Source organism: Perissodus microlepis, chromosome 20, assembly GCF_051167445.1.
Source record: "Perissodus microlepis isolate ML-2025 ecotype Zambia chromosome 20, ASM5116744v1, whole genome shotgun sequence".
In the NCBI taxonomy this organism is placed as follows: domain Eukaryota; kingdom Metazoa; phylum Chordata; class Actinopteri; order Cichliformes; family Cichlidae; genus Perissodus; species Perissodus microlepis.
In genome coordinates, this window is record NC_140480.1 from 22095231 (window position 1) to 22335581 (window position 240351).

The 240351-nt window shown below is 40.3% G+C and overlaps 7 protein-coding genes and 1 long non-coding RNA gene across 15 annotated transcripts; 4 read left to right on the top strand and 4 right to left on the bottom strand.

Annotated features, from left to right (window-relative positions):
* Nucleotides 1–3187: 3187 nt before the first annotated feature.
* LOC146364491 (metabotropic glutamate receptor 7-like) lies at nt 3188–77543 on the top strand. 2 transcript variants are annotated; one of them, XM_084918243.1, is made up of 11 exons: nt 3188–4714; nt 31534–31750; nt 38771–38906; nt 39485–39639; nt 44142–44279; nt 46049–46249; nt 52722–52861; nt 57572–58507; nt 70694–70946; nt 74893–74899; nt 76512–77543. In XM_084918243.1, the coding sequence occupies exons 1-11, from the start codon at nt 4211–4213 to the stop codon at nt 76621–76623; spliced, it is 2799 nt and encodes a 932-aa protein (XP_084774369.1). In that variant the 5' UTR covers nt 3188–4210; the 3' UTR covers nt 76624–77543. The 2 variants fall into 2 exon arrangements, with proteins under 2 accessions (XP_084774369.1, XP_084774368.1); XM_084918242.1 differs by lacking the exon at nt 74893–74899 and having other exon boundaries at nt 3190–4714; nt 76413–76625.
* Nucleotides 77544–88973: 11430 nt separating this feature from the next.
* LOC146364492 (dystroglycan 1-like) lies at nt 88974–101091 on the bottom strand. Of its 3 annotated transcripts, none has more exons than XM_084917356.1 (3): nt 100947–101091; nt 93975–94541; nt 88974–92877 (listed from the first exon to the last, which is right to left on the bottom strand). In XM_084917356.1, exons 2-3 carry the CDS (start codon nt 94395–94397, stop codon nt 90571–90573), a joined length of 2730 nt encoding a protein of 909 aa, XP_084773482.1. In that variant the 5' UTR covers nt 94398–94541; nt 100947–101091; the 3' UTR covers nt 88974–90570. The 3 variants fall into 3 exon arrangements, with proteins under 3 accessions (XP_084773482.1, XP_084773481.1, XP_084773483.1); XM_084917355.1 differs by having other exon boundaries at nt 100789–101091; XM_084917357.1 differs by lacking the exon at nt 100947–101091 and adding an exon at nt 100665–100770.
* Nucleotides 101092–115956: 14865 nt separating this feature from the next.
* On the top strand, nt 115957–150745 carry LOC146364493 (poly(rC)-binding protein 4-like). 2 transcript variants are annotated; one of them, XM_084916585.1, is made up of 14 exons: nt 115957–116422; nt 129705–129889; nt 130732–130755; nt 132082–132114; nt 133635–133751; nt 136940–137071; nt 139307–139435; nt 140561–140635; nt 142423–142494; nt 144915–144956; nt 145050–145125; nt 145550–145599; nt 148261–148430; nt 149752–150745. In XM_084916585.1, exons 2-14 carry the CDS (start codon nt 129782–129784, stop codon nt 150095–150097), a joined length of 1374 nt encoding a protein of 457 aa, XP_084772711.1. In that variant the 5' UTR covers nt 115957–116422; nt 129705–129781; the 3' UTR covers nt 150098–150745. The 2 variants fall into 2 exon arrangements, with proteins under 2 accessions (XP_084772711.1, XP_084772710.1); XM_084916584.1 differs by having other exon boundaries at nt 115958–116422; nt 129700–129889.
* A 1925-nt stretch (nt 150746–152670) lies between these two features.
* Nucleotides 152671–204113, bottom strand: LOC146364494 (dedicator of cytokinesis protein 3-like). 3 transcript variants are annotated; one of them, XM_084917574.1, is made up of 54 exons: nt 203379–204113; nt 196726–196809; nt 195452–195492; nt 193486–193541; nt 188761–188857; nt 187187–187335; nt 185736–185820; nt 184368–184409; nt 183346–183500; nt 183084–183165; nt 182946–183006; nt 182708–182855; nt 181608–181696; nt 180013–180138; nt 176725–176849; nt 176484–176646; nt 176247–176353; nt 175450–175621; nt 175275–175372; nt 174812–174895; nt 174612–174712; nt 174419–174500; nt 173845–174015; nt 172994–173186; nt 172709–172836; nt 172452–172598; nt 172245–172343; nt 172058–172152; nt 171789–171864; nt 171563–171663; nt 171410–171468; nt 169769–169917; nt 169571–169656; nt 169434–169460; nt 169246–169341; nt 169096–169156; nt 168897–168990; nt 166038–166186; nt 163680–163766; nt 163317–163421; nt 161919–162060; nt 161334–161500; nt 159101–159187; nt 158790–158969; nt 158594–158677; nt 158369–158485; nt 158124–158245; nt 157712–157847; nt 157386–157467; nt 157063–157178; nt 156867–156951; nt 156658–156780; nt 156417–156499; nt 152671–155602 (listed from the first exon to the last, which is right to left on the bottom strand). In XM_084917574.1, the coding sequence occupies exons 1-54, from the start codon at nt 203413–203415 to the stop codon at nt 154994–154996; spliced, it is 6240 nt and encodes a 2079-aa protein (XP_084773700.1). In that variant the 5' UTR covers nt 203416–204113; the 3' UTR covers nt 152671–154993. The 3 variants fall into 3 exon arrangements, with proteins under 3 accessions (XP_084773700.1, XP_084773699.1, XP_084773698.1); XM_084917573.1 differs by having other exon boundaries at nt 158124–158248; XM_084917572.1 differs by having other exon boundaries at nt 158124–158266; nt 203379–204112.
* Nucleotides 201726–223587, top strand: LOC146364495 (uncharacterized). The gene is made up of 2 exons (XR_014798938.1): nt 201726–202306; nt 220769–223587. It is a non-coding gene; the product is annotated as an uncharacterized LOC146364495 (long non-coding RNA).
* On the bottom strand, nt 208614–229552 carry dcaf1 (ddb1 and cul4 associated factor 1). The gene is made up of 25 exons (XM_084917575.1): nt 229317–229552; nt 226468–226588; nt 225483–225559; nt 225318–225391; nt 225106–225219; nt 223757–223894; nt 222990–223586; nt 222374–222475; nt 222125–222283; nt 221686–221865; nt 221322–221531; nt 221040–221209; nt 220799–220923; nt 220205–220440; nt 217224–218308; nt 216921–217119; nt 215740–215822; nt 215227–215311; nt 214911–215144; nt 214379–214472; nt 213807–213911; nt 213579–213652; nt 213393–213488; nt 212989–213286; nt 208614–209884 (listed from the first exon to the last, which is right to left on the bottom strand). Exons 2-25 carry the CDS (start codon nt 226578–226580, stop codon nt 209829–209831), a joined length of 4704 nt encoding a protein of 1567 aa, XP_084773701.1. The 5' UTR covers nt 226581–226588; nt 229317–229552; the 3' UTR covers nt 208614–209828.
* Nucleotides 229553–229730: 178 nt separating this feature from the next.
* ssuh2rs1 (ssu-2 homolog, related sequence 1) lies at nt 229731–235474 on the bottom strand. Of its 2 annotated transcripts, XM_084917576.1 has the most exons (13): nt 235045–235474; nt 234835–234899; nt 234197–234298; nt 233432–233507; nt 233124–233253; nt 232928–232988; nt 232601–232722; nt 232445–232507; nt 232274–232356; nt 232074–232166; nt 231844–231949; nt 230412–230519; nt 229731–230292 (listed from the first exon to the last, which is right to left on the bottom strand). In XM_084917576.1, exons 1-13 carry the CDS (start codon nt 235065–235067, stop codon nt 230152–230154), a joined length of 1173 nt encoding a protein of 390 aa, XP_084773702.1. In that variant the 5' UTR covers nt 235068–235474; the 3' UTR covers nt 229731–230151. The 2 variants fall into 2 exon arrangements, with proteins under 2 accessions (XP_084773702.1, XP_084773703.1); XM_084917577.1 differs by lacking the exons at nt 234835–234899; nt 235045–235474 and adding an exon at nt 234564–234790.
* A 95-nt stretch (nt 235475–235569) lies between these two features.
* On the top strand, nt 235570–238339 carry rpl32 (ribosomal protein L32). The gene is made up of 4 exons (XM_084917578.1): nt 235570–235689; nt 236255–236355; nt 236471–236652; nt 238174–238339. The coding sequence occupies exons 2-4, from the start codon at nt 236260–236262 to the stop codon at nt 238301–238303; spliced, it is 408 nt and encodes a 135-aa protein (XP_084773704.1). The 5' UTR covers nt 235570–235689; nt 236255–236259; the 3' UTR covers nt 238304–238339.
* Nucleotides 238340–240351: the final 2012 nt, after the last annotated feature.

A 240351-nucleotide genomic window follows, 5' to 3' on the forward strand; every position in this document is an offset into this window, starting at 1 on the left:
GCATTTGTTATCACAATCAAATTTGTGGCTAAAGTCCTCCTGGCTAACTAACACAGCTGCACCCACTTACCATGTGAGTCCAGTGGAGCATGACGTTAGCCATCAAAACAAAGGCCCAGTTACCCACTAATAGGGTCTCTGGAAAATTCCTGGCCTCTGTGGGTGGAAGGTCAGCACCTTTGGATTCATTATTGTCACATATAACACCTTTAGTCATTATCACAACCATGCTGGCTCACAATAAGGAGTAGACCCTTGTCTTATGTAAGAAAAACAGCTATAGTTTCCATTAATATTATACTGGGTTTCCATTTTCTCACTTTATATTTTTGCCAATGTGCACTTATAATGTAAGCAAACTCAAACACGAGAAAACCAGCTGTCACCAAGCTGCCCACTGCAGTTATGTATTCCAGTGGTCACTTGTGCATTATCTGTCTATCTTTCACATTTCAGAGTGTAAATGGGTACTGAGCTCACAGCAACAGCTTTACAGAGACATAATTAGAAGGGAGAGGGTATGACAGATGGATTACAATCGTAATTGAGAGTGTGGAGAGTCTATCGTCCTAGCTGCACTGCACCTGCTTTGTCTTTGGCATAAACAGCAGAAGAGGTAAGAATTTGTCTTCTCGTGCAGCACGCCTGTAGAATTACAACATGTTTTTTTTTGTCTCCTTACAGGCACTATTTCTGGTTACAGTGGTACAGAAAAGCTTGGATAGCCCTGATTTTATTATTCCAAAGCAGATGGTACAAAATGAGACAAGGGGGCCCAGCAGCTCAGTGACCTTCATGTTGCTAATCTAACAATGCTCCTACATTGATCTAACATTAACACCTCACCCCTCGCAGAATATGCATGACTCCAAACAGGCTGGTGGCCTGTGTGCTTTCGAACAAATCACCTCGACGTGCAATTACCTCCAGCTCTGGAGTTATTTCTTTCCTGTGGATACCATCGCCCTTTCATTCGAGTCTGGGAATTAAACAGGTTTCCAGGTTAATTAATTTGACAGACAGAGCCCATTGTGCCTAGTGTCTGCCCAAAAAGAAACCTTATTGCCTCTTGTCCTGGATGTTGACTTTTTATTGTTCTTGAATTCGTCGTTCTTTAGAGGAGCACACAGTGCCAGCCCCTGTAATTGACTTGAAAAAGACCGTATCGAGCAGACAAGTTATTGAATGCTTGAAACAAAAGCTCTGGCTTTTTCAAAGGAGACCATAATTTATCTGGCAGGATGCCTGTTAAATATTGTGTGCCCCTGCCATGTGAAAACTATGACTCTATTTGGTTTTTTGGTCAGCTGTGTATTAAACATAAACCTCTCATTCCTCTTTCTTGTTGCTTCCTACTTCATCCCATGATGAAAGTGAAATGGAATTTGTTTGAGTGCACAGACACGTGACTCTTTGTCTGTATAAAAGCGAGGAAGGGGAGAGAAAGAAAGGATCCAAACCAAGGTGTAATCTCAGTCTAAATCACACAGCCTCCCCGGGGAAAAGGCCCCTCTTCCTGGGGTTAGTCAGTGAATTAAATCACAGTGAGGGCCCCATTTTTCAAAAGTAACCTTTCCATTGACAGTGTAAGTGGGAGTCTCACCGCCGAGTCCGAGCTGGGGAATTAGTGTCGTGCGTTGCGACACCAGTCTCTCCGGGTGTCATTTGTAAAGGCTGTTGCTGCATTTTTCCAGTCCTGCCTTCCTGTCTGTCTCAGTGTGCTCACTGTGGAGGTGGCCATCTGCCTCCCTCCCCTCTCACATCCCTGGTTTCTCTCCTCAGCAGTCTGTTCCCTGCAGTTCCCACACAGTTTCCTTAAATGTATTTTTAGTGCATCTCATGAATTTTGGCCCCAGTGTACAGTATGTACACCCAAAACTACATTGGACATGCACGAGTTGCCTGTTGAAAGATATTCATGTACTCAGCGTGGCTAATGAAGATAAATACACTACATGGCCGGATTAGGCTCGAATTAATCTCAACTTAATTAATTAGAAATTTGTCCATCCAAGCCTGTAATGTCAATAGGACATGTTTCAATTAGAACTACATCGCCTTTTCTAATCTTTTAATTGAACAGAAACTAATGGAATGAACACGTTCATAAAATGGGATTCCATGCCTCATAATCATTTTCACGATAAAGCAACTCTCTGAGGCTGCTTATTATTCAATGATAAACCAACTTAAGGGACTTATCCTGTAATCCACTTCCTGTTTCCTGTTTCCCAGAGTGCCGCTGTACTTTGCTTTTCCACCAACAATGTGGATGCTGTTGCTGCATGTGTGTTGGCTGGCTCACGAGTGGTCAGTTTCTAAGGTTACTTGAAAATGAAGGCTTATGCATGAATTATGTATTAACAGAGTGCTCAGCGGGCACCTCTTCTCTCGCTCCCCTTCTCTCCGCGTAACCCACTGAACATGTACTCATTAGCAGAGACTACAGTGATTATTGTTGTTATTTTGAATGTGCGATTTACTTTGAATGCAAAGCAGAAACTACCTTTTTAATTAATGCCTCAAGTTGCCAAGTGAGTCCCTGGCTAATGTATGCCCACAAAAGCAAATTATCATAATCTGCTTGTTTGTAAAAGTACCATCTGTGCAATTAAATAGTTTGGTGATGATAGAGTTTTGTTAGGAAGATGTGAGGCCTCCATGCTCCTACAGGTGTGGGCAATTCTCACCAGTCTGTGGACCAGTATGTTTAGCCAGGATGATGTTGATGATGTGCGTGTGTGGTAAGGGGGAGGGGGGGGGGGAGGGGGGGGGGTGATATGCGTTTATTTGTGGGGGCAGGAGGGTTGCACAGGATGAATCAGGAGTCTTCTGAAGAAGGGTTGCCTTGGAGACCAGCCTGGACCCCTCCAAACGTGTCTGCTATGCTCTCTCTCCCTCCCGTACCTCACTCTGCTCCGTTTTAAAGGTGCATCAGTAATGAATCCAAAACTATTTCAGGAAAGGCACTTTTTAGTCGGCGGGTGAAGCCCTTCATACCTGCAGCTCTTCTGTGTTTTCATAATGCCACAGATCTCTGTTCCATGCCTGCCACCGTCAACATCAAAAGAAAAGAGGGGGGGAAAACACTTTTGTGTCTATGTGTGTGTGTGTGTGTGTGTGTGCGTGTGTGTGTGTGTGTGTGTTTCAGGGGGATAACGGAGGGAGGGGAAGTAGGGAGACAGAGATTATAATGCTGAGATGCAGCCACTGAAAGGCACTCAGAGGAACAATTGTCTTATTATTCAAGTCTGTAAGTCCATTTGTTTGCTTTGTTTACCTTCTCTTCTGTCTGAAGATAGCGAGCGCTAACTTCCTGGAAACCTTTCCACAAAGTGATGCTAATCTTTTTTCTCCTTTTCCTTTTTCTTTTTTGCTGCCAGCTGAATGACGTCTCGCGTCGAAAGGGGGCTGAAAACTCGGCGCACACAGTGAATCCCTCGCTGTGACTCATTCATTTTGTATAAAGGCGACCGGTTGCGGAGACTGAGAAAGAGCCGGGGATTTAATTAGCTGTTTTTTCTTAGTCCACTGCTTAATGAACGCACGTTTGCGTTCACACTAACCGTTTTTTTTCCTTTTTCTTTTAACCCACCCCCCCTCATTCCCTCCCTCCGTCATTCCCTCCCCTCCTTTGGAGACTGTGGAGATGATATGCACCCCTGGGAGACAAACACCACAGCCGAGCGAGCCATTCCTGCGCTCCCGTGGAGTTGTTCTGGGGAAGGAGAATGTCACCCACTTCTGCCGGTCCTAAGAAGTATTGATTTAAAGCGATAATTCCTACTACACGATACTTAAATTCCGGGCTTTGGGTTGTGAAGATATGCCAGTTCCTCGCAGCGGTTTCATTATGTTTCTATTCGCTCTTTGGATTTAGCATAAATGGACAAAATTAGGCCAGATAATTTGCTGCGGGTTTTCGTCTCCTTTCAGTGATATTCTCTCTAACTAATGGATGTAGCCTCCCTTCCTGAGAGCGCTAAATTTCCGTTAGGGGCTTCACTATTCAACAAGCTTAACCGCTCACTCCTGGCTGTAAAACGATGGGCGCAGTTCGCCTGAGTCTTCTGCTGCTCCTTGGTTCCTCAGCCCAGCTTGTTGAATCTCCTCCCTGGTGACAAGAATGGGTTCGTTTTAGCAAACTTCTTAGCCTCTTCTGGTCTCATCATCGGCGGATCGCAGGCTTCTTCCTTCCTAAAAGTTGATCATGGCTTGTCCCGGTGTACGCGTGAAGCTGAGCTTTATATGGAGGGTGTTTTGGTTTATGAGGACTGTGATAGATTTCGCGCTGCCTCAGGAGACTTATGCACCCCATTCGATACGGACTGAGGGACACCTGACCCTCGGCGGACTCTTCCCGGTGCATGCCAGAGGAATCGATGGTGCGCCGTGCGGGGACCTCAAAAAAGAGAACGGCATCCAGCGGCTTGAGGCCATGATGTACGCTTTGGACCAAATTAACCAGGACGAGCAACTCTTACCCAACATCACCTTAGGCGCACGGGTGCTGGACACTTGTTCGAGGGATACTTATGCGCTGGAGCAATCGTTAACTTTCGTGCAAGCGCTGATCACGAAGGACACCTCCGACGTGCGGTGCACTAACGGGGACCCACCGGTGTTTGTCAAGCCTGAAAAAGTGGTGGGAGTCATCGGAGCCTCGGCGAGTTCAGTATCGATTATGGTTGCCAACATCCTACGCCTCTTCCAGGCAAGTCTGAGCGTGTGCACTAGTTTTGTGGCTTTAAGATAATCGCATTTTTTTCCCACTATTGCAGCAGAAGTTTGTTGAATTTGGAGGTAATGATGCGCTTTAGAGAGGGGTAAACACACTTTTTTGGTCGCCCAAAAGCAGCTTGAAAGGACAGCAAAAGTGAAACAGCTGAAAACTGTGTCTGAGAAAGGACACCAAAAAAAAAGAGAGAGAGAGAGAGAATCCATCATGAGCAAGAATCTATTTTCAGATGGTGGTATTGGATTCGATGTGTTCTCACTGATGCCTCTCTCCATCTTAAAACATGGGGCACAAAAGGAAGGTGAAGTGAGTTTGGGTGGTTTTTCAATCCACTAGACTGTGTGGATGAGACAGCTGAGAGTGCTGTTGCTTGTCCCCGGTGGTGCTGAAAGAACAGCTCCCGTCTGTTCCAGTCTCACTCCGGAGTCTGGATGAGTGGGCACTGACAGCCTGACACAATCACACCCAAACTCAACAACCCCCTCCTGAGAATAAAAGGCCTGTTTCATATGATTGCACATGATTATATGAACCTCTTGTACGTCAGACTGCAGGCGGTTTTATGAATTGTTTTGAACCTGAAAGCATTGAGTTATGCTTGAGTTTCCTTTAGCTTTTACCTACGGGGGAAGGGGGGCTTCCCTTCTGCAAAATAAGCTTGTTTCCATCGCTTTGCAGCCTGATTGAGCTCGATGGCTGCAAGTAAATGAAAGGTACTCACAAGACTAATTTCCAAATGGCATAGCTTGAGCATATAGGAAAACGTCTCTATTTCTGTTGGCTGAGAGTCAACTGATGATGTTGGCCCACTGCTGGTGCTGCAGTGAAATGGGAAATGCAGCAAGGCACCAGTACAGAAAGATTAATTATTTAAAACACATCTACATAGCAAAGTATTTAATTACTCGAAAAAACATGTGCATGCTTTTGCATAATTCTGTACAGTTTTTCCTGTGCGAGTTTAAAGTGGCGTTTAAACTGGGGAAGAGCTGCATGCAGATTGTAACTCAGAGTGGCGTTTAAACTGGGGAAGAGCTGCATGCAGATTGTAACTCAGAGTCTTGTCAGTCATTGTTTTTGTTCCAGCTCAGTTCGACAAATTGTGTAAGTAGCTGGTTAATTGCATCTGTAAGACCGTCAGAGTACTTAACAAGCTTTTAACCCCCACCCCCCGCCCAGTCGTCTTCCCTTTCTACTCTACAGACACTTACACATGCCACACATTTGTGTACATATATATATATATATATATGTATATATTCATTTTTCATATCCAGGGTTTGTGGTTCCTTTTGCCGGACTGATCGTCCCCACCACAACACCACAATCTTCAGCCTAGCTTTAGTTCTTGTTCTCTCTTCGTAGGCTCACTTAATAAATTAAATTTTTATTATTACAAGATCTTCAAAACCCTGCAGTTACGCTTTGAAGCATAACTGCACTTGTTATTTTGTTGCACGGCGCGAGGGTTGCAAGAGTTCCTCAGTTTCATGCAAGCTCTGAAAACCTATGCATTTGTGAAACTGAGAGGGTTTAAAGGGAAGCCAGATTAGTCCCTAATTCTTTTTATTCTCTCCTCCTCACACCAGGTGTACCAACACGTCTGCAAGTGTCAAGCTGTCAGAGTGTAGGCGTGGTGTTGCTGAAGCTCAGGTGTTGTAATCAAGCTTGTGGATTGACAGCAGTTGTCATGCAGACCCATCCATCACTTTGCATTTGTTCTCATTTCCTCAAAGTGCTGAAAAAAAGGCATATTTCTTCAGCGCACTTAAATCCAAATACCTTGAGAAGTTAGATTCAGTCCTCCTTTAAACCTTTTTGCCTCTGAGCACACTTATGTTTTCAGTGGAACCAGAAACAATGGTATTATGGATAACAAGATAAATTTGAGGCCACATGATACAATATAATCAATACATACCCACTTACTTGCATTAGTCACACTGTGTTTGTTTGGTAGGTGGCAGCAACTTTAAGTTTCTGAGGCTGCTTTGAAATAAAATCTATATACTACTCAGTGAGTCTTGTGAAAAACATCAAATGCCTGAGAAACCCCCATTCAGATATAATTAAACCAGCAAATGGGGGGGGGGGGATTCATATCAAAAAGATCAGACCTCAGTCAGACGGACTCTCTACAAAGCGTTCAGTTTCTTCTCTTAGTCAATTTCAATTAGACCTCATTATTGGTTGAGCTCCATAATCAAGAAATCCTAGTGTAATCTTTATGCTTCAAGACTGTGAATAGTGACAACCGATTCCCCACATTGTTCTCAGTGAAAATCATCAGGTCATTTTGTATCTCACTCCTGCGATAAATGAATCATCAGGGAAGCTAAATAATGATTGTAGGTTTTATTACTAGATTCTAAATATCATGCCTGTCTATTCAAGACGTGAGTAGCTGCTGAACTGTTAGTGCTGGGAAATTGACATGAGGGATAGATTTTTCTGAGGACCCAGGAGAGGTGATCAATACTGTTGCCATGGTGAGGCCGATTTGCTGCTAAGATGTTTTTATTTCAGTGCCTTTCATGCTGTGTTGGAAATGAGAAGCAACAATGCCACAGGAGGAAAAAAAATCAATCAGCCAAACTTTTGAATTGTTTGCATGTGTGTGGAAAATCGTCGAGTCCTTACTCTACGAATGCGAGCAGAGGTGGGAAGATGATGCTGTTGTTAATTTAAAAAAATTAATAACAGGTAACTTTGTACGTTTTAAAGTTCTGGCCTCTTGAATGAATCATGAAATTGATTTTGATCCTGATGACATTTACATCAGGGATTGCAGCCTGCTATGCTCCGTCGCATCTCTTCTCCCAAAGGCGGTGGCAAAACTTTGTATTGAATGCAGGTGAACTCCGTCTTGTCCTCTTCGTCTGGGGAACCGGCCCCTTCAGACTGGCTGTCTAAGTGAGGCATTGACGTCCTCTGCTCTCATAGCCCTGACAGGCTCCGGTCTGCTTTTTATCTCCCCCCTTTTTTTCACAGAATCATCACTGTGACTGATTTGAAGGAGATTGAAGCCTTGCAGTGTGATCTATTTAACTGACAATGGTAAAGACGGACACCAAAGGAATATGAAGGAGCTGTGTGTGTGTGTGTGTGTGTTTTGGAGAAAGCTCTAAAAGTGACATCGGATGGCACAGGTTTAATATATCTAGTTTTCTAAACACAGTAACGGTTGCCATTTGTACGTGGATGCTTGCAGCAGCTCATGTCCATTAGTCACATCCCTAGTACTGCATTCAGCCATACGATAAAAGACACCGTTGGTATGTTAAGTAGCCAGCATATGAGTAGATATGCACATATATGCCCACAAATTGGCCTATTACCAATGCTGAAGGGATGGAAACACAACTGTCTTGTGGATATCTAATGATCCACACCAGTGGCTTTGGCTTTTGTATTTCCTCTCCATCACTTACTAATTGGCTTTTATTCAGAGTTTGACATAGAAAGCCAACTCAGTACATTTTAACTTTATAACAAGTGCTTGAAACGTGGATAAAAAAAGAAAATTAATTTCCTAACTTGACAGTTATTTCTCAACTAAGGTTCAGCATTTAACTCATAAGTAAACTTTTTTAAGATCACAAACAACAGAGTTGGATTTGTTACTGAAGAGGACGGTGAATGAAGTTTTAGTAGTGCACATTTGACTACTGACTATAAAAAGAAAGTCAGCTGTGCCAAAAATAAAATGAAAAATGTTTTTAACAGCATAAAAAACAAGCAGAATTTATACTGTATACGAGAGATGAGATAAATACGTTAGATATTTCCAAATGTTCTCTTTTGAGAAATCAGTGGGATTTAGCATGCAGATGGAAATTGAAAACTCGACTGTATATGGATGACTTTAATAAGCCATCAAACCCATCCAATTATATCCACCCTTCTTTGCAGTCGTGACTTATCCACAAAATAAAAAGGGAATTATTGAATATTAGATTATGAGATCACAAAATGTACCTGTGTGGTTTAGTGAACCTAAGCCACACAGTTACTCTCAAATAGAAAGAAAATCACCGTGCGATGTTAATTTAATGCAGGCAGCATGCAAACATCAATTTTTCCTGATTATCCACCATGGTAGACTCTGGACAGGTCACCAGTCTATCGTGTAGAGGCTGATAGCGATTCACTTAGATACACAGCCAATTTATACTCACCAATAAGTCTAAGAAGCATGACCGTGGGAGGAAATTCCACACAGAAAACCCTCAGCCTGCTGGTGGATTCAAACTCGGAAAATTTGTGCCGGGGGTGATAGTGCTAACCGCTGCACCACTGTGTGCGCAAAAGTAAACAAATAAAAGAAGCATATTTTAGGACAGAAAAGACATCTTATTCATTCTATTTGGGTACACGACCTTTAGATTAAAATAAGGATGTGAACATGCTTCTATGTATAGATGAGATGTGATGACACATCATCTGTGGATTTAGTCACATTTAAGATAGGGTGATGATCCTAAATTGCAGGTGGCTGTGGCTCAAGATGTAGAGCAGGCTTTCTGCTGAGCGGACAGCTGGGGGTTCGATCCCTGGCTGCTCCAGTCTGCATGCCGAATGATTACTTAGACACAGAATAAAGTGTGTGTGTGTGAAGTGGATTTGAGACACGTTGTAGAAAAGCACTATCGGAGATCCAGGCCATTCTAAATATAAACATTGCTTTAACAAAGTGTAATACTTGAGAGAGAAACGTTGTAATAATGCTGTCATGCACATGAAGACTGGGGTTAATAGCTTTACGTGATTAACTTAAAAACAAGTGACATGTTGCGGTGGTGGCTGATTTTACAAGTTCTATGGTTTTGTTGTTATGACAACATTAGATAGTATACTTATTTTAGAGCTGTAAGAAGAAAAAATACAAAAAAACAAAAACAAAATAAACATATGCAGAGAGATGCTGTTGAACTTGAAATGAGTCTGTTGCACTTTAATTTATGATTCTGAATGCATTGTCTATAGTTCGGTGACATTCACTTCTAGTTGAGACTGAGAGCCCTGCTGGTTTCCATTCCAGTCGTTTAATCAAGTGCTGACTTATGGGCAGTTTAAACCCGAATTGGCAAGGTGAAATTTGCTCACACTTTGTGTTAAAACGCATGAAATCCAGGAAATAATGCGGGCAGGGATACAAGCACAGCCTGCAGGTATTAACATCATTAATAGGCTAGTAAGAGTTTCCAGAATTTGACAAATATACACCATTTTTTATCAGTTTCTATATACCATAGTTTTTTGTACTTGCATCCCTGCCATCCAGGAAGAACCTTCCTAAGCATACAGTTATACAAACAAGGATTCAGACAATCAATACTTACTTAAGAAGAGGTCAATTCCACCGGCTCTTTTAAATTGGCTGGATATTGGTGGGACTTGCCATTTCCCAGGCCAGAGTTCAAACGTGTTGAACTCTGGACGAAGTGAGAAAGACAGGAAGATCAATATACGACGAGAAGCAAATGTATCTCACCTTTCTTGGTGCATCCTCAAACAATGTTATCTGTTCCGAGAGGATTTCAGCGGGACTGAGAACCGCTGATCTTGTTAAGCAATAAATGTGCATGGATTTGATGTGAAAATTGGATTTTTTTGCACACATATTGCAGTGTTTACAAAATGTTTTCAGATAATGAACTGTACTCAAGGAAAATGCATCAAAGAGTCCGCCAAATCCTGGGTTCAGACCTACACAGACAACCGCCGAGACAGACGATGCCTAAGAGCGTGATGTCTTTTGAAATTTCCTTCCTTCCTCTCTTTTTAGTTCAAGCAATGTTGTGAAGGAGTGCTGTTGAGTAGACCAGGTATATATTCACACACCCAAACACAACACATGGCGAGCAAGTAATGCAATATTAATAAAATGAATAAAATATCCCTGTTAGACTAGTTGTCATTTCTGTTGACATAAAGCCATTAGGTCAGTAGACTGCCACGGGGAGAATATGAAAAACCATCCAAGCCCTTATATCAAGGTCTTGGTCATTCCCTGCAGGCCTGGGGGGGATGCTGCACCCTATTATTAAGCTACATAATAGCTTGCTACATGAATAAATGTTTCTCAATGAAAACGCAGCCAGTACATTTTTATACCGTTCTTTGTTTTCAATCATAATGCAGCTTGTTTATTGCATTGTGATTCCATTTATAGCTGGAAAATGTTGATATGGTGTCTTTAATGAGGTGCCATCCCTCATTTCTACATGGGCTTTTGGGTCTCTTCTTGACAATTGCTGCAGTTTGACTTCCCCAGAGGGGCTGTTTCCCCTATTTTATTCCACTGCCCTGGAGGGTGGGGACGAGGCCACCTGCTTAAAAGCTTAGCTCTGCTCACAATGAGGTCACAACCGTATTCCGTCAAAAGTTATTGTTGGAATGACTGTAAAATGTGACAAGAATAGCACTAAGACTTTGTTGGAAGTTTGCTGCAGTTTATCTGGTGAGCAGAAGGAGCCATGGAAGAGGAAACCCCATTACGTCCAATCTCCTTACGGAGATGAGTGGAAAAGCATGAGGAGGTCTCCGCTGGCTGCAGGCCGGCCTCTCACTCATCCCTCCAAAAGGAAAAATTGTCCCCATTGCCTCAGCAGAAAATGATCCAGCACGGGCTGAAAAGACTTATCAGAGGCCTCATTGTAGTTTCGTTTGCACGCAGGAACAAACTACAGCAAACTACAACAGTACAGCTAAGAGGCTGGACCACTTAGCTACAGTGGACTTAAGTGCTGTAAGGCTAAGCACAGGATATCTGAATGAAATTTGCTTTTTAAATATGATCTGTATTTTATCCGGCACCTGTCTCAATCCTAGTAAATGAATTAAGTGGAACTGTTAAAAGGCTGCTTTTAGTGCTGTCTGTGAGAGCGTGTGCTTCTTCAAAAGGGTGTGCCGTGTGGTCCTCTCAGACCTGGATTGTGTTATTTGTTCTCTTATGTTCTTATCACTTGCTCTCAACACATAAAATATATAAATTTTTAAGGGAAAAGGTGAAAACAGAAGGAAAAAAGAGGAAGACATTACTTTAGTTGTCCTTATTAACATTTATGAGCAGTATAGAAACATTAGTAAATGGTCAGAACATGTTAAAATGTAAATATGCAGCTATGTGTATTAATGCATTTATTAGCACGTTCCTGTGGACATCCAAAAGTGAAGTAATGTCTGTAAATAGATGAAAATAACAGTAAAAGCCTCTTAAATCTACTTACAAACACATTATGCTCATAAGTAGTGTACGAAATGTTAGCAAATATTTCAGTATGCTAATGTTAGCATGTTCGCAAACAAATACACGTTGCCATTTAGAACTTAAATCTAGCTAAGGTTGATGGAAATGAACCTGAGTTCTGTATGTGTGTGTTTTATGTAAGAAATCATTCAACAGTGAGAACGTTTTGCTTTTTCATTTTAATGGAGAGTAAAGTGAAGCGTTACAACAAATGGTTAAAAGGTCTGAAAACAAGGAGTGTTAGGCTGAGGGTGCAGCAGGAGGTAAACAAGTGTTGAGAACACCAGTCATCCTCTAGAGACCAAGATTTTCTGCACAAAATTTCCACCTGACAGATAAAAACAACAACAAAATTAAATAATTAGAGACCAAAATGGTGGCTCGGCCTGCTGACTGACAGATCTGATCGTCACTGTTGTTTTGAAGTCTCCATCACACACTTCATTTGGTTGAGGGTTAATAAAACAATACACTTAATACACTTCCTGCAGCGTGACTTAAACTTAAAAGTGACAGGAGATGCACTGTTCACATGTCTGCCTTGCCGTCCCTGGAGGCTGGTGGCACGAGGCTCTGCATAGACTGCACACCCGTGTGAGGGCTCTGATGTTGGCATGCCACTGAAGAGCGGCAAGAAGTAGAGGCACGCCACACGGCAGTTAGGACTGCGAGAGAGGAAAGAAAAAACACAATGGCCCTTCTGCTGCAGTGTTTATATTTTCTTAGTTTCCTCTTTAATTTAATGTGCCCCAGATTTGCATTTGCTTGTGAGAAGAGATGTTTGTTTTTGATGATTTTTAAAAGGTATAATTAGTATATTTCAATGTTTAATGCAGTCACTACCATAATTAATATGTCTTCCGCTTTTATGTGTTAATTAGTCAGAACCTTTATTTTTGTTGAACTAATACAAAAAAAGAAAACTGCTGCAGTGCAACAAATGATTGTATAGTCCAGATTTCTTATTGAAGTAAAAGCATATAAGCATTTTCAGCAAAATGTACTTGGACTGTGATTCGAAATACCCTCATAATTTACTAATCAGAATGAGTGCAGTTTGTATGATCCTTTTACTTATGACAAATATCGGATAATTATCCTGAGGCATTAATTTGTGATTAATTTAAGTAGAACAACTTTTAATTACTTTTTAAAAATCTGGCAGAATATAACAAAAATGTACACAGTAAAGGGTTTAGTCTTTTTGTGTGTAAAGTGTAAATTTAAAGTGTAAAACTTTAACAATAAAGTTGTATGAAAAAGTTGAGTAAATAAATTGTATACATGAGTACTGCATGTATACAATTTTGTTTGAATATGCCTGTTTTAATGTGTACATTCACCGGCCATTGTTGTTAGATACATTTGTTCAACTGCTCATTAACGCAAAACTCTAATCAGGCAATCGCATGGCAGCAATTTAGCAAATTTAGGCATGCAAGCGTGGTCAAGATGACATGCTGAAGTTTAAATTGAGCAACAAAATAGGAAAGAAAGGTGATTTAAATGACTTTGAACGTGGCATGATTGTTGGCGCCGGACAGGTCTGTCTGATTATTTTTGGAAACTGCTGATCTGCTGGGATTTTCTCACGCAGAGAATGGTCCAAAGCAGAGAAAATATCCAGTGAGTGGCAGTTCTCTGGACGAAAATGTCTTGCTGATGCCAGAGGGCAGTGGAGAATGGCTACACTTCTTTGAGCTGACAGAAAGGCAACAGTAACTCAACCACTTGTTACAACTGAGGCATTTCTAAACACACATCAAACCTTGAAGGCAGCAGAAGACCACACCAAGTGCCACTCCTGTCACCTGAAAACAGGAAACTGGGGATATCATTTGAATGTGCTCACCAAACTTAGACGGTAGTAGATTGGAAAAATATTGTCCGGACTGATGGGTCTCGATTTCTGCTGCGATGATTGGATAGCAGGGTCAGAATATGGCATTAAAACGTGACAGCACAGAGCTATCCTACCTTATATTTGGCAGATCAGGGTGTGGGTGGTGGTGTGCTGGTGTGTGGGATATTGTCTTGGCACACTTTGGGCCCCTCAGTACCAATTAAGCATTGTTTAAACAGCACAGCTTACCTGGGTATTGTTGCCGACCACAGTGTATCCATCTTGTGATGGCTACTTCCAGCAGGAAAACGTGCTGTGTCGCAAAACTCAAATGGCTTCCACAGTCAACAGGTCTCCTTTGGGATATGGTAAATTTACATCGTGGATGTGCACCCGACAAATCTGCAGCAACTGTGTGATGCTATCAGGTCAGTATCTGAAAAAAATCTCTGAGGAATGTATCCAGCACCTTGTTGCATTTGTGCCATGAAGAATTAAAGCAGTTCTGAAGGCAAAACACAGGGTCCAACTCAGTGCTAACAAAGGTGTACCTAATAAAGTGTCCAGTGAGTGTATGAGCATGTTTGCTCTTTCTATCAGAGATGTCGAGGTCCAGTATTCTCTTCTTCACAGTGTACATAATAAACTGTCACTGGGATTCATTCCTTGTCCTTCAGTTGTGTTATTACAGCAGGGCCTCGGGGTGCATCAAAACAGTCATTCAGACAACACGCTGTAATATACGGTATAGCCATTATATCAGCCAGCACGCTCTGGCCTTTATTGGGGGACTAAATTATTAGAGTGCAGCATGGGCCCCAGGTAGTTAAGCTAAAATACCTGTTGATTTTACATGTGAAAATAGAAGAGCGGAACTCCAGAGTTTCATTAGCTTCAATTTCATTTTGTGTGTATTTCCCTCGAGATAATGTTTGGTGAATGTTTTTTTCCCTCTTCCCTCTTCCCTCTCTTTCTCTTTCTTTCCCTCTCTCTGCTGGCTATGCAGTGGAGTGTGAGTGCTGTTTGAACGTGTTTGTGTCCTCTGTTCTTTTGAGCTTGAAAAGTATACTGTGCCTCAGCAGCCAGCATACATAAAAAATCAGTTGACTGGATTACTGTTTTCACATGCAAATCCTGTGGGATTTCAAGGGCTCTCTGAAACGCCCGTTTTTGACAGGTACATTGATTTGGGGGAAGACCTCAATCACCATTGACATTTTACAAATTATGGAAGCTCTTTGCCTTCAAATAGAGGATGCTTAAACTGCAGTTGTCTCCTGGACAGAAGCTATTGATGACCGAATATAGTGTTTTTTAACTGCCTTATCAGTGCTGAAGCACTTACATGTTACCCTTAATGAGGCTTGGTGGATCAATAGCAACAATGGATTATGCATAGAGGTGTCATGTGCTCATTACCTGGAAGTTTAAGTCCAATGAAATGCGATACATGCCACCATAAATTTGCTCCAGCTTTTGTGTACGATGCATCATCTTGTCAAAGACTATTCTCGCCACTCTTTAGTTTATGAGGCTAATTATAAAAAATGTATTTAGTACCGAAGAAATCTAACCACACTGTATTTCAGAGTTAGTATTACAGCTTGTGCACTATATGCCTGGCAGCTTATGTTTTAGTATCTATGTCTGCTTGTATTAAGTGTGTTTGTTGCTACTGAAATGCCTATATTCATTCACATTAAAGGGACAGCTCACCTTAAAATCAATTTTTGACTTTTCTCTGGCCTGGAGTGCTATTCATCTATGTAAAATGTTTTGATATGAGATGCCCAGTTTTTGAGATATCCACTGTAAAAAGCTGTTTTTAAAAAAGCTGGATCTCCTTCCAGAAAACTTCCTAAACCTGATGTTAGCACTTTTATTTAGAAGCTGTACTTTTTGTGCTCTGCTTTCTAGACCTGTCATCTGAAGGAAGCATGCACCTAGCTACATGCTGTGCTGAGGGAGGGTGCCATTAATTTTTACATCCTTCCACACTGTCACTAACATGAGCTTCTCGTTAAAAGCTAGATGGGCGCTTTCTTTGGCAGATCGTTACGGTTTGTGGTTATCGGTAGCAGAGCTCATTTGAATTTTAATGACTTGCTGGCTGAGTCTCACATAATTCTTGATGTGTGGTTTACCACGAGGTTAACCGCTGGTTGGGATGGGGGCTGAGTTTAGGCATGTTCTAGTTATGGCTAAGATTGAGGTACTGTATATCTGCAAGGAGTTCTTGTACTTTAATTTAATGAATTCCTAGATGACAAATACATGTGTGTGTGGGGTTTTTTGGGTGGCAGTAATCCTTCCCTCTCAATGCTCAATTTTCCAGCTCCTGTGCACAGTTGGAAACACATCACACCTTTTTATATTTGGAGAAATCATCCAAAAAAAGGTTATGGAGCAGCCAAGTTAACCACTGACGCTTTGAGGTGTCCTTCTACTATATGTTAACACTTTACATTTAGGCCATGTGCAATTCACATAATCCTGTCTTTCTTCAATGCCGTATTCATGTGTTTAGCTTCACTAATACCGCTATAGAGGAATTTTCTGTCTCTGAACCCTGTCATCATTTTTATATAGGGATTTGGATTAATGTCTGAGTCTTTAAAAGTTACTGAAAACACAAAAATATATATATAGAAAATCCGTCTTTATGAAACGCATATGAAATTTGTACAAAAATACATCAAGACTTCATACATATTGTATTATGAATGATCAATGAGCCAAAAAGCTCAATATTCAGCTTTTTAGATCTTTTATACGTTGAAGTTTTTTTGTTTGTGATATTTCAGCTCGTTTGACAGATTGTGTTATTAGCAGGCTTGAGATCCACATGAGCTGTTCTGGGAGAGATGCATGTTCGCGCTCGTGTTGAAAATAAAGATAACCTTTCAGTAGTGATGTGTGACAGTTTCATTGTATTTGGCAGGACTCGTTCCTGTTTCGGCTGGTTAAGTTGTCTGGGGGTAATTGTCTGATCTGGCGTCTGTTGCGCATCTTTGATTCCGGCTCTGAACTACATGACAGCGTGTAGCCTTCTTACACTGCGAGTAGAAGTTATGTGAAATGTTCATGTCACAAAAACACATCGCACATAAATTTTCTCGGTCCATTAGTTGAGACACTCGCTTTGATGAATCGTGATCTCACTTAGAATGGAGTCTGTTTACACAGAATAGCTTTGCGTGAAAGACCGTGTCCAGTTCTTCCACTATTGGCAGGTTTTCAATAGATCACTGGAAAAAGCTTCTTGGGCTCACTGAGTGAACTATTGTCCATTGTTCTGCTTGTGCAGGGATTGTAGTGTGTTGCTGACATGACTGGCAGGTCAGATGTCCTCAGTGATGCATGACACCCGGAGCACAAAGCAGAACAGAGAGCCTCAGGGCCGTCTGGTCATGATTGAACAAAGGGTTGTTCTCATCAGAGTATATTGCAGAATCTACAGTGCTGTGAAAAACTATTTCCCCCATTCTTGATTTCTTTTTTTTTTCTTTTTGCATAATTGTCAGACTTACATGTTTCTACCCCATGACTCTGACAAGGGTAAGCAGAAGAGAATGGTGGATGGGTGTACAAGTTTCAGATCATCAAAAAAAATCATATTAGACAAAGATAACCAAAATTAAATACAAAATGGAGTTGTGAAGTTATGATTTCATTTATTAAAGGAAAAAGCTATTCAAAACTAACACTATGTGAAAAATGATCTGGTTAAGGCTAAGGTTGAGGTACGTTAAATCTGCAGGGATTTCTTGTACTTTGATTTTCTAGATGACAAATACATATGTGTGAGTGGGGCAGTAGTAGCAGTATGGTTCCAAGGCGAAACCCACTGCTGACAAAAAAGAACACAAGGATGATGATCCTTAAGACTTTTGGAGAACATTTTCTGTGGATTTGAAGGTTTTTGGAGTGGCCTAGTCAAATCCAGGCTTAAATCCAGTTTAGATGCTTTGGCATGACCTTCAGGAGGTTGTTGATTCACAAAAACCCTCCAATGCGGCTCAATTAAAACAGTCTTGCAGTGAAATGTGGGCCAGAGACACATTGCAAGTTATCCCAAATGCTTGATTACAGTTCTTGCTGGCAAAGGTAGCACAACCAGTTAATAGATTTAGGGGGCAATTAAATTTTTCACACAGGGCCAGGTAGGTTTGGATATCTTTTTTCTATTAATAAATTAAATCAGCGTTTAAAAACTGTATTTTGTATTTCCTCTTGTTGTCTTTGTTGTTAAATGTGTTTGATGATCTGAAACATGTAAGAGTGACAAATAAATGCAGTGTAAAAAAAAGAAGAAGAAAGAAGTCAGTAATAGAGCAAATATTTTTCACACCATTGTTCAGCCAATATAAATTTCATGATCTTTCCTAATGATAAATATATACCAGTAATAGTGGCCTCGGTATTAGCAGTGGTGTAGTTATTTTAAAGACTCATTTATGTGGAATAGATGGATCAAAACATTTCTTTTTATTAACATTTGATATCATAATAATTTAATCCAAATGAGTGATTACAACATGTTCGTCATTGTTGTGGCAGCGATTAGCACTACAGAATGAAGGTTCCTGGTTTGAACCTTCTGGTTGACCGAGGGCCTTTCTGTATAGAGTTTTAATATTTGCATGTTTTCCCATGCCTGCATGACTTTCCTTGAATGATCTAGCTTCCTCCCTCAGTATTTCCTCCCTGCATAATTCTGATACTGTCAAATATCTGCATTTAAATTGGCCATAGGTCTAGAGAGAGGGTTCACTCATCTTCTTCTCCAATACCAGCTAGCGCAACCCCAAACTGGATAAATGCTTTAGAAGATGGATGTGTTGATGTTGTTCACTGTGATGGATTACAAACAACTAGGGCAACTTTCAAGAGTATCCCAATGTCATGTTCAGAAATGATTGTGTACCTGTAATGGTAGAAAAATACATTTTTGAATTTTAAAACAAAACATGATTTAAAGTGTTGGGTGAAGGAAAAGGGACTTTGTAAATGCTTACATTTAGTCAGGTGTAGTTAGCAAAATAAAATGTAAAATTAAGCAGAAAAACAGACAAATATACAACAAGACTTAGTGCCCAAAGCTGTGCTAGAGTCTCTGGAGCCTGTACTTACTATGTTAACCATCTCTTCAATTAGCATTAAACACAGAGTAAAGCTGTGGTTTATTCTGATGTAATTAGTAGTGGGTAAATTACAGTAAAATGTTAACTAGATGCCAGCGCTGGAGGAAAAAGTCATGGATCAACTAAGTGATTATAAATTGTCTTTAGAGGGCCATGAAGCATGTGTGCTGAATCTAATGACAATCCTGCCATTTGTTTTTGAGACATTTCATCAAAAATAGCAAAACTCAGTCTGCTGGTGGGCCTAGAAAAAAAAGTAACGTAATCACCAGAGGTATTGGATTCAAACTGTCTATATAGTCTTTTATCCTGTCTTCCTTCTCTCACCCCAACCGGTCGCAGCAGATGGCCGCCCCTCCCTGAGCCTGGTTCTGCCGGAGGTTTCTTCCTGTTAAAAGGGAGTTTTTCCTTCCCACTGTCGCCAAAGTGCTTGCTCATAGGGGGTCATATGATTGTTGGGTTTTTCTCTGTATCTATGAAGCGCCTTGAGGCGACTTTTGTTGTGATTTGGCGCTATATAAATAAAATTGAATTGAATTGAATTGAATTGAAAAACTTTGGACGCGACGTGTGCAAGATATCACTGCAACCTATCTAATGGAAATCGACATATTTCAGTCTTGACCAGAGTGGTGGATTACCCGATCATTGGGTGGGTATAGATTTATAAAACCATGAGAGTATCACTGCAAAAACCAGCCTGAAAGGAGAAAATTTTAAATCAAAAAACCCAGAAGGATATCAAAAGTAGTCCTCATTTTTTAGAATTTTGTATCAATTTGGTAACCTCTAATGGTGTTGTGTATTGTGTAGCATTTTTAGAATATGCATCCCTAACAATGGCATCAACTCACTTTCTTACAAGACTTAAAGATAGTAATTTATTGACAGCTCAGTCACATTGAAAGCATATTGCTGTTGTCTGCCTCCCAGCAGAGCTTTTATTTTCTCATGAGTCACGTAAGCTGAGATCTTGAGGCTATTCTGGCTGACCCCTGTCTAGACAGAAGAAGAAAGGTGAATGGGCTTTTGCCGTGAGGACCCAGAAACCGCTGGAGAGAAGAGACTTTATTGACCTGAACTGAACCTCCCGGGGCAGTGTACATCCACCAACAAGTTCTACCAATAAAATGCCTCGTGTGAAAGACAGTTAATGTGAGGGCCAGTTAGTCTGGAAATCCCTGTTAAGATTTTGTACATAAAGGCCTGGGTGGAAGGTCTTGGTGTGCAGCTAAACCCAGAGTAATAAGGGCAGTAAAAACCTCTACAGTGAAGACTTAAAAAAGTGTGGGGGGGGAACCCAGTTGCCTTTTAAATCACTTTTATTATGGGCTTTATACTCGACAGTTTCTAGTTTTTGTTCACTTTTGTTTTCATGCAGCTCTATTTTAATTGTTTATCCGTTTCGGTATTTGTTTGTTCGTCTATCCCCTCATTTGTTTTTCATTTCAATTTAACTACAATTCTCGTGTTTGTACATTTTTATTGCCTTTTTATAGATTTGAATTTTCATTGTTGTTATGCAAATTTTATAAAGCCGTGGTCGATGACTGTGAATATCTTACTGAGTGGCAGTTTAAGCAGCTAAGTCTGCCTATTTCTTGTAACACAAGCATCTCAGCGCCGTAGAAATTACACTACACACTGTGACTGCAGACAGTCTGTAACCGCTACAGTTACCACAATGCACAGCACAGTGTGTGGACATTACCTCTGTTTTAACTCACCTGTGTGAGGAAAGTGCATTTGTCTCCATGTTCTTTCAACTACTCTCAACATGCAGATCCACGAGGGCTGACAGGGAATTTGGTGTGTGTGTGTTGCGAATGCAGGTGTTGCAGATAATATACTACAATCTCAACTCTGGGAGAGGTTCAAGGCAGCACTGCAGGCAATGCCAAGCAAGCAGATAACTGCTTATGAAAATGTTCTGTGCGCCTTCCAAACCAGTACATATGTCTCAAGTGCATGGCATCAAATAAGAGCTCAGAAGCACTAACACAAGGAATAGGATAGCTGTGATATTTTCCACGCCTGTGATCAGTCTGTAATTATATGGCCCTGCTAAAAAATTCTTTGTGAGCAGACAGGGACGATAAGATCGAGGAGGCTCACCCGCATTGTCTGCACTATTAGGGGAGAAATGGGCCTGGTGATGATGCTCTGTCGAGTCTGAAGAGAGAGCTATATAGGGAGCGAAGGGGGGGGGGGGAGTACAGAGGGAGTCATTGGGATGCAGGTCAGAGTGTTGCAGGTGCACGACTGACAATGAATGTGTCAGACCCAGCATGCTCCAGGTGGAGGTGGGAAAAACATGAACCTATGCTCGCTCTTTGGTGAACAATATGTCAGAGCGATATTAGGACTGGACGAAGCAATGAGGCTGAGCAGGGGTGTCGACGTGTGCCGCACACCTATAATTCCCAAAGCACAAATATGGACATTTGTATTCAGATGTGTCACATGAGGAATAACGACATGTAGATTTCAGCATTATTGAGATTTCCTATTTTTCCAGCCGAAGAAATGTAGTCAGCATGCAGGCTATAAAGAACACAGAGGGAAAAAACGAAACTGCGTCCAGTGCACTTTGCAGCTGGGAAAAATCAATACAGCCAACTGTAATGTGAGATCCCGTGGATTTAGAGGAATACATTTGATAACACTTAGTCATAAACCTGCAGGCTGTGTTTTATTCTGTCACACCTGAAGAGAGCGCACAGCACAGCCTCGATGATCAAGGCTGTTCTGTTGAACCGTATTGTTCTCTGCAGGGCCTTGCTTTGTCTGAATCCTAAGTCAAAAGAAGCTTTACGGAATGACTTGAAGAGATACTGTATCTGTACAAAATAACTCTCATGAGTGACAGGATAAAAGCTCGACTGTCATGCCAGCATGAAAGGCAGGATCCTGAACTCAGTAGGCTCTATTTGTGACATGTGTTTGTAGCAGCAACAAACACACTACACCTTTACGATGTACTGCATAGATGCTGAGCTTCTGCTCAATACACACTCTTCTCTGATGAGGCTTATAGGCTGCTATTTGGTGTTGGGAAATTATTATTTCTTTGAAATACCGATACAGTTGAAATAGCAGTCTGTTTACCAGATGGAAAGATGGAGGTCGGTCAGGTTCCCTTTGTGAGCTATCCACACTTTCCTCCCACGCCTCAGCTTTACTCTACTGTGTGGCTCTCCTGGTCAAATATCTGATTTGTGAGTCATACCTAGCCTCTATACCCATGGAGAAACATGCTGGTTGTCTTAAAATACACTCTGGCAGGGCAGCAAGAGCTCAGGCCCGGCACAGAGCACGGGAGCTGCCCAGGGGACTGGCATGGAGTGAGCGGGAGAGACAGAGGGTGAGGGAATCGACTGGGAGAAAGAAAAGTGGGCGGAAAGAAGGAGACGATGGAAGGTCGTGTTAGATAAAGGATTATAAAAGCCTAACTTTCTGTCATGTAACACCGGGGCTAGTTCAACGTGTGGGCAACTCTGAAAGGGTGTTGTGATTTCTCTACAAGAAGAAGAAGAAGGCAAAAAACCAGCTGCTGCAACAATAAACATCCTGATTGGTTAAATAGTGTTCAAGTAATGTCCTTGTTGAAAAGCTGCCTGGAAAATGGCAAAACGAGCGATATTAGGCTGGCCTTGGAGAGGAGAGAAAAATGAGAGTAAAGACATTAGTGGTGGAGGGATTAAAATAAGTAACCTGTCTCCAAACCGCTGTTAAAACCTAATTTTCGTTGCCAACTACAGTATCTTTTAATCCAAGACTTGAGATACACACCACACTTAGGAAGGATGTAAATGTGAATAGTTGGGTTTGTGACTGTAAACTGGAAATAACTGCAGGCTGCAAGATGGCTGGCTTCAGCCATGTAAGTCACAGGACCTGTGCTACTCATGCTTCATTTTCACAGCTCCATCACCATGTTAGCGTGGTGCAACTTTAATTGTATTCGCATTTAATTTTAATTCAGTCTATGTATTGTAATTGTACTTAATTATAATAGCCTATAATTACACACTTTACTCTTTCTGTTCAAGGTCAGACGCAGGCAGCAACTAGTAGATAGCGGCACACTTAAGTGTTACGGTGCAGACACACTAGCGTAAACAGTGATTAGACACGGTCAAAATGATTTCTATTGTGCGACGCACTTGTGATCTCGCTGCATTCGAAATAGTTGCTTTGGAGACAAGGACCAGGTCTGTGACCGCTCGCAGTCAGTTTCCGTCTTCTATGTGCCAAAAACAGATGGAGTCAGCAAATCTATTGACTCCATTCAACCCATTCAAACCCATTCATTTAAAACCCATTCAATTGCTATCAGTTTGCAATTGAATGGGTTCAAGTTTGAAATGACATCATGTTTGTGATAATACAGCAATTATCTACAAAAAACAGGCAAAAATTGCAAATCTGTTCCCGTCTGTTGCAAATCTTTTGACATCTATTTATCAGAATCAGAATCAGAATACTTCATTAATCCCCAGGGAAATTATGTTTCATTTTTTGTTTACACAAAAATTAACTACTTATACTTATAGTCCATCCATAAAATCATAAATATGAATCAGAAATTCATAAATACTTCCACAAATAGTGACACGGTCGCAGCAGGACAGCAATTTAACTGCAAAATGACATAAATGCTCGGCAACCGTGCTTTTATGTAAGAATAAAGTCAGAATGCAATCAGTTCCAAACCAGTTAAATCTCTGTTGCAAAGAGACACAAGTGACTGATCGCAACGTCTTAGCAATCTGTCTCGTTTATAAATTAGACAGCGGTTTCCAGGCAGCGATTATCTTTGCCAGTCTGTTTGAGTGCGATAGCAGTCAGTCAGAGTTGGACTGAGACTGTCTGGAGTCCGGTTCACTTTCATCAGATGACTTGACCAGTTGCTTTGTGATCAAAAGTGGTCACCCAGAGGTTGTGGTTGTTGCCGTCTCAGTCTGAGCAACTATGAGCTTTAAATGTCCTATTTTAACTTTAGTGTGACTGACTCATTAAAGAGACTTTCTTTGGTCCATAGCAGCATACTTGGTAGAGACCAAAACCTGAGCTAATGGGAGAGTGAATATCAGACTTTGAAACACAATTTCAAATATACACAAATTCTATTTTAATTGTCGATATTTGCTAAATGTATAAACAAACAAATGTTTAATGTGTCAACTTTAATGTCGACACTTGACGTTTCATAAACATTATCATTAAAATAATGATCTCTTTAAGTTGGCACAGCATTTGTTGTGAATGAAATGACCTCCCAGTGAACCTTCTACATTCTGATTTTGCTTTGGTACTGACAAATTTGCAGATGCATTGTTGATAGAAATTGTAAAGATAAAATCCCAGCAGTTCGATTTGCTTTTGCAAATTAATTGTATGTGGGAGAATTTTGGAGCGAGGGTTAAAATGAAAAAATATGGAAAGAGGAGGATGAAGGACACCACGAAGGGCAAAGTTGGCTGGCATTCGAGCAAATGACTGAAGGCAGATTGTCTCGGCTTGGGGGGAAACTGGCAGCCTAAGGACCTCTCTGGGCAGGAAGTGTCTGCTGATCATCTGTATGGGCGTGTCTGCATGCGGACAGCCAACAGGGAGGAAGAGACGCACAGGAAGATGAAACTCACTCGTCTCCCTTCAGCGGGTTTGAAATACACCGAGGGGCGGAGAACAAGGGAGCGAGACTGAGAGTTACAGGTTGTATGGGGGCACATTGATGAGACAGAGCCTTCACAAAAGGAGAGTTTGAGTGAGAATGAGAGACACAGATGGGCAGGAAGAAAGAGGGGGAGAGGGTGACAGATAGAGGGAGGGAAAGCTGTCAGTTCCCCCCACCCTTCCTTCCCTGCCTCTTCGGCTGTGCTGGCAGTGCCACGCTCTGGTAAAGAGAGATTACCAAAGCCCAGCCTGAGGTTGCATGTATGGACACAGTCATTACCTCTGCCCTGCTTACAAATGGCACTGCTGTCTGAATACAAACCCGTGTCTGTGTGTTCCCCTCCCGACCCCGCCCGCCATGCACCACAGCTTTCGAGACTTGATTTAGCGGGAAAGTTGTAAAACTTGATAACAGCTCAATATCTTTACAGGCCTGTTTATAGTGCTGCATTATTTTGTTTATAGAATATCGACCATCGTTGTTTTACAACGCCAGGCAGCGGAGCTACAAATAAATCTAGTGATGAGAGATTTTTTATTTTTTTTTCTGGCAGCAATTATTTGCTCTATTACGGCCAGGGTGTGTAGCTTTTTGGTTGGCCAGTTTGGAGGATCACGCTCAGAGTTTGCATGTGATTGCGCTGGTGTCATGTGGACAATCTGTGTGTTGGCGCTCAGCCTCAGACAGCATGGGGTTAGAGTTCAGTCTGTCAGAACCCGCTGTCATTTCCGCCATCACTGTGGAGAATTGTTACCAACAGCCGAGTGGAGCTGACTGATGTCAAGATATACTTAGAAGCTAATCATGCAGCAAATAGAGGCACAGGGATTCCTGCAACAAGAATTGCCTGGATGCCCTTGCTCCAGTTAGAGCCATCCATGGGAAACATTTCAGCCGTGTCACTCACAGTTTATTTGGAGCTGTGTTTTTGAGAGTTGCTCTTGGATTAATGGATAGAAAGCCCAGCCTGGACAATATTCCAGTGTTCTGTGCCTAATTTTTGAGTGATGGAGTCAGAGTCTCGTTTTTGTTTTTTTTAAGAGAAATTCTGACTTTGAAAGATGGCCATTGTTTTTAGTTTAGAATCCATGGACTGTTATAGCCCTCTGTTTTGTACAGAAGGATACGTGTCCGTTCATATCTTCAGGGATAGATGTTTGCCATTACCCCGCCTGAGAGTCGTGCCGTGCCATATGCTGCATATTTCTCTTCAAATAATCACAAATTGTGGCACGAGAGAGAGACCATGCAGCTAGCAGCATCTGCAAGAATTGCTCTCAGCTCATTAGAATTATCACCTTCACATTAGCAGAGCAGGACAGTTTAAGCACAAACATTACAGTCTCTCACCTTTCTTTAGAGCTGCCCGTGGTGCTTGTGGGCTGCTGTATGTGAAAATTCAAGCGAAAGGCCACGGTGCTCTAATTAACTTCACCTGGCATTCCCACTAACTGTGAATGCGCCTAACCTTTACACAACCTCGCTTAGTCACCTCTCCACTTAAACACCCAGGTTGAAATTCTCATTTAATGTCAGTAAGCAGATTACCACCCTCCTCCCACCTCCCACCTTCAGTCTCTGCCTTCCTTTTCTTCTTTTTTTCCCCTCTACTTTCGTTAAGCTCCACCAACAGATTTTTATTCAGGGCGGCTACGGCACTTTGTGGTGGTAAATCAATAAAACAGTGTCCCCTATAACAGACCTCTGTGTTTTCCCTCCATCGATCCTGTCAGCCCAGATACATTCAAGAGCAAGCCAACGATTACCCTCAGCAATCCTTCCCTTGATCTATACTGCAGATGACAGGTGCCAGACATCAGCTTTGGGTAATTGTGATACTGAAGGGGGGCATCATTAATCATTCTTTCTTGGCCTGACTTTAGTTGCTCATGATCAGTTCATGGTTATTGTAGTTGTCATCGACACAGACTGCTTTCAGGCATCGGCGTCATCTTTTCACCTTGTTGGCACTGTAGCGTAAAAGACGTCGTTATGAATGTTGTCATCTTTCACATGTAATAGCGTCAAATGTCTTATTGAAACATGCGACTCACAAAAAGTATCAAGTGCAATATAGATAAAAGCAAATTAGATGGAAGGACTGAGGGAAAACAAATCTTTTACTCCAGATTGTCATTTGCGGAAAAACAATTCAGAAGTGTTGATGAAATATCTGTTCTCCTTGCCTGATTATGTCTGCATTATCAGCGTCTCTAAAGACATTCAAATCTGCTGCAATTTGTTGCAACGAGAGCTTATTTGTTTGACGGATTTGAGAATCGGTCACGTAACTGTGACCAAAGTGGAAACGTGAAACTCGGTTTCTTCTAATCTACTGAGAAAGATAATCAAGTTAAGATTTTAATTTAATCCACTTATTTCATACAGGGAGCTAAATTAATAACCGCCAGATAGGAAAATTGAAAGGTGTTACAATCTTGTCAGCATCAGTTTATACTTTCAGCAGGTTTAATCTTGGCAACCGAGCTTTTCCTCAATCAGGGTTTTGCACTTTTGTTACCTGGAGGTCAAAGTGCTAATTAAAAAAGGACCGACTGAACGTGCGAATGTTTGCGCTGCAATTCCTGTGACATAGGGAGTGGAGAAATTATATCAACAGGGTGCAAGCCTGAGACAAAGTAAAAAGACATTGCCATCTTAAATGTTTCCCTGCAGCAAAAAGCTCCTGAGAGCCAAATGTTCAAGAAGCTTTTGGTCCCAGCTGGAGCGGAGATAGGACGTGATTCAACAAACCTATAACACCTTTTAACTCCACGGTATTACTACAGCAGCACTGATAGATAGAACCCTATCAAATGTTCCAAATAGGTGCTTCACTTTCAGGAAGAAGAGCCTTTTTAAATTCAAATCACTGTTGCTTTTGCTTTTCCATTACTTTGTTGTACTTCATCTTTAACCCAGTACACTCAATTTAGGCGGATTTGGTAGTATCTGACTTGTGATGCAACAGCATTCCCTGCTCATACATTGACTTAAATTTGGCATTGGCTGATTTCTTCTTTTTATGTGTTTATTGCTTGAAACATATTGAGCTACCTTGAGTCTAACCCCCACCTCTGGTCCTCCATTTGTCAGTTTTGTGCAACTGACCCTCTGTGAGTTGTGGGTCAAAGCTATAGCTCACACTGTGTGAATTGAAGCATTCTCATCAGCGAGCCACAGTGTCCTCATTCTTGTGTTTCCCCAGTGTCCGACTGCTTTTGATCACGCTAACAGAAATGAATGCCATTCACACACTGCTTTTAATGGACTGTGTAATGGGCTACTTCACTGGGTTCAAGAGGACATGCTGTATGTCCCTGCTTGTGCACCCACCTGTCTAATGGAAGCGGAGGGCGAGGGGGGCATTTCTAACCTAAAAGTGACAGCAGATGTGGTTATGGTGGCAAAAACAAAAAAACACTCTCTAAACACTAGATCCCTTTGTTGTCTGAGGAGTTTGGATTTTTTAGTAGCTAATACAGCTCATGTGAATAGAAGAGAAGAGAAACACTGTTTTCAGACACAGAAAGCATAGCGTCGCCGCTGTGTCATTTGTACGGAGCCCCGGAGGGGACATGGGAGAAAAAAAAATTAAGACGGACTTTTGCGAGAGCTCGCAAAACTTTTGCGAGCTCTCGCAAAACAAACTCGGGATCTCGCAAAACTTTTGCGAGATCTCGCAAAACAAACTCGGGATCTCGCAAAACTTTTGCGAGATCTCGCAAAAGTTTTAGCCGCATTCTTCCCATTAGCTCGAGACCTACTACAGCCGGGAGGAACACCGCTTTCCCGGCACATCGTGCCTCGACCTCCCGGTCGGCTTCGAGCCGGCGTCCGAAGAATGCGGCTAAAAGTTTTGCGAGAGCTCGCAAAAGTTTTGCGAGATCCCGAGTTTGTTTTGCGAGATCTCGCAAAAGTTTTCCCTCACGTTAACTTTTATCGAGTGGAAAAAAAGTTGGAGTTCATCCTCCAGCTTCACTATGCTAATGTTATGCTAACATAGCTGTCTCGCTAGCAATCACGTAGCACAACATTATATACCAGCTAGTCCAACTTCAGTAACCCTGCAAACGCCACTGCTGTTTTCTGTCTTCATTTATGTCGGAAGTTGTAGCAGAGCTGTACGTTTTAATTAGTTTCAAAAATCTCTCAGTCAGAACATGGTATGTCATGTTTAAGTGGAAACTAGCGAGCTAACGTCCTGCTAACTTCTAACTCCGTTAAATTTAATAACTTCTGTTTTCATGGATGCCTGGATGTTAAACTTAATTGTTACACCTGGTAAAGCAGCAACGCTGATGATTTTATTAAAGATTAAAGAATTTAGACCGTTTTAAACTCTCAGTGATCGTTTGATTGTGGGACCTGAAGTAGATGGAGTTTTGGACCCAGATTACTCCGCGAAACTCCTCACTATGGCAGCCGTAATGCTCTGACAATCCATCAAGCAGTGTGGCTTACCAAAGTTGTACTAAAACGTTTTTTAACAGATTTCTGCACGCCCAAATCGGTTCGAGGTCAGTAAGCACAACCAGAATTCATACAAAAGGTACACTCTCGGTTTTTGAGAAAATTAAAGGATTTTAAGTGTGCTTTATAGTGTGGGAAATACGTTATACACAAGAAAAGAATATATCACGATATATATCGTTACCGCGCATGCTTCGAATTATATCACGATATGAATTTTAGGCCATATCGCCCAGCCCTAACATAAAGTCTATTCCAGGAATACCGTCAGGATGAAAGTATTTGGTTATAATCAAAGTACTGGACAGTTGAAATGTTTGATGTGTGAACCATGCAGCCTTGTGAAAAGTTTCATGGCATAAAATTGTTTAGTTTTAATAGGTAATTCTGGACCAAAGTGGTGGACTGACAGAATGAGTTTCCATCAAAATCTGAACCACTCAAAGGGTACTCAGAGAACACCTGCAGACTATTAACCTTTTTCTAAACATTAGGAAAAATGACTATCTTGCATCTTTGTAAAGAGCTTGACCTTACTGAATCAGTTTTATGTTCTTCTGAGGCACTCTTATTTATCTGCTCATTCACTAAATTGCACAGTAGCTGCGTAGATTGGGGTGATAATTAAGTGTGATTATGTTGCTTTCTTTAACCCATTAAGACCGGATGTAGCACGAGTGCAGAAGGCACCTCGAGTCTTAATGAGGCAGAATGAAAGCACCGTTTGCAAGTTTTAAATAACATGTTTCTTGTCCATTCAGCATAAAAACCTTAATAATGTGAACATTAAAGTCCATTCTTGAATTTGTAAACAGGGCTTTCACAATGAAGGATCCCTTAGACAACTGGAAAAGAAAATAAAAGCACCTGATGGATTTATTTTAAAATGTTAAACTCCAGGTTTTTGAGTCATCTTTTTTATTTTTATTTTATTTTTTTTGGTGCATGATACCTTACTACCTTCACTGAGAAAGGCCTTAGAATGTGATTGAAAGTCTAGAAGGCTCTAGAAATGAAATAAAACTTGTCTTTCTATGTGCATAGATGAGGTCAGTAGCACAGTTATATTGAGTTCTTTAAGTTCTAAATTTGGCTATGCTAAAGGATGATGGAGACAGATTAAGGTCTTATTAAGGGGTAAGTGTTACAGAGTACAGTCTGTGCTGCTGTTTTATAAAAAGTGCTGCAAAGGCATTTTCTGCAATAAGTCTTCATTGATATGCTATAAGAGTTGAAAGTGACAGCTCTGCATATGGCCTGGGTAATAGACCCAATATAGGCCTTGTAAAATATTGCATAATGTGAATATGTACTTGATCAGTTGATGAGGTAATATGAAATATAAGGAAAATAAAACGCTCATTTATTTTACACCCCAATTTGTCAAAAACATTGATCAACATCTGGCTATGACACAGTGAAAGGAGATGAACAGTGTTTACATTTTCTGCATTAGCCACTGTGTTAGCTAAAGGTTTGCTATTATGTTTTCCTTCATTTTTGATCATAGATATGCTGTTATAATGGTGGAACTTATTATTTAACATGACCAAAGTTACAGACAATGAGTTGAGTGTATGCACAAGTAAATCAAACGACCCAAAAACTTCAGACTGCCCCAACCAATCAGTTTAAGGTTTTTCTACTCTTGTATGTAAGCCAGCAGTCCCACCCACCTACTCTTTAAACGTTCTGCTTGCAGAGTTAAACCAATCAGAAAACTTAACTTAAGCTGACAACTCAGGTGCTGCCCCAAGGCTCAGTTTAAGATATTTAAAGACTAGTTTGAACCGTTGGAACCAGATATTTTCAGTCCCATTCCTGCAGGTGTATAAAATTTAAGTGGCAGACTCTGCCTTTGCAAACATTTGTGACAGAATGGGTAGTGTTAAAGAACACTAAGAATAAAGATCCCCTTTGGCTTAAAGTAATATTTAAACAAAGTATGCTTTAAACAGATGATGTGTAGTAAGCCTTAGAGATGCTTGTCTTCTTATAGAGCTGTTTCTCCTCCAGTTTTCTTAGTAAGTGTTGCTGCTGGAAGTTGCTTTGTATTTAGTTTTCAAAGACATAAAAGTCTTCTCACCCATCTCGAGGCAGTTTAGCCTCAAAATATGGCTGACCCGGGTAAACACTCTATCAGTCTCTGAGAATGGTAGAAAAACATACTCTTACTGCGTTCCACTGCGGGATTTTTTTTTTCAGAGCGCCGAGCCGAGGGTATATATCGCATACATTTCACACTTTGAATACTAAATTGAGAGCACTTAAATAAAATGACAGAGAGCAAATGTAGTGCACCGTACAATAAATAGTGCGCAATTTCAAACACAGTCATTCAAAAAAATGTGAAATGTTGTTTGCTGCTGCACCACAATAACAGCCGCACTTCTTCTCTTTAAGATCCCGCAGATCAGCTACGCGTCAACGGCCCCGGAGCTGAGTGATGACAGACGCTATGACTTTTTCTCTCGGGTGGTTCCGCCAGACTCGTTCCAGGCCCAGGCCATGGTGGACATTATCCTAGCGCTGAACTGGACTTACGTCTCCACCATCGCCTCGGAGGGCAGCTATGGAGAGAAGGGAGTGGAGGCTTTCACACAACTCTCCAAAGAAGCAGGTAAAGAAAGGTGACCCGTCCACAAAGTTAAGTTCTAATTATTTTCTGAAATGTGTATTTACAATTTTTAAAACGCACTTGCACTTGCACCCACCCAGAAGATGATTAGTTTTGCCTTTCCAGTTCATTATAAAATCTGTTTTGGGTGGATGAATTAGTGATCTGTTTGGCAACTTCTGCTTTCTCTCCCCAGCCAGTTGCGAAGTGTTACTAGAAATGTAGACAGAGAAACATCTTGTAGAGAAGATGCCGCGTCACAGTAATGAGGAAAGCCCGAACACATCTTACTCTTATTTAAATGCAATCATTGAGTATTTTGCTGAAGCAGAAAGGGTATTGTTTGAAAATACATGTCTAACATGTTCACTTTATCCAAAGAGGAGAAAAGAGAATAGTCCGGAAACTGGTCATTTGGGAGAGTTTTGTTTTATATTCTGCCTTTGTGGGGGTTTTTTTTGTTGTTGTTTGTTTTTTACCACTGGAAGTGAGATTGCACGAGTCTGAGCAGAGCAAAGATGGTCTCTGTGAGTAGTCAGCTCGAATCGCTCTGGTCTGTATGTAGCAGAGAGGTTTAAGATATTTAGTCTGCTTAGAAAATGGAGTCGAGCTTCTTGAACATTTTCAGGCTGTTCTCACAAAAGCCATATAATTACAAAAAAAATTAATGGTCGATGAAGTTCCCTATTAGAAACAGCTTTGTTTGTTTTGTTCTGATTGTTTAAAGCCACGGTGATCCTTTTGCTGGGTAAACAGGTGATTATGTTTAGACTTGTGTCCAGAGAGGTTAGGATCTTACAGCAGAGCTTTGCATTCACACAGGTGAGGTGGTTTCTGGCTGTAACTGGGCTGAAAATTGTGCACACACGTGACTCACCAGCTTTTTCCACATTGCTGCTGTTGTTGGCACATAGCGGTCTGTGTGAAGCAGCGGTCGTTACTGTCGCCAGGAGATGCTCAGTTGGTATACAGTACAACGGGTCAACTAGCTTTATCAAAAAATTGAGTTTATTGTGCTGCGCTTTACAGGGTCTGCAGAGATTTTCTGCAGTTGCTGCTGCAGTTTGTGTGTGAAATTAGGACAAGGGTACATTACTCCACATTTTCAGTGCCCTGTGTATTCAAACAAACATGCTGAATGATTGCAGAAAGATCTTAATGCACAAGAGGTAACAACAGCTGGGCTTTTTGTAGCTTCTCTGCCTTTTTCTCCTTTGTGCAAAGAAGATGAACGTCACCCAGGTCTGGGAAAAATTACCCTTCATCCATGATAGGACACTGCCAAGCCACAGAAGTACTTTGCTGCTTCTCACCTCTATAGATCCCAGTCCATTTCCTGTAATTTTGAAGGGAGTGATCTCTGTCTCTTCTTCTAATAGACTAATGCGCAGAAACCTCTAAAATGAGCGAAGCTAATGATGTCCCACAGGCACCGATCAGAAGTCCAGCATGCATGAATATTTTATCTGTGTGCATTCATGTCCAGTGTGATCACTCATTAAAACTTTAAGAAGCTGTTTGTGCCTGCGTAATATGCATCGACAGAGACGGGGCAGAGGCAGAAGTAAGAGAGAGAAAGTAGCCTGAATAGGAACAAATAGGAAAAAGACCTGATTTAAGATTCATTTTGGATATTAAATTTATCCTAAACAGTATCCTGAGATAAACACAGCTTCTTCCCGCTAGTTTTCTCATTTCCTACTGATGTCTCCTTTATTCTTATGCAAAGAGCAGTAAACACTGTGATATTATTATGACTCTCTAACAGCTACATAAGGGCTATGGAATTATAAGCCATTGTTGTTCAGTCACACTGTTGCAACTGAGCTCCAGTCGCTTTGCACTATTTTGTATTCATACACAAATGGGAATTATTCCCTATGACAGAAAGCTTCCAGTACCCAAGGCATCTTATCTTTAATAAACACATTAATTATGTAATAGCGTGAATGTACAGTCAAAGAATTCATTCAGGGGCACTGGTTCTGCACCAGAACTAACCGGAAAGGTACTGAATTAAATAAGAATTATTCTAAATGGCTGACTATATTTCCTAAATAATCACCGGGTCCTTTATTTACCTCAACTTCAGGACGTAACAGGCTTTTGTTAGAGGCAGGCCTTAGTTAGAGGCAGGCCTTAGTTTCTAATATCCTCCATTTCATCTCTATAAGTGATCATGATTAGGTACTAAGCCTCGTTCCAATCTTCTCCCACTTGCCCTGTTAAAGTTACGGCATTACACTCTTAATACTGTGGCGAGCAGTGACTCAGTCTTAAATTAAATCAACAGGATTGCCTGAGTTTATCTGTTAAACTTTTTATTTTACTTTAACAACAAGTAGAGCATCACTCTGATGCACAGATCCATAAACAATGGGCTGCCATCTTGGGGGTTTTTTTTAGAGCTAAAAGTGTTTATTTTTGGATGGTTATAAAGTTGTATTTAAGGATGCATTGAACAGATACCTAGCATATAAAAAAACTACAATGCTTTAATTTTAAATTAACAATAAAATTAACAAAATACTACATCACAGGCATCGTCAGTGGTCTTTTGGTACAATTAGCCACACAGCAAACAAGATTAGTCAGATAATTGTATTAAAAGTGCTCCAGACAACAGAGCTGAGCTGATGAGCAGCAGACAGCTAGCAGCTATAGCCGCCTGTTTCCCATCTGCCTGTCACTCAAAGCGGAAACGTCTCTAATAATGCATAACTTTGGGCTCTCACAAATTTACTCTGGTGAGTTATTAAAAATGTACCCCCCGTACAGTTTTCATGAACAGGAAAATTAGCAGTGCCGACTAAAAGCATTTTTTGTAACAGGCTGTCGTGTGCACGTCTTTGGGGGCTGACTTGCATTTGGATCCAGCCTCAAGTGGCTATTTGAGGAACTGTAGTCTCCGGCACTTCTGGGTTGGCTTCGCCTTTTAAGCCTGGAGGATCCCGCTTGCCCTCAACACATCGATGTGTGTCAAAGCGAGGATGGTGATCAATCCAGCTACCAAATGCACTCGTGCTCTGCTAATTTCACACGGTGTTTAATGACGCACAGCATGAACAAATGAACTGTAAATATAATAGAAGAAAAAAAACAAGTAACATGCATAACATTGTAGCTTCCATGGAAAAACTTCATATTGCAAACCTGGATCTTCCCTGACACACTCCCTGAGGACACTGAAACGTAACACTTCCTGCAATTGTTTAATTTCTTAGCAGCCGTGTTGCGAAACATTTTCAGGCAGAGGGGATTGTTTCATTTCCTGGCCTGTATTAAGGGGCTATATTTATTTGTTTCTGTGATCCACACCCCCCTGGCCTTGATTCGAGATAACAAGTGGGTTTTATTTGAGGAAATACAGTTAGTTTTTTTTTTGTTTTTAAGAGCTGCACAACAACAACAACAACAGCATTACTGGGTGGATATTGTTTCAGCATCCGTGCAAGTTGATCTGCGAGGCCTTGAGAAATTTCTTTGTGGCTGCCGTGTTTGGTTGCATTGAAATGTCAGATGCATTAGTAGGATTCTCGCTTCACCACTTCAAGGAGAACTATCTAGCGGACTAATGCAATATGGCTGCCCATTACCCCAAGCTGAGACTAGAGTGATGGCCAGCCTGTATTGATCTCTTCAATTTTTTCCTCTCCTTTTTTTTTGTTTCTTTTTTTTTTTTGTTCTACTTTCTCTCTCCTCTGCAGGCACTATCTTATTGTGCACCTTCATCCTGGCTTCAGGTGAAGTTGGCAGAGATAACTGTAGTTTGTACTTTCCTGTCTGTCTGGACTCAAGCCAGAGCGATGGGTTTTAGTTTTCCCATTTGATAAAACGACTTGGATTTCAGGAAAACCTCCCACAAAGTATCACTGTGGAATTGATCGCAGTAAGTTGCCAGCACAATGAGTTTTACATCTAGTCTGAGTTGCGAGGGAGGAGAAATTGGCCTGTTAAGGACAGGACTCATATTTAGCTATAGCAGGAGACCGGGGATGAAACCGGTCATAAAATAGACCACAGTACTTTCGCAGGACTCTCTGACTTTGCCAAGTCCCAGACCAGCAGTGAAAAGGCACGCTGGATTAAGAAGGACACAAAGATGTAGCACGTGAATGTCAGCTGTTTGTCAGTCCATAGTGATGTACTCCCAAGTGTTCAGCCAGAGAGACTGGGGGAAAGAGGGCCTTCCTTTTGACTATCGAAGTGATAAATATAATTGCAGCATTATAGATCCCCTGGGGGTTCAGGTTTGGAGGGTGTTGAGTAGTCACGCGGGGGGTCGAATCCATCAAGAGCCTCTAATTTAAAGGGATTTATATTTCACCAAGCAAAATGGCAATGCTGGATTCCTCACCCTGCAGTGCATTTCCAGAACTGAGGGCAGTGAGGGTGAATAATTGAAGCAGTTAATGCAGTGCATGACCTATGGCACTCAGACAGATAAGCGCAGAACTTCCAAGGGCCTGATGAATTTAGCCATCATTATCATTAAGCTGACTTTGACATATTAATCATAGTTGGAGCAGAGGGTACAGGTTCATGGTGTATAAAGTCTTATTATGCTGTCGTTGGATCATAGGTAAACGAATAAGTGAATAAGGTAAAGCTTTCAATGTCACAAACCAATTCACCTCACTTTGACTTCAAGAAATTTCGAGTCTTTTGATATATTTTTGAAAAATCCACTTCCCGTCCTCACTCACCGACCGTAAACGACAGCTTAAAAGACCCCATCTCTATCTCTAGTCCTCTTTCTTGAATTGACTTCAATTAGTTGTAATAAGACACTTTCTTCTCTCAGAACTTGACATTTATCTGTCTCACATCACACAGACACACGCTCTCCTCTCGCTCAAATCCTCTCTTTGAGTCGAGGACTCTTTCAAGTCCACACGGCTTCCTGTGACAGGTGAAAACGGCCCGACCCAACGCACAGTACCGTGGAACCACCGATACAACGCTTGCTGTTTCATCGCGCCCGCCTTCCAAACTAACTGACCGACCATCTCACTAACTGACAGATGAGGGTTTCTGCAGCCATTCAATAATTTAACCACTGTTGCACAACTACCAGCCTGCAGCCTTTAGGGTGGTTTCAAGCCTGCAGCACATTCACTTCTGGTGCTCTTTATTTCTGAAAATGGGATCTGCTCCAAATGCTTCTTTATCTTAATCAGTGGCTCCTGTGGTATCTGTCTGTATAATTGACTGTTGTGACCTATAGTACATTGCTGTTGAAGACTGTTAAACCATCATGACTCTTTACACAAGCCCCCAGGTTTCTTTTTTCTTTCTTTTTTTATAATGGAGATAATGGATTTTCAGCAGATGTATGTTCTCTGTTTTCTTTTGTTTTTTTTCCCCTCCCTGCAGTCACTATATGTATCCATGTACCTGCAGCCACACTGCAATTGGGAACTAAGAGCTGCAGCTAATATGAATTTAACCAAATCAGTCACTGCACAGAGCTAGAGCTTCCTGAGGAGAAAAAAAGGAAAGAAAGATAACAAATACAGTGTCATACTGTAGATTTAGGCTGAAATGATCTGAAATCTCTCTGCTGAAACAAAGCTTTAAATGCCGTTCCTTTGAGACCAACAGCGCTGGCTAGCCTGCACAAATGACATCAAGCACGTTTCACTTTAACAGGATACAACAAACCCTTAAGCAACAACCAGTGCATTGGCAGTGTCTCCATGTTTAAGTTTAGTCCATGCAGGGAGGATAACAGCAGCTATCCCAGAGGTCTTTTGGCACATACTCGATTATTTCTTATATCAAGAAAAAAAAATCCACAATTTTTTTGCTTGCTGATACTAGAAAAATGGAGAGTAAAGAGGAGGTTTAACTGTTGTCATTTTCTTATCTTCTGCCTTCAGAAATTGCCACAGCAAACCTTGACTGGAGACGTGTGATCTCCCAGCGAAAAGCTGTTTATATTAAAGTAATGAGGCTGAGGAGAGTGGCAATTAAGAGATTCCTTCCACCTCTCTAACTATGCAGAGAAACTCAAACTAAAAGGTTATTCGGACTATTAAAATGCTTGAGTGGGAGAAATTTTAATTGTTTCGGTAGACGTTTGCTGTTCACCGGGGGACAAAAGCTGCTGCTTCAGTCTAGGGCCACAGTGGTTAAGATGTTCTCTGGCACAGGCGATCATATTATCTGTTTATCCAAAGTGCTTAAGAGGTTATCTTATCCTCCACACCTGTAATTACCACACCAGAGTAGGCCAAAAATCTTATTTATTTATTTTTAAAGCTATAGTTTTGCTTCTCTACTCAATAACTGGCTGATGAATAAAAGAAAGCAATATCTAGTCATGTGCTAAAAGGCAGTTCTGATGATATACTGTGCCAAATAAAGTATTTAGCAACTGCTGTATTTAGTTAGTCTCTAAAGCAATCAGCGCCCTCCATCCAGTACAAACTCATTAGTGATGACCCGTCGGAGAGTGATTTATTGTCTGTATTAATATGCTCTATGTTTGTTATTGCCAGCTGTGCTATCTGATTGGTTCAGGTTTCAGTAAGAGTTGTTTGATAATGACTTTAAATGAAAATTCAATGGCAAGCTGCTGGATATTCCCAAATCCATAATATAAAATCTGTAGCTTTATGTCCCTGTTGGTGTGGATTATTGGATTTGTTATAGCTGATATGTTTATAATTCCCTCACTCTGAGACTGATGCTCGATTAGAAGGTGCAGTGTGAGCTTCATATTGCGTACTATTGTGGTTTGCAGATTACAGTGAAATGTTACTGTGGGCACAGTAAGAATATACATAATCTAGACTGTGTAGCACGCATGACAGCTTCATTAAAATCAGCAGAGTGTTCAGCTCTGTTTTCAATTTCCATGTAGGAGAGATTTTCATAGAGGATAAGAAAACAAAGCAAATATTTTGACCTTGGGCTTTTTCTGTGTGTTTGTGCGCATACATCTCTGTGTAAGAGCGGGTGAATGGGTGAAACTATCCCAGAGGCCTTATCATTTCTTACTCCTCTCCCATTAAAAAGGTGGAATCTGCATCGCCCAGTCTGTAAAAATTCCACACAACCCCAAGCTGGAAGATTACGACAAAACCATCCAACAACTGCTGGAAACGCAGCACTCGCGGGCAGTCATCATCTTTGCCAGCGAAGAAGACATACGGTGAGCAGCGCCGCACATTCTGGCTTCACCCATGTCTGTTCAGGCGTGCTGATGATTTGCCATGTCGAGGTCTTTAATCTCTAAGTAGCAGCTCCCGAAGAAAGGCTAGAGGCACAGATTTACCATGTGCACGGGCTGTGTCTGCAACACAAACATACCTGTAACAACACAAACACAAGCATGCCTCTGAGGAGAAGTGGGAATACAGATCACAACAAAGCAACAGAGATATTGTTTCATTTACAATGCCCCATGGGTAGTGTTTACGTAAAGAAACACAGAATCAAACATTTACTGTGGTAACTGCAAATTCAGCTCGAACGACTAAAAAGTGGATGTGAAAGTGAAGGAAAAAGGAAAACAGACAGGAAAAATGTCTGTTTTCTTTAAGTAACAGACAAACACGTACCCACAAAACAGCTGTCGTCTCAGGTTTAATGAGATAAACCGGAGAACTGTGCATGAGATGGCTGTAATGTCCAAACAGCTCCTTAAAGCTGGCTGATGCTCTGTGTAATAGATATTAGATTACACATGCCTTTTTTGCTTTCTCCTAATGAACATGAATGTTCTTGCAGGGGAGTTCTCAATGCCACCAAGAGAGCCAATCAGGTGGGCCATTTCCTGTGGATTGGATCTGACAGCTGGGGGTCCAAAAGCAGCCCGATCAACCAGTTTGAGGATGTAGCAGTGGGAGCAATCACTATACTGCCGAAACGCTCGTCCATTAAAGGTTGGCACACAGATATTCACATTACAGTCTTCACCGGATCTTTTGTTACGTTTCTTCGCTCATTAAGGGTGTTTTTTCCTCCGCTTGATTAATTTGTTCATCAGTTCAAAGCCAACAATGCTAAAAACAAGAAAGTAAGATATCAATCTAAATACTGTGAATACAATGCTGTCATTGTTACCTGTTGAGTTTATGAGGCATAAATTAGCCAACAGTTTACACAGCAGGCCAATATAAGAAAACAATGGTGTTCACAGGAAGCCTTTATTTTTGGTTATCAAGTAAATTTAAATTCATTCATTAGTTTAGGATTGGAATAAGTACTTTCAGCTTCGCCCTTATTTTAAAGTGCTCACCAGGAGACGTTGGATTCATGCATTTGATTTTAAACACTTAACCCTCAAATTTTTCTCAAAAATATGTTCGGTTTTTTCAGTTTTATAGTAAAAGGATGGATCCATTCTGAAATCTATAAACAAAGACGTTTATGTGAGTAAACCACAAACAGAACTCATCATCCTAGCTTCTCAAAAATTACAACAATCAGTCTTCATTTATCAGAACATTTAGAAAAGAAACTAGCAAACAAACTCTGCAGCCAGATGGTAGATACATTAGGTCTCGAGTAGTTCAAATAGGTTTTCCAAATTGGTCTGCTTTTGAATGTGATATGCTTGTGAGATATTCTAACGACACTCTATGCCAACCTTTAATACATGGTTCTTTCTCACTAATCTACTTCAGTAAGAGGTTCTTCCTTTCAGAATAAGCAAGAATACAGTACAATCCTCTCTTTCTCATTAGGATGAATCTACCAGGGAGACCTAAAATAACAGACTTTGGTCCATCTCCATTTTCAGCCCCAGTATATATTCTGTCTGATAATACATTAGAATGGTGTTTTTGCAGCTTATGACATGACCAAAGGAGATGAGTTAAGGTGCCAATTTCTCTCTTGCATTTCAGGCACATTGGTGAAAAATTGGGGAGGAAATTACGTCTACAGTTGGGAGATATATGCATTCTGTATAACATATTGAACTGTACTGCTCTGGCACTATTACACACTGAAATTGATTTAGCATATCCATATATATATTCTCATTCACTATCATTGATTGTGACAGAAAGAGCCCCTTTCCCATTTATCCATAAGGTCTTGGAAAACTAAAGGTGGCGCAGCCTGCACATTTATCCTTGTAGCTGTTTGAAACAATAGCTTCACAACAGGGCGTATTTCAGGATTTCCAGTTAAGGTTGTGCTGTGCAATATGTAATATGTTATTTGTTGATGGTGAAAGAAATCCTTTCTGAGGTTACTGTTTGACAACCTCCCATTTTACAGGGGTTTACACTAGCTTGTCACCCTCCCCCCAGTTTGTGTCTGTTCTCAGTCTTGAATCTGGGATCTTTTACATGTGAGGCAAACATGTTGACTGCTATATTACGGAGTAAATGATTACGGTTTGGCAGATTAAAAAAATGCATTAGCTACTGACTGAAACATTCTGAAACACATACAGCACTTAACACATTTATTGGACCCCCTGTCGTAAAAACAAGAAAACACAAATATTTTAGAACTCTGTCAAAAACGTGTCCAAAACACTAAAAATTCTATTATTATATATTTGGCAAAAAATAAAGCCAAATTTGAGCCGGCACACTGGACTTCTCTGAAACATCAGAAATTAATCAAGCATAATATTCAAAACTAATTTCTCTATTCAGGAATGGAAGTAAATAACTGTAATTTGGCAACATAATCAAAACAAAATGTGATTTACATTTTTTTTTTACAGACTTTTTGTTAAACAGGAAATTTGAAAATGAATGGATAACAACAATAATTATATTTCAGCTTTAAAAATATCATTTTGATTAAAGAGCTTGCACATGCTGCAAGATTAACCATCACAGAAACATGAAAAAATTATTTGGGTAATTACCAGTACTGTTAATTTAGGACAACTGTGGTGTAAATCTTACATTTAATGGTGGTCCAATAATTTTTTTTATTGTTTTATCACAGTGTATTATACATATTCATATAACATATACATATCCCTTGTGCCATTTAACCAGGTTGGGCAAATGACCATGTGCTGCAGGCTCTGACCCGGGCCCTTGGCTGTACATTTTTCCCCACTTTCCTGTCTCGTCTTTGCTGTTCTGTCACATAAAGGTGAAACCTTATTAAGTTCAGATGGTGCATATTGCCTTTTTCTAGGATCATGGCTCTAAGGTTGGTTCAGTGTTCAATCACTAGTTGCTAACGGCTGCACGAGTACTCCTGGGTGCCTCACAGGTAGTGTATTGTTGTTTTTAATGAAAATGAATTCATCTTCAAAGGCAAAAGTCAATATTGAAAATAATAAAACCCAAGTAATGAGCTGAGAAAATCTTAAAATGCTCCAGAATCATAGTTCTTTGTTGTTTGATCAAAGTGAACGATTGCTTTCACGTTTAACAGTCGTGTCATCCAGCAGATTAGATTGCAGTGAAAAAAGTATGCTGTAGAAATCCTTAAACATCATTGAACATATATTGATCAAAAATCTGCAATCTTCAAAGACTATTAAGAACAAGGACATATTTTTATTTACTTTCTTTCTACCCACTTCACCTCCCTCTGCATCATGTATTTCTGCTTCAGCAAACAATTTCCTACATCTCTCTGAATGACTTTTGACATCCTGCAGAGAACCAGCGTGTCCTTGTTCCCATCTTTGGCTGTGGATTGCAAAAGACCAAACTAACGTCAGTTAGAATAAAATGACTTTTTTTTTTTCTCGAACACAGAAATAAGTGACTGTAAACTTTGTCATCTCTGGAAGTCATCACAGGTATTAAAATTATTACAGAAGCACTGCCTCGTTATCAAAAGCGATGCTTAATGGTGGTTTTGAGAAAAACCTTAATGGTACACAATTCTTTTTTTGGACTATTTTAACATTTTATATCATTAATGTCTAAATGAAATGTCATTAACGACTCTGTTATTCTTTAAAACTGCAGTTTGAAGAAGTCTGCCCTGAAGAAAATGGAAGCGAACAAGGGAATTATATAGCTTCATTTGCCAGGACATGCAAAATTTACCACAGAAATATTCACAGCATGTGTCATCTATTTTAAGTTCTGTTCAGTGTCACAGGCCTAATAACCACTCATCATTACAATTGAGGAAATTTGAAAGGCTGGGTTTTATGAAGCTTTCCTTAATTAGGGGAGGTCTAGCCAGGACAAATGTACACTCTGGAGGCAGTGAGAAAATTATTAATCCACCATGCATTATTGATGGTCTTTGAAAGGAAAATCAGCTGAGTCATTCAGCTCTGATTAGCCATTATTACCTTTACCCACAACTCAGCCAATGGGACTGGATAACAAAGAGTGAATACACAGTGACATTAAAATGGGGAATTCAGGCTCTCCTCCAGTCATTTGGGATGCTATAAAATATATCAGACGACATCAGCCTGTCGGCCAAATATGCTGACATTTAACAGTGGCAATGACTGATATTTATCTGTGGCTTTGCATCAATTTGATTTTAAATGTTCGAATGTGGCATTATGAAGAATTAAAAAACTCTGAAACCGTGAAAAGCAATATTTTTGGAACGACAATTTCTGGATTTTTCTGGCACAAAAGGGGAAATAACATCCATCCATCTATTTTCTTCCACTTATCCAATGCAGGGTCACAGTGGGGCTGTAGGTTATCGCAGCTGCGACTGAGCGACAGGCGAGGTACAGGTCACCAGTCTATCGCAGGGGAAATGACAACAAAAGCAAAACTAAGGACGTGACTATGGCCATTAGCGATTAGCCAGATTGTTATTTTAAACATAGATATCAGCTCAGAATTCCAGAACTGGTTCAACCCCATTGTAGATAGAGCTGTTTGCTCAGAAACAACAGTAAAAAATGACTGCACCATGGTGCTTGCGGGGGAGTTTTGTCCCAGCTCGCTTCGCTGACCCACATTGGGTGGTAAAGTTTCACAGAAAAGAGAAAAAAATCACCACACAGGCTTTCTTTTTTTGTTTGCAGCAGGTTATTTCTCATAAAGATGATTCTTCATACAGGCACCAAAGCCCTGCTGAAATATGTGTTAAGTTAATATATCACGCCTTCAATCCATCTCCGTTGTAATGAATTTTATGAAGTGAAGAAAACCTGCTCAGCACCTACAGCTCCTCGTAGCCCGAGGAAGCGGGCTTCGGCATCACTTACTATCCCTGCGTTATTTATTCCGCATCCTGGTTTTTAATTAGTGTAATTTCCTAGATGAAAGAAGTGATTAAAGTTCCACGGGGCTTGAGAGGAAGAGGAACCACTAAAGTCAAATTTTGATGAAGTAGTGTTGTTCCTACACCTAGCAACCAGCACTACTGCACCACCACCACCAAGCTAAAAGTTTCAGTACATTTCCTCTAGCCCTGAATTGGTTGGTAATTGGTCCGGAACTGAGCCATTCTCCTCTTTCCTCTCTTCCAGGGTTTGATGAATACTTTACTGCACTCACCCTCGAGAACAATCGCAGGAATGTCTGGTTTGCTGAGTTTTGGGAGGAAAACTTCAACTGCAAGCTGCTGAGCGCCTCAAAGAAAGAGGATACCAGCCGAAAATGCACAGGTACGCGCGCCAATTATGAGCATCTCTGCAGTACACTAAAAAGGTGATGCGCAGTTTCACTCTCCCACGTCAGCGTCCGGTTGATTCGAACTTGACCTTTTGCTTGCACTTGAAGCTGCAGGTAAACAATTAGGGTTTAGGTTTTTTTTTTTTGTCTGCTGTGTATCCAGAAAGTCTAACACCAGGTGTTCTATCCAGCGGGTGCAGGACAGGCAGAGTTTATTATTAGAAAAATAATGCACCACGTGTCTTTCTACAGTTGCAGACTGTCTCCTCTTGTGGCTAATGTCCTGTAACTCTTTAATCCCATATTCCCTCAATTCCCCCCTTAACACAGTCACCTTGGCAGCTCAGCACAGTAACTGAGCCAGAGAGTAATTTATTTAGCTTGGAAAGTGACAGAAAACTATGTCTTCTGCTTTAGTACTAGTAGTATTAATGATAGGCTTGTTTCTTACAGTGATGCATGCTCATTTTACCTAAACTTGCCTGCCAACGGTGTGACAGGCATTGCACTGCATCTATTATCCATGTGGATGATGCCTGTGATGTGGGATGCTCTATTAATCTTGCTTGCATACGTGATGATGGTAATAGCAGCGTGACACAAATTACTGTTTCCTGAAGGATTTTGTTCCCTTTATAATCGCCTGTTTGGTGTCTTTTATCATGTGTCAGAGACAATACTCTTCCACTTAGTGAGCCCCACAAAAGCTCTGTAAAATGACTGTAAATGCCTTTTATGTTTTCTTCAGTTCCCCTGAAAATGGCTGTACAAATGTCTATATATTGGCTCTTTTCAAACTGCAAGCCGAGTTGATATTTATGAATATTAAATACTAACAACAGGCTTTTTTTTTTCGTGCAAAGACTGTCCATTGAGCAGCTTGTACCGAGCTCAGAAAATCAAAAAGGTCATGTGTGGGCAGAAATGTATGTTCTTAGAAATGGGCTAGAATGTCAGCGCAGATCGCTTTTGAGCTTCGTTATTTTATTGAAATATTCTGCATTCTTTATATACTTATGCTGTATTGCCAATTATCATCACTGAGGTCTCCTGTGAGCAGCTATAACTGAGGAGGAAATCATCTTTCAGTCTCCTTTTTGATGGTGCAGGTTTTTTTTTAATTTATTTTTTTGTTAAGTAGGAGTGTGAATATTTCGATTATGATGATAATGATGATGATGATTATCATCATTAAAAGGAGATGTAGTATTTTTGTTGTTGTAATTTCCATAATTTCACCCTTTGAAATGCAATTGAGTTTGCAACAACAACAAAAATCATTTTCATATTACATATTCAGTCGGTGTATCGGCAGCAGGACGAGGCAGAACCTTTACAGCAGCCTGCAGTGAAAGGGCAGTCCACCGGGGGAGGGGGGTATCAAAGGCCGGGGGGCCCCTGTAGAAGAGTCTAAAGTTCATGATCTTCATCACCTTTCCAATGGGACAAATGAGGTCAATTATTAGGCACTTATTACTTTCTAATGCACTGCAGTAATTAAATGTATTTGCTGTATTTGTCATAAACACTTTCTCATGATCCAGCTTCCACTTGGGAATTAAATGTGTTTTCTTATTTCCTGAGCCACATTGTCGCTTTAGGTGCAATTCCTTCAGAATCAAAACTGAAGTAAGAACAACAAACGGCAAATTGAGGAATGAAAAAAGGAACTGGAGATGACAGGGAGAGCTGCAGGAATGTAACGTCTAATGGTTCATAATGCATTTGGCTCTTAGTCTTCGTCTTCCTCTTCCTCCCTCAGGCCAGGAGCGCATCGGGATCGACTCCAAGTATGAGCAGGAAGGCAAAGTGCAGTTTGTGATTGACGCAGTGTACGCCATGGCCCACGCTCTCCACAAGATGCACCGGGACTTATGTCCTGATCATCCTGGCGTTTGTCCGCGGTTGGAGGCAGCAGAGGGAAAAACTCTGCTGAGCTACATACGCAACACCAGCTTCAACGGTGAGTGACACGCTGTAAAAGTTCGGATGTTTACAGGCGGCGTGGGTAAGACAAACAAACTCAATTATGGTATCGCTTAAGTGTTTAGAATTTTGGACTGCATTTAAAGCTTGTACACCTGAGAGTAAACCATGTCAAAATTCAATTATCAGCTACTTATCAACATTGCAGCTGTTGTCTTACTTAACAGCATGAGCGGTTTCTGTCCAGCATCTTTCAAGCTCTCTTTTTGAGCGAGTGGATAATAGAATCAGCTGAAAGAGAAGCTGTGCAAACATTTATTCATTAATGGATTAATCATCTTTGAGCATATTGTGGTTTTAAAAAGCCAGGTTCCTCTCAGTGTGTGTCTTTTTTTTTCTTACGGTTTTGTGGATTACTGCTAGGCCATGAGGAGTGACTATAGAAAGTCTCTGGTAGATAACAAAGCAAAAGCAGGGTCTGCATTGTTCATTTTACAGGTGCTGGTAGGTTTTGGACAAAAACAAAGAAGCTTCCTCTTTTTTCACTCTATATTCCAACCAACTGTCCAGCTACATTCTCACTTTAAAAGTTGTGACACATGAATTTCAGGCAGTGTTGGGAGAATCAAGTCTGATTAGTTTTGGTTTGACGAGGGGACCTGCCTGGATAGAGAAGGCAGGAGACGAAACACATGGATTATTGCATATTTATCAGTACTGTTCGCACCAGAGTGCAATTAGATAGTTCACTGACTTTATCCAAGGAAACTCAAGACCATTTAGTATCCTATCTGACTCAGTTGGACATTTGCATTTCCAGCATACAGCCAGTATTGAGAAAGCAGTGCATGTGTTAAAGTGGTTATAAAGACAAAAAATAATGTCAGTACTTTATTAAACTTGTAGCAATAAGAAGACTAATCATATTTAAAATATGAGTGTCAGACTGTTCCTTTAATTAACACTTAATTCCTGAGTATTTTAGTTGCTTTGTGTGCACATCATGTGAGTTAGAAAGAAAAAAACTAACTTAATGGCCATAAAAGCCATTTCAGGCTGCCTCCTCTGTTTTTATGTGTCAGATATGTAACATTTTGCATCGATATGATACTTGATGGGCCTACCTGTGCTTGAATAACTACATTATTCATCTCTGTGCAGAAATCAGAGGATCCTTAACAATTAATGCCGAACGGCTTTTAATGACAGCTGTTCTAAAATGCAGAGAGCAAGGGAAGAAGAGAGACTGGGAGACGAATTTAAAACATAGAAACCTTTGTCATTACAAATCTGCTGGCATGCATGTCAGCCTGTGATCATTAAAGGCTCTTTTGAAGTACACGGTGTCTTCACAAAATGTTCTAGATAAGATTCAGCTAGCTTTTAGATCCTAGTGATTCAAGCACGGCTATAATCTTCTCTCAAAACTTTAGAAGTGGACCCAGATAAAAATGTCACTTTCCTTAAGTAGTATGACAAAATCCTGCAGTGTAGTATATGCAGGAATAGTGTACCTCTGGCTACGTTACTCAGAAGGCACATTGTACTAAGGATTTACCTAAGATTGCAGTATTTCCTTTCCTTTTTTTTTAGGAAGGGCATATCCTCTCCTGTGGATTCTAGGTTCAAATCCACAGGCTATCTAGCTTGTGAGGGGGTTCTCTCAGGGTACTCAAGCTTCCTCCCACAGCCCAGAGGCATGGTAGCTTATTTAGTGAATCGAAATTGGCCAGGTGTGAATATGAGCTGGTAACCTGTTCAGGGTGTACCCCACCCTTCACCTCACGACAGGCACCAGCACCCCCACGACCCTAAACTGATAAGCATACGAAAATGGATAGATGTATGGATGGATGGATGGAGACCCAGTCTTTTAAACATATATCTTATAACTGAAAATGAACAGGAACATTCGATTCATTTATTTAAAAGCATGACTCAAACAGTAATATGCACATATTATTTTACTGCAACATTAAAGTAGATGAAAGTTTCACAAGTCTTTTTTCTTTCAGATGAATGCATTCATTACTCTAAAACAGAGATCAACCCTCTGATTTTCCTTGAACCTGCAGCGCATATTTAGTGCTGTTATTAATTCACGTGCAGCTCCAGGAATTTGAACAATTAAATTTCTAGCGTGGTAATCAGACTAAATTTCCATTTCATTTCATTATTCGCTCAGAGATCCTGTTGTTCGTGTTAGTTCTATCTATTCAAATAAGGTTGTTTGTTCAGTCACATCCCATCCCCCCAATGTCATTTTCAGTCAAAACAGAAGGCGTGTGTTAGGGAAGAGTTAACAGTTTTCACAACAATCCCATAATTATGCAGTGTTTTGTTATTTAAGTAGTAATACACCGAGCAACACAGTTCTTTCTTTTTTTTCTTTCCCACAGAGCTCTGATTTTCTTTGCTTTTTTATCCAGTGCATTTCAGTTCAATTCAGGTTTATTTATGTAGCCCCAAATCACATCAGCTGTCACGTCAGGGTGTGAGTTAAAGACTCTATCTTGTAGAAAACCATATCAATTAAGAAATATAAGAAAGCACTTATAGGTATATTGGGGATATCGGGAAGGAAAAACTGCCTTTTAACAGGAAGAAGCCTCTGGCAGAACCAGGGTCAGGGAGGGGCAGCCATCTGCTGTGACCGGTTGAGGGGGGAGGGAAAGACAAGAGGAAAGAAAAAGAGAGTATAGAGAGAGAGAGGACAAAACACTAAGGTAGAGCGAAGACAAACATTTAATGACACATTGCAATCATCCAGGCAACAACAGACCAAACTAAATTGCTTTAAAAATTTGTTATTGCAAATAAGCATTCATCAAAACTTTGAGAACCAGTTTTAATGAATGAGTGCCAATTTTGGGAGGCAGCATTTGACTGAGGGCTGCACAGGAAAAAGGGAATCGTCAAACAGTTTTTGTTAGCATTTGAAATGCGTCTATTCAGAGGATGGGGTTTTTATTTTCTGCTTCTTTATAGTTTTTTAACCATCAGTGAAATGGCTGTTGCAGTTTTCAATACCGGTTGTATTTGTCAGTGTTAGGACGATTGAGTGTGCTATAGCTGCTGTATCAGAAGAAATTAGTCCTGTCCTGCATTGCTGTGTAAAAGTACGACATAAACAGTGGGTGAATAAAGTAGTATGGTCACCAAAAGGACCAACTCTGACCTGTAGGCGTCACATAAAGAATCTTTTCTGTAAATAATTTTTGAAAAACGATGAAATGCAAAAATTCAACTCGTAGGATATCACCAAGCTCACTGTTGTCACTGAAAACGTGCGATTTTTACAAACTTTTAATGTTTTTAAGAAAATATCTATCTATTACATATATTTAAGGGACTAAAGGACTAGTATTAATTGCAGATGGATGTATGTTTGGTGCTATAGTGAGTATTTACAGCAGCAGGCTGGTGTATATAAGATCAAGGCTCATCATAATGAAGCAACATATTCAGTGCATTAAAAATAGACTTTGGTAAACACTGAGGAACTGAAAAAAATGCAAGGCTCTGGCTGCAGAAGTTGATTTCAGTATGAAAGCTGTGATTTCAGATAATACTTTTTATTAAATCAGTGCTTTATTTTCTTCATATTTCTTGACATTGAAAATTAAATTATATCAGTAGAAATATTAAGGGTAATATGTGATATTATGCACTGAAATTATCCCGATGCATTAAAAGTATGTATATGTGAGACTTGGTTGACACTAAGCATTGCAGTGATGAAATTTAACAAGGTTAATTACACCATATAAATACTTCTATACTAAAAAAGTGTGAAAGCAAACTTGTGTTATTGAGCTAAAGGCTAAAGAGCCGCCTGCCTTTCTTTAACACTGTCGCTATGGCAGCAGTGCAGAGTTCCAGCAGGCAGGAAGCCCTCTGAGTTTAAGGTGGAACTAAAGCAGCAGACTATATGCAAACGACAGAGCAATATAAATATTTCAAGAAGGCCTTAACCAAGTGTAGATTCATGCACTGGATTGACAAGCTGTTGCCCAACCTCGATAACCATCTGGATTCATGCTGCTGACTTTTCTGTCATTTGGCCTTAGAAAACATTTCATTTTGGTAATGACGAATAAAGAAGTTCATGTGAAGCAAAAATAAGATTTTCCATTTTCAGTCTCCACAGCCTCTTCCTGCCTTGCTGTTGTATCTCACACCTTTTTATAACTGGTTGTTCTGTTGGTGCTCTGTCAGGCATATCTCGCTGCCCCTTATTGTATTTAGACTGGAACCATGCACATTATCCTGTGTGTGTGTGCCGCTGCTAACGCGTGTTTGAGAGCCAAGAAGTGTAAACCTCCTTTGTTGATCTCCCCACCGTGCTGGAGTCACAGAGCTGAAGAATGAGAGGCAGAAGAAAAAAAAAAAAAGGAGAGAATAATGATGCGAGAGAAACACAGCAGTGGATCCCTAGTCCACCCACACTGCTCTGCACCGCACAGCAGCAGTACACTTTTGTCATGTCTTAGTTCAGAGCCACATGCAAATGCATAAATCTTTCATCATAGACAGCATTCTCGCTTAGGATTCTACACAAAGCATTTTGTTCCCTTGAAAATATCAGGCAATAAAATATAAAAATGAATTTCTAATGTCCTTTTATCTGCGCACACAGAAACGCCACTTAATTATTTGCTCTGAAGCTGAAACTGAGCGCCAAGTGCCCAATCATGCATGTGACTTTACTGAATGACTGTGTGTTTGAGCACGCTATATATTTTTGCTGGGGCGTGCAGTAAGAATGTTAACCCTGTGACAGCTTTTGCTCACTGGTGTCAATACCTTGTCAACATCTTTATACACTGTGTCAACAAGTCTACTCTCTGTTTGGTGGAAGCCGAAGTGACAGGACAGTGACTGCCGCCCACCCGGTTTGGGTTTGGTTTTCATATCGACAGAGTTTTCAGAACGCCTTTGACAATACACTTGAATTAATTCTGAACACCCGTCCCACTTCATTTTCTGTGCTGACACACAGATGCCTATGAATTAGTGTTCTACTTTTAAATTGAAACATCAGTGGGTCAAATGGCTCCACTGCTGCTATTTCTGTAGTGGTAATGTTGAATATATGGTGCTGTCACTTTGCATAACCGCAAAATGGGAGAGATTCGTGTCTCTGCATCGACACCGTGAGGGCCACAAACTTTCATTCATAATACACAATCGTGTCACAAAGTCAAAAAGAAAATTTGGGTGCTTGTTCACAGCATTTTATTTAAAAAGCTGGTTATTTTGTTCTCTGAAATTGGATTTTCTCTCGCCTCGTCTGCCTTTCTTGTTTAACAAGAGACTTTTAGCCTGAAACTTTTGTAGAGTGTTCAATGACAAATGTCCTTGGGAAAAAAAAAACTGGAGGGAGATGAAATTCCCTTCTGGCTGAAAACTAAGGAGAAGGTGCGGTGGCCTTCCATCCAAAAGCCACAAGCTCTGTTCTAGTTACAAAAAACAACATGTTCCCAAAGTGTTGTGGACATATGCTCGTGGTCCATTCTCTTCACTTATTATAGCCAGAGCTATTAAAGTACTTAATTCCCATGCCAAGTGTCATCAGACTCCCCCTGTCCCATTTCAAAAATGGTATCGCCATCCGTGCATGTGAACCACTGTATGCTTTGCCAAGGTGAACAGACTTGTGAAATGCAGCAGTTTTTTTCATTCCCTCCTGCATTGTGAGGTGGTAGAAATGACCTCATCAACAATGCAGACCTTATGTATGAAATAAAGTACAACCTTTATTCGCTAATGTCATTCAGCGCTCCCTGCTGTAAAGGAGAACTCACGTTGACTGGCATTTGCATTAAAATGTGCACACATTAACACGTGTACCAGTGTTAAAATAACTGACAGGCTCAAGAGCCTGCAGAAGTTCAAATAAGGAAAACCTTAGATATTTAAATGTTTCAGATGTCCACAGTCGTCTGGAAGCTAATTAGTGAAATCTTCAGGGCCCCGCTTAAGCCTGGATGCTGCACACTGAGAGCGGATGGGGGCTGGAAGATGCTTTGGCTGACCTGTTTGTCCTCCTTACGTCCCCAGTTGTTGACCAGAGTGTGACTGAAATGCAGCACTACTTTTAATCTGCGGAGGTGTGCGCTGTTTTTAAGGAGCAGCAGCCAGTTCTTGATATTAGAGTTGAGAGTCCACATGACTAACCATGTTTTAAATGTGAGAATATATTCTGCCAGTGGGCATTGTGCAGGCGTGATGATGAATAGGAAGCAGGTAAGAAAGTGTTATAGTGGTCAGTAGGGAGCTTAGTAGCTTTCTAGCCTTTTTTGTCTGTTATTATCACAAAGGTTCAAGATATGCGTCTTTGTTTTTGGAGGTTTATATTTAGAGAAAGGCACACACACTCCTTTGCTTTGTCCTTGTAGGCCACCATGGAGTCGGGAGCAACGAGGTAAAGGGTTTTTTGTTCTTTTGTTTTTCCACACCAACGTCTAACACTTTTTGCATCTTCTCTCTTGCTCTGCTCTGCACAGGCAGTGCCGGCACCTCTGTTGTGTTTAACAAGAACGGCGATGCTCCAGGACGCTATGACCTGTTCCAGTTCCAGATGACCAACTCCTCTACCCCAGAGTATAAAGTGGTAGGGCAGTGGGTGGAGAACCTCCAGCTCAGGGTATGATGATTTACAGCCGCTGATGAAACAGACAAGAGGCATGCGTTTGCAAATGGTGGCATGCGTGATGATAAGGGATATGTAGGTGCCGATTCTACAGCACGAGGACTTTGTGTTTTCCAAAACTGAAATCTCTCAAGGTGTGCATTTTTTTGCATCTCAACTATGGAAACAAATCAGGTGCAGACATTTTTACTTCCACTCTGATTGATGTATTTCAGGTGCAGAAAATGAGCGTTTGCAATTTAACATGCAAAATAAAGTGTTTGCTTTACCCAGCAGACAATATTTCATCATTTTCAGGTCTTATATTTTCCTCCAGCAACAAATAGAGAAACACAGACACACATTTCAATTGATGTGTTGCTCTCCAATGTAAGCCAAATGTTAAACTTATTCCAAAGTCCTACACAAAGTTACTTTAGACTTAATAAAAAAATGTTTATAACCATAATTGAAACTTGGTTCTGTTAAAAGTTATCAAATATCCTAAAAGCTGCTTTTTTAATAGGAAAGAAAAAATATGCAGGGAAACCAGACTATTTTAAATCTAGTGCATGAAAAGGGATAAAAGGATTTTAGTCGGTCACATTTAGTATGTTATTAAAAAGATCTGATATGTTTCCACCAGTGAAAGAATGTTTGGGCAAGACTAATACATCAGAAGCAACACGATTTGGGAGTTCAATATTAAAAAAGAAGGAAGGAAATAAAAAGAAAACCAGCTAGCTGAGCTCTCACTGATGTTGCATATCATTATTCTTTCACTGCATCTTCTGGAGGACTGAGGGTGTACAGTGGAAGCTAACTTATGTCAGTCCGTATACTCTGTGTTGTGGCAGCAGAGAGCTAGAAGGTGTCGCTGGAAGGTGACACCTGAAATACACACCTTCCGTGTTCCCACTGCAGCTCGCTAGCTTTCCTGCACTACACGATGAAAGTCTATGATCACATTTTATCAGATGAAATGAAAGTACAAGTTAAACCGTATGACGGCTCTGGGTGCGTTACAGGGAAAGGGAAGGATATTAATCTAAAAATATGTGGATGTGTGAGTTGTTTGACATTTTTGGCACATCTAAATGAAAGCTGAACCCATGGAATAGCAACATGGATTTTGCATTTGGAACTTAAATTCACCTACTGTCTAATATAGGGTTTAGGTGCAAAGCTGGAGGCTGCAGCTGCTTTTTTAAGTGCAGGGAGTTGGTTTCATGCCACTGTAATAGATCTCACTGTCACAACACGAGAAATGGGCTCAGGTGATTCATGTGGGCAATAAAGAAACTGATGAGTTCTTATTTTTTCAAGGCAAACATGGCTCGACATTTACCATATGATAGGATGAAACCTGAGCTGAAATTTCTTTGTAACTCAGATTAGGAAAAAACATTTACATACCGATGAGTCAACATTTGCATAATGGTTCTCGGGATGACAAGAATTAAACTAAACCAAATGCATTTGATAGAACAGGTGGAACAACGTCTGCTGCTGGAGATTTCTCCTTCGTTCTGTTTTAGTGTGATTACAAACCAAATGCTGTTACAATACAATTATATCCTAATGCAGAAAAAAAAAGAAAAGAAGGTGTTACTGCGTTCTGTAAGCGCCGTCTAATTTAAAGGTTTTGTTGGAATGAGCACCCTGATACACTCTGCGATGATCAATAAAGAAATTCAATGCGATGCTGTTCCGGCTCACAGAAACTCAAATTAACTGTAAAATTAACAAATAAAACAAAACCCAAATAGCAGCCTCCATAGCAAGTCCAAGGTGTCAAAAATCTTGTTTCTGGTCTCCATGGCAACAGAGCTGTTGGTCTCATTACTGTTTCCACACTGTGTGTAATCGGGAGGTTTTCCAGAGAGCACCATTCATTGTCCAAATAACAAGTGGCACCTTCATGCCCTCAGATAAATGGCAGATGATAATCTACCCAGACAGCACAGAAACAACACATTCGTCATACAGGTGCACACATCATAAACACACTACAGCTGTGTGAGAGTGCGCGTTTGTGTGCGAGCGGGGTGCATATCTGCATGTGCAATTAATGGCAGTTGCCACATGTGGAGGAGGTGATGCTATCACCTGAGGTGATGCCAGACTCATGTCATATGTGATGGTATTTGCACCTGGTGCAATTTTTTCAAACCAATCCATGTTAATCTTAAAGAGTCTGACTGTAAAGCCATAAGTGTTTGAAGTTTGTAACAAGTGTTTTTTGTTTTGTTGATATGTTAAAGCCCATTTGAGTCTACAGAAAGACTGCAACAAATAGTGTATTTTCAAAAATGTCAAAATATTTCCTTAGAAATGTTTGAGCTGCAGGAAGCAAGGACAAAAAAAAAGATTTCACTAACTGTCTCATTATATCTTGTTTCTCTAAATCTTACAAAAAAAGAAAAGTAATGGTACATTTGATAAATTGATGTTTGCGGATGATGAAGGATTTCTTGTGTTTTCCTTAAGTCTGGCAGTCACATAAGTATTAGATGTGATGTCTCTGGTTTAAGTTAAGATAACAGGCTGCAGGCTCGATCTTCATATTTAATGAGCAGGTGAGCCAAAAATAAATAAGTAAATAAGAAAAAAACAGCTAATTTTTTCCTAAATGTTGCTGGTCTTTGATGCTGCCGTGTAGAGATTTTCTGTAAAAACAAACATTCAGTCCGACGGACTAAAACGCACTGTGTGTATCACTGAAGTCTAATAAATGGCACGTCAGTGATAATCACCCTCATTGTAATGCAGATATTATTATCTTATTAAGTCAAGCATGAAACACATTCTTGTTGATCAAATGGTTTAAAAAAACAAACCACAAAAAAAGGAAAATATGTTGAGAGAATTAATTTGACAGGAAGGTGTCGCGAAATTATGGGAAATGACAACGGCAGCATTTAACTATGACTGTCTCGATAGCGCTCACAAGTTGAGCATTTAACCAAACATAGTACTAACTTCTTCTACAGTGAAGAAAACCATTTTAACACCATCAATACCATAACACCAGCAAAGTCAATGCCTAAAAAAAAGTAAATCTAGTAAATCTTTCATTGTTAGCTCGCTCTGCACTGGCGTCAGTACTCACGAGCTTTCTCGTTAAAAGCTGTTGGATGGCCAAGCTGACAGCCATTGAGTGTGAGATGTGTGCAGTTCTACACACTCTAATTTTGACAGTTATGATTGCACGAGCCAGGAAAATGTGATGCACTGCATTTAGCCTTACTTCTCAGTGCGAAAGCACTTAAGCAGTCAAAATTGTGACTCTGGAAGTAATCGCATGATTTCTGGCACAGTTATGGCGAACCCTGAAGCCCCATAAAGGGCCAGGAGAAAAAAGTCTGTAATGTATGTGCATCTCCCTTAAACAACCAATTGTCTTCTTTGCCATCATCTGCACCGGATAAGCGAAACAGTGGGAACACGTCGGCTAAACTACACATGCATATTGGTGTGTGTCTTTATGAGTACACTTGAGACAAACAAAATGAGGACACGCAACAACAAGGAAGTCAGAAACTCGACAGGGAGTCTTTAAGTCATGAATACACTTAACATCAAAGCACGCTACAAAATAATCACTAAATTCAATCCCTCTTCATTTTCATGTACAGTCTTACAACATGTGATTGTTATGTTGCTCTATACACCTCGACACATTGATGTATTTCAGGCTTAAAACTTGCGCCCCAGAATACGAATGCCTTTTGTTTTTGTTGGACTCGGTTTAGTTCTGTGATACTGCTGATGACTGATATTGCCGCGAAACCGTGTTGGTGTATCTTTTATCTTCTGCTTCTTTTAAAGTCACGGATCAGTACACTTTCATAATAAATAAAAAGATCAGCTCAGAGTACTTTGAAAGTTTTTCTTTTTTTTAACTCCCTAGCAAAATATGTAAGAGTCTTAAAAAATCTATTTCTTCTTGGATTTTTTTTTTAAAGGGCTGGCTTGTACATCGAAGCTATAGTTTGAGCTTGAATCATGAAACACCTTTGGGCCTCTTTGGTTTAGACCTTCAGATAGTGTGTCTGTATACTGCACTTTTCAATCATAACTAGAAATGGCTGTGCAAAGTCTAACCGAAGCATTTTGCAATCCCAAATCCCATTCTCCTTCCTTCTCATCACGTATTTCATACCTCACTGGCTCCTGTATTAAAACATAATGTCTTTTGCATTTCACATCACTTTATTTTTATTTCACTGAACAAAGGTAGGCTCTGTTGCCATGGTGATTTCAATTACTTTCAAGTATTAGAAAAGGCAATCCCTCCAAGAAATTGGCAGGAAAGATGTTGTGCTGTATTAGGTTCATCATTTTTTTTCTACACATTTTCCCCCCCTACCATTTAGACTGCATTGAACTTTGTTTTTGCGATGCAACTTCATAAGCTTGAGAATATAGCAACAAGTGAGAAGTTAATATGATGCGATAAGACACCTTATTAACTGTTTCAATACATCAAGGGGGCTTTTAGTTCAGGGGATTACTTGAGCAAAAGCTTTCAAACACTTTGGCCGTGTTTATTATGAGTATCCACCCTTGTAGCAGTGTATATGTATGGCAGAAAATAAGGAAAATCATAATTTAATGTTATGTTGCCTCAAAATACAGCTGCTTACCAATACCCACATGGTATCACTTGCTTATCTCATTGTTGCTAACCCCTTATCCTGTGGTGTCTCACATTTTTCCCAGCTGGAGGAGCTTCAGTGGCCAGATGGAGAGCAGGAGGTGCCTATCTCTGTGTGCAGTCTGCCCTGCAAAACTGGAGAGAGGAAGAAGAAAGTAAAGGGCATGCCGTGCTGTTGGCACTGTGAGCTCTGCGATGGCTACCAGTACCAGTACGATGAAACTTCCTGCAGACTGTGTGCCTACGACATGAGGCCGGACTCCAACAGAACAAGCTGCCAACCTATCCCCATTGTCAAGCTGGAGTGGCATTCCCCTTGGGCAATTATCCCCGTCTTCCTGGCCATGCTTGGCATCATCGCCACCATCTTTGTCATGGCAACTTTCATCCGCTACAATGACACGCCTATCGTGCGGGCATCAGGCAGAGAACTGAGCTACGTCTTGCTAACTGGCATCTTCCTGTGTTACATCATTACGTTCCTCATGATTGCCAAGCCTGACGTAGCCGTGTGTGCCTTCAGGAGGATCTTTCTGGGCCTGGGCATGTGCATCAGCTACGCCGCACTGCTTACTAAGACCAACCGTATTTATCGGATCTTCGAGCAGGGGAAGCAGACAGTGACAGCCCCTCGCTTCATCAGCCCCACCTCCCAGATTGCTATCACTTCCAGTCTAATCTGCGTGCAGCTGCTGGGGGTGCTGGTGTGGTTTGCTGTTGACCCTCCAAACACTATCATCGACTACGATGAACAGAAAACCATAAACCCCAGGCTGGCCCGCGGAGTGCTCAAGTGTGACATCACAGACCTACAGATAATCTGCTCACTGGGTTACAGCATCCTGCTGATGGTGACCTGCACTATCTACGCTATCAAGACGAGGGATGTACCAGAAGACTTCAATGAAGCCAAACCCATTGGTTTTACTATGTACACAACTTGCATCGTCTGGCTGGCCTTCATCCCGATTTTCTTTGGCACAGCACAGTCAGCGGAGAAGGTGAGTCATTTCTCTCTCTCTCTCTCTTTGTCACCAGACTTCTCTTTTGTCTGCCTCTTTCTCCCTCCTCACACATTTCACTTTCATTTCTTTGGCCCCACTATCCCCAGTAGTGGAGTTAGGTTAATTGGTGAATCTGAATTGCCCATAGATGTGAATGCGAGTGAAAATGGTTATCTGTCTCTCTGTGTTAGCCCTGGCGACCTGTCCAGGATGTACCTTGCCTGTCGCCGTATGATAGCTGGGATAGGCTCCAGCCCCCCTGCGTCCCTGATAATGATAAGCAGAAGAGGATGGAAGGATGGTTGGATTTCTTTGGCCCCGTTTTTATCTTGTTCAAACATATTCATGTATGTGCATATTCGTGCAAACACACACATACATTTAGTGACTACGTGATTTATGGATTTCTTTTCTTTTTGAGTTCATATTTACATAGCTCAGACATTCAGGGGATAGACATGTAAAGACAAAGGAAGGGCTGATGGTAAGCACCAGAATCCTTGAATGCCTGAGAGGGATACACAAGGGGATGCTGGCAGCTCCAGATGCTATTATAGCTCTCATGCCTGGGGCCCAACATATACTATTATGCTTTATTCTGGAGAGGGAGACAAGCAGTTTGGGCAGGTGGAAAGGTGGAACACGAGAATGATGAGGACCAAGAGGAGAAGGAATGCAGAGAGAAATGAGGGGGTAAATAGAAATTTGATTCAACACATTCCATCTCTTGACAGCTGCACTCTACTCAACAAAGCAGTTGACATTGTGTGCTACTGGAGTTGATTGAGAATATGACACTCCGACCTTCTCTGCTAGTCATTGCTTATCTGGCCAGCGCTGCGCAGAATACAAATACGTTCATCCGCTGGACGCGCGTGCTTCTCAGCAGGCCCGTGAGTACGAGACGAAGCCAAGGAGAAGTTTTCCACTGACAGAATATCGATGCTGACAGGAAAGTGTTGCTCCTAACCTTTTGAGAGGCACGCCGTTCAATATCCTTCCTGCTAAGCTACCACATGAGATGGATCAGAAGCTGATTTTCCTCATCTCAATTTGCTGCTGATTCCATAGATGAATTACACCCTCAGCAGCGATTAGGAGTTCATTATGTTACTTGCGGCGACTAGCGAAGCAGTAATGTGTTTATCTTTCCCCCTTATGCAGTTAACTCTTTCCTCGCACTGGATCATTGCCTCGCACACACCTCCGGTTCACACTGCAGCAGCTTGGCGTAATGGCCTTTGAGGGTGCATTTCTGCTTACTCCCCAGCCACTGCTAGTGAGAAGTGCCCGAGCATGTCTTGATAAAATCCCTTGCAAAAGCTGCAGTGAAGTCAAGTTGAAGGGATGCTAACTTTTCTGTCTTTTCAGCCGACTTATGCTTAAGTTTTCAGCCCGCTTTCCTCACATCTGTTACTGCTTAAACTGTACTTACTGGCTCAAAGGATGCCTATATGATTACCTCCCTGTAAGTAATGTCAAAATACAGAAATAGTGTAATTAGGGGATTGGATTAGATCAGTGCCATGTGTGTAATTGCTTGTGTTTAGATATGCGTGGAAATATACAATTGGCGGCTAAATGAGTCTCAGCATGACGCATTTGAGCGCATCCTCACTTTCTAATACCTTGCCCTGTTGTCTTTTCATGTGCAGATGTGGCCACGCAACCAGTCATATATGACTAATCTCTCTTTCAAATATCAAATGCTTTCTAATAATACCAGGCTGACATGACACCAGCTGATAATGCCTTTGACTTTTTGACCTAATGTTGTTTTGCAGCAGGAGTGGAATTTCTTAAAGCCCACACCATTTAGATACCCTCATTTCCCACACCTGTGACACCCCCTCCCCGTGTTTGCCCATTCAGGCATCGTAGAGAAAAACCACGCAAAAACACTAAAGATCACTGAGCATCTACTGTGCACCTGCATGTGCTCAGACGGATACTCACCGCTCTCAAGTTAATTACTATGAAAGTCACCTGCATCCAGATCAAATCAGCATGAAACCTCTCCAGTTTATTATTTCAAAAAAGTGTATTGCAAATAAGGGTTTAAATATGTAAACGATGCATTATCTATTTACATATCCGTTAATCTGCGGATATTACCATTACAGCTACATGAATATTGGATAAATCCCACTTATTCTTGTGACATTTTGTTGACATATTAGAGTCAAAGGTTTTTACTGAGGGAAAATTAAGTTCACTTTTTATCACAGCATAAATTAGAAAATACTTTCACAGCCAGACTGATTTTTTTTAGCTACACGCAGATTGTATTGGGTTGGACTTCCTTTTGCCTTAAGAACTGCCATAATTCTTTGTGACATAAATTCAATAAGGTGCTGGAATCATTCCCCAGAGAATTTGGTCCATATTGACATGATAGTGTCAGCTGCACATCCATGATGTGTTTCCTCTTCCAAGGTGCTCTATTGGATTGAGATCTGGTAACACTGGAGGTTATTTGAGCACAGTTAACTCGTTGTCATGTTCAGTAAACTTGTTTGAGATTATTTGAGCTTTGTGACATGGGTCAGATGGGCACACTGTGGTCATAAAAACTTGGACGGGGTCAGCAACAACACTCAGGTAGTCTGTGGTGTTTAAACAATGCTTCAAGGTTTGATATGTTGTGCATTCAGAGATGCCCTTCTGCATACTCTGGTTGCAATGAATGGTTATTTGAGTTATGGTTCTCTTCCTATCCATTTAAAGCAGTCACTGGATATTTTCTCTTTTTCAGACCATTCCCTGTACACCCTAGAGATGGTTGTGTGGGAAAATCACAGTAAATCAGCAGTTTCTGAAATACTCAGACCAGCCTCCCTGGGAACAACAACCTTCCCACATTCAAAGTCACTTAAATCGATTTCTTCCCCCATTCTGGTGTTCTTCAGCAGGTTGTCTTTAGCGTGTCTAAATGTCTAAATGCATTTGGTTGTTGTTGTGCGATTGTCTGATTAGATATTTGCATCATCAAGCTGTTGAACATGTCTAACTAATATAGTGGCTGGTGATTTTATATGTTGTGAAAAGCTATACATTTTTATTTGAAACTGTTATACAGGTATAAACAGTTCAGGTAATCGATATGATCGGACTGATTCTTAAATGGCGCTTTTCTACTCTGCCGGAGCGCCCAAAGCACTTTATACAATATGCCTCATTCACCCATTCACACAAACGCTATTTTATATGCTTAACTGCTTCTATCTACCATTCAAACTCCAGTGAATGCATCGGAGAGCAACTTATGATCTTGGGGTTATGATCTTGCCCAAGGATATTTGGCATGCAGACTGGAGGAGCCAAGGATCGAACCACCAACCTTCAAATAAGTAGATGACCTGCTTTACTTCCTGAGCTACAGACACCAAAAAAAAGAAAAAAAAAACACTTTTTGCCTGAAGTGCCTCACCATAAATGTTTGCTCTGAGTAAAGGACTGATAAATAGATTTAATGTATTCTGCCAATAAACACGAGGGCTGGTGTTTAAACATAGAACATTTCTTGCAGTTCAGAAGAGTAGGCTGATGATATAATGAAACATTTATCCCGAGGCACTGAAACACTCTAATAAAACACCTACAAGACTCAGTCACGCTTAAAAGTGAACTCCATGTACTGGAAGCTTATATGCCTCAGTACATGTGTGGAAATCTCTTAGGCTCTTGTAAGATGTCCCCTGTAATACATAAACTTCATGGGGACGGTTCGTCCTGACAAGCATCATTAACAATGACTAACTATGCTGCGGAAAACTTTTTCACTTCAGCTTTCAGCAGGTAAAATTGCATCTTCTAAAACTCCTGTCTCTCTGCAAACAGTGGCGTTTGACAGGAGTTGGATGTGACACTTAGTGCGGAGATGTGGAGTCTTTTGAAAATAATATGTGAAATTCCCCTGCCTATCACTTGTTTTATGCATGAAACCTTGAATAGATTGCACCAGAGGCAGACTGCAGGCGAAAAGCTAAATGTGGTCAAGTATAATGGAAAGAAAGAAAGGTTGTAGTTGTGATTTTAACTTTAGTCCATTATTTTTTATCAGGGAGAAGGGAGTGTGACATCAGTTTCACACTCTGTGCACAGTTAAGATGTGGAGTATTGCCATTACATATTGAAATGGGAAGACACAGAGGTGTGACCGAAGATGAAAGAATCTGCGAACATTACGAGCTAAATGAGACGGAGAGCGGAATTCATTTCATTTTATCTTGTCCTTCATATCATGATTTATGACAACCGTTGTGTAAAAAAAGTTAATCTTTCTGTTTTAGATGTGAGGCGGAATGAGAATGGAGCTTTAATTAAACGCCTTCTTCATAATGTTTTTGCATTTTCTTAATGCATTTCTAAAGCATGAGAACGCAGGGCAAAAGTGGCATATGGCTATATCAGAGACTGCATTATATGGGTTACAGACTGCTAGATATGAACTTGGTCACATTTAAAACATTTGGCACTAATGGATGCAGAAGTAGTGTTTGATTTGTCTGGATTTATTTATGCCTTGGGTTTTAATGGGCTGTGCTCATGTGTTTTTATGTTTCCATAGTGAAATATCTCCTTGGGCGTTATATTCGAGGAGCCTTATGCGTACGTTTGTTTGAGCACTTACGTCTAAGTCTGGATGATCCGGATGTTAGGTGACATTTGGCTTGTTGTGTCTGATAATCCCATGAAAGATGGGTCATATAAATGTCCAAACACAGAAATTAAAAATTCATATATTTATTCATTCATGCAACACCGGGAGCTGCAAAGGAGAAGCTGCTTGTAGCTTTCCTGACTGTTGTGATACAAAGAAAAAATCACAAATGGAGAAAATAATGTAGGTTTTATGTATATTACCTTTTACACTTTTAAGGCTGGGCTACTCATTGATTGAAATCTTTGCAAGTCTTTGCTTGAAAAAACATGCCTGCAAATTCCAATTGAATATAATCTAGAAGAACAGTCTGCCACTACTGCCTTGACATCATCTATATTGTAGGTGGGGAATAATTTATTTTGGTAATGTCAACCAGTCTCAGAGAAGTATCCAAACAATATGAACACATCGTTCATTATTTGTAGTTCCGCTATCATTTGGAATAAATATATAAAACGCTATATTAGATTTTACCTGTTGTAATTCAGTTGAGATACTGTTCATGACAGATGCCATCCAGCCAGAGGCACTTGACTGCATTGCATTGTCACTGAGGAACTGTGTAATGCGCATTATCTCAGAGTATGTGATTAAAGTTTGATTGAATGTTGTCAAAACTGTTGTTGCTGACAGAATCATCACTCTCAATGTCGAATTTTCTTCATTGTGAGGGAGCATCAGGCCGCGAGGAGCTGTGGAGGATCCTCAGCTTCTCCGCAGGCAGTGTGTGTTCTCCTCTAGTATCTTTTAATAGGCTTGTGATCATCAAACTTTACCAAAACCTGTCTCTCTCACAGATTATCTCTTTCTTTGGAACTCCTCTAAATATTGGCCAAGGTTGAAATGATTTCCCAAATTCAAAAGTTTAAAAGAGATCTAATACTCTCATTTCCAGCACCATGTTTTTTATTCTTAGACTGCACTAGGGTAGCTTTGCATAGTTCACAGTAAAAAGTTTCTTATTGATTTTATCCCGTGCCATTGTGCAGCCCCTTATTAAAGCCTCTTTTTGAAACAAGGCATTTTAGCTGTCCTCCATTTAGGGCCACCCTCCCCTTAAGCCATCTTTATTCCAATTGGCTGCCCCAGACAAACAGAAGGTTGGGTGGAATAGCTGTGGCTGAGGTGACCATATTAAGGATAGCTGCCACTACTCAAAAAAAAGTAAATTATTACACATTACTAGTACATGCCTATGCTACAATATTGCTATGCCTTTTCTTGCAAAGCAGTAGACTTACTTATACTTACTTACCCGCATGGAGAAAATTGAGGGAAATAAAGTGGGTCACTTTAGCCAGTTGCTCTGTGGTTGCTAGGCATGTATAATTCATCATTTGTGGATATAAATAAGATGTTATTGTCACAAAATTAAAATGATAGGATGCTTTCATAAGGTTTTGTAGGTGTACAAAGACTTTAACTTTATTGCTAGATGGTTGCCAGGCAACATGATGGCATTTTAATATATTGTACATATTTCAGCTTTTAGGGGTATAAATTCGATATCACTGTCATGAAAGAAAAATGATGCGATGTTTTCATAAGGTTTTATGGGTGCATAAATGCTATAAACTGGTGATGTTAGCCTATTGTGTGGTGGTTGCTAGGAAACCTGATGATCTTCTCTGACCTCAACCGGTCGCAGCAGATGGCCGCCCCTCCCTGAGCCTGGTTCTGCCGGAGGTTTCTTCCTGTTAAAAGGGAGTTTTTCCTTCCCACTGTCGCCAAAGTGCTTGCTCATAGGGGGTCATATGATTGTTGGGTTTTTCTCTGTATCTATGAAGCGCCTTGAGGCGACTTTTGTTGTGATTTGGCGCTATATAAATAAAATTGAATTGAATTGAATTGAATTGAATTGACATGGATAAGAACCTTCAAAACCTACCTGCGTGGCAAGTTTGGTCACTCAAACTCCTGATCATGTAGGAGGAGTTTGCAAACTAACAAACACCTAGAGAGACTTAAATTTTGGGTACTGCATTACATTAATTACTACCTGGAGAAAGTAAGGCACTACACTACTTGTTAGATTAATTTGTCGTTACTTTGTAACCTGACGTGAATTGTCACATAATAAATAGTAACAATATAAACTTTAGGCTACAGGTTCATACACTGACACAAATCCCTGTCCTAATCACAACACACAAGAGCAGTCCAAATGTAAATAACTACAGGTAGAAATGGAGGCTACGATCCTTCAAGCCTGTCAGCTCATCACTTTTTGGTTCCATGCTGAAGATCGTCTCTTGCTGCTGGGCTGGGGTAGGCATTCACTCAGCTTTAGCATCACTTTCAGTTCTTCAATACAGGCTTTGTGTTAGCATGATGTCTATGCAGATGCTTGCAAAGATCAAGTGCTATGTGAGCATAAGCTGATAATTCCTACTGTCCTGGACACAGTTGTAGCTTTATCCTCACATTTTTGTTCTTTCGTGCAATAAAAAGTTATAGACCGTTCCACCGTTTTCCTCCTCCATTCATATGAAGAGAAGTCAGCTAATTGCAGCAAGTACCTAGGAAGAAAAAAAGGCACCTTTGATCTTTTTTCTTCTTAATATCCATCCATTGTGCAGAGCACTGAAGAACTTTTGTAATGAAAGTAACAACATGACAAAAACATGGTGGTAACACTTTGTAAAGTGTTAGACACAGCCTCACTGAGAACTGTCTGAAACAGAGCAATTACAGCAGTTTGAAGCATGAGCTTCTGGTTCACAGGGATCACTTGCACATAGACGTTACTGTTTGAATCTTTGCCCTTGTTAAATATATATGTGACAGAAAATAAGGCAAAACACAATAACTCTGTGTTTTTTCAAAGAGTTTTATTCTTAGTCGTGTAGGCCACGTTGAATTTTTTGGCTTCTTGGGACAAATTCTCCTGCCAACACACATGATGGATCCTGAATGCTGTGTTTTGACAAATCATGTCAAGGAAACATCAAAAATTATTTCCTCTAATTGTTGTGACAATTACTTACCATCTCTGCCACATGCAGAGTGCATTATCGGTCACAGCTTCTTAATCTGCCAATCATGAATACCAGAAATGGGGATCTCCTGTACAGAGTTGAAAAGAAGCAAAGGCCATCAACATACAGAGCTACAATACAGAATCAGGCTTTGGAGCACAAAGCCAGACAGAGTTATTCATGACACGAGCCAGGATAGAAAGTAGGCCACCCCAAACAACATCCAGGTAGTTGAGGGGAGACTGCAAATCCCCTGGATTCATTATTGAAGGCATTCTCTAACGGGGCAGAGAGCATCCTAATTGTCACTTACTGAATCAAGTTCTTATCACTGTGTGCATTTATAGTACTCATCCATACACAATTAAATTGCCTTTGCAGTAAGTATATCCCTGGTGGGTATAATTATGAGAATTACACTCAACAGCTTTTTGTCTAAATAGTAGAAACATCGTCTGTTGTGACTGAGTGTTGGCATTTGGCTTGTTAGTGAGATGTAAAATTCAAAAGCAACCGTTTGATTCCTGATGAGCGTGTTAATAAATCATTACGGTGGTTATAAATAGTAAGTTGCCAAGCAGTTGTGAAAATGCCTTCATGTATTTATTTATGTTAAAGCAACAGAAGCTAATTATGACTGTTCTGCGACAAGCAAAGCATTTGATTGGCGGGTACGAATTTGGGTCAAGCTCACAGAGATGCACAATGGAAAAACCCTGTCTCTGCGGTTAGAGATGGTTAGAAAAAGGATTTGTTTTGGTGTGCTTATGTGCCTGTGTGTGTGTGTGCGTGCGTGTGTATTAGAAAGCATGAAAGCCCACATACCTACACATGCTTTGTGTGTGCGTATGAGCGCACAAAGTGCCTATTACAGCTTATTGTGAGCCTGCTCCCGAATCAGCTCTCCTGCATGGTCAATAAATCAGTTGTGATAGGGTCAGCATTGCAGACTCTTTGGTATCAGAATCTCATTAAAAGCTTATTCCAGGCATCTTTAGTTGCTTGCACCAAACTCTGTAGTGTTGCTATGGATACCAGACAGGTTACCATCTACCAAACATGGAAGCGCAGCAGCACAGGCTGAAGATTCTCTGGCGATTATGTTTGATGCCACGTGCGCTGCCCCACAACGCTTTGACTCGTGGCCCCAAAAAAATCTAGTCATGAGCCCTGCAAATTTGCAGCTGAAACGACATTCCCCCAGCCCAGAGTGACAGGGAACAGAGTGCGCTGAGAGTACTGTGATATTCATACAGTTATTAATGCATGGTGTACCAGCCAGATCGCTGCTTCTGATGCTGCTTCACAGAGAAACAGGAGGGTATGGAGGCAATTGAGTGCATTGGTGTGTTGATGATATCAGGCATCTGAATGATTTTTGGAGATTAGAAGACAAAGGCATGACTAGCATGGAAATTAGTGAAAGAAATTACAGTTTCCGAATATTTACCAAGAAAGATTGTATGCAAATGGTGACATTTCCTCCTCTCACTGATTCACTGAGCATTTTGCTTCTCCACAGACACGCTGTGGTGGATAATGTGTTTACAATCGTACCCTCTCCTAGTGCACATTACCAGTGACTGACTGAATGGCAGTATGTAAGTGACATCTGATGCTTTCAAGTGCAGTAGATTAGAGAGGAGGCTATGGTGATCGGCTCTTCAAACAATAATGTCCCCTCTTGAAGTGATTATTTCTCCTCCAAGACCCTTAAATGAAACAAAGAGCTCTTAAATGTCCTCTGATTTACCGACTTCACCACCTCTTAGAAAAATCACTAGATTTTAATGAAGTCAGTGTTTAAAATGTGCAATCCCTACATGATCTGGGTTATGCAAGCTCACAATTACAGGCTGACAGTGTGAAAGGTGTTATGCAACGACTGAAAGGGAATGTCATGTTGGATGCATTTGAGAGAATGTACCTGTGTTCATGTCACGGGAGTCCAATGAATGATCCTAGCACTTACCGCACTGACAGCCTTTCTCGGGCTGCATTCTGCTGTGTGCAGAGCTGCAGAAAGATAAATGTAGACTTTCTGTATGCTGAAAATGTAGTGTTCTTAGTGCATACATGTTCTTTTATTGTACTCTCAGAGGAATATACATTAAAGTGGGCCTGGTAATAGAATTTGCTAGTGGGAGAAGTAGGGCTCGGATTGCTTGAGCAGTGAAATAAAACAGCTTGTATAAAAGGAAAAGAAAGGTGGCTTCAATATGTCATGGACAGCTTCTCATCTGACAGTGTGGTCCATCAATCTAGAGTGAAAAAAGTCAACAGGCTGGCAGGAAGGAGGGCAAGTAAGGATATTTGTTGGTGATTCTTCTGCTGTTGTCATTAATACGCTTGAACCGTCTTTGACTTGAGTGAGTAGCTGCAGGTCAGGCTTTAATAAATGCTTCTAGATCATGTACTAAACGCATGAGTGCTCTTTTGCTCATAGCAACACATAGCAAATGCTGGGATCACCTACTTATCTCTTAATAATAGTAGGTTATCAAAACAAGAATTGTATAATTGAATAATCCATTAAATTATGTGGGAAGTCAGTATTAAAAAATATGTTCCTATAAAACTATAAAAGTTTTTAATGACTAACATTATGGCTCCTTCTGCAGAAAGGTTAACCACATTGCAAGACTCAGAAAATGGCAACAAACAATGTAATGTATCTTCTGGATGCTGAGATTTTGTTATTGGGCAGTGGCTATTACAGGGAGTGCAGAATTATTAGGCAAATGAGTATTTTGTCCACATCATCCTCTTCATGCATGTTGTCTTACTCCAAGCTGTATAGGCTCGAAAGCCTACTACCAATTAAGCATATTAGGTGATGTGCATCTCTGTAATGAGAAGGGGTGTGGTCTAATGACATCAACACCCTATATCAGGTGTGCATAATTATTAGGCAACGTCCTTTCCTTTGGCAAAATGGGTCAAAAGAAGGACTTGACAGGCTCAGAAAAGTCAAAAAATAGTGAGATATCTTGCAGAGGGATGCAGCAGTCTCAAAATTGCAAAGCTTCTGAAGCGTGATCATCGAACAATCAAGCGTTTCATTCAAAATAGTCAACAGGGTCGCAAGAAGCGTGTGGAAAAACCAAGGCGCAAAATAACTGCCCATGAACTGAGAAAAGTCAAGCGTGCAGCTGCCAAGATGCCACTTGCCACCAGTTTGGCCATATTTCAGAGCTGCAACATCACTGGAGTGCCCAAAAGCACAAGGTGTGCAATACTCAGAGACATGGCCAAGGTAAGAAAGGCTGAAAGACAACCACCACTGAACAAGACACACAAGCTGAAACGTCAAGACTGGGCCAAGAAATATCTCAAGACTGATTTTTCTAAGGTTTTATGGACTGATGAAATGAGAGTGAGTCTTGATGGGCCAGATGGATGGGCCCGTGGCTGGATTGGTAAAGGGCAGAGAGCTCCAGTCCGACTCAGACGCCAGCAAGGTGGAGGTGGAGTACTGGTTTGGGCTGGTATCATCAAAGATGAGCTTGTGGGGCCTTTTCGGGTTGAGGATGGAGTCAAGCTCAACTCCCAGTCCTACTGCCAGTTTCTGGAAGACACCTTCTTCAAGCAGTGGTACAGGAAGAAGTCTGCATCCTTCAAGAAAAACATGATTTTCATGCAGGACAATGCTCCATCACACGCGTCCAAGTACTCCACAGCGTGGCTGGCAAGAAAGGGTATAAAAGAAGAAAAACTAATGACATGGCCACCTTGTTCACCTGATCTGAACCCCATTGAGAACCTGTGGTCCATCATCAAATGTGAGATTTACAAGGAGGGAAAACAGTACACCTCTCTGAACAGTGTCTGGGAGGCTGTGGTTGCTGCTGCACGCAATGTTGATGGTGAACAGATCAAAACACTGACAGAATCCATGGATGGCAGGCTTTTGAGTGTCCTTGCAAAGAAAGGTGGCTATATTGGTCGCTGATTTGTTTTTGTTTTGTTTTTGAATGTCAGAAATGTATATTTGTGAATGTGGACATGTTATATTGGTTTCACTGGTAAAAATAAATAATTGAAATGGGTATATATTTGTTTTTTGTTAAGTTGCCTAATAATTATGCACAGTAATAGTCACCTGCACACACAGATATCCCCCTAAAATAGCTAAAACTAAAAACAAACTAAAAACTACTTCCAAAAACATTCAGCTTTGCTATTAATGAGTTTTTTGAGTTCATTGAGAACATGGTTGTTGTTCAATAATAAAATTATTCCTCAAAAATACAACTTGCCTAATAATTCTGCACTCCCTGTATTAGGTTTTGCCTCATCACTTTGCTCAGCAGTGTGACTGCTCTTTAATTGGCAACAGACGTTTAGCCATCATCGCTGTCTTGTTTCTAATTTTTCTTTATAAGTGTTTAAATGCTACTCCTAACATATTTATCTGCCTCATAGAGCAGCCAAATCAAAGCTGATACCACACACAAAGGAGCTACCCATTTTGATTATGTCTGCTGCTATTCTAGTCTTTATTAAAATCACTCTTCACCTGTCTCTGCTTACTTACAGCTGTACATTCAGACAACCACCCTGACCATCTCTATGAACCTCAGTGCCTCAGTAGCACTGGGCATGCTCTACATGCCCAAGGTGTACATCATTATCTTCCACCCTGAGATGAACGTCCAGAAGAGGAAGCGCAGCTTCAAGGCTGTAGTCACAGCTGCCACAATGTCATCACGTCTGTCCCAGAAGCCCAACGAGAGGCCCAATGGAGAGGCAAAGACTGAGCTGTGTGAGAACCCCGCTGCTGACCCCATGAGTAAGTAATCTGGCGTGGCGTTTTTAGCCAACATACAATAAAACAGAGAAGCTTGCACAGTTTTTAACATTTGTAAGCAGGATGCAGACTATTAATAAACAATTTACTGCACTCTATAATCATGAATACGTACACAAACTTTTTTAAATGATAATGTCCAGGACTTACTGTGTGGACATCCTGCAAAACTCAGACTCTCTGAGATTAAAATTCTTAATTCATGACTAAAGTCATGTGATATTCTCTGAGGCTAAACTTGTAAAACTTTAAAACATCACATGAGAAAAAAATATATATATAAAAAAAACAGCCCTCATTTTCACTAGGTTGAACCAACTGCATCACACCTCAGAGGCCAGCACAGAGGGAATGCCAAAAGTGCAGAGTAGTAAGAGACACGCAGCAGTAACTCTTTCACAAAAACAACCTCCCCATCAGGTCAGTGTGTGGTGTTCTCCTGGCAGTGTCTCTTCAAAGCATAAATGCTTCCAATCATGTAGCAATTCTGTCCTGACCTAAGTATTTCCTGATTGCAGAGTTTAATTTGATAAGGTCTACCACTGCAGGCACAATGCATGGCAACCAGTAATTGGAATTTCTTTTTTCTTGCTCATATACGACTTTAATCTGGAAAAAAATAAGATTTTATCTTTGAATATAAAACCCTTGCCTAAGCTCTGTTTTGTACTTGTGTAAGCTACAATAATGCTAATATTGTTTTTCTATACAGGCTGAATGTGGACGTAGAGTATTACCAAAGGACTGCTAGAAATACACATTTGAATTTTTATTTTCACACTTTTAAAGACCAATACATTGTAAAAAAAAAATGCTTGTACTTTAGTACAACACTTTAGTTAGACATAAGCTTAACCTATGAACAATCCAATCTACAAACACATCCATTTGTGTCCACAGTGAGCCTTTAATATTAAAAATAGTCCCTTTATAGCCATGAGAAATGATACAGACCATAAAGATGACCCAGGAGCTGAGATCTACATCTGTATAATAGATGTAAATTTTCCCAAGACACATAAATGAGATCTTTTTAGTCTTTTTTCGATCTTTTTTCCTTTCTTGTACTAGAAAGCCCATTCCACTGGTTTAATAGGATGGTGACTTAGTTAAAATGATGTATAATGTCCCTTAAAAAGGACCCAGTTATCTTGTATCCTGATTAATAGTTCGACCTTTAGGCCAGCTGCATGGCAGGGAACATGAGAGATGGGGGCACTTGCTCTCTGAAGAGATTTCAAGCAGCAGGGCTTTGTCGACGGGAATGGAAGGAGATTATCTGTCCCTGTTGCTGTGTGTTACTCATACCACCCTTCATCTAAAACAGTAAGCGTGATCCTGTTAGCAGAGAGAAAGCTGGGTATTAGTACGTGAGTGGGGAGGCCTACATATTTCCGTAGTTAGGTGATATGGTGTTTGTTGTGGGTGAGAAACATCAACATGAGAAAGAGTTTTTTAAGCCCTTTAAAGAAGAAAGACTGCAAAGGCAGAATTCTAGGCCAGCGTTGCCATGGAAGCTTTTTGCTCATCTCTAGTTGTCAGGACGAAGACAGTGAAGATTGACAGCTCATGCAAATCACACATCACAGCTTCCAAAGACCTCTTCTCCCACAACACTTCTAATCACACAGAGTGATCATGGCACCCACAGGTGCACCAGCCCCACAACCCCTCTCTGGATTATGCCTCTGAGATCACAGATTTTCCTGGGAATTTCTCCAAACAGCCAACAGTTGTCACACTCATCTGTCATGAGCAGAATGAGCGTGTGGATCTGTGACTGAGTGTGCTTCTCAATGTGTGTATCATTGTGTGAGTCGAAAGTTATGCGCATAAGTCAGAGTGCTGATGCAAGCGTATCAGGGGATGGGGAGCACATCTTTGCCTGTCACACATGTGGCTCTTTGAGTAAATAGGGGTGAAACCTTGGCATCTGTTGCAGCAGCATATCAAAAGTCCCCAAACAGGGCATGCGGTCTCTGTAAGACCCTCCCAAAAGTGCCCCTTATCTTCTGCTCTGTGTGTCTCTCACCTTCTGTCTCTCCAACATGAATATCTTCTCGCCTTTTCTCCCCTCGCTGCATGCACTCTCCTCCTCTTGCCCTTCTTTTTTTAGCAACATTGGAACTGACATTTATTAATGGCGAATTTATGTGCATGACCGCCCTGAAACCTGAACTGCGCCTCGACCATCCCGGGAGAATGTCCGTCAATTCCTGTAACCATCGGAGTGCCAAATTCCTTCTTTTCAGGGGCTCCCTTATGGAATGACTCAAACTGATTTATAGGATTAAGAGCATTAGCAGTTCTGCAGATTTACATTGATATTGATACGGTGTAATATCATCATGATTACACCTCTCGGAGAAGAGGCTTCGCCCTGAGATGTCGGATTGATTCACTGTCCCGTTACATTTTTCCCAACAGGCATGTGCCTTAATGCTTCTCTGACTGATTTCATTTAATTAACAATGAAATCTGTAGTCGGAAAACACAACTTAACAAATGGAAGAACCAAAAGGAAGAAGAGTTATGGGAGGCTTTAATATTAAAAATTAGGATGATAGAGAGGATTTGTCTGAGCCAATTTCTATTACAACTAACTAGAATCACAGACGTTGGAAGATTCATGCTCTGGGTTTTTTTTAAATACTTCTTTATATGGAAATAAAATGTATATTAGTTCATCAATTTAGCTCTCTTTTCCATTAAGCCAACTTTCTTCTGATTGGCTGCCGCTCACAAACAGAAAGTTTGAATAGCAGGCGAATGTGACTTTTATCATATCTCATAGAAAACTTTATTATTTGAAACTCTGGCCATATCTAATATGAGAATTCAGCATTTTAACTGTATATATGTGACAGCAATTAAGGAAAAGCATAATACTTTAGGTCCCTTTAAAGGAAAATGAGCTTTGAGGATATGGCAGCCACAGATGGATGACTTGCTCACATAACTAATGTTACTGTCACACTACAATGCAACCAAAATTACTGCAGTGAACTTGCGATCTTGTTTTCTTTAAACTGGTTGCTTCAAGGATGGGAACCAGGTCTGCAACCATTTGGAGTCAGCTGTAGTCTTCAAAACAACTTTGTTGCATCAAGATAAAACACAATCAATCAGCTTTCAGTTTGCAAATGAATGTGGTCAGGTTGGTAATTACATGCAATCTGTTATGGAAAAACTGTGATAAATCATTCAATTCTGTTGCCATCTGTATAGACAGAAATTCACATTAACTACTTACTTCAGGTCCAGACATAACCTAACAGAACTGCAATTTAACTGCAAGATGATAAAGGTGCTATGGGGATGTAGCTAGAATACAACCAGTTGAGTCTTTACTGCAGAGGGACACATCGCATGCAAGTTGTACAGACTAGCTCAGATTGTTTGTGCTAGCTAGATGTGATGGTCTAATAAGTCTACATTTATAAATTAGACGGCAGTAGTTTGCAACACTTCACCAGTCCGTCTGAGAGTGACAGGAATCAGTCCGAGGCAGGTTGACAGGTTGCTTTCACCCCGAGGCGGCCTGTGCAGTCGAAAACGGTCACAAAGAGGCTGACGCCGTTGCACGCTTAATCTTTGGGGTACCAGCTGCACCGGGCAACCACCAGTTTTTCCTAGTCACATGGAGGTCACTGTCCTATTTTTACTCTAGTGTGACTGAACCAAAAACAATGTCATCAAGAAGTGGAAAGGCAGCTTGGATTTGAAAGCTCCAGGGTCAGTTGCTTGTACACAGCAGAAACCAAAATACAAGCCTTTAAAAGAGTTACATAATTTTTCTTCATTTATAAATTTGCATACATTTGCACTGATCTGTTTTTAATTCAGCTTTTTGGTTTAGTTTTTATCTTACTGCAGTTGCTGTGTGTGTGTGTGTGTGGGGGGGGGGGGGGGGGGGGGGGGGGGGGAGTACGGGGGTGGAAGTAAAACTTCTATTTTTTAATCAGATTTGAACAGTTATTCTACACATGCCGTTTTTTTCTGTCCCAGTGACCAGTGAAATTAAAGTTAATTTACATAATCCTTCAAACGGCCCACTTAAATGAGGCGTTTCAGGATGACTGCAGAATGGCGAGACTTGCTTCTGGAAGGGCTTTGTTAGAGTTAGGTGCCTAAACCCTGAGCTGACCGCTCCCCATAAATATGATACATAGAAATTGGGAAGTGATTAGTTATTATCCCCGGCGGAACCTTCCCAGGGATGCTGGGGTCGCGGAGGGGTTAGGCAACAGGCGGTGATGGAGGGCAGCGGCGGTGGCACTGATATGTAAGAGGGAGAGGGAGCGAGGGGGAATTTGCAGCTTAAATAGACTATCAAATTGGGAGGGTGTGACTGGTACTGTATGAGCTATGTGTTGGATGTTTAAAGATGTTACATGTGAATGATGTAGCGCAGCTTGAGCTGCCTCCATTTATGTTAACCCCTTAGATCAGGTCATGATTAATGCACACAATGTATGCGCTACTCTGGCGCAGATCATAAACAGAGAAGTCAGATTCTTAAAAAAATGCATGCGGTTCAAAATGTTTTAGTATCAAACCTGAAAACGCACACAAAAACGTCTTACTTAAAAAATAAATAAATAAATAAAAATCTTCCTGACTATGTTTACCAGCAAGATTCTGTTGTACATTTACTAATGTTTTATTCATCATACTTCCCAGCCAAGACTACAAAATGCAGCTGTAAAGAAATGGTGCGACTTTAATTGCATAGCCCATGGGAGATGGTCGCCATAGCAACATTAAAGTAGTAGAATAGCAATGACTGTGATTAAGAAATGCACAAACAGGACAACAAGCCTGCAGATACACATATCCTCCTACTTGTCATTGCTCTACGGACTACATTCACATTACCCTAGCCCATTCTTCACAGTATGACACCCTGCTTAAATGTCACTGTAAGCCAAAGACTAACCACAACTCCACATTTTATTCCTACCATAAAACAGACAAGCCAGGATGACCTCAGTTTGCAAAAAAACTTTCACTTCGAAGGTCTGAAGCTCAAAGTGGTTCTCGATATACAGCAGGACACACAAACAGAAACTGCACACAGGCACGCAGCCACATTCTGATACGTTTCCATGGCAATCCAGACTGGGATCGCGTTGCATGCCCCAGCATTTGTTCGGTGCCCACTTGTGTGGTGTTTGTGTTTTTTATCACTAGTTAACATCTGAAAATAGAATCTAAGGCTTTGCATGGGGGCATTGTGAGTTGAAATGATACACGAGGCCTGGAATTTGTTTCTACTGATTGCACACAGCTGGCGATAAGAATGCACAGCACAGCAGGAAGGAGGATGACGATGTGTATTTACCTTTGAAAAGATGCTTTCTTTTCCATTCTTCTGTTTATGTTTTAGCTGTGCTTAAAGTAAATCTTTATCTTTTTTTCTCTCTTCATATTTCATTTTGATTTCAGGTCAAGCAACAAAGAAAACATATGTGAGTTACAACAACCTCAGGATCTGATCTGCTTGGAAACGAATACTGTATGTCCTTTATCTGTGATTGAAAAGAGAGCTGTAGAGAAGCAGAGAAAGACAGACAGAGGCATCCCAGCACCACCTGCAGTACCTATGCACTCCAGGACTATGGATTGCATCCAACTTTCATCCAGACATGATGCATGAGTCCTGACAGAGACTAGCATGGCTTTAGGCCTGTGTGGCTGGGTCAAGCCTCCAGAACCAAACTATAGGTTTTTGGGTTTTTTTAAACTTGTGTCATGGCCCCACCCCCACCCCTTCTCTCGCTGACGGAGATCAACATGCCTGCTAAACAGGGGGCCACCGTGAATAAGGACAAATGCAGAAAAGGACACTGGATCTGCTTTCAAGATATTTTCTTTTAAAATGTCATTAAAGCCATATTCTCTTGGGGTTCCCATTATTGGATTTCTGTTTGTATTGTTTCTAAGTGATTTCTTTTTCTCCTGTGCCTCTTATTTCTTGAAATTGATTTAATAACCTTAAACAGCAAGCTCTGCCACATACAGTAATTTATTTTAATTAATTCAAATCAGTTCCAGATGATTCTTATGTTAGAGTGATGGGCATTGTAAGTATATATATTTTTTTTTTTTGTAAATATCTGAGAGTATTTTCATGTTTGGAGTAAAACAATAGATATCCAGTCTTTGTTCTGTTGGATTTGAATGGTTATGAAAAGCACCACAAAGTGTTCACTTTGCATGTGCCAATGTATGTTTGTTCTATTTGATGTAAACTTGAAGAAAAAAAAGGGGAAAAAAATAAAAAAATAAACATAAATTCTGAAAATGATAATAAGCTTCAGCATCCTTCTGCTGCTCGTTTTCTTTACCAGAAGTGAACTTCACTGAGTGACAGAATATGGCTTTAATCTGTTGTTGAACTGACCTTCCCTGTATCTGCAAAAGCATGTTTGTTTTATTTAGTTTCACACTGGGTATATTATGCCTAATTATGGTGTGGGAAACATTAATATCAGAGCAATCTTGCAAGTATGTTGTGATGTCTGTCAAATTATGGACGTGTATTAAAATCATTTTGTTATCTTTTATACAACGAAACCAGACGGCATATCATAGTTATTTCTGTGCGTGCGGAAATGTGTGAGTTTGCACGAGAGACTAGGAGAGACTAAAGTCCAAAAGTGGCGTACAAGTGCAATCAGGCGTCGTGTTGTTTATACTGTAGGCTTGCGTAGCTGATGGAAATGTTTGGTGCTCGTACACCGAGGAGCTGGGACCTCTGCGAGAGAAAACGATGCCCACTTGCTGACTTCCTTACTCGCCCGTTTGCTCCTCTTCCCGCACCAACACCCCTCCCGAGTCTCACCGCCAATCCTCTACATGAATAATGTAACATGTCAGATCAATTTGTCCTGCTGATGACCAAGTCTTTACGAGCTAACCGCTCTTTATTCCCGTGCCTGCCTACAAGCATAATGTTACTATTTTCAATATTGATTATTGCATCAAAACATGAATAAGCTACGCATGAGAGACTTCTGCTTCTTCACCCTCTAGGCTGTTACTTGGCAAATGATATATGACCAAGAAATGCCGATTCCTCTTGTCTGTGCGTGTGTGTGTGTGTGTGTGTGTGTGTGTGTTTGTGTGAGAGAGGGAATGATACACACGGGTTTTCAGTTGTTTCTCTTTCCATTTGTCTGGCTTCTCGCTCCACTCCTGTGGGACCAGATGGTCTTTACTTCTCATACGCACAGTCTGTCATTTTCTGTTGCACACAGCCAAGAAAAATCCCACTTATACCCAATTAAGACTAGCCTCTCCCCCACCAAATTAATTGCCTGCATCAGTGCCTATGTGCAAGCAATCAGTAGGGGCTGTACAGAGTTTAGATTTGCAGCTCAGCAAAAAAAAAAAGAACCGAAACAATAAATAACTCAAGCAATATCTTTTTGGATCGTGATGCAAAGAAAAGAAAAACTTTAAAATGCAGAAAATGTGTAAAAAAAACAAAGCAGGTCCTGGAATCTCTTTTATAAACCTGCCTGAAATAGTATGGGATATGAACTACTCCATCACGAGGCTCTCGGGGCTCCTACGTAAGGACCCACCTGCTTAGTATGCACCTGTTCTGTAGGCAGCACATTCCAGGGAGACTCAAATGGGAGAAAGAAACATCAAAGGAAGGAAACTAATCATGGTGGACTAAGAGCAAGGCACATTCCACCAGGAGGGCTTAAATGTTTGAAACTTTTAAGGGATGCCAGTCACAGATTATAAGACATGGAGTATTTGATGCAGAACAATAGGTTTTATGGGCTTTTTAAAAATGTACACCAGCTTGAAAAGAGTTCTGGCTCTTAAGAGCTGTCTAGTTACAAAAATTGTCAGAACTGTCTTCTCTGTCTACGAATTACAAGCCTGCGCGACCCAATTTGGATGACAAGGTGACGCCGCTGCGCTGTGAAATGTGCGTTTCAGCGCGCACGTCATGTGACTTGTAAAAGTCCCGGCACCGAAGGCTCAGGCTTTCTTCTATCTGAGTTTTCATGTCAGTTTGGTCCAGCTCCGCCTTTGAGGAAAGCCTTCTTTATCTTGTCAGAACTCCTGATGCGCTCTTTCACAGACAATTTACTGATGCTGGCTCTAGATTAGCTCTGTTTCATGGCTCCTGGGCTCTGGGCTCTCCTATCTCTCCATAAATGTCCAATTATCCAACTCCAGCCAGACTGAAACCTTATCTGCTTCCCATCAGTGACCAACTGAAGCCTGATATAACAGGGGGTGGATAAAGACACTCTTCACTCCACTTATTTCTTCCCCGCTGCATCTTGTACTGGAAACCTCCTTCTGATGCTTTTTGTTTACCAGCATCTTTTCCTTCCACTGCATTCCTTCTGTTCTCCAGAAACCAGGCCAGTTACCATTACCAGTACACAGTGACTCCAAGATTTCATAAGTACAGTAAGCTAGCCACTGGCTAGGCATGAGTCAAAACATCCACCATCTTCTCATTGACTCTAATTATCATATGAAGAAAGATCACTTGTAAATTTTGTTGCTCCACCAGTGAAATGCTGTTCATTCATTCGCTCCTTTGTTTGTTTTTCTTGAAGTGATACATGAAAATATACAATGCCTTTCACTCCAAGTGAATAATTAGTCCGGGATGCCATTCCTTATCTGTCGGTCCACAGAGCAACACCTTGGCCATGCTTTGGCTGCACATCGTGCGTATGCATGTGTGTGTTTGTCACAGTGTTATTGCATTTTTAATCAGCGGAAGAGACTAGGCATCATTCTCATCACATTAGTGTCTCCTGGTATTTATTTCTCTCTCTCTCTCTCAGTGCCTTCACCCCTTGGGGGGCGGTGGGGCGGTGGGTGGAGAGAATACATTTCGTTTGACAGTCGTTAGAGATATGGATTCTGACAGTACACAATTAGCTCAGTCACCTCCTTTCTCTTCACTCATCTTCGGCTGAGGGATTTAGTATATGTCGCTTCTAATGTAATGATGGTTATACGTCTCTCACCGCCTCTCTCTCCGTCTTCCTTTCCCATCTCTTCAATAGCCAAACTTCTAATTCTAGTTAATGATTATTCGAAAATTACATATCTGACTTCATGGATTTAATTGACTGCTGTGTTATTAGCATGGCTGAGTGAGACGAATGCTCTTCAGAATTTGCAGCTGAGTAGGTGCGCTAATCTGCCACTTTCCCCCAATTTCCCCTGTCACAAAAATGCATTCATGGAGAAAAGACGTACACGAGCTGGCATAGATCTTATGAATATGTTGCGTATTTGTTTCCCGCCTTGGCTGCGTGGAAGATGTAGCACACTCTCAGGAGCGTGTACTTGTATAGAATAAAGTAGTACATTTCTACCACTGAATCACAGCTCAGGTTCAGGACACAAACAAAAGCCAACAGCATTTAAAACAAGGCAGATCATCTGTGGCTCAAACGGGAGCTGACAGAGATAAGTGCTGGCTGAGTGTGAAATTTAACTAGAGAGCTAAGCCCTTGATTTCAGGGAGCATGGCATAAACAATGCATTTCCACATCCCACACAGATCACTGTTATTTCAAAGAAAAGTAAACGCCTAAAGAGAATCAAAATACCAAGATGAAAATGAATAGTTGGGGAAGAGTGATAGAAAATCCACATCAAACAAAAATAAAATGAAAGTGAAAACCAAAACGGTGCCCCTTTTTGTTTGGGAGTAGATTAGTAAAATCAGCTGTCTGGCTGTTATACTTTCATTTTTATACACTTTCTGCTGATCCTGTCTCGGGCGCATAAATACTTCACACGAATCCAACTTTAAAAGCTTATACCCACATGTTTTGCTTTGGGCATTGTGCAGGACGTGTACAGTGCAACGATTATAAATCAATTCAAAGTGTGACTTATACTCTTACCTCATGCACTACATCACTGAGGATCGTGTGTCTCATTTTTCAGTTGGCGGTGGAGTGCGGAGAACTCTCCATTTGATTAAACTCTACCCAAAGGCTGCATCAATTATGTATCTTCACAATGGAGTTAATGGACTGCAATAGCAGTTGAAGATGACTTGACTAAATTTCCACATGACATGACCAGAAAAATATCACTTTGGCAATCTAACCCTCCTGAACAGCTTGCCTTGAATGATAAAAGATCAGGTCTGCTTCTGGCTTATTAAATACAATCACATTTTCTTTAGTTAATTTTTCTGTTTCTCTGGGTGAAACATTCTGTCCTCTGACAGATCTGTCTCATCGTGGGAGATCCTTATACACGCCATACACGTGTAAGCATATGTTCACGTAGCCACTCTGCTACTCGGGAGACAGTGCATATTCCTTATTGTAACTGTGTGGGGTTATGTGTGTGCACTGCATGTCTCAGCTCAGCTTGCAATCCATTTACCTTGTGATCCAGTTTCTAGAATTCTGGTCTCGGGGGTTTTGATCCCATGAGTGGACCCTCACAGCGAACAGAAGGGGCCCGCCAAGCTCCGACCACACTGTCACTGACCCATCTGGCCATCAAGCCAGCAGGGAGTAAGACCAAAGCTGTGCACAAACATCCTGTGCTTACATGAGCCTTGCAGACTGCACAATGCCTGTAAAAGGTAGAAATGGTGTACAGCAGCAACCACACACTGAGAAACCCTCATGTTTTATTTTGATGTGCTGTGTGTTGTCCGGACCATGTATAATGACACAGGGCAGAGAGTTTCCAGCTAAATGCATACCACAAAGAGCAAGATGCCGCACGGTGCATAAACTGACAGTGATCCTGCTGCTGTGTTGTGTATAATTTAGAGCCGAACCAACATGTTGCTTCAGCTGTGATCTTTTCAAGTGAAGCGGGGGTTGGCTCTACATGACATTACAGAGCAAAGGGTTATTTAACCTGACCTCAATGCTGTTGTTTCTCCTTTACTTTGGAATGCAGCGCCGCATAAATGGTTCAAGTGACCTCTCACACGACAAGTGTCTGCCGCGCGCCCTCAGCTGCCGCAGTAAGCCTCAGCTTAAAAGGCTGCGCTCACCATTAACGCCGGTGCAAGGCGAATTCTGTCATGTTTCATCCCCGAGTCGATTGTGAAACTCTCCCAAGTTCTTAGCTTTGTCATGCCTCTGAAAATCCACAGCCTCGACGCAAATGGGCTCCTTCCATGACTGAAGACGAGGATTTCCATCCCCAGCTCTGGAATGGATCCAATTTATGAGATAAGGAGCAAAATGCAATTACTCTACACTTTCTAAATCTGTGACTGAATGATGGGAGTCTCACAGTTGTCTCAACTTATCTCACTTTCTAATTATAAATGTGACTCAAGAGAGAGCCGGCACGTTTTATTATCACCAGGGGAACTGACCGAGGATCACTTCTTTGCTGATGCACTGTTTAATACATAGCATCACATGCATCGATGATACCTTCATTGTTGAGCATGTGATGCCATGGTAACCCTTCTGGAAGGTAATGAATTGAAATAAACACAAATATCTTGTAATAGGATCTTGCTGTCTATACATGCAGAAACTGATGAATGATAATTGCACTTTTGTGTTTAGTTGGCCACAGCTTGAGGCTACCTTTTATTACTCTACAAAAGATGTGATGATCTCATGCAAAGGGCATTAATCAGTCTCTTTGCCATGATGTGATGCTACTGCCATCTATTGATACTGCAGCATCTAGCTTTGCTTTCCCCCATGCCTTAAAAGCCTTCAGATATCTCACATCACATCTCTAAATGTAAGACCTGTGCAACCAGTACTGACAAATGACAAAATGCAGTAGTTCTGAACAGACTTCCTGTTCAGTGCTAAGGGCAAGGAAGCTCATTGTGTCTCTGTTAAAAAGCATTTAAATTGACTTACCTAATTCTTTCACAAGATGGCGCTGGAGTCATTGCTGATGGGAGAGCAAGCTGTGGCCTGAGATGAAGAATTCATCATGATCATTTTCAGTGTCATACTTAAGTACATATTTAGTTTTCAATTTTATTAGGAATATACAATATGTCTAACCCCAATCTTCCTCCTCATTACTTTAATGTGTCGCTAAAAAAGAAAACATTTCTAGAAAATGTGATGCAAAATACCAAAACCAATATACAAAAACCTAAAAATACCACAGTGGTATACAGCAATGCTCATTTATGAGAGCAAAATGAAAAACAGTCTTTTTATGTGCAGTTAACCAATTCATAGGCCTATGTGCAATTTAGTTATGGCTTAAAAACAAAGGAAAGTAAAAATATGCTTCCCTGGGTGATTGGGTCCTGGCAATATACTATGATATATGCATACAATAATACATTATGTGTATAAAGTAGAAAATGGTGTTGAACTACCCAAATGCATACTCTGTTAGACTTATTTGTAGCACAGATTCAACAGGGTGCTGGAAACATTGCTCAGAGGTTTGGGGGCATATTGGCACGATACCATCGCGCAGTTTCTGCAGATTTGTTGGTTGCACATCAATGAAGAAAATTTCTTGTTCCGCCACATTCCAAAGGTGCTCTATTGGATTGAGATCTGGTTGCTGTGGAGGCCATTTGAGTACAGGGAACTCATTCAAGTTCAAGAAACTGCTTTTCTGATGACTGCTTCCAGGAAGATACTGCACCATATCAGCTCAGATCATTACAGATGGGTACACTGTGGTCACTGTGGTCGTAAAGGGATGAACATGGTCAGCAACGATGCTCAGTAAAGATGCTCAGTCGGTTCTAAGGTGCCCATAGTGTGCCAAGAAAACATATGGGATTAACCTTGTTAAATAAAGGTTAACGAAAAGGAAGATGTTTGGTTTGAACTTCAGAAGGTCATCTTGTCCATGTCTACGACATGAGTTCCTACCATGTAAATAACTGATTAGAGATCTCCATTAAGAAGAAGTTGAGAAGAAGTATGTTTTATTCATATTTACCATAAAAGCTCCCATCTCTGATGAAAAAGAAAAAGGAAAAAAATTGCTCAGATGAGGAGATAATAACCAAAGTGACCTACTAGCAGTAAAAAAACCAGTGTTGACATGAGTTAGCAAATTAGCACTCAGGCTAGCAGGATGCCCGTGTATTTACACCACAAAACCAAAGGTAAAAAGAAGTCTCTTCTTCTGTTGTACAAAGTCTATAGTGAATTGTTTTATCAAATAAACTTCCTAGTTATTCGTGTACTTACAAGTTTCTGTAAAAATGTGTTTATTTTGCTAATGATGCTACACAATTTAAGCTAGCAGTATCATTTAAAATTTAAATGCATTTAATGTTTTATTTTTACTTCTAGCAGTGATTTTGTTTTTATGTCCTTTGAATGATAAACACATTCTGGCTTTAGCAGATCTGGCTTTGGTTCAGTTTAGTTTTGCTTGGCAGCATTTTTAATATTTTAGTACCTTGAATGCTGAGGTTAAAGTCTACCTCTCTTTACAGATACTCTCCAACCGCAGCACATTCTGCATGATCTAATATGGCCATATGCAAGACATTTTTATGGATTGCTAATAATAACATTTGAAATATATACCCTGTGTTTCGCTGACAATTATCCTTCATCGTTATTATGTTTTTTATTGTGGTGCTTTCTTCCTAATGGGAAACAGAGTGCCACATTTCTTGGGCTTTGGGCATCTAATGAGGCCTATTACTAAGTCGTCCATATCACATGGTGCTGCCCACCATCATACCCTCTCTGCTACTTCCAGTGCTTAGTAGCAGATCGCCTTACCGCCCCCTCAACACTAAGGTACATACAATAACTGATTAGTTTTTCCTTTTTAATCAAGAGAAAAGTTTGTGTCAATAATACAGGGCAATGGAAATAATTACTCTCCTGAGCATAATAACAGCCTGGCTTGGCATGGCTACTGGTGTAATTAGAAATTGTTATGACCGTAGGAATTATAAACACACTTACAAAACAGTATTTCTGATTAGCGGATACAGCTTGTGTTGCATAAACATCTAATGTGGGTATGTCGATACCCATGAAAGAATTTCAATAACTAAACACATAAAGTCAAGTATTTGTATCGATCTGTATCTACAGCTGCAGGCTCTCTCATTTTAGAAATGAAAAGTTCAGAAATAAATGAGATTAGTGGCTTTGTGTGAAGAGCTGCAAAGCAACCGCAACAGCAGGTTTTCGAGTAAAGTGCATCAGACACATCAACAACTGAAAGGTCAGTTCAGTTTTCACGAGCTTATACATTTTTCATCACATACATTAACTTTCATTCCAGGTACATTATTAATGAGTGCAGTGGGGGAGGCTGATGAAGTGAGAGATTGGCAGGGTATAAAATAGCCTCAACTCCACATTCTGATGTACCCTACTATTACATCTATTTATTGATCAGCTCAGCTCCATTTCTAGAATCAAATCACTCAGCTGTAGCAATTAGGTAAGTCTTCACCTGGAGTATAAATAGAAAGCAAACGTGCTATCCCTTTGTTTCAAGTCCTTCACCATGTTTAGCAAATTTGTTCATTTTACCAAACAAGGTCCAGTTTGAGTTCTTTCTTTTTAAGTAAAAGAAAAGATACAAACAACTGTTCTTGTCCTCTGTGCCTTTCCTCGAATCCAGAGCTGCTGATATTAGAAACTGTGACTCTTACTGCTCAGCAACACAGTGGTGTGTTATCATAACGGCATATCTAGACGCGACATATCTTTGGTCGTGTTGAACAAAGCAAGCCAGAGGCGATCCTGCAGGTGTTAATGGCTTGGTAAACAGTTTTTAAAATTCCCATCATTAGAAAGTCATTAAAAATATCCGAGCAATCTTTAAGGGAAAATGCCAAAATGAATAATAGGGGAAAATTCACCCAAGTGAATTAATTTTCTTAATACATTCAGATAAAACTAAATACTACAAGGTGAAGAAGATTAGTGTCACTGAATATATATATATGTATTTTGGGGTCATGACTTTCTTCTCAAAACTATTAGAAAAAAAGTCAGACAAATTAAAGGAAAAACTATTACAGCAAGGGGATGTGTTATAATGCAAAGGAGGGCATTTCTCTGGTGGAATGGTTTTTGTCTACTTTTCCCATCAGAGAGAAGAGTCACTGGGGTCTTTATCTGATGAAACAGGATAGAAGACTCAAAGACTCAATGGCAGAGTGTACTGAAGAGCTTCTGGTGACACTTGACGGCCTAAAACGTTTTTTTTTTTGGTCAATCTAATGATCCATACGGTGTACAAATGCTCTTAAGTTAATAAAAATCTGGCTAATATTACTGCAAGAGGAGGTGCCATGTCTTCATATTTAAACAAGACACCCCCGACATTAAAAATCACCTGCCTAATACTGTGTAGGTCTCCCCTCATCCACGGAAACGTCAGGCTTGCTGAGGTGCACGCTGTAGGAGCTTGTTTCGATTAGAATCTGGGGATTTTGGACTTCTTGGGCTCTCTGTCATGATCCTTCAGCAGTTTTCGATTTAGCGCTGTGAGGTGCAGTGTCTGGCCATCAGGCAGTGGTTTTGCCGTGAAGGAGAGCTCTTGGCAAGCAACAATATTTAGGTGGGTGGTAGGTAAGTAGCGTCCACTGTGCTAGTGCCAGAAGCCAAGTTTCTAACATAACATTGCATTGAAATAAGTTAATCAGTGTTACACACTTCACCTGTCAGGGGTTTTAATGCTGTGGTTAATCTGTGCAGTGTTCAATCACACAGTTAGTGCTTGGAGGAAACAGAGCTTTTAAGTGCTGGCCACTAATATCTCCTGTAAATGAATCAGTCGCCCACAGTTAGATGGTTGTTGGCTAACTGATAAATGATTATTACCTTCAATTTGTAACATAATTCACCTCATAATGATCAATTATGTGTAATAGAGACTGGTGAGACTGAGCAAATGAGAGCATAATTACAGACTGCCAAAGAAATTTATAATGTAGTTTTTGAAATTCATGGACATTTTCTGCATAAACCTTCACCTGCTACAGATACATGACTTGCGTATAACAAGTTATGGGAATAAGTCCTTTCTAAAAAAATAAAAGCGGTCTTTCCTTCTATGTAATGCTATCTAAAGAAATAGAAGAATATAAAGTATGTCAAATAGTTCCTCAAGTGTAAACCACTGCCATGTTGTTTCACAGCAATTCACAGTTAAATGATTTTTCTCGGACTATGCAAAAACCAATCAAAATGTCATGTATTGTAATTTGAAAATATACGTTTTCCAAAGCAGCATGGGTCTGCAGCATGTCAACTGTTTTTGACCTTTTTTGAATAAGCCATTGTAACAACAACTCTATACTAAAAGAATTTGAAAGCAGATATTAGTCATTGTTATTGATATTTCTCCAAGAGACGTAGGAGCATGGAGCCTAAAAAAAGAAAAACTGCCCACCGAAATGCCACAGAAAGGGAGCCCTTTTCTTAAAATATCACACCGTCTCGCAGGGGCTGCTTGCTGTGTGCTTGGTTTATTACAACAAAGAGAGCATAGCTCATGCTGCAAACCCAGCCAACTACAGGAGCCAAATGTAGTATGCTTGTGTAAACGCTGTCAAGAATGTGGCAACATTTTAAGACTGTACTATTATCTACTCCGCTGACTCAAATTCAAACTCGACTTTAAATCAAAATTCGCACAGATGACCGATTTGCAGAAAAGTTGTCACTGATTGTGTGCAAATCAATGACGGTTTGAACAGGTATATACCTGTTAGCATAACTGATCAACTGATCATGACAGCAACTCAATGCATTCAGTCATGTAGACATATTCAGAACCTGAAGTTTAACCACTTTTTCAGCTGTTGTTGTAAGACAGAATAATACCTGGACACTATGGCCTGCTGAAGTTCAGACTGAGCATCAGAATGGGTAAGAAAAAGGTGATTGAAGTGACTCTGAATGTGGGATGGTTGTTGGTGCCAGATGGGATGGTTGTTGGTGCCAGATGGGATGGTTGGAGTATTTTAGAAATTGCTGATCTACTATGATTTTCCTGCACAAACACCTCTGGGGTTTACAGAAAATGGTCTGAAAAAGAAAATGCCTTGTTGATGCCAGAGGTCAGGGGAGAATGGCCAGACTGTGTTGAGCTGACAGGAAGGCAAACCATTTGTTGCAAGGTACGCAGAAGAGTATCTCTGAACACAGGAGATGGTCTAAACACTGGGCGCCACTCCTGTCAGCTAAGAACAGGAAACTGAAGGAACATTTTAAAGCAAGCTGGGCAATAAAAGATTGGAAAAATGTTGCCTGGTCTAATGAGTCCCAATTTATGCCGAGACATTTGGATGGTGGGTCAGAATTTGGCATAAACAACATAAAAGCATGGATCCATCACACCTCGTATGAACGATTCAGGCTGCAGTTGGTGTAATGATGTGAGGGATGTTTTCTTCACATACTGTGGGCCCCTTAGCACCAATTGAGCATCGTTTAAATGCCTACCTGAGTATTGTTGCTGAGCATCTCTATCCCTTTATGGCCACAGTGTACCCATCTTTTGATTGCTGCTTCTAGCAGCATAACACACTATGTCACAAAGCTCAAATCATCATCAGACAGTGAGTTCTCTGTACTCAAAAGGTCTCCAGAGCAACCAGATCGCAATCCAATAGTGTAGCTTTGGAATGCGGTGGAAAGGGAAATTTAACATCATGGATGTGCAGCTAACAAAACTGAAGTAACTGTTTTATGCCATTATGTCAATAATAAAATAATGCTGAATACCTAGTAGAGAGGTGTAATAATAAAGTACATATAAACAATTGATCTACTAATCGGAAGGTTGGTGCATTCTAAATATCCTTGGTCAAGATCCTAATCCAGAGTTGCTCTCTGATGAATCCATCGGAGTATGAATATTCGATAGAAAGCACTTAAGCATAGAAAGAAAAGTGCTTGTATGAATAGGGGTGAACGAGGCATATTGTATCATGCTCTCCGAGTACTCAGATATAGAAAGCACTATATAAGAACTAGTCTTTAGTTTCTGTCACGAGTTGTGTTTATCTCCCCTGTAATACACACAGACACATCATCATTGAAAACATGTTTAATGCTGCACCATGTTCTCAAATAAATGGGACTTTACACCATCTTTGAGGCTTTACAAATAGTATTACATTTTATTAATATATTTTCATAAAACAAGTTTAAGACTGTATCAAAAACTCAGTAAAAACATTAGATTTTTAACCATTTTTTCTTATGGTGATATCAGATATGAAATGTACATAATTCACATATTATAGTGGTTTCTTTGATCCCCCATCATATTGAGAATTTCTTTTGTGATGGGCAGGTAAACATTTTATACCCTCACAAACTATAAAGTCTTTTTTTATGATTGTGATCATAAATCTAGACATACAATTAAAAAATAAAATAATTTCCCAATCTGCCCCCTCCCCCCCGACTAGGTTTACTGATAAAACACTGACATTATGGAGTGGTTTAATTTCACAGGCACACAATTATGTACATCCCCTTGTCCCCATGCCTCATCTGAACTGACAACAGGCAGTGCACTAAGCATAACAGTGCAACACTTAGAGGCAGAGCAGTGATAATACAGTACTCTTACACCCACCCGCCCCCACACCAACAAAACCAACTGAATATAAGACAGTGGATCCAACTCATCGGGTATGTCTCCATTTCTCATACTGTTCTAAAGCACAGCATTCCTATGGCCCCTTTGTTATCTTTCCAGCATCCCTACAAGGTTTGCCTCGTGACCGCAGACATCTCACAGGCAGATTCAGTGGCACAGATGAACAAAAATAAAATAATTTGTTTTGTAACTTAATTAGGCTACAGCTACAACAGGCATGATCAGTGTAATGTTCTTTTGTGATCTAGTACCAGAGGAATTTCAGTCATGTAATGAGTTCAAGGATATTTTTTTTTCCCCTCTCCTCCTCAGTCGACCACCACGTAATGCTTTCGGTTCTGCGCAAGACACATAGTGCAAGGTTTAACAAGAATTTGCATAAGTGCAACATTTGCATGTTATTGTCGAGAGGGAGGCAAAAAGCATAGAAGAGAACAGGGAAAGACTCATGTCTAAGAAACAAACTAATTTTTTGTGTAAATAAAATGTTTCATGCTTTCAGTTTGGCATTATGGATTTCATTCCCCTCTAGAAATAACAGGTGCAAAATCTTAGTAAACCTAGCCGAAAAGACAGATAAGAGTGATATAGAACTCATAAAGATTAACATTGTGAGGAAGAGCCTCAAGTCTGTTGTCATGGTGACATCTGCTCAACGGCCCTGTGGGCTTCATTTTTTCCCGCTTCTTTATTATTTTCTATACAATAGAAATAGTACATCATTGAAGATAAAATTGACTCCTCTTGGCAAGAACAGACAAAAAAAAAAAAATGCAAGAAGTCAAAAGCAGATCTGAAGGACAAAGAAAAATTAAACAGTTTTTCATCCATTCGCCCTGTGCCTGTAGTTGAATTGTATGATGTATTGTCTTATCCATGTTGGTGAGATATATGATTATGGTTGCCTGCTTCTCTATAAAGTCAAAGCCATTTCATTAAACATGTAAAATTACTCCTGTAGTAATTTGACAAGCATCCCTAGATTGCACCTGCTTTCAAAACTCAAAGCCCCTGGTGTGCGTTAGGGAGGCACATAGGGAGGAGGTGACCTGTACGCGGTCATGTTCTTAGGGCGGGAGCCTTTGCCCTCTATGGGCACAGTAAATGGTGGGGGAGGCTGGTAAGGTGGGGCATTAGGATCATCATCTTGATAAACTGAATATTCCTCCAACAGATCCTGGTTTAGCAGGGTGCTGTGAGGGCCAGACATGTTTGGGTATTCTGGAGGAGGAAGTGGGGGCTTTTCCTCCTGGAGGATAAGAGGAATGCTGGAGGACGGTGGTGACTTTGAATCATCCAACTCATCTGCAAATATTATTGGAACGCCCTTCTTGATGAAAGTTGCTTGCTCCTCTATGGTCATCTTCCCCTTACGCTTCTTGCGGTAACAAACCATAGCAATGATTCCAGCGATGAGCAGCAGGGCAGCTACTACTACAGCAGGAATGACAGTGTGCAGGTAAACGTCATCAGTGCCCTTAATTGGATCAGGTGAAGGCGTAGCTGTAGGAAGCTCAGGCATTGGCACCTCTCCCGGTGGAATGAATGTGTAATGTTGGCATTTATTGGTGCCACGAACTGAGATGTTAATGGGTTTGAATTCAGGCTCCATGGCTTTGATAAAGACCGCTTTAGGGGTTCCTTGGGGATCAGCAATCCTGTTGCTGAGAATTGTGATCTGGTCCTTTGGACAAGGACTCTGCTGGAGACTGTTATTGGTCCATTCCACAACAATTGAGCCCCTAGTGATGCTTCTTAAGGTCACTGTGCTGCTGTTCCGATCTCCCAGGGCATAAGCCAACTTCTTAGTCAAAAGAATCTTTTTATGTACATCATTGCTTAAAGTGTTGGGGTCACCATGAAAACGAGCAGCAAACATTACTGAAGGTTTGTTATTATTAGACCAGCGATGGACTCTAACCTCAAACGCATCCATGATACTCTTCCCCCCTTTGTCAGTGGCTAACATGAAATACTCATGATTCCCCTCATGTTGCTCCTCTGGAAGGCCATACAAAAGCTGGATAGTGCTGTTGAACTGGATCCAAGATGTTTCAGTTACTGGTTCTTTGGGTGTCTTCTTTAAAGTCAAACGCAGCTTATCAGTAGTACCATCCTCTCGGTCATAAAATGCATCAGCAGCAATCTTAACCTCGAAGTATGTTCCCACCCATGCAGTCACCTGATCAATGGGGTTGCGGATCTCTGGAGTTGTATTAGAGTCCGGAGCAAGAGAGAGAGCTGTTGTGCGCCTAGGTGGTTTAGGAGTTGTGGACTTCGGTTCTCGGGGAGGTGGAGTCGAGGTTTTGGGTTTCTTAGGTTTTTTTGTGGAAGAGGGCTTGGGTTTTTTAGTGGTGCTTGGTGGTGTTGGCACTGCAGTAGCTTCCACAAAAGTAGGTCGGGTCATGGTAGGTTGAATGGGGATAGTGCTTGTAGTTCCTAGTATTCTGGTGGGTTGGGGAGGTCCAAAGACAGGTGTGTGAGCTATCTGATCCCTGACCCTCATGGTAGGCTTGACTGGAAGGGGCAAAGGGCCTCTGACAGGTGGAGCAGAATTATCAGTTGCTGGGGCGATAGAGGGTGATGTTGGAGTGGGAATAACACGTGAATATGGCTCTTGGTTAATAGTTGGAGGAAGCAGGGAGGGCACTGGAGTAGGAGTATTGTACAACTGCCGCCTGACCCGTCTGACTCCCTGGGGCTTTTTATTAACAATGTGCCAGCCAACCACTGGATAGCCCAGCCTAGCTGACATAGTCCCATCCTTTGCTGAGGATTGGACACTGCTAATGTCAGGAATGCTGCCCTGGTCAAGAGCACATCCAACTTTCCATGACAGTAGGGCGCCGTTTTCCACCACTTTCTTTGCATTTCCTGGTCCAGCCATGAAAGCAGACATGTCAAATAAGCGGTTGTTGACAACAGGGACCACCCTCATGTGTTCCAGTGGCACATGAGAGAATTGCCTCATATTGCCCAGTAAGCTGGCCCTCTGTTCAGCAACCATCTTTGTTAAGTCAGCATCCAAGATGACAGTAAGGACAGTGACAGGCTCCTCAGAACCACAGGTGAAAGGCTGCAGGCCACCAATATCAGACTGAAGTGTGATTAGGGGTGGCTCAGTATCTGCTCGTTCTTCTGGGTATACTTCAATAGAGAAGACTGTACTGGGGAATACTTGGCTACTAGTCTTCTGACTTTGCTCCTCACCTGACACCATGATATGATATACACCTTTATCTTGCTCCAGAGCCAAACCTCTGAGAATGCAGCTCTCTCTGTCCCAGTATAGCCAGGAGGGTAAAGTCTCCCTTCCCATCTCGGTGAGCTTCAAGAGGGAAACAGGAAAAAACAAAACACGTCATTACCATTTTTTTACTACAAAGATAATTTTGAGATAAAAATTGAGCACATTCATTGACTGCTCCTTATCAGAAGTAGCTGCAAATGACTTTGAAAATGTACAAGGATTCAAGTAATATCAAAATTACCTGGTCTGACTAGCAGATTAAATTCTATGACACAGAACAAAGACAGACAAGTATATTTGAAGTAGTAATTAGAAGATTCATAGTCTTGTCTGAAAACACATACATATATATATACACACACACACCTATATATATATATTTTTTTTATATTTCACATTGAACAAGCTGCCAGTAAACGGGACCATCATTCAGTTCAGTTTATCAAATCCTTCCAAACATGAACAGGAAGCCGAGTGAGCGTCTATTCATAATAAGAACTGTGAGTCATCACTCATCATTTTGAGTTATTACTGTATGACAGGATATCATTCTGCATCACCACTTGGGCCAATAATAATCTCATCTCATTCGTAAGTCTGACTTGAACAAATTGCAACAAAGTCAGCTTCAATCAGCAGTGATACAGTGATCAAATCTGAAGGGTAAATGGGATAAGACAAATCTCCACACCGACTGAAATTCAAGGCGAAAAAAAGAGAGACAAGACTCAGAACAACAAAAAAATAGGTAATGTGTTTAATTTTGTTTCCTCAACCACACTTAAGTTCAGTTATACTTTCATTAGAGGCCCAGAAAAAACAAAAATTTAACACACTTTTCTATATAGCTTTCATTTAGTTTAGTATAAGAATGAATTTTAACCTTATAGGGGAAAAAAAAAAAAAAAAAAAAAACCCTTAACATTCAGTTGTCTTTTTCTCCTACACTACATCCACACTGAAGAGGAATATGGTTGTATTTTCCAACAAATAAAAGGAACTCAAATCTACTATGCAAACTTTATTAGTATAGACTATTTTTGTTACCATTTGTACAGCAACATTGTTTTTTTCTTCACAGAGAAAGATTTTTTTAAAAATGTTAATTTATAATTAATAACATGCCACATATATCACCATTAGATTCATCTCAATGATTTTGTTGGTTTTTTTACCTGCACACTGCAGCCTGCATGGGCACGTCCTGGTGGTACCTTCAACTGGAACACCTGGCCCACAGTTGCTGAGGAGTCAGGGATACTGGTGTGCACTCCCTCATTCTTTGCAGAGGAATCTGGGACAGCTGTGGGCGGCCCTTCACCAACTAAGGATGCTGCAGCATTGAGCTCAGAGAGCACAGAGGACTGCATGGATGCCTCTAGTTCCACAGATATCATCTCCACAAGTGTCTCTTGCTGTTCTGGTACTGTGCCCTGAGTCAGGGTCGCCAGAAGCCCCATTATCAGAGGGATAGTCCTGCACGAAATAAGCCTGCTCTCCCCAGCATCCCCGCAGCTCATGTCTCTCCGTTTATAGTGCATAGCAATAGGCCTTTGGGCTGCCCAACAGATGTCTATGAACAACTGAAGAGGCCACATGCACTGAAGTCAAACTGATGATATGCTTGACAGTCAGATTCCTTAGTGATTGGCTATGCTTGAAAATGCAGCGGTTTCTCTTTGTTGTCCTCTGTGATCCATGAAGAGATCTTTGGCAGCCTGCTAGACAGCCATGACATCTGGCTATATAGAAAAGAAAAAAAAATGAGGGCAACAAAGTGGAAACATACATAAAAACATCAGTGTAAACATAAATCTATTATTATAGGTTGTGTGGTAGTTTCTGCAGATATCTATTATGGTGGGGGTTTTTTGGCACTTGTTTACCAATTAATATTAATGTCCATAATTCTTGGTGTAAATATATGTACTACACAGTAGAGGGTCCTGAAAAATTGCTCAGTTGAAAATAAAAAGGATCTGCTATGACACTTCATTTTTCCATTTATTTATAATGCTAAATCAGCAACAGAAAAAAAACCTCAATGTCTCACTCTGTCACTGGTCCATAGCCCAGATTTTAAGAAGGAACCCAGAATTAATACATAATGACATATAATGACAAACCACCACAAATGCCCATTACATTACACATCTGCCAATCCAAAAAATTCACTTTCTGCCAAGAATCCCCAAAACACTATTTGTCTTATTTTATTGATATGCAAATTACAGCTATGCAACTTTAAATCTGTGGTTTATGGTGTAAAATGGCAACAATTTTTAAGTTATTAAATTGTTTTTTTGATATATTAAATGTCTGACATCTTAATTTACAGCTCACCATGGAGTCAAGTACTGTCAAGTATTATGCATGGCCTAGTGAATGAAAAGGATTTGAAACGGTATTAAGCTTTCTCACTGTAATCTAGAGCCACAACATTATTCAGATAAGTTCCCAAATGCATTCTTCTTTTTTTTTAAAAAAAAAAAAGTTCAATAACAATGTAAAATAATGTTAATACATTTTAAATACATTATTAGAAAAAAAAAAGTTGATCACCTAATGATCTTTACTTCTATGCCACGCCATTTTGAGTTATAGTGAGTCTCATGAGATGAAGGAGTGTCAAAGGTTGTTTGTCTTTGTTGTAAATTTTAATTAGATGCCCTGGGGTTGGAATTAGAGTCTCCATTGTGCTGACCTAGCCAACCCCAATCCTGTAACACTCAAATGGGCACAGGAGGGTCAGCCGTTTGCCCAGAATCCTAATGCTTAATTCGCACAACGTATGACGTCAACAGACACACTCCAATATATTGTCAAATAGTGGCTACACTTGTCCCTCACTAGAATCCCTTTATGTATAATCTAAGCCATAGAAAAACAAAACAACAGTTAATACATAAATTGCTCATTTATCAATGCTTTATGCTGTCTGGAAAAAAAAAAACTAACAATAAAAACAATATTACTGGGATGATTCATACAAGAAAGCGCATAAAAACTAAAAAGGGCAGCCGTGCAATGAAAGGAAATGAATGAAAGGAAACTCACAGGAAGCAACACATCACAAAATATATACACAAGTATTTACTTTACATTGGTGGGAGCACAGGCTGTGCATTATTGTTTTGCAATAAGCCATTAAATTTAATGAACATAATGAAAAGTAATCATTACTGAAATCATCCATGCATGAAACTCTGGTGTACCTGTAAACTGAAATGCAGCAGCAATAACTCTAATGTTCAGATTTGATTGTGTCCCTTACTCGCTCTCCTTTAAAAAGCATTAAGACAATCTATAACATATTTAAACTTGAATCTCTTTGGAAAAAAAGAAAAGAAAAATAAATTATAGTTGCACGGTGGTTAGCACTCTTGCCTCACAGCAAGAAGGTCCTGAGTTCAATTCCACCATCAGGCCGGCGTCTTTCAGTGTGGAGTTTGCATGTTCTCCCCGTGTTTGCGTGGGTTCTCTCCGGCTACCTCCCACAGTTCAAAGGCATGCAGTTAGTGGGGTTAGTTTAATCGGTAATTCTAAATTGCCCATAGGTGTGAATGAGTGCGAATTGTTGTCTGTGGCTGTGTGTTAGACAGATTGGCGACCTGCCCAGGTGTACCCTGCCTCTCGCCCTAAGAAAGCAAGGATAGATTCACCCCCCACCCTGAAAAGGATAAGTGGAAGAGAATGGATGGATGGATAGTTCCTAAGAATAACTGTTACTTGCTACTACATCACTGACACTCAAACACCTGGTTGATCAATTTTATGCAAATAAGACAACCTATAAAATTTGTACCCATTCTTAGTTCCTACTGTTATTCCCGCCCCAAACTCCTTACACCCATTTATTAAGCCTTATTTGCAATTTGTGTATTCTAACTCAGCTGATTAAACAGCTGAATGGATGTATTTTCTCTACTGGAAGGTTTTCAATAGAAAGCAATGTTGCAGGTGGGAGTGATCAGAATCTCAGAGGGAACTGAAACAGCAAATCCTGCACATTATTTGCAGACCTCTATCAATTTGCTCATTTCACTGCTTAAAAAAAAAAAAAAAAAAAAAAAGGAGAAAATCGGAACATCCCTAAGCCAACACCTCTTTTTAAGGTGTTAATAACATTTATAATATATATACATATATAATAACCTTTATAATATCACCCTGCAACTAAGAAGGCATTTGGATGGGATATTTACTTGACTAAAGATACCATGTTGCCTTTGTGATCTAAATTATTCTAAACACATTAAATGTTTAATTTTAGTGATTTGCTTTAAGTAACTAAAACATGTTCTTCAGAAAAGCCAATTATGAAAATAACAGTTTACATTACTGTAAAATTTGTAGCTCGAAATATTGTCATTACTTTTGTGGCAAATTAATACCCTTTTCCTGTTAACCCGTCAAAATGTTACAACCAACAACTACTGTTCCACGTTTTAAATATAGATCGTTCAAGTTCTTTTTACAACAAGTGCACATTACAGTAGTTTTCAAGTCAACCAATGCCCCAATGAGACTAAGAGAGGACAACCCTCAATTTATACAGATATATAGATACATTACATATAAGACTATTTTTGTTTGCTTGTTTTGAGCTAATACCATGTGACAACTAATCAGGACACTAAACAGCCACACATGAACAACTCCAAGTACATATACTACAATTACCAGAAAGCTTTAGGTTTATATATGGAACAAAAAACACAACACAACAAAACTCCAAACCTAAATGTAATAAATTTACTGACATGTAAATTTGGTCACATTTGAGGTTGCTGAACTTGCATGTCTAGACTGTTACAAGCATCACTACCCTGTCTCCCAAATGTGGTTGGATGAATGTCTAAGATAAGATAACACAGTATTTAGAGTGAGAGAGTTTGAGTTACCCCATTTCACTCTAATCAACAAAAGGAAACTTTAAAACAACCTTCCCTGTGCTATAAAGTCCAACAAGAACAGTGAGATTACATCCAACACTAGCACAACTTTATTTCCTCTTTTGTTTATCCAATTCAGGGTTGCTGGAGACTATCCCAGCTTTTACTGTAAAACACAAAAAAAAAAAAAAAACCCAAAAAAACAAAAACAAAACCACAGATCAAAATCCACTGCAGGTATGTTGTATCTCACTCTGATTTGGACTGTTATGACTACACTGCCAAATGGGCAAATGATAATATACAAGAAAAATTCACATCCTGTATCCCCCACCAGCTTGCTGAAGAGACATATCAGAGGAGGAGCATTTTATATACAAAATATATTTACACAAAGGCACTTTAAAACACTAGTTTAAAAAAAAAAAAAAAAAAAAAAAAAAAAATGAACACAATGGATTTGTTCTTCAAATATGAAGTTTGACGCCTACTCCGCAAAAGAGTACTGAGTCACACCACACCTAACACATAAACCAGGTTGAAACATGTTGCTTATCTGGGATTTTTATCTGAGTCAGTTCAGTGGGATTTCAATCCCCTGTCCCTCTCCCCCAGTTCTCTTCTGACTCCAAACCCAGGCAGTCTCTTTAACACACATACATCTTGAATTGACTGCAACATGCAGGCTGAGTGTAAAGACAAAAGGTACTGCTTGAGCTGTGTATCCATCTGTGTCCAAAATGTAAAACACAAACATTACTGCTGCCGCACACAAATGGGGGGGGGGGGGGGGGGGGGGGGGGGGAGAGAGAGAGAGAGAGAGAGAGAGAGAGGAAAAAGGCAACATCTGAGCATCAAAGTAAGCTCTCCACAGTGTGACCTAGATTTTCATCACGTTCAGTATGTAGGAAGTTTTAAATAAAAGTCAAACGACATCTCATTAAGAAACATTAAACGTTTCAAATCAATGTGCATTTGTAGTGTTCCAACATGCTGTTCAAATGAACAACTAAATGGCTTTAAAATTCAAACGTGTGCATAACAGGGTGTGTTTAAGATGAATAATCCTCAGGACTAATTAGGATGTGTCATTTCAGGAAAAGCCCAGCAATCTGGTGTTCAAATCATTAAATATATCAAAAATAAACTAAAGTGTTCTTCATCAAAGCGCTCATTCAAAAAGAAAATAAAACCTATTCTGGCTTAATTACCTTTCCCATTGCACATAAAAGAGTATAATTATGCACCATTGTTACTGTCATATTTTCTTTGTAGCAGCACTGAGGCCGAGTTACATAGCACTCCTTAAAATATTTAAAGGATACTTTCAAAACCCCAGCATTAACCCAAACCTCATTAAATTGTTCTGTTTTATACACATAGTGGAGCCAAATACATATGCTACAACAAATCATGTTCCTATGACAACTGTATAAATGCTTGAAAACATCAAAACCTCCCCATTTCTATGATAAAGCCTTTTTTTAAAAAAAATCTATGGTAAACAAAGCAATGACACAGACTTTAGCGTGGGTGATTTCTGCCCATTTCACATTGAGGCCCACACTAGTGGGGCGACGACACCGTTTAACAGCCGTGGTATCCATGCAGTCTGCAGTTCAACAGTAGTTAAAACTTGAAAACCATCAAAAATAATTAGGGCTCCGATGCACAGTGGCACTCTGGGCCAATTGAATTGACGTACCACATCCAGCAGCCTCTAGATAGTGCATGAGCTGAATAACAAACATATCCACAAGACAAGCTTGCTTTGCAGTTGGATGTTTCCCTTGTGTTACCCTCCACTCTGTTCAACAAAGTAATGAAATAATGTGGAAAGAAAACACAAAATCGGCCTTGACTGAGTCAAAGTGTAACCTGCCGTGGTGACCTGCGAGCAACTCGTTTAACGCTACAGGAAAAACTACTGTATGCTGTCAAACGCAGGAAGTCAAATCACACTTCTTCTTCTTTTTTCTGTAAATGAATTCACAGCTCTGTAATGCACAAAGACGCAGTGGAGTTTCAGGAGAAAAACAGCAACTAGCCAAATATATTTTAATCTGGAAATTGGTCCTTGTTCAGATCTAGGTTACTGATTAATTTTCCTTCAGTCGTGAGAATTCATTTATGGCCGAGACTACTGATGTTTGTGAGGTTACAACCCGCAAAGCAAGGTTAAAGCGAAGCTAACGAGCTGGTATAACGTCAAAATTCGATATTCACCCAGCTTTAATAGAAAGAAAAAGAAGAGGGAAAAAAACCACTCAGGCTAAAAGGAAATTAGCGATGTAACAGATGCATATACTGCGGTCGTTTATTTTTTATTTGTGTGTGTGTGCGCGTTTAGTTAAAACACCTAATTTACATGTTTATAGGATTGTTAGTAATTTTGGGTAGCCAGTTGCCCTGGAGGTAGTGTCAGCTAAGTAACTAAACGTTGGCTACCGGGCCCCGTTTCCTTTGCCCCGTTTCCGTCGGGCTCGGTAGACGAGGCCTTTGTAAATGACAACGCCGCCTACGACGTTCAACCTTGATAAACCATTTGGCAACCCGCAGTAAATAAACTCCACCTTGACTGCAATACAAGCCTCTAAAACTGCAGTAAACGTATAATCGAGGAGCCGCGATGCGTGCCATCCCGAGCCCGTCCATCGCTAGCTCAGGGATGCACCTGTTCTATTCTAGGCGGACCAGAGCAGCGAGCTGCTGCTGGGGCATTCACCACAGATGCCCGACTCTCGCTCTCGGAAAATAAAAAAAATAAAATAAAATAAACGCCGCTAATCTCAAACTCATACACGACAAAAACTAGGCTGCATGGCAGCACGCTCCATAAGCCACCGTCCGAATACATCAACTCACAAACACTAAAATCGAAGAACCGGACCGAGGTTTGGTAACCACCGAACGGGCTAACTAACAAGCTAACAGCAGTAGAGTATAGTGGTGACAAATATAGCTCTTTACCTGCCTCGTCGGCCGAGAGGAGTTCGTGCCACAAAATAAGCCCATTTAAGTAAAGACGAAGAGGCAGACGTTTTTCTTAGTGCCACTCGTGAAAAAGCAACGGAACCCCAAAATTCAAACTGACCTTGTTAGCGAGCTAACGTTAGCTAACTCGCGCCGTAATGTCTCCTCTTCTACCCTGAGAGCGCAGCGAAGACTTCTCAAATGCCATAAAACATGCGCTTCCCTTTGAGCGCCACGGGAGGAAAAAATAAAAAGTCTAGTATCGTGTGAATAGGGTACCTGGGCACAGTCAAGGTAACATATGTCTCCCCTCTGGGTTGGTAAGTCTACAGACACTTCACAGCTCTGTGTTGTAATTATGTCGGTTACTACCCCTCCCCGGCTGCCTCGCTCTATCCTTCTCTTACACAGGTCTACAGGTTGAGGCCGATCGTGTGTACCAGCGTGACTCCACCTCCCTTTTATTTGGAGACGTGCAGGTGAACGCAGAATAAAGTGATGCAGGACAGTATGCAGCAAAACACAAGTTCCCCAGTAACCTAACCTCACAGTGTTGCTTGCGATGCAAACTTCAGTGAGGGCAAGTATTTCCCTGCAGAGCTTTGTTTTATTTTTATGACAATGTGCCTCTCTGATGATGATTAAAAAGGCAAGTGCAGGTATTCCCACTTGTACTTTTGTTCTGCCGTGAATGTACCATTTTAACTAACACTCTTGAAGTGATATATTTGACTTTCTTTCTGTGCTTTATAGCAAATATTATGGGGTCATTGCAACGAGTTGGCAAAAAATATCTAAGCTGTTGCGGCAACAGTTTAGATTGTACTTGTTTTTCGCTGGAAACTGGTCAGATATTTTAAGGGTCACTCGTGGTCTGGAGGTTATATTTGTTCAAAGAAGGGTTTTGAAATGATTAACAGCTGAACTGATTTTCTGTTTGTGCTGGTAGAAATACAGTCCGTGTTTGCACATTCTTATCGTCAAAACAAACTAAAAGCTGGAAGTGGGGTATTGTGTGTGCGCGCATGGTTTTCACCAATGTGCATTTGCAAGAGTGATTTTTTTTGTTCTCAGACTCCTGAGTGAGGGCAGCTGTAATATTAGTCACAAGGTGCACGCATGTGGTTGTTTATGAGTCCAAGGTTTAAAGGAATTAGGTGTTTCTAGGTTAACATTTCATTGCTAAAGCATCCTTGGTAAGTTTCTGATACATTCTGTAACGTGTGACGTTTTCAAATGTCAAATATATAAAATCCTGTACCAGTTAGAGCTGTGAGGAAAAAGGTCAGTATTGGTTCGTGGATTTGTTTAGCAATGGTTTGAGCTGCTGCCTGATTGCATTGCATAAAATTCCTTAAAATCCCCTTTCTTCACCTTGACAACTTCTTACCTTTCCTCTTATAGGTGGAACACAAAGATGGTGGCAATCCTTTGTGAAGATCTTTGAGCCTGTACGAATGACTGGTTGCATTAAGCCTGCATTATGGTTTTAAATAGGGCATGAGCTCTTTTGGGAAAAATACTTAAAAGACGAAAGGAAAGTTTAAAGAAAATGGAACATTTTCCAGACTGACAGTCGGTGTTGAAAAAGAGGCAAGCAGCACAGTAAAAATCTTCAAATGAAACAACAATTATAGATGTCATTATACTGCCAAATAAAGCTGCCAAATAAAACTGCCAGATAAAATGGTAAAAATGGGCATTCTTACTCACTTTGCCAACAAATGATTAGATGTCTTTTACCCCGCAGAAAATATTTGCCTGAAATATGTGGTTCCATTTGCATGATGTCATCATCATAAATAATCATAAACAATAAATTGCACAAATATCTTGGAGCAAAAAAAATTGACTCGGTGTTTATGGCAACAAAGAAAGGACTTTCATATACTAATAAAACCCTTGGCAGCCATGAGGAGAATTTTAAGATGGAGAAACAGTAGCTGTCTGTAATAGTTCACAGACATGTCAGTCATCCGAATCGCTTTGACTCTTTGTTCACCCCTGAAAGGCAACATGTATATACAGCTGCAAGAACATGTTTTAAAAAAACCCATTTAGCATTAACATGATTTATTAGATATATTCACAAATACAGGCGAAAAACAAAATGCGATGAAGCACTTTTCACATCTTTAGTAAACCTGCTACCAGCTGTGCAGGCTGCAGAAAAAAATGCACTCTTCAGTTAAGTAACTTATAGAATCTCCTTTACCAGGAAAAACCTCACATGTTTACTGATTCCTCCTTTACCTCATCAGATGAGACTTTTGGATCATTGCTCAATATAGACATATTTCAGTTCCTCAATATTTTTGTGATTTTGTTTTTTAATTGTGCAACTATCTTTTGATGACACTACATCACCAGTGGGTTGCATTTCCTGTTTTTTCCAACCACTTTTGTTTCATTTTTCTTTCTGTGGTTTCGGATATTGCAGTGTCACGTCTCCTGAGCGTCATGGACTGCTTGCCCCGTGATTCTATATTAAAATTGGTTTAAACAAGTTTTTAATACATACGTTTTTTCACTGATCTCATGGCGTTTCGGCCCTGAGGTAGCAAAGCAGCTCCCAACTACGACGCTTCACCTTTGAGATTGCTGTAGTCCTTTCCACCTGAGCTGTTTTGTTTTTACCACTGGTTTCTTTTTTTTACCTCTTTAATGCAATCGTTGCAAGGTGTCAACTCCTAGGTAAATTTTCTCAGTTTGTGGACAGATTTATTATTATACCATTTTATATATAGACCTTTCATAACCGCTTCCAGCTTCATGGATCTCTACAGTGCTAAGTCTTAGGTTGCAGTGACTGAGACTTGCTCTGCACTAACCAATCTTTCTTGAGAATAGCATACTTTGACAGAAGAATATGCTAAATGAATGCCTAACTCTGAGTAGCCTTTGGAAAAGTTGTTGAAGCTCAGATGACATTTTATGAGTAATCGATACAATAAAACATTATCATACTATATAAAGTGCTCTGACGTGGCCATTGTATATTAGCAGAATAGATAACACTGCAAGAAACTGAACTGAATTGAAACGAATTGAAAATGTGATGGATTTAATTAAAGGCTTTCTCTTGCAGCTGCCTAGCTGCATATCTAATTGAGAATACATGTAGCATATTGAGTATTTTAAAACAATATTTTACCTAATGCACATTGTAATGAATGTGCATCTGTGCTTTAATTCTTTCGGAGTTAGCACTGAAATATGTGCATAAAGAATTCATCATCATGTAGCAAATTTGTGGGACAATTTGCTTAAATCACAGATTACAATTTGCACATCACACCACATAATACAGTCATTGTAATCACAATCTATTTTTTATAGGCATGTTGCACCTAATTGTCTCAAAAGTGAATTAATACGCCATCTGCACAGACAATAATTAATAAATTATATCAATGTCAGGTGAGAGGAATGCAAGAATTTACTAATAGTTGCTGTTCTCTCATCTTATTGTTTACACTCAAGACAGAAGAGGGATTTTCACTGCAAATGCATCGCCCGGCTCTCATTTTGTCTCAACTCACATACACAACAATACTTGCAAGTCTACTAGACCATGATAGGCCCACCGCAGAGGGGCTTTCATGTGATTGCACATATCAGTCTGACTCTTGATGTGTGAGCACAGAGAAAGAGAGAGGATTAAGAATCAGCTGACTCCCCACATTTTCTTCCAAGTGACTTATTAGAAGGGTTATTCTGAGCGGTCTGCTGGACCGCTGAGGGGGTTGGCTGAGTAGTGAGACCCTCAATGAAGCCAATTTCTCTCACAATGGTAGATTACTTTAGACAACCTTCTCGGCTTTACCCAAAAACAAACGGAAGGAGCCTTTTGTACTTTTTCTCTGTTGTGCTCACAGATCTCTCTCGTTCACCCACAATTTTTTCTCACACATCATAATTTAGTGTATCTGCAAAAGTGTTTTGGACTCACATGATGAGGCACAGGGCTAAAGTAATTTGCTGGGCCATTTCATCAGGGTCAGCAGTGAAACACTTTTAAAAATGTTCTGGGAACATGTCATTTACCTGTAACAAGCTTTTGTTTCTGGTCTACTGTGGACACTTGTTTACTCTGTCACTTGTCATGTCGTTCCAGCAATAAAACAGGAAGAAAGATGATTTCCTTTCACTGCGGCATCTAGACCAGACTACCATTTCCTTTTCCATCCACGTGCCCCTGGCTATCTGTTCTTGCTGCTCAGCACAAATAAGATTTCCAAAGAGGTACCATTATCACTTGTGCATGTTTACGCTGAAACACGCTGTTAACAAGCTAACACACTGTGAAAACCTCCTATTGATGTAAAAGAAAAACTAATTATTTGCCAAATACTTTGTCTTGTTGAAAAGTAATTTGGGACTTGTGATTTCAGCTTGTCATATTTACATGCATCTCAGAGCAAATTAATCCCTTTTTGGTCTTGCTGCGGTGAGTTAGCTGATAATTTGCAAATTAGATGCATAATTAATCCACAATCAGACACCCTAAAGGCAATTAGAGGCGATGGGACGCTTCTGTACTTCGACCAGTGGCAGGTCAGGCTGCTCCATTACAGGGTAAACACAAAGCTCTTAAGGAGACTTCATGCTAAATGGAAGTGTGAGGAAAAGCCCCTAATGACCGTTGTGACTGGGGCAATATTTTGGTTATCAGAGACACACACGCCTAATGACTTTGAAACACATCAAGAAGACATCAGCAAATACAGAAATCATCAAAGGGAATGGCCACAGGATGACCCCAATGAAAAGCTGTAATCAAATTCCAACCTGGCGACTGAACAGGCCCTCAATGGCCCCTTAATGTGTTGTGTAACTTTAGCAGTTACCTGAAATACCCTAAACACAATCCAACACTGCACGATTACACAGCCATAAACAAGAGTCCAAATGAACCTGGACTTAATTATGATAGTAGCCTTCCACAAGTTCTCATCAATACCTTATTTTCCATTATAAAGAAGTCTCTGACCAAGCGATGACCTTAGAAATTTCTTATTTTAGCCTTTTTCCCCCCCTTCTTTTTAATGGTAGCATTATTTTTTCAGTGGAATTGCTTGCCAAGGTATTGGCTGTGTGGTTTGCCCATCTCTTTTGGACTAGATTAAAAAAAATCACAGCAGCTTCTTGACAATTCCCATAAAATTTATTGATTCACAATAAAACAGAAATTTGTCACTCTGCTTGGTAACATTTGGATGAATCACATTGATTTTACTTGAAAATCAGTTGTTTTTTAGATAAATTCTCCCCAAACTAATGACTTTCTTCAGCCTCAACAGTACTTAGTGTTTTGGAGCAAATAGCAAAGGTTCACATGTAAACATCCAGTGTGTATAACTAAAGTGGTGAGGATGGTAAAAGCTTGTACAGTACTTTGTATAAACAGTCTGTATTGCTCATAGCACAACTGTGCCAAGCAGAGTTTCACAGAGCTGTCAGCGTGGCTATAGACCCTTAGTCTTGTTATTTCATGTAGACCTTCCAGGTAACCTTAGATGTCAAACCTACCTGCAGAGTATGACTTATATATCTGGGAGAGTCCAATCCCTGTGAGAGTGACAAGCCTGTTCAGTGTAACCTGACTCCGTGTCCTCTGCTGTTACCTCTCTGGTCTAGATAATCATCACCTTCCTGTGTTTTCTGTCCTAGGCAGGATTAGAGATTTATTAACTAGCAAGACTGTGTCTCAGGAATGTGCTCCAGTTTTGTCCATTGGACCTGACGGTGACTGGCATTCACGCCTAACGTGGCAGGCAGCTCAGTCTCAGTAAGTCTATGCGGGCTGCCAAGTGTGTGGCGCACCACTCCTGCTTAATATCTGTCTGAGGCCCTGGGCATAGGGAGGATGAAAATGGGGAGAAAGCGAAAAGACCCAACTCTGGGTCCCAGGTGTGCACTTAACGCTACCTATCAATTCCGGCCTGGGGTGAGGCAGACTGCAAGCCAGATCAAATCATGAGTCAGAGTTGGGGGATGCATTTCAGCCTGCCTTATTGCCTGGTCAGTCACATGGTAACGGTTCAGACTGAGATGGAATGAGTCAACTGCCACAAGAATCCATCCAGGTGATACCGTATGTAAAAGAGTGTGAACTGAATATAGACTCAGTCATGAAGTATTACTCTAAATCTTACACTGAATGTATGCATACAGTTGTTGCACCTCGGAGCAAGTGACACATTTTGATGTTATTTAAAGTGAAAAGAAGTCAAAGCAAGCCCTGCAGCTGCAGCGAACGCTCATTAAAAGCACTTTTTCTACAAACGTCTTTGAATTTTTACTTCTTGTTTCATAAACTTAAACAAAAATGAACGCTAATACAGACATTTGGAGAAGTTTTTGTATTCTAAGTCAGAACTTAGTAAGTCCCCCTTAGCAAATATCACAGCTTCACAGGCTTTCTGTTCTGGCTTTATTTAATTTTCACCTACTCTTCTATGCACAGCGCTTCAGCAGATATATTAAGGCTGTCTCACTGGATGTTTAAGATCCACCCACAGCTTTTCAGTGATTTTAAAGTCAGGTGACTATTCCAAAAGCTTCGGATTTTGTTTCTCCAGTTAATTACCTTGTGGGAAAAGCTAGCTTTTTTCTCAGTAGCAAATTCTTCACCGACTGCATGATCTTTGAACACATCTGCTGATTTTTAAATGAATCTATTTTTTTCTCTCTCCTTGTGCAATTCTTTCCTGTGTCACTGGCTGTAAAATAAATAAAAAGCCAAATATTACCATCACGTTATGATTTAAACGCAGTAGTAGTGCTGGTAGTGCTAGCTTGACATGTCTATAGCATGTCCTAAATCACTCCATCCTAGCTACATGTTGCTTTGCGTGCATCGTGTGTTGACCTTTGTACTGAGAATGCGGGTGTGGTTAACCTGTGATGATGGAGTGTATGCAAACCGTGCTGTATGTACTGTATAGTGTTGCACCACCGCTCTTATAATGTAGGTGTATTGCAGTGTTTCTGAAGCAGAGGTTTAGTTTTTTCTTTCCAGCAGACATTTGGTTCCATTTAGCTTTTTTAATCATGTTAAAAAGTGGATATTACAGCCTAAAGAGAGCATTGATGTCCTTTTCATAGCATCCCCCTACACCGAGGCTTTCATTTTTAGAACCTCACAGGTTATTCAGTCGACCCCATGGATTTTATTTTTCTTTTTTTTGGTCTTGAACCATCACCGGCTCAGAATCAGCTCCCAGTTTTTAATGACTAGTTTTAATGAGTCAATTAAAAGCCCAACAAGTTAATAGTGAAGGGTGTATTTGCACCTGCCCCAGTTATAGTTTTATTATCTTTAATTCATTTTTTAATATCCATGAAATAAGAATAAATCATGAAGTTACATATGAAGATTTTATGAATTTTTTTTTATTAATTTGTTGCACTGCTTTTATTATCTTCTTTTCACATATAAATCAGCAAAGTATGTAATTTGCCCAGGGGTGGCCAAAAATTTGCTGCATCTATGATAAGAGCCGACAGGACAAAAAAAAGAAAAAGAAAGCACCAGCAGTGTTCAAGGAGCAGGAATGCCAGCATCTGAAGCTGCCCATTATATGTCTCCCCATATCCACCCACTGCTTGGTCCAAGGCTGTCTCTGCTGCTTAACTCTTGCACAGGGACTCTCTGTGATCCAGCAGAGCTCTCAGTGCAGGGAGCATGGTGCTGATGCCAAATTCCTGTTATCCAAATCCGTCGGCACTGTCTCATTTAAGAGATAAGAGGCTAATCTACAGGGTGGGCAGGAGATAGACCTAGAAATACAAGGCCCCTCTTGTCGCTTGCTCGCCATTCACCACATAACTGGAATGTGTATAGGCATGTGCAGACAAACAAAACCTTGAGGATCTTTTCTCTTTATCCCCTTAGGCTTAGATGTGGTTTTAAAGGATATAAATCACAATGTGTTTGTTCTATTTATCCACCTGAATTGCTCTTATTTTCTTTTTCAGATGTGAATCATAGCCAGCAATGTGCTTCTTTTTTTGTTTCCAATATATTACTGAATAAAGAATCATAGCTCCGAGCAGTCAAACAAATCTGCTGCAAAGATTAAACTTAATATGACCCACATATGAGTAAAGACTTCAGAACTCAGTTGCTGATGAAAAAATAATCTGTGTTACAGTGGACTTGTGAATAGTCAACCGGTCTTTCACAGTCAGTGTGCTTTTGAGCAAGGTTTTTAAATCCTAACTAGTACTGATTTTTAGAACTGTTTTGTGCTTTTAATGAGAAAGATGATTTAATCAATAAACAACAAAACATTTTACCAACTTTAAGTTAAAAAAAAAAAAGATGTATCTTCTTGATAGATTCTTGTTAGAGCTGAAAAAAAAAGTTGCCAAAGTTTTCAAGCTTTAAAACATAAACCATTGCACAAGAAAACTGTCTAGAATGGTGCCTGGTAGACAAGTAAGTAATTACCTTGGCCTTACTTGAGGTTGAGATTTAATATTTAGCCCTAACATCAGTTAAGCCTTTCAGTTGCCAAACCCCGAACACTGCTTGCATTGCTAGAAAGTAATGCAAGCAATTGGAAGTGTGCCTGGAAAAATAGTGAATGGAAGAGCAAAGGGTTAAAGCTGGTGAATAAACAATTGTTTCAATAATTAAATCCCAAGGGGACAAAAACAGGCACAAAGTGCCACACAAACCCACTCTCTATAATAGTGTTTCTTGTGGATTGTATTTTCCCCCTTGTTAGGTACCTAGTTACAAACATTTTGGCCTTTATCCTTTTTGTCACTGCTGTAAGCCCAGCGTGGGACAAAGTTTGTCCCTATTTGACGGTAAGTGTTACACAAACAGGCAGGAGATTGCTATTCAGGATCACACATTAACTGAGCCACATTTGCTTCTATGCATATTTCTTGTGTCAGCAAACACAGGCTATTTAACGGTTCAACTGCCAACTTTAAGTACCTGTCAAAGTTACAAAAAACAACCAAACGTCACAATAACTGATGTTGCCACACTGTTGTGGTGTTGTGTACAGTACGGTATTGTGTTCTAGCACTGATCTTATTACCTGTTTCCCTAACGCAGTCTCTCACTATCAAGATCAAAAGCTGTTTGAAGGTTCACTTCATACCTGACGCAACACAGTCAGCATATAGCTCTCTCTCTGAAGTTATAATCAAGCGCCTGGAGGTGTCCTGAGATAGGAAAAATGCAAAGTAAAGTTTCAAGATTTAATAAATGTAATCTGCTTCATCTTTTGTTTACAGTAATTAGAGAGTTTCAGAATTCATAAGATTTGTTATTTCTTTTCTACTTATGCAGTTTTGAGTGTTGCTCCCTCTTTTACACATCTTTGAAATGAATGCTAGAACTCCCTCCCCCTTCGACATACTTATAAGATTGAGTTCCTGCCTACAAGCTGTTTCCAGCCACAACACTTGAAACTATCCCGTCATAATAATGCCTACATTGCACATTTGTGCACCTGCGGATGATACATTATCTTTTGCCCTGTTCGAGACATAGCCTGAAGGAACACTTCCTCTCACAGCTGCCATGATGTCATCTCCATTTGGTTTTTTTTTTTTTTCACCTCCTTGAGACCTACAACCCACAGTCTTGACTGTGGTCTTGTTTTTGAGACATTAAAAGCAGAAAAAACGACCTGCATGAAATCTTCCTTTTAAAAAATGGTTTTATTAAAATCAGAACACAGCTTTGGATAAAGCTTCATTTATCTTGGTGCAAGAGGAGACTCATTATTATTAAATGAAAGGAAATATGGTAATGACCTGACTCTTTTGTAAAACTGCGGAGGGATAGTCTTGCATCCACAAAGCTCAAAAACAGTGCTTTTAAAGTTCTGCTTTTGGGTTTAGATAAAAGACGTTTTAGCGCTAAGTGGTGTCGTAGTGTGTCACACTGTTTTACATCTAAGGATAAACGTTTTTTCTGCCATTACATCTAAAACAATGCCACCTCAGAACTTTAAGCTGTAATTAAGTAGGAAATACTTTGAGATATGTCCCTTGTAATACTGATAAGCAGAAATGTCCCTTTGAGATACTCTTGTATCTTGAAAACGTCACTTTTCTCCTGGTAAATATGTACATGTAACTTTCTGAACGCTTACCATGGAAAATGTGGTATTTGAGGCGTTCCCTCTGTCAAGCCGCACCGCTTTGGTTTCTTGTTACCGTGTGATTCGAGCCGATAATATGTTTGCAATGATTTCACAATGCTGAGAGTTGTACATACACCTTTAAGCTGTGTTTATGCAGTTTTGTGCAGTGATGGGAAAGCAAGCTTTGTAAGCTTTGCTCAAGGACAGCTTCGACCGCGCTGTCTGTGAAACCACCGAGCCATCAGTGTTGCTTAGAAATGAGATGATTCAAAGACTTACGTAAAATAAATTGTGCTGATTTATTTGTTTATTTGTTTTGTTTTTTTACATTTATCACATTATTGAATCTTTTATTTTTTAATTGCATGACTGTTATCAGATGGACATAAAGGGAATGCATCAGGGAACTAAACATATTGGTGTGATCACTTAGTAGTGATCAAGTGTTTTAGGAATGCGTCATCAATTCAATATTGCACCAGTCAGAAGACCATTGCACCGATAAACAACAGCTTAAATCATGGCACTTGCAGTATGCTTGACTAACTCTCATGATGGAGAATTTAAACCTGCAATGACTGATTTCTTTGGCAGCCGTGACAGCTTTTAAACAGAACATTGACGTATTCTCACCTTTTTAAATAGCACATTTGCTTATTTAACCTCCTCCACAGTTACAGTGCATTGGGTATTATCATTCATTTGGAGATATGTTTCTTTCCACCTGACAATGTACTGTAAGCTCAAAATCAATTCTCTTTCACCCTATTCTTTCCTTTAAAAAACAAAAAACTAGCATCTCATGAGGAAAATAATTAGCTCTTTATCTCTGTGGTGCCAGGCAGATAGTCTACTATGGATTTCTAGAGGACAATGAAGTTGTTGGCCTGACAACGAAACAATGAGCTGAAACTTGGAGCTACAAAGCTGTTTTTAAAAAAAAGGAGCTACAGATTTGAGTGATAATTCTCCGTAGGTTCATCTTTATCAGCAACCCCTTTCACTTGTCACATTGTGTTTATGTTGTTGTTTAATATAAATATTTATTAGAGCCGTAACTGGCCAAGCGGAGAACTTCATTACAAATGACAGATCGAAAACACTCAGAGCTGTGAGGCATGTGTGATGCTCCCCTTCAATCTTAGCTTTGATAGAAATGTTTAAAAAAAGGGCTGAAAAGTCTCTTTAATAAGTTGGAACAGCTTTCTGTGGATCTGAGGGAAACTCATCCAGTGGATTTCTTTAAATGCTGCTCAGAAATGTTCCTGGTTTGACCTTTTTTTTGTTTTGTTACTTCGCCTGGAAAAAAAAAGGTTCTTTTTTAAAACACATTTTCCCTCTTTGAAGTATGCATGTATATTTTTGTGCACTTGTGTTTATACTTGTTATATATTTATATTTATGCTAGACTTGTCTCGATGAGACTTCAAGGTAATTGATGAAATGGATTATCTCACGCCTCATGACATGAATATAAAGTGAATCACAATATGAAAATGATCCCTGTTCTCTTACAGGGATGAGATTTTTTTTTATTGTGTGTTGACAAGCAAAACAGAAAGCACTTATGGGTCAAAGACAGTTATAACCATTGTGATATGTTTTTGTAAATAAGCATTAAACATTTAAATACAAACAGGATTCAATTATGCATGTCGAAGTTGTGTTTTCTCATGTCCCCGTGTTTACTGGAAATTTAAAATCTGTTGTTTCTGTAGTCTTAGAACATAAATTATAGAGGAAGTTGGTTTTTCAAGCTTCTACAAAAAAAAATAAATAAATTCCTCATGTTTTATAAGTAAACATTAAAAAAAAAAAAAAAAGATATGTCAAAGCATTGCTCCTTGCTTGAGAGAGAATCAAAGATGATTTTGGCTTTCAAGAAGATCAAACTACTGCAGAAGTAACTTTAATGAAAGGAAAACCTACTGTGAGCTCTGGCATGTGGAAGCACACAAAAGCAGACTATGTTCAGTCCTCCCTCCCATACATTTTCACTCACCATTAGTCAGGACAAAGTAAGAAATGGCCCAAAGATTCAATGGCAAGAATGTTAAACCATGTTTGTTTGTGCATGAGAGGAGCAAAGAAAAAGAAGAAAGATGTTCCACAGCTGAGTAATTATACTTGTTGTGCTGGTGTCATCTCTTGATGTTTCAATGCCATTAAGTATGAAGGGCGTTTGTTGAGCTTGAATGGTCCCAGACAAGCAGGGATGATATACATTTTGTTTGGCAAAGCAAATGGGGGTCCATAGCACGGCTGATTAAAGCAGGAGCAGAGCTTTTGTGAATTTTGATCAGTCTCATTTCTAACTCTATTTGATCAAAGAAATTATTATGTAACAAAGAAATCAAATGGAAGCATCACAGGCTTAACTAAAGCAAATTTCGAAGTTGAAGTTGAATCACTAAAAATAAATCCAAATTCATGTTATACTGCAGCAGCAATGCAGCATCCAAACACATATAACAGGGAGGAAATGTGATTAATTTCTAGGAAAACCCAAATCTAGATAAATGAATTTGTTCATCATCATCATCATTATTCATCACCCAGGTTGGCTCCATCATGTCAAAAGACTGGCACTTGTAGGACCCACGCACCCTAGTGGTGGAGGTATCAATTTTGTCTGCAAGATGGATTTAAAATCACACAGCTCCTCCTGCTGTTTGAAACACAGCATTTCACTCTGCCACCGGGCTGCATGGATCACGGTAAGTTATTCAGTAAAGCTTTATGGTTGAGTGCCTGGTTCATACGGTGACAGGCCCAACAACAGTAGGAAAGCAATAGTAATGCTTGCTTTAAAGCCCAAACTTAAAGAAACACTATAATGTGTCTCTCCTCTCCTTTCTACTGTAATGTGTCAGGTATAAAATGACTTTGTTCACCAATCAAACCTGATAATTCCCACTATTTTCCTCTTAGTCCTGTTCATTTTTAAATTTGTATCTCTGTTTTCACACAACTCATCCTGATTCCTTCATTTAATTCCCTCACTTTGTTGCATAAAGGTGCTGGAAACATTCCTCAGAGATTTTGGATGATGAGGACATAATACACTGTGAAGACCATTTGAGTACAGTGAACTCATTGTCATGTTCCAGAAACATGTTTGAGTTGATTTGAGCTTTGGGATATGGTGCGTTGTCCTGCTGGAAGCAGTCATCATAAGATGGGCACACTGTGGTCATAAAGGGATGCATGCGGTCAGCAACAACACTCGGGTAAGTTGTGGAGTTTACACAATGAGGTGGTACTACGAGCCCCAAAGTGTGCTGGTGTGTTTTTGTTGTTTGTTTGTTTTTACTGCTGTAACCCATCTAGCTCAGTGTGTTTTGTGTTAAGAGATACTTTACTGCATATCTTGGTTGTAACAAGAGGTTACTGTGGTTACTATTGTCTATTGTTCCTGTCAGCTTAAAGCAGTCTGGCCATTCTCCTTTGACCTCTGGCATTAAAAACACACATTTTCAGCTAGAGAATTGCTGCTTACTGGATATTTCTTCTTTTTCGTACCATTGTCTGTAAACCCTAGAGATGGTTGTGTGGGAAAATCCCAGTAGTTTAGCAGGTTCAGAAATAATCGGACAAGTCTGTCTGGCACCAACAAATAAATTATGTTTAACGCCACTTAGAGCTCTTTTCTTTCCCATTTTAATGCTCAGTTTGAATTTCAGCAGGTCGCCTTGCCATGTTTGCGGCCACTGATTTGCTGCCATGTGATTGGCTGATTAAATATTTGCGTTCATGATCAGTTAAACAGATGTATCCAAATAAGTGGCAAGATCATGAATGGCATACACAAAAAACAGCTGTCTTTCCAAAGGTTTCTCCCTGAATGACATTCTTGTTTCTCGTTGTCATTCAGTCTGATTGTGAAAGCCATACCATACTATATTTTTACCACAGTTTTGATAAAAACATTGGGCAGTTCCTGTCTGCCTAGCTTGTGCATGCATTTGGATCCTTGTTAACATTTTCAGAGCACGCAGTAAATCATGTGACACTGTAAGGGTTTAAAATGTGCTCAAGCCCAGCAGTTCCCTAGGACATAATTGCCATCATACCTTGGGGAAATAAATTCTTAATAACCTTAAAAGCTGTTTGAATGTATCTACTGGAAATATCTTTTCCCACAAGTCTTATTTACTTTCTGAACCATAGCTGCTCTGTTCCTTTCTGACTCCCAGCCAGGACGAAATGTCACCATCAAACGATGAAACAAAATGTAACAGCGTGCAGAGACATTGGTTTAAAAAAAAAAGCCAAGCAGTAATGAATAACAGTCTGTTATTTAGAAATAAAAATACAAGTTCACATCCATCCTGTTCTCATTCTTTGGCATGAATGAGAGCCACCTGAGATAATTTGTGAAATAGATGGAGATGTCATGCTCAAATTACCCAGACGGGTCCTCCTTCATTCAGGAGCGGTGGGAGCTGTCTGGATGTCTTGCTCTAGTGTTTTAAATTAATGAGCTGTTTTTCGTGAAGTAAAATTCGCTGTAGGTGTCTTTTGCTTGGTGTGAAACAGACAAATTTGCTTCCTTCTGCCACTTTAATGTTGTTAATTTCACATTTCTTAGAAGGGAATGCCAAGACTTATGAAAAATCAGCGTAATTTAAAGTCATCACAGTCCCAGCCCTTCACAGGATAAGTGACTTCAGAAAGAGTATATACTGCGAATTATTTAAAATGATACACAGTTTATTACTGTGCCCCTCCCCTTTGCAGAAACGCTTAAAACAACAGCAATATCAAGACATAGACACTAGATGGCGCCATGTGAGAGAAAGTTACTGGTTTAAAACTTCAAAAGAAAGCTTAAATTTAAGCCCTGCGCCACCAACTTTGCTGGAGCCAGTGAATTTTGATCTTCACATTTTATAAATGGACTAAATATTTGCATTATTAAGATTACCGTTATCATTGATATGTAAAGCCTAAAGCCTGAAACTGTACTCAAAGGTGGGTAATCTGTCTTGGACTCAGCGGGATAATGTTTAAGGTGGTTAATTAAAATCAGTTGTAATGTAATGTTTTGTGATTTATTTTTATTTTTTTAAAGTAGGGTAAGTTGGCATACCCTTCAGGTATGAAACTTCTCCCGATCATTGTGCATTTCTCCATCTGATTCCGTTTTATGACTGAGACAAGTTGGTGTACAGTGAGACAGAGCAAGCACTCGTGATCTTGAGTGTGTCAATCTGCGGTGCGACGCACAGGGCGAAGAGGCGCGGCACGCTCTCAGCAGAGGTCCTGTGAGGACTGGAAGGATCACAAAAGCAGCACACCGACCGAGGCAGGGATGAAGAGATATCAGACACTTGGAAGCAGCTGAACCGGAGGATTTTTACCCAAAGAGCACTCGGCTCTGTCCCACGGGCTGCCTCGGTTACTGGCTATCAGGGTGAGCGGGGTGGTCGCTGCCTGCATCTCTCTCTCTGTGTGTGTGTGTGTCTCTCCTCAGCGCACAGGCGCTCTGCACTCCAGTCTGCTGACACTCCGGGAGGACAGTCCGCACTACACCTCCGTGTCATTGGACTCTATGTGGATACAAAGCCCGGCCAACACAGATCCATGGGGATAGTTTAGAGGGAGCTGCTGACTGCGACCTTTGCATGAAATCAGGTAAGTGTCGGCTTATTTGGAAAGGCACATTTTTGGACAGCTAGTTCCCTATTCTCCAACTTAAAACACCTCTTATCCAATACGTGACATTCTTGCTCGCTGTCGGCTTCAAATATAGTGTCTTATTTCTCAAATCAGGCCTACATCAAGCCATATATTTACAATTTAGCTTACACATTCGTCTCAACAACCACAATCAGGCCCTTTAACTGCCTAATTCCTGCCGTCGTTCTAAATTACTACAGTCCCTAATGTTTTTACTCGTGCGCACTCATGTGAGAACAGTGTAGGATGAAATCATTTGTGTGTGGAGCTGAATTAATGAAGCCGTAAAATGACTGGGTTGTTAAATCCAGCATATGGCAGAAAGTCCCCAGATGAGCAGGGGACAGCAGTAAGAGCGGGGAGACAATTGGGCTCTTGTGTGTGTGCACGGTTTTATGATAATGAAAGTGGACCCCGTTGGCCAGGCCCGTCCTGAAACACAAAGATCATTCTCAACAAGTCCCGTACTGTGGGCGCCCGCTTGGTGCTGAGGCAGCGAGTGTATGTGACAGCACCATTATTCACCAAGATGCCTAAGTGCACTTGTATTGCACCGCATGGAAGAACTATCATAACAAGCTGACCCCTACCCCGAAAAATATTTTTCGGGGTAGGGGTATATATTGTGCAAACGCATTTTGTCTGGAAATGTTTATAATTTACCCTAAATGTATGAATCCGTCCACATTTGCTCAACTGTAAGTTTCTAAACAATAACACAACTGACACTCTTTGACTTTCCTCTCAATTGTACACACACTGTTCCTAAACAGTACTCCTTACAGGATTATTCTCATTTAGCTGTTGCTTCCAAATATATTGGCTCTGATATTTCAGTTTTCACTTGCAGTTTTATTTACATTTTGCAATAATCTGAGCATATTTTTTTAGGCTCCTTAGTACAATAGAATCAATTAAAAAACATCTGAGAGTGCACCTTCTCATCGATTTAGGAAATCATCATCCTTGCTGCCTGGAGATGCTCATGAATCTTGCCTGTTCACATCCGGGGAGAAATGGGGGCACAATTAGAGGATTGCACATTACTTAGAGTATAGATGTTTGGCTCGGATGCAGTGCGTTGTATGGCGGTTCTACTGAAGGAGCAGAACACGATTTAGATATGTGTTCTGAAAGGACAAAGGCGAGATCAATAAGAAACTGATTTTTCATCTGTGTGTAGTGAACGGGGCATCTGCTTGAGTGCAAACACTATTTATTTCTCGGAAGGGAGTAGGACATACAATTTGTCTGATATAAGAGGCACACGTATCTTTTAAAAACACTCTGAGGGGCAAAGAGGCGGGCCCATGTATTGCTGATTCTCTGTCCAGCTGCAATTCCTTAATGCACTCTGAGAGTCAGAGATCTAATAAGAAGTGGAAGAACATCTTCAATAATGAAACCCCACCTGCATCTCTGCTGCAGAGTGAGGGCTGGGGCTGCGAGGCCTCATAAATAACAGAAGCCAGACCTGACACGTGCTGCTCCAACGTCTGGGAACTGCCAATAATCCGTCAGCAGGAGGGAGTAAAAAAAGGCACAATGCTTAGTTTTGCTTTGCAGTCATCAAGTAAATGTAGCTCAGCACAGCAGCTTTACTCTAATAAAGAGTTCTGCAGAGTGATATGAGGGGATATTCAATCACTTTTTACTCATAAGGAGAATAGGGGAAGAGCATTCCTGTAGTGAAAGCAGCGCATGCGACAGCAAACAGCTTAAATTGCATGCAGATTTCAATATTATTCTATTGATTTTATCGCACCACAGACTTATCTTTGTCTTATTTTTTCTGCTTTTCAGCAGTAATTTAATTGTAATAACTTGCAGTGTTTGAAGCTTAGAAGTATCATCGTCTCCTTTCAGGCTTTAATTTAGATGTTGTATGACAGGAGCATTTTTTCAATACATATCAATTTCCTCTCTAATACTTGAGATAAATCCCCTGTAGCAATTAACCTTCTTTTGAGTGATTAACCTGTGCTTGTCACTATCTAATAACTACAGACACTTGAGGCTGTACTCCCATTGTGATCATTATTATTCTCATGCTTTACCATGAGACACAAGAAAGCTATGGAACAACATTACATGAGTACTTGTTTATTTGTGATCTGGCGCCCTCCCTGCATATAAACAGCACAGAGAGCCTTTTTTGGATCTTCTTGTATTGCTATGAAGAGACCCTTTCTTCTCTAACACAATGTGACCCTCACTGCTGTTCTTTAAACAGACCCAGTGGCTGACAGAGCTTCGGGCTGTCCCTGCTATGAAAAGATAGCTCTGTGCTGAGCTCCAAAGATTGACCAAGCAAGCCTCATGACTCTCCTGTTGTGTCTCACAAAGAGTCTCATGAGCATGATTTATTTAGTCCAGAAGTTACCGTCAAAGAGGACCTTTTATGCTGTCTTTACAGAGCGCCTTAAGAAGTAATGATAGGTGTATTCTAAACACTCAAATCCAGTAAGTCCTGTATGTCGTGCGAATAAGCTAAAAGACTGTCTTCACGAAAGTAATCCGCTCTGCTCTACAGAACACTAAATGGAGGTTTTTCTTTCAATTGGCCATCTGCATCTATGTGTGTGTGTGTTTGTATGCGACAGAGAAGGAGAGAAGCTTTTTATCCCCCCTTCAGCTGCCTAGCGCGTGAAATATTTAACAGGGACTGCACTATTTTTGGGTTTGTGCTCAGTTTGTTTTGAAGCTTATGTAATCCGTAGTTTCAGCTCAACGCGCGCGGTAATGTTTTATGTCAAATAATACACCATTGAGTCAGCCAACTTAAGCGTAGTGATGCTGCAAGCAGTATAATCCTGCAGACGAACTGTGCGAAACTATAAAGGACATTGCACAGCTGAGAATTATGATGAGGACTCCTGCACCATCTGTGCACTGATGGATTTGCCATGTTTAATGCAGCGTCTTGTACCTCAAGGAAGCGGGGGCCACTCCAGATCGTCTCAGGTTCCTTGTTTCTCCGAGATATTGATCAACTTGTCTCTCTTCCCTCCAACTGTCTCCATCTCTGCTTGTTTTCTTCCTCAGTTTGTCTCCCATCTCGCTCACTTTCTCCTCCCTCTACTCTCCTCTCTTGTGAGGTGTCAGATTCTCTGACTCATGCCCTGGTGTGGAGGATGGGAGGAAAGCAGGGATGAAAGAGAAGAGAGAAAAGTCATTTTGCAGATAGAGGGAGTGACCTTCATCCAGTAAGAAGGATGGGATAAAAGCTGGAGTTAATACCCTGCCAAAGTGTATTCTCCACCATGCCAAAAAGCCATTCAAAATGATATATGGTCCTAGTAGGAGCTCTCTGATAATAAGAGACATGCCATTGTAAGGAGAGGCAAGGCAAATGATTAGAAAATTTCAATGTTGTATCCAGAGGGATAAACACTCGGGAACAGCATATGAAATATGCTGAAGATTTTTGTTTGAAACCAGATTTTTATTTATTTGTTTATTTTTTGTTGGGGGGATTTGACAGTTAAATGACAGTTGTACAATCTGTATGCCTGGGCCCCACTGTCCCTATGCTAACTAAAGCCAGTGTAAATACAGGCTCAGACAGTGACACGCTTTGCCTGGGTCCAACAGCCACATGGCATATATATACATATACATATATATATAACAATTGACAGCCCACAAACATCTCCTTATAAGGTCATTATCTGCATGTTTGTGTTGTTGTTCTGTTTTTTTCCCCCCACTGGCAATAATGAGAAGAAGGGAGGGATTGGGGTTTACCTAATGAGGGGATGTGTTTCTTTGTAAAAACAACTGCATCTAGAACTGATCAATCTTAGAGTGGCCACATTCCTTCAAGGGTATATGCTTATTAATCCCCATTGAGCCAGAACTAAATAAATACTGCTCCACCCTGACAGTGAGAGAAACTGATGGCATTTTATAGACTCCCGTGCTAGTATGTCAATTACACCGCTGTTCATTAGCTGCCGGGTTCCCTTGTAAGTATGCAGATTCTGCCACAGAAAGCTGTCTGTGTCTAAGCTGTATAGACAAACTGACATGACTGTAAGTTGCAATGACAAGAAGAAGCCTTGACAGTAACGATTCCTGCCACTTTTAAAATGCAGCCGTTTCCAATATCAGTGATGTAAATAAACAGTGGCTCTACAGCTTGTGTGAATAAGATTATTGTGTGTATAAATGGCTACAAATGTATTACCCCCCACCACCACCCAGCTGACAAACTCACAAAGTTTCAGAAGGCGTGTTATCACAGGATTTTCAATTAGGCGCGTTCATTGTGAAGACAGCTTTTCAGCGGCTTTGTTTATAAAATCAGAAATCTTGTAGTTTTATTGAATGTTTTAAAAACACACTGCCGTGGGGTAATCTTATCAGCGTCAGCCCACATTTAGGCGCGGTGGCCGTAGTGAATGTGACCGCTGGCCGTTCTCTCTGCTGCAGGAGCAGCCGACAGCTCGGGGGCCTGATAACCCTCTCTGGAGCCCTGCGGTTGACAGGCGACTTGAACTGCAGGCTTACACGGTTATGCTTTAACGCTAGATGAAGCGTTGGGCTGATAGCAGAGGACAGTCCCCTCTGTGCCGAGGGCTGACCCCTCCCATTATATGTGACAGAGCTGAGACAGACATGCCGAGAGATGAAACACTACTCTTTAATTTCAAGCCTCTCCTGTTTCACAACTAAAGCCCTCTTCTCCTCTCTCTTTTTTTGCCTCTCGACCCCGGAGAGGTTATGGAAGTGCAGCTGTATTGGTGTAACCGTTTAATTCTTCAATCGAGTGCTCATTATTCTTGCAATATATGTTGCTGAACTATACTGAAAGGGATTTACTGTAGAGAAGATATTCTCAATTAGACTCTTGTTAGAAACTGTTTCGAGTGTTTTATTGTCAATTTATTGTAGTTTTTCTTTTTTTTTTCTTCATAATCTAACGTGGGTGATGCAAAATGTTTCTTTGGTCTGATCAGGATTTAGCAGCTCTTCACTGAAGACTAGAAGAAAGTTTTTCTTGAGTCACCACACAACACTGTAGCGCTAAAGAAGAGGTTTAAACTTTAATGATGTTTTTACTATTAGCTGCAGCTTAAAGAGAATTTGAAAGCATTCGTGAGATAGTACGCTTTATTTGTACAAAGGCAAAAATTTCACTTAAAAATTCCACAGTCACATAGATGTGTTGACATCACTGTGGCGCTGCTCAAAAAGTGGTACGAGTGCTGCATCTTGGAATGACCATTTGCTGTGATGTGGTTAAAGCTAATCCAAGCAAGGACTTCCACTTTGAAAATTTCAATTACAAGGAATAGAGTTTATTTGATCAAGAGGCCTTTGCATCATTTCTATTCAGTATGCAGTCATTAGCTATGGTAGTGCTTTCACACACCCTCTCCTCTGCTGTAAGTAATCAGATTTACAGACAGACGCTTAAAATGGTGGAACATTTGTTTAGACGTAAGTCGAGCAGACGTGTGCATTTCATGTAAGTTTGGAGACCGACTAACCAGTAGCAAAGAGGAGCCTGGAGATTTATTGCTTTTGTCTGTTGTATTTTTTCATCATTGTCTGAGGAGATGACGCTTTCATTGTGTCACTCCGTGTACTCAAACATCGCAGCAGTTTGAGTTTGTCGTGACAGATGGGTGTATAAAGTCTTCCTGTGGAAGTTCTGAGTAGATCAAAGCCTGTCCGCTGTTGTGCTTCCACTGGACACTGTCTGTATGTGTGTGTCTTATGTGAATTGTTGACTCCTTTCATCCCAGCAGCTGTGTGTGTGTCTTGTTTTGAGTTTTGTTTTGGGGCACATAGGCATATGAATGTTGGGGGGGGGGTATACATATGTGTAAATGGTCTTTCACCTCTTGGTCTCACTGTGCGTGTGTACACACATTGACACCCTCCCACTTACCGCTCCATATGTGCCCACCCGAGGGACACCCTGTCCTCTTCGCCTATGCGTGTTGATGGAGCAGACACACAATACACATATGGAGGGGCGGGGGCATACCCTGTTTCTGTTGTTCACCATGGAGACCAGGCACGTCCTTCTTCATTTCCTCTAAGCCAGCCCAGAATCGCCTATTTGCCAGGATTGTGTGAGGGATATGGTTGTCTCAGAACAGGTGCCCAGTCCTCCAAACAAGCCCGCTGTAAAACATTCTTTTCATCTTGACAGACTCTCTGTAGTGGAAGCACCTGAAAATCTGGCAAGGAAAAGAAAAAAACTGTGGTTGCTGTCAGGGGATGTATGCCGACTGCTTTTATCCATGATATCTTTGAGGTTATGGACGGTTGACAAAAAAACACCAACTCTGGATTCTTGCTCGATTTAACTTTAAGGATAATCTTACATTGTTACATCTTTTTAATAACAAGCGTGGTGTTGTGATTTTCTGTCGATTTTTTATTTGTTGTCATGTTGTCTGTGCTATATGTTCTCATTTAATGACTGTGGGAAAGATTTACAACTATTTTGAAGACACCAACTTTCATAAAGACAACAAGGCTAAAATTGTTCCTTTGAGCAAAAAACTTCAATCAACTTAATCTTCACTCTAAAACATAATCTGCTTTGCCATTGGTGTTTTGTTTTTTTTTACACTAATGGAAACAGTTATTTGAACATTTTGTTGTATTCACTAATTTGAACCTAGCTAATAACATGAGTAACTTAGCAAAATTAGCAACCGACAGCCATAATTTCATCAGGAATACCGAGGTTAAATATAAAGGGTCATTTTCCATTGGCTTCCATTCAAACTTAACTAATTTTTTGAAACCAAAGGAGGTTTAAGACGCTTCCACATTGGCCTCCGTTTTGGGGCTCGTCAGCTCTGTTCTTCTCATGTGAATTTAGCATGCTGACATGATCATTTGCATTAATCCAAAAGGACAGCTAAGGCTAATGAGAATGTGATTAGTTTACGTATTTTTCACACAAATGTCCATAGAATCACGAATGTTAATGCAAAAGCTCCATCCAACAGTTCAGCAGTATAGCGATACTAGTAAGCAAAAAGTGACAGAGACACAAGCGAGAAGGAAAGTCTGTATCTGTGCAAAAATGATTTCAGTAAAATCCATAAAAGTCAGCCTAGTGATGTCGTAAAAACAAGTCAGAATAACCAAAATTAGGAGAATACATGACCACTAGAATTATTTGTTGAGATATTTTGGTGTAGGCATTGCCTTCCCAAAGCCAAGCTGCTAGCAAGGCTAAAATTATCTCTTCTTATGCCCCCAACATCTTTTCTTTCCCCTCTCCCCTCAACCGATACAGCAGATGGCTGCCCCTTCCTGAGCCCAGTTCTGCTGGAGGTTTCTTCCTGGCAAATAGGAGTTTTCCCTTCCCACTGTTGCCAAGTGCTTGCTGATAAGGGTTTGGGGTTCTTACCTTTAATATTGGAAAGTCTTTATCTTACAGTGTAAAGTGCCCTGAGGTGACTGTTGCTGTGAATTGGTGCTGTATAGATACAATTGAATTGAATTGAATCAGCTATTACCCAAACTGCTTTTTGTAAACATCCAGATGAACTAATAAAGTGGTGACCTTTGCTATTACATACTTGGTCATAGTTCAGTTTAGCATAGCAGCCCCCAAATCACAACCCCCCCCAAAAAAAAACAAAACAAAAAAAAAAACATCTCCTTAAATATTATTTGAACCTGGCTACTTTTACTTAGTCAACAGTAACCAAGGACTCTTATGGTCATTTGTTTTCAGTCTTTGTGTTACAAAGTCATGCCTAATCCGGTGTATATAAAGCTGGATAAAAGCAGTGACTCATAACTGAAGCTCTTTCATGCTTTATGCAGTCAAGCAGAGCAAGACCCAGGTCACAATATAAGTGACATAGGAACAGAACAGTAGGTGGACTCTTCACCTTTCTTTCCTAGTCTGACTGCAGTTTGGCAGCCTAGTGCTGCAGTCTGCACTTTGCTAATTCCGTGTTCTCTGTTACCAGGTCTAATTTAGAACAGAGGGGCTCTGTTCATCCTGCAACAGTGCTGCTTGGGATTCTGGAAATGAAGAGTTCAGAGACTCACCGCCCTCACACAGACACAGAGCACATGCCTTGTTATCAACCCACAGAGATGCACATAATGATCCCTCTAACCATTAACTCCTAATGCAATAAGTGCTAACATTTTAGCCATGCCCCTCAGTGCCTAAAGATAATGAAGTTAGCCTACGGGTTGCATAAATGTGCTCTGTGATAACACATGTGTTCAGGATGCATCAATCAACTTTAAAGTCATGATTACTTAGCCTTAAATCTGTAGCTGATGGCAAGTAAAATGCTCCAGTTTTTGTTTATCTCCAGCCCCTTTGGCTCTGTTTGATATTTATGGAAATTGTATGTAGATGAGCTCCTAACTGATAGCTTTGTAAGTCAATCCAATGAGCATCTCTTTCAAAAAAAAGCAGATGAAGGCTGATTGATTTGATGCAACTGAATCCAGCACAAAGGCACTCCGCTCCACTTCCTGCCACATTTTGATGGGCTGGCATGTTAGACGTGCCATGGCCACGGTGGGAATATAAAGCTCACAGAGACAGTCAACCTCTGCGACATCTTAAGAAGGTTGTGTGCAAGTATTTGAACATGTCTTTGCAGGCATCCAGTGCATTAATAAATCAAACAAACAGTGATGTCCTTGCACGTAAAGTAAAAGCAATAAACCTGCCTACAACAAGTCACTGCGGAATAGGATCTACTCTAAAATAACAGCCATTTATTAAATGGCTTATAGCTCACCAAATGTATAGACAGAATGTAGATTTATAAACGCACACACATAAGTCAGGCATTGTCAGAAGGACTGCAGCAGTAGGCTGGTATGCATTAGCACTGTAGGCTGGTTGGAATGTGTTTGGCAGACAAGTGGCCTTGATGAGTCAAAGGGGAGACGTTAATTACTAGCTGCAAAAACGTAGCTGTTGTTGTTTTCACCCTCTGAGTGCATGTGTGTCATGGTTCAAAAATGTAGTCCCCAAGACACTGAAGAACCACCATAAAGCTGCTGGACAGGCGTTTGTCTGCCTGTTTGTGGACAAATGTTGTCACAGCTTCAGAACTACTTAAGATACAGTAGCAAAAGTTTAATTTCAACTTTTTTAACCCTTTGGAGTTAATGAACATGCTTGACTCCAAAGATGCAGCAGTCTCAGAGAGTCTCCGTTTCAACTTGTATTGAAAGTGCAGAGTTTAAACTATATTCCAGTTTAATCCCAACAGTTCAGTTATGTGGATTTTATTGACGGTTTGATACATTTAAGAAAATAGGTTGAAGCCAACAAAATAATCATGCTTATATTTTCTATACTGTAAATGTCACAGAAGGGTTTTAGATTTTATATGATGTCATACTGGTACCTTTAAACTATGTAAAATAATACCTAAAAAAGCTCAAATGTTCTGAATCACATTTAGTGTTATACTTTAGATCACCACAGTAGATATTTTAGGATTCAGGTGTTTGTTTTTCTTTGATATTGCAAAGCACCATTTTGCTAGCAATGGTTGATACTGACACGCCAAAGTGCAGGGTTAGGGTTATGATGGCGTAGACCTTAGATGGTTAGCTATCAGTCATATGAAAGTGCATACTGCTAAATTATTATTCAATTATATAAAACTCTCAAACATCATTATTTATAAATTTATACATTGCTTTTTTCTTCATTTGTTTTTCAAAACTTAGTTGAGCTAATGGGTCCATGTAGCCTCCTGTTACTGTAAAAGTAACCCCTGGGCTGTTTTAGAGGCAATGCTCACTCAGTTAAACTTAGTTATTTAAACACTTAACAATTGTTTGCCTCCTTGCAATAAAGAAAGATAACAAAAGCAAAATAGAAAACAACAGATTTACAGTGCATGGAAATTAAGGTGTCTATATAAAGTACAAGTTGTTTACACCTAAGCAATAATCAGTGAAGAAAAGAAAACACTCTGTAATATATATATTCTTAAGTGAAACATAAACAGAGTATCTCACCTTCTTCATTTCAGAGCAGGTCATGACTTCATTGATCCACTGAATGGGGACAGGCAGCCTTCCATCTCATTCGAGTTAAGCACTGGGCTAAAAGTGCATTACATCCCAAATCATTTGATCTGCGTGACACAGCAGTTGTTGCCATACAAGTGTTAGGATCACTGTTGTTGTGTAGCTCAAAGACTGAGGTCTAAATATTTATTTTAATGAAATTAGATTACCTTAACTTATGGCCTATTGTTGCTTGTGATTGGTGTCATCTTGGATGACTTGAATTACAGATTCAGAACTTTTTTTGGCAGTTAATACTCAGAGAAACTAGTGAAGTTGGCATGTAAATGTAGCTAATAATGAGATCCCAAGCGGCATTGTTTTCAGGCATCTTTTGTCTTAGTATTGCATGATTAATGTGTTGGATTTCGTCTTACAGGTTTAAAAAAGGAACTTTAAGGTTTTTGGTTTGATCTTTAGCAACTGTCTACAGGACTGCTTTAAAGGGACATTTGAATTTTTCATAGCAAATTTTATATTTTTCAAATAAAGAGTCAAAGGAGATAATTTTGTTATTCTTATTGACATTCTTAAAGAAAATTATAACAATTTCTGAACCACAGAATAAATGCTCACTCTGCCGCTGAAAAGGTTTTCTACTGTAGGGTCAAAGGTATCGAATTTTTTTAGTCCACTGGACCAAAGAAGTAGTTATATAATTTGTAAGGAAGATAGGCGCACAGATATATTGATATGGGTGAAATTGGTAAGCATAAATGTAGCTCTATAGTAGATCACAGAATAGAGAAAATAATATTTACACTTTGGAAATATCATGTAGGAATAGTGTTTTTAAAAAAATGTAGCTCTATAGTAGATCACAGAATAGAGAAAATAATATTTACACTTTGGAAATATCATGTAGGAATAGTGTTTTTAAAAAAAAACCTCTTTATTATAAATTTGAGCTTTATTTGTTATGTGCTATGAAGCCCCACAAAGAATCATTTGATGCAGCTGGTTGTGGTTTAAGTCTACTTTATTATCCAAGTGGTCGATTGTTGCTATTACCGTCTGTTGGTTATTGCTTCCATTTGCCACCATCACCAAGCTTGTTTTTGGGAGTTTCTGCTCAGCAATACTCGCTGTTTTGCAGGATGCTTGGGAAGCATTGTTTTTATGTATTTTTTCTGTAGAGATTAGGGGAAGATGGTGATACGTTAATTAAGCTAACTCTACTCCTTCACAGCGGAGGCAGACACATTGTAAAACAGAGAGTAAAGCAGAGCAGTAAAACCCTAGTGAAGACTCTCAAGACTCTCTGAGCTGAGATAAAACAAGTGCACTTAAGTTGGGTATTATATAAATACATTAATTAAATTTTTCTCTGTTATCAGTTTTTATGGGGTCTGAGTTGGCTGAATGCTTTGAACTGTGCTCCACCTTTCCGCCTTTATTACCACTTTTCTCTTAAAACAAAACAAAACACAGGGACGGTTTAACAGCAGGGCTCCTGGTTTCAAATGGCGCTCACTGCAGAGCCAAATGGGTCTGTGTGGTTAGAGTTAGGGTGGGGATGGGGCTTGCCCTAGAGGTGGAACTAAGCCAATGTCATGTGCAGTGAGCAGCCTCTCGCTGAAGTAGCCTCTTTATAAATGTGACTTCACTATTTGCTAAGAGATCATTACTTTACTAATTCATATCTACATAGCAAAGAGCCATGTGCTGCTGTATCAATATTCATAATCTCATTTATTGAACCTTTAAGAATACTGCAGTAACAATAATGACATCAGCCTCAGCTGTAGCTTGGGGTTAGTGCTAATTAGTATATAGCCTGCTAACACATCAATCTAAGATGATTAACTTGGAAACATTAAAGCCTGCCATTTTGCTCTTGAGGATGCTCACTAGTTGACATTAGCTTTTAGCCAAAGCGTTATTATACTAATCAACAAGGATAAAATAAAATAAAATAAAATGATCCAATTTCTTCTTGCTGTGATATTGTGATCAACATTTTTCACAAATTTTCAACATTTATACACCAATTATTAATTTATTGATTGGTAAGTGATGCCAACCTTAGCTAGTTAGTTTAGACTAAAAAAATATTGTTGCTAACTTTGTTAAAAAATTGGAAACTGGAAAGTTCTAAAACTAATAAGAAACAGTTTTATTTAGATGCAGCAATCCACATCTTTCACCCTTGTACATGCACTTCTGCTCTCCATGCTGACAAATGTAAGGAAATATAAAAAAAATAAATAACAAAAGGAAGCAAAAATGACTCAGTGAACTAATTATGCACGTCATGCTAAGACTGTAAGCATCCAGGTGACTCAGGCATTAATCATCATTCGGTTTGTCACATAACTGGCATGCACAAAGCTGCTGCCACAATGTCATCCTGGGATGACTACAGATGCATCTAATTTGCTGTCTGTGTATAAATTCTGCTCCGCTTCGCTATAACACTTTTTTTTTTCCTCCATCCGAGTGTGATGGAGCAGATAAAATCAGATCCCCAAAGAAGCTCCAAACATTTTCCATTTTATGAATTTGATTAACTTTGCATGAATCTCCTGCTACACTCTTTTTTTTTTCTTTGTTACATCCAATTTTAAAAGTCACTCAGCTCGCTGTGAGAGAAACTGCTTGTCAGGTAATGAAGACACAGTTAGTCATCGATGGCCACCCACAGTCTCTTCCAATCCCAAAGCTATGATGAGATGCAGCATCGCTGACACTGCTGGTGCTCCTGGTCAATACCCTGCATGCACAGTGGTGTTCATTAGGACTTTGTTATGAATTTTGCCATTGATATTACATCGACTTGAACTAATGAACAACTTTCTCACCGAGATGCTCACAATTACATTCTTCCTGCCTGAAAGCTCTTCCGTGTCACAAATGTGTTTGATTTCCGCTTTGATTTGTTCTCATTTATCTGAATTTTTTTGATCTCCCAGAATTATCGTTTAGTAAACAATAGAGTTAGATACAGCACAAGCATCCAATTTCCCAGAAATGAATGAGAACACCATTAGTTATAATAGTGCCACATAGCGCTCAGGGAATGTTGTTGCTGAATTAATTTTTCTCTTCAAGTATTTATACAGTAATGTTTGTTCAGAAATCCATGAGCTAGAAACAATAGTGTATGCATGAGCATATGTGTGGTAGGGAGGAAATGTTACAGACACAAAAATAATTAAGAATCATATTTTCTGAATTCTGTTCTCTCCCAGAGCAGCACTGAACGATCTCGGACAACCACAGAACGAGTGCTGGCCTTCGCTTGACTGTGTGACCAGCGAATGAGCCTTGTTCATGCGTCTCCCTGAGTGCCACTCCCACATCACCATGAACTGTGAGCAGGACTTTGGCGACGGGGGCTTGGGAGTGACCCTCACACTACGACTGCTCATGCATGGAAAGGTTGTTTATGAATGAATGCACGCATGCTTCAGCACTCAAGGCATTTTCAAGCACAAGATTTGTCACAGCCTCACACATCACAGTCATGTGAAAAATAAAAAGCTTTCACGGGATTATGTGATAGGCAGGCCTGCGAAAAACTAAGCACACCCTCACTGTTTCCACCGGAATTAAGAGGGCAAACAGCAGCCAGGCACTGATAATCAAATGCATTTGATTAATTGATTATGACAAAGAGTGAGCACCTCTGTAAAAGCACAAGTTCTGACAGCTTGCTGGCCTCCAGGATTCAGCTGCGTGTTAACACAATACCACAGTCTTTACAGGAGTGGGCATCCCAGCAAATTCACCCTAAAGTCAGACCGTGCGATGCTTAGAGAAACTCCAAGCCACATGTGTTAAGAACCAAACAAAGCCTATGAGCACAAACATGATGAACGGGTCCTGCAGTCACAGGAACTGGCCATCTCGGAGTCACTGACAGTCAAGATGGTTTCAAAGAGTGAAACAGAGGCCGTCAAAGCTTGGCCGAAAAGGGGTCACAACGAAATGGCTGTAAAAAAAATCAAGGTGTTTCAATGAAAATAATGCCAAAACTCCTAAACAAATAAAGTCACACAGAAAACGATTACTTTAAGTTATTGCTGCTAAAGGTGATTCTACAAGGTACTGAACGATGGGGTGTACTTAGTTTTTCACAGGTGCACATAGAGTCCTGTGAAAATGTTTTTTTTTTCATAATCATACATGCTAAAAATAAACAGTTACTATGAGGGTGATCAGTTTTTGCCTTTTCCCTGGTTTCTATTTATGCTCTATCATCTTCATCTCTTTGCATTCAGGAGGTTGGCAGCATCATAGGAAAGGTGAGAATTCCTATTTTTAATTCTACTCATAAACATACATGCATATATAAAGGTAATAATCATAAAAAAAAAACAGTGATTTAAAATATATGGGTGATGTTTTGCTCTTATATAACTCAGTAGCCATTTTCCATCATTCAAAGCATCTGCAGAATAATTTCCCTCTGCCTTGATTTTGTTTTGAATCACCAGAACACAAAGCTCTGTAACAAAGACTTGCTGTTCTGAATATTCCCATCCTAAATGTAATTGTCTTCAACCAACCCTCTTAAGACTTCCCCCACCTTTCACAAAGCACCATAGTAATCCATCAAACAAAAACATTAGAGCACCGACTGCAAGCCTCCTGTTGAAACTGAGCTCCAAAGACATACTGCATTACAGTTGGCCCCTTGTGGGCACTTTTAGTGTCTGCTAGGAAATGCCTATTGAGACTGTGTTGCTTCAGTAGCCCCTACTATCAAGCCTTCTGCACCTACAAAAGGCATCACAATGGATGAAAGAAGAAAAATAGAGGAATATAGAAAACTGTGAAGTGCTGGAAAGAATGATTTTGCAATGGATGTGGACAACAGAAAATGTAAAAAAGGAAGCGGGTGAAAGCGTTTGAATATGGGGTATACTGTGCAGCTCGACAGAGTGGGAGGCACTTTGTCTGAAGTACTCGAGCTAATAAGTTGTCTAAATAATAACTGCTCCACCCTCCAGCCTTTTTTTTCCCTTCCTATCTCTTTGGGAAAACCTCTCATCCTTTTCCCATCAATAGAACACCAGCAGCACAGTCACAATAGACTCCAAGTAATACGTTTCCCGAGATCATAAACAACAGTGTTTGCCGAGGTGTGAGATGACATTGCTTTTGGTACTGGTGAAAGAAAGTGGTCGTCAGTTGCTGCACGAAAGTGTGAACAGAGGTATGACAGGTTGGATGAAGTTGAGCCAAAATAAAATAGCAGAGGGGAGACGAAGCAATCAAAAAATCAGCGGAGGATGTGCTGCAGTGTGACACAAGTCTGACAAAATGTTATTGTCGCTGGCAGGAGTTCTTCACACGCGCTGCGAGCACAGCCGTTACAGCAGGTGTACATTTCCTTCATATGCTCAGATGCTGTATATTTGATATGATTTTGCAAAGTTAGTGCAAATGACAACATCGCTGCATACACTGCAGACTGAAGCCTTATCGATGCTTTTTCTTTTCTGAGCAATTTCCGTCTAACGTGGTTAGAAATGGCAGATTTTGCCTAACAATGTGTTGTAACTGTTTGGTGAACTGTAGCACATTTGCATCTGTTTAAAGCTGTCCTTCGTTTTGTCTTTTTTCAGAAAGGAGAGACTGTGAAACGAATACGGGAAGAGGTACAGTGTCCATGATTTCGACCACTATTCCGACACCATTCAATAGAATTGTTTAGCATTCTGGTGTGTTAATTATTATGTTTTTGTGTCATTTGAGACTAGTGAATGCAGCTTCTCTGATGTGACTAGCTGTTACCGTGCACCACTTTGTCCCTATCTTTTACATCAAGACATGAAGCCACTAGATCTGTTATTTTAGGCCCTCAGTATGTTCATCTCCAGAGAAAACATAATTTAATCTCAAGAGGCCGTCTAATACTGGTCAGGCTTTCTGGCAGTTGCATGTAATAATAATACAGCTCAGTTCTCTCTTCTTGTTTTGGAGGTTTGAGTCTGAAAAGCATACAGAACAGGTGCATTGTCCGAATTGCCTTTTGGGCAATAACAGCACCTTTTCAATTTAAGTCCTCCCTCTCTTCTCTTCACTGCACCTCATCTAGCTGCTCTCTCTCTCAATTTTCTTTTCTATTTCTTTTTCCTGCTTAAAACAACTTCCTTTTTTCTATGTCTGCTCCTCGATTCCCTCTTTATAAATCTCAAGGGTGCAGCCAAACTAATGCGGCTTGGATAACTCTTTGTATTAGAAAGTAATTAGGCTGACACTTTACAGCACATTTGATTCTTTCTCTTGCTGCTAAGGTTTTATGTCGTACTTTATGAGGCATACGGATAAACAGAAGAATAGTGAGGTCATGGGACAAGGGACAAACCTCTCACTAGTGGTAGTCATCCATTCATCCATCCATCTAGCTTGGCAGTTCTGGCCTTTTGTTACTTCCCAATTATATGAGCCTCATCCTGGCAGTCCTCACTGGGCCTTACAGTCACAGTGGGGGGAATGAGTCAGTGGGCTGACTGGAGAAAATGTCCCAGAGGTCAGAACACAGTCCTGTGTCCGCTCATGTGACTTTACCCAGAAATGCCACCATACAAAATGGAAGAAGACGAGGGCAGAAACAGCATCACCTTCTCATATCAATGTTATGTCATTATCACTCTACTTTCTCCAAAATTATGAGCTGTACTGCCACTTTAGAACAGACCAAGAAGAACGAGCTGAAATTTGGGGAAATGTGTATCATATTTTTAGTTGTCAAGAGTAAGAAAAGAGGAAGGATATGTTATTTGTGTTTGTATGTTAACTATGGGGCTACAGCAACCAAAGGTAAAAAGTTCAGCATTTTTTACACTTTATGTTATGATTACATAAATGGGACACAGTGTGCTAAAGGCATCCGCTAGGCCAGCTCTATCTTCCCTGTTTCCAATAAATTTGTGAGAAGATTAGCATCAAAAAGTGAAAATGGGGCAATCACTGAAGGGTCTCGAGGCTGTCCAAAAAGCTGGAACAGGCCTGTTCCTCTTCACAAGTTACACTATGCTAAGTTAGTACGCTAAGTATATAACCTTAAATATAGCATCACACCTCCAACTGTTATACAGAACAAATGCAAAAGGACTTATTTTCCAACTATTCCTTTACTGAAATTTAAATAACCTGCTGACTTCTGGTTCAACAGAGCAGCGCACGAGTCAACATTTCAGAGGGATCCTGCCCTGAAAGGATCATCACCATCACGGGCTCCACAGACAGCGTCTTCAGAGCTTTTACCATGATCACATACAAACTGGAGGAGGTATTTTTACTTCACTTTTATTTATATACTGCTGAGTTATAGCAATCATTTTCTTAAGGAGTTTTAGTATATAATATATTACAAGTGAGCAAGCTGTTGGCAAAACAGGAAGAAACCATGAGCCATAACTGGTTGGAGTGAGGGCAAAGAAACGATTTGAAGAAGCGCAAAGAGAAAAAACAAAAAACTGGACAAAACATAAACTACGGGAGAGAGAAGACAAAGTTATGATATGCAGTTGCAGCCTATAGACACAGGGAGTGAAACGAAGGGAGAGGAGGAGAATCTTCATTGCATCATGGGAAGTCTCCCAGCAGTCTTAGCAGCAGGGAGTTTTACAGACAATGAGCGTGCTCTCTGACAGCCAAGTGCTCTGTTGGGGTAATACAGCACTATGTATATATTAAGAGGTTTGTAAGCTAAAATGAGGCCTGTTATTCATTGCTGTGACACTCAGATGAAATGAGTTCATGTATTTATTTTACAATAGTTGCATGCATATGAAGGTTTGTCATGTAGGAGACCAAACTGAAATCAGAAAATGTGTGCAGTTTGCCTTTTGAAGTTGTCTAATTCTTAGTGAAGCCATAACATCTTGTTTGCTGAACCTGGAAAAAGTGAAAGAAGCCATTTCGTCACATTAGTACAAGAAATCATTTCCTGTGCTTCATCTCTGCTTTACCACTAATGTGCTTTTATCGCTATCGATTATACTCTAAACTGCAGTGATGGAAGGGGAAAAAAACTGACTATATTGCATAGCTCTTGATGTGCTTTCATATTAGATTACTCTGCAGATGAAAATCTTGAATAGGTGGATGTAACTGCTGTTGCGAAACCATTCAGACCTTTGCAAGAATGTCGTTATAAATGACGTGCAGCAAGCTGTTGGATTACATCTATCATTTTTATTTCTTTCCTGTTATTTTCTTTATGCTTTTCTGGAGTGCTATGAACTGTCTGGGTACTAAAAGAGGAAAATGTTACTAATTTGTACTCATTAATGAGAATGTGTCGTACACTTCTCGTCATCTATAGGTGAATTACGGCAGTTTCTTCATGCTATTAATCCCCAAGGTGGCTGTCTATCACAGTGCTAATTAATATGGTGGAATGAGAGCCGCCTTCGCTGTGATTTAGCGTCGCAGCAGATACGAGCAACGGAACAGGTGCTCTCTGCTCAGGTCGGCAGCCTTCAGTAAACATACTCTGGCTGGGAGCACAGTGCAGTATTCATTAAAGATCTTTCACACTCACCCTGAAACGCCTGAGTTTCCATGGCAACATGTTGGCTGACCCACTGTGCACTGCTTCCACCATAGCTGAGTTATTGTATGTCTGACACTTTTAATTAAAACCAAAGGGAAATAGTATAAATTTGTGGCACTGACTATTAGTATACGCTTTTGTTTCTGTCTCAACAGTTTGTGATTACAGAGCGGCTCGACCTCACTCATTTCCAGTTTGGCTGTTGATCAGTTGTGTGAGTTTTATGCTCACGTGATTTATAGCTCATGTTTTCCCCAGCTGCTGCCACATTTATGCAAATGCAGTGATCTAATGATCAGGAAATTCGCTACACTTTCATACATGTAATTTGTTTTCAGGTGTTGAAGCACAGCATGCATAAAAGCCACATAATCTCTCTGTATTAGAGCCCTTACCCCACCAGCAGCACAATATGCTTTGGGGATTTAAGCTGAGGAACCCTTTGTGTGAGCGGCGCTTGTATAACCAGCCATCTTAATTCCACCAATTTTGCTTTAAGAGCCTCTCTTCTCTATGGAAAGTATCAAAACGTTCACACTTGTTAAGATGTGGCTCGTATTTTTAGATCAAATCAAGAGAATGACGCTGAGAGTCTTGTGATTGTACAGATGAGCCGTGTGTGCATCTTCTAATGAGACGAGACGTCAGAGAGCCCGATCTGCCTTGATAAATATAGACGCGGAGCAGAGATTCACAAGAGGCACACCAGAATATGCTTTTCAAATTTTAAAGTTGAGCGATATTAGACATATTATACGGTTTCCTTCATGAGTAAAATCCCATAAGGCTTCACACACATGCTGTCCCCTTTTACGGCAAACTCTGCTGATTTTACAGACTGGCCCGAGTGCAAACCATTCAAGTCGAGCTGCATGTTTTGCATTCTGTCAGATTTGCTGTTGGTTGAACTCTGATGGGAAGCATATTTACATTTCAAAGCTTCACAGAGAGACACTGTTCATTAATTAAAACCTCGATCTCCACCCACAGCAGATCAGATGGATGTTTTGCTACCTGCACTATAAAAACACTCATCAACTCAGTCTCAAAATCCAGTTTCTGCTCAGTTTCAAAGCAGCGTATGTTGATAAGAAAGGCATATGAACGCATTTACTCTAAAAGTTTGAACGTTTAACTTTGGCTAAGGCTTTTTGTTCAGGTGATATTGTTTCCTTAAGGAAACAACTGAGCTGTCATCTACAGCAAAGAAAGGAAATTGGGATGAATGGAAGGAAAAAACATTTTTTGCAAGACCAGATTTTGGGTTATTGCCTCAAAATTTCAAGTTATTAACTCAAAATGTTAAAATAATAACCTGAACTATGTTCAGTGAAGTCCTGAGGTAAATAAGGTGTATAAAAAATGTATTTTAAAACATGAGTTTCAAGAATGCTAACTGAACAAAAAGAAAAGAAAAACATATCCTCACATTACATTTCCCTTAAACATGGAGCCTTTTATTAAATCTACAAAAGAAAAAACTTTTTCATGCCTAATCTAACGATTTAACTCCAGGACTTTGCTCCACCCCAATACAGGAACATAGAGACGCAGAGACGGAGGTTAATAAGGTGCAGATGATGGATTGCTCTTTACTCTATCTGCCTCACACCTGACACTTCCTGTGTGGATCCCACTGGCTTTTTCTGTTGTTGGATTCCTGTTGATGCAGCAGTAATTACGTTTGGCTGCACTATAACTGGTCCAGCCCAAACCATGATTATATTGTCTGCACTGGTGTCATAGTTTTAGACTGGGATGTAATGCTAATGATGCTATGAATCCAAAACTGACTGGTAGAATGAGCTGCGTTCAGTCTCTGTCTACCTTGACCCATACTCTTAGATCCTCTCTTCCTTCTTGTGCTTTATTGTTGACTCTCAAAACCATTTTTGCTATTTTTCTAAATCTCCCTCCAGGACTTAACTGCACTGGTGGCCAACGGCACCATCAGCTCCAAGCCACCGGTTACCCTCCGGCTGGTCATCCCTGCCAGCCAGTGTGGCTCCCTCATCGGGAAGGGAGGGGCCAAGATAAAGGAGATCAGGGAGGTGAGCACCCAGAACACAAATCCAGTCCATGCTCCATGCCCACACTTCATAGAAAGGTTCATATTTGAAATATTGACAGAATGAATCTCCTAGAAAAGAAGCTGTACCTAGAAGGGAGTGATATTTTCTTCTAGATTTTTTTTCTGGTTTTTAGCAGGCTGCATAATTGCCCACATGCATTTTATATAGTAGAAACTCTAATTTAGAATTGCTGCATTTACAGTTCAAGTATGCTACTTCAATAAGAACAGATACATGGCGATCAAATTTATCCTGTGTGTGTAATTAGCTGCAACTAGTGATAACAGGTTGGCATATTTAATGAAAAAAACATTATGCTTAGAATTTCTATTTTATCTATTTTCTGCTAATTAGCAATAAACACAGAGCAACTGAGGCTGATAAGAATCTGAGGACCTGTCAGGCAAAGGCAAACAGCCAAAAGCTTTTAATTATTGGCAATTTCTTTAAATAATTAAACATTTTTTTAATAATTGTTTCTGCTATTTTATCATTTTCTTAAATTAGGTGTAAAAATTTGTGGCGCTTTCACAAATAATAAATTAGAATGGTTGTTACACTTACCAGCTGTTGCAGTTCACACAATAAACTTATTTTCTTTATTTTTGTATGCAGATAAATTTTAAATAACACAGTGTGGATATCATCTTGGAAAAGTAATGTATTTCTCAATCTGACATATAATTGAGTAAAACATATCAAAATGTTTCTCTTTCATGCATATTAATGTGTTGTGTATAAGCCACATGATGTAAAATTTCAGGCATACCATGCATATGATATTATGCCTGCAGTGATATCATATGCATGGTATATGTTGAAGTTATAAATAATTCAGTGTGGTAAAGAAATTGTTATTTGCTGGACACTAGTTTTTATGAAAAGTCTACAACTTCAGACAAATTATTGTAGTCGATTATTTTCAGTTACAGTTTTCATACATGTATTCATAAAAGGTATGTTCAGGTATTACAAACCTTAAAAAAAATCTGAATCCTCAAAAAAAAAAAACTGTTTTGTTTTGTTTTTTACATAAAAGCTAAAAAAGCATTAAATATGTAGCATTTCTAAACTGTTATCAGAGGAATTGCAAATGTGTTGCATCTTGATTTGGAGGGTAAATGCATTCATATGTCAAATAAACAGCAATTTATATTCAGTTATTACGACTAACACCTGTGTTAACTTCACTGTGAGGATCAATTTGATATCATGAACACCAACTCAGAGAAAATGATATTAGTTACTGAAAACATGAACCCCGTTTTGCCATTTGAATGTAGCCGACCCAGTTAGTTTTATTTGTATTCGATCATAAAACATAATATTAGAGATATGAAATGTTCACCTTAAAATGTTCTGTGAAAATGGAGGAAGTCACCAAAGTGACATTTTTTCTGTAGTTTAATAGCAATGCATCTGATAGCTCTTGGTGCGTTTCACCTAAAAACACAAGTGAACACTGTTAATTTGAACTATTTACTTTTCGGGTTGTGAAGTTTGTCCATAAGTGCAGAAAATTGATGAAACAGTCAAGCCCAGATATATTTACTTAACACGACATAGGCCGTGACTCAGCAGTGACAACAGGAAAAACTCCTGACTGCATTCAGGCCCAGTTGAAACGTTAGGATTAAACGTATCAGATCCATTGCCAGAGACATCTGACTCCTTAACTGTAGCTCTGTACCAATCTACAAATAGAATGTCGCTCATTTTAGCTTAACCTTCCCCAGTAATAGCATCCAGGTGATTTTCTGCGGTTAGATGGATTCCGCTGTCTTGTTCATCTCCTAAACTTGTTTCTGTTGTTTTGTTTGGTTGCCACAGGACCCATCAGTTACAAAGACAATGGTGATTTGTGTGTTTCAACGATCGCCTCCAGAAATAGGTCGATATCAGCAAGTGTAGATAAAGCTTAAAAAGTTTTAACTCAACCGGCACTCTTTGCCGTCAGGCATGCTGTATTAGTGATACATCAGCTACAATTAGGAGTGTGGCATCTTGTAATTGTAGAAGTGGATGTTTTTTTTTGTCACGATTTGACGTTTAGCACGCCACAGTGCAGCTGGTTTTCAGTAGGGGTGGAGAAATATAATGTCAGCAAATCCAGCTCAGAAGGGGACAAAAAGAAGCTGTGGCAGTGTAATCGCAACTCACCTTATCTTTAGGATCAAGCTATGTTTTTTTTTCTAAAAACCCTATCATTTGCAGAGCACCGGAGCTCAGATACAGGTAGCAGGGGATTTGCTACCCAACTCAACTGAGCGAGGTGTGACGATATCTGGGAATCAGGACTCGGTAATCCAGTGTGTCAAGCTCATCTGCACAGTAATCCTGGAGGTAGGAAGTATACCATTCCTCTCTTTCCTCCATGCACCCACACCTTGCTGATATTTTGCGCTGCTCCTGCAGCTCACATGCATGCTTTTATTTCATCAGCATGCTGTCTGTTATTGTCTGTTTCACTGGAGCAGAAATGAATGCCTTTTTAAGCAGGGTAAATCCTTAAATGCAGCACAGAAAATGCTCAGTTTCTCTATTGTTTGAACCTTCTGTAATTCGCCTCGCAAGACATTGGTTAAAGTCGAAAGGTGCCTCTCTCAGGTCAAAGGACAGCGTTCTCGCAGAGGGCACTAGTCAGCTAACAGAAAACTAACAGGCCTGCAGCGAAATCTGTCCACCTTTAGACAACAGCTCTCTTGAGAAAACCGAGGAGGAGATGAGAGGAAAACAACCCCAAGCACAGTTTCACCCTGTGTGTTCATGGGAGTGCACAAGTCCTTTTTGTTTTAGCATCGCAGCTGGACCTGACTGACTAATTGCTAGTTTGATCCAGTTTTCCAGGGCTTTCTTCAAAGGCTTGCGAGTTTCATTAGGATTCTGTACCAGTGGCGCCTTGCTTTTGGCTCAAAGATTTAAATTATGCAAAGTTATACAAAAAAAAATTTGCTGTGACTGCTGTACATTTTCAACCCCAAAACAGTATTGCCAACACTGCAGTTACTTGATAAGATATACAGTGTCATGTTCAGTGCATAATCTCCTTTTCTTTTTAGTGTTTGAAGAATTTTATCTTCAAATGTCAGTGGATGGTTGATTTACCCAGAGGGCGAACCTCAGCAAAGCCTTGAGCTCTGACACACACTAAAGCTCAAAGCTATTATCCACAAAAAGTGCTCACTAGACTACTTCATTTATTCAATGAATGACTAATGTTATCAAAAGAAAAATAAGGCTGGGAATAATGTCACTGTCATTAGCAGTTTAGCTCATCATTAACTGTTATTGTGTTTTAATGTTGCAGGGAGTTTAACATCATTTGCACTTCATTTTTCAGGCTTCGGCGCCATCGCTGATTTTATTTCAGACTAGCTGTGTAAAGCTTATCCACGTCTAAAAGATTTATTCATGGTAAAAAGCTTATCTTGCTTTCTCTGACCTCATGGCCTATTTTTGACTCCTTAGTCTCCCCCAAAGGGTGCAACCATCCCCTATCGACCAAGCCCCTCACCAGCTGCTCTCCTCATTGCAGGAAACCAGGTGAGAAAATAAGATTTTACCTCACGCACTGGTTAACTTCTCAAAAGATGGGGTGAATCCACCTTTACAGATATAGTGGGTTTACTGGGGTGTTACACCAGGAGTTGAATTAGCAAAAGGTTAATCAATTTGTTTCTATGGGAACAGAAAACACATTTTCATGACTAGCAAGGTTGTCACAATGCAGGGTAGCAAGATTCAGTGCGACAGATCCTTTTATCCTCTCAGTTTAACATACTAAAATGTCCTATTTAGTCTAAAACACTCGTGATATTTGAGGGGGAGGAACTGAGGGTCTAGAAGTACTGGACCAGAATAAAATGTGACCTGATGGTGAGAAACCAGGCACAGTCTTCCATGATTCCTCGTAAATGAAAGAATTGTTGTCAAGATATTTTGCTATGAGGGAAAATTGTCATCACAGTGGTGCAAGAGGAAAATTCAAGTTACTAGGATGTGTGGAAAATGAACATCTGAGTCTGAACCAAAGTGGTGAACATCTGCTTTTATGACTGCTGATAAATAACATTTTTTAAATAAAGAATAGATAATTGGGGAAACACCCTTCAACCATATTACGAGTGTTGACGTTACATAGTTTATCCACCGGAGGCAACTCTGCAAGGTTGAAGCACCGCAAACAACCAGCAGCCCAGGCGAGTAAATAAATATGTACAGATAACAAATGTTAGGGAAATCTGTTTGTATTGGATAAAAATATCAGATTTTTAAATCACCAGGTATCGCTATCGGTCTTGAAATTCCTATATCGGTAACCCTCATTAACCCAACCACAAAGAGAAACGCTATTTTTTTGGCACCTAGATGCTGGCTTCGTTTGTTAATCTTAAAGGCTGCCACTCTCTCTGTGCCATTATAGTCTAAGAACAGCTGAATTAGCATTCGAGTCTGCGTTGCATGGAAATATATGATTGTTTAAAGCATAATGGTTATTGGAAAGTGTGTGGAGGAGGTGTTTCCATTCACTGCATTGTTCTTCACTTGGATGTCTTGGATCTCAGACAACCTTGGGCGCTAACCCGGGTGTTGAAACAAGGCTCATGCAGAGGGTCCTCAGTGGGGGATCAGTTCTTTTATGTGTGTGCATGAGGGTGGGATTGAGAAGTATATATGTATATATGCTGCTGTTTGAGAAGGGACAGATATCCACCCTCCCATGGAGCGAGTCACAAGATTAGCAAGTGAGACTGGAGACCTGCCGTCTCCTCTGGCTACAGCAGCCAGATATTCTGCATAGCTGTCAGCAGTTCCTACACAGTTTGTGCAGCCACAGACTATGGTCAATTTATGGAATGGCTTTGTGTTTTTGATATTCTTCATAATAGGCTATCAAATTAAACCCGGGGCGTGATCCTGGTCGCTCGGAGATATCTTTAATGAAGGCAGTGCGGTGATAAGGGATGTTTGTATAATTTGTCAGAGGAGAAAATGAAATGGAATGGGAAAGGGTCTGTGGATGAGTCATAGCCTATAAGCCTGTTAGGTGTGGCAAGGTGTCAGAAATGGAGCCTTGAGAGCCCATCTCAGGCCTAATTCTATAGCTAAAGCCAAAGGCAAAAAAAGAAATGTGATTTTTTTTTTCTACTCATTATTTTTGCATCATATTTACCAGTAAAGGTTTCAGCTGGTAAGCACAGACACCCACGAGTCATCACTGTCAATTCAAAAACAATGGGAGAACTTGCAAAACATGAAATATTTGGGTAATAAGCTCCAGGACATATTTTTATTTTTTGCTCGTCTCCTTTTCTCTTGTGTTTTTGTAGGTGTTTGAGGCATCAGAATTTGCACCCCACCCTCTGTACTCAGTCGCACAGGGTGGCCTGGACCTCCAGCAGGTAACTGGGCAATAATACAAACAGAAAAAAAAATCTCTCCAGGATTCAAACACTGGTCTTGGATTCCAATGTGGAGCGCACAAATTAGTGTCAGGGCTGCGATGGTCTGCGTGGTGAGTGAGCAGAGGGGTTGTGTGGTATGCCCAGAGTTACACACTCCATCATATGGCATGAGGTATTAAAAACAACAGCTGAGTGTAAGCTGCAGCTATTGTTCTGGCCTGTCATAAGAGCTATAACCCCTCCTGAAACATGATACCATCACACACAGCACCACCACCACCACCTCCACCACAGCTCTGCCATCTCTTTTTTAGTCCTGCCTCTCTCTGCTCCAGAAACATTGCGGTTTTAGGAATATTCCTCCCATGACAGCAGTAGCAGATACTGTCATGTCAGAAAGGAAACAATAACCTTTGACAAAAAAGCCCTAGACTTAAACAAAATCTAACTGTGGCTCATGAAATATAAAGAGTTCCCAATTGAAATGACTTGTGCTCTAGCTGGTAGGATTATTGCAGTGAATTTGTGGTTTGTGTATGCTTTCCTATATAAATAGAGCCTCCAATGTATTGATGCATTGTAAAGATGAGCTCGCCTCTCCAGTTTATGACCTTATAGGATGAACTGGTAATAGCAGCCAGACCGCTGGCGTCAGGCAGAATCGAGTTAAGCTAAGTGCTGTCTGGTCGAGCCGTAACTATACTGAGGGAGGGCTGCACAGCACCCCATGGATAGATGGATAGATGGATGAAAATGGGAAGAAGAAAGCTTTACACTCATATTAATGATCATATGCTATTATTTCAGTTTGTTAGGGTTAGAATGAGACAGCAAGTACAATGACTTTTACATTTAGTATTGTTAGGATTTCACAAAAAATATTTCTATAAGAAATACTTGGGTTTAGCTAATTGTCTAAAGGATCACTTCACACAAATCAAGTAAAAAAATAATTTTAATTTTGACTTTCAGTGGTTATCTTCCATATATGTTTTCTTGCCCTGGTTTTAAGACATTTCAGGTTTCGGGTGCCTGTTATCACACTGCTGCAATGTAGAGAAAAGGAATCTTTGTGCAGTTTAAAGCAGTTAAACCGTTGCCTTTAACCCTAATCTTCTATTTGAGGTCCCAGAGCTCGAAAACACACTTAATTTTAAAAGCTTTCCTGACATGTCTCAGTAGTGTTGCTAAAAAAAATAAAAATAATGCCGTACTTCTGTTTCTCAGAGAGCCCAGCTGTAAAATCTAGTTATAATGCAGATTTTGTTTAAAACTTTATTGGAGTTGACATGAGTGTTTACGGCGTAATCTTTCCTCAAAATTAAACTACTCTGTTTAAATTTCCTGTTATATGCAATCGCTAGTTCATGAGACTTTGCTGGAGGTTTGCCAGCACGTCGGGATACTGTCGTTTTTTTGTCTGTAAATGGCTTTTTGGCAACCAAAGTAGATTACATTTTAGATTGCATTTGTTTAGAAATGTCCTCTCATAATGAGTAAAACATTCATTCGTATTCCTTTTTTGTTTATAATAATGCCCACTGGTCATTTTGTCCCTTTCACAAAATGTGCAAGCCAAGTTTGTGGCAATGAGAAGGTTCCACTTCAGTATTTTTGCTTCATATACATTCAAAAGAGAGGGTGGAAAACTAGTTTTATTAGGAGAGCAGTGGAGACTGAAAAGGCCAAACAATGAAGAGGTAAAGGCAATCTCAGCTAGGTCCAAGGCTTTAGAAGTCTTGTATTTTTTAACTCTGTGTCAGTTTCTCACAATAGTCAACCACAATTTTTAATATAAATGTTTAAAACTGATGAAGTAGTCCTTATGTAATCCTGTGGACTACCAAGAGTAAAGGTACACTGCCCATATAGATATGTCCTGGTGAATATTTTATAAGTCATCTTAATGCACTGAGCACCACAAGTCAAATCCTGCTGGCCTCCTTAGTACTGGGATGCAGGTAGACGTCTCAGGAGTAGATATTTCTAAACGTGGGCAAACAAAACAAAAATCAGAAAGTCCCCAAAGGAAAGCACTGCACTGTCATCCACCAAGGTCAGTGGCTGGTATCCTACATTTAATGGCTTCTTTGTTTTTTCATTCTTCACCATCTTTCAGGATCTTTGGCCGAGCATTTTTATGTGATTTCCTTGACAAATAGACAAATTATATTGCTCATGATGGATGCAGAGTGTTTGCATTGCTTGAATCAATACAAGTGAATTTAGTTTTTTGTTGTTTTTTTTTTTTTGGTAAAAGTGCGATCAGTTGGTTCTCTTATTATCATTTAATTTTACTAATCAGAAAAAGGCACGCATTGACAGCGAAGCACTTCCATTAAGCGGCTGCAGATTTATTGCTTGTGTGCGACGTTTTTATTGCTGTAATTTACCTAATGTATGATGCTCTTTTTCAGGCCTACACTTTGCAAAACCAATATGGCATTCCACACTCAGAGGTATGACCATTTGATGGATGTGTTAAAATTTTAATATTACATGAATGGTTTGTGGTTTTGTGTACAATCAAGTTCTTCCTCTTTGTTTTAAAGCTGGCCAAGCTACATCAGCTCTCAGTGCAGCAAGGCCTGAGTCCCATTGCCCAGCCTGCTTCAGCTGTCATACCCGGTGTGTATTGCAGGCATTTTAATCATTGCTTTCTTAATTTCAGATTGCTAACCTGTGTTTAGACATCAGAAATAAATGCCAGCTGTTTTTATCTGCACTGATTGTGAGCTTTTGTCAATCAGAAGCGAGGAGAGGGGGGGCTTTGTAGCTTTCTTGTATCTCCTTGTGTGAGAGAGAAACTATTAAGTGAAACGATATGTTGTGCGCAGTCAGAGAACTAGGGGAAAGAAAAGAATGAGTGCCGTGTTAAACATCAGCCCATTAAAATGGAAATTAAATGCTTTACTATATCTGGCAGTTTGCAGCTGAAAGGGTTTCTCCTCTATCTCAATGGTGTTTTTGTATGGCTCTGCTAACTAAAAGAGCCGAATGATATTTCAATTCAGTTGTATTCAGTTGATGCGTGTATTTTCTCTCTTATCAGGCATGGACTCAAACTCTCAGACGTCTCAGGAGCTGCTTATTCCCAATGATGTAAGGAAAAGCAAGTCGATCTTTGTGTTTTTGTTCTTTATGCTGTTTATATTGTCCCATTTGAGCGACAGCAAAAACAACAGGAAGCCGACGCTCAGCTCACATGTACGCAGCACCGAAGCAGGTGACTAGCTGCGACTGCAAAGACATCTGGCGTGACTTCAAAAGAGACGAGAGACATGCTTACGACTTACTAATTATCCCCGTTATTTTAACCTCGGACTAACCCAAGGTTAAAGGGATTTTGAGCTGATATGGATCCTTTCGCATTATTGTCTGGGCTGCAGTTGCAATGTCTTAGAGGGACTCCCGTGAGTGTTCAGTAAATCCTCTCATGTTCCCTGACCTACTTAGAAGCTGTCTGCTGTCAAAACAGCCAATAAGGAAACAGACAAAGATCCTTTCCCTCTCCACTTAGCCTCCACCAGGGTTTGATGAAATGCCTCTCCAATCTGAGAGATGAAAATGCAAGACACACATTTATCTTTAAATTCACTATTAGTTTGGTCATTTTGGTCAGATGGCCTGCTCTGGGATATTTGTGTGTACATGCGTGTGTGTGTGTGTGTGTGTGTGTGTGTGTGTGTAGGTAGGTGGGTGGGTGGGGTGGGGTTGAAAGTTGAAATTGTAATGAGGTCATTTATAATTGAACATTTAATTATCCTGAAGCATGATTATTCACAATAATGAAAGGTTGCTCTGAAAATTCAACCATAAGGCTGAAGTTTAAATTTCTTTAAAAAATAAAAGGTTCTGATGAAGTGACTGAAGCAGGAATAAAACAGTCTTTGGACCATAGAGTAATAAAAGCTACTGAGTATTTAACCACATGGCGGTGTCGAAATACTCCTCTAGGTGTTTGTTTTGGCAATAAAAAAGGGAATAAAAATAACTTTAACTCTGCTGTCTTTGTTGAAAACAAGAAAAAAGGAAGAACTGGACTGGTTACTCAAGGGTTCGCTTAACTGTATAGGATATAGCCACATCCCTGAAACAACATTTCTAAAATGCCTGAAGGCATTTCTTCCCCCATGTAAACCCCCCGCATGGCGAGCAGCACAATGCATCAGAGGTATGAGGGAGTCCAGTGCTATACGTGACAGGGACAGCTGTAAGCTCCAACCATTGTTCCAGAAGAGAGGACTTACAGCTATGACTGAGCCTCTTCAGCCCAGGCCGGCCACACTCCGGCCTCACAATCCTGCTCTGTGCTCGCACACTGAACGCCGAAGGAGAGTTGCACGCACACAGAGATGTATTCAGAAACTGCTTACACCCAGTCAGCAGTATACAGTAGTTCTGCGGTGGAAGGAAGATTTAGCCAGAAGAAAAATGGCTGCACCTTTGCCATCCCATCCCTCTTCTTGTGTCCTTTCAAACGACTGCCTCAGCAGTAAACCAACAAAATATAGGCCACTTACAAGTGAGGACGACGAGCATTGTGTAACATTACTGTTTATTAAAATAACAGCTTTTAAAAAAGCCCAAAAGTTTAATTATCCGATTTTTTTTTTTTCTTTTTTTCCAGTTTGTTCACACAAAGATGTGTGTGGGCGAGCTGGTGTAAAAGGCCCATGATTTTTAGTCTCAGTGGGGTAGAGATGTTATCTGTGATTTGAGCTCTGTAGGGAGCATTGTTTCTAGAGTTGCTCTCTAGGCTGGCCACTCTCTGTGTATCTCTCCCCTTCTAAATAAACTGCGGAGCCAATAATAGCCAGGCAGAGCAACCAGGTCGCTGTGTGACAGATCAGACATTGTGGAACAGGCTGCTTACTTCTCAGGAAAGGAATGTAAAATGGAGGGAGGACATTGTGTTAGTGTGTGTGTGCGCGCGTGTGTGTTGTGTACTTCTGCCTATACGTCAGCCACTGTTAAACTTCCTGCACACTCACTTACTACAAGTACTTCATCACTGTCTGGCCCACTCGCAATATATTTGGCAGCATAACCCTGTCGCCTGAGCCTTGACACCCTGCACTTGAGCTGTTGCCCCGAGCTTTGGCTCTGCTGAATATTGTCACTAATGGCCAAGGGTGCAGGTAATGAAAGCAAAACAAAAGTGATAATGTATTTTGGAATGCAATAAAACTCGTGTCATTGTCTAATCTGCTCTCAGCAGAGAGAACACTCAAGCCAATGGGACTGTATATTATATATTTGAGTTATTTTCCCATTATGTTTTCCATTAGTGCAGAGATGCATCTAGCTGGCGTGTGTTTGGGAAGTGATTTGTTTGGGAAGTCATCACCACTCTGAGGAATCAATAACCTTTTAGCCACTCAGATTAATGAGAGGCAAATGTGCCTTCTCTCGTCTCTTTTACCGGTGCGCACACAGTAGCAATTAAGGGAGACCCGCCAGAGTGGGGGGGGAGGTTTGACATGCATGATGAATGACCAATCCAGTGAAGACAAACAATGTAATTGCAATATTTGAAGTGGGCTGCATTAAGTCAGCTCAACAGCAGTGCAGTTTTCGTAGTGTTCCCTCTCCTTTGCCCCCTTTGTCAGAATCACTTTGATCAGCACAACAGAGCCGACAGTGGGAAAACGCTGCGTTCAGTCAAATGATTTATTAAACCCCCCAGATTCTGTATATCTACGTAGTAATTAATTTTTCCATCAAACTGACCTGATCTGTCTCGACTCTGTCCTCCCGCAGCTGATTGGCTCGATCATTGGTCGTCAGGGCACTAAGATCAACGAGATCAGGCAGGTGTCAGGAGCTCAGATTAAAATCGGGAGCCAGCTGGACGGGACAAGCGATCGCCATGTCACTATCACAGGAACACCAGTGAGCATCAACCTGGCCCAGTACCTCATTACCTCCTGGTAAGGCCCAGTGACACACACAGCCATCTAATGAATCATTGCAAGCACAGACCTGACAGAAAAGCACCGACTTAAAAGGGTCAAAGGCCGTGCTATAAGTGATAATGAGGTGCTGCTGGTATGAAGAATGAGTAAGAGCAGGTCTGTGTTGTGTGCTGGATAGTAATGTCTTGTTGGAATTCAGGCATTGCTGTGCTCTGACATGTTTTTTTAATTAGCTTTTCTTCTATATAAGACCATAAGGAAGGAAATTAATCTGCATTAAATATAGTTATCAGTTCTTGCTTTTAACAATTCAAAAAAAACAATTATTCTGCTTCTAAAAGAGGAAAAAATACAAAAACATTCCCACTTTAACCCTTGTGACTGATTCAGATCAGCTTTGCCTCATTATTTTTTGATGTTCCTCAAACCGCATTTCTTTCTGTGTAAAACATATACTAGCAGTGACAAAAAGGTGTCAACAATGATAGATAAAAAAAAAAAGTTTCTATACAGTATGTACTCGATTGCACCTGATAACCAACTACAATACATAGAGGGAGTCAAATGACAGGTAGCCAGGAGATTTTTCTGGATACCAGTAACAGCGGCAAAAGATAATCCAGCAAAGTTGAACAAGTGTTGAAGAAAATGTGGGCCATATACTGGTGATCGTACTCACTTATGTTTGTCACGTCATAAACAAATACTATATTGAGGGTGAGATATTAAAGAATACTGCTAACAGCTACTGCAGCAATAAAGTGGATCACAGTGAAGTTGCTCAAACCTGTAAAACAACTAGTTCAAAAAGTTATGGGAGACAAATCAAATGGAACAAATGATACACTCCCTGACAAAGATTTTTTTATCAAATGGTGGAGTCCGCCTTATAGACCTGCAATATTAACACCTTCCACTTCATGGTCACAGGAGCTTGGAGCCTTCCCCAGCTGACATAGGGCAAGAGGCAGGGTTTTAAGAGGGCAGTGGGTATTTCCAACACTTGGTTTTCATGCCCTCTGATTCTTCTTATTTTCATATTTGCGTTCTTTAACCTCTAACGGACGCTGACTTACAAGGCATCACTTCCAGTAAATCTGTTATAATGTAACGTAGCTCCCTCTGGAGCCACAAAAAGCTTTTCTTTTTTTTCCACACATGCATTAATGCTCTCCAAGACCTGCAAACAAACTGCAATAAGTAACTTCGGTGGAGTTCCCCTTTAATGATTTTCCAGAAACTTCCCCCAGTGTTGCAGCAACAGAATAATCCTCTAATCTTCCTTCCCTGTTCTATCTCCACGACTCCCTTTTCTTTTCTTTTTTTCCTATCATAGTTTAGAGACAGCCAAATCTACAGCCCAGGCAGCCAGCATGGGAAGTCCAGTTGACCTCAACATGGCCTTCACCCAGCCAGCCTCCCCAGCTGCTTCTCCTGCACCCACCCTGGCTGCCGTGAGCACCCTGACCCCAGCTCATGTTCTGGGAGCTCCGTACGGTGCCATGCCCCTCTCCGGGCTGCTGGGGGTGAAGTCCGTCCCCTTTCTGACTTTGTCCAGCCCGGCCCCAGCCGTAGCCGTCACTGCAGCACCCTCCCACACCACTCTGGCTGCCTACACAGCCAAAATCTCCTCAGCCAACTGCATCAAAAAGCCAGAGAGACAGAAGTTCGCTCCCTACTGATGAAGCCTCTGAGCTCCGTGCGCAGAGTCAGATGAAGGACAGCTGCAGTGTTCTTTCACAAACCCCTGATGTAGCCATATCCGCTGGCAGAGATGCTCTTGCCTTTTATTCTATGACACACCAACAGAGACGAGACCAATGGAGATGTGGATAAAGCTATTAAAAGTTATTTACAACTATAGATAATTTGTGAGTTACCCATGAATTGATGGACAGCTTTCATTGTCACCTCATCACTGTTATTGATCACAAAAAACCAATTTTAAAAAAAAAGGGCTGAGGTCTCACCTGAGACACACATGTTTACCAGTGTTTACATGTGTGTCTCAAGTTAGAGATCAGCTAAGTATTTATCCTCAATAAATTTGTAAATTATACTCAGATGACAGATGCTCTACTGTATGATGCTTTTATACAATGTCTACGTTTGCCTCTTGAAGTTTTTAAGAAAATTTGTAAATGTCTGGGGGGTGTTTTGTTTTTGTTTTTTTTGTTTTTTTGTTTTTTAAATAATCCGTGCTATATTACTGTACTTTACGTTGTTCAGTGTTATGTCTTTTTTGTTGGAATTTATTTTGAATGTGCAACTTGGTTAATCTTTATTTATTAGTATTGTTTCATTTATTAAAAGTCTTTGGTTCCTGTTAATGGTGGCTTTATCTATTTCCTTCACAGGCATTCAAAGAGCAATGATGCAGCTTTGCAGAAACTCATTTTCATGAGGAAATAGTACACACACACACACAAAAACAAGACAACGCCACATTTAGGTTATTCCTGTTTTCTCTCAAATAACAACAAGATGGGAGGTTCTCATTTTAGCTGCAAGAACTGATGAGAGATTCGTTTCACACTATTGTGCTCATGTGCCCCAAAACAATAACTGCAGAATGAGATGGTGCAACCTCAGAGGAGAAAAGAGCTCTGCTGGCATGATGGGCAATGTGCTCACATGTAAGTGTGCATGTATAAAAGCGCACGATCACATGGCGTTCTGTGCAGAGAAAATGCGCTCTGTAAGTCCCTTGAGACAAAGTGTAGAGAGACTGTAAGGCAGAGGGGTTTGTGTGGGAAAAAAAGGGGCACTAACATGGCTAGGAGCTAGAAAAGATCTGAGGATTCACAGCGATGCTGTGGAAAAAAAAAATCTGTATCTGCATCAGCATGCACCACAGCATCATCATCCTCAGGAGAGGCAGCTAGAATCCTTTCATCCTAACTATTTCTGTTTTTTTTTTTTCTGTCACTGCATCATGGATATGCGAGACACTATGAATGCGCAGTCCTCACTGTTACCAAACGCATTCACTTTTCAGAGGCAAACAAAAAAAGAGCCAGTGCCTCAGTTTCATAGACTTTCTGCTGAAGTCCAGCAAACAGTGAAGCTAAATTATGACACAAAGAAAACTTGATCTTTGGGGTCCTTGAATTTCTCTTCTGTCTCTATGGTAATATCACTTGTGAGTCTATATATTATTCTTTCTAGGACCTCCTAAAATCCAAGTACATGCCAAGATATAATGCTTGTAAAATCACCTTCAAATGACAAATCAGAGCACCTTTTTCAGCAGTAACTCAAAAAAACAATTTTCTGTATGATCAGTCTCTGACATGATTGTAGAGGGATTTTGGGCCACTCTTCTTTGCTTCAGTTCAATGGGGTTTGCAGGCATTCGTGTAGGCACAGCTCTCTTAAGGGCCCACCACCTCATTTTAGGCAGGTTGACTTTGACCATTACAACACTTTCTTTTCTTTTCCAGCTGTTCTGTTTGTTCTTGTACTTGAAATCTTTGTCCTCTTACATGACCCAGTATTGGGTTTTAGCTGTCTGACAGATGACCCACCATTTAACTCCAGAATACTTTAAGTACGGAGGAGTTTGTGGTCAGCGCAACAACAGCAAGGTGTCCAGCTCCTGTTCTAAGCCCAGAAGATCATCACTTCACCACCATGCTGGACAGCTTGTATGAGGTGTTTGTGTTGATGTGCAGTATTTGTTTTTCACCAAATATGGTGCTGTCCTTTGTGGTCAAACACGTCAACTTTAGCCTCTGACTGCAGTCTATTTCTAACTAACCCATTCCCTTTGACCCTTAGTATACTATAAAAACCTATCATGTGATTATGTTACAGTTTTATAGCATTTACAGTCTGAAGCAGATCAAAGTCCATAGTATTTAAAGGTTTGCCAATAGCTTACTGTGAAATATGCTTTCTTTACACGAACAGATAAACTCCACTGATATTCCAGCTCCATTACCACACACCAGATACGTTGCATTAGAATATCAAAGCATGAAGTTTGAGCTGGTAACAGCTGGGACCCTAGCTGTCACTTAGCTGTCACATTTTCTTTTTTCTTCTTCTTCTTTCAGTTGTGGTGGACTCGGGGGATGTGTGGCATGCTGTTATCTATGCACAGACACTCGCAAAACTGAAAATAGCACAAATATCTGCATTCTTACCACTGTAGCGCTCAGCCTCAGTAATTCAGTGACAAACAGCACCCTCCACTGTCGACTCAATATACTGCGTGACCCTTCACGGTACAGAAAAAGGTAGCGAGGAAGAGTTAGAGCTGATAAAAGATTGTCTTTAATGTTTGGCATTGTTAATGAATTCCATACCACAGCAGTTATGGGAGTAGGAAAACCACTTTTACAACCAAACACTGTTTGATCATGCTAACACCATATGTACAGGAAAGCACATTGAAAAGTGTATAAAGTATTTATATGAGAGGACTCAAGTCAAGAACGGTGGAGACAGCCACAGTCTAATGGATTCGTCCTTTTCCAAACACTGATTATAGATATTTATCAATTACATTGATCTCTGGAGTACATGTATATACACAAAACAACAATAAACCTTTTGGGGGTTTCTGCAATAATTCTCAAAAATATTTCACAATACTGCTGTATGTACAATAACAGAATTTACATTGAAAAATTCTATTGTACCTATATTTTGAGTATCACTTCAGTCACCAGTTATCCTCAACGCCATCAAGCTCACAAGAGATACTCACGTGCCGTTACAGATCTAATAACCTCATGTTCAACTCCATACAAAGTACAGCAGCCTATTCATTGCCTTCTGTCTCGGTACGGTTTCTGAAATATGTTCACACAACTGATGATCTCACATACAAAAATAGATGTTGTCTAGTCAGCTGACAACTTGATGTACAGTAACACAAAGCATCCACCTGCAAAAAACAACCAGGAAAACAAGTAATTGTTAAAATATTAGCTATATCCTTCCAACCCCCACGGGACGATAAAGAGCGCTGTTCCTTCTGCCCCACAGTAAAAGTAAACCTTTCTGCCAGTCCGGGCTTCAGCATTCTTGTGTAACATGTCATCAGTTTTGAAACAACAGAAGGTAATTGAGAAAGAGCCGCAGGCAGAATAAGAAATATTAGCGCTACAAACCAAACAACAATCTGAAACCAAAGCGGGACAAAACCATACAAAAACATCACTAGGTAGATATCTTCTTTTTTTCTATTTTTTTTTCCTTCAGGGAGTTTACGGTGAAGAAAGTGAAAAGGAGAATGGCTGTTACTACATGAGCTCCCCACAGTCCGGATGAGAGGTCAAACTGCATTTGAGTGCACTTAAGGCAGGTAGGCGATTCCAATGCTGTCTGTGTGGGCTCCTCGACCGGTCTCTGAGCAGTTGGGGCGGATGGGTGGGGGGCGTGTGGGCTCGACAGTGTCGTCAGGCGCAACAAAAATTGCCACTGCAGCTGTCCAGGTTCAGCCCTCACTGCTCAACATGGTCTGACAACCATACACAGAGAAGGAAAATGACGGCGAGAGAGTGGTGTTGGTGTTAGTTTGGAGTCCAGCAGGTGTGAAGTGGACAGTTCCTCATTCTCCGTGAACATGAAAGCTGACAGGTGTGGGGCCTGTCTGTCAACTGTCCTCAGTTTGCCTTCAGTCTGCCGAACACCTTCATTCCTCTCGAGATATCTTTGTCACACAGAAGAGACAAATAGAGACGTCTTCAACAAAGACTCAACTTAAAGCACTTAAACATTAACCAGGATTGCAGCTGGTGCAATACAAGTAGGAACATCTCATCTGAATACATTCACGTGGGTTTCCATACGCATGGTACGGATGGGAAATCATCAGTGACTTAAGTTCGTGTCCCTTGAGATGCTGGTCCAAGAGGAGAGCTGCAAGTACACCAGCGATTTGCGACAGCCCAGCAGCAACACGTATTACAGTGCGCATTTGATATGATTCACTATTAAGGAGCACTTAACAGTGTTTTGAAAAAACATAATGGACGTAAGCCTTTGAAAACACTATAATGTAGCAAATTTATCAAAATAAGAATTCATATATATGAAGCATTTAAAGCAGAGAAGTCACCTCGCTGTGACTAATAACCTTCTGTAGTTTCCTCGTGTTGTGAAATGACATGAAAAGCAGAATTAAGGGAGTTCACAGCTTATACTGCACCTGGGATCATGTTGGTTATGATCGTGGTCGTCATGTTTCACAAAACCGTTTTCATATTATTCTCAAGTGGAAAAAAAAACATGCTCACAGACGAGTTGTACAATTGTGTACAATCAATATCAATTTTTGAACAGAAGTTAATTGATCCCATTGTTCAAGAGATATTTTTCTTTTAATTCTAAGAGGCCACGCGAAGCAGCGGCAGCGGTTGTGCCTCAAACCGTAGCTTCAACCGTCTTCGCTCCTTCGTTCCTTTCCTTCATGTGCACTGAAGTTAAACCGCAGAACGTGACAATCGAGCATGCTCCATTGCGTCACATTAGACTTGTTCTACTACCGCTTCCTTTTACGCAGTGCAAATGAAGGGAAGAAGAAAAGGAGAAGAAAGCTCTAACGTAAACTGAGCTGGAGTTTCAGATCACTGTGTCTCCTCGTGCTCCTCGCTGATGCACTGCTCCCAGGCATGTTTGCCCTGGTCCTCTCTGTGGCCATGAGGGGAATGGAAGATCCTGCGGGGGAGCGGGATGGGTTGAGGTGGCAGGTCCTCCTCAGGAATGCAGCCCTCTCTCAAGTAGGGTTTGGGGGGCACAGCTGGAGGCTGAGGTCTGCGGTAAGGGATGTGATGAGGGCCATGAGTAGGGGCGTGGTGGTGAGTTGGTGGCCCATGTGAGTGGCTGTCCAGCCCTGGGTGGGCATGAGCGTGAGGGTGCGGGTGGTTGTGCGGGTGTGACGCAGGGCTGCGGTAGTGGAAAGGGCGAACCGGGTCCATGGAGTCGATTTCTCCTCCGCCGTAGTGGATGTGCATGTAGGGAGACGCCATGTACTCGTCAGGTGGGGACCACAGGTGACTTGGAAGAGGCTCCAAGGCATCGTTCCTGATGGGTCCAGGATCAGGATACTGACCCCCGAAGTTACTCTCACTCAGGGAGGAGACACCGCTGCTGGCGCTGCCTGATAGAGTGGAGTTACTGCCTCCCAAAGCAGACTGAGGACTGGTAGGAGAGCCAGGGATTGGGTGGAGAGGAGACTAGAGAAAGAGAAAGAGAGAGAATGTCATGGGTGTATTTTTTTAAAGTAATGTTGTTAACAGTCTTCCTTAAATGTCAAGAATACTGAAAAACCCAGTAATTTGACATGTACTGGTTAGGATCCAGTTAATTTGTGCGTCTGTGCGTTTGTGTGTAAAAGCAGAGAATTTCATAAATAAGAGCTTCTAAGAAAATACCGTTCCTGTGAAATGTTCAAAATGTGTTTGATATCTCTTTTAACTTTTTCCCTCTTGAGTGCTTTTTAGAGCTGTTGTCAAATTTCATCTTAATGGGGAAAAGAGTAAAGATGATATCTAAAAGTGGATCGAGGGTAAGAGAAACCTCAAATAATCAAAAGATCAAAATAAACAAAGTAAACATTTGCCAGTGTTGAAAGTCATGCGTCCTGAACAAAGCAGGTGTGGTAGCAGGGTGTGGTCTTTGGCTCAGATGCAGGGGAGGGGTGGAGTAGAAGGTTTAGAAGACAGTGCCAAGAGAGGCTGGCTGGAAACTGTCAGTCCTTATCTAATCATGTCTCTTCTACTTATGCAGTAGCGCACTGAGACTGAGGTGACTGCACAGAACTTGGTTTGGCAGCCGGAAATCTACAGCGGCTGGCGCCCTGAAAAAGATCCGGCTCTGTCTGAAAAGACGGTGATAAAAGTGTGTAAATAATAAAGAAACCAAGCACACTAGTCTACGCATATCTGACAGTGTGTGCGTTAATGTCCCTAATGTGGCAGGGTTTTTGCTACAACGGGCAAATACAAAATTATAAATTCAAAGTGGATGATGTTTTTCTTAAGCTTGTACCTTTCGGAGGGAACGGACAGGCAGGGCAGGAGGAGGGTCGCTGTTCTGTTGGTGAAATGCATCACAGTGCATCAGGAAATGTCCTGTGAAGAGAAGTTCAAGGCACAAAAGTCAGGAAAAGGAATAAAAAAATAAAAAGTCCACAAAGTCCATATCATTATAGACTATGAGTAGTACCCTAACCAAACAGATTCCCTGAAATCCACGACAAGCATAACAGTGAAGTAAAATGAAACAGTACCTGGTGGGAAGGACCTGGGTGGGACAGGGGGCATTATTACCCCTCCGGTAGAAGCTGGCATGTAGGTCATCTGCTCCCTGTTTTCCCCATCCAGACTCCAGCTACTGGGAGTGTTGGGAAAGACTGAAAGGGAATACAAAAACTTTTTTTTAAGACAGCACAAACATCTTATGCACCAAAATAGCTAGTTTGTTGCTCATATATGTTACCTTTCTCTGGTAGAGTCATATGAACATCAGTACAAGGCTTACAGGGGCTAACTTGCTGAAGTAAGGCACGCTGCATGTGGTTGTTCTGGAAAAAATAAAATGAAGCAAAAGAACAAAATGACACAGAAACACAGAAACAGAACACATTTTTGTTTGTATATTCATTCAGCATTACGGGACTGCAGATTTCCCCCACCTGCCCATTCTCTGCCATGTTGTAGTACATGGAGTTGTTGGCTCTCTCGCGATGAGACGGCAACAGAATCATCACTTCTCGGTTGTGTTTGGCCTTATCGGGTAAGGATGGAGAACCTGGACAAAAAAAAGACGCGCAGGTAAACGATTTTTATTTGCAAATAAGTAAGAGACAAAGATGTTTGTTGTCATAAAAGTGCAGAATTTTGCAGCCTTGTTACTTTCTAGTGTTGCTTATTTATGTGAGCATCTTATTACAGGATGGTTAGTATGGGTAATATACAGTAGTAACTATCAGATGTGACTTTCTGCTTTGTTCCTCACCTCTGGCACTTGAGGGGGCAGAGTTAATAATCTGGGAAGAGTTGGAGCGGATTGAGCTCAGGCTGGAGGACGAAGGGCTTGGCTGCAAAACAAAACTTTTATTTGTCTTTTGTGCTTTTGTACTCTGTAGAATAAACCGATGATTAATGCTGTGAAAAGAAAAGTTCATCAAAACAATAACAATTAAGTGAAAGAGTTAGATTATAGTTTACATCCTCAAAAGATCGGATCTCGTGTGAGTTGCACTCTGTAAAGAACGCAAATTATTACAAGCTGAAGCACATTCCCACCAGTATTTGTTTGTTTTTACGTCATCCAACTCCTACCTGCATGTGTAATGCCTCCTCAGGGTGCTCCCCCATCAGGCCGTCGGTCATGATGACGAGGTTTCCTGCCTCACTCGACGTGTGAGAGGACAAGGAGGAGGACGAGTGTCGGATCGAGCCCTGCAGGTTTAGAGGACTGCAGGACAGACATAACGGTTGAGATCACTGAAACATTTATCTCTGTGTTTGTTTAATCATTTTGCATTTTTATGCCTCTTTTACAGCCTGTACAGATTTATTTCAGAGGGCATTTGGTGTTAATTTCAAGAGTTTGGCTCATACTGCATTGTAGATTCACATCACGGGCATAACATAGCGCATAAATTCATACAGCTGCCCTGGGTATTGTTTTGAAGGTTTGGAAAACACCAAATGAATCTCTAAACTAGCTTAGAAGAGCACCACGACTGACCTGTGTCTGTGCATGAGCCGCACGCTCTCAGGGCTCATGTGGCTGTGGGAGGAGAGGATGCCTCTGGAAGAATTAACCCCTGGGCACCCTGCAGGTCCAAATCGATCCACGCCAGGCAGACCCTGCTGGGACCCAACCATATACTGCTCTGAATATTTACACTGCTCATGCATACACTTACTTATAAACTTAATGCACTGAAACACACTTGGCGTATAGTTTGAGTCACGTGTCACTCTACTCACGTGGTGTAAGCCTGTTCTCATCATGTGGAACTGGTCCACAAGCTTTTTGTGCAGAGGACGCATCTCTGGATGCACCAGTTTCTCGTGAACAGCCAGCCCTACTCCGAGAATGTGCACCTGATGATGAAATCAGAGGAATCAATAGTGACCTGAAGGTTTCATAACCATATGTTATGGTTAACATACAGTTAACGTATATTTTGAACTTTTTAAACCCAGCCTGACTTGTTCCTGCATTAGATCCTTCAGATGTGAGATCCTCTCTGTATCCTCTGGGTGACTGCTGATGTAGTCTTTATCAAAGAACGCCTGTGGTAGAGGGTGAGGCAAAAAATAAAGATCTCTCTCACAACGGCAATTCATCATTCATTCATCATTTCTGCCATCCTCTCTCCCCTCTCCCTCAGCCCTACAGCAGTACCTCCTGATATCTGGCAATGCCTCCATTCACAGCAGCATCTATGACCCCATTGAGGCACATGCTGAGCGGGTTGATGTTCCCATGATGCTGCCTGTGCTGGTACTGGCTAATCAAAGTCCGCAGCTCCTGGGTCTTATTCTCCACCACGTAAATAGCGTTCTCCAGAGGGCTGACCTCCACCTTGAAATAAATACAGATATTTACTCTGAGCTTTGATGAAAGAGGAGATGGCCTTTAAATGTTAACAGAAAACTGGCCATTAGGTAATGTGTACTATACAAGGTGAGTGAGAGAACGTTTGAGCTCCTTACCACTTCTCTCCTTTCGACCTCTGCCCAACGGGAGATACCAGGGAGAGGACGCAAGAGGATCAAGGTTGTTCTCTCAATCCACAGACTCTGTTAAACATGTGGACAAAGAAGCCATCTCATATTAGCCACATCTGCTAGACTAATATAAAAGAAAACCGAGTGGAGACCCGACAGTGTATAAGAGATACTGGGCTGGCAAACTATTCAGCACCGTGTTGTAGAGTACGATATAGGTCATTTCAGACTAGTGAGAATTCCTGTGTGGTGTGGTTCTGAATTTGGGTTACTGTGTCAGGACAAACTACAGTATCATACCTACAAGTCTCTTAAGCCCTGAAGGTTGTAGGGATTTGAGCATTGTTAGCATCGAGATAGAAATGGCAGGTAAAATAACAACAATAAAAACAACAGCAGCAAAAGTTAAACAACTGTATTAATTTACTGACTGTTAAAGTTATAATTTAAGGGAAATTGATTTCTTCTTTTCTTTTTATCTTACCTTATGTACATGTAGTATCCAGTATTACAGTACTCACAGTCAGAGTATTCTGGTTGTGTTATGCACATGTAAACATCTTATTTTGAGAAAACAGAATTTTGCAGTATAGAAAATACCTTCTTTAAATTCCTTTTTTGGTACAGATAGCCTCTTATAATCTGATACTGTTATGATCCTGTTTGGTGATAATAAGATCCCGAATGTTGTGTTTCAAACTTAGTTGAAATAAATCTGAAAGATTAAGTGAAATAAGATTAAGTGGTTAGGACTTTAAATATATCATGAAATTATTAACTTGATACAATGAATGCTTTTCACCACCTGTCAAGATGATTTTCTTCTTTTATTATTGTTGTATTAAGCCAATACATAGGCTGAACGGCCACTTTGTTAGGCACACATGCTAAAGTGTTCATTTAAGCAAAATGAGCTACTGAAGTTTAAACCGAGCATCAGGATGGGGGAGAAAGATGATTTAAGCGACTTTGTAATAGTCTTTGGTGCCAAATGGGTTGGCCTGACTATTTCAGAAACTGCCGATCTAAATATCAGACCATTATTCATCACTGACATTTTTTTACCGCCGCCTCTGTGCGCTGTTACATTTTGCTTCATCGTTTGATGGTGACATTTCGCCCTGGCTGGGAGTCAAAAAGGAACAGAGCAGCTATGGTTCAGAAAGTAAATAAGACTGGCGAGGGAAAAGACATTTCCAGCAGATACATTCAAACAGATTTTGAGGTTATTAAGAATTTATTTCCCAAATGTATGAAGAGAATTATATCCAAAGGAGCTGCTGGGTTTCAGCACATTTTAAACCGTTACAGTGTCACATGCTGCACTGAGTGATCTGAAAATGTTAAGAAGGAACCAAATTCATACATAAGATAGGCAGGCAGTTTCATCGTTGTATCATTTGCGGTATATCATTCAGGAAAGGCTATCATGTCAAGGTGGGTCAAAATCTCTGAGGTATGTTATTGAATTTATGCCACAAAGAATTAAAGCAGCTCTGAAGGCCTGGTACTAACGAGATATACTTAATAAAGTGGCTGATGAGTGTATATTTATTTGTATCTATATATGTTATGTGCCTATAATTATTTCATGCTAGTGCAGTTTTGCTTTTCCTCTTCACGCATTATTCAATTTTGCAGTGATTACGACTGATGTGGTCACATTTTATTCAGTGACTGTTGCTACACAAGCGAGTCATATTTGAATGAAAACCTGATATTACAAACTCAATTTACTACACACAGAAGAACTATTAAACCAGAATGTGTCTCAAATAATAATGTGGCAAATGTGACAATATTGACTTTAGCTGACCAGATTTAATACTAAAAATCTTATTAACACTTGGTTTAACTTTGTTGCAATTTTTTCTCATAGCTCATAATAAAGTAAATCTAATTATATTTATCTTCAATTATTGGTTATGCACGTAGCAGAGAAATTTAAAGGCATTAAAGGGCTTTAAAGGCATTATTGTCTAAGAGCTGTAGGCACTCCCCCGTGGCCACCTTAAGTGTTGCACTTGCTTACGTCACCTATACCTGCTTACGTCTCTTAAATGAAAAAATGTCTGCATAATTACACTGCAATTTTCACAGAGTTGGATCAGTTTCATTGTTTTATAATAGTGTTACAGCCATATTCAGTATTTTTATGTAAAAAAAACTAAACGGTGAGTCAGAAATGGGCTGAGCTGGCACTGCGGGCTCAACGTACCCTGAACTCATTCTCCCGGTCCTTGGGCCCCTTGTGGAAAGGTCTGTCATAGTGGAAGCGGCTGACATTGTTTATGCGGTAGAAACTCTTGATCCTCTCAGGCACACGTTCCAGCTGAGGCACATCAGAAATGTCTGACACTGGAGTCACCGCATAGATCTGCAAGTCTAGAAGCCAAGTGTCAAGGAAGTGACAGACAAAGTCCGACATACATGCATATTCACTGAGGAGGAAGAGCAGAGGGGATGTTCAAAAGAAATACTTAGACAGAGCTTTCGTTTTTCCTGTGTGACCCTGGAAATCAACTTCAGTGTTTAGTTCAGTATTTAATCTGTAATAATCTCTAATAACAACACTCAAATGCTTAGCAGAGTAATCAAACCAATAAAATGCACAACATGTGGAGCAATCGCTCTGCTTTTCAAGTCATTAAATCTATCAGGCAAAAATGCAAAATAAATCTGGTTACTGCTTTTCGAATGACTCAATGCAATATGAACATCTGCGGACTGATGTTGTAACGGTCTCTCACTCTAAACAAAAAATAATGAAGTCGTTTTAGCCTTAGTGAAACTGCCAGGATACACTGAGCGTCACTTTGCAGGATGGTGTCGTCTGGAATGTTTGGATGCTGCATGGCGATGGCTTGCGGAAATTCCCCCAGCATCCTTTGCTGAAAGTCCTCGAGCCGTTCATAGTCATACCCGCGACAGACAAACTCCTTGTTCTGGAGAAAGAGAAAAGACATAAGACCGAAATGTTGCTGAGAATCTGCTGCAAATGATTCTCAGAGTTTAAGTGAGGTGTTCCTCTGGACATTGCTTAATTCTTTCCAGTACTGTCTGATTTACTATTAAATTTAGGTGGTATTGCACAAATAAATTACATTTCAAGAAAGGGTGTATGGTTGGATTTCCAGTGCACTCTTCAGACTATAAATATATAATCTGAAGTTTGTAGAGTCAAACTGAATGGATAGTGGACTGAGAACGTCTTAATTTAAAGATTAAGAGGTATGGCTCAATACTTGTGTCCGTATAGTTTATGTGCAGCAGCAGATAGGCGACTAACTGAAAAGCGTACAGTGGTTTTCAGTTAGTGGACTATCTACTAACTAAAACCAAGCGCAGACCTAACTCTTTATAGCTACTGGACATTGAAGTAAGCAAATTACAAAATTAACCACATTTGTGGAAGAATGGGTTGTTCTAATGAACTCACTGAATTTGAGTGAGTGTGGTACAATAATAGGACGTCGCTGGTAAGACAAGTGAGTTTGTGAAATGCCTTCCTTCGTAGATATTCCCCAATAAACTGTAAGTGGAAGCATTTAGGAACCACAGCAACTCAGCAAAGTTGCCGGCAACATAGTGGGGTCACCAAGTGTGTAAAATTCACCAGTGCTCTGCTGAGCTCCACACCTCGTCTGGCATTAATATTAGCACAAAAACTGTGCATGGGAGTTTCATGCATGGATTTCAAGCTCCTGTAGGTGTAATGAATGAGTAGCCCAATACTTTTGGTCTTTGTAGTGTATGAAAGAAGTGACAGGGAGCAAAGTAACAGGACAGACAACTAAACAAGCCTCTGTAAAGCCCTCAGGAATGAGAGATTTAGGTGATAATTCTAGGATAATTTTCACACTGTTCTTTAATACATTCATAAAAAAACAAACAAAACAAAACAAAAAGATTATAGCTACTTTAATTAAGGGTAATAGGCAAGGAAAGGCAATGAGTGCAAATAAATCTGTTGTCAGTGGACCGCACTGGGCAGACTTACTTAGATTAGAAGAAATTAATGCATCACCCTAAAATCTGTCAGGATGGCCATGACATATTTGGTAGTAATGGTTGGTAAACAATCTTACTTTTTAACTTCTCATTTTGCACAGCCTACTGAAGTTAAAGCAATGGTGGAAGTGCACATCTGAACACATCGGCAGGATTATATCTGTGTCAGACTGGATTTGGAAAGTCCTACCCTGAGGAAGAAAGGAAACTTCCTGCCATAGAAGCCCATTCGAAAGAACTCCGGTTCAATCCTCTGCTGTTCAATGATGTTGTCATAGTATGCTGCCTCCATTTTCTGTCACCGAATGAAAAAAATGCAAAAGAGTCGAGATGAATAATCGAGCAATCACACACATTACTGAGCTGACTCCATTTTCTTGGGAGTGTGGGCGTGCACAGGTAATTAGGACATTGTGTTTGCCGCTGTGCACGCGTCACACCAAATAACAGAGCATGACGATAACGGAGGAAGCTGTCAACACTACCACCTTCTTCATCACAAAGGATGCTTGTTTGTTAATAAAAGCAGAAATGAGGAACATGCGGGACTTACCCGTATCCAGCTGAGGCTCTGATAATCATATAGAGTCTCATACTGGAAAGCTAGCTCCCGGCAAAGAGAGATTCCATATTCCCAGCACTGCAAAGTCATAAAATGAAGCTGAATGAGAATAAATCTTGATTTATCCTTAATAATCAAGAGAAATGTCATAACATTAAAAGTGTGTTTTGGGAAGGTTGTAGGTTATTAAGATTTTAAATGGAACAATTTCAGCATCTGAATTGTCAGATTAGTGCAAAGAGACCATTATGATTTCAGGTTTTCTTTTTCTTTTATTAATATTATTTTTTCCATTTCTCCATATAAGAGAGTTAATTGGTATGTGTGGTAGAACGTGTTGCTGAGTCTGCTATCTACTGGCAGTTTTACCTTACATTGATCATTTTTCATTACCAGCAGCAGGAGCAGCTTTACTGAGATCTACACTGAAAAAAATTTATCTGGTGGATTAAAAGAAATATGAAAAAAAAAAGTATGAGTATTAGTTTTATGCAGTAAAGTTAGGATTAGTCAACTCTTATTTTCTATGTTATTATTGCAAAACTGTATTCGGTTAAATGAACTTTTTTATGTTTTTCATTCATGCGAAGACTTTTGAGTCATCTCATGTTAGAAAATTCAAATTGCAATGATGTAAAAGCTGAAACTCTTACTGGGAGAACTGAACTGCAGCAAACTGCATATAATTTTAAACCACTTCGCCAAACTTTATTAAATCAGCTTTTTTCCTCATCTATCATTTTTTATTTCTTCATTTAACCTGTCATATTGTTCCCACTGTTTCTTCAATTTCCTAATCCTTGTTTTATTTGTGTTTTTTAATTTATTTAATTATAATCTATTTGATTATGCTTTGCAAAACCCTTTCTATTATTGTGTTATTGTAATTATGCTATGAATGTTTAATAGATACAATTTGTTGCTGCTAAATAAACTAGCATTATTAGTCACATTTCTTTTCAGAGCAGTGTATTAAAGTGAAGGTGGTTAGCATAGTTTATTTTAAATGTGTTACAAAACACATTTAAAATGTGTTAAAATTGTGCTTAAACAAGAGGAAAAGACGAACATAGTGTTAAAGATCTAAAAACTTGACCTCGCTTAGCTGTTTTCTCTCTGATTCATACACAGTAGAAACATTTTTCTAAGTCTCATCATTTATTTCACAAGCTTTCCTTTAAACAGATACAGATTTCTGTTCGCCGTGTATGAACTGTAACAAATGCAGCAGCAGGTAAAGAACAGCTTCCCTTTTTAAACGAGAGCAGCAATAACACTGATTTAATGAAGGAGGCCACTTTTATTTCTTTCTCAGCTGCTCCCAGAGTCCAGAGGGCATTGTCCTCTCCAAAGCAGCAACACCAGTCAACTAATTCAATTTGGTGGATGAATACCAGCCAGGGAGGAATGATTCTAGGAAGCAAATCACATTTGAACAGAAATCTGACCCTCGCTGCTGCGTGCAAAGGCTGCATGTTTGTATTTGTATTATGATAGTCTGTGTTTACTTCAGCACAGAGAACTCTTAACTTAATTTAACTGGTTTTAGTTGCAATGATTTTCCACATATGATGATTGGGTTGCACAGTAAACAGTAAAAAGATGTAACAACTGAAGATTGCATAGAATAGTAGAACAGTAGCTCCACTACCCACCTAACACAGCATTAATGCTCTACAGAAATATTCATAAAGAGCCTATACTGGTAATAATAACATAATTACAGTTTAAAATGCTAATAAGTAATGAAATTACATTTTAAAGCTTTTATACAGCATGGTTTTACACTGCAGTGTTGGGTGAAGGGTTAGTGCTTCTTTCGCCCCTCTGAATTCTAGTTTAACAGAAGTATGCAGGACTAACTTATGAAAAATAAGTGGAGATATGCAATTACTGGGGCTGGCAAAAGATGTAAAACACACTAAAAACTTGGGAAAAACATTGAATAGAAGCACTACAAGACTCTGACTCACTCCCAGAGTTAATGAGGGAGAAATCTGATTATACTTGGGAGCAGCTGCACTGCAGATGAGAACAAACAGCCCTTTGAACAAAAAGCAAAAAAAAAAGCTATAAAATTTAATGTCGCTTTCATTTATCTAAGTTGATTTAGCTTCAAATGTGACTTGCCCAGCACGACCTAGTAATATCGATTTATCACTATAAAGTTAACTCAGCCTTTCCTTCATTTCCTCATTTGACTCGCTGCTGGAGGCTCCGCTGCAGTGCAGTCAGAGGTTAGCACAGGTCAGAAATTACAGGCCTTTAACATTTGCATGAAACACTGGATTTAAGTCAGCGGAAACAGGAGCAGGAGACAAAGGAAAGGTATAAAAAATATTCACTTGCCTTGCCCTTGTTGAAGTAGTGGAGGATTTTACGACTCAGGTTCTCTTTACGTTGCCATTCGCTCTGACAGGGATAGTGAAGAAAATCCCTTAGGGGCCGGTCCTCCCACTGTAACAGCTCCCAGTACAGCAGGAGGGTGAAGGCTGCCTCTGTTGTCAAGAGGGTATGAAAAAAAATTGAGATTACCTTCTATATAAGTAAAAACCCAAAGGCTTTAGGCACAGTTAAATTTTTTGACCAGTTTTTGTGAACAGATGATGTATGACATAAAACAGTCAGCTGAACCTAAGCTCCCCTGATAATCATGTTTTTGTTTAAAAGCAGTCAGACTGCAAGGAGCATCTGCACAGTTAACACCAGGGTTCCAGGGTTTACTAATTGCACAGCATACAACATGTTTAATGAGTAAAAAAAAAAAACAAGAATTGTGTGCACAAGTTTGAATTCATTTTGGATTTTCTCTAATTCAAACAAGACCAAAAGTATATTCATAGGCTGAAATACACCTCTGCTAATATTTGGTAAATGTAATTCTAGTTGGACCCTTCTTCTTGAAGGCAGAGACCATTTATATTGGTTGGCTTCCTGGCACAGATCTGGCTTTTAAGCGTAATCAATTAATTTTTTTTAGAAGTTTAATGTTAGCCTGCTTTATCCATTCCAAAACCAATACTCATGTGTGTTTGGGATCATTGTCCTGTTGGAATAACCAATTATGTCCAAGTTGATTTGAGGTGAGGTTGCTATTTCATTCATTTTGTCTAATGTAACAGTACCACTGGCAGTAAAACAGCCTCAGAGCATGATGCCACCACAACCATGCTTGGCGTTGTAGTGTTCTTAGGTCTGAAGCCTCACCTTTACTTGTCCAAACATGTCTCTTGTCATTGTAGCCAATTGTAGCTTGTAGATTGGAGATCAATCTTTGTCTCAACTGACCATAAACCTTTTCTCTAGAAGGCGTTTGGCTTCTCCGTGTGGGCAGTTTCAGATTTCGGCTGCATATTGAATTGTTTAGTCGTGTCCAATAAGTCAATTGTGATCACTGAGGAGAAGTTAATAGGCCTCGGCCTTGTTGAGTTAAAAGACATCGTAGAATCTTCTGCATCACTTATTAAATAACTAAGTCTGTATATATATATATACATATATATATATATTAGCCAGTATTTATACTTTTTTAAGTATGAAATGAACAACTCTCTGTTTATTTTTCTGACCGTGAGCAGTATAAGAAAAATTATTAATCTAAACAAATAGATAGTGAGTTGTCTCCACTATGGACTCGTTGTTAATTGTGAAAAAGTTAACACACTTTGGTAGGTGCAATGTCACATAAAGTACAACTGAAATTACTAGTTCAAAAAGATTTTCAGTTGTTACAATTTGCTGATTTTTGTCTTATGAAATGATAAACTAAGTTTCCTTGAGTTTCTGAGTGTTGGTTGGACTATTTGAATTTTCAACCAACACTAGACTTCCACTAAAATCAATTTTATGCTGATTATCCTTTGTGTCCAAAGAAGACTTTTTACATAATGAATGATTAATCTGGTAAACACATAAATTGGCAGATTAACTGATAATAAAAAAAATAAGTAAGTGTTCCAGCACTACGAACCCACTGTACCCGCTGATCCCACCTTCTGAATTGAATCATATTTTGGAAAAAAAAAGCAAAGTTTTTTAATGTTGGTTCTGATTCACACAATAACCACATGTGCAATCACACCCAACTCTGCTGGACACTTAAATGTGTTTTGGTCATTTTCCCAGCTGCCTGTTGTTTGTTTTACGTAAGCGGCAATGAATAAGATTGAATTCAATTAGTCACATTTGGCTACATTTATGCGCACACAATAACACCACTGCTGATAATGTGAGATAATGTGAGTAAAGCTTTACTCACACAAGCCATTTACACAGTAAGATTACGCGACAACTTCCCCTGATTTCTGCTTTATGTGACTAAAGTGACATTACCGCATCGTAAATGTACTGTAAAGCCCCTTCTTCTCCAAATAAAATGGATAAATGTGATATAAATCTCACATTTACAACTTACATAAAAAAGCTGGCTGTACAACCGCCATGCAATAGTTTGACTTCTTAATGTTAAGCTAACAGCACATAATTATCTCTACCTGATATTAAGCTATCTATTTAACCATGGGTGTCGTTACACTTGTGTGATGTCTCTGTTTTTAGCACACCATTAGTTTCTCTATTATCTTCTTCACTACAGCTGACTGGATTCTTTGTTGGGCTGCAGATGAAGTTTCCCCCAGTTTGAATAGGACGATCCCCGAGTCTCAGATGCTGAAAGCTGACTCACTGCAGCTACCTGCTGAATAGCTCATTCTTCTTAGGCAACAAAAAACCCCAACTATGTGAAGCAAAGCTAGTAAGTATGTAAAGTGTCATGTGCAGGAGTAATAAATCAACTGGTGCATGAAAGAGACGTCCATCAAAGGGTGTGCACGTGTACACGCTCTCCTGAACATGAAGTCAAACTGAATTTCACCAGGAACAATTCATTTGTGTGTGTGGCTAAAAACTGTGGGGGTAGTGCTAGCAGTCTAATAACAACAGTCCACAAAGTTGCAAATTATGACTACACAGCAATAGCATCCTCCCTTCTGCTGCTTGCATCATTGTCCTGTGCAGTCATAAAACAGCAATATGAAAGGTCAGTATCTCAGACTGGCATAAGAGAGACTTTTTTGTTCTCTGCACTCCAGTTGAATTAAAATCTGCACAGAGGCTAAGAGAGAAGGTCAAATCTTGCATTCTTTTGTTGCATTTATTTAATTCTCATGTGCAAACTCTAAAGGATATTCCATTAAATATCTCAGGTACCTGTGAAGTCCTCTGCTTGGAGATGCAGGTCACACAGCTTGTGGATATAACGGATGTACATGTCTTCTTTGTTGACCTCTGATTTGTAGAAGTTCTGATTTTCAAAATAAACACGAATGGTGAATTTGTCTCCCCACTTTTGAAAATATTAATATATGCTTTTATAAAATCCAGAATAAAAACTCATGAAACTTCTCACCATAAGATTGACAGAGCCACCAATTTTCTTGTTCTCCATCTCATCTCCTTTCATGCAGTCCCTATAAATATGACGTGTTTACTTCTTATTGCTCTGCGATTTATTATTAGAAAGCAACATAGTTAAGATGACAACTACATTTTAGCCTACCTGTAATCTAGTATTCGCTCAACAAGTCTTGTGACTGATGTGACAAATGAGATTCCTGTTTCTCTCCAGGTCTCCTGCTCAATCTTCTCCAGCAGGCTGCACAGAAAATACATTAAAGCATTTTTACCAAAGGCGATGAGCACAGAAATGCAACACATATGAATAAATATGTCTGCCAGTCCATTCACCTTGGATACGGACCAAACAGTTGGGTCCTCGGGTGACGACAAAACAAAAAAGAAGCGTGTTAGAAGGAAATACTAATAGAGTGGCATTATCCTGAATATCACTCTACAGGCTCGCTAAACACGGGTTTGATGCTTACAACAGGCTGAAGAGCTCTCTGTGATTGTCATCGCCTTTCCCATCCGACACCATACTGTCCAGCTTATCCATCAGCTCTGCCTCCACCTACACAAGCACAAACACATTCAGCCAAAAGATGTTATGTGACAAAGAGCCTGTCCATCGCTGCAAGCTAACAATGGGTTAATTTCATAGTGCAATGTCATAATTATGCTACCTGTTTGAAGTTTCCGTTTTTCCTCTGCTCCCAATCCATCATGTCATGAAAAATTGGGATCATAATATTTCGAACCTCGGTCTGTGGAACCAGCGTAACACCAAGGAAGGGACCCATCATTCCTGGGATGAAGTGTGGCTTATTGTCTCCTGGATTAAGAAGATTCATACAGACAGACCTGTTTGTTTGCACTAATTTCATGGATATACGTAGTACTGTGAAAAGTCTTGAGCCACCGTTTATTTCTTTATACTTTGCTATGAAGTAGCTGAACTTATTTTACTTTTTTAAAGTGGTCTTGAGCAATAGTTCTCCAGGTTTTCTGAGGGTCTTTAAGAGTTTTACTTTGGGCATCAACTGCTCTGTCATTCATGTTTGCTCCAGTCACTGTACTTGTACATTTTCAAAAAACATTCTGAGAAATCCCTTTTTTTTCTGGGTGGCATGGTGGTTAGCCTGGTTGCTTCCTAGCAAGGAGGTCCTGGGTTTAAATCTACCAACCACCTGCTGGATTTTGTGGAATTTGAATATTCCCCCTGTATCTGTCCAAAGACATGTGGTTAGTGGGGTTACGTTAATTGGTCATTGAATGGTTGTCTGTGTCTGTGTTATCCCTGCCACAGCCTGGTGACCTCTTCAAGGTGTACACAGCCTCTTACCCTATGTTAGCTAGCATAGGCTCCAGCAACCCCGCAACTCTAAATTGGATGCAAGGTTGCAGGGATGTAAACAGATGTTAAGTAACTTAACACTTAGTTTTTCAAGCATAAAAAAACATGCCTGATTCAAAGAATGAACCTCTGTTGTTTCTACACAACAACAACTTAGCATACAATCAGTTCTAAACTGTATTTTTATGCACGTTGTTGCTAGAAGCATGTCACAAAAACACACTTGTTCTAATTTCTTTTGTTAAAGCTACAAAAAATAGCACAGTTTGACGGGCCTAAACTGTATTGTTTTGCTAGCAAGGTGAATCCCAAAGAGCTATTAGCTGCAAACTTGGTATGATAAAATGGTGAGTTGCGTTTTTTAGCGGAATTTGAGGAAATTGGTCAAGTGGAGGACACCTGACATCAATGCATCAGTGGCCACAAGTTTCATGGAGTGCTTAATCCAAATGAAATTTCTGGTTCAAATTGCTTTCAATATGTACAGAGGAGGTCAGGAGAGAGGTAGAACAGCAAGTGTATACAGGCAATTCTAAAGCACATGGAGAATCTGTCATGATTTGGGACCGCATTTCAGCTGGTGGTGAAGCCAGAAAAGTGCAGTCAAGTTTTATTCCACCACACAATACCATCTAAAATGCTTCTGATTGCCTTAGGCTTCATTTTTCAACTTGAGAATGATCCCAAACACACTGTCAATGAAGTAAAAGTGTACATTATCAGTCATGGACTGGCCTCCCCAGAGCCCTGACCTCAATATTACTGAAGCAGTGTGGGATCATCGTGACAAAGAATGGAACAAAAACCAGCCAACATCCAAAGAAGAGCTTTGAACGTCCTTCAAAAAGCCTGGAGAACTATTCTCAGGAGCTCAGGCTATGCTGAAGAGTAAAGTAGTGCAGTAGTAGTACAGTAGTGTAATTGCTAGGGATACATGTATGTGTCTGTGCTAAAAGTGGGCATCACAAACCTAATTTTTGCCACATGCTGAAGAGCTCATATGCCATCATAACTCTCATGTCACCATACCTACAAATAGAACAGCAAAAAGAGATCAAATGTCAAAAATGACATAATTAACACGATGCTTGGAAGAAAGCACACACAATTAAAAAACTCTTACTTATCTAGGACTTTCTTTCTCTTTGCAGGACCTAATGACTCCAGCTGCAGGCTGGGCTGGTTGATGTACAGCACAGTGAGGCTGAAAAAGGAGTTCCACACCTGACAGGCAAAGAATTATAAACAAAAGTAAAGAAACGCAACACTGAATGACATTTAAATTGCGCTAGTTAGCTTCTGTGTGGCTTCATTGTGTAGTGAGCACTAGCTGCTCTCCTAACACGCACCTTGAAATCAAAATCTGCATCTGAGAAGTTCTTGTGCAGTGCCGGAGACAGAAACTGTGTTGTCACTACGATGATACTGCAGAAAGCAAACATTACCCTGTCAGCTTACAAAATGAGCTAGGTGCCAAAAATAGATGAAACATTTTGCAACACAAGCGTCACCTTCAGAGTAGGATTATCTGAAGAAAGCCTGATCTAATGGGTGGCTGTATTCCCTTACCATCTCTGGGACAAAGACTGCATGACAGAAATGGAAAAAGCAGACTCACTGACTGGTTAGGAGCCGCATGACACTCCAGTCACGGGGGAAGATAGTCAGTTTCATCAGATTGCGAAACACGCAGAAGATCTTCAACAGGAACTCCTGCAGAGGAATATATTAAGAAAGAGTATGCAGTTCTGAAATGTAGTAAATAGGCCACTGCACAAAGCTTTGAGACTCAGAGAGTTTCCCACCTTTAGTTCCTCCTTGCTGTGGAAGTTGTTGAGTAGATGATGAAAATGGATCTCCGTCATCTGCCGGAGCAGGGACAGAAGACAGGAAACATACTCCCCCTGCATGCAAGAACATCGCAGACACAGAAAGGTTAATGAAGAAAAAGATGAACTAAATGGAATTTATTTTTACTGTCCATCAAAGATGCTGCTTGCGCGACAGCTTACCGTTATCTCAGCAGTGCACTGGGGGCATCTTTGTCCTCTGGATGTCTCCACAGAGTGAGATTTGCTCATGATGGACAGAAGAGTTTGCAGCAGCACATCCAGTAAGCTCTCCACCATCATCTCCACCTCCTCCTGAACAGAAGACTCCTGAAAACAAAAACCAAAGGAGTAAACTGACGGATGCAGCGCAACTAAAAAACATTAGCATACGATACGGCAGTATGTGTTAAGTATGCACGGAGAACGGGGATCTGTACCATGGAGCTTGTCTTGATTATTGAAAAAATGCTGCCCAGGATCCCAGAACAAATGAGCAGCTCCCTCTGCTGGCGTAGATGCAGGTGGATGTGATGTAAAACCACTGGCAACAATATACTACGAGATTCTGGCAAAAGGGGAAAGAAAAGAAGGAAGCAAACTGAATATAAAACGAAAAACACACTTTACGCACATTAGATTTGCATGGGCTGAAACTGTCAGACCATGCTGTTCTGTCATCTTCAGAGAAAAACATTTTCTTAAAACCTTCACAATTGTCTCACCGGGGAAGAAAAAGAGGCGGCTCTCGACTGTGCGAGCAATAGACTGCAGCTTGACCACATCCATAGACTGGCCAATGTCCACTGTGCTGGGCATGCTCCCTAGGGTGCCCCTGACATATTCGGCTACCTCCTGAACAGTGAACATCTGCAGCAGCTCATCAAAGATATCAGGGAAGCTGTTCAACAGCGCTGCCTTGAGAGGGAAACAAAAGCACAGAGCTGCAATTAGTAGAATACATATGGAACAAATATTCAGTTTCAAAGATGCTACAAATAAACTGAAAGTCATAATACAAATGAATGAAAATGCCTTTCTCCATGACATACACACATAAAATGAAAAAACAAATTAAGCGGAAACTCAAAGGAATCCAGCAAATGTGTTGATGCACAAAACGGTTTAGTTAATTTTATATTTAGTCTCAAATTAAAACATCTAATCTTTCAGATCCAGGGTCAGGTTGCGCAGCATCTGCTGCATTGTGGAACGAACACAAGGGGGCGCTGTAACTTACTGAGGAGGACGAGAGCCCAGGAGCATGAACACAGAGAGGCATGCAGCTGATGAAAGCCCTAGACTGTCCAAAAATCAAGCCAAGGAGGGCTCAACAGTGGCAGTGAAGGATGGAAGCATCAATCAAAGAGCACAACAAATAAAAGTCACAGGAATAAAAGAAGTTAACAAACTCAAGCAATGAAATATGAATGCAAACTGAGAGTGAATAAAACAAAAATTACAAAAAGAATTATAACAAAAGATAAAAATGGCTGGTGAGCAGGTGACATAAGGGGGATTTTGAGAGTAGTTTAAAGGGAAATGGTTGTTGGCCGTGAAGTGTGAAGCGTCTGACCTGTGTGAACACCAGATTCTCTGAGCTGCGGCTATCCAGACTCAGGACAAAGCGGATCGACTGGAAAAGCTCTTGGATGCTGGCTCTGAACTGCTCCTCCTCCATCCCGCAGGTGGCTCTTGAGTACAGGATACGAGACTGGACGATGAACTTGAACAGATACTCTAACGCCTGAGGTGATTGTTGGGGAGATGTAGACAGGGAGTCAGTTGGTGCTCACTTCATCAGTTTCCAAACAAAGAATGAAACTTGCATGCTGGATGAGTTGAATATTGAAAATCAATACATAAAACAAATGCTTCTAATCAGGCCCTGTGACAAAGTATCTGTTTAAGAGATTCAATCACAAAGGAAATTCAAAGAGCACATGGAAATGCTGCACTCTGTATGTCATTTTTAATAACTTCCTTTCATTAGCTTTTCTTTCAGAAGGACATCCGCTTCCTGAGGCCTCATACGATGTCACATTATTCCTTATCAGCACATCTGTTTGACCATTTCCTCATGCCATGCTAATTAATCGCTGCAGAATGAGCCAAGGAAGAACCAGAAGCGAATGAGTGCGAGACTTTACCCTCATGGCTTCCTGTATGTGGTCCTGTCGGACGACCTCAGCTGAACGGTCCATGTACCACTTTAGACATCGAACCAGCTCTCTGCAGACAAATTGTCTCAAAGTAAGACACTTTGCGCAAAACCAGAACCTGAGCTTCTTCTTTATTTGTGCTACAGACTAACTTCAAAGAATTTGGTAAATGTTTTTATACTTGTATGCCAAAGCTCCTGCAAAGTGGTTTTGTATGTAGGAGTCCATGACAGGTCTGAAGTGGTAGAAACGGCTGTCCCTGAGCAGGTTAATGATGAAGACCTGAGCACACAAATACATATCTATTGTAAAACACTTCCTCTACCTAAAAGTCACAATACATATTTTAATTTGTGAGTACAGCTCCTTTCATTTTCTTACCAAAGACTGGAAAACCAGCGGCCCGTATTTATCAGTGTTGTCATCTAAAAGACAGAAGAGCGTATCCAGGACATCTCGCAAGAACTGCAAAGAGAGGGGAACAAAAAGAGCACGTCTCAAAACAAGCATCGCATTAAAGGCTTTACTGCTAACTAAAATAGAAACAAGGAAAAAAGAAAAAAGGATAGCCCCGTCATCACAAACATTTTAAAAACATTTCTGTTTTTTTTCTGACACGCTAATGTGACGGCTCAACAGACCAGCTCAACGCAATTTCTCTAAATACTACAAAAACTTTATGTGTATTTTGGATGCACACAAAGAAATCCTACTCCTTAATCACAACAACACAATATTTAGCAAATAAACAAAATGAAATCATAATAGGATAAGAAAACAAATGATCTTCAGATATTGTCAAAAAAACTGAACTCAGTAAATCTACAGTTACAGAAATAATAACCTTGACAATCTCCTCCCCGCTGATTTGGCGTAGTCGACCGAGGATGTCCAACACCCTGTCTGGGTGGGCCTTCCAGTTAAGAAGAGCCAGAAGGTCCACTGAAAGAAAGAAATCCAAATAAGCTGACCAGGAAGACACAGCATGAAAGAGCAGCATGTATAAGGTGGTAGATTACCATTTTGTGTTAGTTTGGTGGAGCAGAGTATCGTAGAGACCCAGAAGGTTTCTTTGGGGCTTCTCTGGAAGGGCAGGTTAGCAGGTAGGTTGGGGCAGCTGTTAAAGTCCTCCTTACAGCAGGGCAGGCTCAGATAAAGGCCCTGGTTGCTGAAGGTGGCGTTTTCATCACACTAGAGGATTGAAATGGAACAGTAAGAGCTGGACACACACATGTGGACAATTAATATTTAATGAAAGAATACTGCAGCAAAAAGAGCTGCAGTTCTAGTCAATAACAGGGTGGCTGTAGCTGTGGCTTTTGGCAGCTGTTGCTCAGAAGGTCGAGCAGGTTTTACACTAAACATAAGGTACCCAGCTCCTCCAACTTCCATGTCCTTGTGTCCTTGGGCAAGGTACCAAACCCCCCAAACTGCCCCAGATTTATCCATCAGAATACGTGCATGTTAGGAGAAGCCCTGCGTGTAAAAGCTCTATGTGAATGTGCCTTGTATATGTAGCATATTTACCATTAAATATCAGTCAAAAATGGTAAATGGGAAAATGAATTTGGCTCTTCTCTCTAGGAGCAGTAAAAAAAAACCAGCCAACTGCCACACTAGACCTCGGTGTTTCGCTCAGTTATTTACATAATTATGTTTTAATGTGCTAGGTACACATGCATTATCACATATCAAAAACTGACGACATGTCAGGCAGCTAACAAGGATGAGATATTGCATAAAGGCAGGACTTTCACTCGTGTATGAGTCACTTTCTACAGCTGCTGCAGAGCACCACATGTCTGCAGCATCTTACCTTGTACACATACAGCTCATGACTCTCATCCGAGAGTGTGGTCCCATCCTCTCTCATCAGAGGAGTGAAGGCAAAACCAAACAGTTTTTTCTCCCCTTTGTCTTTAGCTGAAAGGAAACACATCACAGTATCCTGAATCATATACTTAACTATGCTGCATAAACCTTGCATACTGTGAGCAATCATCTGAATAAACGTGTGTACTGGGGGTGCCACTGGGTTGCATTACTGACTCACTGGAGCAGTGTCTGAATTCAAATCGTAGGTGGGAGCCTCTGAAACGGTCTATAGGAATGGGCAGCTTGACCATCTCACTCCAGCGAGGACTGTTGTTGTGATACAGGACAAACGAGCGATATTCAGAGGTGTTGGGCTCCCCACTGCCTAAACTGATGCAATCCTGCAAAAAAAGCAGACTTGCTGTAGTTCATATACTGACGATATGGCACGTATTAACTCATGTGCACATGCGTCATACTTTGAGTGTGTCGCCGTCAGCGTAGAGCACATAGAGCGTGACTTCGATGTTCTTCTGGACACTTTTGCCGCCCCTCTCAAACTCCCCCCGCTCCAGGGTCAGATACAGGTCGTTGCGTGTGTCACCTAGGAAAATTAAACAGCCCGAATTTTACTTAGAGGGGAAATGATTTCACAGATTTGTCAGAGAGAACGCTGCTGTTCCTGAGAGAGAAAAATTATGAAGCCTTTTGTGGCTCCAGAGGGAGTTTTGCAAAATATGACTGCCTCAAGTGAGATCACTTTGAGGTCAGCTGAGTATGAAAAAATAATCTGGAAGTTTGGAGTTGGAAAACAATTAATCTGCATTAGGAAGGCAAAGACATCTCTGAAATTCCCCAACTACGACAACAACCCTGTCTCCAGCCATGTTCATGCGAGCCTCTGCTCCACAGAGGAAGTGTGAGCGGTCAACATAAATTAGGCCTTCATGTGGACTTGAATGTGCACTGTATGTCACATTCTCCTCAATGCAAAGTGACCCCACTGAGTTGCAATAAACCAGCTCATGACTGCCTCAGCACCTTTTGTTCGGTCAGAGTTTAATGAAAGAAATATCAGTAGCAACAGTGCATGCAGATATTGCAGTTATTTATAAAATCAGATTATAGTTATTTATATCAAGTCATTTCCTTGGGGACAGATGACTCACAAGGAGTGATATTGGGAGGTATTTCAGGCTAACTGGAAATAAGCTGGAGAGGGGAGGAGAGGACAGGATTATGCATTCTCCGTAGACACAAAGCACTGCAATGTCAGCTGATGAAATATTCCGAAATAAACACACTTCTCCCTTTTCTCTTTCTTTGAGTTATCTTTAAAGACCTCTGCTCTTTAAAATCTGCTCTGCACCTGACCTACATGCTGATCTCACGCAGCGAGACCGAAGAACGTAGAGTCTACAAAACACCAGGAGTGGAAAAAGTACTTTGCAACAACATAGCGTAACGCTATTACAATTAAAAGTTTTACTTACTTATTATGTAAGTTCAAGTACACAGAGAACACAAGCTGAATGCACTTGGTATAAAAGGGAAAGTGTTTTTTCTGCAAAAAATTGTTTTTGTGTGTCACACGTATAGACTCACTGGCCACTTCATTAGGTATACTTTACTAGTACTGTACAGGACCCATTTTTACCTTTAGAAGAGTCTGAATTCTCAACGGCCAGGTTTTCCACAATCCAGCATTGTGGAAAACGTTCTTCAGAGAAAACATTCTTCAGAGATTTTGGTCCATATTGACATGACAGCATCACACAGTTGCTGCAGATTTGTCAGCTGCACAATGATGTAAATCTTGCATTTAAGCACACTTCAAAGGGGCTTTATTAGACTGAGATCTGGTGACTTTGGATGCCATTGAAGTACAGTCAACTCATTGTCATGCTTGGAAAAACAGTTTAGGATGATTGATGTTTTGTGAAACGGTGCTTCATCCTGCTGGAAGCAGTCAACAGAAGAAGTCTACACAGTGGTGATAAATGGATGGACATGGTCAGCAACAATACACAGGCAGGTGGTGTTTAAATGATGTTCAGCTGGTGCTAATGGCCCAGAGTGTGCCAGGAAAATATCCCCCACGCCATTATGTCACCACCACCATCAGCTTCAACTGTTGATACAGAACAGCACGGATCCGTGCCTTCATGTTGTTTTGGCCACATTATAAGAAATTGACTCTCATTAAAACAAGCAACATTTTTTGCGATCTTCAATTGCTTGTTTTTGATGTGCTTGTGTGAATTGTTGCCTCGGTTTCCTGTTCTCAGCTGACAGGAGTGGCATGTGTGGTCTTCTGCGACTGTAGCCCATCTGCTTCAAGTTTCATTATGTTGTGGGTTCAGAGATGATCTTCTGGATACCTTGGTTGTAGCATGTGCTAATTTGAGTTACAGATGCTCTCCTGTAAGTTCAAACCAGCCTGGCATCAACACGTCTGCAGAAGAATAAGGTTATCCTCATCCTCATTCATGTCAGTGCGCCCCAGGGCAGCTGTGGCTACAATGTAGCTTGCTATCGCCAGTGTGTGAATGTGTGTGTGACTGGGTGAATGTAGTGTAAAGCGCTTTGGGGTCCTATGGACTAGAAAAGCGCTATACAAATGCAGGCCATTTACCATTTACCATTCTCTGTAAAAAGTGGACATGGCTTTGTGGGAAAACCTCCGTAGACTGGCAGTTTCTGAAATACTCAAAAACAACCACCTTTCTCACCCATTCTGATACGGAGTTTTTCAGCAGATCATCATGACCATGTCTGTACACTGATTGGCTGATTAGATATTTCCGTTAACATGAAGCAGAACAGGTGTACCCAACAAAGTGGCCGTGGAGTGTATAACATTAGATTTGTAATCCGCTGGTTTTAACTATTTTATACAGAGAGCTTCAAACTCTCTAAGCAGGGAGGGCTACAGTAGAATCGTCTCTAAACAAAGATTACTTAAAGACTTCTGAAATGTGATGCAAGCTCACTGATTTCATACACTTTGTACAAGCGCTATGTTTTATAAATTGTACCATATTCTAAAAGTAAAGTCCTGATAAATAGTACAGTCATTAATCTGTCAGCTAAACCACCTACAGACATCAGCAGGAAAAAGTACAATGACATGTGGGGGTACCAAGCAGTATCAAATGAAAATGTTCTACCCTAGTGCAAGTACCTTAGTGGAGTACTGGAGTAAATGTACTTACTGTGTTATTTTCCACTACTGCAATATGCTACTCATACCTACATGTTTTCTAGTCTCTATCCAGATTGGAATAGCAATAATAACATGCCTGTAAACCGAGCAACATGACCATTCACGTATATTGGCATTCATTTGCTGGTGTACACACAAAGCAAAGGGTTGGTTTTTGGGCTAATAGTAAGACTGGAGATTTCTTTGCTTGGACCAGTAATGAGGTGGAACTGTTCCTGTATATTTGGAAAACAAAGATAATCAATTGCCAGAGAAGGACGAGACAAGAATTACCCATAAAGGATTAAACAACTGAAGGTGTGTGAGCCAAGCTAAAACATTTTGGATTAATTTATGTGACTTATGACATCCAATCAGGAGGCGAATGTCAAGTTTTCTTTGCTACCTGCTCAGATGATTTTTGCTTTTTGATGCTCTACTGGATGCCAGGCATCAAAACAGTAAAGGTTGCATGTAGTTAGATGTTTTAACAGTTTAAAGCTGAGGCTGTACACTGAACTTCTCTTTGTCCATTATAGCCCTCTACTTTTTGCCTCCTTACCTGGCAAGATGACATCTGGGAAACCCAGTTTGCGTGTAAGTGCCAAAGCCCTGTTGAACACAGCCTGGTTCTCCCGTCTGATTTGCTCCAGCTCACCTCGCAGCAGCTGCAGGGAAATGATGAGGCCTGGAGGCAGGGGCAAAGGGATGGTGGGCATAAATGATCGTGTGTAAATTGGGAAAAGGGCAAATGAAGAGGTGTGAGGTCGTGGGTGGAAATAAGAATCGAATAAAAGACAGCACAGGGACAAAGAAGAAGAGAGATGTAAGAAGGGAGGGACAGAGGGGTATTTAAAGGACATTAGTCAGAATGTGGGGGAGGAGAAGACAGACAGAAGAGTGAATGGAGAGACGTGATCAGAGCCAGAACATAAGGAGGGAGGGAAAAATTGGGTTCTGGAATTACACAAAGAATCGAGGGAAAATATGGGTTTTGCACAAATCCGGGGACGTATTATTGTGAGGCTTGAGTCTTAAATAACCTATGAGATACTCATAGGGAGAGATGTAACAGTGAATTATGAAAGATCAACCCTTACAGTCTCTCCACTTTTCAATATTTCACAAAGCAAGACGGTTTAACGAGACTCGAGGCGATCTTTTGAAAGCAGAAAACAAATTGGCTGAGTTGCATGTGCTGCATGTGTTGCATGCAGTTGAATATACAGGTCTTTTGTTTTCATTAAGAAGTTTATAGTTAAACAGACCCATTTTTAAGTACAGTTGTAAAAAAGTTACAGATAAAATTGTCCAAAAAACCCCCATTAAACTAAGTTTAAATAAAACTGGGACACCAGAGCCCATTTAGAACAGACCGAGGAGTCCTGTGAGCCGAATCACGGGACAGTTTTCCACTGCCCACTAAATTTCTTTTTGGAAATTGTGGACAACTCTGGGTGTCTGTTTTAAGAGGAATGGGTATTAGCAAGCTTGTTATCAGCGCACAATTAGATAGCCAGAATATGTGGAGGTATATTTGTGCACACTGGAAGGCTAAAGACAGCATGCCATTCAGTTGTTATTGTTAAGGAAAAGCCTTCTTGATTCAGCAATACAATGCCAACTTAGATTCTTTTCCACAATGAAAGATTCCCAGCGCTAAACTGGCCTCCTTGTACCAGTTGACCTGTCAACTACTGAAAATGTTTAAAATATCACAAATCAAAAATACAACAAATGAGGTCCCTGAAAAGCTGAAATACAATATCAACAGTCTGCTTTCAAAACACCAGCAATTTGTCTTGTCGGTTCCCAAACACTTACAGAGTTTTGTTAAAAAAAAGAAGTGATGCAACGTTGTGGTAAACATGCCCCTGTCCCAGCTTCAGAAATGTGTTGTTGGCTTCGAGATGAGCTTAATGTTCTTTTTTTTTTTTTTTAAATGTGTGCTGTTTGTTTACAATTTTGAATTAAATATGGGAAGTTCTGTTATTGTTTACATCTAACTATCTTTTTTTGGAAACAAGGCTATATTTGTATTTTTAATTTAAAGAAGAAAAGAAAAGAAAAGAAAAGAAAAGAAAAGAAAAGAAAAGAAAAGAAAAGAAAAACAGAGGTGGAAATTTAATGGGAGATCAGCAGAAACAGCATATTTACCATAGTTGGTGCTGGGCGCTGAATACTTGGTGTTAGACTTGCGGATGATGTTCTCATGTACCTGGTACCATTCGTTCTCATTGTTACATCTGGAGAGAAAGACAGTTGGGGACGGCTGTTAACAACACACCCATCAGAGGGTCCAGATGGATGGTTCAGGACTGTGTGTATGGGGACTGCACGAGCAGCATGAGTCCCAGAGCCGATTTCCTCCTGGAGAAAAGGTAGCAGCAGGGGGAGGTGCTATCAAGCAGCACATTAGCCGAAATGCACAGCACACTAAGCAAACCTGACAGTCAGCTCTCTACCAGCCTTTTTCATTACTGTGGGCCCAAAGGCCCCTGGGAAAGGCATGGGGAAATGCACATACTGGAGCGATATAAGAGCCGACAGTTTGGAGGCAGCTCAGCACTGAATCACTGCTTCCTTTTTAAAGGGAAGGGATCTTTGCGTCCACCGAGAAAGCCAATAAAAACTGCGGTTTTCTATTCGAGAAATCTTTATTTCACACTGAGCTGCTGTATGGTACTCCACAAGAAAAACAGAACGTAACTGGATGGCAAAGTGTAAAGACGATCACTGACCGGGAGCAAGCTCAGAGAAGGACAGTGCAGATACGAGGAGACACTCTAACTGTTGACTGACAAGAAAATATGCTGAGCGTGGCGTTATTTTTGCTTTGTCCTCTATCTTTGCTCAATTATCTATGTGTCATCTCTCTCGGCCTCTTCCCCTCTCCTTCTCTGTGTCTCCTTCCTTCGCTGGGCTGGCTGGTGTACAGGAGTGTCTTTCTGTGGCAAAGCCTAACAGAAGCAGCCAGATTCACAACATGCCAAGTGCCCTATCTCAGGCCCAGGGTGAGAAGCTATTGATTTTCCAGAGGACGCTTCATTATCATTCTGGTCAAAAACACACCAAGCATCAGCAGTGTAACACTAGGTTGTCATGCTCAACATTTCGAGAACATTTACAGATTCCTGCTGCTCCTCACAGACTCGTTAACCCTATATTCACAAAAGCAAGAAGTCTTACAGCAATGAAAAGGCTAAGCAGATGGAGAAGAAAAAGAAAAAGAAGAATAGCTTCAGTGGTATATTTACGTATAAACTTTGAGCACAAAGTCCTTCTCCTCTTTGAGGTCGGTGATGGTGTGGAAAACATCACTCATGGCAAGTACAGCGCAGCCATAAGGTCGCCTATACTGCACATGCGGCGGGCCTTTCTTTGAGTCATTCAGCAGCATTCGGCCTGTAAAACAAACAGAGATATAATTTGCTAAGAAGAACCACTAAAAAGTTATAACCATGAGTAAAACGTCATCATACACTTGTTACTTACCAGTTCTTATGACATGTGCAACAATGTACAGGTCTCTCTTCAAGTCTTTGCTGCTTAGGTCCTACAGAGAGGCAGGAAAACAAATGTTAACAGATTCAAGAAGGAACAAAAAAGTAAAAAAAAGTACAAATATCTTACCGTGAAGAGAGCACACAGGCGATCAACCTTCTCTGGATTCTTTGGTCCTCCATTTTTGTTCAGTTTCACCATGAACTTTTCACTGCAAACGAAGCCAAATCACAGTTTCAGAGTGTCTGACAACCACAGAATGCCTCAATCTGCTGGACAGAGACTGTGTGTAGATGTGTATGTATGTTTGTGCTCTTGAACAGATACAGTTTGTACTTTACTGTAAGCCCATTCAAGGCTGTTATGTGCGCGCTGAGACTCCTCGGTGTACCTGATCTGTTTGGCCTCGCGACTGTCGTACAGAGAAAAGAAGACGTCTGCATCCTCGCTGATGCTGTTGTAAGTGAAGCTCTTCAGGTTGATGAAGAGGTGGTGCGACACAGGGACACGGCAACCGTCACCATGGCGCTGTCTTATGCTTTCACCCTGAGAACGAAAAAGAAAGTGACCGCTCACAAGACCAGACTGCAAGCGAGGCCAAATACCTGCCACTCTGTATATAGATATGTTTATTAAACAGATCAATGGAAGTATTGAAACTGTTGAAAAATTCATGAATAAGCTTTACAGTGTTGTAACTAGAGTCTATTTATAGTGGAGTCAGTAGAGATGAAGGATTTCATCCCAATTAGGATATGAAAAGATGAACAGAGTGATGGAAAATTGGTGGCTTTGCTATAAGGGAGGGTGCAATATCCTGTGTTTATATAATGTATAAGTTTAACAATGAAAAGAGGAAGCTTTCATATGCATATGTGAATGCACAAAATCCACAAAGTTTATAAGACCTCTGAAACTCACATATTTACTTGTTAAGCTAAAGTGCGCTTACAAGAAGACACTGTGCTTTTACTGTGCTAACAGCAGTTTATGCTTATGTAAATCTTTATAGCTATCGCACTACTTTCGCTCTTCTTGGGCCCAAAGCCAGACAGACTTTACAGCGCATCCCCAAACAAAATGCAACATGTCTTTAAAATAGTGTTCCCACACGAGAGAAAGCTATGATATGGCCTACAGCACCATTTGTGCATGCACTGGGACATATGTGATTCCAGTGGGAACCAGTCCTCACGCCCTGGCAGTGTTGGTGTCAGTTGGTGTCAGGTTCTCACCAGTATTATAGGCACCGAACACCAAAGAGTCTAAATGTGATAGCCTTAGTGCCAGAGCAGTGGCCTGACTTCAGGACACTCATTTGCAACAGAGTGTTTGGAAAAGAAATGAAAAATGAGATTTGCTGATGAAAAATGAGCTGTGACGTGTTCGTGATCACCACTGAAATGGCCGTACCTGGTTTGTGCTTTGCTGACCACAATGTCTGCTGGATACATGCTAAAAAAGTTCAGAGGAAAAGATGTCAGATCAGTGAGTCCATTGTTGTTTTTTCATCCCACACAGCTTTGAACTTATTTACCTTACAGGAGCTTCAGACAAACACCACCTGAGCGATGCCCCGGTTGATGCTTCAAATCTGACAAAATTTCACCTACGTACATTGCCGAGTGGCTACGCTAGTGCTCCTGTAGCGCTAAAAGAAGCCCACATGAGGCAAAACGTGAGCATGTGGGAGAGAAGAGGACAAAGCCAGTATCGCCCACACACCCCCCTTCTCTGCTCAGCAGCCTAAAAGAACTCCTCTACTCCCATCCTTCAGGAGGTGCCAAGGTCTTGTGCCCTGCCAAAGACAAGCTCACTTTCATCGACAGAGTCAGGAGGCTTTCTGGCAAGGAAGACCTGCGCTGTTGTTTCTGGACAGAGCATTTAGTGCACAAACATTCAGCGTGCAAAGCTGAGAAACATGGCAAGGGGATAATGGGAGGCTGCAGGGCAGTTGGAGAGTGTTTTCATCAGCATATGGTGCTTCAGCCACTGAAAAGAAAGGATCTCCCTCCCAGATAGCAGTCTCCAGCAGCATTACATTAGATTTCGTAACATCTGTGCTGTAATCACACATTTCTAAAATTGGATCTGCTTCAGCAAGTCTCCTCTGTGTGTATAGATTTGGAAGTCCCACATCACTACAACTAAAGCACATTTGAGACATGACTTATTCATGGAAACGTGTCTCTGGTCTGGTTCTTGGCTTAAAGCAAGCAAGACTTAAATCTGCAATTTATTTTTAAAAAATAACAATTAAATATTCATTTGCAAGTACTGTACTTTTCCCACAGCCTCACCTGGGCCTGTCACTTTGCATTATGTATGCATTACTAGTTAGATTACAGCATTACAGTCACATGCATGTAAGAAAAGGGACACATTCAATATGGCTGTAAGATAAGCATAAAGAAGAAGTCACATGACGCAGCTCCAACAGCTGAATCGTGCAGTCTCTGGTGAGTCACCTTGCTATGGATGATTTGATAATCGGTACATTCACACATCACTACAACAACACAATCCTATATGGAAAAGCAGCGTGTGCAATGGCAAAAAAAAAAAAAAAAAAAAAAAAGCGCTCGGTAGGTAAAAAAGGAGAGAGTGCAAGACAGTGAGTCATGCCTACATATATAGTTTATCCATGCTGCAGGGACACATTTAATTGCATTTTATCATCCAAAGAATACAAATGCACTGCACTGACTTATTCTGTTTAATAATTAAAGGGATGTGTTTGTACAGCGTGAATTGGTTCAACAATATTTCCAGCCAACATACCAGTTTGTATAGCTCTGATACGCTGATCTGATCCGGATCCACCATTTCAAACTCTTTTCTGGGAACAAGGTCTAAGCCAAGGTGTCTGATGGGAGAGGGATTTGGTGTGAGTAAAGAAAAACAGAGGGGGAAAAACACATTATAGTTTTTAGCTCAAATAAAACAAAGGTGTCATATCACCATAATAAAATCTTCAAACATTCCTTAATAACAGTGGTTCTGAGTGCACACCACTTACTCCACAATTTTCATCAAGTTGAAATTTACCTGAAATTTAGCATAATAATAGTCACTATAAATCCATATAAAGCTCACGAATAAATCCAAACAAAACATACTCGGGAACATTAAATAGCAATTGCTAAGATTGCTAAGCAATTGCCTGATTTGTTACAGATTTAGCAGCTAATTTTCCTCACATGAGTCTTGGTTAGCTGACATAAATATATACAGTACGGAGCAGAAATACACAAGAAAAACACCTGCCCTTAACCGTTTTAACCCAAATGAACCATATACTGTGTACAGGTTGGTGTATCACCCACACAGAATAAAAAAAAGTTTATTTTTTAAGGCTACAGCACCACATCCAGCAGACAATATTAGATCATTTTATTCCAGCAGTTCAGTAAGACATTTCTGTCATCCCTGGAAACCTGTAGTAGAACGAGGATTTATGGGTTTGAATGGTACTTAACCACTCAACATGAGTTTGCATTATAGTAACCCACTAAAGGGGTTAAGAACAGTACTGGAATAATTGTGCTCTGTTGCCAGGTACAGTTGTCTCATGTGGTTGCATCTCATACTGTAACTCTTGACTTAAGCAAAACTGTGCAGCCTTAACTCGTGAAGCACTCTCTGCACGGACCATGAAATTAGATCACTGCAGCTCACAGATCAGCATGCACCACACCGTACTGACCTCAACTCGCATGATAAACGACTCCATACTTTAAGAGTTTGTATATTTGATTCCAAGCACGATATGCACAAATATTGACAAAGTAAAGTTGTTTAAAGTGAATTTTATGGCAAAAAATCTCTAAATCTGTTTTTAAACTGACAGATTTTCCCTCCACCTAGAGCTCTTCCTCGGCTGAACTGAAACCCTCGCATCATTATTTCTGTTATGGATGCCTGTCACAGCTCAGTTGGAAGGGGTTTGAAACTGGCAACAGTAAGAATATGGCTTTACAGTTCCTCCGGGGGGATTTGCATTGACTTTAAGCTGCTTCAGATTCACTCATCTGCTAAATGACCATAAAATTACATCACAGCAATGCTCTTACACACCCACTCATCCACTGTGGCAGATCTCTCCAGTGTCATTTTTATTTATTTTTTTATTCTTTGGTGGCCAATAGTTTGAAACAAATGTTTGCTTTATAGCATGACTTCACTTAACCCACTCTCTTAATCTCAGTGCACTCAGTGCGAGTGTTACTCACTCATTGCCCCAGTCAAGCCGTACGGTGATGTGGCGCTTGATCTCGCGAGTCTGGTCTTGGGCGAGGTGACCCTGGATCAGCTGCCGACGAAGGTCAATGAGCTCATTCATCACATGGCGCAGTTTATGGAATAGATCTACCTTGTGTTTCTGTATTTAAAGAAGGCAAAAAAGTTAGGTTTTGGATATACAAATTCACCAAAAAAAAACAAAAGATTAAAAACTCTCTCTCCATGGGTCTGAAATAAGAATTCAGTGATTTCATTTTACATTCAGGCCAAACAGGAGATCAAGACAAAATCATGCTTTGAATCCAGGCCTCTGCCAGCCCGTGCAGGCTGCAGAACAATATGTGTTGCAACTGAGTTTCAAGCCCACTGGTTTTGTTAATGAAACGAAAAAAAAAAATACAGTTCCCTCACAAATCTGCTTTGACCTCATCACAGTAATGAATTTCATCACCATCTCTCACGGACCAAGAACAACAGTTTTAATTCAGGCATTCTCTGTTCTCCCTAATGGTATGACAAGCCCACATAACCACCCAGGTTTGTTTACATAAACGCAAAGATTAAACACCACTACAATGCCAATATAAATTTAATGAGGATAAACACTACATGCTTTCAAAGGCTGGTAGCTGCTGAAAACAAAGATTTTTGTCAGGGTTGATGAGCCCTTTCAGACCGCTATTTACATGCATTATAATGGATACACAGCTATGCTTAGGCCATTGCTCCCTGAAGTAATACCATGAATTCTAATTGGCAACAATAAGGTGGAATGTATCAACATCTAGCCAATGCCGCATCCTACAGGGGGGTGAGCACCAAAACCAGCACTGTTAAATCGGGGCTTCATATTAGTCGAGCTTCAGAGGAAGTTACATCACTACTCCAATGCCGGAGGCTGCTTAGTTGCTCAGAGCATGAGCAGTCCTCAGTGAGAGGTTATGTAAAAACTCGTTGCCTGTTCTGCAACATAGCCGCTCAGCTCCCGAACTCAAAACCCTACCAACCACTTCTGCCTGCCCCCTCGACACTTAGCAGGATTAAGGATGCTTTAGGTTTCCAGTAATCACTTTTTGCCCGGCAAAGTAAAGGCTGAGTGAAGGTGGTGGATCTTAAGAAACGGTGAGAGGCAGGCCAAGATCAATAAATGGCAGAATGACACAGCATGAAATTGCATACGACAGGTCTGTAGGCCATTATCTGTGTCCAACCACCATGTCTGTTCTACATAGATAGTACATGAAAATACAGGGTGACAGTCAGAACGACACGGAGTGGAGAAATATCTTAAGGAGATGTCGCAGGACTATATTTCTAGCGAATCACTACTTCTGTCGGCAAACTTTTTTTTACCAGGTGTTGAATTGTGAGCAGGAAAGAAAACATGATTCCATCAAACCACTTAGGGGAATGCAAATGAAGCAACGGTGGATGCATTTTCTTTGCGAAAGCTGTTTTGTCAAATCCCTTGGAAATCTTAGTAATCTCAGGTCCCCACGCACATTTATTGCTTGGTGGTTTGTTTTGATATAAGCAAGATGTACTGTAATATACTGCTACTGACCACATAGAGCTGCTTCCACAAAACGCCCCATTCCTGCAGTGTGGAGGTGGTCTCTGTGATAATAGGGTCCTCGAGGGGTACCACCGTCTCGCACAGCCTACAGCGAAAAAACATGAATTTCCAATCAATCCCTGAAGCATCAAAACAACTGGTACAAAAACATATTCATACTACACAATATGAAGACTCATCTTAAAATTGCAGCATTTGCCTCTTTATTTTAGAAAAGCTACATAATGAAAATGTTGTATTTAGCATGAAACTGTGTTTTCAACATATAGTTTTCTTTTTCAGCTGTTCTTTTTTGTAAGTTTGCTGCTGTGCTTGGGATCATTGTCCTGCTGCATCAGCCCTAGACTCTAAAATACTTTGGTATACAGAGGAGTTCGTGGTCAACTCAACGACTGCAACATACTCAGATTTTGTAGCAAATCCGGTGCGTAATGGCCAAACATCTCCACTTTGGTCTCGTCTGTCCAAATGACATTCTTCCAGAAGTCTTGTGGTTTGCTAAGATGCAGCTTTGCAAACATAAACCGTGCTGCCATGTCCTTTTTAGAGAGAAGAGACTTTCTCCTGGAAACCCTTCTAAGCAAGCCATACTTAAATATGGTCTGACACTAGGGTGAATTTGCTTGGACTTTCACTCCTGAGACAATGAGCAGCTTTCATGAATGCTTTCTTATTCCTCACTGTACCATGATGGACTCTGTATTGCTTGGAAATGGCCTTATAACCCTACCCACACTGATGAGTAGCAACGGTTACTTCTTTAAGATCATTGCTGATACCTTTCCTCCTTGGCACTGTGTTAATACACACCTGAATGCCCCAAACCATAAAACTGCAAAAACTTCTGCTTTTTTACATCCGACCACATTTGCTGATGATTAGTGAATAAAGTGCATTTGAGTAGCTGCACCTAGCTGCTACTTAACCTAGCAGTAAGGGAGTGCTTAGTTTTGACATGCGCCTTATGGATTTTGGCTCAATTTTTGTTGGAATAAATAATAACACAATGTAAGATGTCATGTTTTTCTAGCTCATCTCAGGTTATATTTATTGTAAGACCCGCCAAGGACCACATGATTTTTATTATGTTCTGATATGTAAAATCTTAGAGTTGAAAGAGGGTTCACTTTGTTTTACCATGACTGTACATATGATAAATGATTAATAGAGAACAATAAAAAGAAATGCCTCTCTTTTAATAAATTCTTTGGTGTTATCTAAAACATATTCTGAAGTAGGTTACTTCAAAGAACATACACTATTTCTATTGTACGCTATCAGATTTAAATTATAATATCAGTATGAATACTGGAGATCCTGGTGTTGGTATCACACTGAAACTTAATTTAATGGTATTTCCCACTCCCAGCTGTCTCCAGATTAGCTTAGAAATGGGTGAAGTCACAATTACACATCCATATAACTGTTTCAATGAGGAATTATGTAATTATTCTCTGAATGCAGTTAGGAAACAGGGTGGAGCTAGGCAATAAAAACCATAACACTCATCCTTCTTGTGTGACCACATTCATGGGGAAATATTAAAGCAAAGGTTAAATCTCTTGTGGTGCTTTGCGCTTTGCTTGTGAAGCTCTGGCTTCCAACTTTTATACTGTATAACATTTTGGAACAACGCAGGCATCTCCATTCGTTGCACAGTGAGTGGGGGTGATTGTCTGTGGTGGGGATGCTTTGGGAGAACTACACAGATGCAGTAGGTGTGTCAGCTCATTAACTCCATGAGACAGCAAAGCAGATTTCCCAAACTGCAGCTCCTGGAGCGAGGAAGTATAATAATGTCAATTTTGAAGCCTGTACTTTTAATTGTTTCGGTGAAAATGAGAGTTCTCCTGCTATGTGGTAACTCAAATGGAGGATGGTGATATAAGAGCAAACTCCTGATTCACACTGAGCTACAGACACAGAGCTCTTCTGCCTGTTTTTCTCTGTTCCGTTCTGGCCCCGCACACCCATGGCCGACTATTGTTACCAGATGCATGTAGAGGACTGCAGTGTATACTCGTGTGTGTGTGTGTGTGTGTGTGTGTGTGTGTGTGTGTGTGTGTGTGTGTGTGTGTGTGTGTGTGCGTGCGTGCATGTCAGCAGCTGTCAGGTGGTAATTCTCCAGACGATGGCATTGCCACTAATCAGTGGTGAAGCAAAATTAGATGGCAAAGGAGGGAGGGATCTGCATCCACTGACATTGATCAGTTGATTAATCAGTATCACACTGGCTGTGTAATGAGAGAAAGAAAGCTCCATCAACTCTATCAGCGCCAATAGATCTGACCAGTAAAAACAAACATATCACCCTCTTGTCATCCAGCAGTATGTCTCAATAAAGGCCTGATTTTGATGGTGATGGATCACTGCTGCTGAAGTTGTACATAACATCATTGGCAGTGTATTTCGAGCAGCACACGCCCTTCTAAATGAAATTCTCAGTACTGCAAAGGATTTTACTTTAACTGTGTCAACTAAAAACATAAAAAAGTCATTTACACATGATGACATGTTTCTTTTATGGAAAAGGTGTTCCTTCACCCTAATTTTAGTGAAGCTATTGGGATTGACGCTGGCAGAAGGGCTTGCCAATATAAATCTGTCAGTCTCTGACACGCTATGCATACCTTTAGAAATGCTCCAAATTAGGTTGAATGAGAGTGAAAAGCACCATAATTATCATAGTGATTGTTTCCAAAACAATACACTTTATCTCTTACTGATGGAGAAAACTCTATAAATCCAATTATGCCACAAAGCAGTCCAAAAAACATAATTAGTTTTATTTACTAGCAGATCAACTCCTTAAAGCCACCCGCTGTTAATAAAAAGACTAAATTGGACTCTCAATTGGACTCTTACAGTGAAAATTGTGCAGGGATTCAAGACCACGTGCAAAGACAAGCAAACAGCAAAGGGAAGAAATAGTTATGCTTTTATAGTTTGATATGTATGCATCCTAATTACAAAGTAGAGAACTTTTTTGCAACTGCAGCTGTTGCTAACAATATAGCTGTGGTCTGGGTATCTTAAAATGGTTTACAGCATTCGTGTCTTGAGGGGCTCGAGGGCCTCGAGGGCCTGTGCTATTACAAGATGTATAATTTAGCTCTGCTAATCTTGCTTAACAGGACTGTTTGGGTGTGATTTGATCACATTTATTTAACAGCTCAGGGAAAATATGCAAAACACTGCACTACTATTGATGTACACTGAGTGAAATGTTGCTAAACTTTGATTTGGGAAATATGTGGCATTGCTTTATTTCTAACCTCTGCTGGCTGTGAAAAAAAATGCATAAAAAGTACTTAAGACAACCACATCAGTTCTACTTTTGTCACAAACATGTCTGCTTTTCTAAAGAGTTGATCAGGAAAATACGCTCACTTGTGTTATGCCTGTATTAAATCCTTGTTAAGCCAATGGTATCAACATAATGCATTTAGACATATAGACATGGTCAAGATGAAGAATGGGGAAAAGGGGATTTAAGTGGCTTTCAATGTGACATGGCTGTTGGTGCTAGACAGGCCGCTCTGAGTATTTCAGAAAGTGCTGATCTACTGCGACTTTCCCACACACCCATCTCTGAGGTGTACAGAGAATGGTCTGAAAAAGATAAAATATCCAGCGAGTGGCAGTTTTCTGGGAGAAAATGCCTGGTGGATGCCAGAGGTCAGAGGCGAATGACCAGACTGCTTGGAGCTGATAGGAAGGCAACAGTAACTCACATAATCACTTGTGTTACAACCAAAGCATCTCTCGAATGCACAACACATCACACGTTGAAGCAAATAGGCTACAGCAGAAGAAGAACACCACATCGGGTGCCACTCCTGTCAGCTAGGAACAGGAAACTGAAGCTGCAATTCGCACAGGTGCACCAAAATTGGACATCATTGGAAAACTGTTGCCTGGTCTGTTGAATCATTTCTACTGTGATGTTCAGATGATGGGATCATAATTTAGCCTAAATATGTGAAAGCATGTTGTACCTTGTATCAACAACTCAGGTTGTTGGTGGGGGCGTTATGGTCATGGGTATATTCTCTTGGTACACCTCAGTACCAAGCTGAGTAAAGTTTAAACGTCACATAACACCTGAGATACTTTGTTACCTTTTTGCCTTCCACACCCATAGTGTAGCCATCTTCTGATGGCTGATCCAGCAGGATAACGTGCCATGTCAAGTTCAAATAATCTAGAACCAGTTTCTTAAACTGACTGTACTCAAATGACCTCCACAGTCACCAAACCTCAATCAAGCAGAGAGGTGGTGAAACAGGAGATGCACATCATGGGTGTGCAGCTGAAAAATCTCCATTAAGTGCGTGACGCTATCATGTCAACATGGATCAAAATCTCAGAGAAATGTCTCCAGCTTTTAAAATAATACCACAAAGAATTAAAGCAAAAGGGGATACAACTCAACATCAGCAAGGTACAACTAATGAAGTGGCTGGTGACTGGAGATATTTACGGCCTTTACATAAAGTAAAGTTATGTTTCTGATATCAGTTATAATGCTTCATTCTGTTTCATTTGCAAGGGAAAGCCGTCCTGATGAGTTCCTATTTTGGGACAAGAATGCTATCAGCTAGAGTGGACACCCTGTGGTGCAGTTTGAAAATCAGATTTGAGACTGACATTCTGTGCTCTACTTAGGATGCTGCACATGCTTGAATAAAAACACTTAATCATACAGCTTACCCTCTGTTTGTCACTGTAGATTTCTTCAAGTGGACATAGCTGACTGGGAAAATACCCTGTGGATGGAGGACAGAGCAACGATGTTATTGGGTGTGACAGGATTACATGTCTAATTCTCCAGCACCATGTGACCAAAACTATTGTGTTATGTTTGTGTTATTAGGTAGTCTATCCTAAACCGTGTTAGCTGCAGCAACTGGACATTTTTTAATTCATTTTGTTGCTGGCAAAACATTATATGCTGAGAGAAGTGTAATAATTGCTTTACATGTATTTTTACATTTTCTGCTGTGTGTTTAGAATTCCTGTAAAAAGGTGCAGAGACAGGAGGCAGAGCAAAGTGGAGGATACCTATTGTGTGTTGGCTTAGCGGCAGAAGGGCACGAGAGACTGAGTGGTGCTCACTGCCACCCTTGCAGTTCATATTTCTTATTCTAATCTACCAGATGTGAAGAATTGGCCAGAGTGAGCACAAGTAATTCTCTCAGCTCGGAGAGAGTATGGGGGCGAATGAACGTGGGCAGCGGAGTACATAACAAAATGGAGGGGTGTTAGTAAGAACTGTAAATAGCTGATGAGAGTAGAGAAGGACAGCATGTAGCCACTAACACCTACATTTACCAGGACTGGACAGCATTTGTGCTTTCTTTAAAACACTCCAGCAACACTGCATATTACTTAAGCTTCTGACACTTCATTTTTAAGCAAACTGAGACACAATGAATTGCAAAAATTACCCTCAGCTTTTATCTTTCTAACAGCATATTTGGTATTTTGCTTCTGATGGCATTGCTTTTATTATGAACATGCAACATTTAGGCAACATTTAGATATCTGCTGTTAGCACAATGAGTTTCCACACTGCTGTGCTGTGGTGAGCAATGATGCTTGCTGAACACTTCCATACTCTATGGGAGGCAGATATATGTTAACCATGTAGTATTGAATTAGTGCAGCTATTGATCTCTCTCAGCTGTGATGGCGCTAACTGTGGTGCATCTACAGCCTCTTCCTACTGAGCACATAGCAGAGGATTTATCTTAATAATGACGCCGCATGAACAGACTCTAAACAGAGAACTAAGACTTTTAGATTTGGCTTCTCCGTCTCGCCTTTCGGCTGAACTTTCTTTCTATTTGCACTTCTCCCGTGTAAACTATCTGTGATATGGATTAGAATTAAACTGAAGTTATTAGTATTTTTTAAATAGCTTGTTTTGGTAAAATGAGGTTAATAACTGCACCATCTGCTGGTTGAAAGGAAAAAACAATTTGAATCCTCCACAGAATTCTTCTCATGGAAGCCAGAAGCGATACATATTTTACTGCCATATTTAAAAGCACAGCATATGATGCACATAGAACATATCTCTATTGCACTTTTTCTTTTCTCGTCATCATATATTCTTTATTTGTGAATAAAATGTTAAAGCTGTCATATATCTGCACCATAAAGTCAGAACATCTTGGTTAAAATGTGTCTTTTTGAAAGCACCTCTGGAAAATACAGGTCAGGAATCTTCTATTTTTGTCAAATCAAAGCCATATTCGATAAGTTCATCAGCCATTAAGGTCTTTGTTGTCTAGACACGGTTATTTCTGGTGGTGCACATCTCTCATATCGCATTATCATTCACAAAAAAACGATTAAGGCTTTGATAAAAGCTTCGTGTGGAGCTCACATTCTATTGCAGGGCAGCCATTTTTATAAATGTGTTCATGACACTTGATTTGTCTGCTATAATCTTAACTTTACTAGTCTGCAGTCTTTGAAAAGTGCTGCATTATTAAAGGAGCCCACACTTGCAGAGATATAACACATCGACTGCTAACAGTGTCTTTTTGCCTTTGTATGCAAATAAAAATATGAGTCTTACAATGCCTTATGCTGACCTAATTTCAATGCAGAATAGTGAAGGTATGGAAATTAACACACTATTAAAAGTGATTAAAGATGCTCTAATTACCTTGATAGAAGGCTTCTTGGTAGAGAACCCTCTGTACCACCCTAAAGAAAGAGGAAAATTCACATGAGAAAGGTTCACCCTCACAAAAAATAACAATAATATAATAAAATGTTAATCCTTCAAGTCTCCATTCTGCTGTGTCTCCATTGGTTTGAAGAGTTTCAAAGTGAAATGTTTTAACTCATGGTCTGGATACTAAATAGTCAATGTAATTACCATGAAATAAACAAATCTATGACAATAGGCATTCTGATGCATTTGTTTAGCTGCTTGGGAGACTCAAACAATATCAGTTATACAACCGTGTTTCAAAAAAATGTTAATAAGTTGTTTAATGTAAAAAAAAACCCAAAATGCAGAGATTTGTGAATCATTTAAAAGCTAACATGCCAGTTTACAAACTGAGACAGTTTATTGGTTTTCACGGTGTATTGAATGTTTTCCAATGACAGATTTGGAGTCACTGAATATTGGTTTTCAGCCTTTTTCATTTTAATGTAAAGAGATTTCTTCAGAGTCACAGAATCTGTTACTAGTAATAGAAATAATCTGGCTATGATACAGTTTTTACATTCAATGTTATCGTAGTTAATGGTTTGCAAGTCAATCTGTTCAAAAGTACTAGTGTATTTAAGATTTACACAGGGTGCTAACTCTTTTTTATCATTTAAGCCTTTATAGGGCACTAACTGAAATAGCTGTAAATTCAAAATGTCAGCACCAGAGTTTTTGGAAGGTATTATAAGAAGCTTTTTGTACTGTTTTGCAGATTTTTTTTCACTGTTTTGTGGAAAATCAAGCTACCATATCTGGTTAATCACCCAATTAACCAGAGTATGGGTTAAAACCGCATCAAGGGTAAGAGTCAAATTCCTGTTATCTATGTCACTGCAGTCTCTAAAAGATAAGCCTCTGAGTTATTATTTGTTTACTGTTTTTAATTTGAAAAGAACAATTGTTCAGGGAGATAGTAAATCCATCTGGAACCAAACAACTCTTTATAAAAAGACAAAGTAAAGTGTGCTTCACAACCTTTACACAGTTAGCATCTTCTTTTAAATTTATTTTGGCAGTATAACGTTGTTTTATTTCTTACCATCAGATAGTGTTTTGTTTTTTGTTTATTGGGCCCAAAAAGTAGTGACATTACTCATTCTAAAAAGTAAACAGCAAACCCAATAAAAGCACGTAATAATAAACTAGTTTAGATAACTGAAAAGGAATAAGCTCCATTATACATTCAGTGTTGACATAAGAGACCAGGCTGATTTTACCTTCACTCTTTTCCAGGATCTGTACAGTTTCCCCAATCTCCAGGACCAACGCCTGGCATATTGGTGACCGGAAGTTGCAGATTACTGTGCAGAAGAAAAAAAGAACGAATCAAATGATTAGATATCAAGTCATGAAAAAGCATTTAGCCATACAGCACTTTTTAATGTAACTGCTGTTAACAAAAGTCACATCACAGATTTAAGATCTATGCTTGCTTTCATCTTTGTGGCCTCTGATTGAGCAGGGAACATCCCTCTTCACTGTCATGTCTTCACACGGCATGTGTTTCGGGGTTGTATCGGGGCAGTCAATGCATCGCTTTAATAAGCTGTTTAATGCAAACATCTAAACACAGTGTCACACAGGAAGCACTGCTTAGCGAACTGTAAACAAGCTCCCACCCTGAAGTGGGTAGTCATTTTAATAAGCAATTAATTCTTAAGCGACCTGATTTTTTCTTATGTTAAGTTAATTGAACTATCCCAAAAATAGAGCCCACACAAACTGCTAAGTAATACAGCTAAACGGTGATTTATCACAAGTTCTTATTAGCAGAAATCTTTCATGCCACCTGCTTTTTTTTTGCTATACCAGCTTCAGTAACAGCCACTGACTCAAACGCTGATGACATGATTATTCTTTGGGGAGAAGAAGCCACAGTGAAGGCCTTAAAAATTGCATCAGCTCTGGAGCTGGATTTTGTCTCTGCAGCACTGCAGCTCGGCAACATGAGCCACGAAACAAACAGTATACAAGCCCCAGTAAAGACAAACTTGTTTAATAATGATGGCACTCCGCTGATGATTTTAAAAACCTACAAATGGTGGCCCTTCAAGGAGAGTTTGGCGTGAATCATTATGCTAATGAACTAGCCAGGGGAACCAGTGAGGGGGAGGAAGGGAAGGAGGAGCCTGAGCTCAGCTCCGTTGCCTGTTTGAGGATAGCGAGCGCTCAGTTCCTGTGCTGGGGTAACTATGGCAACAGATCATCACAAACTGGAGGGCTTTCTTCACTGTAACTGCTGCAGGATCAGGGCATTTTAAAATGGCAAGCTTATGGATGCTGCATTGCACTAGAGTTCAGATGTATTAGGAAGAGAGATGGGCAGACTCAAAGAGCATCCTTGTCACCTTTTCCGTTCTGCCTCCAGTCAGGGCTAAGTATTTCCTATTTCAGAGTCCTATTCTTTAATGGACTCGATTTCATTTGAATTGCAAAACCTGCACTCACAGCATCTGAAAACTCTTCAGCGGAGGCCACATCAGAACAAGATGAGATTGTCATGTTAGAGAGAGTTGGGCACAGAACGCAGGCTCATATTTTCAAAGTCCTCCCTCACAAAACCTCCAAGCTGTGTAAACACACAGACGCACACTTGTTTCATTGTGCCTAAGAGCTGCGGAGCATTAGCATATCTTCAAAACATAACCAACAAAATTCAGCTTCAGACTTTGACATGTTGAACGTAGGATGTTGGAAGGAATGACGGGACAGGGAGTAGAAAATGTTGGCAAAAAGCAAACATTTTCTACTCCGCAACAGTATACCAGCCCAGACTGTCCCTCTATTTAGTTGAATTCATGATCCACATGGCATCTGAGGGCTGCTATTGTGTAACCAGTAAATCATTGGAAGGAATTATGGGGATTGAGCACAGCAGGAGACTCCTGCTGTTCTCTCACCTACATTGTTCCATGTATGACATAAATACATGTCGATTCTTCCATAAGAGCCACCTGGTTTCATTTATTTGTCAGCTATTAAACACATCTTTCTGAAAGTTTAGCTTTGGGAGTCTAGCTTCTAGGTTGTGACTTTCAGAGCTGAGTGAAAGCGCAAAAAGGATTTTCATAAATAATTTATAATCAGCAGCAAATGAATGAAAATTAGCTCATTCTTTCAGAAAGTGTAAACGCAGCAATTTTCCAGAATAATGAATTCAATCTAAGTTAGAAAGAGAACCGCACAGACAAACGTACATGCTTACTGTTTTGCATCAACAGGCGAAAATACAAACTCAAAGCTTTTAAGAGTTCAGTATTCTGTGTTGGCACAGAGAATGAAGACAAGCTGCAGTTGGGTTTCTATGACAGCACTCAGCCTTCATCATAAACACCTCACATGTGACAAAAGAGGCACAATCCTTGGATTATCTTATGCGAAACATTCCGGCGTTATAGCCGTCAAGCATCACACTGGTCACCTACTACAGAGAATCACCGAGGGGGAGTAGACTCAAATTGGAGAATATGAATCACGCCATCGTGAGAATCGTGAGACTCGCTCACACTTTTCCTCTGTCGGGCCATTACTTTCTAACTCACTGCTTTTCACCAGCAGTGCTGCCACCAATGGTGTGTAGGAAAAAGGCTAATATAATCAGAGAATGTGGGAACAGACTCAGCGTGGTTTTTGAAATAGTAAGATGACTGCATGAGTGAACACCAAAGTCCCCCTTGACTCAATCCTGTAGTGATGCAGTGTAAAAGGGTCTTTCAAGCAATGATTGCAGATAAATGTGGTAATTGAGAACCCCCAAACTTCCAACCCATCCACATCTCCACAGTGTTAAAAGAGAGAATTGTAGCACCACAAACACTTTGCCGAAGTCAAAACGTTTGTCACGTATCAGATTTGGATCAGATAAGCAAACACCAATACTAATGAAGAGGTGTAAATCCAGATTAAAAGAAAGGATAGACTTATTTAAAGCAAACGTATTTAACTCTTGCTGTTTTAAATCCATTGTAATACACTGAATAAGTTTACACACATTAAATGAACAATTTTCCACTGAGTCTGAAACTTCAGGGAGGTTAAAATACCCAAATCCATTTCTACTAGTTGTGTAGAAAAACGAGAATTATGATAAAAATGACTAAACATTAACAGACCATTAAACATGAAAGAAAAACGTGCTGTGAAACAATGCGATAGAAACAGTAGAAACAATGATTAAAAGTTAAATATCAACAGATATTTTTATGTGAAATTGGCACATTCCAGAAATATGGATGCTGTGTTTAGAATTTATTCGTTTCTCGGTGATGCTGTTTGCTTGTCCATTTGCGTTAAAAAACAATAAGTCACATTTAGAGTTTATCTGCTATCAGTGACATTACTAGCTGAGATGACAGGATATGCACTCCGTACATAAAAATATTTTACTCTACACGCTTGTTTAGCATCAGTCTGTTGTGTGTTTGTTTAAGTCTCATCTTTGACCTGTTTTCCTTGTCTACCCTTCTCTTTCCTGTTACTCCTGAGACATGTCTATCTCTGAAATAAAATCAATTTTCCCTTTGTACAACAGACGAAGGAGATGCTTGTATTGCTTCCAGTGTAAACACTGACTGTTGCTGTCATGTGCTGAAAAATGTTTCACTGCTATATGTAATAGAGTGACGTTTTAAACAGAGCCATATGGCCTTGCTTGAGAAGTAGTGATAGACACATACAGTACCTAACTGCATGATGGCCCGCAGGGGAGAAATATTCTGCAGAGAAGGTGGTAATGCCATCAAAAACCTGCCAGTGCAACAGTAAACACTGTTATGGATTATAAATTGTCTGCTGCATTTTCAAACAACTGAGTGCTAATGGCACCACTGTAGTGAGAAATGCTTTATCAAAGAGGACACTGTGCTCATCTATGCTGCAGTGATGGCGTGAACTTATTTACATGTGTTTTCTTTTGCCTTTTAGTTCCAGTGAGCCATAACAGGTAGAACGTATGCACACTGTGGAAGTCCTGCTTTCCTGGATTGAATAGTCCTGTCCCAAATCTCTGGTAAGTTAAAAATTACACAATGGTCTTTGGGCTTCGCCCACTGAGTCATGGAGTTCAGCACGACTTGAATGCACACTCACTTGCTGAGACACATTACTGCACCGAAGTCTTGCCAACCAAGCGATTTCTGCCACAGAGGCAGAGGAGCATTTCACTATATCTGCTTCCAAATTAGTGTCCCAGAAATCTAGCCATGCCACCCAACTGCAGGAGTGTGTGTAACTTTTAAATGCCTGTGTACACGACTGTCACACCATTAACAATACCTATTTTTATTGTTTTATTGCTAGTGACAAGTTAGCAAAGGGACAAGAAAGGAAAGGAAATAATGATAAGCTGATCCTGTGGCCGTGATGAAACGAGCTTGCTAAACTTTCCACTGCAGATGATAGGAAGGATGGATGAAACTGGAGAAATGCTACTTTGGGCGAATGTCTGTAATCCCACTGTCAGCTGAACATTATCTCAGTCTTTTATTCTGTCATGAAAACATTTTATCCTAAACTTGTCTGTTTCAGACGACGGTCTTGACTGCTTGATTATTTGGTGCTTTGCATCTGAGCCACATCCATGTAGCCACAGATGAAGACATCTGATTCATTTCTCATGTGGGCAGGTACTGACTTGCAGTCTGAGCTCTTTCCAATTAAAGTGTAAAGGAATATTGCTGCCTATATGAGGAAAATCCATCAGTGACTCATTTGTGCACAAGAAAAAGGAACATTTTCAGCTTGTAGGAAGAAAAGATTTCAAGAAAACTAATTTTAGGCTTGTGATTTAACAGTAATCATTTCAATATTATGTTATTGTGTTATTTTTAACTCCTGGCATCCTCAGAGTTATGTTATATCACAATGTTTTAGCATAATGGCTTGTATTTTTAGCTACTTTTGACAAACTGAGAACTAATTCCTATCTGAAAAACAAGGCAAATTATTATAAACGTAACTGTGCAATAGAATAAACTACACTGGACATTTTAAAGTTAGGGTAAACAGCACTAGCAGATATAGAAACAAAAATTTCCGACATAAACACAAACAAAAACCAAACAATGCGGAGGCCAGGATTGTAAGAAAGCCATTAACGTTTCATGAGGGGTCTTCAGCTGCCTCCTTTTAAATGGAGCCTGTGAAGATAACAGAAAAAAGAAAGGCCCGGTTGGCTGCTGACGGACCACATCTCTGTTTCATATCTGCGCATGGTAATATGGGTAATATGAGAAAATATTACACGCAGTGACATAATAAGGCAAGAAGATAGGGGGAAAATGCAAAATGGTGCCACTAACACCACAGATGAGGCAGGAGAGGGACTGATAGCAGGCTTTTGGGGCTGTATTACCATTTATCGCAACAGTTCAGCAGCGTGGGCTTCATCTGCAGTGATGCCGGAGAAATACTGAACCTCGCGAGCCAGCATGTTGTCTGAGGCAGAGGGGGGATATTCACCGGAGTGATGTGTTCAGCTTTCACAAGGTACAGTGTGTACCGAGTAGGTACACGGCGGCTCTGCTTCCCCGCATTTCAGCACCGTGGACAGCGTCATCTCCAGATTTCAGCACCACGGACAGCGCCAGGTCACTCCGCACTGACTGGCGCGTTGGCTGCGCCGAACTGTTGCTTCCCCCCCCCCCCCAACACAAAACTACCTTCTCCTCCCCTGTTAAAACACCCCCCACCCCTACATGTTTGCGCTTGGAAAAGTACTGCAGTGATTTCTGCGATGGACGGAAGGATGGAAGAACACGGGGACGATTAGATGCAGCAGCTGGAAGTGGCGATGTTATGGTAGGGCTGCCGCTTGGGGTTCTCCGCCTGCGGTCTTTCTGAAACCATCATGACCAACGCAATGCCTCCAAAAAAAGTGTATATGTGTGGGCGTGTGTATGAAGGGGGGGGGGTATCATGTGCGACTCAGTACGAGTAGCCCTACAAGTATAAGAAGCAGCAGAGCATCTGGACATGACTCATTCCCCTAATGAAAACCCTCTGTAGTGTATTCTCGCCATAGTCACTTCGGGACTCAACAGTCAATTTATAAACACCTTCCGGGATCTTATGACGGCATTTTTTGCATCCACTGGTTATTAAATCGTGTACAGCTCGCTTTTTTTCTCCATAAAATGTTGTCATGAGCCCAGGATGCTGCTCACACATTTACACAGTCGGGATCAAAGTACACGCGCACACACACACACACACACAGAGAGAAAATGTAAAGAGTGGTACTTTGCAGTCCCTGTTCCTGCGGCAGCAAGCACGTCAGTTGTTGTTTTATTGTTTTTTGGGGGGGTTGTGGTTTTTTTTTTGTTTGTTTGTCTACAGGTAGACTTCAGCTTCACTCCAGCCTACACCTGTTGGAGGGACGCAGTCACGATGCCCCCTCGTGGTTTCAAAACAAATTGCGCCCTCCCCCCATTACACGCGCTCGGAAGAAGAAAAGGCTAAACCACTACATTGACGCATTTTTATATATGTGTGTATAAAACCACCAAACTAAAGACTGGGAGCGCATTTAACGGGCCGCCTGCGGTTGTGTAAAGACCGTGATGGCATCTTTAAGGTGGCTGGTTGTAGGCTGTATCATCCCACGCAATTTCCCCTCTCTATGCAGGCACTGTGCGTGTATATCAGCCATTATAAGTCTGTGTTTTTCATTTGATGTAATGGGCTTAATAGTATGGGGGGGAAATCAGGCTGCATAGCCAATGCGGGATTTCGAAGAACAAAATTTGGGTGTTTTCTCTTGTAAAAACTGTCATCGAGAGGCTGAATGAATAAAGTCAAGTTTAAAAAAACAGAAAACAAAACTAGAAACCAAGCATCGTTAATTAGCATTAAAAAGGTGTTGTCGACTCACCAACTCCGATTTTCTCCTCTTCAGTAGGTATCCACATATTTGGTTATTTTCCCTTCGGTAGAGCAAGCCACATTATGTCGATATCGTGAGATGATGCTGCTAAAAATGAGAGCTCAAGGCTACAAATTATCCTGGTTGCTGATACATGGGACTACATGTCTCGACCGGAATCAGTATCCTGACGTTCGTGTGTAGAAGGGGGGAGGAAGGACCATCAAAGCCTCGATGTCTCAGCTCTATTATGTCCCGGCGTGTCTCTAGTCTGATGCAGTCTCGGTGTCCACCTAATGTAACGCACACACGCATATACGCACGCGCACGCGGTGAGCGGTTTTTGTTCTCCACAAAAGAAATTTTTTTCTCTCTTTTTTTTTTTATTGCAGACGCATTTCAGCTGGAACGGAGAGATTCGTTTTCCTCGAAGCTTATTTATTTATTTTCTTTGTGCTTCTCTTCTTTCCTCGGGTTTCATCCGCTCAAGTCTGTCTCGTCCACAGAGGGCTACCCAGCGTGAACGCGCGGGATCGCTCGATAATTAGTAGGTAATAGGTCGCGATATTTGATCACCGGTCCAAACTGCCGAGTTGGTGCAAGAAAATACTGAGAAAACTGCAATATACCCTAAGCTGCGCCATCTTCGCGGCCGTCACATGACTTGTTTTGTCAACACTGATGTGTCAAGCATTTGCAAATATATGCACGATCTCTCTCTCTCTCTCTCTCTGCATGGTACTTTCATCCATCAAAAACACAAACTGCATTTTCTCCTGCTAGGACGCTCATGCTGACTGGCTGGCAGTCTGCCTCTCTTTGTGTGTGTATGTGTGTGTGTGAATGTTTTATTTTAGTGGAGCTGTTGTGCATAAAGAAAAGCTCCCGGTGATGCACATCAGGCCTGACCATGTGGGGAAGTACCTCCTGGTTGAGTCATTTCAAAGAAACGGACCCACTACCCGCGATGCTTTGTCATAGTGCAGTCATGCTCCCACAAAGGAGAGATGGAACTTTGCTCCTATGAATTTGACTGATGGGTTTGGCAAGCTGGGTTTCCCAAATGACCTGCATCCCAACACCTCTGTCTGGTTTATGGATGGCTTTCACGGTCTGATATTTGACTTTCCATTATTTATTCACAAGCGTGGATTATAAAATCAAAGATTACTGGACATTAGTAGAGACTTAATTTTGGACATAGACTTAAGATACACTGTCGGTGCACTCGAGAGCAGTTTGTGCTTTTCTTCTTTTTCCAGTCCACACATTGTTGAAATAAATTCCCAGGACTGAATATTAGCAGTTTTAAGTGTTCAGTTACATTTTAATTTTCACACCTGGATGTTCAAATTATGTTTCAAAGCTTCCAGGCTGCTGGGAAAAAAACTAGTGATCCAGTTCAATTCAGTTCAGTTTTATTTATATAGCACCAAATCACAACAATGGTCGCCCCAAAGTAAAGACCCTACAATAATACAGAGAAAAAACAACAATCAAATGTTCCAAGTGCAAGCATGTGCTTTGGTGACAGTGGGAAGGAAAAACTCCCTTTTAACAGGAAGAAGCCTCTGGCAGAACAAGACTTACAGAGGGCCAGCCATCTGTAGTCATTAACGATATATATGCCCATTAATATCCTCAAGGCCTAAAAACCCCTCACATTTAAATAAGTCAAAACATGTACGTATGCAAATAATATAAAATACCCAGGCCACACAGTAATTTTCCTTCAGGTTGCTAAAACCATTGCTCTTTAACAAATGAATGTGATCAACACTCAGCTGTGTAGATTTAAACAGCTTTTAGAGCAAACAGCTCGACTGTAAGCCCATTAATTTGGATTTTAGGGACATGTATATGATGCAGTGAATTTAGCTGAAACACTGGGTGTCACAGTATGACTCACTGCTTTTAAAATGCTGTGTGGGGTAATGAGTAACTCTATGAACATCAGTTTTCTGTGAAACTTCAAGGCCGTGGAGTTTGTTCATGAGGTATAAAGCACAACAACGATGCTGGCTGACCTGACAATTATTTGAGAATGAATGAAAGGAAGTTTTTAACCTGAGTGCAGTCAAAAAAATCCCTGCAACCTAATGCCAGTAAATGCATTCATCCTAGAACTCCATCAATGCTTTTTCTCAAAATATTTGCTTTTCATCCACCGAGCAGACCGACATTGATTGAAATGTTCTCATATGTGCAGGAAAATAATACACTACCAGAGAGCTGATGTTTGAAATCAGATGAATGTGCAGCGGCGACTCGTAAAATCTGTCATACAGTATCTCAGCCACTGCTCAAATCACATGTGGTCATTTCAGTGCATTAAGCTGTCTTGTCCTATAGACAAGGCAGTCATGACTAGAAAAATAGAGTGATTTGGTGAATATTGAGCGTCCAGTGAGTTTGATGTAGTGTGGGAGGGAGGGCAGCATTCAGCAGGGTAATTTCTCTCCATCATAGCGATGCTGTGACTGACTCCCATCTGTCTATTACTTCAAGTGGAACACTGTGGGCGGTGTTCCAATCACATACATAAAGCTGCAGGAGTGCGGGGCATTTTATAAGCCAAATATGCATCCCAGCTAATAAACATTTAAGGAAATAAACTCAGCATAATTTTCAAAAAACATGTTCAACGGACACTAATGCATGCAAATGGTTAAAAAAAATGAAGTTTTATGTAATGCTAGATCTGAGAAATGCCTTAAACACCATGTTTTACTCTTTAAATTAGGCAGTAATATGTAGCTACTTCAGATGCAGCAGCACTGCAAGGACGAGCCACGGGTCCACTGCAAACGTGGACTGACTGATACGGTGAGAGCTGCTATCTGTTTCAGCACTCCCAAAACCAGCAGACAATAAGAGGCAGCAGAGGAGGTAATAAGAAGCATGTGCTACCATCTCATCCATCATCTGCTTTCACAGCAACGCACACATGCACGCACATTTGTATGTCTTTACACTCCTCACAATCATGCACTTTATGCTCCCCGGTACAACTAATCTGCCTTGGAAGCACATGGAAACGCACGTGCCTGTGCAGGCGCACACACACTTTAGGATACTTATTTGATCCATTGTAATGTGTTTCTGGTGACTATTTTAATGTGTTCTATTATTAGCTGTGGGGGAGGCCACAGGAAAACGTTTAGTGGCAAATTTCTGAATGCACACCAGTGAAGAGCTCTGAGGAAAGTCACCTAATCGAGAAACACTACAAGGGATATCACATAAATAAAGATGTGATTATTCATATGGATCTAATGTACAGCATAACCATAAATGGATCTGGTGTAGTTTTTTTTCCCCATCCCACATTAAAACCCAAATCACAATAACTTTGAAGTGGATCTGCAATGGCTTTCCTTATTTCGTGTCATGTACAGTATATACTGCATCACAGTATATAGTGAGAAGGAATGAGAGGGATAAAGACAAGTCAGGAAAAACAAATGTACTAAGAAAAAAGATCAGTAAATTAAATAAGCAAGTTAGTGTAACATATGTATAAACGAGAGGCAGCGAAAAGAAAAAAGAGCCCTAAGATCGTGGTGCAGCTGAGCTGGTCAGAGTCAGAGTATGACTGCGGGGAGGAAGGATCTTCTACAGCCAAACTCACTGGGCCCAGGTGTAGCTCATAAGGCTAATTACCCTCCCATTAGCTCCTGCAAGACAAAGCACAGCACAATACAGAACAGACAGACTCAGTACTGTGATCACCTAGGGGTCGTCCAACTGTTCTAAAAGTTGATGCTCATATTAAACTTGGCCAAAGTTTTTAATATTGAGGTCAGCATACGTGAAAATAAACTCATGCTTCAGACTGCCTTAAACGCTCAGTTTTTCGGTTTCTTTTCTACCCTTGGTCTATATGAAGTCAGAGTGGCTGTTCCTAACATGGTAACCTGAGGCACAAAGATTTGGTGGTGAGCACAGTAGGCTGAACCGCTTATTCTTCAAACCTTTTGTTTGTGAAGAGCAACCAATCAGAAAGGAGCTGGCTTTAAAGAAGTGGAGATAAACTTCTCTAGTAAAGTATAGAGCTGGAAATGGAAATCGGTATAATAGATATGTCCAGTTTAACTTTAATGTGGAAGTATTTAATCATTAAATTGTTATTGTAATCTTTATATGATCTTCTCATTGAGAGCAAGACCTATTCTGCAAAAGAACAGAATTCAACAGAGGAACTTGAAATAAAATGGCAACATTAGGTCAGTCATAGATGTAAACAAGCCCAAAAACAATTCAGGTGGTCATATTCTTCATGTACTTCTTTCATTTGCTAACCTTAGGGGTCTCCACGGCAATCTCACTCCATCTTTAGCATCCCCTTCCATCACACCAACCCAATAGAAAGAATTACACTGATCTAATGTCTAAATTCATTCTGTTTACATAATGTAAAGTAATCGTCAGAGTATTTACTCATGTGGTATTAAGAAGTAACAATTCTACAATAGTAGTAGCATGTAGTGCCTTTGTTGCTATTAGGTACAGGATATATCCATAATATAGTACACATGATTAATGGCACAGTGGTTTTCTCATCTTGAAGAAACACCTTTTTTTAAATCTTGAAATTGCAAGCCAGTTGCGTCACAGTAAAAGTATAAAAAGTAAAAACTCTCCTTAAAAGATTTGCTCAAAGTTTCCCTTTGTTGGCTCCTTGTTTGAAGAACAATTACATTTCTACCTCACTGTAAAAGTTCAGAGTGTTTAAGATGCCTTTGCTATGCCGGACAGCCATTATCCAAGACGGGGATGTCAAAGTCATTTTACATCGTGGGCCACATACAGCCCACTTCAATCTTATGTGGCCCAGATCAGTGAAACTCCCATTTTTCTCAGTGTGCAGAAATGTAACTACACACTTAATCAATGAGATACCTTAATATAAGAAAAAGCACAATTTCAATAACATATCTGTTTTTCTACATGATAAAGAAATGCTGTAAATTAGAGAAATCTATTAGCACGACTCATTGGGCTTAAACTGTAAGAAGTCAATTTGTAAAATGACAGGACTATCATTTAATTACATTGGTTTAGTATGAATGGCCATTGGGCAGCAAAAGCTATAACACTGAAAATACAATTAAAAGTCCGGAATTTATGTCCTTTCCAAAGTCGTCCAACGAGCCAATTGGGGTCTTCGGCGGGCCAATTCTGTCCCCGGGCTTTATGTTTGATGCCTCTGATCTAAGAAAAATCTATATTTTATTAAAGAAATAATTTTCTTTCCTCATTTCTTTCTTTATTTATAGTAAAAATACTTTAGATACATACAAGTTGTACATAAACTGTCAAGAAACTCAACGTACAAGTTTCCTTTTGGAAACGAAAACAGGTAAAAATTAATAATTACAAGGCAAAAAACAAAAATCATGAAATGTCTGCACTGCACTGAAAGTGTGCATGTGCTTGGCATCAGTTTTCACAAGGCTGACAGTCATAGATCCTGTTTTTCTCTCAGAGAAAACACAAATTTGAAATATTTTTTGCTGAATGTTCCAGGAATTAGCCAGATGTCCATCCTTTAATGAGCCCAAGTCACTGCAATAAATGCAATTTACTGATAATGAATGATTGGACCTGTGATGTTACCATCAGCATGAAACAAAACAAAACCCTGTAATCTTAAGAAGCACCCACTGAATCCAAATCCTTGTGTTGACCCGGTGAAGGGATGTAATGGTGGAAAGCTGTGGAGGCCTCTTTAATGTCTGTCATGCTGACAGCAAGCAGGTGTACAGTGTCCACACTAGTTAGAGCACCAAGCTGATTTAATTTTCTCTATTTACATATTGAAATCAAGAGGCAACATTCACTAATAGCACTGCTGTGTGTAGTTTGTATGGTGAAAGTAAATCCTGAAGCGGTATCTGAATGCTTTCTGAACCAGTGGCAACATGTTTGTGCATCAGAATAGCTGCCCAATTCAATACTCCAGTACTTTTGGTGATTACTCTAGGCAGCGTGGCTAAGTACAAGCTTGAGAGAGCGTTGTATCCTTAGCTACACAAATGCAGACCCAGAGCCTTGCAAAGTAAGCTGCAACTCCTACAAAGACTAATCTGTGACCAAACAGAGGCTTAGAAAATCAGTCAATATCAAATGAAGAGGCTCATTTAAAGAACCATTGTGATAAAATATAAAACTTCTATTTTCACACCAGCCATTTTTTTTTTAATTTTACAAGCCTTTTTTAAATAAAACTATATCATATACACAATCATTTATGCCCAACGTTAAGCCAAGTTGTGCGCAAGGATTTTCCCGCTCAATCTCTGTGAGCTTGTTCCTCCTCAGTCTCATCAAAGTGTGCAGACACCTGACGTTTCAAACAGGCCGGGCTCCAAGTTTGACCCACGTTATGCACCAATCGTCCACGGGGCAGAAGTGGACGGGTCATCGGCTTCCTTTATCCCCGATGCAGATGGCTCCTCATTCGTTCAGGGACAAGATGATGTCATCCTCAAGGTCAGAGTTGTCAGAGCTGTCTGTTTGTGTGATAGACAAATACAGATTTAGAAATGGGGAAAGTGAGATTTTGTGCTGAATAGGTCATTGGGTGAAGGATGAAACTGCTAAAACGGCAAAAACAAAGCAGCTTTGGAATAATGTTAAGGAGTTTTAAGTCCACTCTGATTTTTCTTTTGTGCGTCTCAACGTCTGGAATAAACCAAGACAGCATTTTTTTTTTAAATTCCACGGGGGGGGGGGGGGGGGGGGGGGGGATGACCAGACAGGCATGAAAACAGAAATTTGACCAAACAGTTGTGCTGCATCATTTACATGACACCAGAGCTGTATTTATTAAAAGATGCTTCTAGGTTACATTCCAACAATTCTCATCTATCTAACCCAGTTGTTTATACAAAGGCACACATTTAGTTTGTTAATGTTATAATTACAAAAATGTGCATGTGAAACTGTAATCAATATAATGCTGATCATGTGATTGTACTCACAGGCAGGTGTGCTGATTAATGGACAAGCATAATTTATGTGCTTTCTCATATTACACTTTCTAGTGTTTAATACACTTAAAGGCCAATTTGTTATATACGCCTACTCAACTGCTCATTAAATGTCTAAATCAAATGGCAGCAATAGAGTTCATTTAGACACATTGTCAAGTTATCTTGACAATGTGCCAAAGTTGCCAAAGTTCAAACTGAGCAACAGAATGAGGCAAATAGGTGATTTTAATGGACTTTGAATGTAGCATAGTTGTGGCATGAGTGACTTATTGTAAATATATTTCAGAAATTGTATTTTACTGGTATTTTCCTCACAAAGAGGAAAATTATTCAGCTGCAGTTAACCCTAAAAAGCTGGGTGAAAATGCCATGTTGGTGCCAAAGGTCAGAGGACTACTGTGTGCTCAGATAGTAGAGTCAGAATGTGAGCTAAACAACATGAAAGCATGGATAATATCCATCCTGACTTCAGTGGTGTAACTGTATGGAGGATATTTTCTTGGGCCCTTTAGTACACACTCTTAAACTTCACAGCCTACCTCAGTATTTTTCCTCACGAGCACCAAATGACAAAACAGTTGACTCAAGGTGCTTTATAGTGTTAAGTAAAGGCCCAACAATAACACAGAAATCGTCAACAATCAGACAACACTATATGAGCAAGCACTTTGGGACCATTAGAAGGTAAAATTCCTTTTTAAATCAGGAAGAAACCTCCAGCTCAAGGAAGGGCAGCCATCTGCTGCCTCTATCTTGGGGACAGTGTACCCATCTTATGATGCCTGCTTCCAGTATGATAACACGCCATGTCTCAAAACTAAAATCATCTTAACTCGATTCTTGAACACGACAATGAATGCATTGTACTCAAATAGCCTCTGCATTAGGGCTGCCACAAACGATTATTTTGATAGTCGACTAGTCACCGATTATTTTTGCGATTAGTCGACTAATCAGATCATGCATCCATTGGACATAAAACGTATAGATTATTGCACCAGCAGCATCTGCTCTTATATAACTATCATTAGCTTACAGCTTTAAGTGTTTAAGGTATGTGCTAACTAAAAATAAAGACAAGATGATAGTTTATTAAATTTTAATGAAATTTGCAGATTGTTTCGGTGAAGTTTAATAAACTCCTTGCTATCTAAAATATAACGGGACACCGGAGTATATTCTCCAGCATCTCACACTTCTGATAATCAGCTGTCTGCTTGACGTTTATTCAGCTGTGTAAAAACTAGAACTTTAATCTCAGCCAAACCGATTTACTCAGGAACAAATAAAATACTAAAAAAAAAAAGCCAAACAATAACATTTTTAAGTTATCTAAGTGACTTATATATATTTAACCTGAGTAGCGAAAGACGGCGGTGGGTTTGAAAACGATTTGCCGGGAGTCCGGTGTTCTCACGGCTCTAGTGAGCCTTGCCCCCTGCTAGCTATCGAGCTAGTGGGTAACAGACGTCTCCGAAAACGTCAGAGCGCTTTTGAAAATATGTGGTGTCTTGATAAACTGAGCAGATATTTGAGGTTTCCACAGCTACATTCTCGCCTGAAAATATGTTAAACGTTTATTTTGTGACCCAGAAAGAATAATAAGAGTAATATTAAAACTAACTAGCTGCCACCATTGTTGGAAACTGAGCTGGGCTGCGCTATGAATTCTGGGACAGAGCTTCTTCTTCGGGGTTTAAATATGGGCAGCTGGCATCCTTGTACATGCAGTGCTGCCATCTTCTGTTTCAGTCCATTATTACACTCTTAAATCCTACTACTTATTCCTGCATCTTTTGTGATCTTACAAAGCTTCAAACGACGAGTCGACTATTAAATCAGTCGTCGACGATTTTGATAGTCGACTAATCGTGGCAGCCCTACTCTGCATCCACAAGATCTCACTCCAAATTAGTGCCTCCCCGATACAGTTTGCAGTCGACAAATGCAACTGCATGATGATGTGTCCACACGGACCAGGATCTCTAAGGAATGTTTCCAGTCCATTCCTGAAATGATGTCATGAAGAAGGCAGTACGAGCAAAGTGTACCTAATAAAGTGTCCATGTTCTGTCTATGACTGTCACCTTCACTCTTCAGGAGGAAAAAACAAAAACAAAAAATACCCCTGCTGACTAACAGCTCAGAAAATAGGCTGTACAAACTACCACTCCCCCAATATAACCCAGTCTTTGATAGGTGGCCAAGTTTCAGAACATAGTGGCAGCAGGTAGTTTGGCACACCAACAAATGTCCCTCCTGTTTATAGACTTAATCAATTTAAAATACACTGTAGTTAAAAGAAAAAAAGAAAATGTACTGGCATCACAAATATTTTCTCCATTCACGTTGACTGGAGCAACTGAAATGTTACTATTCAAATGAAAAAAAAAAAACAAAAAACTTCATGCTGCTATAGCTGGACGTGTTTTTTTCTGTTTCTATAAGCAGACAGGTTTGGAGTCCATTAAAACGCTAGACTTATTAGAGAGCTTTGGTAACCATCTTACAAACGAGGTTTGCCAGATAGTTTTAGTTTCTCAAGATACTTCAGGATTTAATCTAATGAAGAAAATTGCTATAGCCTGAAGAACAAGGTAAACTGTAGACCCTCTGCTCACCATTATCGCCATCCAGATCGACATCATCATTATCAGAGTCATCCTCGTCATTATCGTCGTCATCCTCATCATCATCGTCATCATCGTCGTCATCATCTGCAGCATCAACATCCTCTTCGAGGAGACGCGCTACTTCTTCATCGGAAGGAGAGAATTCATCGTTACCGTCATCTTCCTCTTCGTCATCTTCATCCTCTCCGCCGTTTTCATTCTCCAGCTCGGCGATGAGGGGATCCGTGTCAACATCGTCGTCTGAATCCTCATCGTCGTCATCATCTTCCTCCTGATCGTCATCCTCCTGCAACACAAACAGAGAAGGTCAGTTGTTAGAAATTTTAGTGTTGCGTAAAGGAACCAAAGAGGTTGCATCCAAAACAAAACAAACAACAAAAAATAAATAGTACCTGATCCTCCTCGTCTTCCTCCTCTTCCTCTGCCAGTCTCTGCCGACCAACTTCATACAGTCTGCACACTGTGTCAGTGTTGACTGAGTCTTGGTTCTATGGGAGGGGGGGACAAAACAGCATTTTCATGTATTTTTGGAAAAATGGTTGCAATCATTGTTAAAAATGTGATGAAAAGGAATTTACCTCAATCACGGCTAGGTAGCAGTCTTTTGTATCTGTGCAAAGGTCAAATATATTCCTCTTTACATCAATAGTGGCTGAGAAGAGGGGGGAAAAAAAAACATGTTTAACGAAAGTATTACAGTGGGTTTAAAAATATATACGTTCATCAATACAGAATATAAAATATAGAATATAAAAAGGATAAGGATCAATTTGAAATCTGAGCTAGTTAAATGTAGGAACCCTCACCAATGGGTTTATAGTCTGTGGCATTGAAAGTCCTGAATGATGAACCAAATGGACTTTTCATCTGCATTTCCATCATGTCGTCTTCATCATCAGCTTGCAGCATTGCTACAAAAAACAAAAGCCACAGGGAGAGATGGAGAGTAAATAAAAGGAACCCAGCAAGCTGGTTAGCTTTGGTTCTGGCTCCTCAGTGGTTGAAACGCTCGCTGTACGGACAAAGCCAGTACTGCACGCCCATGGCTCTTCCTGTGAGGTGGCATGAACCAGCTGGTTCTTTCTGTTGCCAGTCCAACACTGAGCTTTCAGTCCATATGGCTCTGACTGACTCTGTGGTATCAAGTAGTTTGCGCGTGAGCATGCGCACACACACGCGCACACACACACACACACACACACCCGCTGCAGGCTCTATTCACACCTTTCACCAAATACACACGTTCTCACTTTACCTCACACTTACCAACCTTCTACCTAAACACACCTTTCACACACTTGTATTGACTGTGAAGTGAGTTGCAGGCTTGATGCCAAATGTGCTACATTACCCATCACGCAGTGAATTCTGCATTTACCTCCATAGATGACAGTGCCGCTGTTGTTGAAGACTATTCTGCACTGGTCCAGAGCAGGAACCGTGTGGAGGAGGTGGAAAGTGCGCAGATCCCACTAAAAGTCTCAGTTAAAGACCACGATACACTCAATTGTATAGAAACAAGAACAATAAATAACCATTCCCAAGACAACCCTAATGGAATAAATATTTTATGCTCAGCAGTGAAACGATTCCCAATAGCAGTCACAGTAATTATATTTACAGTGAAAGTCCACTGTTGACAACTATTCCTTGACCTTTAATTATGCATTCACTTTATCTCTCCATTGAAATAGTTCATTAAGAAAGGGTAGCATTTTTGGTTTTCCATCAAACTCATCAAAACAAGAATTTTACCAAATAAATATTTAAATATCCTCATCCTTAAAAATATTCCTCTCACTGTTGGAGAACAATAGTGAGAGGTATAAAATGGTCTAAAGATCAAAATAACAAATTTACTGTAAAAGTTCTAAAACTGCAGTTGTACCAACCCAACAATGAAAGGATACAATTTCTGTGTTGATGATGACTTCAAGGCCGTTTGGATGAAACACTCCACTGATGTTCATGTTGAACTTGTCAAACTTGTGGATGGCCTGAGCCGTGCGCACATCCCACAGCACACCGTCATTCAGCACCAGGTCGTCCGTTGGGTTGAAGGTAGCGCAGTTTCTCTTGTAGTTGTTAGCCAGGTCTGGGTTGTTTAGAGTTAGAGTAACCTGACCAGTCTGGATATCATATATCTGGTGAAGAGAAGTAATGAGAATGAACATTTACCCTCTTGCTGGATGGTTTGTTTTTATGCATTATGGAAAACATACGTACACGTGCTACGTGCTCTTTTGTCCCGATGACATGATCTTGTGAAAGCTTGCTGAACTCCACATAATGGTCGCCCAGAAACGAATGCCTAAAGAAATAGAGAGCATAATTAACATTTAAGCAAAAAACAAAGTCAGCAGAGCACTTTAGTCTCATACTGTTGAGAATCTCGGGGTTAATATTGCATTGGTTAAACTATTCAGATGAATAAAGCCACATGCTTGTTTTCCAGAAAGACTACAGCCCAGAGGCCATTATTGTGCATAGTTAAACCACACTCCCTTTGGCGGCTCCTTTGACAGATTAAAGCTGCTATACCACTGGGCAAAGATCACCACATACATAGAGGCAGTAAGATCTCGACAGACTTAATCAGAAGTCATGTGGCAGCAGTTTCTAATAATTTCATACTCCAAATATTTCAATTATGCATTTTACTTAATGGAATGTGTTTTATGTGCACTTCAAAGTAGCTGGGTAAATATGACTTCAGAGTTTTGTGAATGCATTGCTTACTTCATGATGAACACCGATTTCATGCCCCACAGTGCAGACAGCGGGTAACTCCAAGAGGCCGACGTTAAGAGCAGAGAACCATCCTAAAAAGACACGACGAGATCCTCATTCGACACGTTTTCAAACAATACAGTTCTAGAAAAAGCAATTTTCAACAGCCTTGATGTAAAAAATTATAACTGCATCCCATTCTCCTTTCTAAAATTTTTTTTTTTTTTTTTTTTAAATACATAATACTTGAAAATGCAAATGCGTTTACTTTCAACACTTAAATACTTGACAGGATGTCTTCTTTAAACATTTAGTCTCACTGTATGTGTGGTAGAGGTTTTGAAGATTTGTCATCACTCTTGTTTAAGGCATCTACACGCTGAGATTTTAGCAGTCTTGTAAGTTTACTGCAAGGCACACTGTGTGACACAGATCTAATCAACCTTGGGTACAACACGAGTATGATGCATGTGGATTGTAAGATGATGACGCATGGCTGCAATCCCTCAGCCGTTTCTTTCTTTGCTCTGTCCTCCGTGTTGCAGTCACAATAACAGCTGGAGGACACATCATACAAACAAGCCTCCTGCAGACATTTTTTTTAAAGAAACCTAAACATTTTGTTTTGCTCGAACATCTTTTTTTTTACCTAATTTTGATTCTGAGAAAAATACGATCCACATATGAGGACATTCGCTTTAAATTTTGATAGAACAGTGGCAGTATAACGTAAGTCAGGGGTGGGCAACTCCAGGCCTCGAGGGCCGGTGTCCTGCAGGTTTTAGATCTCACCCTGGGTCAACACACCTGAATTAAATGATTAGTTCATTACCAGGCTTCTGGAAAACTACAAGTCATGTTGAGGAGGTAATTTAGCCATTTGAATCAGCTGTGTTGGATCAAGGACACATCTAAAACCTGCAGGACACCGGCCCTCGAGGCCTAGAGTTGCCCACCCCTGTCGTAAGTGGATATCAGGCGCTTATAGAGCAAAATTTACTATTTTAGTCTAGAAAACCCAAAATGTGATGTCCACATATGTGGACGCCAGGTCCGAGTAGGTTAAACATAATAACATGACACATGTTTCAAGCCCATAATAAATAGCGCACAATTTAAAATCCACACTGATTTTAAATTGTATACATTTTTTTAAATTTATTTATTTACTTGTGGTTCTCTCTACTAACCCGTGATGGCTCCAGGTGAGTGATAGCTGAACTGTGACAGCTGTAGCTGGCTTCCTCCTGGCCTGTAAACACATTGTAGAGTTTGAGCTGACCCGTACACGTTCCGAGCATCAGGAAACGCTCACGGGCTGAAAAGGCACAACACATGAATCCACTTTCATCCTCGTCTGCCTCCCTGAACACAGAGATGGGACGGAACCTGGACAAAGAAAATATGAGGAATTACATCAGTGGTTGTGAGGGGGCTGACCGATTAAATCGCACTTGAGCCTCAGAAACAGAAAATGAAACAAAGATATTTACCTGCTAAAAATAAGATGCCTGTCAAAGCATCCTCCATCTACACCTCCATATTTTGGATATATGACTCTCCGCGTGTGTCGGGATGTGAAGTTGGTGGGGGCTTGGCGTCTCTGTTTGGGCTCAGGGCACTGATGGGGGGTGAAGAGGGAAAACGGTGGACAGGTTGCGACAGGGTTTTTACAGCGTGCATGCTGTTCCCTCAGGTACTCTGTAATAATGCTGTCTAATGCAGGGGGAGACGGCAGATGCCTGTCAAACTGTTTCTTCATAGCTGGGCTCTGGCTGAAGGCCCCATGGTCAGACTTCTGCCGCAGCACCCGAGGTCTTTTACAACTTACTGTACTGCACCCTGTTTGCCGCTCACGTGAGAAAACAATTCGCCCAATCAGTGGTGAGCCACTGTTACAGTGAGGGACAGATGTTGATGGGAAAGCAGAAGAAGCAGCAGCAGGCATTCCACTGGGCTGTGAAGTTGATGGACGTGTCTGAGGGTGGCTGGATCCTGGAGTGGATGAATGAGAGGGGTGGCTTCCAAGTCTTGATCCAACACCGTTGGCCAGCCGAGGTGTGCGAGGCAGAGTAGCAACAGGAGAGGCAGGAGGGGGAGGGGCAACAGGTGGGTAGGTAGAAGAAGAATGCGAAGAGTGAGACAAACATGCCATCGGGAGATCTGCCTCCTTGGTGAGTGTGGTGGCAGTATCATGCAGGCCTTTGGCCACAAGATGGTTCCTAATAAGCAGCAACAGCTCTTTTTCAGGGAAGGTGATCCTGGACTGAGCAACCACACTGGCCCTTTGCAACCATGCCAGAGACACATCTGTACCAATCAGCAGCGGTTTCCCAGAGATTCTTTCGATCAGCTCTGCAGCAAACTTGCAGAACTTGACATGTTCGCTGCGTTTGTCCTGGAGCACAGGCTCCTTCATGAGCTGCTGGATGTGTCCGCTGCTGAACAACGGCAGCTTGCTGATGATTTGTCTGACAGAGCTGGAGCGAGACAGACCCACCAGAGCTTTACAGGCCAGAGCTCGGATCTGATCTGCATCTGTAATGGGCATCTTCACTGTCAGCAGGGATAGCAGAACCTAGAGGACAAACACAAAATGTAAGTTATAAACAAGGGCTGAGGGCATAAGCGAAAGTGTCTTGATCAGGAAAGCTCCCAACTGAGGAGAATAAAACAATGGTGTCTAAGCAGAGGGCATAAGCAGCAGCAGACTAAATCTGTAAATGTTAATGTAGGTTATTCAGTGCTTTAGCTGATCTCGTTATCATAGTGCTTTAGTAAAAGTGCTTTTGTTTTATGCTTCCTTACATCCTTCCCCAAACTGGAAATCATTCCTCATTTTCTTTTAAGGATTGTTCAATCCCTTAAATGCACAAAGAGAGAAGAAGCTTCTGAAGAAGTTTAAAGGGAATCACATTTACAACTTTATATCTCTTCCTTACATTATACCCTCACTGTAGCGCAGCCATAGACCAGGAGAAGAAACATAATGGAAATCCTACTAAAAAGAGAAAACTACCGTCCCACTATTCTTTGCTGAGGAACACCTCATCCAGCTGGCTTTGCTGAACTTGAATTCTGTCTGTGAAGTCAAGGTGACTTTGACAAAATATGTTTGTGCAAAAAAGATGTGCTGCTAGCCGCTTGTGCTTCCCCTCAGCCTCCTAACAGATGCATTTATGGTTTAAATGTGAAAATCGAACATCGCCTCATTTTTGAGTTATCGTGCTGGCAGCCTATCCAGGGGTGTAACCCGGATTGATAGATAGATAGATCTATCTATCTATGCCATCTTGCCCTATGGTAGCTGGGATAGGCTCCAGCTCCCCCGCAACCCTGAATTGGATAAGTGGAAGAAAACAGATGCAGGTTGTAGGGCTGCTCAATTAATCGAATTTTAATCACGATTACGATCTGGGCTTTCAACGATCATTAAAAATGACTGAGCTGATTATTAGCCCCTCCCTCGTGCTTTACTCTCCCGCTGCTCCGTGTGGCAAATCGAGCGCACCTCTCTGCATTTCGAACACGTGTCACAACAATTAAGAGCAGCGGTCCCCAACCTTTTTTGCGCCACGGACCAGTTTATGCCCGACAATATTTTCACGGACCGGCCTTTAAGGTGTCGCGGATAAGTACAACAAAATAAAACTAGTACCGGTACCGAAAAAAAGAAAATTTATTCATAACACACGTGAAAAGACCCAGGAAAACAGAGTAAACGATAAAAACGATAACAAAATAACGCTGAAAACCATACATTTCACACCTGAGCCTCAACTCTCGCGGCCCGGTACCAAACGACTCACGGACCTGTACCGGTCCGAGGCCCGGGGACCGCTGATTAAGAGGACCCAAGGGAAGCTCGGAAAGCTAAGCAGAAGTTATTTGGAGAGGAGAGTGACTGCCGGGTTGAAAAGAGAGGTAAAAAAAAACTTCAGTGGTGTGGAAACATTATGGGTTCGCGGAGTCAGACGTAGATCAAGTAGACATAGTGTGTAAACTTTGCTACAGTGTCGTAGCTGCACCACAGAGCAACACTGCAAAGTTCACTAAACATAGATGTTTACATTTTTCATTTATTTTTTATATTGCAAACATTTGCACTGTTATCAGTATTTGCACACTATTTTATATTATTTTTTGACAATCTTTAAAGTCATTATTCAATACATTGTTATTGTTAAATAAATATCGTCAAATAATCGAGATCTCAATTTCAGTGAAAATAATCGTGGGTGGTTGTGGGTTTAAGAAGTTCACCCTTTAAGTGTTACCCATTATAAAAGCTATCAAATAAATCTGTTTCATTTACCACTCCAGCACCTGTCACTATATAAGATATACTTTGATCTGCCAGGAGGCCGTTTTTGTTAGTGCTTTAAAAAAAAAAAAAAAAAAAAAAAAATGCCAATATTATCTTTCTAACATAAAAACCACCCATTTTTTTGTGTGTGCTGTGTGTTAATTCTACCTTGATGCCATTGTTCGACTGCACTACATTCCACATCTTAGTGAGCACACTTTCGTTTGCTTTGGTCTGCTGTGGAAGGCGACGACGGGGGGTTCCTGCAATGAACTTGCCAATGCTGGACATGCGTTTATCTGGAGCGCAAACGCAGTTGATGACAACCTGCAGTGCTGACTTCTGAATTTCTGCATCATTCACAAATACCTCTCCTTCCGCGACTGCCAGAACTATACTCATCCCTGAGAGAACAAAACAAAACAAAAAGATGAAATTAAAAACCTTGTAAAGGAATACCTGGAGTTACGCCATATCTCAAAAGGACTGGGCAAAGGTTCAACAAAATAAACAAATGAAAACAGAGCTGCTCCATGTTATTGCATTCAGTGGGTAGTGATAATAAATTTTGATTTTATTGTGCAAGAAATTCTCTAATGGCACTGTGAACAGATGGCCATATAAAAAGCTGTTTGAATGTGTCACCATTTAGTGAATACCACTGATATACAAGTAAAATGAGACTTTTTAATATTAAAAGATAATAATGTAATTGTATTTGATCTTTGATAGATGAATGTCAACTAAAATGGAACAACTTACCAACAGTGGAAACGGTGGATCCTCCCTCATCAAGCACAGCAACAGCTTCGGATAACAGCAGCTGAGTCTTGGGAACAACTGTGAGGATACTCAGGATGTCAAGGGCATAGCGCACAGTGTCACTCCTACAAAGAAAGAACAATAACCATCACTTTGAGTGCACTGATAAAACCTACTGTCTAGAATATGTATGAAAAAATATGTATGAAAGGCATTTTAACAATGACTGCTATGTCAATACCTGCCATAGTAGGTCCTCCAGTCACAGGCAATGGATATAAGCTGCAGGAGGAGCTGAACACATGACAGCTTGTGAAAGACCTCTGCTGGTTCCCAATAGAGTCGCGGTGGACCGTGCTCGATCAGAAACTCCATCATTTCCACAACCTGCTCACGGCTATAGCTGACAGCCTGAAGAATGAGACACCATCACTACAGATTACTTCATCAAAACACATATGCATTACTAAATACAACATAAAATATTTCAAAATGTTTAACAGATAAAAAGTCTTCTGCTTACCTTGTAGTACGGTTGTGAGTGAATGGGGGCACCGCCCTCTGTGCGCTGAAGGGATTGCTTCACCTGCTCCACCTTGATTGCCAGATGGGCCTCAAAGTACCTGCGCAGCGCCATGCAGGTGTGCTTGGCTGTCTGCCTGCTGGAGAAAATCTCATCATCACTCAGCAGCGCTCCCTGATCTTCGGGATTCAGGATCTCCAGTGTGCTAATCTGAAAGCAGTCAGTTCATAGCATAGGAAAGTACACAATTAGGATCTTCTACATTTGAAGAAAGGCAGTCAATGCCGTACCCACATTATGTTATTTTCTATAAATAACACATTTACTTTTACACATTAAAGCGAGGACTGCTGGTTTGTCTTACCAGATTGACGAGACGTCGGAGGCCGTCCTGCCTGTCGAAAAGCTCCAAGACTGCACGGAATGAAAAGGAGATGGAGAAGAACATGGTGGCGTGGCAACAGCCGGATGCATGTGAACATTCCAGCAGCCACAGCGTGTAGCCGACTACATCTGACAGGATGGAGTGAGGCAACATGCACACCTTGAGAAGAGATAAAGACATGAACATAAACATGAACTGCTACTAGTATTAAACCCAAGTGTAGCTTCTAATCAAAAAATTATATTTGACTGACGGCACAGAATTATGTCATCTTCTACAGATCACTAACATAGTATCATTATGTTAGTCATCTCATTTCAAATTTTTAACAAGAGACTTCATCTTAGTCCACAAAATAAACCTAAAGCAAAATAAGGATACAATAACCATTGCTGTATATTACTGTGACTCTCCGTACCCTTTCCATGGCATCCTGGTTATAGGCAAGGTAGTAGAGGCACAGTGACACTCCAGTAGCTGCCATTGAAGGCCTGGGGATTTCCAGCAACTTCTGAACTCCTCCATGAGCAACAAACTCTGCAGCAAACTTCTTGTGCAACAGCAGCGAAGCCAGATACTGTGAGGATGAGAAGAAAACAGGAGACTTTTGAGCACCTTGTTGCGCTTCAGGCACCGTGAAAGGTCGACTACATGAAACTTTGCTTACCTTGAGAGCCTCGAAGGTGAGCTGCACATCATTGGTCTGTTTTAAATCCATGTAATGCATCAGCAACTCCCGAGCTCCCTTCTGCATGAACACTGCCAGCAGCTGCAGGTAGGAGAGAGTGGGACAGAATGTACTTTAAAAACTTGTCAATGCCTGGTCTGTCTGCTAGTTTTTTGTTTTTTTTTTAATTCTTAGATGAACCTGAAATGTATAAGGTCACACCTAAAAAAAAAAAACCCACATTTTTAACATAATCAGAAGAGAAGTTTAAAAAAAATAAAATAAATTATGAAAGACTGACATCTGCTGGTAAACATGTGCCAACACACAAACGCAGTCAAACACATGAACTACAAATGATTAAAACTCATATTACAAGGGCTGCATTAAAACAATATTATTTAAAACTTGTATAATCCTCAACAGTCTACAAAGAACACTAGTCTAAAATGCCCAATGTTCACTATCATATTACTCCTTAAATAAAAAAAAATTAATTGAATTTGGACATTGAAGTCGTTTAAACTAACAGATTATAAAAATATCAATCCATATCAATTATTCAGCTGATCTTTGCAGGTTTAAGCACTCTATAGGCTGATAAAAGTGGACCAACCTCCTGATATTCCCCCAGAGGTGTGAGATACTGCAGGATTAGCCTCTGCTCAATCTCTGGGGTCAAAGGATACAGATGATAGTTGTTACCAATCACCCAGGGGCTCATCTCAGTCCAGCTGCTGTTGGAAAGCTCACTGAAGTTCCTCTCTGGCTCTGGCAAAGAGAAATTTAGCTTCTGTTTTGAGGTCCTGCCACTTTCCCTCTCAGCTCTTCTTTTTAGGTAACTGCTGCCATCAGACATTCCTTGGTTTGCCAAAGATCCCGGAGCAGACATGGGTTTCATCATGGTTTTCACAGCCGAGTTGGCACGGCTGCTGGTCTTGTGAGGGGAGTTAAGACGGAACGAAAGCTCGTTTTCAGGCTCCATAGTTGAGAAGGAAATTTCACCATCGTCCGGCTGTCCCGTCCCCTCCTTTTCGGCTCCATTTTTCCCTGGTGTGAATGGCTTCTCTTCAAAGCCTCCGTCAACCGTCTCCTCATCCAGAGGTAACAAAGGCTCGCTCAGTGTCTTCCTGGGGCTGGGCCGCTTGATATCCCTTTTGTTCTCAGCATCTTTATTCTGAAGCTCACGCAACCGATGCAGCATCAAAGGCACCTGTCAAAAGTAAAGAAGAAAAAGCAAGCTGCTTTACACCACCTACTGGTTCTGATCAAACTGCTGGAAAACATTTTTAAATCACCTGTTGGATTTACTTGTCTTATCATTGCATGCCATTACCCTGTTAATGCAACCTGATACATAAGAGAGTAGAAACCTCCACTGACCAAAACAGAGTTCTCCTCTCTGTAGTTTGCTGCAATGTCTTGATTCTCCATGGCACCTGCCAGCAAGCCTGTGGCATAGATTCTGAGGGGCTGCTCGGCCTCCTGAGCCCACTTAAAGAGTCTTTCAACTATGCCCTCCTAAGAAGAGCAAACACAGGAGTGATGAAGTACATGCAGACACAGAGTACCAAATTTCATCAAGAGGTGGCTCTTATTTTTCTTTGCTCAAATAAGAATGCATGACTTTCAAAAAAAATTCACATGATTTGTACAGATGTAATTTAACTTTTTAACCTGACCAAGGATCCGCACACCAAGGACGTCACTAGTTTTGTACTTTTTTTGTTGTTGTTTTTTTTTTTTTTTTGTCATAGTAAATGTGGATTCCCTTGTTAAAATAAAGCTTTAAGGTCTTGTGTTTTGAGAAGCAGTATGACATTTATCTTCATGGGTCAAATAATACAGCGCTGCAGTTAAATTTTAACTTGTAGACTGGACTGTGACACAACAAACAAAACTGACTTCTTTAGACAGTGTTTTTAAAAGTGATGGGGTGCTCTGTCAGTCAGTATCACCGCCTCAAAGAAATTAATCTTACATTGTGACCAAACAGACCAGAAGTAAAAACTACCTGATGTTTGAAACTCAAAAACATCAAAGCATAGTGAAAGAGACATCACCATTTGGGCCTTCTTTGATTTTTCAGTTCTGGTTGTAAATTTGCATTATGAAATGTTTACAGGGAAGTGGAAGGGCAGCAGTCCGTTATCTGATGCTTACAAGATGATCTATGATGCAACAAGTCATAGATCGAAAGCAGCCAAGCAAATAAACAGAGCAGTTCAAAAGAAGAAAGAGCTTTTGGTTTGTTTTGGAATGGCTTAAATAAGCACGCTGAGAGGAAGTGATATTGCCCGATGAGCGCTGTTCAATCAACGACAGTTGTTTGTGTGTGTGGTGGTGCAAGTCCCACAAGCAGCTACAGGAAACATCTGAGGGTGGCGGTTACTGCTGAAGGAGGTTTAAAGAGATCTTAATTTCAGTTGCAGCCTGTACTGTTATTTATTGCTCAATTTGTTTAATATACTACAGTCACGGTGTTTCTTAAATTGGGACTTGATGAATTAAATCAAATAAAATCAAAATGAAACCACATCTTTTTGTTGGAGTCAATTTACATACCTTTAAACGCTGAAAACACCTGATTAAGACACACATCTTCAAAACTCCAAAAATGTGTTACAGGCTATAACAATAGCTGAAATATTGTGTCTTCCATTTTCTTCCAACCAGAAAACTTGAAGACTAAATCTCACAGTTATCTCATAATGAAGTCAGGAGTAACATACTTTTTCTTGAAAGACCACAGCTGTCTCCAATCCAGGCATGATGTTTTGAAGCAGGCGACAAGCTGCGGCATTAAGGGAAAATTCTCTGCTGGTCATCACGTAGCTGTTCACAAGCTACAAAGGGAAATAAAGATTAATTATCTTCTGAGTGAGCTGCTAAAAATTCCCATTATTTTAAAGGTAACGTTCTCAAATCCATCCAATAATCTTACTGCGTTCATAAAGTCATCATTCTTGAACAGGATCTTGAGGAGGTGCCCTAACATGCATTCTGGATCAGCTCTCCCTAGTGGCAAAGAGGAAAATGTGAAAACATAAATTACACTTAAAATCAGCAGTAGACTTGCAATTCTATGGTCTCCGTGTTTTTGTCGTACCAGGATGTCGATCATCAAAAGGGTCAGGATCTGCTTTGTGGTACTCCTCTGTCTCCTTCTCAACAAGCTCTGAAATTCTGAAAATTACAGCACATGAGCACGTTTAACTCTTTTTAACTAACCCTCAAATCATCCTAATTACACTGCATAAAACAGTCCTTTGTGAGGCCAGCTGCTCTTTCTTTGCCATTTCTATCCATTACAATGGTTGAGATTTGTGTTAAACATGGCCAAAGTTTTAAATAAGAGGTCACCGTGTAAGTATTCCCTGTGAGTTCTTTCTGCTCTGGGATCACCTCATGCACACTGCTCTGCGTGTGTGCAATCCTTACTTCTGAAGAAATAAACTGGCCTAAAGGGAGGACGCTCTTAAACAGTGATGGTGGCACAAAGTACCAGTATACAATAAATAAGTATTATTTTGTGTCAATCATTCAAAACTAATTCAGTACAACTACACTTGAACTTTTTTTTTTGTTGTTTTTGTTGTTGTTTTTTGTTTGTTTTTTTAGAAAAAATAATTACAACTTCATGTGAAAAAAGGAGCTTGAATCAAAAATCTAGATAGCAAAAACCAAAAAAGTCTAACCATTTAGCCAAAAGCAACAAATAAACAGTTAAAAAGGATAACATTAAGAATTAACTGAAAGTACAAGGTTTGTTGAACTAGTAAAAAGCTAGCTCAAAGTAAAAATAAATGACTGCAGCTACATATGGGATAAACAACAGAAGTCTGAGAATGAAGACTAAATTGAGTAAGTATCAGGAGGTAATGGGAAATTACACACAGTCAGTTCTGCCTCTGCATGCTAGTACAAATGTACACAATTTGCCACTCTGACTCTTCAATAGCACGATGAGGACTTAAAACCTTATCTGAAGTATTTTGAATTAGTATTTAGACATCACAGGTGGTTTCAACAAAGGCCTCTGGGGTCATTACAAAGGCTGGGTGCCACCAACATAAACAATATGCAAAGCTTACTTGGTGAGGATGTTGACCAGGTCCTGCGTGTTGCCCTGTTGCTCTCTCTCCCATTGTTCAAGTAGAGAAGTCAGCTCTGCCTTGGAGTCCACACTGGCAGATGCCGATGCCATAGCACAGCCTGTTAGCACAGCACAAAAATGCACTTAACATCATGTCTGGATTAGCCTCTTAAGAAGCCACGTGTCATGCTACTTATGTCGGTTTTAACATTTTTCCGACAGCCCAGAAAAAACACAATTTTAGACTTAAAAAGATACGGAAAGAACCTTCTTTTAATCACCTTGTCATTTTTAAAATTCAAAGCTTCCTGAAATCTTGTGGTACCAGCTTCTCAAATCTGAATATTTGATAGTTTTAACAATTTTCTGTCACAAGAAATAGAAAATGTCTTGTTTTGTTTCACCAGCAGTCAAAAGAAAACAAGTGATAAATACACTTTATTTTGCCTTTTTTAAACAATTCTAATAAGCTTGAAAATCAATATTTTTATGACTCTTTATTCTTCTGCACAGTCTGAACTCTCTTATGCAAGCTTTCCTGTAATTTCTTTAATTGCAAGTCTTCAGGAATATTCTCCAGGCTTCTTTAAAGACATTCAAAGCTCATCTTTGGACGTTGGATGTCTTTTGTTTGCTTCTCTATCAAGACTGATCAGGAAGACTACATACTGCTTCAGTGATATTGAGGTCCAGGCTCTGTGTAGGCCAACCGATGATTGATAGGGAGAAAGAACAAAACAAAACAAAACAACAACAGAAAAACCAACACACACAGGAACACTATCCAGGTATGCTTTTACTGCATTGTTATGCTGAAAAATGAAGCCACTGCCTCACAGGTGCTTTCCAGATTGCATTGCATAGTGGATCATAATCTGAGTAGTTTTTCTGATTTCATAATACAAGTAATTTTGATCTCCAACACCACTGACTGAAATGCAGTCTCAAACCATGACAGAGCCTCCACCGTGTTTTACAGATGACTGTAGACACTCACTGTTGTACCCCTCTCCTGACCTCCTCTATACATACTGATGAAGATTTGAACCTTAAATTTCAAATTTGGGGTGTTTCCCACCTGCAGTGTTTAGTCAGTTTAGATCTCACACTGGTTTGTTTGTGCAGTAATTGCACATGGGTGCAGGCCTGAAACAAAACCACCTACTCCAAAAAGTCTCAGTGCGGTTCCAGATGAACTCTAGAGTGGTTTGTTTATAGTGTGAACCCGATCCGATCCTAACTACCAGGTGTATGTTGTAAGTCTGCATTACAGAACTTCTCGTAGTCATGTATACTTTGTATTCTGAATGCAGCAAGATACTACAGCTGTGCAATGCTCTGTAGGGGTTAGCAACTAGCCATGAAATGAACGCAAATTTTGGTTTGCTTGCTGTGTGAACACCCCCCCCCAAAAAAAAAAAAAAATCAAAAAAAAAAATAAATCAGATAACCAAATCACAGGAAAACCTACAACTTATCAAGACCAGAAAAAACAACCTATGGTTGTGAAAATGCCCTTCAATTCATAAGACCTGGTGCCACTGATTTTCAGTCCAGTTCTTGTGTTTTTTCGCATACCTCAGCCACGTCTTCCCATTTTCCTTAAGCAGGGCTTCTTGAGAGCCACCTTTCTACTGAGACCATTTCTGAAGTATCAGCGAACAGTAGATGCATCGAGCCATTCAGTTTATCAGTTTAAGTCTTTAATTTTTTTCCCCCCTACATTTCTTCAAGTAATGACTTTCAGATATTGTTCGTTTGATGTAAATACTTTTAGGCCTCCCACTTCTTTTCTCCTCCAATTGTACTTTTTTGTTGTTGTAATTTTTCTCTCTTAAGGATACACTACACAGGTGTCGAGATACGACAAGTTTTCCACTAACAGTCATTTCCTTTTTGGTACAAAAATACCATTTTATGCCTGCCACACTTATCTTTGGTGATCAAAAATTTGACCAAAGAAAATGCAAGTTTCCAGTAATAAAGTGGCTAAAGATACAATTTAAAAAATATTTTTTTTGTTTAGTAGGGTTTTTTGTTTTGCTTAAATGACTCATAGGTCAGAAGTAGTACAACAAAATTGCAATTTAAGGGATTAAGTAGGCAAAATAACATGGTAAAACCTGCGTTGGGGGACCTTAGAGTTTTGGTGCAATTAGGCATTTACCTCATTTGCCCAGTTAATAATTTAGGATCACTGAAAGAATTTATTTATTTGTGCACTTTTTACAGCTTAGCCCACACTCGGTGTGCTACCACTATCCGTAGCTAATAATCGTTTAAAATAAAAACAACACCACGGCATTATTAAAGGGGAGCATGCGAGAATTTCGGTTGGCTTAGTCTGAAGGTTGTTTGGCTCCAGTCGGGAGGACAAAGCACGCTGACTCGCTCCGTTGCTTTTTCACAGCTGAGCGTGCAGCTGCAGCAGTCCTCCAGGGACTGCCGCAACTGTCAAACTTCTGTTTAAGTCAGTGTTTGCTAAAAATATTTTCTGTTCTTTTTGAAACACATTTAAGCTCAAATGCTTTCCTTGTTTTCCTACACGCACTTCACCTTAACCGAAGCAGACAGCAGCAAACTCACATCTACTGCCTGTTGCGATGTTTGGCTAGCTGTTAAACAAGGAAGCTAATGTACTTAGCACACTAAAGTAGCCACTCTTCTCTTCCAGTACTACAGCTTGCAGTAAGGACGAACTGTCCAGAAATGCAAAACCTGTCATTTTAGATTACAACAACACTCGAAACGACAACACCTTCCTGCACATGTAACACAGCACTAAGGAAGAAGCTAGACGTGAACCTACAGGTGAACCTGGATAGTTAGCTAGCATGCTAACTTTACCTTGTTGTTCCGCTCAGTTCTTGCTCGTTTTTCTCAATTTCACAACGACTCGCATCCACTTGTATTAGTCCAGACTTAAATAGCCGATAACTGCTTATCAATGCATCGATCACCGACTCACAGCCTCAGCTTAATTTGCTTTATTGCAGCCTTGTGTTGACGGTTTATTATCATTATGGCGAACACGTTCTGCGCGTCATTTTACCAGCGACCGGCGACTAGTAATGACGAAACCACGCAGCAAAACATTACGAAATATTTTTAATCAGAGCTTCGTTTTTCAAAACAAATATTACACAATCATACATATTAAAATAAAAAGAAACCATACTTCGGCAACCGGAAATTGATTGTGTTAAAAATATATTTCTAAATTAACAATGACCCTGCTTTAAAAAATACAAATAGACAGTATCATAAATTTGATTTTATTGATAATGGGAGAAAAATCACTACTATCATGTTGCAAAGAAAATGCAAAAGGATTCAGTTAACATAAACAGTCATATAACATATCATTAGAGTTTACACTGTGAATACATTAAAATTGCATGTAAAACAAAAACATAACAATCGCTATCCCTTACCTTTGACATTACATGCAACAAGAAAAATAGACAAGCCTTTTCAGTTCCACTAAAAGGCATTGATGATACATTCAATGCCTCCTTTAACTGCCTCATTACATCAAACTTTGATAATGTCATCTTTGCCCATATGTCACACAGCTCCCTTTTAAATCACCAAAATAGAACCATAAGTATGTAAATATGATCTCCTTTTTAGTGGTTTAATTAGTAAGAGTAAAAGGCTCTGATATGCCCAGCTATTGTGTTTACATTACAGTACAGCAACAGGTGGCAGGGTAGTCATCTGCGTCAACTTTGAATTCGTTTCCATAAACAAAGTAGATGTTTGATTTTCCTTTCCAGGTGTACGTGACCTTGGTGATAGGGATCAGCTCTATGGTTTGACGCTGCAGACAGAGAAAGAAAATATGAGTAGGGTGCATGCTGCTAAATTATTCTTTAACTAACCAAGTCATTAGATAATAGATAAACAAATGTTTTTTAATATAATATTGACGAAAAATACCTGCTGTAGAATGCGTGATGTCTGCATGTACTTTCCCTGGTGCTCACTGACAAGGCGCTGAGAAGCACTCACCACCGAAGTGTCAGGGAATCCTGAAAGTGGGTATACCTACAAAGGGTGTTCACAGTGAATTTAAGTTAAGCACCGAGTTAATGTGACTATGTAAACTGCACTGACCTATTGTTAAATAGCTCCAGCAGGATTAAAAAACAGAGTTTAATTTTTACATTACGAGAAATGCAAAGGTATACAGTTATAAGCTCTGATAAGTTGATATGAAAACTGCATAGTTAAAGCAGCAGATAAGCAACTAGTCCTACACAATGGTCTCATGGGATGCGTTTGATGTCATTGTGGTCCCCAATGTTTTCCTAGTTGTAACAACCTGATGTACAGTAAATGGTGTTAGATACAACATGGGCTAAAATAATGATATTGTTTTAACATATCATCTCTTCTTGCAACATTACTGAGAATAATAATGTGATTAAAGATACACATGCTCCAAATATTCAGTCATGTAAAATGTCAGGACAGGACTGCATAGAGACATGTGAATGTTTTCACATGGCTCTATGGAGTCCTGGGAAAAACTAAGTACAGCCCATGATTCAGTATGTTGTAGAGCAACTCTTAGCAGCAATAACTTGAAGTAATCGTTTTCTGCTATCAGTCTCTCACTTTGTTGCTTTATAATGTTGCTTCAGTTTATTGAATTTTTTTGGTCATTTGTTTATGCACAGCTCTTTTAAAGTCCTGCCACAGCATATTAGTCAGGTTGAGGTCTGGATATTGACTGGGCCATTGCAAAACTTTTTTCCTTTTTCAGGCTTTCTGTTGTAGATTTGCTGCTGGGCTTGAGATCATTTTCCTGTCGCTTGAGCCAATTTTCCCTGTGCTTTAGCTGTCAGATTGCCTCACATGTGACTGTACTATACAGACGCATCACTGACTGCAAGGTGCCCAGGTTTTATTGCTGTAAAAGAAGCCCAAATTATCAACGCTCCACCACAGTGCTTAACAGTTGGTATGAAGTGTTTAAGCTGATATGTTGTGTTTGGTTTTCTCAAAAACTGTGTTGTGCATTACAGTCACACATCTCTCTTTAGTGTCATCTGCCCAAAGCACATTGTTTCAAAAGTTTTGTGGTTTGCTCATATGCAACTCTGCAAACCTAAGCCGTGCTGCTGCTCTTTTTAGAGAAAAGAGGCTTCCTCTTGGCATCTCCTCCAAACAAGCCATACTTATTCGGTCTTATTCAAATTGTTCTGTCGCAAACTTTAAAATAAAATTATAATCAACAGAAAATTTTCTGGGTATTTTTTTTCCTTCTTTAGTTACAAATATATAATGATCTATTTTCAATTATTTTCTTGCGGCGTACCAGGTATCACACCAAATATGGATAGTAATATCATCATAGATAGAATACCATGTACTGGGTGTCTCTGAAGAGCTCCTTGCCAGACACCTTGCTAAGGTTTTCCACCCGAAGTCCACTCAACTGTTCCACAACATAGGCATCAGTGTTGTTAGTCCTGGAAGCAAGAGGAAATTCAGTCTTCTATTATAGCAGCTTTACATTGTATATGAATGAGATTCATCTTATTAAGAGACTATTTCGCTGGCTAAGCTAGTAAAGTAATTTTTGTCAATGTGCACCATTTCACAGTGAGCTTGATGTAAACCAAGAGCTGTTGTTTTCCATTGCATACGTCACACTGCCTCGATCCTTGCCCATGACAGGAACTGCAACTGTAAAAGAACAACTATCAGTATGCTTCACAAAAAAGCAAAAATTTGATTCAGAATACATGACCCTGTTTGACCCTAAAAATAAGAAATCTGTGGTTTATGCTTACTTTTCTCTTCCTCTGCCACTGCAGTGGGTGCACCTATCATTCCCGTGACGATAACAAGATCCATTACACACCCAGCAAACTTTCTGTCAGCAGAAAAAAAGAAAAAGAAAAGGCTTTTAGGAATTTTATCATTTATCCTTTTTTCTCCTGAGGCCCGTGCAAAATACTTACATTACCAGCTCCGGCACAGTCTTTGCATGGTTTTCGGCCAATTCCCAAACAATTATGGCAGGGCTGTGAATGCAATGTTTATCATGAGATAAAAATAAACAAAACATTTTTTTAAAAAGTAAAAGTAGTTATTTTTAACGTGTTTCCACAGCTTACCTTCACAGATGATGTGTAGGGAACTTTAATAAATTGTTTGTCGTCCAAAAAAAATTGGGGGGTTTTAGCAGGAATATCCCAAGGCCCTGGAGGTTGTTGGGCATAGGCATCCACCGTTTGACCTGGTACAAATAAAATGTATCCTAAATAGCTAGCTGACAGCTGAAAGCTAATGATTTTTGCTCATTGTAACATGCTGATAAGCAGATCTACATCTTTGACTATTGGACTGTTTGTCTGACATGAAATTCATAATGTTACTTCAGACTTAAGAGTAATTCTATTTTTTAACATTAAAAAAGGACACTTATTTAAACAGCATTGTACCTGTGTATGGTTCGTGACTCCACTCTGTAGATCTGGATTCATTGAAAGTGTCCAGGCGGTACTAAAAAACATAAATGTTTGCATTGGTTATTGTTAATGATTATTCATGCTCTGTAATGTTAAAAAACAAAAAAAGACAGTTATTTTTGATTGTCATTGTGGCAGGTTTTTCCAAACACAGCCTACTTCATCTTACCCTATATGTATTGAATGGCTCCATGTTAGTGATCACTCCATCCTTTGCTGGTGCAGAACTGTAGCAGCATTTACTCTTTACAAACAGGAGTAAGGCGTCCCGGGCTGTGTTTTCAGATATAGAGGGAATGCTGCCAGTAATAAGGGAAGGTGATATGGTATGTCACATTGTCTACCCTTTTAATATGAAGTTTCAGTTGTCTGGGTGCTGAGGCACTGAGATTTTTTTTGCTTCCTAAAATCCGATCATCGAAAATGTTTTGCAATATCATGAGCTAGTATGGTGAAAGAAAGTGGTTTGAGTCTTACTTCCACTGGGGTTGATCCAGTGCAGGCTCAGGCTGCGCTGCTGGGAATGTGGGCATGGGAGGCGGCAGAAATCCACCTTAAAATCAAAACGTTTTTAGATTCATACAATAAAAAAAAGACGAGCCTAACCCTAGACCTCAAAGTCTGGCCAGTTGAGTTTTTCTCTGAGTCTGGAACTGCAATTAATCATATCTGAAAAACCTGCTGACAATGTCCAGTTTTATTTATAAATATTGATCTGGTATCTTTTATACTGACATTTTCTTGTACTTTGCAAAGATTTACAAAGCTGAGGGCAACTTTTCAACACTGCAGAAAAATCTGACACCCACAAGACGTTACAATCTCAAAATACGCATTTGATTGTATTAACACCTCATATTTTCAGTATACCCAAAGTAGAGCATATAGTGTGTATTTGGGAACCTTGCAAAACTAGGTAAATAATGCACATATTTGTAAAATCTGTAATTATTGATGCATGCTACCTCATCATCATAATTGTTTTGTTATATGATTGTACGCTGTAACATGATGTAAAGTAAATATTAATTTATGAGTACTGCATTCATTGTCTTCTTCCCTTTCAGACATTTTTCATGGAAAAGTGTGTTTTTAAGTATAAATATAGCATAGCATACAAGGTGTATCATTTTCACATTTTTTATTTTTTTTTAAATTATGTAATGTAGTTTTATTGAACCATTTGAGCCTTGCATAGGACATTCATAGTGGCGCAAACAAACTATGTCCGGCATACCATACCTCCCCCAGCGACTGTTCCTTCATATCCAGGCATGCTGTCAAACATGCTGGCTGGAGGAGCAGTGGGGCCAATGGACTCAGCAACGGGTGGGGCAAACATTGCTGAAACAAACCAGAAGAACCAGTTCACTCATAGCCACAGACAGACTTTGAAATTGTATTAAATTTCAATCCTGTTCTGACATTTTCACGAATCACAGCCAGACCAAAAAGAAAACCGGGAAAAGAAAGCTGTAAAATAAATACATAAATAAATAAACTCCACTGTGCATCACTCAGTCTACTCTGAAATCTCCGGGCATTGTCCAAATTACACGTCACTGCTTCACAACATCCTATAAAGCTGTTAGGGTGCAATGTGACTTACGTTTGTGCAACTCCATGTTCGTATCCATACTGAGTTGTTTTTCCCGCACCAACTACTTCAGTCAGGGGTTGATCTCACATCCTTAAAACTTCCTTAAATCTCGCTAGACATTACACCCCCAGCAGTCTTATGTTACACTACATACGACAGACATCTAACCTGTACGCCGCGATGACGTCACTCCCACAGCCGGAAGATGATAACTATTACTTTTATCACAACAATCTGTATCAATGAGTAAGAAAATAACAAAGAGGGTAAAAGATCTTACCAGGCGTCCCCGCAGCTGCTGGTATATAACCGGGATTATTTATTCCATAATCTCTGCCTGGCTGACTGCAAGTAAGGGGAAACGAAAGTTAAGATAATCAGAGTGTGTGTGTGTGTGTGGGGGGGGGGGCAAAAAAAATTAATAAATACAATAAAATGCGAACTGGGTTAAAGTTTAAAGCAAAGAAATACAGAATAACGCGATCATTACCTCAGAAAAGGCTGTCGCTCCATTCCAAGGGGTTTCACGGCAGCTACGAGAGAAAAGTCACACCGTGCAAAGTCTTCAGATGTGATCTAGAATCACGCACTGTCACTTCATCGCAAGACATCAATCATGTGACATAAGACTGATCATTCGCCTTTTATTGCCCCATTCCTGCGTTACGTTCCCAGCTTTTTCACAGCTGCCAGCTCTGGTTGCAGCAGTCAAACAGGATTAAAAAAAAGATTTCTGGTTTTCTCAAAATAGGAACTGCCGTGTTTTATTGATAGTTCAGAGAAGTACAGAAAAACCCCACCCCAGCACATACACACTCCCCCCAAAAGAGAAAGTATCCGCTCAGGAAGTACGCACCAAGTTTTGGGAGCGTGTTACAAATAATGGTGTATTTACAGCTAAAAGCCCCAGAGCACCACCGGAAGGTATCAAAACACTTTAACAACGACCAGTCCAAATATGTAGCTAAAACAGTTTTGACAAAGACAATCCGGTTGGGTCAAAAAGCATGTTGCAGTGGGGTTTGTTTTTTTTTTTTGATAGACTACAGCACCCATAATCCTTTGCAATGCTCACGGAAGTCCTTTTTCTTTCCTTCCGCCATCCCCGAAGTCCCTTTTGGATTTACATCGGCGGGTGAGTTGGTACAATCTGAAACAATCCGCTAGATTTTGGGCATTATTCGCCCATCCTGACATGGTTCACGAATCATTGACATTTATTATATATGTACAGGCTACGATTTATAGTTTTGTCTTGCGATATGTGCTTAAATTGAGCAAAGTGCTGGTGCTGAAGAGACTTACCGGCTGGCAGCGCCATCGACGTGAAATGGAGTTGTAGTCTTCAGCAAAGGCCTGCTGTACTAAATGTCTCATAGAAATATATTCTGCTCATAAATCTAATACGTGACAGAAAACGTAGTTTGTACGTAATTGTATTTATGTTTAACCTCAAACTCATGTGAAATCCTTACAGTAGAGTAGCATGGTTTGGCTAGCTAGCTACACATTGAGCCTACCGTAGACGCTAGCTAACGATGGTCTGCACGTTTGCTTTGAGACTCACTTCTCGGAGTAGATGTTTTGAGACATAAAGTCTTTTGTTTCAGCTCGTAATTGACAGAATATAGTGCAGCAACAGTGAGGCTTGGCATGTTGAGTTTGTGCTTAACTTGTCTTTTTATGTGTTTTGTCCTCAGTCACCATGGCAGCCCTCAGGCCCCTCACTAAACCCAAGATTGTCAAAAAGAGAACCAAGAAGTTCATCCGCCATCAGTCTGACCGATATGTCAAGATCGCGGTAAGTGTCATGTCATAGATGCCCATCAGTTTTGGACTGTTTACCGTTTACCTGCGGGGACTAACTCATGTCAGTGAGTTATATTACCTACATGTTTATTCACATATCCCTACAGAAAAACTGGCGTAAGCCCAGAGGTATTGACAACAGGGTCCGCAGGAGGTTCAAGGGCCAGATGCTGATGCCCAACATCGGTTATGGTAGCAACAAGAAGACCAAGTTCATGCTGCCAACTGGTTTCAAGAAGTTCCTGGTGCACAATGTCAAGGAGCTCGAGGTCCTTTTAATGTGCAACAAGTAAGTTGTGAATGCATATGCATGTAGATTACTGCTGCTGTAGATGTAGAGGACATGGTGCACCAAATGGCTTGTATTGGAATAGTGTCATACATAGGTTTTTCCCCAATGTCTTCTAATTAACTAATTGTCTTGGAATATTACCCTGTGCAAAAGTTTATTATAATTAAAAGTATGCAAACACTATATTAAATTAGACAGCTACAGGGAGACATTAGAGTAATTGTTTTTGTGTAGTTAAAGTATGTTGAAGGATTTTACGGAGTCTTCCTTGGTCAGGTAAAGCCTCTAAGACGGTGACTGTGCATATATGCATGTTGAGATCATGTACAGTAAAGAAATTGGTTTAATATAGCAGAAGCCTGTGCATTTTGGTGGTATTTGTCCATAAACACAAGGTGCTGTTTGAGTCAGTGAAACCCCAATAAGTAAAACTTATCATGTTATAGTGCTGATGACTTTTCTGAGATATGTGTGCAAAAGATGATGAGCATTTCATACATTTAAAGTTTGCGGTTGCACTGACCGGTTCAACAGTGAGTGATGTTTCCATTCTCAGTCATCTTGGCATTTTTCTGGTGAAAGTTGCTGCTGGTTTAGTATTACCTCCTAAAGAGGTTTTTCTGCTTTTGAAAATTTTTGGCCTTCTACCTAAGAAAAATAACAGGGGACTGTAATTTTTAAGCCCCATCTTTACCCTTAGCCTATCTGATCAGTCGCCACTCGAAGACTTTTAAAATGACATTTTTGCCTCCAGTATGTTGAAGTAGCTGCAGACTTTTGTCACATGTCTCAAACCTCAACAAGTGAGACCAAACACTGGAAGGATTGAGCCACTATATGAGCCCCAAATTTGTTTTTGTTTTGTTGTTGTTGTTGTTGTTTTTTTTTTTAGGATCAAAAAGATTTTGAACCTATAATAAAGCCACTTAGCTTGTTTTCAGAGACTTGATCTTTTTTGAGATTACTCAGTGTTTTGGCAGTTAGTTTGATTCAGAAGGTATATAATTGATCCCATAGGACAGGTCGTGTTGAGAACCCTAATTGCTCAGACTGTTTGCTACGGGAGGATGTGGACCCCAGTTTCTTAGCTGTATTGGACAGACAAACTTTAGGCATATGGTTTGTGGTTCAAGGGAGCAGTTTGATTCTTCTCATTCACGTCTTCTTTTTAAAAATAACTTATTTTTTGTACCAGGTGTAAGCATAAGTCCACAGAGATGATAGTCTGGTCAGTAAAGATGAGGGTCAGATCAGCTGCATAGTTTTCACGTAATTTGTGGCACAACTTTCAGAGGGTTGTCTTTGCCAGAACATGGACTGCATCCTGATGCTTGACATTTTGACATCTTGCTAATGTCCATAAAGTTGTGATTGAATTTGTGCTTATTGAAATTGTGACAGACTAAACTCTTTATAATTACTTTATTTGGGATAAATACAAAAATTTCACATGTCAGTTGCTTATATTTCCTTGAAGACACCTTTTCACTAACCGAATGTGATTCTGTGGCTCTGTAGGACTCACTGTGCCGAGATTGCCCACAACGTCTCCTCCAAGAACAGGAAGCTGATTGTGGAGAGGGCAGCTCAGCTGGCAATTAAGGTCACGAACCCCAACGCCAGGCTCAGGAGTGAGGAGAACGAATAAACTGGTTATTCACAATAAAGACTTAAAAATGGAAAATGGCTTCTGGATCTTCTTTTTTTTTTCACTTTTGAACTTAATTGGCTGTTTTTAAAAAGACTTGTGTGAATATATGAAACCAATTTAAACCTGGAGTAATACTATAAAGATCAAAATTAGTACCAAGATTTTGGTCATACATTTGGTCAAATGTGCATTTATAAAATAAAAATTGGTTTATTTCTTACATTAAGAAATACTTACCCAAGAGAGCTGGTTTCATTTTCCCTGGGCAACATTATTATTATTATTATCTTTTTTTTTTTTTTTTTTTTTTTTACCAAACCCTGTCAGTGAATGGAACAGAACAAAAGGGGCAAGATACCTGAAGAGAAGCACTGACCTGCACTTTAAGCAGAGGAGGGCAGAACTTATGGACAGTTATTACTCTTATTACAGTGTGAAGTAGACCAAACTGCAGTTACCTGTGGTACCATGTTTGTTTTAAGACCACCTCCTCTTAAAGACATCCTGGATTTATAAACTCGTAAACCATTAAAAATCATAAATATTATGTTTTTGACACAGGGAGATTAGACACGTGATTCTTGTGTTAAGGTGTCCAAAGATTTAGATCAGGGGTGTCAAACTCAAATACACAGTGGGCCAAAATTCAAAACTGGAACAAAGTCGCGGGCTAACATTTATTGGAAAAAAAAAAAATCTTCCTCCAGATATAAGAATGGATCTTTTCTTATGGACTCAAATAAGTTTTGCTGGAAAACTGAATATGGAACAAGCAAAGCTTAATACTAAACAATATATATATTAGCTGTATAATAACAGTAGGCCAGCTCTAATAGTAATTTGGTATGGCTTCGCGGGCCAAATGTAATTAGGCTGCGGGCCAGAGTTTGACACCTATGACTTATGGCAAAGTTACAGTCTCAATGTTATTCTTTATTTTTTCTCAGTGTCTTCTTGAGGGACAGTATGTGTATATGTGTACGTGATATTAAATGAATGTTTAAGTGCAGGTTATTGTGCAGACTCAGCACAGAGCATCAAAGAGTTGATTTGTAGTGTGTCACATCAGTGTGGTGGCAGCTGTCCTGGCAGCCATTTTTGGAATTCCATAAGATACTATGATTCATATCAGTATGTCACACATAAACACATTGTATTGAATGACACAAAAACAGAATCTTATGAGAATTATAAGATTCTGCTAACATTCTGTCCACATTTGATAACCTGCTTAGTGATGTGAAATCATCATCAATGTGTGTGGGCAAAACAGAAGCAACTTTGGATTTCTAACTACAAATCCATTCTCTCTTGTTTCTTTTTGTCTTTATCCCACTCTAAAAGTTGGATGTTACAGTGAGACCAAATTCACAACCCAATAGAAACAGATCCAGGTACATTTACTGCAATATTCAAACTGAATACAAGCTGCTGGCCATTGACATGTAGTATCCTTTTGACTTGAAGTCACCTGGAACTGTAGCTGTGCTGTAAACAAATAATGAAGCACAGTTTGACCAGAATCATCTAAATCATAGGTGTCAAACTCTGGCCCGCGGGCCAAATTTGGCCCGCAGCCTAATTACATTTGGCCCGCGGGCCAGAGTTTGACACCTATGATTTAGATGATCTGAATATATGTACAAGTAATCTTATGACCGCAAAGAGCAGACTTCAGCCAACCCTAAGTTCAGTAATTCAGGCATTTTTTTTTATGCTGAGCATAATGTAAATGAGAACGGATGCCCTTTACATGGTCAACTCTTGCTGTTCAACCTTCTGTTTGTGAGGGATAACCAATCAAATGAGATTCCGGCTGAAGGGAAAGAAGCCAATATGGATTTTTCAGACAGTGGATGAACTCAAGTCCAGTGTAACACAAATAAGGAGTACTTAAAAAGCTTCTCTAATACAGATGTAAAAGTGAACCTAATGGTTTGTTTAATAAGGTTTGTTTTTTTGTTTTTTACAATTTGATATTATTTATAACTTGAACAAAAGTCATGTCAGTGTAGTTTAAATGGTACCCTAAACATTTTGTATTG

Bases quoted from the DNA above. Each gene is read 5' to 3' on its own strand.
- rpl32 (XM_084917578.1), top strand. From the start codon at position 236,260: ATGGCAGCCCTCAGGCCCCTCACTAAACCCAAGATTGTCAAAAAGAGA. The intron at 236,356-236,470 runs GTAAGTGTCATG...ATATCCCTACAG, and splicing joins ACCGATATGTCAAGATCGCG to AAAAACTGGCGTAAGCCCAG. The intron at 236,653-238,173 runs GTAAGTTGTGAA...GTGGCTCTGTAG, and splicing joins GTCCTTTTAATGTGCAACAA to GACTCACTGTGCCGAGATTG.
- LOC146364492 (XM_084917356.1), bottom strand. From the start codon at position 94,397: ATGTGGCCTCTTCAGTTGTTCATAGACATCTGTTGGGCAGCCCAAAGG. The intron at 92,878-93,974 runs GTAAAAAAACCA...TCCCTCTTGAAG, and splicing joins ATGCAGGCTGCAGTGTGCAG to CTCACCGAGATGGGAAGGGA.
- LOC146364493 (XM_084916585.1), top strand. From the start codon at position 129,782: ATGCGTCTCCCTGAGTGCCACTCCCACATCACCATGAACTGTGAGCAG. The intron at 139,436-140,560 runs GTAGGAAGTATA...TTGACTCCTTAG, and splicing joins TCTGCACAGTAATCCTGGAG to TCTCCCCCAAAGGGTGCAAC. The intron at 148,431-149,751 runs GTAAGGCCCAGT...TTCCTATCATAG, and splicing joins CAGTACCTCATTACCTCCTG to TTTAGAGACAGCCAAATCTA.
- LOC146364491 (XM_084918243.1), top strand. From the start codon at position 4,211: ATGGCTTGTCCCGGTGTACGCGTGAAGCTGAGCTTTATATGGAGGGTG. The intron at 39,640-44,141 runs GTTGGCACACAG...CCTCTCTTCCAG, and splicing joins GAAACGCTCGTCCATTAAAG to GGTTTGATGAATACTTTACT. The intron at 46,250-52,721 runs GTGAGTGACACG...TGCTCTGCACAG, and splicing joins ACGCAACACCAGCTTCAACG to GCAGTGCCGGCACCTCTGTT.
- ssuh2rs1 (XM_084917576.1), bottom strand. From the start codon at position 235,067: ATGGAGCGACAGCCTTTTCTGAG. The intron at 232,989-233,123 runs GTAAGATGAAGT...TATGTTTTTTAG, and splicing joins AGCCATTCAATACATATAGG to TACCGCCTGGACACTTTCAA. The intron at 230,520-231,843 runs GTATTCTATCTA...CACCCTTTGTAG, and splicing joins TCAGAGACACCCAGTACATG to GTATACCCACTTTCAGGATT.
- LOC146364494 (XM_084917572.1), bottom strand. From the start codon at position 203,415: ATGTGGATACCTACTGAAGAGGAGAAAATCGGAGTTG. The intron at 180,139-181,607 runs GTAAATATGCTG...CCCTGCCTCCAG, and splicing joins AGCGCCCAGCACCAACTATG to GCCTCATCATTTCCCTGCAG. The intron at 166,187-168,896 runs GTACCTGAGATA...TCTTGACAACAG, and splicing joins CCAAGCAGAGGACTTCACAG to AGGCAGCCTTCACCCTCCTG.
- dcaf1 (XM_084917575.1), bottom strand. From the start codon at position 226,580: ATGGCATCGGCATCTGCCAGTGTGGACTCCAAGGCAGAGCTGACTTCT. The intron at 215,145-215,226 runs GTACGTATGTTT...TCTCTTCACCAG, and splicing joins CAAAAGAGCACGTAGCACGT to ATATATGATATCCAGACTGG. The intron at 213,912-214,378 runs GTAAATGCAGAA...TGTTTTTTGTAG, and splicing joins CGGCACTGTCATCTATGGAG to CAATGCTGCAAGCTGATGAT.